At 41.4% G+C, this 288,358-nt stretch overlaps 7 protein-coding genes and 1 long non-coding RNA gene across 19 annotated transcripts in view; 5 read left to right on the top strand and 3 right to left on the bottom strand.

The window, feature by feature from the left end:
• FNDC3A (fibronectin type III domain containing 3A) overlaps positions 1–97,370 on the top strand; it is a 111,146-nt gene extending 13,776 nt beyond the window's left edge. For 3 of the 5 annotated variants that reach the window (XM_059493419.1, XM_059493417.1, XM_059493420.1), the window contains exons 2-26: positions 3,217–3,345; positions 23,162–23,237; positions 47,963–48,039; positions 52,751–52,988; positions 55,450–55,722; positions 57,804–57,862; positions 63,519–63,676; positions 64,853–64,912; positions 68,865–69,003; positions 69,458–69,511; positions 70,126–70,250; positions 73,468–73,642; positions 74,248–74,334; positions 79,427–79,565; positions 81,193–81,261; positions 82,557–82,675; positions 84,716–84,821; positions 84,913–85,088; positions 86,155–86,268; positions 87,486–87,635; positions 87,720–88,003; positions 89,909–90,118; positions 91,481–91,647; positions 92,214–92,341; positions 94,844–97,370. In XM_059493419.1, coding sequence (XP_059349402.1) covers positions 3,244–3,345; positions 23,162–23,237; positions 47,963–48,039; positions 52,751–52,988; positions 55,450–55,722; positions 57,804–57,862; positions 63,519–63,676; positions 64,853–64,912; positions 68,865–69,003; positions 69,458–69,511; positions 70,126–70,250; positions 73,468–73,642; positions 74,248–74,334; positions 79,427–79,565; positions 81,193–81,261; positions 82,557–82,675; positions 84,716–84,821; positions 84,913–85,088; positions 86,155–86,268; positions 87,486–87,635; positions 87,720–88,003; positions 89,909–90,118; positions 91,481–91,647; positions 92,214–92,341; positions 94,844–95,158 — 3,600 coding nt within the window. In that variant the 5' untranslated portion in view covers positions 3,217–3,243 and the 3' untranslated portion in view covers positions 95,159–97,370. Of the gene's footprint in view, positions 1–3,216; positions 3,346–23,161; positions 23,238–27,877; positions 28,008–43,287; positions 43,360–47,962; positions 48,040–52,750; positions 52,989–55,449; positions 55,723–57,803; positions 57,863–63,518; positions 63,677–64,852; positions 64,913–68,864; positions 69,004–69,457; positions 69,512–70,125; positions 70,251–73,467; positions 73,643–74,247; positions 74,335–79,426; positions 79,566–81,192; positions 81,262–82,556; positions 82,676–84,715; positions 84,822–84,912; positions 85,089–86,154; positions 86,269–87,485; positions 87,636–87,719; positions 88,004–89,908; positions 90,119–91,480; positions 91,648–92,213; positions 92,342–94,843 lie in introns of those variants that run through there. The other 2 variants (XM_059493422.1, XM_059493421.1) reach the window with 2 other exon arrangements.
• A 189-nt stretch (positions 97,371–97,559) lies between these two features.
• On the top strand, positions 97,560–100,717 carry MLNR (motilin receptor). Its single transcript, XM_059465973.1, has 2 exons — positions 97,560–98,328; positions 100,158–100,717. The coding sequence occupies exons 1-2, from the start codon at positions 97,560–97,562 to the stop codon at positions 100,463–100,465; spliced, it is 1,077 nt and encodes a 358-aa protein (XP_059321956.1). The 3' UTR covers positions 100,466–100,717.
• An 11,513-nt stretch (positions 100,718–112,230) lies between these two features.
• CDADC1 (cytidine and dCMP deaminase domain containing 1) lies at positions 112,231–127,611 on the top strand. The gene is made up of 9 exons (XM_059466339.1): positions 112,231–112,370; positions 115,804–115,898; positions 117,403–117,580; positions 118,427–119,005; positions 120,938–120,987; positions 122,032–122,201; positions 123,236–123,425; positions 124,046–124,106; positions 125,280–127,611. Exons 1-9 carry the CDS (start codon positions 112,298–112,300, stop codon positions 125,351–125,353), a joined length of 1,470 nt encoding a protein of 489 aa, XP_059322322.1. The 5' UTR covers positions 112,231–112,297; the 3' UTR covers positions 125,354–127,611.
• Positions 127,612–135,093: 7,482 nt separating this feature from the next.
• Positions 135,094–195,914, bottom strand: CAB39L (calcium binding protein 39 like). 6 transcript variants are annotated; one of them, XM_059465965.1, is made up of 11 exons: positions 195,854–195,914; positions 194,587–194,713; positions 178,178–178,388; positions 169,226–169,374; positions 158,840–159,004; positions 154,710–154,828; positions 149,956–150,124; positions 146,277–146,336; positions 144,683–144,748; positions 144,046–144,189; positions 135,094–136,945 (listed from the first exon to the last, which is right to left on the bottom strand). In XM_059465965.1, the coding sequence occupies exons 4-11, from the start codon at positions 169,325–169,327 to the stop codon at positions 136,766–136,768; spliced, it is 1,005 nt and encodes a 334-aa protein (XP_059321948.1). In that variant the 5' UTR covers positions 169,328–169,374; positions 178,178–178,388; positions 194,587–194,713; positions 195,854–195,914; the 3' UTR covers positions 135,094–136,765. The 6 variants fall into 6 exon arrangements, with proteins under 6 accessions (XP_059321948.1, XP_059321951.1, XP_059321954.1 ...); XM_059465968.1 differs by having other exon boundaries at positions 169,226–169,370; XM_059465971.1 differs by lacking the exon at positions 169,226–169,374 and having other exon boundaries at positions 195,854–195,913.
• A 382-nt stretch (positions 195,915–196,296) lies between these two features.
• SETDB2 (SET domain bifurcated histone lysine methyltransferase 2) lies at positions 196,297–248,037 on the top strand. The gene is made up of 25 exons (XM_059493951.1): positions 196,297–196,561; positions 197,515–197,574; positions 199,862–199,984; positions 201,406–201,471; positions 202,039–202,141; positions 203,156–203,731; positions 205,212–205,331; positions 206,321–206,490; positions 207,233–207,455; positions 208,332–208,416; positions 209,381–209,474; positions 210,146–210,474; positions 211,175–211,263; positions 213,309–213,408; positions 220,935–221,145; positions 221,232–221,283; positions 229,877–230,012; positions 231,656–231,763; positions 232,508–232,641; positions 236,147–236,193; positions 239,591–239,649; positions 240,047–240,113; positions 241,887–242,009; positions 243,242–243,313; positions 247,116–248,037. The coding sequence occupies exons 1-25, from the start codon at positions 196,546–196,548 to the stop codon at positions 247,253–247,255; spliced, it is 3,303 nt and encodes a 1,100-aa protein (XP_059349934.1). The 5' UTR covers positions 196,297–196,545; the 3' UTR covers positions 247,256–248,037.
• On the bottom strand, positions 218,233–221,024 carry LOC132070307 (uncharacterized). The gene is made up of 2 exons (XR_009417945.1): positions 220,723–221,024; positions 218,233–220,167 (listed from the first exon to the last, which is right to left on the bottom strand). It is a non-coding gene; the product is annotated as an uncharacterized LOC132070307 (long non-coding RNA).
• Positions 248,038–248,656: 619 nt separating the features above from the next.
• On the bottom strand, positions 248,657–273,596 carry RCBTB1 (RCC1 and BTB domain containing protein 1). Of its 3 annotated transcripts, none has more exons than XM_059466982.1 (12): positions 273,511–273,596; positions 267,268–267,438; positions 266,300–266,450; positions 265,695–265,861; positions 262,939–263,097; positions 261,758–261,865; positions 260,700–260,842; positions 257,759–257,949; positions 254,030–254,156; positions 253,430–253,581; positions 252,675–252,805; positions 248,657–249,753 (listed from the first exon to the last, which is right to left on the bottom strand). In XM_059466982.1, the coding sequence occupies exons 2-12, from the start codon at positions 267,409–267,411 to the stop codon at positions 249,613–249,615; spliced, it is 1,614 nt and encodes a 537-aa protein (XP_059322965.1). In that variant the 5' UTR covers positions 267,412–267,438; positions 273,511–273,596; the 3' UTR covers positions 248,657–249,612. The 3 variants fall into 3 exon arrangements, with proteins under 3 accessions (XP_059322965.1, XP_059322966.1, XP_059322964.1); XM_059466983.1 differs by lacking the exon at positions 273,511–273,596 and adding an exon at positions 272,246–272,334; XM_059466981.1 differs by lacking the exon at positions 273,511–273,596 and adding an exon at positions 267,870–267,889.
• A 9,327-nt stretch (positions 273,597–282,923) lies between these two features.
• On the top strand, positions 282,924–285,479 carry ARL11 (ADP ribosylation factor like GTPase 11). Its single transcript, XM_059466166.1, has one exon. It carries the CDS (start codon positions 283,216–283,218, stop codon positions 283,819–283,821), a length of 606 nt encoding a protein of 201 aa, XP_059322149.1. The 5' UTR covers positions 282,924–283,215; the 3' UTR covers positions 283,822–285,479.
• Positions 285,480–288,358: the final 2,879 nt, after the last annotated feature.

The raw sequence follows: 288,358 nt of genomic DNA, 5'->3' as shown, positions 1-288,358 counted from the left end.
GTTGGCCTCAAAGTATCGTTTGCTAACAGGACTAGATTGTCCCTTTTACAACACAGTATTTAATGCAAACTTCAAACTTCTACTTTTTTTTCAGACCTCTGAGACTTTCTTTAGACCCAAGTATTTTGCAAGTCTTTTTCAAAGGTCTAGGTAAATGTCTTCAAGAGGTCTTGAATGCAAGCTACTGGGATCTGCTGGTCTAAAGGCTCTGTCTGCACACACTTGAGGTCCTTGCATTGAATGTGATATGATTTATTTCCAAGATGTGTTAATTGAGCACTTCTGTTTGTCTTGACAACAACCTCTTGTCCATTTTAGCAGACTTCTCCTTCTGCCACACATTCTGTCTTTTCAAATGGGTGTCTTTCTTTGTCCTCACAGCAAAACAAGAAGGCACCTGCAGTGGGTGAACATGCCACTTCTTACTGTGTGACTGTATTATGTGCACTGGCTTGTATGGATTGCTGCCTCCCGACTGCTGATGGGGGAAAGGCTTTGATGAACATGTGGTATAGACCCACATTGGTGTGAAGTTTAAACCTTTAGTCTTTGAGACTAGTTCAGTGACATTGCAGAGAAATCTAAGATTGTATTGTCAAGGAAACATTTTTTTTCCTAGATTGATTACACAGACTGACAGGTAGCACTTCTATTATTGTTGTAGAGGGTGTCAGGAATAACATTCTGCATAGTACCTCCTGTCAGGGTTTATCAGTGAGCAGTGCGTTCTGTCTCCAGAATAAATCAAATGCTTGAATTCAGACATGGAATTTAGCTGTGTCCCAGTTAAGGCACTAAAGACTGGGTGCTGAAGGTGGAGTACTGACCTAAGCACTTGGGTAGCTGTGGGAACCTAATTTCATACAAATAAAAACATTTAACAGCTGTGCAGGGAATGGAAAGCTGCCTGGTGGAAGAGAACCCGGGGTGCTGGTCAACAGCAACTGAGCCAGAGTGTGCCCAGGTGGCCAAGAAGGCCAGTGGCATCCTGGCCTGGATCAGCAATGTGGACAGCAGGATAGGGCAGGGATTGTGCCCCTGTTGGCACTGCTGAGGGCACACCTCAGCCCTGTGTCCAGTTCTTGGTCCCTCACTACAAGGACTCTGAGGTGCTGGAGCAGAGAAGGGCAAGGAGCTGGGGAAGGGTCTGCTGAGAGAGTTGGGGGTGTTTAGTCTGGAGAAAAGGAGGCTCAGAGGAGACATTATCACCCTCTACAGCTGCCTAAAAGGAGGGTGGAGCCAGGTTGGGGTCAGTCCCTTCTCCCAGGTAACAGGTGATAGCACAAGAGGAAATGTCCTCAGGTTGCACCAGGAGAAGTTTAGGCTGGATAGTAGGAAAAAATTCTGTACGAGAGGCCTGTAGTGCTTTGTTAATGTGCAAGTCCTCTTGTACTGAGAGCACTGTATTACAGCTTTCACCCCACAGCAGAGCTACAACATCTACCCTCGAGGGGTAAGCAAGTGAAAGTAGCCCATTGGGTGGGATGAAGTTTTAGGCATGCTTTTGAGTAGTAAGCTGCACTGGTTAACCAAATATCTCTAGAGCTTGATACTGAAGTTAGGTCATTAAGCTGGCTTTATTCCATTATCACTCCTTCCATTTTTCCATTACCATCAGGTATTTTTTCATTTGAAGTTAATGCTGTAACTATTAAATGTCTCTGTTTATGAGTAGACAGTATATCTGAACTAGAAGTTTGTAGGGAGTTTCAGTAGCCAGATGATACCAAGACAAAACTTAGAAAAGCCTGGAATACTGCTGGCTGTCAGGCTGTATAACTCTAAAATTGTATTTACTTTTTTTTACCAGGCTACTGTAAGTACTGGCTGAGAGAAGCGACTCTGCTTTAGAAATACTGTACAAGCTTTTTCTCAGCCTAATCCTTATGTCTATATTTGATGTAAAGCACTGTTTCCAGATGCAAAATGGGATTGACTTGTGGGAATTCTGAATGTGCCATTCACCCCTAGTGAATTCTTTCCATCTGTCTTTCTGTTTTGTTAAGAAATATCAGTTTCTCAATTCTTGTTGATCTAATTCTTTTTTTATTTCAAGGGCTAAGTGTACTAGGTCTAGCTGGGATTGAGTTAAGACCACTATAGTAAACTAATGTAATTTAGTGATATTTTTTTAAACAAAATTAAATGCAATTTCAAAAGCAGCCTCTTAGACTTGCAGTACTTATTTCCAACATGGAAAAATGGTAATCTTCAGCTTTTTTGGTCTTAATTCTTCCATCCAGTCTTGATATAGCACTAAGATGTAAAATATCAAAAACATGTTCCTTGTGACTTGTTAATATAATTGAAAGGAATGCTTGGCTGAATCCTGCTTTCTGTAACCTTGTTATGTGATATTCCTCAGTTAAAATGTATCACTGCTTTCATGGCCCTCTTGCCTCTGTGGCTTTTTTTCTTGTTATCAGGTTTCTTGTAACTTTTCAATGTGTGCAAGTGAGGGTTTTTTGTAGTATGGTTATGAGGATTACAATTGTGTGTGTGGGCATTATCTCTTCCCTTCCTCCCCAAGTTTTAGCTGCTGATTAAAGGGCCACTGGTTATCAAAGTGACACGGCTTTATTTCTGGATCTAATAAATTTTAAAATGATGATATGTCAGATCGTGCAGAATTAATAATATTTTATTATTATTTATTTATTTGTGCCTCACTAGGACATTTCCTAGTAATAAATTGTCCCTAAAGTATTTATCCATTATAATAGTAGGAAAAGTGGGTTGATTATTAAAAAAGAAAAGAAGTAAGTGTCCCTGTTAATATATCTTGGTTTTTTACCAGTCACATAAACAAGAACACTATACATGTAGGTTCTAAAGCAAATGGGGTTTTTCTTTTTCTTTTTTTTTAACTCGGTAGGCATTTTGTCAGCAGTGCCAGTTTGCTGAAGCCTTGGTTTGATACAAAGTTTAAAGATTGTTTTGTTAGCTCCAGGGTAGTGATCTATCTTCTTCTGAGGTTCAGCCGCTAGAGGGGGTGTAAACCACCCTCTCTATGTAACTGAGGCTTGTACCAGCTGACAAAAACTCGTCTTGAGGCTTGTGTGGTTGCTGCCTGTTGTGGAAACATACTTTGTTAAGGTATCTAATTTCATAATCTTCTGTTGTTGTTGTTGCTATTTCTAAAGTGAGACAAGGTTTAAAGATAATTATTCAGAAATATTGATATAGTTTAACCATCTGAGTAACTTTCCTTTGCAGGTGATCTTGTGAATTAGTGTACCATCAATGATGGCAGAACATCCACCGTTACTGGATACCACTTCAATTATAAGTAGTGAAATCCCTCTTCTGACTTCCCCTATTGTTAGTGGAGATGGAGCACAACAGGTAAGGAAACTTCAGTATATATTTTTTCCTTCCAACACATCAGTGACATGTTGACATTGTAAAAGATAGTAATCCTTCATCTGGAGTACATTTGTGCAGCTTTAGGCATACATGTGTGTTAGAGATTGAGGTGAAGGCAGAACTGGTGCAGAGATAAGATTTGTAAGAAGCATGAAGCAGAAAAACTGTGTTGTGGAAGGACTTCTTCATGGAAGAATGGGACCAAACAGCTGCCAAGTTGTCAAGCCATGATTGTGTTTTAGTTTGGAAGTTATATATTTATATTACTGCATGATCTTATTAAGGCAAATAAACCTTTTCCTATGGTAGAACATAGTAGCTGAGGCACAACATATGCTGATAACTGGTCTCCAGACTGATACTTGCCTACAATGGGTAGCTTGAATGGTGGGACTTGCTTTTTTTATATGTTGGTGTCTGCCTGGACACCTGTTGAATGTGTATTTTGCGATGGCTGTGCAACTATCTAGTGCATCAGCTGCTTCAACCAGATTTGTGTCACTTGCTCATGATGTACTTTGTCCCATCATCCAGATCTTTAAAGATTGTAGTCCTTGTCTGCCCCAGTGTCAGCCACTGCAGTGGGTGACCAGTGGATGGCTGCCTGCTCGACTTTGCACTGCTGATTACAGCATTTCAAGACTGGCATTTGGTCCAGTTTTCAGTCTACCTTGGTGCCTATGCTCTGTCCGTGCTTCATCAGTTTCTATGTTATTCAGAAGTGTCAAAAGCCTTGCTGAAGTCATGGTGAGCATTAGCTATGCTCTCCCCTCATCCATCAACCTAGTAATTTCACTCTGGAAGGCCATCCAGGGTTGTCTGGCATTATTTACCCTTTGTGAATCCATAGTGACTACCCCAAATCACCTTTTTGTCTTTAATGCATTTGGAAATGGCTTCTAGAAAGCTTTGTCCACTCATCTTCCCAGAGGTAAAGGTGATATTGACCAGTTTCTAGCTCCCTGGGTCCTCCTCCTTGCCCTTTTTGGAAGATTGCACTGGTGTTTGCTTTTTTCTAATCCTTGGGAACTTCCCCAGTTCACCATGACCTTTCAAACATAGTTGATACTGAGTTACTTGTTCTGCCCTCCATAAAGATAAGACTCTCAGGCTGTTCTGTCAAGCTTATGATGTAATCATGCAAGATTTTGAGTCATATGTGAGTTTAAAGTTCTTTTGGATAACCGTTTTCTTTAAAATGTTGTCTCTTTCTCCTGCCAAGGAAGATTAAAACTGGAAAAAAACAAAGTATTTCTTCAAATAAATCAATCTGTGGGAGTTTGTGTTAATCTTCTAATGGAAAAAACAACATGTATGCTGTTGTTGTCCTTTTTCATTTAAAACAAAAGGCAGCTCATTACGACTACTGTCTAAAGTGGGACTGGTAGTAATCGTGTGTATTTTTAAAAAGAGAATTTTCACTGGGCATTGGTCATCAGTAAAGAAAGTAATTTTCTTTCCTAATCCCATTTCATGATAACTGGCAGTTATACACCACAATGTGTGTTTGATCAGTGGCAGGAAACTTCTGTGGAAACTCTTTTTGCATCTGGTGATTTAAAAGCCATCAGTAGGTAGAAAATACTTTATATATCTGAAATATGGGAAATCCAGAATGGCAGGGACTGTGTTGTGTGTCAAGGTTGCCCAGTTAAGACTTAAGCCACAGAAAGGTCAGGCAGCTGCTTATTTATTTAAAAGAGTCTTAAAATCATGTATGTTTGTTTTATATGGTACTTATGAAAGGGGTAGATACTGCATTTGAAAGCAAGATGTATTCACGTACAAAACACTGTAGTGTTGAGTCTTTTTTTTTTAATGTTAAACTTGGATATTAGTTCATTGTATTCCTTTGTTTTCCCTTGAACTTTGAAACTATAAGAAGGAAGAGGACTTTTGCCTTTATGATGGAGTTACTAATTTTTCTGTAAGTCCTTTTACTTAGCTACAGTACACACATTTTATAGTGGTTACTTCCCTGGTGTATGAAAAGTACTTCTCCAGTTTATTTTGTAACAGCATTGGTGTTGGATTGCATAAAATATAACTTAACCTGTGGAGCTGACAAAATTTGTATTCATGCAATCAAAATTCAAAGCTGCATTGTCCATGTAAAGAAATGGATATTGTCTTCTGTGTTCATAGTGTATAAGTTGGTCTGTAGCTGAACTAATTAGTTTTAGTCAGTCCTGACTGAAAAGGTATTGAAAACCAGTAGAAAATTGGTTATTTAAGTATTTTGCTTCTGAAAACCAGTAGGAGATTCCTTATTTAACTACTTTGCTTCTATGATGGTATTTTCTATGTTAGACTAGCTAACTGTATACTAAACTTGAAAGTTTTTATTCAGCTGTAAAACATCTGAGGATTTTTTTTAAATCAATTTACCCCTTTTTACATTTTACCAGAATTAACTCTTGTAATTATGGTGACTTAGGTTATTTTTACTGCATAACTGAGTTACCAGACAGATACAGACCATTCCGTACTTTTCTGGAACAGTTCATATCTTCAAGATAATCTATTTCAAATACTTGAAGTTCTGCTAGCAGTGTAAATGTGAAATAGCAGTACAAATATTTGAACATGTTAAGATGAAAGGTCATATGCTTCAGACAGCGGAAGTGTCTGATCAGGTTAAAGCTGTAACTTTCCACCATGTTTTAAAACAAAACAATCCACAAAGTTAGAGGAATGTGTGAGTGTTCAGTCAGAAAACATGGGAACCTTAAACTGTGTGGATGTTTGTATGTCACTCAGTGCTGTTGTGGGAGATGGCCTGGTTCCCTGTCCCACAGAACAAGGGACTACTGTTAGTTTCATAGGATAAAACCAGTGAAAAGAAAAGGCAGAGACCAAGCCTGCTGGCTCCTCCTCCCCTGTTAAGCACAGTACTGCTTGATTTTACACCTTCCTATCACTGTGTTCAGCATGAGGGGATAATGTACCTCTTATGTCTTGATGCTGAGTAAGGTTGTAGATGGAGAATGGAGAATGGAATAGGATCTATGATAGAAACCAAGTGGAAACTGGGAAGACATGGTATGAGGACAGAAATGCTTGAGAGTTTTTCACGTAAGAGTAGCTAGTACAGTGATGCTTTAGTGATTTTTGCTGAGGCTGGACAGGAAGGATGTGCTTGATTATGTGAGTCCTGATTTGGTGAAAGGAGAGGAAAATAAGAGGCAAGAGTTCAAACTACTTTAACACACTTATGTTAAATTGTTTTGGAAAGTTGCTACAGCACCCAGTGCTATTCCAAAACAAATCAGTAAATTGCTGACACAAGTGTGCTGCAGCCAAGGAGTTCTGGACCCTCACAGTACCTTCCCACTAAAGCTAGCAGTTGCAAAGTGAGACATTCCTGTATGACCTATGTGTCCTTTATTACCAGAAAATATAGATAGCACTCTCAAAGAGCTTATTAACCATTTGCTTTTCTCTGGGGAATGGGACATAGTGCTTGACCTTTAGCTGACTTTGTTTTTTGGCAAGGTATAGGGGTAAAGTAACACTTTTAGCTTGGGAGGTTGGATGCTTATCCTCCAAATTTTACTGAGAAATTTAGATGTTTTGGTGAGTTTTCCAAAAATCCCACTCTGTATGTCTATATGTGTTGTGTGTGTGTGTATTGTGTGTGGGTTAAAGTATGTATTTAACATCAAATCTACAAGTCAGTGTTCCTAAAACCAATTTCTTCTTTAAATATTTAAACGTCTGATATTGAAGTTGTTATTATTCACCTGTTGTCATAGGAGGATGCCTTCAGTCAGCAGAGAAATAGATGGCTATAAAACAAATTAGGTAATCCTCTTTTTTTGGCTTTCAAATTGTTTACATATGTGGCATTACAGCAAAATATAATGGTGAAGATGGTGTTGGGAAATATAAATCTAGACTAGATTGCTAAATGAGTTTCCTAGGTTTTTGTTCTGACACTTCTGCTTCTGAAAACCATATGGTACATTATCAAGTTCCAGCTTGCTTTGGTTTTGTCTTGCTGCTGAAAATCAAGCCTAGAACTGCAATATGTTTCATGATCTTTTTCCTCAACAAAAAAAAAAAATCCGTGTTAAAAGTTGTTTAACAACATATAATGTTATAACTGTTCTCACTTTCCATCACTTTCCATATTGTGCTCTTTTCCTTTCTTTTATCTGTGCTTTGATTTCACAGAACAGAGTATGGGCATGGCTGCTTCTGTCCTTTTGCCTTTTGTTTTGTTTTTTTTCTTTTGTACTTCCCCTTTGGCTCTCTTGAATTAGCAGATATGTATAATTTCTCATTTTGGAGGTTCATTGAAGTTTGTTTTAGTTGACAATTATTCTTCCATTGTTCAGTGACTTCATAGCACTGAAGCGCAGCAGAAGTGTGTTCAGTGGAACCATTGGAACTTTCAGGCATGCAATGCTTCAGTGCCAGCTTATGGAACCTCATTACCAAGCTGTATTTTTCCTCAGGATTGATTAGTACTTTTGTGTAGCAACCATTGCTGCAAAATACATTATCAAATGTCTATGAGACATTCCTTATACAGAAAAATCTTTTCCATGGAAGTTTTTAACTGCTTGTTGACTATGATTTTAAAAAAGAAATCACAAAGAAAAGCTAAAAATATGTGAGTTTTGATGACTCAGGATTAGTAGAGACTTTCTCAATCTGACTTAATCATGTTTTTTAGTAAGGAAGGGTGAAGTTTTTCTTAGTTAAGTGTAAATTTTTTTTGTGCCTTAGAGATCAGATTTTTTTGCAATTTATTTAAACTGTATCCTTGATTGCAGGTGCATTGAAAACTTGCTTTAAACTTCCTAGAAGAAGGCAGAATCCTCAGCAGAAAGTGAGGATTCAAAATTCTTTGATGTGTAGTAATGTATGAATACTATGCTGCTTTTGTTGAGAAGAAAGCAGCAGCAGATTTATTGCACAATTTATACTACCATTCAGATATGTTTATTATAATATTTTCTGTTTGAAAATAAATGTAGAAACAAGAATGAAGGCTGTGTAGTTCATAGCCTTTTCTGTTTCTATTTGGTATGAACATTCGTGGAATGAAGCGCCCTCATAAAGCTTTTCAGTAATTGTCCTTTCTCTCTAAAATGTCTGTTTTCATGTGCATGATATGAATCCTAGATTAATTTTGGTCTCTGATACAGTGGATTCCTCCCAAGATACTTGAGGCATTCAGCCCCTGTTGAATTAAACTGTTCAGAAACTGACATTTGGGAGAATTGGATGACACATGAAAATTGAATTTGAAGTCAGTTAGTCACCGTACGTTGCTAATACAGTCAATGGGGAGAAATAAGCATGTCCAGAAGATGATGCCATTCATGGTGTACAAAAGTGACTAAAGATCTGTACTTTTTTGTTCTCTCTCTCTTTTTATGAGGTGAGAAGGTGCAAATTGCCTGGAGCTGTAAGCATTGAAGTAGCTTCATTTTTCTGTGCAGTCTGCTGCAAATGGGTCTGGTTGCTGGGTCTGTGTGCTCATCCATCAATAAGGTTTGGAAGGATATAGTTATGCCTGAATAGTGTCCAGGACCCAGGCATGTCCCCATCTCTCCCTGCCCCTGTGACATGGGACTCTTAATGCTGAGTAAGCCATGACCTGAATGGCAGACTCCAAGACCTGCAAAGTCATCCCAAGCGCTTGCCTATGTTCCTTCAAATCCATTCGTAAAATACGTGAGAATTACACTCTTGGCAAATAAGTTATCTGGGGTACACCCTCTGCTAGCTGAAACTTGTTTTTTCCCTAGGAAGCATTTCTTAACTGAGACAGTGGTCAAATGCTGGAACAGGCTTTCTAGAGTTGTATCCAAAGTCCCAAACCTGTCAGTATTTTAAGGGGCATTTGGACAATGCCCTTAACATCAGCTTGGTCAGCCCTCAATCAGTCAGGCAATTGGACTAGATTATCATCACAGGTCCCTTCCCACTTAAGAAGTCTGTCATATTCTATTTCCTAGAGATTGAGACTTTGCCATAAGTGGCTAAAATCTGTGAGCCCTATGTATGTTACAGAATTATTCACTTTATAGAGCATGCAGAATGACATTCTCTAGAAACAGACTCAGACTGTAGTTTAAATTCTGTAGCAAAAAATGGCAGTTGGCTTTGTTTTTTCTCCCTCTTTTTGAAGTAGAGGATAAAATACATGGGAAAGGATTGGGGTTGTAGAGATTTCTTCCACCAAGTCCTTGGTCCATTACTGACTAAGTCATTCCAATCTGATCTAATTGAGATATAACTTTTAATTTCTCTTCCAGCTCAAGTTTGTATTGTCACACTGTTTTGATATACAGTGGTGCCTATATTTACACAAAACTGGGTATATAGGCTACTTTTTCATGGTAAAAAAGGTTTCTTTAGAAGTGATATTGGATTTTTTAACATTGGAATCTTTTTTAAGTTAATGCTGGTTTTAATAACTAGAAAACACTGTTCTTCCTTTGGTGCTTCCTTCTATACTGTATTTAGGGTAAAAAAAATAAACACATCCATCAGTCTTAAATGTTATGGATTTTTAACTTGCTATATCAGCAAACAGGATTCTGAGCTGTCAGAAGCAATGCTGGGAAATATAAAATTCTCTTCCAGTCCATAATACATTTGGGCTGTTGCAAATAGGCAGATTGATCAGGGAGGATGCCTTGAGAGGGCACTAGCCCCTGTGAAGTATTAGCCGAAACCTTAGTTAGCCATTGCTACCCATTTACTGTGCAGTGTGAGCTCTGTTTCTCATCCAGTTCTGCTTAACATCATGAAGCTGAATTCCTAGGGGCTCCAACCAGCAAATCATGAAATGAGAATGATCTGATTGAAGTATTACAGTTTTTATTTTTAGAGGTTGATGTGTCTAACCATGGACCGTGACCAGATGCCTCAGAAAGTTCCAGAGTTCAGTGACTGCCCTAACACTGCTTCCTTCTAATTCCCTGTAAACATGGATTAGCTTAAAACTTTGAAGCCTAAATGTTTGTCTATTGCATTATCCAGATTCCTTGAAACACTGCTGTTATCCTTATGTTTATACTTTTGCTGATTTAAAGATATAATAGTGGTATTATTTTAAGCAGCAAATTTTCTGTGTACTATCTGCTAACCACAGACTGTGGAAATGCTAATGAGGCAGATTGGGTTTGCTGTAAATGAGGCAAATAAAACTTTGCTTAGGCAAGCTGTGAGAATGTGAAAGAGAAGAGACAAAGAAGAAGCAAGTAGATCAGAATTGTAATTATTTCTTAATACTAAAGAATGAGACAGACACTGTGGAATGTTCACTGATTGGCACCGTAATATGTGGACACTAACAAGTCTTGAACATTTATCATTGATATTCAGTGCAGAACTTAACATTTATCTTTTACTGGTTCTTCTCAAAAAACTTTGTATTTTTACAAAACAAGGCTAGAAACCATTTTCATCTCCCCTTCTCAGTGGTCACCTTTTTTCACTGATCATCTTCTACGTGAAAAGAAGGAGGAGAAGAACAAGTACAGTAAGAATTTTAAAAACTTTTCATTAATAAATTGGTTTTATAGGAAAAAAAATCCCCAATTCTCGGATCTTTCCAACCTGCCTTTCTACAAAGAGCAACGAAAGTTTATTGACATCTGACAATATCTTGTAGCAATGGTTAAAGATTTAATGTTTACTGATTTTATTATCTGTCAGCTGCCTTTTAGAAAAATTATGCAGAATTACTTGATCTGTCCTCTGAAAATACAGGCCTTAGAAGCATGTCACTGGAAAGATGGCTTCTTTCACTCCCTTTTTCCCAAATATACAGCTACTGCCTGTGTAAGCTGAAATTGTTTGGATTGTATTTGCTTTTTTTCAAAATCCCAAGCACGTAAATTGCTATTGCAACATATTATGTAACAATTCTGTATGGCTTTCCTCCCTCATCCTGAAATCTGAGATTTGTTGATGCCCTTTACTGCCCATATCTTTACTCTTCTTCATGAAGAAAGTTTTGAACTCCATATCTAGAGCAGTTAGATCCTTATAGTCAGTAATAGCAGATGCTAGGGTAGAGAATTGTCTAGTCATAGGAAACCTGTAAAATGGAATTTGCTCAAAAAAATACAGTGGAAAATAGATTTACAACTTTGGTGTTTAAGAGTGTTGCTTCACGTTACTTGGACAAAGATCAAAGTCTATAGGGCACTTCTATAAATAATGATGGGAAGCCTATTTTTGTCTGTCATTGATCCTAAAACCGGAAGATCATTTAAATTAAAAAGAAATTCTAATATTTCCTAACAGATAACATGGAGATGTTGTGTGCTGAGTCTTCTATGAATTGGTGTGGTACAAAGCTTAATCTAAATTTTTCAAAATTCTGTATTGGTTAGTAGCCAATGTACATGTGGAGAGAGGAAGCTTTTATTAAGTTTAAAAGAAGATGGGAGGCAGAAAGATCTTTTGAAAGATGACTTCAAGAAAGAAGTACTTGGAAGTAACACTTCATGAAATTCATAAGCCTTTGGCAATTTAAAGCAATTTAAGGTACTGTTTTAATTTAGCTTTTATTACTGATGTCACAAGTTCCTATTTAATAATCATATACTCTCTGTAAGGCCTGTTACATCTTTTGCATTTTTTCATTTAATATGTTTTTTAAGTGATAGTGGGCTTGATTATGGAAAAGAGTAGTTCATAGCCTCATTAGCCTTGTTATGATATAAGCAGCAGATTTTGAACATACAGTCAATGGAAAAACAACTTGTGCTGTATTTGTAACTGACATCACCTTAGCTCGACCACAGATGTGATTCCATCTGGCAATTTCTGTGCTACTAATGAATAAAACCACTCAAGTCTTGCAGTATTTTTTTACCTAGTAGCATGTAGGAACTTATAAATACTGTTGGACAAGCCCTACAAATGAGAATTCTGGCATAGGTGAGGTGACAAAGGCACAAATACAGTAAGTTGGTGTGGGAGCCACAGCAGTGTTAATATCTTGAGTCTGCATCTAGTTTTCCTTGCTCACTGGACCACACTCTGTGGAGCCAACCTAGATGTAAAGATTTTCATTGTAACAAAAGATGGGTGGAAAAACATCTGCTTTGAAAACTAAAAGTATGTGGTTTTAATAATAAAATGGTACTGGATATGAATGACTGGTACTTTTTGCCTGGAAAGCTTTTACTTGGTAAATAATTTTATGCTGATCAAATGTTAGGAATAGGACTTGAAGTTAAAAGAAAGGAAAGTTACTTTATTTTAAATAGGCTAGGGCTTTGAGTCTTTTTACATAAAGATGTCTGTGTCTTTGTACACTTACTTATTACATTTGAAGGCATTAGATGTTAGTAATGTTAGAATTTTTTATACCTTAGATGACATTTAATCTGTAATCTCATGTTGTTGCATTCTGAATACCATGATGATTTCAAAGCAGTTTTCGATATCTTGTCTGCCTATGTGTTAGGACTTAAACCAATGGTTCACAAGTGGTATTTGAAGTAATTTCTCACAAGAAGAGAGAGATGTGTGTTTTTCTCTGTGTAACTGTCTCTCTTCAGGTGAGGGTGTGCCAGTGGTCCCCTGCTGTTGTTGGGATTAAAAACCACAGATGTGAGGTTTCCAGAAAACAATACTGGATGTTTTCAGTTTAGCTCTGAAGTGGAGACTAATAGAGGGAAACCATATTTGTCAGCTATCTGAAATGTCTTTAATATTAATATTTAATAAAAGGTATTTCTGTCTATAGTATTATTTAGAGCAGACCTATGTAAATTATATAGCAAACTTCAGAAACATACTTCTTTCTTTTCATGTCTCTTAGTAAATGCATGGTATAAAGTAGCACAGTGTTTGAGGGAGTGCATTAGAATCCAGTTGATTATTTCTTTGCTATTTCTTTTTATTCTTTTACAGAGTATTTTTTTCCTCTCTTCTTTCTGGCTTACTTGAGAAATGAAGTCATAAACTGTACCGCAGATTATAAAGTCAGAAGTTGGTTCATCCTGAGTTAGTATAGCCTATCTGGGAATCAGGAGGCTAAATTAAAAATGCAGTTATAAAACAGCATATATTTGGAAGCTTTGTTCTCTTAAACCCGAACCTTCTGTTGACTGACGTTAGATGATCCAGAAGCAGATGCTGCAGCAGCTATTTGTTGATTTAGTTGCTATGGTGACATGATACATTCATGTACAGCAGGAAGCTCACTGTACGTTGGCTAATTTGATAGGAAGGAAGGCTTGAGGTAGGTATTGCTGACTATATTGTTAATTGATCCTACCTTTCACATCCTGCCTCCACACGCTTGGCGGATGCACAGCTCTAGAGGAAGGTGAAGGGAGATCCTGCTGCGTGGCGTTCAGGTTTAGGTGCCCTGTTGACAGGAGGGGGGGCAGTGTTCCACACATCCCCGAAGATTACCTCAGTCCTGAGTGAATGGAACAGATTGGAGCAGCCGGAGTGGTGCCTGTTGAATCTTCCTTCATCCTTTGTCACTGTGCTAGCACCAGTTGAATGAGAGAAATAAAAGGATGCGAGCAACAGTAAGTCAAAGTGCTAAGGCTTTTGAAACGGGTTATGAGATAAAGCATGTCACTAATTAACATCTTGATTGCAACTATTAGTGGAGAAAAATGTAATTGTTCTGAATACGTGCCCTAATGACAGAGCATAAATGTGGCTCTGCCTGGAAGTTGTGTCTTTTCTAGAAATACACCTTTTATAATCTTGTTGCAGGCAGATTGTTAAAGATACAGTGTACATCTTACAAAGAGCTTGGCTGTACCACCCTCTTAACAGGTTTAGTGTTTTAAAATTTTTTGAAGTCAGAATGATGAAGAGTATAGCTACGATGTTTTCCTAAATTTGAAAAATATTCAAGAATTAATCTACCTTTGTCCTTTTGGGTAAAAATCTTCTCATGAGTACTGCTGAGCTAGTTTCAGTTGCAGTATTTTTAGACAAACCACTGCTTGCTGTCTTTTTTTTTTTCCTGTTGATTTGTTTTAGCAGTGCATTTAGAAATACGATTTTGGTGAAGTCTTTCCGTTATTTGTGATTGCTGACAATCTTTTGCTACTGACTCAGCATCTATAACCATATAATACTAAATATAGATGTTTTAAAATTAATAATAAACAAAATAAAAAAAAAAAAGGACCAAACCCAAGCCTGAAACACTCTTCTATTTCCTAGTAAAACACCTCACAAAATAGTATTGTTTCTGCTAGTATAGAAATGGTTTGTGTTTCTATTATCTTTAAATCACGGTTTTAAATGTCCAAGCAAACATTTTGGAACACTTACCTCCTTGCTTTTTAGGAAGTTTGTTTGTAGAAAAAAACCCCAAAACTCCCCATAACCCCAAAAAACACACACATTCCCCCAAGCCTCTCCAGAATGAGGGAAAAACAGAACTCTGCTTTTTAGTAATATTGTTTTGCTCCAACTTGTAATCTTCCTTGGTGTACAGGAGCAGTCTCTTGCTATGTAGTTACATTTATGTGTGCTTTAACCACAGTTTGTAATGTAATATACTCTTACTTCTTCATGTTATATATATAATATTAATAATGACTAAAATTATTGTACCATGTTCTAGCTTCCCTTCCCCTTCCACTTTTTCCTTCACATCTTACTTCCCACATTTTTTGGTATTTTAACGTGTATGCCAGGCTAGGAATCGGCTTTGTTTCTAAAGGATTGCTTTGTTTGTTTGTTTGTTATGATATATTTAGTTTGTTATGATATATTAGCATTCTAGGTATATATGTTCAGAGGCTTTTTGCTTGGTTGGAAAATTTGTCCCAGTTTTCACTCATTCTGGAAAAATATGTAAATTCACAAAGCATACCTAACTTATTTTAGAGGAAGATACAAAGTAACTCTTTCAGTTCCTTCCCCCTTCAGAGTGAGGTGGTGGGTGGCTGGGGAGAGAGAAGCATTCAAAATGCACTTTTACACTGAAATTCAGTCTGGTTCCTTTAGTTTTCTTGCCTTTGTGGCTGTAGACAGTGCTAACCTATGGAGAGAACAGTTCTCATGTGGGCTTATCCCACAACTTCACACATGACACAAATGTTTAATGTATCTTGGTTTCTTTAGTCTCAGTCAGGATTTTAAAAAGTAACCTTTTTTTTTTCCCCTTCAGGAAGCTGATAGTCCTTGGTACTGGAGGATGGGTTTGAGAGCCAAGATATTCTGGAGACAGAACAAGCTTGATTATTTATTTCCTTTATTGCAGATACAAAAACCTTTCTCCCATATCCCAGTAACTCTAAATTCTAGTTTCCGTTTTTCAGCTAACACTTAGCTGTTTTGCAATAAACCTATAATTATTAGGAAAGCTAATTTTTTTAATGATGTTTTACATTCAGTAGCTAATAGCTTCTTTTACTGATAGAGAATCTTTTAATGCTTTAAAAGCATTTATTTTGACAAGACAGATTGTTACGTGCTAGGAAGGATTTGAAAATTTGGCTGTAAATACCAAATTTGCAAATAAAGTTTTATTGTATCTGACTTGATTCGCTTGATATTTGTGCTGGCTTAGAAGAATCAGAAACTGTTTCAGTCAGTCCTGTCCTGTCAGAAATACAGGTATTATTTGAACATAGGCTCTAAAATGTGTAATATTTAAGATCATAATGATTTGGTAAGGGTAAGTTAAACTCTCTTCCATAAACCATACTCAAATCTGATCTGCAGAAAATTCTCCAAATCAGGAAATCCTCATAACTGTATAGAGCAGTGTGAAGGAGAAGGTTAACACATGTCTTAATTCTGGATTTGTTTTGTTTTGTGTCTCTGTAAAAGAGTACCTAGTATACTTCTAAACACAATCAAGTTTTTGGGGATGTTGAGTTATTTTGTTGTGGATTTTTTCTGGGTTTTGGTGGTTTTGGGTTTTTTTTTACTTTGACCTAAATTCAAATTTTTAGAACCTAAACAATAAACTTAGAGTATTATTAATATTTTGAATATGTAGATTTTTTTATCAAATAAAATTTCTTTTGCCTTATAGGTCCACTGCATGTATGTAATTGATAGAAATGACAAAATAATTTTGAGGCACTAGTTTTTGATTGGCTGTATGGCATGTGTTTATTTGGGGAGGAAACTTTGCTCTTTAGCCTTTTAAATTTATTTGAGACCTGCTTTTGCACATATAAGGGTGAGCAAAAGAGAAATGTGTCAAACTTGCTGTGAGATTTTTGAAGTTAGCTTTTAGAGCTCTTTGATTTATTTTATTATTTACTTATCAGATTTTTTTTTCTTCCACGGGGACAGAAATAGTTTGGACTTCTAATTGTATTTACTGTTTCTTCTATGGAAAGATGTTGCCTTAAAACAGTGAAGATGTTAATGCTTGGGGATTAGTCCTAATCTGTTTTTGTTTTTCTGCTCTGCAAGTCTTTCACCTCATCTAGGGTGCTTTTCAGAATTAATCCAATTTTAATATTAGTATTTCACAATAATGTCCATAGGTTTATGTTTCCATCTTTCTTACTAACCACCTGACAGAGACCAGTTACTAATTGTGCAGGGCTATTTATACTTAGTCACTTTTTTTTCCACTGAAAGTAGCAGGAAAGCTTTTTCCTTCATGTTGCAATGTAAATACATATTAGTGACGGTGCCACAAGTCTAATGCTGCCTTTCTTTTCTGTCAGGCTGAAATTATTTTGAAACCTTTCAGTCTCCTGGTACATCACTACTACTGTTAGGAGGGAGGATGGACGTTCAAGTAGAGAAGCCTGTAGAAGTGTGTATCTTACAGAATGAAGGGTTGGTTTTAATCGTTATTTCAGTGGAGGTAATGGGCTTTTGGGCCTTAATTATTGTGCAAACAAACATATCCAAAACAAGATTAGCTAACTCTGTAGTTTAAATTCCATTCTGCCCTCACTGTGCTCCAGTGAAGAAATAAGTTAACCGTGTATTCATCCAGCATGAGCAAAATCTTAGGGTGCTTATGAAAGTATTCTGTATACCTAGTGACAAAGATTAGTACGATAGAAATCAGCTGTGTTTTGTATTGTTGCTTTTTTGCTTTTGAAAGACACTGCCATGACCATATTGGCAGAGTGAAATACCTCGAAGGATCTTATTTTGGCTTCTGCAGCCTCTGCTTCTTGCTGATAAAAATTACTTCTAGACCTTTATGGAGGTAAGTGTTAACATTTGGCCTTAAGTTCTTCCTTTCTTTGGAGCAACCTGCTGAGTCAAGGTGGCTGCAGCTCTGCCTCGCACAGCTTTTTCTTCCACCTTTTGTTGCTTGCATTCTTTCAGGGCTTTCTTTATGACTCCAGCCATTTTTATCAAATTCATTTCTTTTGTGTTAGAAACAAGCTGAGGACTTGAAAAAAGACATTAAACTCCTTTCCTGCTTCAGTTTGCAGAAACATCCTGTATTTTCTCTTGCAGACAGTGAAGAGTTTTACTCAATAAAAATAAGTAACATTGATCATTCTTCTCTTTGAACATTTGTACTTCCATTGATTCTTTCGATGCAAGATCTAAATACTTTCTATCCTGCTCACACTGATGTAGTAATAAATCCTATATGAGATATTAAGATATAATAATTTAAAAATAATTATATCTGTTAATGGTAGTATGTGCAAGTCAGTGTACATATCTCTGAAGGATGTGATTATACTACTTGAGTTGCAACAAAATTATATTCAATTTGGAATTCTTTAGGGAGAGAATTATTGTATTCTAAAAATCTATTTGCCACATCTGCCAAGCTCAAATTGTGATTTAAGGTGAAGAATAGATTTTCAAAACCACTCTAGAGTGCGTCCCTTATGTAGGCCCTTCAAAAAGGCATAATATTGTAGTGCTTCTTCAGGATACTGACTGTAATTGTTTACATATTAGTACTTTAAATGTGCTCTGAATGTTCATCTAGACTGAGACTGTTGTGAAGCAAGTCAATTTTAGTAAATCTTTTCTTGCAAACTGCCTGGTAAGAGTGATCTCAGGAACAGTTTTCAGATCTTTTATGGACCTGTGTTATGCTCAGGACTACTATAGCATGTTCATTATTGCAGGTGACTGTTCCAGCATCTGGGAATGTTCCCAAATACTGCTTACTTTGCTAATGTGAATGTGGCTTTAGGTATTACTGATGTGGTCAAGACAATGTAGCAGTTCTCCCAGGAGAGATCAGGAATATTAAAGCTCCTTGGTTTGCAGACTAGGTACAAGGAGATGGGAAATGCCAAGACTTTAAAAATACTGAAGGAGCTGGATGAAATTTATTCAGAACTGATTTTCAGCAAATCCCATAGCAGAGAAGCTAGGGAATATGTAATTAGTAGGAGATGGTTTTAAAATGTCTAGAAAGTTCCTGAAATTTTCTTACTGCCTTAGGAGGTTGTGGAGGCAATTCAAATTGTAAGTAAAGTCAAAGAGTTTAGGCAAACATAAGGACAGTAGGAGAGATGGACTGCAGAAAGTGGCCTGGCTCTCACACTCTTCTTGAACAGCTTCTCAGTTGGTATATTAGAGTCAAAGTGCTTGACTAGATGGGCTGCTGACCCAGACCATCAGGTCATTTCCTATGTTCTTGCTTGGCTTCAGCTTCTGCTTGAGTTCAAACAGCAGTTTCAGGAAATACACACTGAGCTTTCTAATACATGGCATTATTAGTTTTGTTAGAAGGCTTTTTTTTTTTAGGAGGTCTGTGCCAAACTGGGCAATTAAATTAAACTACTACAAAGCTTACTATGTTGTTCATTTGGCTTGGATTTATTTTCTAAAGTAGCCTATATAGAAAAATATTAAGTACCATTGAAAAGCGTGAAATTTCACTTCTAAAACTAACAGTTTTGACAACTGATGTTTCAGGTTTTTCAAACTTCAGCCATTCAGTGGCCACTTTTTTATTTATGCAAGAACTGCTTTTAACATAAGTGTGTATCTGCACTCTTGTATTGTCAACTTGTATGCTAATCCCTGGAAAGAGATTTTGTATTGTTTTTCATCAGGAACTGTATTGAGATCATGTGGATCATCATTAAACAACTGTTTAAAGGAAACAATTTATAGGCACAGTGGAAATGACATAGAACTAGTTGACCTAATACTCATATTTCTTAATGGCAATGACTTAACATGATTTGAGACAAAAATACATTGTCAAAATTCTGATCGCATTCAGAAATTGCACTTGTAAATTTTATTAGTTTCCATTGTAGTTGGTTGTGCTTTAAAAGTGCCTGTATGATTCTAGAATTTGTATCAAGGGTTCAGTATCCTAAGTTCACATTATTTTGTTAAGATTGTGAAGTTCTCAATTAGTGTTTTGTTGATTTAGTAAGAGAAATAGCCCTTGAAAAGTGCCCATGCTAAAGGTGCCTCCCACTGAGACTGACTCATCACAAATGAGGTTTTTTATCTGAGTATCATAGTTACCTTAGAGGAGCAGGCAAAGGGTAGAATGCATGTCAGCCTTTGGGTAGCAGAACTTTGGGTGCTGTGAGTAAAGCAACAGAATTTGTCACAAAAAGATTGAGGGACAGGAAGAAAGGCTGGACCATCAGATTTCTACGAAGCTTTTCTCTTAGTTCAAGCTAATTTGAATGTTTTGCCCAGAAGAGGAAGGAGGTCAAGATCCAGAATATTCAGTTTTCAGAAGTACTGATGCCAGGGTGCATGAAATAACATGTTGGCAGATGGGGTGTGCAAGCCTGCACAAGGGCACCTCAGACAAGATGAAAGAGCTATAAATAAGCAACTCATAGATTTCTTTTTCTCTATCTTTTTTTCTTTTTTTTTTACCTAGAACATGATGCTATGTAAAATCCATGTTACATTTGCTTTAGATAAATTTTCTTGCATCCTTGATTATGTGCTGCAGACTTCAATTAGATAAGGGGGAATTCCTGTGAGTGACTGTCAGTCTTTTGTACTATCTCTTCTGACCAGAAAGTTACCAATCTCTCCATGCATAACTTTAATTTTTCTTACTTCAAATCATGTCTGCTGAGGTGCAGAGTGTCAGAAATTCCCTTCTCAAAGCTGTGATCACTCCATGGGGTTGAACTGTGATAAGGTTGGTCCAAAGACCCCTTTTGGTCATACACTGCCCCAACACAAAGACTGTTCATGCCTGCAGTTCTTGAAACTTCTGAAATTTCAACCTTGATTCAGAATCTCTTTTGGCACACCTGACAGGATACAAATCCTACCTTGTAACAGTTGTAAAATAAAAATGTGAATGCACTACATAAAAGCAAGGCTGAAAGTGGGAGTCGGTGAAATACAATCAGGCATCAAGTAAGCTAATTGTCCATTGACAAAAGACATTCTGTTTCCTGTTTCTGGGAACTGAGATCCAATTAAATTGCATGAAGTTGGTGAGTCTCCCACCCTTTGGGCTGGCAGTTGGATGTCATCAGAGATGTGAAAATCTGATGGCATCCTGAGTGTCAGAATGGTGCTGGACACCATCAATTGACCTGTTGCTGCTGCTGGGCAGTGCCTGTCTCACTGTTGGACCATGGCTGCCATGCTGAGCCTTTAGCTTCTCAGAGCAGCTGTGAAGTGAGCAACAAAGATTTTTTTTCTCCTCTCACACAGGAGAAGCTGATTTAACACAGGACCAGGAGGCACAGGGCCCACTTGCTGCAGTTGGGCCAGTGTGTGTGTTCCCATGCTCAAATCCTCTCTGCCAGCTGGACCTCAGGTTTGGATGGCCTGCAGCAAGAGGTCTGGGGGAGGAAAGCCAGCAAGTTCCTAGAGCAGCATTATTACCCAGATTACCAACCTCAGGCACTCACACAGGGTAAATAGGGACAACTGGGAATACAGTCAACCCACATTCCCTGTTATTTTAAAAGCAGGAACCAAGGGCCAGGCATCACCATAAAGCATTTCTGCTTCTCACAGTTCATGTGATGGCAACCAGGAATATTGAGCTGGGTATGGTACAGATTGACATGTCAGCTGTAGCCAGAATGGCTCCTCCCAGGAGTTTGGGCCAACTCAAAATCAGCCAAAAGAGATGGGCAAATGTAGCTCTCCAGCCCACACATAACAGATGGAGAGACACTCTCATGTACCATGAAGCTTTTAGGTACTTTTATTCCAGTCTAAACGTCAAGCTAAAATTTTCAATTGTAGCAGAGGGAAGAGTATATCAATGAAATATGTCTTGAAAAAGTTGTGCCTGCTTGGGGAGTCCAAAAAAGAAAATGTAAGAACACATCTATTCGTATTTCTCTTCTTCATCACATTCTGAAGGTGATGATAGCCATTTGTTAAAATGCTACATTCAAACACTTCAAAATAAACTCTGGCAATACAGTATTTTCTGAAGTCCTTTAGGTCTTCTTTGAAATTCATTACTAAAATCATCTTGTTTAGATTATATTATGAATGCTAACTGAATTTTACATTGAGCCACACTTCAGAAGATCTGGAAGATGTAATAGCTTGATAAAAATGTAAATATTGATACAGTTGATTATTTTTTCTCAAACAGCCAAAGCTTCTAGAAAAAACATGTGAAACAAGATAGTATTTTTAAATTGCTTGCTCAAAGCTGAGCTAATCAGTGTTGACTAACACAGCCCAAGCTTGAAAATGTGAATGTCTGTCATATCTCATCAATATGTTAGTGTTAGAACTTGCCATCTTTTCTTTAATTTGTGAAATTGCTCCACCAGAAAGGGAGGAATTAATATGATTTCTGCTATTTTCTTATCCTTTCCTTTTCCTCTGGTATTCCTAAAATGAGTAACACTCAAGTTTCTGGTTCTGGGGAGTTTTGGTTGGTTGGTTGGTTGTGTTTTTGTAAACATGAAAGATTTTATTTTCTTTTAGCAATTTAACAAAGTAAATTTTTGGCCATAATACTCAGGAGTTGTGTTTCTAAAGATTTCTTTCCTACTGATTTGTAGAGGGAGGAGGACATAGGCTCTATTTAGATGTGTGCAAGCAAGACTGAAGAACATTCTGTCCAGAAAGGAAATTATAAAGCGCACCTGCTTTTCTACTTTTTAAAGTTTTTTTTTTCTCCTTTGTTCATAATTTTAGCGAGGTTTTTCATGTTAACAAACTTCTTTTCCTCACAGAAGGGCAGGTTTCAAATAAAAGTACAGAAATCTAAAATGGTGACAGACTTCTGCTTTGGTACAAACTTTCTTTGTTTATTTTGGCTGCTGTGTGCTTTGGTATCATTTCTGCATTGCTTGGGTTTACAAAATTGGGATAACCAGCTTTCCACAAATAAAATTATACATACTGTTTCATGCTGGGCATCTGGTACACTTACTTTGTCATGACTTCTGATTTTTTTATCATTAATGAATGTACAAATATGCTTGGGTCATATGAAGAGGGACATGACACACTATTTTCCTCGTGTTGAAAACTGTTTGTCAAGTGGTTGATGTCAAGCTCTGGGAATTCTAGGTCTCCTTCTGAAAGTTTACGTAATGGTTTGATTAATGTTGAAGTTAATACAATTTGTTGAAATAATTTAAGCTGTACAAATAGCTTTTTAATTATACCAAGCAGTTGAGAAAATAAAATTTGTACAGGTACTGTTTTACTTAGTTGTTATTCTCTCCTTCATTCTTTGAAAAATGTTTGTTTAAAAATGTCTATGCTTGTTCTTGCTCTTATCTATTTCTCTGTGGGATGAAGACAGCAAGAAGTGTGAAGTGAAAAATAATGTATTTACTAACCAGAAAAAAATATTGCTTTTTTTTCCAGTAAAACTTTTTTTTTTCTTTTGCACATACAAAACTTCTGTAACATATTCCTGTGTAATGGTTGTAAACACTCTTTTATTTTTAAGGTTATTCTTGTGCAAGTTAATCCAGGGGAAGCATTTACAATAAGAAGAGAAGATGGACAGTTTCAGTGCATTACAGGTAAAGTTGATAAATTTATTTTCATATTTTCTGAGTCTGAGTCAGGGTTAATAAAAGGCAATTTGTGGTGAAAGTAAAAGAAGGACAGAATTTATTTTAAATACAAGAGCTGTTTAAAGACCTAAAAGATTATGTGCTAAGGATCATTGGGATTTAGCTTTTACTACCATAAACCAAGTACTTTTTCTTATGTTATATTAGATGAAATTAAATTTCGTGGGGAAGAAAAGGGAGGAAAATTTTCAGATTGCAAAGCAAGCTCAGAAAGGCTGTTGTAGCAACTTTTGACTAAGCTCCTTTATATCCCAGACTTCAAATTAAAAGCTTAAACTGTTAATATGGCTTGAGTTTAGGTTTTTTTATTCTTTGCTATCATGTGGATGTTGTTTCCCTGTCAGTTATCCCACCCAGTTTCTCATTATCTCTAGGAGCCAAATTGCATTATTTCTGAGTTCTAGCAAGTGCAGCTTCAAAATACAAATGTTTCATTTTACCATAGCATCCCCTTATGCAATGGTCAGTTTGGATGTTGTTTTCTATTCTGAATGACCAGAACTACCAGTTAAGTGTATCCAGAAGGTACTGTGAGAAATGAGCAATCAGCTATTGCTGCTGCACAGAACACCATTTTACTCTCATGTAAGAGAGTATCCACATATTCAGCTATGGGGTCACATTTTTCATTGTCATCATCTGGGCCAGTGAATCCTACCTTTTTTTTTTTTCCCTCTGGATGATGGCCCAGCTCCAACAGATACTGTTCTGGGAATTTGAGGCAAACATTTTCCAGCTCCTTTCCCTCTTCTCTCCAGTCTGAAAAGAGCTGAAAGGTCTGCTTTCCAGTGTCATAGGCAGGTCCTTTGGCTACAAAACAACTGATTCAAAGAAGGCCTTAGATGGTAATTAAGTTTATACTGGCAGTTCTTAAAGTTTACATGTCTGTTAGCACCATATTTCAAGATTTTGTGCTGGTTGCATGGTATTCTTGCATCCTTTGATCCACCAGTGGATCAGTGTTGCAGCTCTCCATTCTATACAGCCTACTTGAAAACTGGTATGTAATAATTATTTGACAGTACTGACAGAAATAAAATTATTTTTGTATTGCAATTCAAGTCAAAGAACAGGTAAGATATATTTTGCTTCTATTGCATAAAATACTGGGAGAAGTAGCATGTATTACATGTTTGGTTTTAATTTTTGATTTACCAAATGGTTTTATTGGTGGAGAATGAATTGGTACTTTCCTGGCACGCTTATCTTCAAAGCAGGAATTGTTTAATGAACTACAAAAATACTAACATCATATCCTTACAGATATGGTTCTAACCTTCCATGGTGCAGCTTTTATCCCTGCCTGGTGCCTCTTGCTTTTGGAGCAGGCAGCTTGCTATTGTGATTTGATTCAGTTGTGGATTTCTTCATCTTTTATATGTGAAAGTGAGCATGGGCAAGTTACTAGATTATTGTTTCTGGGACTCACTAAGTGTAAGCTGAGGTAGAGTCTTTACAACTTCCCTGAAAAATGGCACTGCAATCTGGAAAACTACATCCCAAATCAGTACCACAGCTTTTGCAAAGCTCGTTACATCGATATTCTTCGTCTTTCCCCCTTCCTGAAGATGAAATTGTGGATTATAGTTGGTAGTAAAATAGGGAGCATAAAGTTACTTTTCATATCTGTAAATTCAGTAATATTCATACAGAACCTGAGTTGTACTTGATCTTTTGAATACTGCTTTTCTGGTCAATTCTTGCCGCTTGTGAGACGTATCTGTGGTTTTGAGTGCTGTGCCAATGGATCTTTCTACCTTTTGGGTTGTTTGGTCCATCTTCCTTAAAGAAGAAATTCCCTTAGTAATTGATGCTGTTTCTTTTTCATTATATGTATTGCAGCTCATGAGGAGTGTCTGCTGTTTGGTTTTCTGTGCAGAGATTTGTATAAAACAAACTATTTTAGATGGTGTAAACTATAAAGAGTAATTTTGTATTGGTCCTTTTTTGTTCTGCCACAACTTCTCAGACATAGTTTGCCCTTGACTTGTCTACAAAATGGATTATCAGTCTGCAAAATGGGTTAAAGCTGCAGGAGTCTAGTGCATTGTTTTGAAAGTAAGAAAGAAAGCAAGCTCACATCAGTTCCTTGATTTTTTCTTCACTGTATGAACTCAGTTGTTAAGTGAAATCATAGTTATAGATGTGGAAATATATAATGAGAATACTTTGGATAAATGTACAAAAATGTTTTTATTTAGAAAGCAAGCATGAAGATGGCTCTGACTTAAAAATCTCCTAAATTCTCTGACTTAAAAGTCTCTGCAAAGAACACATATGCAGTTTTTTCAGTGATGTATGATATAAAAAATTGAAATTATGTAAATATAGTACTAAAATGAAAGAGTGGAAGTTGAGAAGTAGCAAGCTGCTTATGGATCCCAGATAACAGTGCAGGTAGTCAGATACCTTTGTTTGATTTGGTAAGTCATGCTTCCTTGCATAATTCTAAATCTCTCTTGGGCTTTATTACTGGTCAATTCACCTTGATACTATGCTATCTGCTGAAGTCAATGTGGATTGTTAATATATCTAACCATAATGTTAATTGTGATTTTTTGCATCAAATATTTGCCTGTTGGAGACATTCAGATGCATTGTCAATCTTCATGCTGCTCTTGTCATCTATTCTATTTTTAAAGAGAACTGTCCTTGCTTTGGTAAAACTGTACATAGGGTAAAATTTCTCAACCTAAAAATGATGAGAGTTAGCGTCTCTTCAGGAGAAAGGAAAGGAATAAAGTGGCTGTTTAGAGCTGTCCTTGCGTAAATGAAGTAATGAAAACTTAAAGCACTAATTAATGGAGAAGCACGCAATGTGTTTTCTGTGAACTACGCTTCTGAAGAAAATGCTGCATTTGCATGTGGGTCTATGTACTGACTTAGCACATGTCTGCTCTCACAGGTGGTCTGTAAAGCTTTGACTGGTTTGGAACCACATTAAGTGAGAAGCAGCTTCTTACTGTAGTCCTCTTCCATGGCAGTGGAATATTGAGTGAATAATATTGAGTGAAAAGACTCTTAAGAATAATTCCTGGTTTGAAATCGCCTAAGTATGGCAGGAGAGCAGTGATGGTTAAGGGACCCTTGATCTTTAGTGAATTCCATTCCTTTATTCTGGTGACCTTTTAATGAATTAAAATAACATGTATTTTATTCTTTATTTCTGTAGAATAAGAAGCGTGGTTACTTTGTATTTCTGTAGTTAGGAGTCTTGGATCATAGTTGGGTTTCTGTCGTCTGTATTTTGACTTAAATACAGCTTTGATTGAGCACTTCTGTGTGCCAATGACCATATTTTTCAGATATTATAAAATATTTCCTTTGCCTGCCTAGTGATTTGTCTGATAGTGACAACTCGTGCTCCCCCTCGATGCAGCTTCAATTTAAACCATTTGTCAGTCTCTAACTTTACAAAAATACCATGCATTCCTTACTAGGTAGATAGGAACATCTGTCTGAGTAACCATGTGTTAGACCAAAATGTTTACTTTCAAAAGAGGTCTTTTAAATATATGAAAATTTTCTCATATCCTAGAAATCTTTTAAATATACAAAAATTTTCTCATATACTAGAAATTTCTCATATACTGGACTTCTGTGGAAACTTTACTTAAGCCAAAATTTTCTTCTGTTAATATGAAGTAATCAGTTATATTACAGTGATTCAGAAAACCAGGTTTGAAATGTATGAATGGACTCTCTTTGCAGAAGTGAATTACTGCAGATCACTCATTCATGAATTCTTCCTATTGCAGAATAAATGAATGAAGATGACTCATCTCGAGGACATTTTGTAACAGTCCCAAGTTACCGCTAAAGGCTATTAAATGTTACTTGACACAATAAGAGAGACCATGTTCTATATGTCTCTGCAAAGGAAAATTGCCATTTTCATAATAGAATAAGAAGACTTATGTAAATTAGAATGAGTCATAAATACTTCATGCTTTGAAATTAAATGAAGTATTGGTGTTAAGGTTAGGCTCTGGAATGAAAGTTAAGCAAGCTTAACCTGATTTTTTCTCTTTGAAATAAGAAATAAGATTCTTCTGAAAAGTGTTTTCAAGGAATTAAAGAGGAAAGAAGATACATCAGTTCTGAGACTACAGTAGTAAAATACAAACTTTAGTTTGTTCTAAGATCAGCTTGAGCTTTGCAAAACCAAACCTGTCCATTGCCCAGAAAATTTTGAGAATAAAACTCATACAGAATCACAGAATGCTTTGGGTTGGAAGAGACCTTAAGTGGTCATCTATTTCCAACTCCTCTGCCATGGGGAGGGACACCTTCCACTAGGTGTCTTCCACTAGACCAAGTTGCTGAGAACCCAACCTGTCTGGTCTGGAACACTTCCAGGGATGGGGCATCCACAATTCTCTGAGCAACCCCTGACCGTGCCTCACCACCCTCATGAAAATTTCTTTCTTATATCCAATCTAAGCCTCCTCTCTTTCAGTTTAAAGTGCTGCCTCTTGACCTGTAACAATACACCCTGATAAAACGTCTTTCTCCATCTACTTTATAAACCCCTTTATATAATCAAAGGCTGCAGTAAGGTATCCCCAGCATTTTCTCTTCTTTAGGCTGAACAAGCCCAACTCTCAGCCTGTCTTCACTGGAGAAATGCTCCAACCTTGTGACCATTTTTTTGGCTCTCCTCTGGACCCTCTTCAAGTCCATGTCTGTCTTGTGCTGAGGAGCCCAGGACTCGAGGTAGGAGGATGCAGCCCAAGATACAGTTGGCTGTCTGGGCTGTGAGTACACATTGCCAGCTTGTGTCTAGTTTTTCATCCACCAGTATCCCCAAGTTTTCTGCAGGGCAGCTTTTAATCTATTTTCTACTCTTCTCTGCTGTCAGGCTTGGTGTGGTTTTGATTGTTTACAGATACTGTTACAGCAGCCATACTGAGCATCTTAAAAATCTGAAAGTAACTGCTATTTAAGTACATTTGAAGCAAAGCCCCCTACATTTATCTTGTTCAAATATCATCTTGTGCTTTGGTGTTGAGTTTTATTTTAATATTGGAAGTGGTTAAAGACGTGTCATAAATTCTGTATGAGTTGCCACAGACCCCTGAGAATGGGACTTTGTTAGTTGCTAATGGTCATTGGGAGATGCTTCCCTCACAAGACCACCATAGCTTATTATCAAATCCTAAACACTGTGGTAAGTGGAGGAAGTGTGTGCTGTCATTCTGTGGTGATTTTATAATGCAAAAATACCTGGCACTACAGTAGTGGTCACATTTATAGACTTAAAGGGTGACATCACCTCTAGAAATGCCATATCTTGTTTGTGAAATTACTCAGTATCCACGTTAGCACTGGGCAAAGTTTAGGAATAAAAGAACATTTATTTAAATACAGAGCTCTAGTAATGGAACAAACTAGCAAAAGCAGTAGAACACTATTAACAAGAGTTCTCTCCTAGAGCACATCTAGTCTTCTAGGTAGCTTAATAGCCTGAGTAATGGGCCCCTTACAAGTAAACTCAGGTGTGCATTACAGAGATCTAGTGCGTTGGTTTTCCTGCTTCCATTAAGAACAGCTTACTGAAGCCAGCCAGAGAAGCTGCTCTGGGTGCTCTTTTTCTTTCTGTAGCCTGAGCAGAAACTGATTTTTCATCCTTGTTTCCATTTATGTGTTTCTCATTTCTAAATACTGAAATGCTGCATGAAAACATGTGTAAGTTTATTTGCTTTCCTTTTCATCTTTAATGATGATTTGCAGCTTTTCTCCACAGTAGCCTTCTGAAAATAGATGTAAGGTTTTATGTATCAGTTAATTAAAAAAAAAAAAAAATCTAAAAAACCCCTCAAAACAACCTCACCCTAAATGGTAAATTATTTCAGTTGTCATCTCCATTCCTTCTATGTAGAAGACTAAACATATTATGTAAGCCTGAAACTGGATATGGATACTTAGATTAACTTCCTTTTCTACATATTAATTTTAGGATCTCCACTGGAAGTATTTAGAGGGCCTTTATAAAAGGCATTGAGGGAAGCTAAGATAAATCAACTGACAATATGGGATCAGAGCAAGCTACAGTGATTTGCAGCTAGTTAATTATTGGTTAAGGATGTCTGTGCAGAGGGTCGGAGCTGAGTCTATAGGAGTACTAACTCTAAAGCACCTCTTTTTGGGAATGACCTTCAATATACACAATTTTTTTAAAAATTAAAGTTTTTCTATTTCTAGATATCTGCACTCAAACTAAAAATAATATTAGTATTGGCCAACTATGTGGGAGTATGACTGCAGAGGATACATAATTCCATTTTGTATTGAAACAAGATGATGAGGGAAAGTGGTCACAAAGCGTGGTTGGAGCAGCTTGATTTGGAGCTGTCTCATTCCAAAATAATTTTAAGTAGGAGCTGTCTTTTTATAGCTTAGATTGATAAACAGGGTGCATGAATGCCCTTGCAAATATTGTTGAAGACTTAACCACTCTACCTTTTACTGGTAGCCTAAAAATTGGATTGAAATGTGGCAAATACCCTTCCATGGCAATGTTCTTCACTTGGGGCTCACTAAATGTAGCGGTGTTTGCAGGGGTCCCAGGACAAGGGAAGAGATGAGAATTTTGACTTCATGTTTTAGAAGGCTGATTTATTATTTTATTACATATATTATATTATATTAAAAGAAAATTATATATTAAAACTACACTAAAGAATAGAAGAAAGGATTTCATTCTTGCTAGAAGGCTAGCAAGGAAAGGGAATGGAAGGATAAAATCTTGTGACTGCTCACAGCCTTGACACAGGTGGCTGTCATTGGTCATCAAGTAAAAACAATTACACATGCTGGGTAAACAATTCTCCAAATCACATTCTAAAGCAGCAAAACATGGAGAAGCTGAAGCTTCTCAGGAGAAAAGATCCTAATGAAAGGATTTTTCATAAAATATGTTTGTGACACCCTTCTGGTGAGATAAAGAAATTATGTCTTTAAGCCCTCACTGCAGCACATGTGGAATGCTCATGTGTTGGCTTTGACACGTAGCACAAGTTCAGTTCATAAGTCAAGTACTCTTGGCAGGTAAAACTTGCCGGTAAGCCCTGCTGCTGTAGCTCTTCTAGTACAAGTGCTGAATTAAAGCTGGGGTCAGACACATCTCCTTGGTTCTGTAGGCCCTCTTGCAGCAGGGCAGAGGCAGTCTTCTAGAGTCACGACCACCTTTCAAATTCGTTGTGCTAACTCAATGAAAATTTCAAAGTAGTGCAAAACAAGGTCATTCTCTGGACAAGAATAAAACACAGCAATCCAGAATTCTCTCCCTTAGATTGGCCTCTCTCTGCTCTGAGAGTGACCATGAGAATTAACCTCGTAACAGAGCTCCCTCAGCCTTCTCTGGGAACTGCCTGACCTTGTCCTCCATTAATTCTGATGACTGACCAGGTCTTTGTGGTCCCAGTCTCATTGAGCCATTAAAGAAGCAGGCAGGGATGACACAAGAAGCTGTTATTGGAAAAACTTACTTTATCATGCTGCTTTTCTGCCAGAGCAGCTCACATTGCTGTTATGCCTACTTTGTTAGTGTTATAAATACTAGGCTTCTAAAACATTCTATTCCCAGAACAAATTGAATTTGGTAAAAGTTTGATTGAAAAGAAAACTAGAGTTGTTTTATCCTCTTCTGCAGTAGCAAATTAAAGAAAAAAAAGGGAATGCATTAATTCATATCTCTCAGATGTTGACTGTAGTGCGTCTTAGGAAAAACATAGTTTTCTGCCATTCATTTCTGTTTAAAATGTGTTAAAGAGAGTCAATATCTTTATATGGACAAAACATGCCTAATATTTGTTGCCTTGGTTATTTCTCTTTCTTCTAATAGATATTTTTAAACTTTTGTTCTATCTTATTTCATTCATGATATGTAAGTTCATAAAATTCTACATTCATTGTAAAGTGTTCAGTCAGGTTCTCCTTTTCCTGTTTGATTTTTCCGGTATATTCAGATCAGTTAATCTTCCCTTGTATCTTCTTTAATCTTCTCCTTTATTCCTTTTTTTGACTCCACTGCAAACTCAGCCTGACTGTAGGAAGGTTCTGGAGACATTTTGTTTGAAATCTCAGTGCTTCAGCTGCATAGTGAAGTCTTCTAATTTTAGGTGTCTAAATGTGTGTTTCTATATGTGGCCTTGGATCTGAGCTCCCATTGAAACTAGTGAAGATTTAGTCACTAGGTATAGTGCACTCAGTGCTTTTCAGCTGACATCAGTTTGCACTCAATAGCTCTCCAGGCTCCACTGTCTGTACCAAGTAGGTCTCCACTTGCTATAATGGGAGTTTGAAGTCCTAACTTGCACAGAGACATATAATTTTAGATACCTAAATGAGATGTCTCCATTTTGTAACTAAAGCTTGGCTATTATAAGCTGAAATAAATAAGGCTACATCCTGAAAGTGCCTCATTTAGGTGTGTTGATTCACAGTTGTACCCTCAGTGAATGTCTTTGTCCTCAAGCACCTGAACTCTTTGAACTCATCCATTTCCATGAGCATCTCACATCACATTTTACAAGGATGGTACTGGTTCTTGGAGGTTTGTGTTGGGAATGAATTTACAGCCCTACGTTGCAGCTGGAGAATGCCCCTAAAACTTGGTTTCCATTACTCTAGTCAGATATGTCTAGCCTCCAAGGCTGTGAAGTTTTAACTCAAGCTGCTGAGATACAGGTGCTGTTATTGCCTCAGTGTGGAATCTGTTGGATGAGCCTTGTATGAAGCATGCTAGGCTTGACAGGTTTGTGTCTGGCAATATTAGAATATTCCCAGGGCACTGCAATCAGTTAATCTGATTTCTTCTCTGACTATGCTGTTGATGGGAAAGAAATAGCCCTATATTACTTGCTTTATGAGGGGGAAACTGGTAGGATCTGTTCTTGTAAGAGTAAGTAGATGTAGTTAGTAGTTTTCTCTGAGTAGAAAGTTTGTCTAATGTAAGCAGTTTGAATTAAATTAAAAAAACTAGAGCTGTGGGCATTTTATTTGGTATTTTCACTTAATGTACAAACATTTAGCATAACTTAAACTGATAGCTTAAACTTTTTCTTAATTGGATGCAATCTGATTAACTAAAATAATAAAGATTCATGAAAATTGCTAATATTAAAGAGTGGAAGAAGTCCCTTAATTTCATTATCTGATTATGTAAAAACAAATAGTGCTTTTATTTTGTAGAAACTCAAACAGTGTTTATAAATGGACTTTGTGCTGGGTTTCATGAAAATGGAAAGGCTAGAACTTTGTGCATAAAGGACTTTTGCTGGATCCTCTTTTGTAACTATGTACAGTACAAATACAGGCTGGTGTGTCATCTGTTGGAATATGCTGTGCATTGTTAGATGAGACCTCAGGAGAGTTCCTTGTAGCTCCACCCTGTGCAATTCAAGTTGTATTGCTGAATTCTTGAAGTATAGTTGTAGCTGTTAAACTATTCAGACTTCTATCACAGAATTACTGTTGGTAAGAAATAGCTTTGAATTGACTTCGGTTTACTCTTGCCCTCTTGTAGCCATGGCTGCCTTATTTTGTGCCACTGCCACTGTCAGGCCCTTGGTAGTTGTGAAGGGTTGCAGACACACTGGGAAGGAAAAGAGTCTTCATAGTTGTGGAGCAGCTTTCATGGCCATTGTTTTTCCAGAATTCCTCAAAACAAAGCCAGTTCCTCATACATACTCAGACTCACACCCATGACAACAAGGCATTGCTCTGCCTTGGTGCCTTCTCTGATGCCAAAAGTTGTTGGGTACCCAGGAAGTTAGTCTCCCTTTCTTTCATTTTCACCTGTGCAAAGCTAATGTGTTGTTTGTTCTTGCAAGAATGTAATATCTAACTAAATGCTGCAACTTTGAATCCAGGGATTTTTAACTCTGTTCTTGGTTTTGCTTTTTTGATTTGTTTTGTAGTAAGAGATGAATCAGCAGCACATGGCTTGATAGATGTGGCTGTGCATGTGTTATTAATAGTAAATTAATAGCTGTCTTTTTTTGGCTGTCTGTGAAATGGCTGAGGTTTTGTCAGCTTGCATGACTTACATGATCATGTCACTCTTCTTCAACTTGATTTAAAATCATGGTAATGTAAGTTCCCCTTCTTCCTTTTGCAGACATGCAGCAATCTGTTTTACATCTAAAGCAGTTTATTATCCAAATGAGGGAAAGGAAGAACAGACAGAAGATAACCAAGGTCATTACATATAGGCTAGCTGTGCACAAATATAAACAGCTCCTGTGTAATGTGAGTTAAAGACTGGTTACAAGTAAGTTCAGCCACTTAAAGCCATTAAGAAACAGTGTAATCATAAGAGGTTTCAAAGTTGGAACGGCCAAATTCACTGGAAGTGAATACAGCTATCCACACTGCTGTTCTTGTTTCTTTATGCCAGAGAGAAGCTCTTTCTCACACTACAGAGGGCTTTCTAGTTGTCCTAGAAAAATCAGTTGTCTAGGGCAGGTGCTCTAGGACATCATTCAAAGAGCTTGAGATTTTTTCAAGTGACTGTATAGCATCCAGTAATTGGTAGATGGGTCTCAGGTTATTGGTACTGGAGCTTCTAGAGAAGCTTATGACACCTTCCTTCCCTTTTGATTAATCAGCTGTTCAATGAGGATATGGTTTATCTCCTTTGCTTGTTCTCCATTTGTTTTTCCAGTAGACCATTCCTCAACAGTTCCACTTACCCTTTTGCTTTGATGCTCTATATAGGGGCCATTTTTGTAAATACTATGTATAATGTGTTTCCCTTGGATTATCTTTACAGTTCAGAGGTTGGATGGATGTGCCTTTCAAGGCAGCTGAAGAAAGAGCTACAGTAAGAACTATAAATGCAAAACCAGTAGTAAATATTATTGCTCATTAATTCTTAAAAGGAGTTAAAATACAGAGAGTGGTCAGCCTTTCTTTTCTTCTCTGTTTTGCCAACAAGTTGTCTCTTGAAAGATAGCATTTAAGTGAAATGCTATTGTATTGCATCCTCAGCTGCTTTAGACTTGAGGAGTTTGTACTCTGAAAGGCATCACTCTGTGGACAGAGTTAACTCTTTTGGTTTATGCAGCCAAGAGATGTCTCAGTAAAGCTCTTAAGCAGCAGGCAGATTTGGAAAATTATATGACACATACTTAAGTATGCATTTATCTTTTCGTTATGCTTTCCATGTACTTTGTATTTTGTTTCTTGTTTTGTGATCCGGCAAAGATTTTGAATCAGATTAGATAGACAAAAAAAAAAAAAAGAACTTTGACTCTGACCTAGATTTAAAATTTAGTTAAATCTGAAATCTTATCTGACTTTTTACTCTTATTTTTCAAGTGATAGCACATACAAATAAAGCTTACAGACAGATCCTTGGGGTGCCTAAATAAAGCCCAAGGTGAGTTTGGGAATTTGAGAAACTAAACTTTGTTTTTTTCTGAAAGAGACTTTTTTTTTCTGAATTGGGGTCAAAAGCAGAGTGACTGTCTCCCATTAGTTTCACACTGCTGGTGGTGCAGTTTTGGGGAGCATCTGGTGGTTATGCACTGCATTAATGAGTGAAAATATTTAGTAAGTTACAAGGGCAGTCTAAACAACTGGAACCAGTTAAAGTTCTTCCAACATGAATGAGTTTTAAAAATCACCTGCTAAGAGAGCTGAAAAATAAGAGTGAATATCAACAAATATTGATCAGAGGTGTAGAGGACTGACTAGTGTGAGACCAACTTCCATTCATTTCCCTGATTTGCACTACAAAGGGATACAAGAGCACTGTCAAGCATGAGGGTTTTGAGATTAATTATTGATGATTTGATCACTTTTTCACTTGTGGCCTATGTGTGTTAGTGCATTTCTACACAGGTTGTAAATCTGACATCATAAGTATGCAGCATTTTCAATAAAATATTTATAAAAGATACTGTTTTATGCTTACTACACCCTTTTAATGCTTCTGAAAATGAAAATTGCTTGAACAGGAGGAAAATGTACCTTGGAAATACCCTATCTTTTCTTTTAATTGCAGCTATATACACTTCAAAGTTTCCTTGCATCACTTTCCAGCAAAGATATGACACATAGTAGATTGTTATTATGCCCACACAGCTTTCTTTGTTCATCCTCTGTCAGGTCTTTCAGATGCCATACAGAGCACTGATTTCTCTACAATAGCTTTCCAATTGTGCATTATGTTCATAGAATTTCAGTGTGTTGTCATGTTTTTTTTCATTACTGAGCCTTGTCCTCTCAACTGAAAAACAGATCCATTATTTTTGATGGGAAAGAATCTAGTCTCATGTTGGTGACAGTAGTTAAACAGAAGGGTATTGGGTTTGGAGTTCTTTTCAGAAGCACATAAATGTACATTGCTGGATCATCTTCTTGTATGGTGCTACCGTGCTGCTGGGTCTGGGCAAGTAGTACAGTAAACATTTCTGTTAAATCTCTCTGTTCCATTTCTGTTCCATCTCTCTGCAGCTTCAGGGATATGGAAAAAAGGTCTGAGGTGCCTGGGAACATTCCACATAGAAAAAGAGGCTTAATGTTGGGTAAGGTTACATCTATTTAGGATGTCGTTTTGGAGGGAAGCAGACAGGAGTAGAAAATGCAGGTGTAATGAATTGCAGGTATGTAATGGAGGCTTGAGGCCAGATACCTGCATGTTGCCTGTTCTCTTGAAAGCATAGCACAGAATGTTTTTGATCACTATTTCCAAAGAACTTCAGCAGTCTCAGTATAACCTCTTTTTTTTTTTGTTAACAGTTCTAAATTGTGCATGAAATAGGGAAAGGATTGAATGCTAAATCATTATGCACAGCCAGCCTAGGATGTAAATATATTCCTCCTTAATCACTCAGTAATCAATGCACTCGGGTGTCTTTCAGCTAACAAGACATTCTAGAAATACTTGGTATTTCAGCAAAGCTGATCATCCAGACAGCTCTATGGCACAGGAGATCTGTATTCCAGAAGTGGTAAAAGATTAACAAGAACATGCAGTAGTTGTTCAAAGGAGTGTTGTTTGAATGGTACCCTGAACTGGGTGAAATGCAGTTATATATACTATGCAAGGTTGTGCATAAGATTAATAAATTATGGATAGGGATCTCACTTGAAACTTGATAAGGAGGAAAAAGAAGCAGGCAAGCTATCTATTTGAGTCACAAGATAAATATTATCTCCAGTATAATGTATCTGTAAAGCTTAGTGTGATCATAAAATGCATCATGACAGTTGTTTTTAGTATAGCTAGGGATGTTTACAGGATTCTGCTGAGATTTCAACTGTAATTTGATAACTCATGTTTACAAAAGATGAAATGAAGCTGACTCCAGGTGTTGTGAATACAAAGTGTTAGGATATTCAGGAGAAAATATAAAAAGAAAACAGAAGAGTTTGGTCTGCTTGGCTAAAAAATGACTTTGCTAGAAAACAACAGGGATTTAAAAAAAATAATTAATGCCAGAGCTAGTCTAGAGTCCAGTTGGCTATCAAGTGGCTGTGAAATACTTTTATATAATTACAAGAAACTTGGCTACATAGGAGAGTGGTGCTCCAGAAGAGCAGTCCAGTAGGGAGACATATGGATTAAAGAACTGCTTTGCTATTGGTTTTCATGCTTCTACATAGAATCCATTCATGGTGGATCTTGATGTATGATAATGGGAGAGAGGAATGAAATTGCAATTGCAGGTGAATAGACTTGATTCATGAAGTGTTTTTCAGGCCTTGAGCCCTCATGATTCAACAACAGAAAATTTTCATCTCCTGCATCCAGACAATAGTGAAGCAATAAAAAGATTTCTGCACAAAGGGCACATTTACTTTGCAGCTATTTAGCAATTTTCTTGTCTCAGCTCCTTCATGGAGGGATATATTGATCCATACATAATGTATAGTAAGGAACTCCACTGTATGCATGTGTCGTTTTTCCTTTCTTCTGGTTTGGAATGACAACTGTTATATGTCTGAGCCAAGTTAGTTGTTTCATCCCTGGCCTCTTGTTTGGCACAGGTAAGTAGATTCCTTACACAGTTCTTTCTGGCTCCAGGTTCATTTTGGATGCCAAAGCAGTGGGTCTGTTACTTTCCAAAACGTATTTGGTTACAAAGCAAATTGAATTTGAAGAGAACACTGCAATGATATAGGCTTGTCTTTGTTTCTGCTTTGTTTCCAGCTTACTGCTTTCCCAGATACTTTCTTTCTGGTAATGCATGTTTATTAACATTGCTGAAAGCTTTTTATCAACAGAAGCCTTTGCTATAGATGCTCTTAGTATTTGAGCTCACATGCTTCCCATATGTGTCACTCGCTTGAGATTTGTAGAAGATAATGCCTCGTTTATGTGTAAAGAGTTCATTGACAGAATCAAGGAGTCTGTCACATGAAATGCCAAAAATTTTAAACTTCAAATTCCAAAACAAGTTTAAAACATACAGATTTTAAAGTCTTTGTTAGATTGCAGACCCTGAAAACCATTTTCACATCGCTTTGAGCAGTAAATTGTGAGGTTTGCAGTGCAAATTGGCTGATAGTGTTAAGGGATTTGTCAATAGTAGAAGCATTTCACTGCAGAAGGGGCTGCAGATGTTTGCAGCAAGCATGGCACCTTTCTGTGTTGCCAAGTCTGACTGACAATATCTTATCAGTCAGACTTAGCTTTTTTAAATGTGTATCCTGGTTTGGGGTTAATTAATTTGGGATCAAATTTCTGCAGAGCTTTATGGACATGAAAATTCTTTTATGTGGACCTTAAGTCATTAGCAGAACCACAAATCTTAATCTAAGTGTTTAAGTACTTAATCATGTCAATTGCAATGATAACAGTGTTCAAGAACAGTAGTTTTTCAGTCAAACTTTTATTTCCACTGTCTTCAGAGCATCCCCTATTGTATCTGCATTTATAGGCTTGTTACTAGTGAAAAGACAGAGAAAAATATGTCTGTGGGAAGAATTGTGATTGCAAGGGATGATGTTTAAGATGCTTGGATTCCACCTTAGTTGTAACTTAGATTTAGCTGCAGAAGTCTCAGATGAAGCCCAGGTCACCCACTAAATAATTATTTAATCCAAGGAAGCATGCTGAATCCATTGCTTCTCCTGTTTTGACCGTGGAATTCCCTACATGCCTCTAATGTTTCAAAACATGAGGCCACAGGGGACAGTAAGGAGACAGACATCAAAGGCAGAGACAGTATAGAAACAGTATATAAATGATGCCTTTCTGTCTCTCCAAAAAGAAAGGCTGCTTGTCTGCTTGGATTGTATTAAGTTTGTTCTGAAATGAAAACAGTATCATCAGCAGGAAATTGTTTAAAGCACTTGCCCACAACCAAAACCAAATCTGAGCTCTGCAAATACCACAGAATCTAAACCTGTAGCTCCCCGATTCCAGCAGTGTCCCTTAGCCATGAGGCTCTGGGAAATTCTGAGTTGGCCTTTTCTTTTGTTGGCTTTTGGAGGTGGGCATCTTCACTTCAGAAAAAAAGATTCTAGATAGAGCAAAAATATATGGGAAAGCACGCTGCCTTTTTCTGTTGATGTAATGGGGATTCCTCTATGATTTAAGTGAAGTCCTGGGTTCTTCCTCTTTTAAAAGCTGACTCTGAATTTTCCACTTAGAAGCTCTTGGATTAAATGAGTTAAGTGTGTTCCATTCCAGTTTCTAGTGGTCCATCTCCAGCAGAAGTGACCCAGGTTATTTCTTCATTTGGTGTTCATAGCACTCTCCTAAAAAGGAGCAAGCTGTGATGAATGTGCAGAAGCAGAGACTTGTCCTCTGGAGGCAGTCAGTGAATCAGGCTGCGGAAGCCAAGTGTTTGCTTTAGACGCTGCAAAGTGTAAGGTGTATGACATCAGATGTTTTCAGTTTGGTCTTAAATCTCTCTTTTGCCATATGATTCTGTATCATTTGCCTGGGTCTTGTTCCCATGCCACAGTTTGTGGCATGATAGAATGATTTCTCATCAAAAATGTCATCTTTTGAATTGTCAGCTTCATGGATTGTTTTCTCCACTCATGATTTGAAACAAAACTGTGTAATGAAGTGTTACTTCAAAATCTATTTCATGGTTAAGAAACCTACATCTGCACATTTGTTGTGGAACTGCAGAGTTGCCAGAAACTTTGTTGGTGAACTCAAGTGAACACCTCACATGGAGACATAAAAATAATTGTATACAGTGAGTGTGAAGAGAGGTAGGGCTGTAGGACCAAACACTTTCCACTGCTTAGTATTGTTACAAATAATCTTTTCATCTGATCAGAAGAGCAGACTCACCTAATTAAAGAACCACATCTGAGAGTAAAATTTCAGTGAGACAGCTGTTGGGTGGGAGGTTTTTTAGAAATCGGCAGTTGACATTAACTTTTTACCTTTTACTGAGAAGAAGATTTAAGCCTGGTTTTGTACCCTTGAACTCTAGAGGTGGAGCCAATGCCTTTCTAGATTTACCTATTTTTCCTTCTTCTGCTAAATCGTATAGAATCCAGGATTATGGGATTTCTGGAAAGCTGAAATACCCCACATCCTACTAACTTAGTTTTATATCTTCTAGTTGGAATGATTACTCCCAAACTGGTCTCTTTAAAGAAAGTTGTGTTTTGTATTTATTTTACATATTAGGAGGATTTCAGCTAATAATAATAATAATAATAATAATAATAATAATAATAATAATAATAATAATAACTTTTGTTCTGCTGTGGTTTTATTTTAAATGGGCAATATGAATCTACATTGTATTCATTCATTCAATCTAATTGTGTAATTAGATTGAAACCTAGATAACCCAAAGGTTTTCAAATGAAAGTACTTGTTATTAGTAGATTCCAGAGGCTCAGAGTAGGATGCCTTTAGAGATGTCTGCCTTGGTTAGAAATAAAAATTTTACTTGGGCACTGAATTTCTTCTTGACAGCCTTTTCTGATAGGACTTTTTGCTGTGTTTTCTCATGCTGTATATGACGTATTGATCCCAGTTTGCACAAATGGATGATTTTTTTATTTGTTTTATATCCATGGACTCTTCTCTCTTGTCCATCATTTTAAAAGACCTCACCTTAGAATCTGGTAAAATTGTTCCAGCATTTCTATGAATGCTGTTGATTTTCTTAATCAATACATAAGATTTGTATAAGCAATATTCAGTAAATCATATTCAAGTAATTTTATGTGTATTTGTATATATATATACATAGATCTGTTTGTGTGTGTGTGTGTGCATAATAATTTGGGAAGGAGTAAGGTTAAGAAATTTGCACATAGGAAAGGAGACTTCTTTGGGTGCCAGCTGAGACAGCAGAATGTGCCATATAATTCTGCATTCTAGTTTCAAGCCAATGTAGCCAGGTAAGTAAATAAAATACCTCATTAGTGTAAAAAGTTGAATACCAGGATGATGAAAAGGCTTTTACAAGTAATTATACTATGTAATACTATTCTTAGCACAATCAGGCAGGCAGGGGGAGGAAGCTGAAGTTAATGCTTGTTCCTTCCAAGATCTGTCTCCTCTGGATCAACACAGTCTTTTGTAGAAGACACTGTCTACACACCAAGAACTGCCAGCTTGTTCTTTTCACTCTTAACCACTAGCAGCTGTCAGTAGCAATGCTTAACTTATTAACTCCCTGGTCTGCAGTGACCATGAGAAAAATGGTATTTTTAATAGGAGAAAAAAACCCCAAACCCACTTGATTAGAAAAATACCAATTCTAGTGGTAACAACTGTTAGATGATTAAATTGTAGATTATTCTGAATGTTATGCATCAAGTGCAACATGATTAAGCAGCATGTACAAATACTAAATTTAAGCCTGAAAAAGTTGCAGATCTGTACTGCTCAGCATCAGTGCTAGGAAATTAGACTCTCCTTGAAGAAAAAGCTAAGCTATATGCAGTACAGATAGATTAGAATGAGTGCAGATTATTTTTCCTGCTAAGAATAATAACATTTTTTATCAAAATATCACATTTGATTCCCTCTGAAATGCAGCAATTTATGGTTCACCCAATATTTAAATTGGAACTCTGTGAGGGAGTGAACAATTTTTTGACCTAACTCTTCCATATAGTTAGTAAATCATTGCCCTAAGCTGGCAAAATAAAGAGAGTAATTTAACAGCCTGGGCTGCACAGTACAAAGTGTGTGTTGTATTTCCACATTAACATCTTTGAATCAATGTTACTTTTTTTTAGTGAAGTAGAATTCTTCACTGTGGCACACAGTTGCTTCAGAAAGTAGGTATAAAAAGTCTTATTATTGTAGTATCTCAAACAACTACAGTCACTCTTCTGCACATTCCCAAGTGTAACATTGTCTTATGAAGTTTGTGCTATTCAAAGCCATGGACTTGCAGTCTTTTTTTAATTACAAAATTGCATCATGGTCATTGTTTAGAAACAGGTGAAATAAAAGTACTTTTAACATTTGAACATAGAAACCATTGTCACCTTTTTCCTTTGAAAGTATATCAGGCCATTATAAAAGAAAACTGATAGCTGCATTAGTGATAAAGTGCTATAGGAACCTGTCATCTCTGCACTTTGCCTGAGAAGGGATTTTCTTGTGAATATGTATGTGTGGTTTCATGGGAAAGATCAGGATCTCATTAGGATGTAATCTTTAGAAATACTCGAGTTAGGCTTCATAGCTTTCTGCTCTTTTATCCATTATTCCAAAGTCTCTATAAAAGAAACTGATGCTCCCCCTGCCCCCCACTTTTGAAAGGAACTATGATAATGTTTTACCTTCCGCTTTTCCTTTTGTTTGCCAGCCTGCTGTCTACTGATAGGTTTCCTTTTTTTTTTTTCCTAGTCAGTTAATACATTTCAATTGATGTTGAGGCTTTGTCAGCTGCTGTTCCCCAGCCTTGATGGCAAAAGTAGACAGATGGATGGGGGAAGGGAAGGGATTGTTTTGTCAGGATGAATTTAGAGCATAAGGGATACGTTAAATTGAGAGCACTGCCAGCTGAAGTCTTCTGATCACCTGTGTCCTTGCAGTGATCCCAGTTCCTTCTTGTGCTTCTTCTCCAGCTTAGGCCAAACAGTAAGTTCTCTACTTGCTTTCTTGTTTTCTTATTACTTGCTTTTATTGTGTTGCACCTAGTATGTGTATAGATGTTGAGGTTAAGTTAAAGTATTAATTTGGAAGTATTTTCCAGGCACGGCTTACAAGACAAATGTAGACCAATTGGTGGTGGTTGTTACTGCTGCATTTTTTAATTAGTTGTAGCTGTTGGGAACCCAAAATAAAACTTTGAAGTCTTAGTCCTTATGTAAAAGAGCGGTGCAACTGTTTGTGGCATCTGGGACTATTGATTTACTGCAGCCCATCAGTGTTAGAGGGGTGTGCTGCTACGTCAGCTGGCGCTCTATTGTTTCTGCTGCTGTGGCCTTTGTGTTTGATCCTGTCAGTGCTTGCGTCAGTGATGCATATCATCGCCTGTGTGATGTCAAAGTGTGGGTGTTCGGTTATAGAGCCATAGTTAACCTAATGTGCTGCAGTAAATCCTGAATGCTATTTCCTCCTGGGGATAGCAGTGATTCATCACCGTTCACATTAGACTAATGCTAAGTATAGCAGTGTTCATGAGCCGCAGTATCCACATAGATTACTATCAAAGTCATTGCAGATCTCCAAACGCTGGGCCGCAAAGTGTTTGTTTGCAACCAGATCTGTTTGTGCACCCCCTTTCTTAAGTGTAAACTGATTAGCAGGTCAGCTCAAGGAAAATCCTCTGGAAGGACTGGGCCTAAGTAATTCTTTAGCACTTAATTATGCTCATTAATGTAAAAGCTTTCAGCTGAATGACTGGGATCACGGCAGGCAGTGGCAGTCGGCAGATTACAGTACAGAGCGGAGCGGTGACCCCGCGGGCTCGCAGAGAACGCGGCTCTCGGCGGGGCGCTGGCCCTTGAAGCGGCGACGCGGGCGGGGCGGGGCGGGGCGCAGGGCGCGGAGAGGCCGCGGGGCGGAGCGGAACGGAGCGGGCCCGACCGCGCACCTGAGGGAGCCGCCCCGCCCCGCCCGCAGCCGCGGCGCGCCGGGAGCAGCCGCCGGCCCGGCCCGAAATGAGCGGTAAGGACTCCCGCCTGCCCGGTTCGGCCGCCGCGGTGAAACACGACACCTGCGGGCCGGCGGCCTCCGCGCTTGTGCGGCAGCGGCGCATGGGGGACAGCTGCAATGGTCAGGAAAAAAATATCAATATCTGTGGGCCGGAGTCGGAGCGCTGCCAGGCCCCTGTGTCGGTGCGGCGCTCTCGGAGGGGTGTGCCTGCGGTGCCGGGGGCCGCGGGGGCCCCGGAGCCGTGAGGGGAGCAGGACGGGCAGCCCTGGGAGGCCGCAGGAGCCGGTGCTGAAGCGCAGGGCCGGGCGCGCAGTGCCCCGGAAGAGCATTCCCTGCCCGGCGCTGGGAATCCGGTGTGTGCACCTTTGCCTGGGCTTTCGTGAGCCGCTTAAAATGGAGCGATGCTTCATGGTTGAAATAAAAAGAAATGGTGTATGTGCTAGGCGAGCGGTGGCGGTATCCTCAGGTTTTCAGGTGTTGCTATGTTTAGATCAGCTTGTCACGATCCTAGCGATGATGCAGTGCTGGTAATTTTGCTGCATGTTTATGGTGGCTGCAATGAGCATAATGAGGTTTTTATAGTCTGCTCAAATGGACACGTTGGAGAAGTTCATCAGCTATTGCTAGGGGAAGGAGGTATTCCTCGGTGGGATTTTAGGACAATAATAAATCGAGACTGTGGTGAAGCATCTGTGTCTTGGGTGCAGTTCCATTAAATCAACCCTTAGTGAGTTTGATGAGACATTTTTCAGTAATAAAGCAGTTATGTGCTTATTTCCACTCCCACATTATTTCTTTTCCACTTACTATATAAGAGAACTTGTACACCTGAAAATGTATCAAAGATTTGAGACCTCCCCTTACCAACAACAAAGTCATCAACATTCATTATACAGTGATTTGGATTAAATCAGTTCTCTTTATGTGCAATGGAAATATAGATGTTTCCTTAACATGAACTCCTGATGCTGTTGTTTGCTGGTACTTTATAATAACTCTCACCTCATGGTAAAACACACTAGTTTTGTCATGCAGCACTCCAGCCAATACCTAAAAACATGAAAATTCCTCTTATAGTGTGTTACACCACAAGAGAGCTGAGATCTTCACATTAGTGAAGAAAAAATACACGTTTTTATAGCATATTATAATTTTATCTTCAGATAAGCTTTTGCAGGTTGTAATATGCTTCCTATCAAGAAATCAGTAATCTTGCTGTAAAACACAATGTTCATTCAAAACACCTGTGAAGTCTGCCGACTTTTTGTCCCGTGCTTATCATTTTCTTGGATGTCCGCCTAGAAATTTCATTTCACAGCCACTTGGAAATCTAATCAGAAGTAAATTAGAGTTCTTGAATATTCAAATATGTTTTTGCTAATTTTGGTACTTTAAAGTGCAAAAGATGGGATGCAAATTTTGAAACGACTGATTTGACTCTATTCTAACACTGCAATACTTTTTCAGGTTCATGCACTCAGTTTATGCCTTTACTTTTGTGACTGCTAGATTATGGTATACTGAAAATGGCTTTGTGAATCAACCTTTGTACTGGATGGGAGATAACCGCTCTGTTTGTTAGAGAGATTAAAGTGCTAAATAAGTAAACCTTGAAAAGGTTGTTAAAGAATATCCTCTAGATGTTTAAAGCAAAACAAAACAAAAAAGCCAAATACCGATAATCACCAGTTCTCAAAGAAACCGCTTGCCTGTGTGAGTTTCGTCATCCCCCAAGGACATGCTGTTCTGTAAGAAGTTCAAGTAAATGTGGTCTTAATTTTCCATTTACTTGGAAATTACATAGTTTTAAATTGTGAGTTTAATGGAAGTGTCAGTGTTTTGTACTCATTATAGAAAAACTGTAGGTAAGCAATGCAAGATACAAGTTGTATAAAATCCATCTTCTTATGTAAGAATTTAAACCATTATTTATTTCAATGGCAACTTAAAATAAGTGTACTTCCATTATTTTTGACCTTTTTGAATTTATTGTAGTAAGGTAATGCACTATTTTAAGTTCTCTTGCTGATTTTTACTTCGCTTTCATTTTTTTTAGCACTTCATATTCAGGAGAAACTTTTGCTGAAACATTTTTGAGTTTCAGATGAGCAAAAACACTGGAAGAATGTTCAGTTCTCAATTTAGCTCACTGTAGTCTTTATATTCTTTGCTGTTGCACAGTTCAGTGAATAATTCATTGAAGACCTTGTTTCTAAAGTCTCTTCACCCCCTCCCCCTGTTGTGGGTTGGTATTTCAATGAATAAAGCTGTGATTCTTTGTAGATAGCATATTTGAAAACTTCTGTGTCTTGTTCTAAAGAAGTTCCTATAATATATGCAATCAAGTTGGATTACATGCTTCTTTTCTAAGGAGCACTTTTCATTGCTTTTCCCTGCTCTTTGCTTTCAGACAGAGGTATCTTTATTTTTCTGTCAAGTCCATATGTATCAGTGAGGTGTTCTAAACTTATTTACTGTAATTTGCATTTAATCAGTACTTTCCATTTGCAGATCCTAACAGAGTTTTAAAAAACATTAAGGAGGAGCTATGAATGCCCTTTCAAAAGTATTACTGAAACTGCGTAAATTGGATTGGTACTTTTGCTAGCTTCAGTTTACTGAATTGGAAATTTGCAGAGTGCAGCCTACAGTGTCTGAATTCCAACATTTTTATCTTGTCACAAAACTTGTTCAAATTATACCGTGTTTCAGTATTTCTTTCATTATTAAAATTCAGTGTTTGTTCCCCTGTGTGTTTATAGCACAGTAATGTAAGGATGTCCCTCTTGAGCCTGTACCAATGTGCTCACTCTGGTAGAGGCCAGTATCAAATACTAAAGAGGACAGCACAGGGATAGGGCAGGCACACAGAAGAAACTTCATTGTTCATTAAACAAAAGTATGTTTATATTTATATTTTTACAGCTCTTAATGGATTACTTCTCCCAAACTGAACCTAATCTTTAGTTTCTACACTGTTCTTAAAGCAAGGAGTTACACAATTTAGCTGTGCATTTTATGAAAAATTCCCTTTTATGTTTTAAAATTTACCTGGTGAATTAGTTTACTATCTCTGCTTCTTGCAAATGAGAAACTGTAAATTATCTATTTTCCATTTTTAGGGTTTTTTAAAATAGGTCTTTTACTGTTTCTTTGCTGCCAGCCCTTAAACCATCTTCTGGTGGAAGAATCCTGAATTCCAGGTCTCTTGAATCTTTCCTGATAAACCGGCAGAAAGCCACTGTAAACATTTTTGTGTCCTTCTCTAGTCCTGTGTGTTCTTTTTGAAAGGTGGAGTCAAAAACATTGCTCAAGGATTGGAGGTACAACATGAATTTATACCACAGCATAATGATGTTTTCTGCTTGTTCCCTGTTCTGTTAGTAATGATTTTTTAATGTTCTCTTTCTTTCTGCGAATACCACTAAACAACCCTTGGCTGGAATTTCTTTAGAAATGCATGTAGCAGCTGCATTGTGTGTTTGTTTACATCTGATTGATGGCTTATCGCTGTAAAGAAACACTTCTGGTGTTATCCAGATGCAGTCACTTTGCACTTAATAACATTATTCCTTCTGGGTTTTTGTCATCTGATCAGTGAGTGCTGTGAGGTCCTTTACTGCTCTCTGAGAACATAGCAACAATTTATCACCTTGCTGTTCATTTTCTTTTCTGGAAGCTTTGTCTAATATGCAGAACAGGTTCTTTGGGTGCCTGTGGGACTCTTTTCTTCGTCACTCAAAGAACTTTGAAAGATGATCATGTACTTCTCTTAGTTTCCTGTTCTCCAATCAGTTGTTAATGGAAAGACCTTCTCCCTTTTTAACCAAAGGCAGCATTACTTCTTTGACAGTCTTTGAGAGACATTGTCAAAAGCTTTTTGAAAATCCCAAGTATTTGACAGCATCCCTGTGCTCTTTGAAGGTATCTGATTTTCTAGACACTACTTTATCTACAAATGCCACCTTACCACATTCCCATTGTGTCATATTTATCTAAGAGTGTGTAAACTCCTTCTTTTATGGTTTGCATGGTACAAGGATCACCATGGTGTCCTGACTTCTCCCATTAGTTGGAGCAGACTTACTAGTTGGTAAATACACTAACTTTTCCCTGGGACCTTAAGTTCATGTCTCACCACTTATTGTGGTACTGACACCACTTTAGTTGGTAAGACCATAGTAAAAAAGAGCCATTTTGTAAGTAATTTTCTTTGTAACTCTTAACTAAATATTATCTGGTTTCAGCAGCTTGTTTCAAATATTTTTGTTGGTTTCTGTTTTATAGTCTCTTCTATTGTCTTTTGTCTTGGAGTATTTCTTTTGTCATCTGTTGAGTTTTTAGTTTTTACATTAACTCCTCTGTGAGCTTATTGATAGAGATGGAAGAAATATCTGCTGGGGATTTTTTTTTTAGCTTGTTACTGGTTTTGTTCAACTGTTTTTTAGATTTCAAAGAGGGCCCTTTGCTATAATTTTATCTGTACAGTTCATTGCCTTTGTTTATCCATGTTATCTTGTATATTTTTCACTGAGACTTTGCAACTCAGTATGTTCTTTCAGCTTTCTCAAATTATTAAATGGTGCTGTACTGAATATTTCTGTAACCCACTTAGGTCCTGCTCAGGTTCCAATGATGTCCCCAAATGGTTCAGTGCCTACTATTTATGTGCCTCCTGGATATGCCCCACAGGTATGTCACTTCACTTTCTTCTTAATTTATTTATTTTCATGCAAATTTTGGAACTGGAACCATAATTGCTAATTCAATAAAATAATTTGTTAGATTTCAGTCAGTATGATCAAGCAAGGAGATAAGAGATGTCTCTCAGTATTTCTGAGATGGGAGACTTCTCATGCTGTGTCTGTGCCTGTTCAGTTATATATTAACTATGTACATGACAGTAGCAAGCACGGTTCCTTGCTGAGTTCACAATCCTAATGTACTAGATGCCTTCTGAATATAAAATGCAATCATGACCCAGATATCTGCTTGTGCAGGACCTGTACTGATTCCTGTGTTAGTGGATATTTTCTCTTGGCAGCAATATATATATATAATATATAATTTATACATGTACATAGTTCATGTCTGGGAAGTTCCCTGTAGATAAGGAGAAAAACAGGTCAGTTGAAAAAGTACAGCAAACAACATGGAAAAAATGTCAGCTGTCCATTGGGACTAGGTTATCATATAATAGTGTTTCCACCACTTATCTTAAAGTGGGACTCATTTTTCACTGCTGTTTGATTCCTAATTTAGGTGGCTGGAAATTAAATGTGAGCTAGATAACCTGGACATCCTTTAAAGTAGATTAAAAGGATGATTTCTCCTGGCTATTTCTGACATGTGAGTTGTGATGAGATGTGTGGGCTTTTAGATGGTGCCTTTTTCTTTCCCTTGCCTGTAGAACAAGTCTAGGGCTTAGTAGGTCAGATCTGGAAGTTAGAGCAGTTGAATGCCACTCCCCATGATGGAAGTCTCTCTCAAGAGATTGTGTTGCTGTGAACAGTCTACCTCTGACTTGGTGTGCATCCAGTGGTGTACACTGGGAAGGGACTACAATGCATAAAGTACAGCAAAAAAACCCATGGTGTCAGCAGATGTTGGACAAATTATTTAAACAACATTTTAAAAATTGTCCTCTAGTGAAAGAAAAGGCTATTAGGGCAGGCAGACTACTACTCTGATTTTATTTTTCATCTCTTGGAAGTTGACTGATAAGTTGATTCTGTGTATCCTTTGTAGTTGAGTTCCCTAACAAGAAGAAAAATTATATTTATATATTTATATTATTTATATTGTTATATTTCTATTATTAATATTTATTTATAAATAATCACTAAAAGTCCATATATCTTCAAGTCGTAGTAAAAAGTCCTGACTCCTATTAGAATTCATTTTTAAAGAACTGAAAGAAGTTTAGAGCTAAGCAAAAATTGGAATTTTACTGTATTTCTTATTGTTTTCATATGATGAAGTACATATTTTAAAAGTTGTGAGACATGTGCCAATCTGAAAATTAATTTTTTATTAATTTATCCTTCCTTTGAGGACAGTTTGAGTCAAAGATGCTGAAGGGCTGGGCCTTGCTGAGGCCCATTCATAAGGGGTTTTCACTTTCACTGGAGTTTGTTAGTCCAAGCAGGTGTTGTTTTAGCACAGCACTGACCTTTGAGCTGAAGGAGCCTCTCATCTATGCAGCTCAGAGTGCAGGTGGAATGAGCTCATCTGCTATTTTCATGGGTAGAAGTGCCATAGTCCAGGACAACCTGTAGTTTATAAGCCTTCTGAAGTGCTTATTACTGACAAAACATACCAGACTTTGAGGTTTATGATGGGAGTTTCTCTTACAAGCCAGAATATTTGATAGCAGTCTTGCAAAACAGGCAAGTCTAACATTATAGAGCTAAGAGTTTTCCCAGACTTAGTGCAGTCCTAGCAAACTTCTATGGTTTGTTCAGGTATAGTATATTTTTAAAGGTCAGCAGCTGCAGCTATATTTTGTGTTGAATAGGAAACCAGCTAAATGTCCTAAGCTGTCAGCCTGGAAGAACTTCAACATAACCATCTTTTGTCTCTCCATTTTCATTTAGTTTTATTATGCCTCTGCTTGCTTCAGTTCCTGTTTGGCAGTGATACAGTGTACTGTCCTCTGTTAGAAGTTGAGGATAACCACTGAATAAAAGATTTACTTTTCTTATATCACATAACTAAAAAGCAATTCATCAGCTGATTTCCTTTCCCCTTCCTCTTCTTTTGGAACTGTAGTTGTAAAACTGAAAGAAAGCCCATCTTTATTCATCCTCTCTTAAGCCATCTATATTCACTGTCTGCAGTGAGTTTTCCAGTGATGTTTGGTTCGTTCACGCAACCAAACAGGCCTGTGCCAGAACCACATTTTGCTCGCAGAGAGCTTGTTTGCTTTTTAAACTTAAAATTATAGACTTACCATGATGCTCTGGCTTTTTTTTTGGAGCATTTTTATCTATGTAGTTGTCTGCTAGAGGCCTACCATTGAGCAGATGTTAGATCTGGAAGCACAGTTACAGGCTTGTTAAACATTAGGTCCCTGCTGTTATGGATTGGGTGACTATTTCTAAGTTACTTAGGCTATTAGCAGGCCCGAGGAAACAAGTTGTAAACTAAGCAGCTCATTTGCTTTTTAATGGGAGCTGCTTCCTACATAATCTGAGTCTACTCATAAAATCATAATAAGTTGCAGTATTTTGGGGGTTTTGTAACCAAAAGGGACTTAAATAATTAAAACTACATTTCAGTGTTTAGAGAATTTCATAGGACAGGAGAAGTTCTAGTTGTATTTACTGCTATTATATTCTGCCTTTAGAATACCACACAGCTATGGTTACACAGATTTGAATTGTATTGTCTTTAATTACTCTTTCCCAAGAAGGAACAATTTCTGTGTACTGAAAATAAGCCATTTCTTATAGTCATATTATATGCATGTTTTTTAAAGCTGTGTTCACTTAGGTAACATTATTTTCCAACTGTCTATTAAGTAAAGTGGGGTCAGCTCTATTGTGTACACACTTCTGTGTCTTCTGGATGTCGTTGCATATGCATATCCTACAGTACCAGAAGCGTGCAACTCTATCCACAGCACTGTTTCTCTCAGCACAGTGGTGAAGTTTTGAAACAATTTCCTGTACCAATCTCACTTACCTTGCATTGGTTCAGCTAGCAGGATAATTTGGGGCTGTACAAATTAGATTGCTGGCAGAGAAAACAAAATCAGAAGCTCTGTTCCAGATGTACCGGATGCACATCAACCCCTAATGGGGACATGGTAAAACCAATGATCCTCCAAGCAGCTTTCTGTCATGGACTTGATGGAAGCATTCACTCTAGGGTACAGGGCTAAATCTAGCTAAGCATGATTCCATTAACCTTAAACAGGGGAGCTGAAAGCAGCTTGGCACTAAGTGTTTTGATCTATTGATCTGTTCCTGTTGCACCAGGATGTTTATTGGTGTGTGTGTACATGTCCCCATCTCATTTCAAATGTCAGTGATAACTTATGGCATAGAGTTGCCTTTTCCCTGCTATTGAATGTAGTCATGATGCTCCATTCTTCTCCCCTTTTTCTGGATAAATGTTCCTTCTAAAACCTTCCATTGCAGTTTCTGCTATGACTTTATTCTACAGCATTTTACGAGGAAATGAAGAACAGCTTATTTGTTGGCATCCCATACACTAAAGTTACTGACACCACGATACACTCAAATCAAAATATGCCAAGATCATCTCTAGGTGTCACCAACAGTCATATATTTATGTGAATTTACAAACATTTAGAGAGGGTAATGATGTGAGGTGCTTCAGGGGCAGACCCTTGTTCCTGGTCTAGCTGATGACCCACCCTCATTTACTGAACATTTTCTACTTCAGTACTTGGTACAGTTTGTGCCCTTGTGCCTGCTCTCTAGCAGAGCCCCACGTGCTGCACAGCCCAGATGTGCTACAGGTACCATGCACAGCACACCTCAGCTCCCTGTGTCTTACCGATTCTCACCATGGGATTGCACATGCTACTGCCATTGCTTGGAATTCCTGCCAGAATTGCAAAGAGCCGCATTTCACACAAAGACTGCTGTCACATCTCCCATTTGCTAATTTTTCACAATCCCTTGCCCTACAGTCTGCCCATGGCTGCCACAAAGGCCCCTGTTTTCTGAGTAGCATGGGACTTGTTCAGGATTCAAGACCTCTTTACAGGTAGAAGGATATGGGGAGGAGAAAGACAAAAAATTTTAGAACTACTTGGTTTGTGAAGGAGTTTTGAGAGGGCTGACTACCATCCTGGTAGTTTGATGCTAACAGCTTGATGCAGATGGTGGTTACTGCAGGGCTGCTATGGCTGGTGTCTCCTGGGTTAGTGTTGGTGAGCTGAGTTGGGGACAGGGCAAAAACCAGACACTTCTTAGCTTTTCTCTCACTAAAGATGCAGAGTGAGGTCTGTCAGTTCACCAGTTCATTTCTAGGGAGCAATCTAGTTGTTAAACTGTAGAACAAATCCTACAGCAGTGTAGCATACAGGCAGTGTATGAGGAATGAGGCAGAATGAGGATGGAAATGGGACCCATAGGAGAAGCTTGGCTCGTGCCGTAAATATAGCAGGTTGTTTGTTAGATACTCTTACAATCAGGTTTTTTTTTTTTTTAGTTTTCTTCCCCACCATGTTGAAAATTAATGGCATTGCTGCAGTTAATACACTTAACATGGATAGTTCTTTACTGTCCTTTTTTTTCCCCCTTGATATTTCCTGTTTTATTTTCATCAGATGTGAAGAGTTTACTATTCCTGATTTTGTTTAAGAATCTATAGAAGCATATTTATCAGACTGTCATTTCTCTTTTGCGTGGTCTCTCTCCCTGTACAGGTTATTGAGGATAATGGTGTTCGAAGGGTTGTGGTGGTTCCCCAGGCTCCAGAGTTTCACCCTGGTGGTCACACAGTGATACACAGGCCTCCACATCCCCCACTGCCCGGCTTCCTTCCTCTTCCAGCCATGATACCCCCTCCTCCCCGTCACATATACTCACCTGTGACTGGAGCCGGTGACATGGCAACGCAGTACATTCCACAGTACCACACTTCACAAGTCTATGGGGATGTGGGTAAGTAGCTCATCAAATAGTGCAAGTTTTGGCAAAGGCAATAATGTTCTGCTCGTTTCCAGCATCTGCTATGTTGTTGTGTGGGCTTTGTTAAGCAAGGCTTACAGCTTCAGTGGGAGTCATACGTAAAAAAATGTATGTGAATACCAGCCTTGATTTGGCTGAAGCTTATTGTTCCAGAAGTTCTTTTAATTTATTTGGTTGTCTGTTCAGTGATCCACTAAACTTAGAGATTACTTCTTGCATGTAAAAGCTACAGATTTTCCCAGCAAAGTGATGCAGAAAGTGTTTATAGTGTATTAAATGTTTCAGCATTTAAATCCACGCCTGAGCACTGTTCTGAGATTTCATGTCTTGCAAACATCCTGTTTGAAACATGAAATAGGAATTCTTAGTATTAAGGAAAAAAGTGGTCCATTTTTCATAAAACTATATGCATTTAATTGAATGTCCCTTTGAAGTCCAGTTGGAGTAATAAGATGCCACTAACCTAAATTTAATAAAGTGGTTAAAGCCATCTTTGGTAGTGCTGTTGACATCTGCCTTTACTGTGGTTTGGAGGCAAAGTGTATTTGTGTTCTAACTAGGGGCTGGTTTGTTAGATTAATATTTACATTTCTGGTAGACTTGCTTTTCTTTAGATAAGGCAGGTGCCAACCTTGAAAGACTGTCAGAAAGCAGTTCTAGAGAAAGCTAGAAGCTATGAGGAGGGAGGTTAAACACAATTTTCAACATTCTGTGATACTACAAAAATAGCCTAAAAACGGCCTTCATCAATTTGCTGAGCTTAAATAGTTAGGATGAGCAAAGTGGTAAGATAAGAATATACCAATGTTTGATCTTCCTGGAATTCTTAGGATTTCTGTACTTTATTTCTTTTTGCACTTCGATAATGGTACATTACTAGATGCTCTTCAGGTGCTTATTTGTAGTTTTGTTTCCTGATTTCTTGTAGATGGCAGTTTGCTTTTAGTTTGCTAAATTAAGAAATTGAGGTATGATAATTAAACACATAAAATGATGCTTCTTAATGGAATAATATTTTTTTAGATTTTTGCTGCCAGGTTATATCACTTTAAATATGAATTCAGTGATAATTTGCTAAACTGCTAGTGTAAAATAATGATAAAGTGAGATTCTTTGCTTTATTTTCAGTGTATATGAAAAATTCCTTTGGCTTTAGGAAAGTTAAGTATTAATACTGTAATTTTTTATTTATTTGCTACAGATTTCATATTTAATTCTGGATCTCTTACTTTGGCTGTAGCTTTCAAAAGTCAAAACCCACACTTAGGCTCCTATTTCAGTAATCTAAGTTTAAGGCCAAACAAACAAACAAAAAAAAAACCCACAGAAAACAACCAGATGTTCATAGAGCACAGTAGTTCCCTGACACAAGGACTGAACTCTCAAAAGGTAGTGAAAAATCACATTTCTAAATAGACACTAGCTTATCTAGAAGTCCTCTGTCAAACTTTCTGTGAATTAAGCTGACTTAAAAAAAAAAAGCCAGAAATGGAGAAATTCTCTAATTTTTTTTCTTTTTATCCTTGAAAGGAAGTTCTTATTTGACATTGTTTTCAGTACTTCTTATCTCTTAAGGAATAACAAATAATATATTCCTCAGACTGACTTATGCAACTTACCTAAAAATGAGGAAATTCTATGGTGATTTTGAAGGATGTATTTTTTTAAAGCTTTCAGCATTTATTATAGGCAGGGTTACACTGAGGAAAGACTTGGAATATAAAGTCTTGAGTCTGTAAAGTGTTTTGAAATATAAAGATGAAATTAATACAAATGTTAAAACTGGACAGAGGAGTTCACCAGTTTGCAGTTTAATGCTGTCAGTAGTCTGGCACTGACTTGTTTCCAGAGGCAATTCTGACTTACAGATGAGACTTTGGTGCTACTGCAGCAGTGCCTGGGGTTACTGTTACAAGGCCTGGCCTCAGTGTTACAAGCTGTCCTCAGTGTTGTAGTGTCTTTCCACGGCCCCACAGAACACAGGTTCTATGTTTCTACGCTTTTATGGTTGTTTTCCCTGTTGATTCCTGCTGAAGCATCATTAAAGTATTCGAGCTCTAGCTGCATTCCAAAACTTAATGGATTTTTTTATTCAACATTAGATCAAACCTCCTCCAGTGTTGTAAAGGAGCACATTTTTTCTGTATAGACTTCATCCTGTACCTCACAGCTCAAGGAAGATCATAGAAACATTTCAAGAATTAAATTTTAAGTGGAGAAAATAAGGGGAAGGGAAAGATTACACTCTCTTCCCTAACATATTGTTAAAGTCCATTTAATGTGTATCAGTTTACCTGCTGGACACTTCAGTTTTCAAATAGGAGTAGAGATATCATTTTACTCATTGGTGCACATTTAACTTACATAGCATTTTTAGGTAGATTTTAAAATTAGATTTGGTTCTTAATGGTTTGTTTTTCCTTCCTTCATTTAGATACTCTGCCTGCTCACGGAAGATCCAACTTTAGAGATGAAAGGTCTAGTAAAACGTATGAAAGATTACAAAAAAAGTTAAAAGATCGACATGGAACTCAGAAGGATAAGTTAAACAGTCCTCCATCATCTCCTCAGAAATGTCCTTCTCCTACAAGTGAACCTAATGGACTTACAAAAGGACAGGATGCAGCTGGAATAAGCACAGGTTCTACCAAATGCAAGTCTTTGGGTAAAGGAAAAAGCAATTCTCAGACAGATACAGAAGTAGAAGGTAGGTGTTATCAAAAACACTGCATATACACACATAATAATAAATGATGCAAGTCCAGTGTCTGGACTGGACAAATAATCAGATATTATTATTATAGTGGCTGAACATAACATTTGTAAATAAAACACCACACTTTGACAGTCTTGAAGTTGAGTAGCAGCCTCTAACTGCCCTGACTTAGGTAGAGTGTAGATAAGGGTGATCAACCTGCTCATCACATGGGAATGTGAGCCTAAGAAAAGAAAAACTACTGGTACAGAAGTCTCCATGTAAATTTGAGGAAATATTATGAGTCGCACTTCATGACACTGTTTAAAGAAAAATCTCAAAAAGCTTTGTTTGGAGTGCTTGCATTTTAAGGAATCACTGAATATTGATGGCCTGCTTAATACTGTAGAAAACATGGAAAGAATCAAGTGTCTGAAACAGAAAATAAACAAACTTGATAAAATATCCAACTTGATAAAGAATATTTTGTAGAAGAGATACTGCTGTTATATAAAATTGATCTATCCCTATGCACTCACTGTTGAAAGACCCTTGTAGAAAAAGGCTGTTCATGTTTTCTAAGACACCACCATAGGGAGTGTGCTTATTATTAATATCTTTATTTCACTGGAAGGCTTGTGATCTCATAGATGGACTGACTTCACTCAGTCATACAGTCATTGTCAGATCTAGTGATGTGTCACTATGCAGCTTTGGGGTCTCTGCCATAGTCCTTCAGATTGTGAACATAACGTCAAAGACTTGTCATCAGCCAGGAGCAGTGTTTCAGAATACGGAACTGTAATTGGTGATGTTAAGGGAAATAAACCATGATTATTCTCAATTCTCTAAAGTTTGCTTTGAGATAATAATTTTGTGTCAGTGTATGTTAGATTGCTGTAAACAAAATGAATTGTGAAGAAAGTACATCTCATCAGAACCAGGAAATCTCAACCTGTGAGAGCTGTTTAAAAACATGTGTAGATGATATCCTGGGCAAGCTTAGTACCAAAGGTCACATTTGAGATACAACCAAAAATCAGAAGCTGAGAACTGTTGCTCCAAACCTGAATATTTGTCACTATAGTTCCAGAATAGCAGTTTACTTTCTCTTCGGCTTCAGTTTACTTTCTGTTTGTTGGTGTTTATCTGTGAGCTAACTTTAACAAGGCACAAGTGATGAAATGTACTGTTGTTTACACGTTACAAAAATTATGGTGGTGTTTTCTTAGAAGTATTTTATATGAAAAATGGGAACGTCCACTCCTCAAAATTATTTTAGGAGACATTGGGGAAAATTATGTACTGAGACTTGGGCTTGTGCAACAGAAGGCAGTGACTTAGAGTTGTCATACAAGTCAGAAAAGCATTTTATTTGTGTCAACAGCATAAATCATCTTAGAAACAGAGAGTTCAAAATAGATTTGATCTATGTTTTTTGAAGAATTTTGTCAGGCTTTGTTTTTCTTTTGTGTTTAGTTTAAGGCCGGTTAAATGAATTTAAAATGCCTGGCTGCACCTTCAAAACTGAGTGGCCTGTTGACTTACACTGTTGGGGTAATAAAATTTAAATATTATGTAAGAAAAGCAGATAAAATGCTTTCTGTAAACTATAAATCCTTTATAAAGCTCAGCTATACCTTCAGCTGGCAGAAAACACCTTAGATTGTTTCCCTTGCAGTTGAGAAAGGCCAGCAGTGTTGCCAGTAGGCTTCCAGCTGATGAGTAATAACACATTTAAACTACTGTAACCTGACTGCATCTACATCCAAAGAGAAATCTGTGGGAAATATCCACGATCTTAAATTCTCCAGAGCAGCAGTTGGTTTAAAGTTATACATTAATAAATGATAACCAGGCTGTCTGTATTCCATAAAGCACAGAAGGGCTTCAGAAATAGTTTTATATTAACAACTTCTTCAGAAGCTTTTTTGGTTTCATGTTGTCCTAGATGAATGCAAGTTAGCAAGATGTTCTACTTTATAAATGCTTTCTCCTGTGTGCAATTGTTGAATTTGAAGAGCTATTTCACTGTAAAGTTACTGCACAATATTCATGGGTACTTTTCTTTTGCTTTGATTTTGTTTTTTAAGAAAAGGATGAAGAAACAAAAGCACTGGAAGCACTTCTTTCTAATATAGCCAAGCCAGTGGTAAGTAACAAAAGTTTTCCATAAAATCAGAATATATCTGTTGCTATTTTACACAGTTGCACCTCTATTTCATTCTCTTAAGTTCAAGAGGTCTTTAATTTTCCATACTAAAGCAAATTCACTTAACTTCCAGTCACTATACATTAAACAACCAAAGCAATTTTTAGTGTATTAACATTTATGAAACTAAAATTATCTTGATACTTACACTGCAGAATTCTTCCTGGCTAGTCTGTGAATCTCAGTTTTAACAGAATTTTTTTTAAGCATAGAGATTGTAACATTGCCAGTCGCATAATGATGCTGCTTAATGGAATATGATGCTTAACATAATATTATACTGCAGAATCTGTTCTCAATTTCCTGCAACTTTGTTTAGTCTTAACTGTTCAGGAAGCAATTTTACACACCACATATCTCTAGGTATGAGAGATACCTGGAAAGGTTTTGCAAGCATCACCAAAAATGAGGTTTTGTAAAACCTTATTTGCAAAGTAGAGAAAAAATATGACTTATGTCTCTTAAAAGAGTTTTTGGCAGCTTCAGGGAAGAGAGAAATGAAATTCATCACAGAAGGTGACTGTCAGCAGTGGACTTCTGACCTACCTACTTGAAAATTTACCAACATATTTTCAGTTTATAAAACTGATGCATATTTTTGTGTAGATACTCCTTAAAACATTGTTGCCAAATTCAGTAGTTTCTTGAATTTTAGAGCAGGCCAGTGTTTTTTTCTTTCGTTGTCTGGACCTTCCCTGGTCCCAGCCTCGCTATGAAGATTTGCACATCTTTTCCAAAAATCTTCACCACAGTCATGAGTCCACCATCTTGCCTGAGTGAAAACAGTCTGTGTTCCACATTGTAGTGTATTCAGTCCATCCAACTGAAACTCCAGGAAGAGCTTGCCATGGGTTTGTCCAGTCAGTCAGCTACTTCCTCCAGTTGTCTGCTGCCTACCTTCTTCCCTTCACTTTCCAGGCAACTTTGCCCCAGTTTAGTGCCCTAGTCTTGATTCTTCTTTCATATGTTTCTTTACAGCCTGATGAGGAGAGGCCAAGAGAGCTGGGGCTGTTTAGCCTGGAGAAGTGAAGGCTCAGAGGGGATCTTATCAATGTATATAGATATCTGCAAGGCAAGTGCACAGAGGCTGGAGCCAGGCTCTTTTCAGTGTGCCCAACGTCAGAACCAGAGGCAGTGGGCCTAAACTGAAACACAGGAGGTTCCCTCTGAACATCAGGAAACACTTTCATACTGTGAGGATGTCAGCTCTGGCACAACTTGGCCAGAGAGTTTGTGGAGACTCCCTCTTTGGAGACGCTGAAAAGCTGTCTGGACATAGCTCTGGGCAGCAGGCTTAACGTGGCCCTGCTTAAACAAGGGAGTTGGAGAAGATGACATCCAGGGCTTCCTTCCAACTTCAGCCATTCTGTGATTCTGTGGTTGCCCAAGCACTGAGCAGGGATTGTATAGAGAAACACCTGGTGTCCTGAACACCTGGTGTCCTGCTGTGTCCAAGTATCAGGATGGGTTGACATGTCTTTAGTGCTCCTGTGTCATTGGTGGCTAAGCAGCAGGGAGGTGGGAGCTGTCTGAAATTGGGATGTTAGCAATGACTGCATTGCCAAGGAGAGCTCCGAACTCTCTCTGAATGAGACTGTGAGAACAGATCAACAGGTGTGTTCTTGTGCTGTGTTGCTGATGACATAGGAAGAAGCAGAGCAGTGCCAGTACTTAACATGTTTTCTTTCACTTCCTTCTGCCCTCAGCCACCCGTGCCTTTTAGACAAGCGCCCTGGTTCCTCTCCCCACCGTGTTCTTGCTTGAACATCGTTGCACATAGCTGTGTGCCACGAGTGATCTCTGCAGGCCTCAGAAGGCATCACAGGCAGAGGTACTCTGCTACAGATTCAGAGTGCACACAAGGCCAGGCTTTCAGCACTTGGGGAGGCTTATGCTTTAGGAAGGCAAGGCACTGTCAGGGCTGTGAGAGGATGGAAGTCTAGCTGATGTTGCAGCTTGGAGGAGTGTGGTCTGATGTGATAGGAGTCTGTGTTACCTACTTGGGCCTTGCAGGATTTCAAGCCACCCTCCTGCAGTTTCATCAAGGAAATGTTTTCCTCACTTTCCCTCAAATGACCCAGGACATTGTTTTTTTCACACCTTCTCCTTATAGTTCTCATTAGAAATATTCCTGCAGTTTTTTTATTAATGTTGTGGTTGGAACACTTACTATGAGGATTGTGGTTGCTGATGGATCATCAGTACTCTGTTCCCAGGGTGAACCATGCTGGCACGGGCAGTACTGGCTGTGATGGTGGCCATACAATCAGATGATCATGCAGGGTGCTGTCCAGTACAGTGTCCATTGCACCATGTCCTACTCCAGACAGCCAGGAGCAGTGCTGAAGGCTGTGACCTGTCCTGAGCTGTCCCATGTCTCAATGCCCAGGTCCAGGGATGCACATCTAAATCAGGTGGTGTTCTCTGTCATGATCTTTCATTCACAAATACCTTTCAGTTCTATGCAGTATGGGATGCATCAATTTTGCTACCTCCAAACTCCTGTTGGATTCTGACTTCCTTTAGCTTTCCCCTGTATGGATCCCTCATCCTTTCATACATTGCAGTGTTAAGTCAAGTTGATTACATGATACTGACACCAGATGAGCCTTCTACTTAGGAGTCTTGAATTATTTATACCCAGATGTAAATTGGAGTGGTTCTGCAGATTGCACTGTGGTGTTTGAGCAAAGTCTTCACCAGCTGTCATGTCTCTTAACCAAATAAAAAAGCAGAAAAGAAGACTGAAAAGGCAAAAGCCAAATGAAGAATGATGCAGAAGGCTGAATATATGTAATAAGAGGCAATAAAAGCTGTGAATTTGAGGGTTGGTTATATAGCATGTAAATCCCTTTGGAGAACATTGTATTTTCTGGTTCTGTGTATGTTTGTGGACTTATGGCATGTGATGCACCTCACTCACAGTTAAGTATCTTGGGTTACTGTGAATGCAGTCCAGATGGCACATGCTAAAAGTGTTTTTTTTGTTTGACCCAAATGGCATGTGTATCATATCTAATGAGAAGATTCACTTTGGCAAACTGGATTGCTGATGAAGACGTGCTCACCTCTTGTTTCCACAGTGCTAGAGCCTGACCCAAGTATTATACTCTGCTTTGCAGAAGCACATAGTGTTCAGAGTTGCAACCAGAATCCATTGCAGCTGTTTGCTTAAGCATGCAAAGTAATCAGTAATGCCAAGTTTTTTGAAAAAGCCACTCCCAAGTGTCTTAGAGCACATAATAGTAGTGGATTCTTCTGATCTTAAATCTTGGCTCTTCAAAAATACTTATTTTTTCCTTATGTCTCAGAGAGGTAGAAAATATCCTATGTATGAAGGAAATCTAATCTGTCAGGTGGCAATTTGGCAGTAGCAAAGTGTTACATGGGCTGTTCTGGGCAAAGCACTAAAGTCAGTCAATCAGTAGGAGGTAAGGAGAACGGTGAGAATTAGCAGATTTTATAGATGAGGGGAAACTCAAATGCTAACAGTCTCCAAATGCATGAGAAACAACTGCAAAAGGAAGGGAAGGTGTAATTTCCAGCTTACATGGTGGTAATCCTAGCCACCATGTTCAATTCCATGGTGGCTAGAATTAGTAGGCTTAGCTGGTAGTAAGAGAGACACTGCCTGGACACTAAGGGAGAAAATTCAGCTGTTAAAGTAGCTAAACCTAGGAACAGATCATCTTAAAATAAATCTAATAGTCCTGAAGTACAGTAGGTCCTTGGAGAACCAGAGGGAGCATTTCTTTCCCTCAGGATCTCCTGCCACTTGCTGCAACTCAGGAGGGTGGGGTAAAAATTGTCCAGGAGGGAGCTTTGTCAGATGCTTCCCACAACTCCAGAGACTTCCAGAAATGCTAGAGTTTCACTGCAGCACTTATAGATAGTGTTAATCTAGTTGGTGATTGCATCAAGATAGTAGTGGAATTTTTCTTATCAGATTTTAAAGAGAAACTTCAGTGTTTAGTCATACCAACATTTGATCCCTTTTAGGATATCATGTACAGTTCTGCTAGTGCATAACGGTTTAGTGACGTTATTTCCAAGACACTGAGGCTCACATAGTGTGATTTTTCTTCCTTTCTGTTTGCTGTCAATAAGTCATGTCCTCTCTGCTTCGTTCTTGAAGCTGACCTATTCAGTTTTTTAGTTTTAGTAGATTGTAGCAATTTGAGAGCAGCAGTTGTGAAGATAGCTTTTTGATTCTGATACTCTGGTAGTAGATTTTCAAAAGCAATTATTCCCAAAATAGACATACACTATGATCATATTGTAAAACTAGTAATTTCATGTAATGAAATGTGTTTTGAGTTCTCTTATAAATTATTGGAAACAGTAGGAGGGTGCAACATATAAACCACAATAGCAGATGTGCAATACTTATGAACAGCCACAAATTTCTAGGCATTCTTCCATAACAGATCCTAAACCTGCATGTACCTGTGCACTCACCTTCAAGCATACGAGCATCCTCAGCCCCTTGCAGCACACATGGGTTTCAGACAGTGCTCACTCTTTTGGGAGTATGGGTGCCCCTAGTCATGTATCTCCTTTGGAGGACGTGGCTGCTTCAACAGCTTCGTGTGTGACTGCATTGTTCACTAGAATCTGTTGTTCCCTACAGTCTGCTAATCCACAGGCCATTGAGAGGGCTCTCCACCAGGTCACATGCAGTCGCCTGAGCTGCAGATCCATGCCTGCTGTGCCTTAAAATGCTGTTGCACCAGCTGGGGTGCACAGTATCCATCAGACCTGGATGGAGACAGCAGTGCTTGGCAGGGCAATTTCTCACACTGTTAGGCCAGATTTTGATCATGGCTCTGTTCCTCTCCAGCATCTCTTACCCATCTCTCCCATTACCAATTTTCATGCTACCTCTGCACTTCTAAAGCTGATGATTTCTCTGTTTCAGGAGCGCCTTGCGATTCTCTGTTTCCATTTAGCCCACCTGAGGGTCATTGCCCTTTAGCATGATTAGTCTGCTGGGACCACTTGTTGGATAGTTAGAGGTCACACACACTGGTTATACTGCTATTTCTGTCACACCAACTGTTCTTATCCAGGCCTTTTTGCAATGGGTGGGGTGCTCAAGCAAACATGACCACAGAAATTCTTCAGGATATTGTCTCTATGTGTATGTACAGGGACCTTGTGAGCATCCCTTCATCTTCCTGTGTTTCATAAGAAACAAGAAAATGTTAAAAAAGTCATGGTACCGGTCACTTCCAAGAGAGGTGCCAGAAGTATGGTTTAATGGAGTGCCTGCTGTCCTGGGATGTGCTTTGCCATCCCTGTGCCTGCCCGCTCTCTGGTCCTTGTTTCAGCAGCCCACTGGGTGGCGTTATGTACCGACAGGTGTCTCTGCCCTCAGCCCCCTGCCTGGCTTTAAGTTTTTCTCATTGCATTCCTTGCATTTCCAACCTGATTTCATCTGTACAAACTAGTTAGTAGCTATTGTGTCAGTATAAATACTCTGATTTGCTAACAGTATGTGATTTTGCTTTCTCTTCTTTGATCATTTGTTGCAAAGTAACATTTAGATACAATAGAATTTAAATAGCAGAGATCTCAAAACTTTGTGTTTCTACAGGTATCAGATATTCAGGCAAGAACAGCACTGCTGATGTGGTCCCCTCCATCCAGTGATACTGGGGAAGACACAGACAAGAATGACACACCAGAGGTTTATACTTATGAAGTGATGATTTCAAGTACTGGAAAAGATGGAAAGTACAAAACTGTGTACATGTAGGTGTTGGCTATTTTTATTTAGTCACTGCTGCATTGAAATATGTGGCTTAAAACCTCATTAAAAATCTGCTTGTTGTCCAGAAAGTTAAATATTCAGGAGTTTTGTGAAACTTCTGTTTTGAAATTAGCTACTTTTTCAGTAGAATTTGTTTCATTCATACTGAAGTCTCTGCCATCAACTGGAATGTAAAGATTTTGTTCTTACATGTTGGAGGCATATTTTAGGGCCTATTTTGCTGTATTTCAACCAGCTGCACTAGACACCCCTGAGTTCTCACATAGTGAGGCATATAAGTAGTAAGAAAAATAAATTGTATTTGTTACTTTTTATGTCAGCACATGCTCCTCCTCCCAGTAAGGTTATCCCTTCCTTCACTAAAATTGATCTTGATAGGAGACAGTCTTATGATATTAAAAAAAAAAAAAAGGCAAATTCACACAGAACACAGCTCATAGCAACAGCAAAGCAAACAAAACTCTTCAATTGTTTCATTCCTTACACAATGGTTTTCAGTCAGTTTTTTGCAATTTGGAGAAATATGATAGTAAAATATAGAATTAAGGGTATAGAGTTCTCTAACAGTTATAAACCTGTGTATCTAGCTAGTTTTATCTTAGTCACCCTCCATGGATTTCATGCAATTGAAAGTTGAGTATCCCTATCCAAGAAACTAGCAGCAGAGAAATTATCTTTGCTAAGATAAGCTGATGTCAACAAAAGCAGACTAACAGATCTTATTTTGGTGCCTTTTTTGTTTCCTGGGCTCTAACAAGTAGGTGTGTGCAGTCAGGTGCAGTTTTAGATCATGGTTTTTGCAAGGCTGGACTGAGCTGCTGTGTGCTCCAGTACTTCAATGTTTTTTTTTGAGTAATAGCATACAAGCATGCACATGCAGCTTGTCTTACTAAGGAAAGAAGAAAATGATTGCTACTCTTTAGAAAGCAGCAAACAAAAAAGTGCCTTGAAACCACCGGGGCAAAAGAACAGGAATAACACAAGAAACCTCTAAAATTCAGAGATAAATGCATTTACACATTGCTATATTTAGCAAAAGACAAACTCTTAGCAAATACATTTCGTAGAAGGTATGTTGAGTAAGATGATACATGTCTTTTTTATAAATGTGTGGAATTCTGAAACAGATTTTAAAACAAACTTGTATCTCTTTCCAGTGGAGAAGAAAATAAAGTTACTGTAAATGATCTCAGGCCAGCAACTGATTACCATGCAAAGTGAGTATCTCACTTTCTCTTCATTAAATTCAGTGGAAATGTTTTAGAAGTTTCATTGTGTATTTGCCTAAGTCTTCAGAGATGGTCTTAACAACTTCTCATCATCTTTTGAGTCACAATCAACATTTTTGACTTCACTGACCACTCAGTCCATTTTGGACAACATAAGACAAGATTGGTGCACATTCATCCTACGTTCATGGTCTTTTCTTTATGCTAGCGCAGTCACCTTTTTCTGTCCTTGGAGCCAGGCACAGATGCTGCTTTTCAGTTTTCCACAAGCAGTAGAGGAAAGTACCTTGCCCTGGAAGATGCTTCCTGCTTGGCCACCTGAAAGTCATATCTTGCTCTTTTGCTTGGCTCCAGGAGATCAGAGAACCTGACCCCATATGCATGACAAAATGTGCCCCCAGCTCAGTGTAATTCTACCCTTCTAGCAGAATTGACTACCTCAGTAGGTCGGAAGAAATAGCAGAGGATTGGGAAGATGTGGTTAGGTGTAATTCTTCCCTCTTTTTTTAAGTATTAGAGGATCATCTGGAGCTGAACTTGGCAAGGGATGCAAAGACTCAAGGCTTCTATAGCTTTGTCAGCCAGAAACAAAGGTCAGATAAAGTGTATCCTCCCAAACAAACACAACTGGAAAACTGGTAACTAGGAATGAGGAAGAGGCTGAGGTACTTCACCTTTTTGCCTTAGTCTTCACTGGCAACTTTTCTCACACCTCTCCAGTGGATGGGCAGGAGGACAGGGACTGAGGGAGGAAAGTCCCTTCCACAGTGAGAGAAGATCAGGTTTGAGACCATCTTAGGGACCTGCATAAGTCTGCATCAGATGAGATTCATCCCAGAGTCCTGAGGGACTTAGCTAATGTAGTTACCAAGCCACTCTCCATCATGGCAACCAGGTGAAGTCCTGTGTGCCTTGAAAAAGGAAAACGCTGCACCAATTTTTTTAAAGGTTAGGAAGGAAGACTGTGGGAACTACCAACCTGTCAGCCTCACTTCTGTGTGTGGGAAGATCATGGAACCGATCCTTCTAAAAGCCATGCTGAGGGACATGAAGGACAAGGAGGTGATTTGGGACAGCTGGCACAGCTTCACCAAGGGCAAGTCCTGCCTGAAGAACCAAGTGGCCTATGAACAAGTGACTTGTATTCAATGGACAAGGAGTCTGCAGATGTTAGCTGTCTGGACTTCTCTAAGACCTTTGAGATAGTCCTGCACAGTATCCTTCACGGTGGATGAGGAATTGTTTGGTCAGTCACATTCACAGAATAGTGGTCAATGGTCCAATGTCCAGATGGAGATTAGCGACAAGTGGTGTCCCACAGGGGCCTGTCTTGGACTGGTACTCTTGAATATCTTCATCAGTGACATGGACAGTGGGATTGAGTGAGCTTCCAGCAGAAAACACCAAGCAGTTGCAGTGTCAGCCACCAAGTGGTGCAGTTGACACACCTGGAGGATGGGATGCCATCCAGAGAGACCTGGACAAGCTTGAGCAGTGAGGCCACGGGAACCTCATGAGGTTCAACAAGGCCAAGTGCAAGGTGCTGCCCTTGGGTCTGGGCAGCCCTGGTATCAACACAGGCTGCAGGATGAAGGAATTGAGAGCAGCCCTGCCAAGAAGGATGTGGTGGTACTGGTGGATAGAGAGCTGGGCATGACCTGAAAATGTGCATTGCAGCCCAAAAAGCCAGTTGTGTCCTGGGCAGCATCAAAAAGAGCATGGCCAGCAGGGTGAGGGAGGTGGTTCTGCCCTTCTGCTCTCCACCCAGAGTCTCGTGTTTAGCTCTGGGATCCCCATCATGAGAAGGATGGTCACCTGCTAGAGTAGCTCTGGAGGAGGGCCACAAAAGTTGTTCAGCCTGGAGAAATCTCAGTACTTAAAGGGGGCCTGTAAGAAAGATGGAGACAGATTTTTTAGTAGGGCCTGTTGTGATAGCACAAGAGATGATAGTTTAGAACTAAAAGAGGGTAGATTTAGACTAGATATATGGAAGAAATTTTTCGTACTGAGGGTGGTAAAAGACTGGAACAGCTCGCCCAGAGATGGTGTATGCCCCATCCCTGGAAACCGTTCAGGGAGAGATTGGGCAGGGCTCTAAGCAGCCTGATCTCATTAAAGATGTTTCTGTTTATTGCAGGGGAGTTTGGACAAGTTGACCTTTAAAGGTCTCTTCCAGCCCAAACTACTCTGTGATTCTTGGTTGAAAAAAAAATTAGTTGAATACAGCAGTTTACTAAGAAATGACATTGTGAAGGCAGAAATGAAGGCCTCCTTAAAAGAAGTGCCTTTTCAGGAGATAATGGCAAGTGCAGAGTACCTTCTTAGGCATGACTGAACGTCCTGCCTCTCTTGACTGTGTGGAGAACCCCAGGATCCCTGTGTACTGATCAAGGCAAGCAATTTAGAGGCAGCTAGCAGGAAGCACAGGGAACAGAAGGGTCCCAGTTAACAATGTTCTGCCTCCTTCCACATCGAATTTAGGGTAGGATTTGCCTTGTACAATAGCCTTTTTGACATTTGCTCAAGTGGGAGAGCTAGGTTCCCACTTGAAGGTGTGAAGGGGTCTACATCTCCCAAAACTGTTTTCCAGTGTGTTGTCTTGGTTGTCAGAGTTAAAGCAGAAGAGGGTTGTTCTGTTTTTATCACACCCCTCATTTAATTTGAGCCCCTATATTGCCTAGAGCACAAGGTCAGGAGAAGGATGAATGGTAAGTTGGCTCTAAGCTCTTTCCTATGAAAGTGTTTACCTGTGATTTTGTTCCTGTTTTTAGTGTTTTTAGGTATATTTTATCCAACAAAGTTGAAGTCAAAAATTCATGGAGCATTAGGGTCAGTGCCTAGAATTATTTTTTTTTTAAGTGCTCTTCTATCAGGCTGCATTCATATTTTTTCTTGCTTAATTCTGGTTGTTTGTAGACAGAACATGAGAATCAGTGGCTTGGCCATCCAAGCTCTTCCTAAACAGAATTCTGCCAGTATGAACACTGCAGAAAATCAACAAAGACTGGAACGACTCAACCACCAAGATAACTGACATATTGCAGTTATGTCTTGCAATTGTATCAATTGTATGCAAGCACAAACAACTTTGTGTTCAGCTTTAGTCACTGTTTGAATGTCTTCTCTCTGTTTGTGAAATCTATAAAGTCAAATTTACTGTGATTTGCTGTTCATGCATCAAAAATTTATCAGGATTTTTGTATCTTGTTACGCTGGCAACTCAGATCTTACATTGGTAATCAGAGGAATGGGTTTCTTGGAGTTTTGGTTTGGGTTTTTTTCCAAAGGAACAGATGAATAAGAAGAAAGTAATGTGCCATTGACCCAAAGAAGAGGCAAGACAGCTGCACAGCTTGGGGGACAGGGGCAGACCAGATGATCGTCATGTATTTCCTTTCGGAGACAAGCCTGTTGAAAAACAAGCCATTTCTTTGTGAGACAGAAGTAAAATTCACTCTTGAAGTATGTGGAGAGCTAATTCATAGCCTTACTAAAGGAAAGGACAAGGTGAACACACTCAGCAGGACACTTATTTGAGTGCAGAGGATACTCTGAAAATACATCGACAGCGTCGTTGTGCTCATCTGACGAAAGCACTTGCAGAAGAATTATTCATAATATAAGTTTATGTCTCTACAACAGATAATGAGCCTGCAAAATGCTGCCGTTATTTTCCAACCAAAGTACAGCTAATAACAGACATATTTCAAATATAATTGTGAGACTAAAGCCAACCAATGGTAATGATGTATATCCGAAGTAAAGGACTCTTTTCTTTCTTATTGCTTTTATTGACCAAGATGTTTCCCCCAGTTATTTATTTATAACGGTGATATTTTAATAATGAAGCAGCAAGGCAGCAACTTAATTTCAAATGCTTGGTTTTCTTTTGAAACTATACAGATTTTGAAGCAAAATGTCATTGACCTTCTTTCTTTAGAGTCCAAGTAGAATGCAACTGTGTAAAGGGGAGCCCTTCAGAAACAGAGAGTTTTACCACAGCAAGTTGTGAACCTGATGCTCCAAATCTGCCCAGGATAACTAATCGGACCAAAAATTCTCTTACTCTTCAGTGGAAGGTAAGGATTGCTTTACAGCCTTTAAAAGAAATACTTTAAACTCATCAGAATTGTTGTGGATTTATCAATAAAATACCTATTTATTGAAACTGAAAATTTTTGTCAAACTTATTAATTTGAGTCACAGTTCCCTGATTGGAGATAGATTTACTGGGTTAAGTGTGGGCTTGAGTAAAAAGAGAAGAATTGACAGAAAAGCAGGAGTCTTTCAAGTTAAAATTACTGAGTGCAGTACCCAATGCATTTTAAGGACTAAATTAGGAAAAAAACCATAAACATGGAACAGGCATTTGTTGTATGACGACTGAACTAGGAATGTCTTAGCAAGCGAAACAATTGCTTAAGGGGAACATTACTTGTCTTTCACTGTTCTTCTTATGGTTTGATCCATACATGCATTATAAGAGGTCTTGTATCGAGTTAGAATTCTAATTTCCCTGTTTTCCTGTTACAGGCATCTTGTGATAATGGTTCCAAAATCCACAATTACCTTTTAGAATGGGATGAAGTAAGCAAGTTATTCTATTGTATTTTTAGTCTTCTATTTTTTTAAGCAGCTGTATGTGACTGTGCACATTAAGTTATGGGAAAATTAAGATTTCTGATTAGAGGCATGTGACAATAATGTAATTCCTGAAGCAATTATTAAAATACAGTTACTGCTCAGTGATTTTTTTCAGGGGATATAAAATAAAAGTATCCTAATTGCATGATTCTGCCATTCTTAATAGTGGCTTTTTGACTCATAGTCCAATACCATATTCAAGAGCTGACATGGAAGGGTCATTCTCTTGTAGCAGTCTTTCTTTTTTAATAAGTGGGTGGGTCAACTATGGCCCTGCAATGATCTTGCAGTCTCTACCTGGACAGCAATCCTGAGATGGTAGAGGTGCAGTATCTTCATAGCTTTTATTCTTTCAGCGCCAGGGAGCTGGGAAATGGAAAGGAAGGAAAAAAACTGCTAATTTAATACAAAGTTTCATATGCTGCTGCCTCACCATATGGAGATCCTTGAGTTATATTTAATTTCAGAAAAGGATTTTATTTCATGTTTGTATATACTTTAATTGATGGATGCATATGTATTAAGGTCAATAATATGATTAACTTATTACTTTTTAGGGAAAAGGAAATGGAGAGTTTTGCCAGTGTTATTACGGTCAACAGAAGCAGTACAGGATCACTAAACTATCACCAGCAATGGGGTACACCTTTCGGCTAGCAGCCAAAAATGACATGGGAATGAGGTAAATGCTATTACATACCTAAATATGGAAAGCATATGCATCCATGTGTGTGCTACTTTAGAAAAACATGTGGTGGCATTTAAAGAAAAAGGTCTTTTGTCCAAATGGTCTGAAAAAGAATATAAAATATATAATATTTCAGTTGGAAGAGACCTAGAGTGATCATCTAGTCCAACTGCTTAGTTAAATCACAGTATGTGATTGGATTATTCTTTTTGCAGATAGCCTTTGTGCTATTGGGATATTGTCCCTTCATCTGTCTGTTAGTCTCCTGTTACCCTGGGAAATGGAATATGACATTACCATATCAAAGAATTCTTTGGAAGTTCTAGCCCTTATTATCAATGCTTGGGATATGTGGTTCATGCTTTTAATTACTACTTTTCAGATGTTATAGAGCACCAAACTTTGTTTTGAATTTTTGAATTAATGACATGCAACTTCAGTGGAGAATATAAGTAAGAACTTGGGAAAAAATGTTTTGTGAAGTTATGCTTGCATTTCTGGGTGCATTAGTTCTTGAGTGGGCTTCTTGGTCATCAGGCAAAGTAGATGCATCTGGCTAACAATCACACTGCCAGAGCTCATCTCCTCTACAGCAGACTCCTGGTGTGTCCATGCTACCTAGCAGCACTTGGACCTTGAGCTCCTGTGGGGGCATAAAAATGGAGTTTCTCTCACCATCAAAATTGCTTTTTGTGTTTCTTTTATAAATTCAAATATTATGAACACTGTGCTGCAGCTCACTAAAGTGGTCTTATAGCATGAAATAGAGGATGTGTGCTGTGTGTCCTTTATCTGGCAGAAGGAGGTGCTTGAATTGGCCAGTGCCTGATTGGCCAGTGTTAAAGGACAGTGTAAAGAGTAGGGGGCCAGACTCAGGGTCATAATTCATGCAGGCAGAAGGAATTTGCTGCAGACTATTTAGTATGTGAAAAACACAGCTGGCTCAGAGGATCTGAAGCATGTGTAGGGAGGCTTTGGAGAGTACTCAGGGAATGCATTGCATAAGGTGCCTGTTCCTATGTCTTTTCTTAAGTACCTGCTTTGTGCTGCTGTCAGAGGACACTGTAGTGGACTAGAATGACTTTTGGTGTGCTCCAGTAGTCTTTATTACATTACTGCCTTCTGGATGATGTTCCTGGAATTAATTATTCTCTTGTTGCTCCTGGACTTTGTCTTGTTGAGATTCAGTTGGAACTGTTAAAAATAAAGACAGGGAGGGAGCTGGCAGTTAAGCAGGGTCCAATGCTTGGGCTCTCTTCCTGTTCCCCTTTTACATCTGAGTGTAGCTGTACCCTGTAGGAATAGCTGCACATATTACAGATTCCTCCAGCGTAAGCTTTGAAGACACTGATTGGTTAAGTACCCTTCTTAAACTAATCACACTGAATAGATTTTTAAGTTAGTATTTCATAGCCTTGTGAAGATGTGCTTTATTGTCTTTGTGGTATTATTTAATTAAGAAGTCTCTTGAAATAATATTTATTAGTGTAGAGTGCCTGTTTATCCCTTATGAAGAGTGTTGAGAACATTAGGCATCTGGAGACAGAATTTTGTCTAAATAATTTTACCAAGAAGAACAGATATTTTATCTCTAAGTTAATAATGTTTAAATTTAATTCTAACCTACATGAAATAATGGTTAAAGAAAACGGGAAAAATAATTTTTTTTTTTCAGAGATAGTACTGTACTTCTGAGGGAATTGTTTAATAGTTACTCCAATATGGCTATGGCTGGAACTCTTAGTTCATTTTGGTGTATTTTGGAGTGGTTCAAGCAAGTTTAGAGATGAAATCTTTTTAAGATGTGGGGTTTTTTACCTTATATCTACTTGAAAGGTGACTCCTTCAATAGTTTGTTTTGAAAAGAGCTACACATACTACTTGTATCTAACCTCTTCATGCTTTCTTCAGGCTCCCTATAAAATTTTAATTTTTTTAGTAAATATATTGTAGGTATCACCTGATTTCTGTTCCAGAAATTTTCTTGCTTGTGACTTCTTACAAGAAAATAAATTACTGTTCCCACAAATTTGGAAGTTTTCTCTTGTTTTTTACTTTTTCCCTTCTTGCTGCACATGTCTTTGGCAGTCCTCACAGACAATATGTTTGTTTTCTGTGCTGTCAACACTCTTGATAATATGCTGTCTGTAAGATTTTTTTCCTTTAAATGCCAAAAAATGCCTCAATGCAGACCAAAATGATAACATGTGCATCACTATAATATAGGTTGAGTAAGAGAGAAATTGAAATTGAGTTATCTTTTTATTGAGATTTTTCAGGCAAGTGGGGTTCAAAACACATAAGATAGTTTACTGGTATCTTTGTTTAAGCTATACTGAGGGTTTTATTTTCAGGGCTTCCTGATAGTCACTTAGGTAATCTTTAAGTTTTACATTAAAATTACATCTTTTAAATTAGTTTCATATGGTTAAAAAAACTAGACTGGCTTTAGGCTTGTGATTCTTCAGATCTGATGTGAAGCAGCAAAGCCAGCTGAGAGCAGGCGGGTCTTTTTAGTCTAGCTGGATGCATGTCAGGCTATCTGGGCAAGCATGCTACCTGTTCACTGACTTTTGCATCCCCCTGTTTCACAGTAGCTCTTCATATGTAATTTGTTTGTATTTTCACCACAAGGTGATTCTAATCTCAATCAGATAAGGGTAGCAGTTGTGTCAGGAGATTTACAGGTATACATTCTACTTCTTTTTCTGCAATAAGACTAATTTTTATCATCTCTAAAAGTAGCTCACCACTGAATGAGACTGTTCTATTATTTTATGGATCTCTAGAGAAACCATAGTAAGCTCAGAACACATCAGCAAAGTTTGTTTTGAAGTCTTGCCTAAATGTTTTTATGCCTTCATGTTTTCACTTTGAAAAGGAAGGACACTGTGGCATTAGTATATTATTGCATATAGAGCTTTAGTGTTTTAGAATACTGAGTTAATGTGAAAAAGCAAAACGTTTTGGTTAGCAAAACATTTTAATTATATCATACAAAGGAATCTTTCAATTATCAACATGTTAACATTGTTCAGATATTTTGTTACTGACGGACTCATGGGCAAGTTAAGTTGTTTACATGTAAGAGCTTGCAATTTCCGTTGTGCATATCTCCAAGAAACTGTCATAGCTGTGTTTAGTAAGAATTTTGGTTTTTAGCTATTAATTATTGTGTCTAGTTAGTTTACATACTGTCTGTTTTAAACAGTGATTTTAGTGAAGAAGTCCTGTATCATACCTCAGGCACTGCCCCAACCACACCAGCAAGTCCTTTGCTGATTAATGCTGGAGTTACTTGGTTATCCCTTCAATGGACAAAACCCTCAGGAACACCATCAGATGAAGGAATCTCATATATATTAGAGATGGAGGATGAGAACTCAGTAAGTTTAGAATACTTATTCTCACTATATTTGATACATTATTGTATTAGTGTAGCAATGATTATTTTTGCTAGAATATTCTACAAGGAATTGTATTTTCTGAAATTAAGCTAATGACTTGTCATTGCTGTGGCCAGGCCACCTAGCTTTCTTCTTTTAATTGTGTTTAGTGTTATTAAGCCCCATTTCAGCAAAGACTTTTAAATTGGTTATAACTTTGTGAATCTGTGTGTGCAAGTTAAGCCTTGTAAGAGCTGGAGCAAAGCAATTGCATCATGAAGTATGGTCCCTCTAGATTCATTTCAGACTAACAACATTTGCTTTAAAATCAGTACTGTTCTACCCTTTGAAAGTGTTAGGTAAAATTTCCAGTGGCACTGTATATGTCTTTCTTAGTGATGTTTAGTCCTCTCCTGATTGGAAAATGGTTAATGAATTTGCACTGCTTTAAAAAAAAATTGTGTTTGCACAATGAAGGCACTCTTATTATTTTGTCAGAGAAGCATAATAATTACAGTTTGAAACAGTAATTTATTTGTATGAAGTGTGTTAGATCCTCTGGTGTGCAAAGATAATGTTTCAAATAATCCTCTTTAATTCTGCAGGGATATGGTTTCAAGCCAAAATATGATGGTGATGATCTTACCTACACGGTGAAGAATTTGAGGCGTAGTACAAAATATAAATTTAGGGTAAGATTTTTTTCATATGTTTGGGCACCAGACAAGTTTGAGATTGACTCAGAAGTGGGGAGGGCCTTTTTTAAGGAAAACAGAATTTGATGCCAGTTTCTCACAATTTCAATCTCTTAAAACTGTTGGCTGAACACCTGATTATTTTTTCTGCTGAAGCAATAAGAACCTCTGCAAGGGTATAACACAGTTGCAGGTGTCTTGAAATTCCAAGTTAAAAGTACATGTTCTTAACAGCCAGGGGTTTTTATTTGGCTGATTTGTTTCATGTCCATGGGTGATATTACTTATTGTAGCTATGGGTTCTTTGATAGTAAACACGATGGAGGTGTTTGGGTAGGGAGCAGCCTTGATTAAAAAAAATTGTTAGGAAGTCATCCATATTACTGTGGTGCAGAGCCTGTTCTAATAAGCTTGAGGGCTGAACTTTTAGTTTGGGAAGAATTCTGGCCAAACTATGAGCTTTTGGGTGTGGTTAAAAGGTAGAAAGAAGCATACTGGCCCTAGGAAGGTGATCAAATATCCACCAAGGACTACAAGAACTTTGCCAGGACAGGCAGAGTTGAAGTAAAGAAAGCTTAGGATCAACTAGAACTGAAATTGGCCAAAGATAACAAGAATGACATAAAATGCTTCTTCAGATATGTGAGAAGTAGAAGCTCAAGGAATACATACGGAGGCCATTCCTAAGCAAGGCAAAGAGGCAAGTTACTAATAATGCCAATAAAGCAGAAGTTCTCAGTACCTTCTTTGCCTCTGCCTTGCCAGCATAACTGGATCCCAGATCACAGGATAAGGTAGTTGCGACAAGGCTGGAGTTTGCTGTCTTGGAAGGGCACAGTCTGTATCTGGATCTGAAGAAAAGTGGCTGACATTGCTGCAAGACTCCTATCTATAACATTTGAAAAGTTGTGCAGGTCAAGGGATATCCCTCGTGTCTGAAAGAGGGCAAATGTAATACCCGCCATCTACAAGAGGGGCCCAAAAGAGGACCCAGGGAGCTACAGACCCATTAATCTTACTTCAGTCCCTGGAAAATAAATGGAAAAGTCTTCCTAGGAAATACTACAAACCAGACAAAGCAGGCAGTTGGGAATAGCCTACACCAAATGTAAATGATGGCTGACTAGACTGATCATGTTCTACATCAAGGTAACACTTCCAGTTGGTCCAAGGAGATCAGTGGATGTTCTTTACCTGAACTTCAGCAAGCATTCAGCAGTTTCCTACAGCCTTCTCCCTGGCCAAATTGGCAAGACACAAACTGGATAGGTGGTATGTGAGGTGAATAGAAAACTGGCCAACAGGCCACGCTCAGAGGGTGGTGATCAATGGTTTCTAGTCAGTCTGGCAGCCTGTCTGAATTAGGAGCTCCTAGGGATAGGAGGCCCCATGCTGTTCATTTTCACAACTGATCTTGAGGAGGGGATTGAAAGTACCCTCACCAAGTTTTCTGGTGACACCACACAGAGTGGTCAGATGAACACATCAGAAGGCAAAGCTATCTTACAGAAACACCTGGACAGGCTAGAAGAGTGAGGTAGCAAAAACAGTATGAAGTTCAACAAAGACAAGTGCCAAGTTCTGCACCTGGGCTGGAATAACGAAGGAGCCCGCTATAGGCTTGGAGCAACCTTGCTGAAAGGGACCTTCAGGCAAACTGGATCCTGGTCTGACTCAATAGTGGCATTGCTAGCAGAGATAAGAGATCCTCCCTGTATTCAGCTTGTGTCAGATCACATCTGGAGAACTGTGTCCAGTTCTGATCCGCACAATTCACAAAAGACAGGCAGAGTGGGAGTTGGTCCAAAGGAGAGTCACAAAAATTATAAAAGGGCTGGAGAACCTGCCCTTTAATGAAAGTCTAAAGGAATTACGTATTTTCTCATTGGAGAAGGCTGAGAGGGGCCTCATCACAGTTTGCCAGTACCTAAAGCCTGACCTACAGAGAGGAGGGAGGTTCTCCCTTCACAGGAAGCCCCCTTGAGATGGCAAGGGGCAGGAGTTGCAAGGTGCACTGGAAGGGATTTCATCTTGGTAGAGGAAAGAAATTTTCCACAGTGAGATGTAATCGCTAGAACAACCTCCCTAGAAATGTAGTGGAATCCCCACCGCTGGATGATTTCAAAATGTGACTGGAGAGTGTATTAGATAATCTCATCTAGGCTCACTTCCCCCTGAAGGGTTTAGCCAGATGATCTTTCAGGTCCCTCCCAGCCTGGGCTATTCTATGTTCTCAGTTACTCTTGAGTAGTTGCTTGGGTTTTGGAACAAAGCTAAAGACATGTTTGACAGTATGAATTGCAGAATCATTTTGGTTGAAGAAGACCTGTAAGATCAAGTCCAACTCTTAAACCCAGCACTAAGCCACGTCCCTAAGCAACATATCTGCACATCTTTAAAATACCTCCAGGGGTGATGACTCAACCACTTCCCTGGGCAGCCTTGCCAATGATTGACTGCTCTTCCTGTGAAGCAATTTTTCCTAATATTCAATTTACACTTCTTCTGGTGGAATTTGAGGCAGAGTCAGAATAACCTCATCTGTCTGCAAGTGAAAAATATTGATAGCTGTTGTCACACATACACCTAAAATACTAAGGAAGAATACTAAGTAAAATACTTAGGGAAAAATTGGGAACTGTTGAAGAACAGCTTCTCTTTGCAATATGAGTGGCAATAGTTTAAGCGTTGGTTGATTTGTTTTGAGTTAACACTAAAGCATGTAAATACTCCTTTTCAGATGATATTTTGCACTTCTGAATATGATTTTGTTGGGATTTTTGCATAACTTAGTATTTAAATAATTTCAAATATACAGTATGTTTCTAGCACTATTATGGCTACACATGAACTAAAGAGTAGCTACTTCTCTTGAAACTAGCTTTTGCAGGACATGAACATAGTCTTCCTTTGAAAGTAATACTACACATGATTTATACTCATAACTAGTAAATGTATAGTTACTTAAACATCCTAAGTTTCTCATTAAAATAAACTCCAGTGTTTATACCCTATTTTTATTAGCAAAACAATAAACAGAAGTCTGTTCACGCATTCATGGAACATAAAGGAGAAGCAAATGTTATGTTGATGAGGTCTTTAATTTTTATTATACAGAGGAAAGACTTAATTAGTAGTAATATTCCTTAAGGCTTTTGAAAGAAACTTTATAACCATTGGAAACCTTATTATAATACGTAAATGCTAACTGCCTGTTTAAATTGATTTGTAAGGGCACAAAGACAACCAGATGATTATTAATCCTGTAAACTGTATTGGGAGACTTAATGTCTGAGAGACATGTTAGCTTGCATTTCCTCTTCTCAGTCTCCTAACATCACTGCTATCATTTAGATTCTGCTCATTTTTAAAACAGATATAAAAGCTGAAAACACCTCTTTCTTTTCCCCTTTTTTATTTTTTCCTAGGTGGTTTAGCTTTTTACTAAACTAAACTACAAAGTAAAGAGTAACAAGAATTTGTTTTCCTAGAATCACAAAAAAGTCTAGGTTGGAAGGGACTCTTAGTGATCATCTAGGTCAAATTTGTGTAGAAAGCCGGGCCGTATCTTAGGCAGTTCAACCCTGTCCCAGCCCTGTTGAGCTGGGATTTCACTACTCCAGCAAGGATGATTCAACCACTTCTTTGCGCTGTCTGTTCTAATGGTAATTAATTTCTTTTCTTATATCCAGCTAGAATTTCCTCTAACACACTTTGTGTCTGCTGGCTCTTGTCCTGTCATTACAGATCCTTTGGAAGGCAATGTCTTCATCTTTTCTGTAAATGTCTCTTAGATGTTGGAAGGCTGTGATTAGATCCTTCCCAATAAAACTTCATTTTACTCAGGCAGAATAAAACAAAGCTTTTTTCCAGTGTCAGGTTCTCTAATCCTCTGATCATCATGCTGACCCTCTTCTGAACTCTTTCCAATTTCCCAGTGTCTCTTGAACTGGGAGGAACAAAACTGGACACAGTATTCCAAGCATGATTTTAAAAGTGCTGAGTAAAATGACATAATTAAATCCTTTGATCTGCTGGGTGAATTCTTACTGATGCAGCCCATGAAACAATTTGGTTTTGCTACTGCCAGTATGCTTTGCTGATTAATTTGGCTTGCTCCTACTCAAATGCCAATGTCCTTCTTAGCAGAGCTGAAAAAAGAACTGGGTAGAGTCAGACCCCAGACTGCACTGGTGCTGGTATTATTCCATCCCAGGTGCAAGACTCTATCTTTGTCCAAAGCTCATCCAGTTCTTGTTCGTGCAATATTTCAGCCTATCAAAGTCTGTATGATGGCTCTTCCCTCCAGCATATGTTTGTCTTCTCCTAGTTTGGTGCTATATGCAAATCATGGAGCATCACTCGCTCCTGTCATCCAGATCACTTCTAAGGATAATGAATAGAATCTGACATTGGATTGGCTGCTGAGGAAATCCACTCATGAGCCGCTGCTAATTTTTGTTCAAACCATTAGCCAACACTCTTTGAGCCTAGCATTCTGTCAGGTTTTCTACAGCCATCTTGTGGTCCATCTGTTCTATCTTAAGCTTGTCTACATAGATGTTGTGGAGATCAAACTAAAATTAGGCTAGGTGATGTCCCCAGCTCTCCCCTATTTGTTAAGCAAGTTGTTTCATCATGGAAGCACTCAGGTTGTTAAACACAATTTACCCTTGACAAATAAAATTCCTTGTCCTTCACATGACTTTCATGACAACCTTTGCCATAATGATCCTTGGGACTGAAGAGTTTATAAAATCCCTTTGCTGTTGTTAATGCAACTTACCCATATAAATACTTCTTCTATCTCAGTATTTTTGTAAAAGAAGGTGCTGTACTAGCATGGGAGGAATTTTTTTAAGGATTTGGTTTTTTCTGGCAATTCGCATGCATTAATATTTTCAGTATAGTGATTGTTTAACTGTGGGACTAAGGAAAATGTAAAATGAATGTGTATAATAACTAGCTTTTGTGTAAATTTGTTATGTGTCTGTCTATATATACAACATAAATTAATTTGTCCTTACCATAAACAGTGAATAGCATACCACTATCCAATGTGTTTATAGTATTTCATATATATTTGCAGGTCATTGCTTATAATTCAGAAGGGAAAAGCAGTCCAAGTGAGACAGTGGAGTACATTACTTGTCCAGATAAACCTGGAGTACCTTCAAAACCCACAGTGAAAGGAAAAATTCATGCACAGAGTTTTAAAATAATCTGGGGTAAGAATGTTTTCCAGCTCTAATTGGAGTATTTCTTCTGTATTTTTAATATATATTATATATAAAAAATGGTTTTTATACAGAAGGTCAGGTTTTACTTTAGTAACACTTCAGTCAACTGAGCTAATATGATCCATTTATATTGAGAAATGCTGTCTCAAAATACTTAGTGTGGCAGTACAGCTAATTATATGGGAAAAATAATATACCAACTGTGATAGGGACTGTTATTGCAGAGGACTGCAACTCTTCAAAAAGTGCAGTTAATTGATGTTCTAAGAAGTTCTGTTTCCCTGGCACAAAAAGTAGTTGCATGTCATTCTGGATTCTTATTGAAAGAGAAGATTGAAGTTCAACCTGTATCTTCAAGCTATATGGTTTTGAGAGATAAATTTTTATTTGCTAAGGATGTTGAGAAACTTTTCCTTAAGCTCAGGAATTTTTAGCCTTATGCTGTAAAATAGGAGAAGGTTAAACAGTACTGTGCCATGCAGTGCTTTAGCAGAAAATCAAACAGTAAAATACTACATTTATTGTCACTTCTCCCCTGTTTCCATTTAATAATGCTTTTAATTCTTTAGCATCAGTAATAAGAAACTTACTTGAAGAGTACAGATAGTACTCAGCAGGTCCAGCCTTGTATCTTCCCAGAGTGCTTTGCTACCTCAGGACTTGATACTTGATCTTTTATGTACAATGCATAATGTATTAAGTTATTGAAAATACCTGATTTGTGTATCAAAAATGATCTAAAATATCAATTTATATAAAACTGTTAATTGTCTTTATTTGGAACAGTGATGCTCTTTCTATGTGGTAATTATAGTGACAATTTTATTTTCCATTTGGAATAATTTCCTTCCAACCAAAAAAGTGCTATCTGCCATCTAAGTCTCATTTTATTCAGCTGGCATTTTATGATACATAACCCTTGCCTAAGAGCCAACATAATTTCATCCAGCACAAGCATAATGTGATGTTTAGGCAGGAGTACCCTTCTGTGTTGAAGTATAATGCTGTCTTTATATTTGTTCAAAATGTTGTTTCACATTACATTAAATTTGCTGTTTTCTAAGTCATCTTTGAGAAAAACAGTATTAGGATAATATGTCAAAGAAAGGTCTGTAGATTTGTATCTTGTACATGAATACTGTACCGGGGGGGGATAGTGCACTCAATTTCTAGTGATATTGGAAGTTAAGAGATAAGTCTTAAGTGTAGAGCTCTTGACTATTTTATTCTGTCCCAAAATAGTTAGGTTTTTGAAATTCTGTCCTTAAATTTCAAAATATTTTTATATACAAATCCGTATGATAATGGTCCCAATTACATTAGAGTCTGTGACCCTGAATCCATGCTCAGGCACTTAAGACTGAAATGTTTGTTGTGGCATCTCCCAGGGGTGATTCCCTTGTCCCTTCTCCTGTGTAGAGTGTTCAGAAGGGCTGAGAGCTTTCACACAACAGGACTTGGAATGATTTGCTGCTGCCCTGGACTAGTATGCTCTCTGTCTAAATAAGCACCCATCTCCAGCTGTCTGTTAATTTTGCCATTGGGAAATCCTCCCCAAAAGCTATAAAGCCATTTAACTTACCTCACTTAGTTGGAATATTGCTGTTTTTTATAGATCCACCAAAAGACAATGGGGGAGCAGCAATACATACATATGTTGTGGAAATGTCTGAAGGCTCAAGTGGTAAGTATTAGGATCATACATTGGCATTCACTTGTGTGGGGATTTTTTCCTGTCTCTGTATGCATGTGGGAAGAAATAAAATGTGTATTATGACTGGGAAAGTTATTGCCAGGGATTGACATCAAAAAGAAAATAGAAGCACATTGATGCTTGTACATAAGAAGTTCTTTTTCTCTGATTTAGAAAAGAGAGATGCCACAAAATTCTGTGACGCAAGAGATGCTTTTTGTTTAACTTACTAATTAGGTCTGTTCAGTTTTGGAAATGAAATTACACACTTGAGACATTTTAGGGCAAGAAGACAGGGACATGTAGCTTTGTTGTCTGCATGGCTGATGAAAGAAAAGCTTGTACTCCATTTATCACTATTAAAAGAGAACAATGATGCATCTGGGGTAACTTTCTGCTATTTGCTTTTCTGTTCTTTCATACAGAAAGGAAACTGACAGAATTTCTAAATTGGACATAAACCTATCTTGCTAAATTATTTAAAAATCTAATTAAGTAGCCTTGTTGAGTTCAGAAACATAGTTACATCAAAAATGAAAGTTTAAACTTCTCAGTGCCGTGTCAGATTAAGACAGGATTGCCCCCAGATATGATGGAAACCCTTTCAGGCTGTTTGTCTATTGCTTTCCTCTCTCTGTCACATGTCCACATTAAGCCACTTTGGAATGATGCACCCAAGCTTTTCATGCAAATTTAGTGAGCTTTGCATTATGTTTCATTCCCAGCCTTCTAAATTCTGTGGTGTATCGAGTTGTTGGAGATTTAATTAAAAGTCCCCAGGTTCCCTGCTTAATATCTTAAAAAGAAAGACAGAATGCTCAAGAGTTTCTGATTTAAGAGTAGCAAATAATGGAATCAGAATTTCATATTATTCTGGGCCATTCAGGAACACAGGAACAAACTTCACCAATTGCAAACTATAGTTACAGCCTGCAAAATGATAATGTAATTTGAAGCTTGTTTTCCATGAAAAATTTTACTTTTGTATCTTTCCTGTTTATTTGGTAATGATGTTGAATGTGCTTGCTGACCAAGTAAGTTCTTTTCTAGTTAAGGTAAATCCCAAATAAGGAAGCTATTTCACTTCAGCAGATCTACATGTAAGAAACTTTCTGAAATTATAGAATCTTCCAGGAAATTCAAACCAGTCTCAATTTCTATTTTTTTTTTTTCATAAACATCACGCACACACTTATTTTAGTGAAATTTGGATACCTGCTGTGGCTGGTACTGAAGTGTGGCAAATTCCACTTTGGCTCACTGCACACTTATTCCTAACCTTTCAGGAAACAAGTGGGATACAATATACAGCGGAGCCGCGAGGGAACACGTGTGTGACCGACTAAATCCGGGCTCTTCCTACCGGTTACGTGTATATTGCGTTGGGGAAGGAGGACAAAGCACGGTAATATCAGCTAATATTTTTATTAAATAAAATTCTCTCTGTAAGAAAATCTAGTCCAGTAGATATTTAAGCAAATGTTGTGCAGAAGTGCCGAACAAAATAGCCATAATTAGAACATCAGAGAAGTTTCAGTATTGCTGCACAGTGGTTTGAGTTTCTGCTCATTTGTTAACGAAAAATATTTGAGTATTCTTTCCTGATATATTTTGTTTGACGTGATTGTCTTATTTACAGAAACAGACACTTTTCCTATGTGATACATTAATACAATGTTATTTATTAAGGCCTATCCCAGTATAGCAGTTTAAGAAGGGTACTTGAAAAGGCTCCCCATGGAATTGGTCACAGCACCAAGCATAACAGAGTTCACGAAGCATGTGGACAATGGTTTCTCACATAGTGTGATTCTTGGGGCTCTCTTGGGCCAGGAGCTGGACTTTAATGATCCTTGTAGATCCCTTCCAGCTCAGAAGATTCTGTGATTCTATGAATTTAATATATTTCCTACTTGTCTGAGTAGCCAAGTTAGCCCAGCAGGCAGGGGAAGAAGTCTTCACTCAAGCTTTACAGGGTTATGCATCCCTTGCTCTCTCAAGCACAGTTAAAATGCTTAGATTGCCCTGCTTTTCAGTATTCCCACACAATTTGCTGTGCCATACTATTCTCCTTTACACACACACATTACACACACACACATGTGCACTGTCAGTTCTGTGGTGTAGTTCAACTGCCAGTGCCAAAATGTCTTGCTGTATTTGCTCTGCCTTCTCGGCAACATGTGTAACAAAGCCAGCCCTGGCTCTCTGCGGACTTCCAGCAGGGCTTTCCTGTCAAGCTGCTCTCACGAACATCTTAAAGCCTTCCATTCTTGGTGTGTGTGATTTCTACCCAGCCCTGCCTTGTGACATGAAATGTATGTGCTCTTCCTCCACATAGAAGTCTCCTGCAAGGATAACCTTGACTCCAGCCACCTTGCCTTAGGAATAAATCTGGACTCCTTCAATGCTGGTTGGCTTGCAGTGCTTTCCCAGTCATCAGTCCACAAGTCTTTGGAGACTTTTGTTCTGCCTTTTGTTCTGTACTTTCCTACAGCCCAACCCCATGATTTTAGAATTAACTTTAAGTACCAAAGAGAAGATAATTTCCAGAAAGTTCTTATGCTTTCTGAAGGTGTCAGAAATCAACAGAAAATCTATGAAGATGTAATTAACTCTGCTGCAGCTTCTCATTAACATATGCAAAACTTTTAAGTAGCAGCAGTTGTTCAGTGCAACAATATATTCAAAGGAGCTGAAAAGCAGCAGATCATCCAGTCCACTCTTTCTTGAACACACATAGAAACCAGTTGTGAAATGAGATTCTGAGATTCATTTCTTCTGTAAACCTGAAGGCTTTCCAACTTCCTATTTGTTCTGTATCAAGCTGAAGCTAATAACCCTCATTGTCTCTGCTCACTTCTGTCTGCAGCCAGAACAGTCAGTGCCATCTGCTGCATGTGTTATGTTCTTAGGTAATTTTTGCCCAAACTTCAAATCAGAGGTGGAAACTTGTTGCTCATTAGGTATTGCTAAGCAATGAAAAAGTTGAAATATCTTTTTTTTTCAATTTCTTCTGGTTGACACTTCTGCCCACTTTGCTTTCTGAGAGGTTTTTCCATGGAAAGTACATAACCCTTAGAGTAAGGGTTTAGAACTCATTAAACTGTAGTCTGATGCAAAATAGATTGAATTTACATTGAATAAGTCATATTTCAAACATCTGTACTAGGTTGTACTTATGATTAGTCATTGTTTTTAATTCTACTCCTTGCATGTGTACCCAAATACAAAAGCAAATTTTGCATATTGTGTGATTATTTTAGCATGATTTTTATTATGACAAATGCATACTAGATCACTTCAATATCTTCACATATTTGAAGATGTCATTGAAAAGGGGGATGATCTTGTTTCTGACTGAGGTGTTTGCCTTTACTTATGGCATAGCTGATAGTTCTTGGTTTGGCCTGGATAACTTCATTCATCTATCTCTCTTTTTTAGGTAACTGATTCCTTACTGGTGCAGACACCAGCAGTGGTTCCTGGTCCATGCCAGCCTCCAAGGCTACAGGGCAGACCAAGAGCAAGAGAAATTCAGCTGCGTTGGGGTAATTTTATTGCAAGTGTTAGAGATTGTAAGGGATCCAAATGTATTACATGTTAAAATTAAATGAGCTTTTCTTTCTTTCTTATTTCTAGGACCGCCTCAGGTAGATGGTGGTTCACCCATTAGCTGTTATGGTCTGGAAATGTTTCAGGCAGAAAATGATGAACACAGAGAGGTTTACCAGGGTTCTGATGTTGAATGCACAGTGGGCAGCCTTCTTCCAGGGAGGATGTACAGCTTCAGACTGAGAGCAGCTAACAAGGCTGGGGTAAGGAGGCAGTCTGAAATGAAATTCATTACTGAGACTGCAATCACTATTGAGGATTTTTTATTTCAAATGAAGCATTTAACAGTAATTTTAAAATTAGGATTTCCAAATGTGGAATCATTTGGGTCACGTAGCTTATTGTTGTGTGGGAACAGACAGTTAAACATCAGTTTATAATGAAAGGGATTTTTAGATGAAGGGAAGAGAAAATAGCTAATTATGTCTTTTATCTGAAAAATAATATTAGGAAATCATTAGGAAATGCTAAGTACTTTATTAAAGCACTGTTACAACTTCATGATTCTCAGGTGAAGTAAGGTAGCAAATTATTTTTGTATGCAGCTTTTTAAATTCATTGACCTTTATTTTTACAGCTGTTGATGTTCAGAACATAATAATTAGTGTTTCCTGACTCTCCATTTTTATATTTAGTTTAACTTCTGAGTACATGTTCTATCAGATACAAGACTATTTTCCCTTTTTGGAGTATTAAATGTGTTTAAATCAATTGTTGCTGTAGAACAAGCTTTTTAGTTACGTACCCAATGTCCTGATTTGTTCAATAATGTACACTTCATTGAAAACTGTCAGGGTGCATTGACACTTTGTGGAGAGGCCTGCAGCTTAAGCCTTTAAAGCACTATCCTAACTTTTATCTTCCCTCCACCCTGCAAAGAATGGCTCATTGTTCAGCAGTTTTGGAATCCTTTATTTCTTTTACATAGGTATAAATAGGCAGTACCAATTGGTTTATGTTCCAGTGCAGCCATCGTGTAACTTCAGAATAAGGCTTTGCATAGTACTTGCCTGGTTTTCCCAAGAGACCTTTGAAGTGTCAAATTTATTCACATTGCATTTGCTGGAGTGAAGAAAAATTTATAGCTGTTCTGGACAATAGTCACATACTGAAAAAAATCCTGAATCCACAGTCCACAGAAATTTATTTTATAAAGAAATAATACAATGTTTCAGGTTGCAGTTACATGTCCCTACTGTGGTAAACTGTTTTTTTTAAAGTAGTAATTTCATTTTTACAATGTAGATGTATCAACTCCCTTTTTAACAGTTTGGACCTTACTCAGAAAAATGTGAAATAACTACAGCACCTGGACCCCCAGATCAGTGCAAGCCCCCTCAAGTGGCGTGCAGATCTGCTGCCTGTGCTCAGGTGTCATGGGAGGTAAGAGTGCCATGCTAACACCTGTCTTAACATAATGGTCTTCTGCATTTTTGAGTTCAGCTTGAAAAGTCTAATACTGTGTTTTAATCACTTTATTTGTAAGCAAACTTACCTGATTATCCAGTAGGTAAAACTTTAGTCATTCATCATGCCATTATAAGGCAGCAGTAAGTTGGGCAGGCTGCAGGTACTGGATGTTACTGTGTTCTTTTGTTTAAAAGTTTTGCCACAGCTGCTGCTCTGCATTTCTGAGTGATGCAGTCTCTCTTAAAATTTTTCTTTAACATAGTTATAGTTCCTCAGAGACAATGTATCCACATAATACAATAGTTAATTGCGCGCTTCTTGGTTTTATAATCTGATTTAATTTTATATAATTACATCAGTAATAATGTAGCAAAAGCCTCACAGACTTCCTATAAACCCATAGTATTTAGAGATCTGATTTTAAAAAATGCAAAAGATAAAAATTAAGCTTGTAAAAAGAAAGATTCTATCTGGGAATACTCTTTAAACACAGCTTTTTAGTGGCTTAGAGATGGGGTGAAGTATCTGAGTTACAGAACTGTACAGAAAAAAAATTAAACTGCTTTACCTGGAAAGGAGTGTTCATGCTTCCTACTGGAGGAATGTCAGAGGAGCCCTCCTTACATATCTACAAGGCAAAGCCTTTTTTAAAAACACCATAAAACATTCAGGTGGAGTTAATTTGAGTGATGTTAGATGTCTGTTTTACAGAGTCACGCAGTAATTGTCAATGTCCATCTCCTTTTGGGGATCCCAAGACAGGGCATGGTACTGGAGGTGCAACCTCACAAGTACTGAGTAGGGGGGAATCATTATTCCTTTTACTCTTCTTGCTGCTCATTTGCTAGTACAACCAATATGTAGTTAACCTTCATCAGACATACAGTGCTGATTCTTATTCAACTTTCTCTCCAGGACACACAGGGGGTTTTTTTTGTTATAGGTTGCTCCTCAGCCTGTACTTTTTTGTAGCAGTCCAGGACTTTGTGTTTGCAATTGTCTTAGTTGAACCTCCTGAAGTTTGTATCAGATTCTGCCTGTTATTTGTATGGTACTAAATTAACAAAGCAAAGAAATGGCAGTGTAAGACTCCTCTAGAACAAAAACAAAATATAGATGTGGTGAGTTTTGTTGATTTTTTCTCTTATGTCAGTATATTTAGCTTCTAATGATTGCTGTCCATTTTAAAGGTGCCAGTGAGTAATGGAGCTGATGTCACGGAGTATCGACTGGAGTGGGGCGGCGTGGAAGGATGCATGCAAATCTCCTATTGTGGGCCTGGGCTCAGCTGTGAAGTGAAAGGGCTTTTGCCTGCCACTATATACTATTGCAGGGTTCAGGTAAAGATGTAAAACTGTTGTTAATGAAATCTGGAAACAGGAATTGACTCTGCCATATAAACATGGTCTGCTTTGGATTTGCAGGCAGTGAATGTTGCAGGTGCAGGCCCTTTCAGTGAAGTAGTGGCATGTATTACTCCAGCCTCTGTACCTGCAGTTGTGACCTGTCTTCGTGGACTAAGTGAAGATGAAGTTGAAAGTCCACACTATTCTCCTTCCACATGCCTTGCTATAAGCTGGGAAGAACCTTGTGACCATGGATCTGAAATCCTTGGCTACAGCATAGATTTTGGAGATAAGCAGCCAATAACTGTTGGGAAGGATCTGACCTATTTTCTAGATGGCTTACAGCCAGATACTACCTACAGGTATGTGATGCACAGCTACTTGACAGCCTATTGTTTCTTCCACAAGAGCAGATGCTTTGTTTCCTTGGTTTTTTTTATTGTCTTCATTATTACTCTCAGAGACACATTAGTGCACAGCCATGGAGCAAAAAGAAGTTTTGCAATGATGATCATCATAAATAGACGTGCAATTTTTATTTTCTTCCAAAAAATAATTTATGTTAGTTTATTGCAGTATTGTTGTATCTGTCCGGTAATGTGTCAATTTAACTGAATTCACATCACATATTCAGATTCATAACTGATTTTAGACTGGTTGCTTCTTGGTTTGAAAAGGTAAAATCCATCCAAGGAAGGACTATGCCCAGTCTAATGACAGCTCATGGCAACTTGCAGTGCCTTATCTCAGAAAAAGTGGAAGTCAGCATGAACAGTATCAGTTTGAAAAATCAGCCAGCTATGCATCTCTTTTGAAGAATCATCAAGGGATGATTGCTGAAATCATTCCTTATGTTCAGTCCAAGGGTTACTGGAAAATATAAATGCAAAAATCACTAGTTTTTCCTGAAGGCACTACATCTCTGTTACAAATACATGTCCTCAGTGTAAAAGGAGAATGACAGTCCCACTGAAGTCAGACTTCTAACACACTCTGATTTCAGTATAATTAGGATATCATGTAGCTATGCAGTTTTCTGAATCCTTAATTACTGTTTTATGGTTTTATGTGAGAATACCGTGTTTCTTTGTGCCTTATAATTATTTAACAATAATGCTGGCAATCTGAAGAGCTGTTGTTCTATGTGTCAGTAGACTGAAAAAAAGAGTCATTCCCATTGCAGAGATAGGTCGATACTTCTGCCCACATAAGTTTTTTTTTAATAGAATACATTGTCAACTCCTTGTGCAAATGAAAAATTGCATGCATTAACCTTAGTTCTGGGCTGTAATAAATTAGCATAATGTTAAAAATTACTGCAGTGAAGGAGAAATATTTATTCTTTAGCCTGCATACACATTTGTGTTTCCACATTTTGAAGTTGTATGGTTGACTGTTTCAAAATTTAATTAGTGTGATTACTTTTTTCCAGTTACCTAGATACTATTTTGGACAAGCAAATATTAAGTCTGCAAAATTAAATTAGACACACTTTGCTCCCTGTGGCTACCTGTGAAGTATGTAAAGAGCCTCTGTTTTCTGCTTTTTCCATTTCAGAAATAAATTTCTTAGCTAAGTCTTTTAATTCTTACTTACAAATGTAATGTACATGGTCTTCCTTGGAGTATCAAAGAAGAAAAAACCAAAACCCTACCTTATCCCTGAATAACAAGTTCTACAGCTTCCTCAGCTTTGTGTCCTTCGGTGACTTTTGGCTTCCCCCTCTCACTTTGCAGGCAGACCCAAGGGGGCTTGTGTTTGCAAGTGCCCAGAGATGTGTTACTGGTGGATACAGCAAGAGAGGTGGCTGGGTACCATTGCTTTATTTTCACATTAATAGGATCTGTTCAAAAAAGTCCATAAAAATGTCTGATAGTCATCCTTGAACTCACCTGATAAAGCAGTCACAGATATGGTATCCCCTTTTTGGGGTGGGCTTTTTGACCTTCCCTCATCACTGCAGTGTGACTGTCAAAATTTTGGTTTGAGGCCTGCACAGTCAGAAAGATGGACCACTCTTGAAGTAATTCACAGAGCTTTTACATCTTCTCACTAATGTGAATTTACTTTGAGTATTCTTATTTCTAATCAAGCCAGCTCCTTAAAATGTACGGAAAGTGATGCACCTGCATATTCTTGACAGTCTATCAAAGCATAATATTGATAAAAGTCTTTATTGTAGATAGTACCATTCTTCTCTATTTATTGACAGTTATTTTTAGAGTCTAATTTCAAGTTAATTTATTCTCTCTTTTTCCAAATGCTAGGGTACGAATTCAAGCCCTAAATAGTCTTGGAGCGGGTCCTTTCAGCCACACCATAAAACTGAAAACAAAGCCTCTCCCCCCAGATCCACCTCGCCTGGAATGTGCTGCATACAGTTCTCAGACTCTCAAGCTGAAGTGGGGAGAGGGAACTGCAAAAGCATTAACTGACTCTATCCAGTACCACCTTCAAATGGAGGATAAAAATGGAAGGTTGGTTTTGGCATTGCTTTAATCTGCCCAGTGTTGCTGTGGTCTGATGCTTGGGAGATGGCAGCAAAGGGCAAAATTCCTTTATGCTTTGGTGAATTTACAGCAGATGTAGGTCATTTCTTCTGCCAAGGCAAGAAGGGCTCTAGGGTCTGTGCTGAGAAGTGCAAGACAAAAAACTTCATTGCTTTTTACTTACAGTTCAACATGAAGAGTTTAATGCTGCATTTTGTACCAGCAGGCTTTTCTCCCTCACTTTTAGTTAATTATTTTGTCAAAGTAACAAGTCCAATCAGTGTTGTAAATTTTATATACTTAATATCAGAAGGGATAAATGTTTTACTTCCTGTTGCCTTATATGCAGTTATTTTAGTGGAAATTAATACCATTTATTTTGAGGGATTCCTTGTCTCATGTTAAATAGAAGGTCAGCTGAGCTGGTACAGAAAGAACCCTTGCCCAAATGGTAAAATAAGCAGTACTGCTACAAAGTGTTTCATGTATGATGAGCAGCTTTAGCTTGAAAAAAAAAAAAGATAAAAGAGATCCACTATGTGAAATTGCTGTGCTGTAAGGAGGAAAATAAATTAGACTGTTTAAGTGGAAGGAAATTAATTTTCATTCCTAAAGACTAGATCATGTGCAGGTACCATCTGTTTTAATCTAAAAGACAAGAAAAAGCCAAAAGTAGATGACAACCCCTGCAGGAAGAGAGAAATTTGTGCTGTGTCCTGGGGACACCAAGACTGAAAATCGAACAAGAGTTGCCATGATCAGTTTGTGCCAGAATTGTCACATGAAGGACAGTGGCCAGTGTACAAAACTCCCAGAAACAGATTTGGTATGCTCTACAAGTGTGACTCTGCCCTCCTGTGCATGAGACCATCTCCAACAATGATGTACAAAAACAACTGGATCCATGGCACATTTTTTAGGTGTAAGGGAGAGTTGAAAAGGGGCAAAAAGCTACAATCTAGTTACCTAATTTTGAAAAGCTAAAGATGTTGGAGGAATAGATGGCCAAGCACACAAAAAATGCAGATCATTGAGAGACAAAACTGCTGTCTTTTCTTATTGTTTCAAATGCAAAACAGTTTCTTAAAATGCTTAAGAACATTTTTGGTAAGAGAGAATTTGTAGTGTTCTTTTTGCAAGAGATTTTTATTTCAAAGACATGAGAAATAAAAACTTGTCCCTGGAAAATGAGCTTACTGTTTTATAGCAGCCAGAACACTGTTTAACTGTGAAATAAGTGTTTCTGGGCTTTTCATTAAATTCTGGGAAGTTATAGGAACACATTTCAAGACAATACTGCTTCGGAAGTCCTTGTCTGTGTTCAAAATCAGCTGCTCGTTCCATTTTCAGGTTTGTATCCTTATACAGAGGACCATGTCATACATACAAAGTTCAAAGACTCAGTGAGTCAACATCATACAAATTTTGTATTCAGGCATGTAATGAAGCTGGTGAAGGTCCCCTTTCTCAAGAATATATTTTCACTACTCCCAAATCTGTTCCAGCTGCCTTGAAAGGTAAGAGTGCTTCTTTTTTCATTTGAGGGGAGGGAGGATAGCAGGTTGATTTTGTTATTATGTTTTATTTGGGATATTGAGAATATTAAGCCCTTTTCAAGTGCAGGTCAGGATAGTGGGAGAAGGCTCCTTTCATGTAGTTGCCTAAAATATTCACTCCAAAAATGGAAAACTTGGGGTTTATGCATTCTTTGACCTAAGGAGTTTGTACTTAGTTCTCCTGCTAACCAGGAGAGTGGCAAGTTAAGGTGAAAATGCTTTCTAGCATGTTTAGAATAATTTTAAGCATTGTTGGGGTTTTTCTGGTATATGATGCAGACTTAGAGTTAGTACATTTTATTTGCTTTCTCTTGGGTGTTACCTAAACTAGGAAGAGAGGCCTATATGAATTATTAGTTGCTGCTCCAGAAAACACTGGAGGAAGAATAAATTTGAATCTGAATCTTTTGTTTCTCTGAGATAAGATAGGAGGTAGAATATATAATTTTAAAGATATTAGAATATGACAACATGTGATGGGGAAAGCAGAGCTAGCTGTCATTCTTATGCTTCCTTCCTTCCTTCAGCACCAAAGATAGAGAGAATAAATGATCACACTTGTGAAATCACATGGGAGGTTCTGCAGCCCATGAAGGGTGATCCAGTTATCTACTGTCTTCAGGTCATGGTGGGAAAAGACTCAGAATTCAAACAGGTATGATGTGTTTAAGTTATTGTAGTTTTCTTGGATTATTCTTTGTGATAACTAGTTTAGTAAAACTGGTTGAGATCAGATTTAGTAAAGCTTATTGTGTTCCAGTATGGTTTTAGTCACAGTGTAAACTTTTTTATTACTAAATAATATAAGGTAATATCTCCTAAACCCCTCTCCCTCATTTCAGAAGGAGATTCTGCACTAAATTATAGCCTCTCTGGGTTACCCTGATGTTCACTAAATACAGCTTGACACATCAGGTGGTGAGGAAGCCATCCACTGATGGAACAACTGACAAAAAGAAATCTTTTACCCTAATGGTACAGAATTGACACTGGGGAGAAAAGGGGCGAAGGGTTCTCTTTACACTAAGAGTAAAGGAGCAGTTTGAAATGCCAAGGTACAAATTATCCTGCATTCATTGTTAATTTTGCTTCCCAGTTTGGGTTTTTTTTGCTTCACAGTTTAAACTGCCTGATATTTGACATGAAATTAGGCTTGAAAACTGTTTCATATTATTAAGCTAAGGAACGTTCCTTCCAGGACAGAAACAGTTAATTCTAGTATGTTACCATTTTATTATAGTTCAATATTAAATAAGTTTCACCTGGGTTTTGGTAGATTATAGGCCTTAATATTTTCATAGCTTTTAGTGCAACACTGTGTTTATTATGGCCATTTGTTAAATTTTTCAGTAAAAGATGAACCATAAACCCAGATGTCTTGCCATGTGCATAGTCTTTTTGTAACTTCCACATTGTAAATGCAACATTAGGTACCTGAGGTGTGGTCAGTGTTGCTTTTAGACACCAAGTCAAATCACACTTTGATTATCAGTGTGTGTTGCCAAATGGCCTGGGCAAGATAATAAAGTTGGCTCTTTGAATATGGCAGTAACAAAGTAGGCTGAGGTGTGTTTTTGCCTCTGCAGAGCAGTCTATCATAGTAAATTAGAATAAAATGAAAAGACTAATTTGCAGAAACTAAAATTGGAACAATCAAGAAGTAAACATTATGAAAACAGCCTTTAAGAGACTTAGACATGATGGTGGCAATTTTATTTGACACAGGCAAAAAATAAACTGCCTGGAAGTCTGCTCTGAGCTGTTCCCTGCTATTTCACTGCCAAAACTTCACTGTCCTCTCCTCCTTCTTCCTGATCTGTCATCCAAATTGCTCATGTCACTTCTCCCTCCATGCTACAGACAAAATAAGTTAATAATGTGCTCTTTGAGCTGTATACATCAGTCAAAGATCTTAAAGGGGTTAGGAAGCAACCGTATAAATAGCCCAGGAAACACACTGGAGGGGAAGGCAACTCCTGGCAAGGCACTGGGGACAAGCAGCTGAGGATGGTAACCCCTGCTAGCTGGCAGAGCTGGAGCTGGAGTAGGGTGTGTGTCAGTGGCCTGTTTGCTCACTTCCAAATGCATGAGCCACATTAGCAGAATTTTGAGGAAGCTGCACTTCCAATGGCCTGCCCTGCCTCAGAGAGAAAAGTCTCTAGGTTGTAGATTTCAGTAAAGCTCAGCTTGTCAGAGAACTCTGTGCCTCAGGCACAGCAAGAGCTCTTCAAACAGCAGAATCAGAAGGGATTTCCTGTTTCTTTACATTTCTAGTGTCCATTTTCAGGATACTGTCTAACAGTATGGTAACTGTAGGGAAAGCTCCTGATGATGTGATATTTCTGTATCGTGCTTCCAGTTAAATACAGCAAATCCAGATATTTGGAGGTGGGAGGGTGAAGGGGTTTAAAGAGAGAAATCAAATTGCACTGTGCTACTCACCTAATACCTCCCTAAGTATTGAAGAATCTATAACTGCACCCCTGTGAGGTTTTGTTGGCTTTCACAGAACCTTTACATAGCTGCAAATTTAATTAATTTGAGAAACTGGAGTTTAGATTTCACTGAAATAGGGACTCCATGCAGAAGCATTGTGAACTCATGTTAACCTGCCAACTGAGACACTTCTGAAAAGCACCCTCACAAGTTATCTCTGTCTTGGAAATATGATGAAATAAAAAATCATAAAGAGGACTCTGTGGCTTTCCTGATCCAGTGTTTATTGGGATAAATCATAATATTTTAAATACAGATATCTACAACAAAGTACATTGGATTGGATTAGACTTAATGAATTGGCTTGACATGGAGTTAACTGCCTAAAGTCCCATGATACAATATTGTATATTGCATCACATTGTGAGTGGTCACTAAAACACCTGAAGGCTGGGGCTTGTGACAGAGTTTATTTGATGTGTATTCATCACTCCACACAAGCAAGCACAGTTCTTGTGTTTCACCAAAATAACTGGAGACTTTATCTGGTATTTAAATTGTGTGTTTGAGCTTTTTGTCCATTTTTCTTTGCATGGGTGAAAACACTGGTGAGTTGTCATCCTTTTTAGTTACCTTCACCATAAACAAAACCTTACTAAGATACATGTGTGTATACAGTACTTTTTTACTTGAAGTATCCCTTTTCCCCCCTTATTTCCAGATTTACAAGGGCCCGGACTGGTCGTTCCGATACACAGGCCTGCAGCTGAACTGTGAATACCGATTCCGCGCGTGTGCCATTCGCCAGTGCCAAGAGGCCACGGCTCACCAGGACCTGGTGGGCCCCTACAGCGCCCCAGTGCTATTCATCTCTCAGAGGACTGAGCCTCCAGCGAGCACCAACAAGGACACTGTGCAAACCACAAGGACACAATGGTCACAGAGCGACCAAGTGTGTGCTGCTGTCATCCTTGCACTTTTTGCTATCTTTTCCATTCTGATTGCTGTTATCATTCAGTACTTCGTCATAAAGTGAAGAAAAGAGATCTATTTTATAATGCTGCCCATTACATTTTACTTTCTCATAATCTAAAAGTAATTCTGTTCTCTTGCTTTTACAAAACCAGGCATTTTGCACCGGCATTGGGACTGATGCAAACTTTCTCAGCCACTTTAATATGCTTACTCGTAGGTATAGGCTGACACGTTATTAAAATGCAAGCCACAGAAATATAATCTTTTCTTTATATGCCTTCATGCAGTACAAACTCGATATGGGGCAGGCACGCAGTGTTTAAGGAAAAGGGTTTGACCAGTAAACACAAGTGTAAAGGTGATTTCCTGGCCCACACTTCTAAGGGTTGCTAACATAACAGGGAAGAATGTGTAGATCGCATTTAAAACTTACACTAACAAACTTGTGCTGTACACAATATTAATCTGATGCTGTGAAAGCAATTTAGCGCTGTATTTCTACCTCCTCATTTGTCTTAATTATTTGGGAAGCAGGATTTATGCTGAAAAACAGAAGGGGCTTTTCTCAGGCAGCAAATAATAAACTGGATGGAAGAGTATGCATGAAGGGAGCTTCTTATCTGATAAATGTGGAGTTCTTCACTGCAAGTAGATGTTTTCGAAAGACTACAAGGAGATGGCATAAGTGGTTTATCTTACCCCCAGGATTTGGTGTTTACTTTAAAAAAAATGCCTCTTTTACTTCTTCTGAATATAGAAGGGAGAGTGTGAGAGACCTTCTTAGATTTGTTATTTAAATTGGAAAACACATTTCCAAAGTTGACCTTTAATTGGATGCAGTTTATACAGATGTCTGTGCCCTCTGATTTTGGCTAGTCAACAGAATTTTGAGATAAAATTCATTATTGAATTTTTGCTGTTTCCCCAACATTCACTTGCCATATCCACCAGAAATAAGCACTGCCTTGTTTTGTTTGTTTTGTTTCTATCTTTCTTTCTCTTTTTTCCCTTCCTTTTTTTCTTTTCTTCTCTCTTTCTTTGGGGCACCAAATCAGAAGACGAAGTGTAGTAATTTGCACCAGAAAACTTAAAGCTGCTTTTTTCTTGAGATCCTAATGTTTAATGTAATGTCTCTTTGGATACTGTACCAAATTGTTGATTGCATGTAGTTAATGTTGCATTAGAGCACTTTGCAATTGCATAACTCATCAATGTTTTGTGAGCTTGCATTTGTGAGTTCTTGAATGACCAGACTGAATTTTAACAAGTATCCCATTGAACATCTTGCTAGATGTCAATGATTGCCAGTGACACAAAGCTTGTAGTGAAACTATCTTTAAAAAATCCTTGTCTCATCACACTTATGTTATTTGTTATACACTTTGTAATTAGCTACTTTTAATTTATTTGAGTTACAAGATAGTGGATCATTAATGACTTCTAGTTGTGTTGAGTTTAGCATTTTTAATAGTATTAAACACTTCTGTCAGTCTTAATAATAATAAAAAAAGGAACCTCTGTCTTGTGCTTTGAAGATCTCTGAAGAATTTCTCTTATATTAGAACGGGCATGTATTGTAATTGTTTATACGTCCAATGATCTGTGCTGTAGAATAATGTTGCTGAGTTTCGTTTTTTTTAAAGAAAAAAAAGAAGAAATGGCAAAGAACTTGGCCTCCGCGTGGCAAGAACGATCTGTCTTTAAAATGTACTGTATATTTACATTTTATTTCTAATTTGTCATTTGTACGTATAGGCTGATACCTTCCCGCAGGATACCGCGATAACTGATGTTTTCTAGAACCTTCTTAAAAGTGCCATGTTTGGCAGTGCAAATGAGGTTGCGTGTCACAGCCCAGAGATTTCTTATGGTTGAATGTCTAAAACGGTAAGATTTGTTACTGCAGGCAACCTGCAGTGACTTACGTTTTTCATAGTAAAATTCAAATGAGCTCCTATTTTTGATAGTCATTTAATAGTGTATTTGCCATTTGAGCCTCAGTGCATATTACTGCATTGAAGACAGTTTTTAATGTAATCTTAATTTTACCTCATATACTGTACATTCCAAAAATAAATAAATAAATAAAAGAAAAAGAGAAACTCTAAAGTTTTTAAAACGCTATAGATACACTACCAAACATATCACTTTACGGTTGTACAACGTCGGGCTCCATGAAGACGAACCTGTATAGTCTGATAGAAAATACATAAAACGATGTAGCAAAGTACCTTTAAGAGTCTGTGGACAATAAAAGTACCTTCTTTTTCGCTGCTGGTGGTCAGTCCTGTGCGCGCACCGCCGCCGCCCCTCTCCCCTCCCTCCTCCCCTCCCCGGCTGGCTGAGTGCCGGTTCCGCGGGGCGGGCCGGGGGCGCGGTACCTGCGCGGGCGGGGCAGCCGCGGGCGGGCGGGCCCGAGGAAGGAGCGGCGCTGCCCCGGGCACGGCGCGGCCCCCGGCGCGATGCGGCGCGGCGGCGGGAACGGCAGCGAGGGCGAGCCCGAGTGGCCGTGGCCGTGGCCGCCCTGCGACGAGCGGCTGTGCCTGGCGCTGCCCATGTGGGTGCTCGTTCCCATCACGGCCGTCTGCCTGGGGCTCTTCGTGGTCGGCGTGGCGGGCAATGTCCTCACGGTGCTGGTCATCCGCAGCTACCGCGACATGAAGACCCCCACCAACCTCTACCTGGGCAGCATGGCCGTCTCGGACCTGCTCATCCTCATGGGGCTGCCCTTCGACCTCTACCGCCTGTGGCGCTCCCGGCCCTGGATCTTCGGGCAGCTGCTGTGCCGCCTCTCGCACTACCTGAGCGAGGGCTGCACCTACTGCACCATCCTCCACATCACCGCCCTCACCGTGGAGCGCTACCTCGCCATCTGCTTCCCCCTCAAGGCCAAGGTGGTCGTCACCAAGCGCCGGGTGAAAGCCACCATCGGCGTCCTTTGGGCCTTCGCCTTGCTCTCCGCCAGCCCCTTCTTCTTCCTGGTCGGCGTGGAGCAGCCCGACAACCACACTGACTTCAGCCGCGAGTGCAAGCCCACCCCGCAGGCGCTGCAGTCCGGCCTGCTGGCCACCATGTTCTGGGTCACCACCTGCTACTTCGTGCTGCCCGTCACCTGCCTCAGCGTCCTCTACGGCTGCATTGGCCGCGAGCTGTGGCGGAGCAACACCCGCCTGCGGGGCCCCAGCTCGCTGCTCCGGGAGAAGGGGCACCGCCAGACTGTCAGGATCTTGGGTGAGTCCCGCTACCATCCCCCCGGGCTGTGGCTGGGGCAAGGACCGGGGCTGGGGGGCCATGGCAGGGCTGAAGCACCCGCAGCTCCCGTTCAGGATAGGAAATAGCACAGGGGGACATCCCAGCCACGCTCCCGGGAATGCCACGGCAGGGATTTCACTCCCTCCCGACTGAGGCTTCACCCCCGTGGCGTTGGACATCCATCAGCAGGACTGCCTTCCATAGAAATACCCGTTTCCTGAGTTTTACCAGGCAGAATCAAGTACAGGCTACCGTCCTGCAATTTCAGAAAAACTGTGGTAACATCATCAGTCTCTTCCGGTTGGCAGCAACACCTCTGCATAGAAAATTTCTGCTTCTGAAAATTAAGTTCTTAGTGGTCATTTGTAGCTCTCCAAGGAGTAAATCCACTGATTGTGCAAGGAAACTGAAAAACAGTAACTTAGCCCCTTTGAGCTGTTTGGAGACAAATCCCATAATACCAAAGCACTTCCTACAGGTGTAGGATGCTGATAAATTTTAGTTCATTTTCCTAGTCATACATTCAGTAACCCAGCGTCAGACTCTGGAAAGTTAGAGTTCTTAATCTGCTTTGGGGCTTTAATGTTTGCAAGTAGTGACCAATCTGAAGGGAAAGAAAAAAGAAATCCAGCTATAGACTAAGGAACATTAAGCAAAATGCCTCAATTATTATTATTGCATACCTTTAGTGTAGTTTTTACATGTCACATGGGAGACTTCTTTTACTGAGAGTGTAATCAGCTGGATGGAAATAGCTTAGCACAAAGGGAAGAAACTAATAAGCCTGAGAGAATTTCACCAACTTATTTGAGGAAGGTACTTACAGTGAAGTAGGCACAAGGTTTTCCAGCAGAAACACCCATATCCATGATCTCAGAACCCACTGAATGAGACCAGTGCCCCCTTATCTCAAAGATCCTGCACCACTACGCGTGTGGTGTTTTTCAGAACAAAACTTTCTTTAGCTGCATCCCTTTTATTTAAGCTGCGAGAAACGAGGAGGATGCTCTGCAAATGATTGTTTTAGTTACATGCATTTAAAAACAAAAATAATTTAAGTATGGATACAATAACACACTTATGTAATTGTTCCTCATCTGCTCCTGCTGTGCTGCCATCGCAAGAGGGTTTGTATTTGTTCTCATTGTCCTAAAATGCAGCACAGGACCAGGCGAACAGCTGAAGTGACTCAGGCTAGAGATCCATCCAGGCAAATAGCTGTCTCCAGCAGTAATGGTCTGGGGATGCATGAAAAAGCTTTAGTGGAAAAAAATCAATAGCTCAACTACACTTGTAAGTCTTTATGTTAGATACCATCCTGTCACAATAGAGCAAATGCTGTGGGAGCTTGGGTGGCTGAGGTGCAGCCCGGGTCTTTTTCTGTGATGCAGGCAAGTTAAACAACAGCTCTGCAGCAATTGGAGCTGCTGTGGAGCTTCCACAAAAACTTCTCTTTCTGACTTTTGTTTTCCTTTCTCATATGTGGCATTACAGACATAACCAGGGGCGATTTCTGTAGTGCCTGATGTTATTATACAGATGTTACTCCACTGTTGTTCACATTTTTCTCAGCAAACCTCATCTCACAGTTTAGCTTAAAATTTTACCTTTTACTTCAAAGACTAACAGTCAGACTTGATGCTATTCCCATTTTCATGGTTTTTCCAACAATTTATTGCCATTATTTCTATATATCATTTGTATCAGTTAGAAGAACCTGCAAAATCAGCCACATAAAGTTTAGTTTACTGGATGGTTGAAAAGTTAACTCACTCCTTAACTGCCGCATGTGTTATTTTGTCTTATAGCTGTGGTGGTTCTGGCCTTTGTAATTTGCTGGTTGCCTTTCCACATTGGCAGGATCATATTTATAAACACCCGGGACATGAGGACGATGCTGTTCTCCCAGTACTTTAATATATTCGCCCTGCAGCTTTTCTACCTGAGCGCATCCATCAACCCTGTCCTCTACAACCTCGTTTCCAAGAAGTACAGGGCGGCAGCCTGCCAGCTGCTGCTGCCATGGCGAGCTGCACAAAGGGCTCTCACGGGAGCAAAGGACCCTGGGGGCTACACAGAGACCAGCACAAGGCCCGAGTACACCACCAGCTTCTGAGACTGCAGCCTGCACTTCTTCAGGCATTCTTGCCTAAGGAAGGGAACTTCCTTCTCACGGGAGTCACAAAAGGATGGACATTTGTTAGGACATGTGGTGTTTCTTAACTGTCTTATTGTGGGATACCTGTAGTTTTGGTAACAGAGCCAGCAGGCACCACGAAGTACGGAGAATGAAGTGCAACTCATGAAAGGTGATAAGTCAATAGGAAAAGCTGGAGTAACTTCACAGTAAAACCACAGGTTTGCTTTATTACATAGTATTCATTGCATATGTTCTGTGCCATTTCAAATCATAACACCAAGGTCTGCAAAGGAGCACTTCTTGGGAGCTGTAATGGGTAAAATTCCCAGACAGCCTTCACCATTTTAAAACGGTTTTCTCATAAACAAAATTTTACAAAACACAGTCACTCACAAGGAGGTGGACACCAAAAAAATCACCCACCAACCTTAACAGCCCTGGAAGAAGAGGCGTATGCTTTTAGCACCTGGTCTTGTAATCATGAAGGGGACTTTCCTGGGCAGTTTCACTAATTTCCCTTAGGAAAGCATATGCTGCACACAGCAGTCTCTGTGCTTAACCCTATTTGATACCACAGGATCAAATAAGGTCTTTTACTTATATATTAACAACTTGTTGTAAAACCTGAGATATCCCTGATCACTTGCCTTACAATAGATGAGTGGTGCTGGACAATTGGTAGTGGTGTGTCTCCACATGGTGTATTGCATTTGCAAATAATACACCAAACTAACCCACCTTGCCACAAACAAGACCCATCACTGAATGTGCTGGACTATGCCCAGGACTTCATGCTGCATAACACTGCACTGCAAGTCAAAAACCAACTCACTAATTCTGTTCCAAAAGGTTTTAATTGGAAATTTCAACTGTACAACTTAAGAAGGAGGCTAGTTGTGAGGAAGAGCTAGAAGAAGCTGCAACAGTGTTTTCTGTGGAGAATCATTGCCTCTGTACATTTTACTTGTTATATTATTGGCTCTAGTGGTGTAAATCTGGACCAAAATCAGTGATGTGGCACTGCACTTGCAAGAGCATCACTGATGCTTGCCATCACTGTCCATGCTTGCCCTTAGTTCTCTGTTAACTTCTCCCTTCAGGCAGTTGTAGAGAGTCATACAATCCCCTCTGAGCCTCCTTTTGTATAGGCTAAACACTCCATCTCCCTCAGCTGCTCCTGAGTTGTGTTCCAGAGCCTTTACCAGCTCCACTGCCCTTCTCTGGACATGCTCCAGCAACTCAATGTCCTTCTTGTAGTGAGGGGCCCAGAACTGGACGCAGGATTTGAGGTGTGGCTTCACCAGTGCTGAGTATGAGGGGACAATCCCTGCCCTGGTCCTGCTGGACACACTATGGCTGATCCAGGCCAGGATTTCACTGGCCTTCTTGGCCCCCTGGGCACACTCTGGCTCACGTTCAGCTGCTGCTGACCAGCACCCCCAGGTCATTTTCTGCTGGACCACTTTGCAGCCACTCTTCCCTAAGCCTGTGTCGCTGCCCGGGGCTGTTGTGGCCAAAATACAGGACCCAGCATTGGCCTTATTGAGCCTCAGCCCATCAAGCCAGCCTGTCCACATAAATTCAACAGAATTCAACAGCTAGCTCAGAGATCTCAGGGCAGCAAAGTTGAACCCAAGTCTTCTCCAAGTTTTAAAAATATGACCAGTTATCCATTAAAGAGTCTGTAACTCTGAGTCACTGAATAAAAACTAAAAAAAAAATCTAAAGACAGAAAAAAATTCTATCTCACTGCATACACATAAGGTTTTCTTTTTCTATCAGCTTCATACCGGTGGAGAGCAGTTGTCTGCAAGGCTTGGGTTAGGTTGCTTTTGCTGGGAGGTGACATTAAGATGTTCAGTTATCATAAAGAAACAGCTGGTTTTTGGAGGGGATTTGGACAAGTTATTATGAACAGTAATCTCCATACGTGTATGTAGACCAAAGCAGGGAAAAAAGCTTTATCACATAGTTATGTGGCCATGGAACTGCTTCTGCATGCCTGCAGTCTCCTGATAATGGCTTTTCCTTTATCAATTGCTGCTAAATTGCACTGGGGGTGAAACACTTGCTCATCAGAAATTTCCCCAAATGCAATTGCATAGGTACCTGAAGCACAAGACTGGTGGAGGAAGGAGGGAAATGCCCTGGTGGGCTGCTGCCCTGAGCCTGCTGTTCTATGGTGCCCTCCCTGCCACAGACAGCCCTGGCAGTGCTGTGCTGTGCTCTGCTCTGTGTGTGTGCTGGGTGTCCAAGGCAGGTCCCTCTCAGGCAGGACTCCAGCTCGCTGCTCCCAGGCTGCTCATGGAGTGCCTGCATTTCTGCAGGGAGCCCCAGGCTTGGGCTGCTCCTGCCCAGCAGCAGATGCTGCAGCAGCAGGCTTCTGCTCTGCTGGCAGACTGCATTGGAGGGGTCCGGTTTTTTGGGAAAGTCTTTGTATCCCTGTTAAAAGGTATCCCCCTTGCATGCCTGGTAGAATAACACAGGCAGCAAAATGCCACCTGTGAGCTTGCAGTGCCTTCTTGTTAATGCTCCCTCCCCACCAGAACAAAGGTTTAGGAAATAGATGAAGTTTGGGGTGTTTAGCATAAACCAGGCCTGGCACTGCTGTCTCTGGCATTCGGTACTGGATTGTGTAAGCAGGGATGCTGTAAAGAAAATAGCACTGAGTATTTCAGAAGTAATTTCCATACCATGAAGCCTATAATATACAAGAGAAAGCAGACCAGAAGGAGAGAGAAAATGAGGCAGGGATGTAAAAGAAAAGCACAGAGACCAGATGACAAAAAGGGAAACATGGTGAGTTAGTCTCTTTCTCAAAGCATGCATGTAGTTACATTGAAAATCACAGGATAGAAAATCAGGAAGGAAGGAAGTGTCGGAAGGAAGGAAGTGTCGGAAGGAAGGAAGTGTCGGAAGGAAGTGTCGGAAGGAAGTGTCGGAAGGAAGTGTCGGAAGGAAGTGTCGGAAGGAAGTGTCGGAAGGAAAGTGTCGGAAGGAAGTGTCGGAAGGAAGTGTCGGGAAGGAAGTGTCGGAAGGAAGTGTCGGAAGAAGGAAGGAAGGAAGGAAGGAAGGAAGGAAGGAAGGAAGGAAGGAAGGAAGGAAGGAAGGAAGGAAGGAAGGAAGGAAGGAAGGAAGGAAGGAAGGAAGGAAGGAAGGAAGGAAGGAAGGAAGGAAGGAAGGAAGGAAGGAAGGAAGGAAGGAAGGAAGGAAGGAAGGAAGGAAGGAAGGAAGGAAGGAAGGAAGGAGAAGGAAGGGAGGGAGGGAGGGAGGGAGGGAGGGATGTTTTAGACAGGTTTGCTGCACTCAGGTGAACAAAGACCTCTCAAGTTTAAAGCTGCTCTTGTACTTGCTGGAGTGATGCTGTCTCCATGTGCAGCTGGCCTGGCAAACAGAGAGGTGCAGGGACATTGTTTCCTTCCCACAGTCATTCCCCTTAAAATTCCATTTGTCACTGTGCTCCATCACTCCCACAGGAAACACAAAGCCTAAGGCTGTCTCAGCAAACAAAGGGATTATACAAAGTAAGAGGGAAAGCAAATAGGTATAAAAATGGCCCACAACTGCTCTGAATTAGTTAAACCAACAAACATGGTCTTGGCCTTGGATCAGTCGAGGCTGATGGGAACAAACCCCCAGCATCCCTGGGGTGCCACTTTTCTATTTTGGTTTAGGAGCAGGCTTAACATTGCCAGAATAGGCCAATTCTATGATAAAATTAGTATCCAGAAGTGTAATTTCACTGCTTTAGGGAACTATGTACAAACTGGTTTACTGTTGCTATATGCTCCTGGTTGCCTGTGATGCTGCACTTGAGCTTTGGTGGGGATGTCCTGGAACTCAGAAGAAAATTGGGGGGAAAACACTGCAAGTGAGGGAAAAGGTTTGCATTCGAGGAGTTGGGGAGAGCAGACATAAAATTTAACCACCTGTTCACTTGGTACCAGTAGATGTTAAAAGATTTTCCATCAGGCAAAGCACAGCATTTTCCACAGGCTCAAGTCCAGTTGTTGCATTGTTGTTTACTGCTGAGGCAGGCTTGGTGGTTCTCATGACAAGGCAGATGAGGGCTTGCAGCATTTGGGTCAATACCAAGGGACCAAAGATCTCTGGTGCCTGCCCAGACGTCACTGATGGAACCTCAAACTGAGCCTCAAAACACTGGGAAGCAAAAGCAGTGCTGTCTTCTGCTCAGTGTCCCTACTGTGGGAACACTACTGTGGTGACCCAAAATGTTAAGGCTGATGTCATCCAGTGCTTCTGTGGGCCACACACATCTTCAAGCATGCCACCAAAGCCTAAGTTTTCCAGAGTGTTTAAGAAAGCCAGTTTTGGATCAGAAAATGGCTGTCCAGGTTGGGAAGTACCTAACAGAGATGAGGCTGGAATCTCCTCCTGCAGCAGCTCCAAGCAGCAACACTGCTTTGTTTTTCCTGGGGCTGCGCACGTCCAAGAGTCCACGTCCTCAGCTCCCCACAGCCAGGATCAGAGCTGCCCTACGCATTATCTCAATTTCCTTCCCAGAGGCTGGGGACTTCCAGGTCCCCTGGACCAGCAGAACTCAAGGGTATATACCCAGGATAGGGGTGGCATATGTCCTCAGAGAGGACAGTGGGGCTGACAACTCTGTCCTGCCTCTCCCTTGCCTCATCTTCCCCTCAGATCACCCCATTTGCATGCTGCTCCTTTTCAAAAATGAGTCCCTGCTCCTTCTATCTCCACTTTTGGACTTCAATCTTCCTTCCCCTACCGTGGAGGACAGATAATGCTGTCTGCTTTCCCTCCTTTTCCCTTTCCTTCCCCCAGCCAGAATTCACCAGATGGATTCATTTATTTCTCTTTCAGAAGGTGTCTGTGATGAACATCTCTGCCAAGGGGCTCATCCAGGCTGCCAGGGATTGGTAGGGAGCCAGATGCTTCGACCACAGCCTTTCCCTGTCAGCCATGAGCCTGTATGAGCTCACATTGAAGTTGTTTAAAGTTTTAACAGCACCTCTGTGTGAGCTAATCTTAAAAACAGATTAACCCTTAAGAAGGGCTGGGTCAATTTTTTCCCAAGATATGAAGGCCATGTAAAGCCCTTGCAGAGGTTCCATTGCTCCCCATGGCCCCTCATGGACACTGTCCTAGGGCCCACAGGCAGGGCAGGAGAGGAAATTCAGTGTTTTCCCTCAACCCCAGCATGTCCCCTGCAGGCAACCAGGGATGTATCCACAAGGTCAACCTTCAATGTGGGCTGAAGTCAGGTGTCCTAAACCTGAGACTCCATCAAATACCACTGTCCTTAGCAAAGAGCCAAAATTCAGCACAGTGAACCAGCCTGGGATGGTTTTAGATGCATCACTAAACCAGTGGCAATCACTAAAACCAGTATGAAGTGACAGAAATGCAAGCCACATGGGAGGGTGTATTTACCTGGAATGGAGGAACCAGCACCAGTGTGTTGTTGCAACATGAGGCACGCACATCCCTGCGGAGGTTGGTGCAGTTGCTGTATCAGAGGTGACAGCTATTCTGGCCAGAGTAAGAGAGAAAAGGCAAAGAAAGAATAAAAGTAACATTTTTCCCCCTCCAGAACTTATTTTACATCATCCCCTGTGACAAGGAGCAGCATTTCACCACAGCAAAAGCAAGTCAGCTCTGTGACTCAGAGTGCTCTCAGAAACTCAGCTGTGGTGTCATCTCACAGAGCCTGTGACAGTTCACAGGACTGTTGCTGTATCAGGGGTACCCAAGCACACCAGGCCTCTGCAAGTGGGTTCAATCCCTGTTTGGGCCATTCCCTTAAGGGTTAGACTCAATGATCCTTGTGGGGGCCTTTCAGCTCAGAGTACTCTGTGTAATTCTGCGTAATGTTTCTGCACTCTGAAGCTTTGCAGAGGTTGCAAAGCAATGTCAGGAAACCTCGAAAGGAACAAAAATTACCTGGTGTCTGCTATAAATCAAGGATACCACCACTGCCCAGCTTGCAGCTAAACTGATTATAAAGGGAAGCATATGCCCAACAAATGTGTGGCTCCTGTGCAACAAATTTTCCCCATCTTAACAAGGAAATCAGTTCCCTAATTTGAGTCCAGGTCTGCTTTTCGTCTGTGCTGCGCAAATACACCCCAAAGACAAGTTGTGTTTTGAACAAGTGTGGAAGCACAAGCTGTCCACAGCCACAGAAGAAGAGGAATGTGCAGAGAGGCTGAGTTTCCCCCTCTCCTGCAGCAGCTGAGCATAGCATAGGGAACATTCTCTTATTCAAGGGTTTCAATTCTGCCAAGTCAGGCAGCATTCCCAGCCCTGGACTTCATTTGAGGTTTGTAGGCATTACCTCTTCACAGACTTCAACAAACCTTAGCAGAGCCTGCTGGACTGACCTGGACAAGTGTATCTGTGCCAGGAAATCATCTCATCCACCTGCCCACAGCATTCTGCTCCTCCAGAGCAAGCCTGTGAGATAAGGCAGCTGAGACAAGGGAAGCTGCTCCCACAGAGTGGTAGGCCAGTTTTTTGGCCTCTGGGAAGTTAGCACAAAGATGCAGAAGGGACAGACTCAGAACAAAGAAATGTTTGCACCTTCCCATGCTGCCTGTTGGGAAGGGAGATCTCTCCTGCAGAGCCTGGGGACTAGAAAGAAGCAGGGAAGGATGGACATGGCTCAAAATAGCCCTGACTGAGACAAGCCTGAGAAAGGCAAAGAAAAACACATAAAAGCACGGACCACTCCAGCAAGGAGTTGGTCCCATGGAGCAGAACTCCCCTACCACACATATGGGATCCACCCAGATCCATTTCTTCCCCGTAAACACTTCCCTCCTTATGTATTTTCCCTTCAGTTACTGATTTGATCTTCAGTCCATTTTACAGCTGTTGTTGAGAAACTACAACTCACCAGAAACTTGTACTTGCCAGAGTCCTCACTTTCATTTGGTTTCCTTCTTCTCAGACACCTCTTGCTTTGTGAAGTGCCGTGTGTGTGAGGAGTAATATGCCTCTGTGTGGAAATGTCAAATGTATTACATTTTAGTCTGGGCTCTAGAAATAATGCATTTATTTCTAAATAAAAAAACAAAATTGATTTATTGCCTTCTTGTCAACCAAACATGGGACAAGGCTGTCAAAGGAAACACATGCCAGTAAGAAAAAATTGACAGGTAATTTCTGTTACATAAAGAGAGAAATATCCAAGTTAGCCCATTTGACAGCACACATTACTGCATTACAACTGATGGTCATCAAAAAAGACAACCTTGGAAGAAACTCCCTCTGTGAGCTGGCAGACTGGAAGAGCAGAAAGGGTGCTGGTTTTGTACTGGAGAGTCTTTGGGATATTTACACAACAGAACCTTTAAAACTGAGTTTTATTGCACAAACAACAGGGAGCAAAATCCCACATCTGTGTTCAGGGAAGCTGGACCATGAATGAGTTGGGTCACAGACCCACAGGGCAGGGTGGTGTGGAGTGACCAGGACCTCACACTCATGTTGGAGCCAGTGGAGCAAACTCAAAGGGGATGCTGAGCTACAAAGGATCCTGATAGTGCTTGGTGCCATTTGGGAGCAAACCTGGTGCAGCCAAAGGATGTTCACTCACCACCCCAAAAAACACCTCTGCTGTGCCTCAGTGGCTGTTGTTTACCAGAAGGCATCAGCAGGAAAGCATTTGACTCTAAGTATCTGTAGCTAACTGCAGAAGCAATCGCTTCCAGGCTGGCTGCACAAACCTGGCCCTGTTTGGAGGCAAGAAGAAAGAGGCATCACTGGCTGCTTTCAATCACCCAGTGAGGAAAAAGCTGCTCATAAAAAAAAGTCTCAGTGGTGCCATGCATCACCAACATGGCAGGGCACTGCACTCCCCCTCACAAAGCAGGGACCGGGGCCTACAACATCTACAGCAGGAGACAGGCAGAGAATTTGCAAAAACATTTTTTTTGCCTCCATGACATAGAGTTGACAGATGCTGCCTTCACTGTTGTCAAATTGACTTTTACATGACTCCTGATCTTGCTGTTTTACAAAGCAGTGGAAGAGGCAGTGAGGGATAAAGACAGAGGCTCTTGGAGGGGCTCCTGCTCAGGGCAGGTTTCCCGGCTCAGCAGCACAGCCATCACAAATCACGCTCCTGCCACCACACACTCCAACACTTCCCTTCCCGCTGCGCGTACTTCAGCACGCTGCTTTGTAAAGCAAGCACATCTCTTCCAAGGTCATTTATGCAAGCGGTGTTAAGAGATAAAAAGAGCACCTTGTTGTGTTTGCATGGTACTAACAAATACCAGATATTTCCTACATGAACTGATGGGCCTAGCTGTTACAGATGCTTAACAGCTCACAGATAAAACTTTCTAAGAGGACAGGATTTGTTTTTTAATCCAGAAGGCAAAACAAAAGTCAAAGTAGAACTCCTAGAGATTAACAAAGATCCAAATCCCCAAGAATAAGCACTATAAGTTCTTCTTACTAGTCTTTAAACAGATTAACAGCTTCACTGTTTATCATTATACTCCAGCTAGAATTTTGAGGTAGGTGTGAAATTATCTACCTTAAAAGAGTTGATGGTAGTGCAGGAAACCTGGATCCAGGATCTGAAACCTGAATCCAGGATCTAAAACCTGCAGAGCACAGATGCAGAAAAATACTGCAAAGCAAGTAACTGCAATGCAGGAATAAGTTTTCTCAGCAAATCAACCCCAAAAGAGATGGTGATGGGGAATGAGATTTTCAGTCCACTGATACCATGAAGATGAGGGTGCAAAAACGTACTAACAGCGATACAAGAAGCACCATAAAAGCCAAGCAAAACATCTCAGTAAATTTAAACAGTGAGCACTGTTGCTATACCAAATGGCTATTAAATTATTGCAAAAGATAAATCCTGAAAGTCATCAGCCAAGATGATCACACAGCTTCCTAGCTGTGTATCAGAAGGTACCTGCACAAATGGGAACACACCAGGGGTATGAGAACACAAGGGGCATGACAACTTCCAAAGGGCATTGTGGCAGAGAGATCTTTTGCTTTCTCACATCTATCAGATCAAAACACAACATATCAGCAATGACAGCCTTCTGGGACACTTCAAATGGGACATCCAAGCAAAAGGGTGAGTAAAGAAAAAAAGGGTGAGGGGAAAGGGGTGTTAAGCCACCAATCACTTGAATGAATTAGGTTTGTAAGACACAGATGCGGGAACAAACTGCAGCTGTTGAGAGAAGCAGTAGGTTTTTTCAGCAGGTCTCTTTCAAGGACAAAAGGCCCATCCAGAAATTCTTGCCAATCTGTAAATTATAAAAATTGAAGCTCAGAGGGCAGCATACTGGTTAACTAGAAATGTTGAATTGCCCTGAATTGTATATAAAAGAACAGTAAGACTAAGACCCACTTTTCCTCATTACTACCATCATCTTCTCCACTGTAATCTTGCCAAAAGAAGCCCACTTAGTCCCTGGGCAGGAATGATTTCTGCAGTAGAGTTGGTGCCATTTTCCTTTCAACAAATATTGGAGAATGGCATGATTTCTCCTGGTTCTGGAGCGAATGAGTACCGTCTTCATGCTCCACAGAGATGCTGTTGTCTGCTGCCCTCTAGCTTTTACCTGCAGCTTTCGATGCAAGGCAAACAGAAGCAGCAAATCCTTTAGTCCCAATCCAGTCAGTGGGAGCTTTCCAATTCAAGATCATAATTTGATTAAAAGCCATTGTAAGATGGGATCTTTCTTTCTTTCTTTCTTTCTTTCTTTCTTTCTTTCTTTCTTTCTTTCTTTCTTTCTTTCTTTCTTTCTTTCTTTCTTTCTTTCTTTCTTTCTTTCTTTCTTTCTTTCTTTCTTTCTTTCTTTCTTTCTTTCTTTCTTTCTTTCTTTCTTTCTTTCTTTCTTTCTTTCTTTCTTTCTTTCTTTCTTTCTTTCTTTCTTTCTTTCTTTCTTTCTTTCTTTCTTTCTTTCTTTCTTTCTTTCTTTCTTTCTTTCTTTCTTTCTTTCTTTCTTTCTTTCTTTCTTTCTTTCTTTCTTTCTTTCTTTCTTTCTTTCTTTCTTTCTTTCTTTCTTTCTTTCTTTCTTTCTTTCTTTCTTTCTTTCTTTCTTTCTTTCTTTCTTTCTTTCTTTCTTTCTTTCTTTCTTTCTTTCTTTCTTTCTTTCTTTCTTTTCTTTCTTTTCTTTCTCCCTTCCTTCCAACACTTCCTTCCTTCCTTGTCTTTCCATCTTTCTTTCCATCTTTCTCCTTTATTCCCTTTCTTCTATTTCTTTTCTTTTTTTGATTTCCACTGACTTCAGGCTTACTGACCCTCAAACAGCCCACCTCCATGCCCAGCTCCAAACAGAAACCCTAGAGCACACAAGTCAAATACTGTGTCTGAATCAGCAAGCTACTTTGAAAAAAGAAGTTTCTATAACACAGGGAGGGGGGGAAAAACTTCTTCAAGGTGTAATAGAGCAGAGAGACTTCTGGCAAATCTTGGTTTGGTTTTAGGATACCAGGAGAAAAATGTACTGAAAGGTGTTACCCTTTTGCTTGATACAGTCTATTTTAACACAGAATTCAGCAATGGTCTGGTCAGGAATTCCTGACCTAAATCCTCAGGAATTCTTTTATTAATTTTTAGTCCTTCTAATCCTTAATCTTTTTTGTCTAGATGGTCTAAGATTTCTGAAACTCTTCAAGATGGGATTTTTTTGTCACTGACTCTGAATAATTATTGGGGGTTTTATACATGACAGCAGTTTATGGATATACCTCCAAAATGTATCTACAGAGAAGCTTTTACATGCCCTGATATATAGAAAAAAATGGTGGGGACGTTAAACACCACCTCAGAGGCTCTGACCAAAAAGCGCAGAGGTCACAAGCAGATGCCTTGGTTTATACAGACGCCCAGCAGAGCTTTTTAATGAAGGCTGGTCCCTCTAGACACCTCTGATGAAAGCTGAATAACCTGTCAGAGCACAGCCCCCAGGTCCCTCAGCACAGAAAGTACAGCACAGTAGCAGAGGCTTTTCTCTTTGCTCCACCTGCACCATTTTGCAGCTGAGCCCCCTGTTGCAGTAAATAACTTCCTGGGATCCCTTTCAAGCAAGAGCGGGACTTGATCCTGGTGGAATATTCCAACTCAGAATATTCTGAGTCTTCTTCTGTGGTTCTGTTGGAGAGTGCCCAAAAGAGAGCTACGAATACAGGCCTTGAGGGGAAGCCGTGCGAGGAGCGGCTCAGGGCACCTGGGCTGTCCAGCCTGGAGGAGACTGAGGCGAGCCCTCATGGCAGGCACAGCTTCCTCGTGAGGGCAAGAGGGGGAGCAGGCACTGATCCCTTCTCTGGGGTGACCGGTGACAGAACCCCAGGGAATGGCCTGAAGATGTGTCAGGAGAGGTTTAGGTTGGATATCAGGAAAAGGTTCTTCACCCACACGGTGGTTGGGCACTGGAACCCGAGAGAGCTCGAGAAGCGTTTGGACAGTGCTCTCGGGCGCATGGTGTCACTCTTGGGGGTGGTGCTGTGCCGAGCCAGAAGCTGACTGGTTGATCCTTGCGGGCCGCTTCCAGCGCGGCGCACTCCGCGTGCCCTTCTCCCAGTGTCCCTGTGTCCCCGTGTCCCCGTTAACTTCCCGCTACGGAGCGCGGATCCCGCTGGGAGCCACCGCCCCGCCCCTCCGAGCCCCGCCCTCCCCGCCGTTCGCGCTTCCCATTGGTTGGAGTGCCAGCCCGTCAGCGGCCGTTGCCGTGCGACCGGCCCCGCCCCGGGGGCGGCCATGGGGGCGGTACCGCCCTTGGGGAGGTGCGGACCGGCGGCGGGGGTGCTCCGGTACCGGCACCCGCACCCATACCCATACCCATGCACGGCGCGGAGGAGACGGCGGCCGGGCCGCGGGTGAAAGCGGCGAGCACGCAGACCGACAGCATGGCCGGTGAGCCGGGCTGCGGGGGTGGGAGGGAGGGCGGGACGGGCCCTGGCCCGCCGTGACGGAACCATGGCCCCGTGGCGCTGACGGCGGGCCGGGCCGGGCCGGGCCGGGCCGGGTGGGTGTATGTGAGGGAGGTGTGCGCTGACCGGCCCCTCGCGGGTCTCGCCTCACCCACCGGGTCCTTCCAGGGACCGCCTGGTCTGTCCTCTGTTCAGGGGACACTTTCAGCCTCATACCGGGGCTGTTCGGAGAGCCCGCGCCTTCCCTCTCTGCCGGTGATGCTTCACAGAGTGCTCCTGACCGCCACAGGCAGTGCAGTAACGTGCATATATACATAAATATACATATATCTACATATGTATATATATATGCATATATGTACGTGTGTGTATATATAAAGTATCTGTGTACTTATATGTACCTATACTTTCATAAGTAAATATGCGTATAAGTATAGATAGCATATCTCTAGTACATAAGAATATAGATACTTTATATATATATATTTATATGCACTTGATACTATATATTTATAGTGTGTGTGTGTACATTTATGCTACATATACAGCGTGTGTATATATACATAAAGGATATATATACTTATTTGTGTAGTATCTTTAGCATATATCTATAAATTTAAAAAAAATATATATATATATTCTCCATCCTCCCGCAGTCCTTCTTGACAACACCCTTCTCCACGAGGGCCTTTTGATAACATAGGTTTGTATTTTGCTCCCCCCTTCCATCCCATTACAGCAATTTCTTGCCCTATACCAGGTATGTTTAATGTGCATACAATGCAATGTGCAGGGAAATGCTCACCTGCGGGGTTTTCTAACTAACTGCACAGCAGGCCTATGGTATGGGTTTGGTAGAGAGCAACTTTCTCACAGGGCTGGGGGTGCCCAGGAGAAACAGATGCTGGTAGATTGCACAGACCCCACTGCTGTGTCCCAAGGGAGTGGTGTATGCATACAGATGTGATGTTTTTGTGGTTCTCAGACTGAGCACCATGGCAGGGCAGCCAGCTCTCCTGGGTGGACATATGACTTTTGTTTCATCCCAGTTTCGTGGAAAGCCTGCTTCCAAGCAAGCAAAATTTATTAAATCTGAAAATGGGTTTTAGTTTCCTTTTCCCAGGCAGCAGAGTGATGTCAGTGGAAGCTTCCTCCTTGGTGTCAAGCACTTGTTAGAAGTTTTCAGGCTTTGGGCTAGGAACTCCTGCATTGTTGGCAGGACACAATCCTGGATCCGAGCCATGTCCGGGTAGGCTGTGCCCTGCTCCTGTTGGCTTCCAGGTGCAGCAGGGTTTATGGCACCAGCCTCCACACACACACACACACACACACACACACACACAAACACACTTTCCCTGGAGCATGCCTCGCCTCACTGAAGCAAGATCCATAACTAGGAGGAATAAAATCATACCTTTGTGTGAGGTGGGCCTGATGCACCTGGAGAGATCACTCCTCTTATGTGGCTTTGCTCTCTGTAGCAGAGAGCCTGATTCCTTTATTTCCCCAGTCTTCTGCAGTTGCTTTTAATTCTGTAAGGCATCTCCTGCCTTTTTCCCAGTCCATTTTAACCAGCCTTCTCTTCATCCTGTTAACCTAAGGGAATGTTTAACTGCCTGAGGTAAGATGCAAACACTCGGATATGATAACTGTAACTAAAGATCTTTCCTTCTTCAGAATATTTTCCTGCTTCTTCATGAATATAAATTCATGTCAGGATGTTCTTCAGTTTGTTTCCCATGCATTTGAGAGTCACATTTGGGTTAGGTGCAAGAAAACAAAGAGTAATTAAAACTATTTCGTGGTGCATGCAGTTTTAAGTCTACTCTGTGTGCCACATTGTGGGCCATTGCAGAAAACACAAAGGTGTGTGTGTTTGCATTGGTATAAAATGCACTGTTGGTTTTACCTTGCCACTTGGGAACTGTACATGTGTGTGCCATGACAGGAGTAAACAGGGGCTGTAATGAGAATGAACTCAAGTGCCCATTTAACAAAACAGATTCTGCTTCTTTAGGTGTGGCCTGTAGACTTTCTTTTTACTGTTGCCTTTTAGTACAGGTGACAACAGGTCTTGGTGTGTGCCTCTTGCCATTTCTAGCACACGTATCTGACTGTGCTACCAGGTGCCCCTTGCAGTGCTGGTGCCAAGTGGGGTAGCAGAGCTGGGCAGCCTCAGGAACAGTGGACAATGTGGCATCAGATAGTGCTGCTGACAGGCCCATATTTGCTTTTCAAACCACTCTTATGTGTGAAAAAAGCTGCTAAAATACCATCTGAAAATGGTGTTTCAGTCATGGATTGCATATGTTTATCTGTTGTTCTAATTGTTTGGGTTCACAGACATGTCATTAAACTAACCTCTCCCTCAGCTAGGCAATCTTAGTATCTGATTATATCTCTTCCAAGCTGCTAGACCTACTTAACAAATGTTTTTCTCTATTCTGTTCCATTCTTGCCACTGCCATTACCTCCTTTGCAAACACTGTAACATTTGTGGGAAAAGATAGAAATACTACTATTGTCAGACAGCACATGTGAGACCTGCAGAGGAATATGTGTTCATTACAGCTCTCTGTAAGCACCCCTGAAATGGGGACTGGAGATATTTCCAAGACTTTATAAACTTCTTGCCAAGTGTGAGGCAAGATAGCTTTACATCTGGAACGGTGCAAGCTTTACTGAGCAGCACAGTCAGTGCTTCCTCCTTTTTCCTTTGTGGGGCACTCAGTAGTGCTGAGTTGTGCTGGCCCTCACAGGACAACTTCCAGATTTGGACTAGAAGCACAGCACAAGGTGGTGCTCTGAGAAGGGATTTTGGATTTGGATATTTTGTCAGAAGTGACAGCCTGAGCAAAAGGTTTAAATTTTTATAAAAAAGCTAGCCAAAATCTAAGCAGACTGTGAGAATCCAGAAGCAGGATCTCCAGAACTGATGTAACTGGAAGGTTTCACAATAGCTCATCCTCTCTTGCTGCAGGCATCAGTGTAAGATCATGATGTGTGTACCTGGATATTTTTGCCCTCTTCTGTGGTGAGCCTGAAGCTGAATTAGAACCTGTCTCAGATTTCTCTAAGCATCTGTGAATCATTTGAGCACATTAAGTTTTGTGGGGTCTGATGGTCCGATCTGTGATTTCTGCTCTACCCCTCTGAGTCCAACAAAGTCACTGAAGCTCAGTGAAAATTTCACCAGTTCCTCTTGTTGTGCAAATCTGATCTCTGCATCTAGATGTGAACGTCATGAGTTGGCAATAACTGCCCTGAAAGGGATGGTGTGGATGTAGCTGCTGCAAGAGCAGAACCAGCTTCTGTAGCAGCTGTGGTATAAAAGACTTGAAAAATAATGTTCAGCAGTATGGAGTTTCTTTATAAATATTCTCTTATAAATATTTCTCTTTTTTTCTTCAAAACAGGTCAAATGCCAAGACTTTCTAAGGTCAATCTTTTTACTTTATTAAGTCTCTGGATGGAGCTCTTTCCCTCACATGAGCAGCAGAAAAAATCCCAGGTAAAATGTCTGTGCTTATTGTTAATTGGTCTTTCTGAAGGGCTCCTTCAGTGAATTTAACCCAACTGCTCTTTAGATGACACATAGTCCAGATTAAAAAAAAAAAACCAAACAACCAAATGTAGTAAACTTTTTTCAAATATTTCTTAGAAGTAGAAAAAAATCCAGTAGTAGGAGAAAAATAGCAAGATGGCTAAATAGCATGCTCTTTCTGAAAAACTGTGAAAGGCAAGATACTTACCCCAAAAGGTGAGGCAAGTACTAAAAATCAGCCAGTGTTTTAAAGAGCATGACAAAGGAGGTGTGGTATGTACCCTGTGTGGAAAGTCAGTATGGTTGTTGGTGCAGAGAGACTCTTGTAGAGTTACAATGTTCATGCCTGTAGATGAACAGTTCCTTTATACCGTGGAGGTGTACACGAGTACTTGAAATGTTTGCTGGTCAAGAACTTCTGGTAACTACTTTAGTGACAAGGAAAAGAAGCTGCCCTTGAGAATGGGTCTTCTAAACTGTAACCAGTTACTCTTCAAAGTCAAGAGGCATTTTCAGACTGACCTGGAACAGGATGTCCTGTTGTGATCAGAGTTGTTACTGGGCTTTTAAATGATAACTGCATTGTGCAGAGCATACCCATGTGCTAAGATCCATAGCACATGTATCAGCCAGGGCAAGAAGAGATGGGAGAATAACCTGAGTGACAATTAGGCCTAATTTTCGGAGCTGGGTATGTCCCAGGCTAGATCTGAAGGAGGAATAGATGAGCAGCAGCTACAGCCTTCAAAAGCAGTTTGAAATTTAGTCATTCAGTTAGAAATGGCACTTGGCTTGTACGTAGGGCTTTAGTGAAGTCTCATTTCTGTAACCACAAAGCAGTTGAATAACTTACAGATCTAAGGCAGCAGTGTTCAGTAGCAGCTGGATTGCTTAAAGAGATCTGTGTCACCAGCTTCATCAAACTAGTTTTTATCCAGTTTTTTCACAATACATGGGAATCCAGATGTAGTAGCTCTTGTCTGTGGTGTGCAGACTTCTTCCATGGAAGATTCTTTAGAACCAGGATTATTACATTAATGAAGAGATGAAATAAAGCTAAGGAAGCTATTGGCTCCCAGGATAGTCAGGCTTAAGACAGAAATTAAATTCATGAGCATTTCCAGATGCTGGCTGATTCAGAGAAGTTTCCAGCTATAATTGACAGAATTTTCTATGCTGCTTCTGGGTTTTGTTAAGGGCAAAGAAATGACCAGAAAAAATCAGGAATTTGTGACAAGTCCTTCTTTGGAGTTTGACAGAGACACGGCACCCTGATATTAACCGGCACATGTGAAAAGAAAACAACAAGAAGAAATGCTTAGGAAAGTGCAGATTGTTTAATGATTGGCTTGTACTGAAGAGCTCTGTGCTCTACTGCTGGTTGGTTACTATTATCCAAGGAAGAGATGTAACATCTTTATGGAATCAGTGTTGAAAAAGAGTAAAATAGTAATAATGCCTTTTTCTGTAGGTGAAGAAGAGTGGTCTGGTTGTGGTGAAAAATATGAAGATTATTGGTCTTCATTGCTCCAGTCCAGACTTGCATGCTGGCCAGATTGCGCTCATTAAACACGGATCAAGACTTAAAAATTGTGATCTTTATTTTTCCAGAAAACCATGTTCAACTTGTTTAAAAATGATTGTAAATGGTAAGCAATGACTGTAGTAGAGTGGGAGTAAATGTTACACTTGTAATTATAAACTGAAAGCCTGTTTTCTCTTTGGACTGTCCCACTTGTGAATGCCAATCCCTGATTTGTGTAGTGTGCATTGATGTTTTCCATAAGGAAAAAATGAATGTACATTTCTTGGAGCTGATGGTCAAGAAACTGGGGTTTGCTGCCAAGACCCTGTTTCCCTGTAATTTGCAACCATTATTACTGATGGTGCTTGTCTCTTGGCTGGGATGCACTGCTGAGGTTCTGACTGTCCTTTTGCACTCTGCCAGAGCAGCCCTAAGCCTCATGACAAGGCCTAGATGGATGTATTTTCCCTTGCTTTCCCTTTGCTTGTCACTGACCCCAGGGAAGAGTGGGTTTTTATGCAGAAATCACAGGGAGTACTTAAGGGTTTCCTTTCCCATGAGATACGAAGACAAACCAGATCATTCACTTCCAGAAATGGGATCTGCCGGTACAGCCCTTCTGCAAATATTGATTTTTAATCTCAGCGACAATGTGCTGCTGAGTGCTAACTGTCAGTGCTAACTATTTTTGTGTGTTGCTAATTTATCTGTTGTATGTAAGATGCAAAATTAGGCAGTCACAAAGATCTGGGAACTTGGGTAACTCAAATTTTTATCTGTAGTCTGATTATCAAGTTGGATAACCCTTGATACTTGTATCTACCGCCATTTTTGTTGTCTAGACACCCCTTAGAGAGGACTTAGGGCCTTAAAGAAGCAAAACCAGGGTTAGACAATAGTGTGTTGAATATGAGCTTTATGTTCCACTGTGCTTGCATGGTTCCTTCTGCTGCATTATCTTCTCTTCCAGCTGGGGTCAACAGGATTTCTTACTGGCCTGCAGATCCTGAAATCAGCTTGCAGAGCGAGGTATCCAATCCAATGAGCACTGAGGATGCAAAGCTGGATGCCAAAGCAGTGGAAAGACTGAAGTCAAACAGCCGTGCTCGTGTATGTGTGTTGCTTCAGCCTTTGGTGTGCTACATGGTGCAGTTTATTGAAGAAACTTCCACCAAGTTTGATTTTATTCAGAAAATAGCAAAATCACAGCCTGACTGTAACACTGACTTTTATACTGCATGTAGGCAAGAGAGAATAAAAGAGTATGAAAGTTTATTTCTAATTTCAAATGAGGAAATACACAAGCAAATATTGATGACAATGGGACTGGAGAACCTCTGTGAAAACCCATACTTCAGCAACCTTAGACAGAATATGAAAGATCTTGTCTTGGTCTTGGCATCAGTGGCTGCGAGCGTGCCTGTCTTTGGATGCTTTGGGTTTTACAGGAGCGGATCCCAGCGAACAAACGAGGCAGAGGATCAGTGTTTGCCCCAGGACGTGGCCAGGCACTGCATGATACAGGCCAGGCTGCTTGCCTATCGGACAGGTGAGTCCTTACTGGGGTGAAGGAATGATCCGTAGGGGGCTCAGCAGTAGAGCAAGTTCCTCGTTTCAGTCTTATTCTTCCAAATACTTCCTTGAGCAAGCTGCTCAATGCCATTCCTACACGTGTGAAATGAGTGCAACAATAATAGTAAAGACTCCTCAGGGGCACACAGTATTGTGTGTGAAAGCTTTCCATGAGGAAATCAGTGCAGGTGTTTCACATACAGTGCTGGCAAACTCTGCCCTGCCAATGTGTCCAACGCCCAACTGATAATAGAACAGAATGACATTTAAATTCTTCAAGCTGCTCTGAGGCTCTTTTTACTGAAGTCTCACAAGATGCTTCTGTTATCAAATAAATGTCAATATTTCAAGCAGATTATGTACTCTTCAGAAAAAAGCACTGAAATAATATCCTTCAGAAGGACATTAAGTACCATTATATTAAGTCTCCTAGTCCTAATGTTGTTAGTGGAAGTGCTTATATGTCTGGTGGGGATTTTCTTTGCACAGATGCTGGAGTTTTATGTCCAGGTTTCTGGTGTAGAAAGATAGTTATTGATTCTCCCTTGATAGAGATGACTTCTGTTAGCTTCTTTATTCTCTCTGGCTACCAATGCAGGAAAGTGATAAGTTCTTCCAGAGAACAGAAAACTTGGTGGTACTCCATAGAGATGTTTTTGTACTCTAGATATGATAGTTGCTTTTTTTAAACCATTGTAAGCAAACAAATAGTCCATGTACAAAGCTTAAACCAAAACTAATCCCCCAACACACCCATCCAAACCCAACCTGTTAAGTCAGGTACCCTCAGCAAATTTTGTCTCCAAAAATTGCAGAAATGACATTTTTTAGATGTAATTCAGAAGTTTCATGGAACCAGTTATGAGTTCTTTGTACAGTTTCCATTATACAGAACAAGATGGAATGACCAAGCTTGAGTACTCTTGGGGCAGCAAAATTCAGGTTTAGCTGTAGTATTAAGCCTGGACTCAGGTCTGGGGTTTGAGCCAACTTTTATTGTACTGCAATGAAATTAAAATAAATAGCAGCTCACACACGTATTTAGGTGCTTTACACTATTATATAGGTGCATATAAAGGGAGCAAGAACATAGGATGTTTTCTGTGCTGGTTTAATCAGTCATTATCATCATCTCTTCATCAGTGTCTAATAAATACGCAGAATATAGATGAAGACAGCTTTGATAAAGTACCTTTTTGGCAGGAAAGACCCTCTTTGAGTTACTGCATATGGTAGTGATACTAAGGATGATGGAAATGATTAATGGAAACAGTGTGTTCTGCAATATTAATCAATGGAAGCCTGAAATGTTTTTCTCCTTGATATGCTCAAGATTCTCACCAGTAGCTACTGGGGAAGATTTTCAAGCACCATAAAAGCCATCCAAGTCACATAAGGAAAGCTCTGTACCAGTTTTCCTATGGTGGTGATAGACGACACCACCAAAATCCAATTGTTAAAATTTTGTCTCTGAATTTGGTATAAAATAGGCCTAATTTTTATATGACTTCAGATCAAAGAAGCGTAAACTTAAAGAATAGCAGAAATTAAGTCATTAAATTAATGACTTAATAAGAAGGTTTCTATCAGTTAGCTCTCTCACATTTGTGAACCTGCCCATACATATTCTTGGCATGCATTTTCTTATCCATGTGTTGGTTGCTTCATTTCATTTGTGAACAGATGTACACAGCAAAATCTTAGAATGACTGCCTTGCAGTAAGAACACGCCCAGCTTTTACAGTGGGATCATATGATTTACAAGCTTTTAATCTTTCTGCATTTCTTTCCTCCTGTTCACAAAGCAACAGTAAATGTTATTCCTTACTCTAGGATGTCATATGTTAATGTATAGGTAACTCAGAAGTGCTTTATTTGTTATTTACTCCTAAAATATTATGTATTTTAGAGGATCATAAAACGGGAGTTGGAGCTATTATTTGGGCAGAGGAAAAATCAGTAAGTATTGGAAAAGTTACTTTTTCTTGAATTTACCAATTCATACACTGGATTTGCCCTTGTTATTCTCCTTTAAGTTTATACACTTCTGTTTTTCATGCACACACATGCAGGTTTAGTAACTAAGTTGATTGATTCATTGTAATGCTTTAAGATGAAGGAGAAGTAGAAATTATTTTAGTAACTACAACAGTTATTAAAATAAATGGGAATCCAGATGTAATAGCTCTGGATTTTTAGTGCACCCGCTTCCCCAGTCATTGTCAGTTATTCCAGGTATCCTGGCTACAAGGTGTTGCCACAGCTGCTGATCAGGCAGCATGTGTCCTGCACAGCCCCTCTTTACAGCTCTTTTTAGGAGAGGTCTCAGTGCAATTATAGCCTGATGGTCTCCTGAGGATATTTGTTGCAGTGAAATGCTGTATGGGCTTAAGCACATTCCTTTTTAGATCAAAGCTGTATTTTTCTGTGAATATTGTTACAGTGCTTTTTCCCATCCAAACAGAAAGTTTTTGTTCTTTGTATCTCTGCTTATGCATGTTACCAATCCCAGGAGGCCTCATTCTTCATGCAGCTGCAACATACTCTTAATTTGCTTTTAACACTTCCGTCGTCAGCTGCTTATGGCTATTTTGTTTCTTTTTCTTACTTCAATCGCCAGTTGCCTCTTATCAGCCCACTGGTCACTGAGTCTGTTAAAAGACTGGCAAAACACCATCTCTGGCACATCAGGGATGAACTCCAGCTGTATTTAATCATGTGCATTGTTAAGGAAGGACTAAATCCTTCAGACTTCTTGTCCCTGCTGTCAGTATTACTTGCCAAAAGGAAAGCCTCAAAAGCCTGGTGCAGGTAACAGAGGTGTTACACTTCACCTGTGCAGTTCCTACAGGGCTCAGTGGAGGCACTGTAGCTTCAGACAGGCATGGAGCAGTTGGCAAGAGCTGAGCTGTCTGAGCATGCAAAAGTATGCATTCCACTGTACTTTGACTTAGAACTCAGTTAAAATACCATCCAAATTTGATGCCTTGTTTACTGTTGCAGAGAGGCTGTGATGGAACAGGAGCAATGTATTTTGTAGGCTGTGGTTACAATGCCTTTCCTGTTGGATCTGAATATGCTGATTTTCCACACATGGATGATAAGCAAAAAGATCGGGAAATCAGAAAGTTCAGATACATTATCCATGCGGAGCAGAACGCCCTGACATTCAGGTAATGGGTATGTTCTCACCACAGAGAAGAATGAGATGGTTTGGAAACAATTCCACAATAAATGCATGTTGTGGTTTAAGCCCAGTGGGGAAGATGCACACCAGGCAGCCTCTTGCTCACTCCCCTGCCCCAGTGGAATGGGAAGAAGAATCAAAAGTAAAACTTGTAGGTTGAGACAAGAACAGTTTAATTGAAGCAAAATTTATTAATAATAGTAGATGATAATAAAAATGAAACCCAAGGTAAAAACAAGTAATGCACAATACAATTGCTCACCAGCCACTGATCAATGCCCTACCCTATCACCAAACTCTGATCAATGTCCCTTCTAGGTGACTCCCCCAGTTGATATACTGGGAGTGACTCTATCATGGAATATCCTTTGGTCCAGTTTGGGTCACCGTTCCTGCCTCTTGTGCAGCTCCTCACTGCCAGAATATGAATCAAAGCACTTGATTCAGAGTAAGCATTACTTAGCAACAACTAAAACATCAGTCTGTTTTCAACATTATTCTCATACTAAATCCAAAGGACAGCACTGCACCAGCTGCTGAGAAGAAATTAATTGTATTCCAGCCCAAACTAGGACAATGTATGATGTCACTGTGATGAACTGTGGATTGCAATCACAGTCTTTTTTATGCCTGTGTGTAGAATTTGGATGTATATTGGCACAGTCAGCTCCTAGGGTTTCTTGAGATTTCTTATATGAACTTGGGTTTTAAAGGATATTGGCTCCTTCAGTTATCCTTCAGATACAAACCACTGGCTCTGGTTCTTGCTAGACCAAAATGAGGAAGTGTGGCAGTTGGTGAAGCTTCCAACAATAATAGGTGTGGAGACATGGGATGGGTGTTGTTCACAGATAGTGATACCAAGCCAGATTCCATTGTGTACTTGTGCACTTGATTAGGAATAAGTTGCTTCTGAGAGTAAATAACACTTCTTTGCTTGCTTTTTGAGGCATCAAATTTGTAACAATTGAAAACTACCAAGATACAAACTCTGAAATTCTGTTTTCTGACTGCTTGTAGGTGTCGAGAAATAAAGCCAGATGAGAGAAGCATGATATTTGTAACAAAATGTCCATGTGATGAATGTGTCCCTTTAATTAAAGGAGCTGGTATCAAGCAGATCTATGCAGGAGATGATGATGCTGGAAAAAAGAAAGCAGATATATCTTATATGAAGTTTGATGAACTTGAGGGTGTAAGCAAATTTACAGTAAGTGTCTAAATGCACTGTATTCTAAAAACTGGGGGCAGCATTGGTGGGAGAGTAGAGTGAGCAGTCATCTGCAGCCAGCACAGAGGAGTGCTGTGCTGTTTAGTCAGGTGAGTGGAATTGAGAGGTTGCTCTGTCACAGTTCTGGGGAGCACTGCTGTGCCATGTGCCAGAGGATGGGGCAAGACCCTCTCTTTATCTACATGGAGGATTTCCCTCTAACTCACTGTTGTTGGAGGTGGTCTCTCCACATGGTGAAGTTCTGTCTGAGCCTCCCCTGTCACAGCATGACAGCTGGTTTCAGAGGTTGCTGTGTGATTTTGTTGATCCTTCCAGCAGCTCCCAAAAGAGCTGTGGTGGGTTTCAAATGTGGCCAAGTGCACCTGCAGTCAGGGCAGTCTCCATGACAGACTGCAGCACTGTAGGTGTGAGCAGCTTTACCATCTGCATGCTGTAATAGTCATTTGTCCTCAAAGCAAGAGGGTTCAAGAGGGAGTCCTTGATTCCCCACCTCACAGGTCATGCCTTTCAGTGAAGGCCTGTAGTGTACTTTTCCTGTCGCACTTAGCTCCTTATTCTGTCTTCTGGAATAAGTAAACATTTTCTTCTTGTTTTATCAGTGGCAGTTAAGTCCATTGCACACTAATGCACTTGAATTCCATGACCCTACAGCCAGGGAAAGTAAGTATTTTTTTCATTAATTCATTTTATGACTGCAATCAATAAGTGAGATCACATTTTAAACTAACCTGATTCCCTCTGAGATTGTTTTGTCTTAGTCTTGATTTCAGTGAGTTAAATTTTGCTATGAAACATTTTCTGAGGTTTTTGAATAGATGAGCTGTTATAGTAATAACTAACTGTAATAGGTGAACTAACTTGTAACAAAATGCTTGTCATTGACACACATTGCAAAATCTAGCAATGCTACTGTGAAGGTCAGCAACATGCTGTTTGGCACGTAGATAATTTTAGACTGCTTTATCATGTTTTAACTTTTGTTCTAGAAAGACTTTTTAGATTGTGTTCTATAAAGAGTATCATTATTTTTCAAGATAAATTGGACTGGACTCCTTAGAGTCACAAAATCCTTGTTGACACACCCCTGTAGCAAGGGACCTGTCATCTTTTCAAAACAGAGTTTAGATAAGTCTTACTTTGAAGCCTTTTTGTGCTACAAAACAGACCCATCACAGGCATCTGCTGTCAGCTACCAATCATTAAAATGTTACTCATCCAGAGGGGAAAACAACATGGAAAATGGCAGCTAAATAACTTTTGTGCTTCAGGCTTGAACATGCAGTGTAAAGATGCATTGAGTACTGTGTCAGGAGTGTAAGACAGACTGAAGGTAGTTTTTATGGCACACAAATAGCCACATACTCTGAGCAAATTCCTATCATGTACTGAGATATATTAGTGGAGAAGGTGTTTTGTTAGCTACTTCCTTGTGGGCTGGGGGAAGGAGGGAGGGAAGGGCTCAGAGTAGTGTTTATGGCATTAGTGATCACTGCAAAACGTTAGGGCTTGTTTGTCCCTCTCTCTCTTAATGACCCAGCTGGAGAAAGATTATTCCTGGGGTACTTTGTTTGACAGCTTTTAACAGGGCTCATTTCTCTTACAATTTTCTTTAATGTGGTGTGCCTGCATTTTCAATACTGCACTGGTTTAAGTTCCTCTCTTTCCTTGGTGTATTCCTGTTAGCTAATGATTATTGCATGTTCCTCTGTAAGGAGAAGAAGACAATCTCCACCCCATTCCCCACCCCCAGTGTTACTCCAGTGTCCCTGTCCATGCTGAGTATTGGCTATGCTTGCTGTTGTATTAATGGTCCATGCATGTTTTTTTCTTTAGATGGGGTCCAGAAAACAAAATCGCTGGATGACCAGCAGCACCAAAGCAAGAAACTGTGTCTTGGTCATTACTGAATAATTAAGCACTTCCTGCAGTCTTGCTTCGTACTTTTTATAATACAGCCTGTTTGCACTTTCAAATAAGGAAGAGTTTTATTTATTGTTTGGAAAGTGAATTTTAGAATAAGTTTATTTATGATGTCTTAAATGTTTTACAGCGTTACCTGAAGGTCTTTTTAATTTAGAAGCTCCTGGCAAAAAAATGCTGCTTGTATTTTCTGTGAAAGTAACTGGGTGGCTGATCATTTTTAACACATTAAAAAAGAAAACTGAAAGTTCATTGGTGGTAGATCAGAGTAACAATAAAATGGTGTCTTATTTGCTTGTGGTATGGATTGAGGGAATGGATTTATAAGTTCTGGGCTAGAAAATGGCAGAAATAAGCTGTACTTCTTCAAATACAGTCATCAAGGGAATCTTCTAGGAAATGGTAGGTAAATAATCACCAGCAACTCTCTCCCTTCTTGAAAGTGGCTTTTGCTTCTGAGTCTGCTTCTCAGTATAATGGACACAAAACCATTGGGATAGCAGTCATTGCTAGCTAAATGGTTTGGAGACCAATCTTGTCTCTCATACACACTTCTACCATACAGCAGAGCTGCTTAGTTTTCTGGTACTTGCCTTGCTGCTCCGTGTGCTTCCTCACATGTAGTCCATCTGAATTAATGAAGACTAAAATTAGCTTTTCTTTTTCTCAGTTTCTGGAGGCAGGCATAAAAGCATTTTACTGTATGTATCTCACTGGCACATACCTGTGAAGATTGCTAGTGTTGAGGTTTTGTTAATCTTCAGTGACAGGCTCCTAGGACTACAGGAGCTAATAAACCATCAGTGTCCTGTTGTGTCTTAGATAGGATGATCTGTACCAGTGAAATAGCCCAAATCTTTTCAGGTGCTTTTCTCTTGGATGACTGCGCTACAAGGGTGACATTGAAACAGCCCCTGGAACTGCAGTCTAGTGTGGCTAGTTTTGAAGGGCCAAGTAATGCATAACCAGAACAAAGAGTTGTACCCAGAATCTTTTGATTCCCATCTGTTTCCTGCTTTGAATCTGACCTCGAACTGTTTGTTTTAGCAGATGTCCCAAGACTTTCTGTTCACTCCTCTGCTGAGCTCTCCAGTGCAAATGCTTTAAATCTTTTTCTGTTCTTGCTGGTAGGATATGTAAACAGCCCTTTCCCAGTTCTTTCATGCATCTTGTCTTTGCTGCCCTTCCTAAAGTCCTGGAAGGAGAATCATGTCCTAAGATGCATCTGTAGATTCTTTTTGTTTCTTTTAGGTTTTGGAGAAGCTTGGAACTGCATAGCAGGACTGTGACTGGATAGCATACACTGTCCAAATTAGAATAAAAAGTGTGCTGTAGTCCACCCACTGAAATCTTCTTGTTTCCATAATCCATTGGCAATGGTCATCTACTTGAAGTAGAAGCAAGGAAAAAACAAGGCCAGTTTTAAGGCCCCTTCAAGTTTTATACTGATCAGTTTGCTGGTATCAAAATCAGTAAAATCTGTATCTTGATAGGAACAGCTGAAATTGAAAAGTCCCTTAAACCTCATAGGTGGCCTGGGTACACAGAGAAGTAAATGAAGTCAAATATCACACACATGAAATAACTACAGTGATTGCTGCTGCTAGTCTCTGCTTCAAGAGGAGTTAAGATTCTACCTTTACTTTTATTTACTTTTTTTAAAAAGAAGATTTTTTTACAAAACTTTCTGTGAAACTTGTAATCCTTTGTAAGGCTGAAGGCTTGGAAGCCTGGCTTTATTTCTGTCTTACTACATTCTACAGAATCTTCCAGAGGCTGAGAAATTTCTCTAGGCTCTGATCGTCAGTATAACCCTACCTTAATTTTTACTGGAATTACGAAGTAGGGACTTTATCTTGACCAACAGGAGCAATGCAAATGGGGTTCCTCTCTCAGCCTATGGACTCTGTAGGTGCTGCTCAGCTTGTCTGCTTACCAGGGAGAGCTACAGAATACTGGACATCTCCTTCAGTGCTTATTTTGCAAATCAACTCTAGGATGTTTGTTTCTTATATAAAAACTGCAAGGTATTTACTCAAGAAATGTAAAAGTTATATATTTTATACATTGTATGAAATTCGCATATGCATTTAGAGACTCATTCATTTCAGAACAATCATTTCAATTGCAGGTATTAACTATCAGTAATAATTTGGCCTTCTGACTGAGAATTACAGAAATTCTCTGTTAACTGTCTGCCTTACAGCAAAACATGCTTCCTGCTAATAAATTACTCTGACAGTAAGTACTGAAGTGTATTTTTAAATGCTTTGGGTTATTAGGAACTTTACAGAGTGCTTTGGAATGTTCACACTCCTTACAGGCCTTCCTCTGCTCTGCCTGAAGAATTTGTCTCAAATGAGACTGTGCCTCCTGTGAGCCCTGGGAAAGTGCTGGGATCTCATTCCTTGGCCCATGAGGATTAATTTCCTCTTCCTTGGGAGAATGGGAACTGCATTCAGGAGCACTGCAAGCTGCCACCTCCATGGCCTGTTTCTTGGTTGGAGAGGATCAAAGTGGACGAAGCTTTGACCATCCAACAGTAAAACTGGTTCCTGTCTCACCTCCTGCCTTGCTGCCCTGCATTGCATGTGTGGGCATCCCCAGGGGCCCCGGTTCCCAGTCCCCACAGAGCAGAGCAGGATGCTGCGGTGACGGGGCCGCAGTCCGAGGCCGAGGACAGTGCCTGTCCCCAGTGCAGCTGTAGGGCAGCGAGGCTGAACCATCAAGTGGGTGATGCTGGGGCTCTGGCCCACCAGGGGTTTCACATCCACCTGGTTCCAGCCCAGGCATTTGGACTGAAGGCCCAAGAGCCAGTGGAGTGTATTACAGCTATTCCTACAGTTTTCCTGTTCAGCTGAAAGGAATCCACTCAATGCCCTCCAAGACTGGCTCATGTTGCAGAGCCACATACCGTATGTGGGGACAGATGGGAGATGCCTTTCAGAAGTGCTCTTGAACTGAAATGTCACTGTAGATCACAGTGAGCAGTCAGTGGGACGCAGCCAGGCTGGCAAAGGGACAGGCTTCCCAGAGCCATATTTAATGTGGGGACTACTCTGAAAAGCTTTGTAGTCCTCTAAATAGGTTTTTTGTTTCAGCCATTGTGCCTGCAAACCAGACTCCAAATATCTGGCTTTAATTTCTTGGATCCAGTAAGTTACATTGCTTGGAGAATAGGAATGCAAAGAAGGCTGATGGTATGTGCTGATTTCAAATAGATCTGGGTTACAGTTGTGTTGGGTTAGTGTGGCAGGATTTTGGTCATGGGTGGCTTCTGGGGTTGGTTCTGTGAGATGCTTCCAGAAGTTTTGCCCATATCTGACATCCAATGCCAGCCATCTCCAGGATGGATGAATCTCTGGCCAAGGCCAAGCCCAGCAGCCACCACGGTGGTGCCATGGGATAATAGATTTAAGAAGTGAAGAAAAGCTGCACCATTGCAGCCAGAGAGAGGAGTGGGAATATGTGAGAGGAGCAACTCTGCAGACACCGAGGTCAGTGGAGAAGGAGAGGCAGGAGGTGCTCCGGGCACAGGAGCAGAGATTCCCCTGCAGCCCCTGGTGCAGAGCATGGGGAGGCAGCTGAGCCCCTGCAGCCCAGGTAGGTCCATAAGGAAGCCTGTATTCCCCTGCATCCCAGGTAAGTCCATAGGGCAGCCTGCATTCCCCTGCAGCCCAGGGAGGTCTGTAAGGGAGCCTGTACCCCCTGCAGCCCAGGGAGGTCCATAGTCAGCCTGTATCCCCCTGCAGCCCAGAGGGGTCCATAGTCAGCCTGGATCCCCTTGCAGCCCAGGGAGGTCCATAGGGCAGCCTGGATGGCCCTGCAGCCCAGGGAGAACTCCACGCTGGAGCAGGTGCCTGCCAAAGGAGGCTGTGACCCCATGGGAAGCCCGTCCTGAGGGGGCTCCTGGCAGCATCTGTGGGAAGTCAGTGGAGAGGAGCCCCTCTGGAGCAGGTTTGCTGGCAGGACTTGTGACCCACATTGGAGCAGTTCATGAAGAACTGCAGCCCGAGGGAAGGATGCATGTTGGAGAAGTTCATGGAGGACTTTCGCCCGTGGGAGGGACCCCAGGGTGGAACAGGGGAAGAGTGTGAGGGGTCCCCTCCCTGAGGGCGAAGGAGCGGCGGAGACAAAAGTGTGGTGAGTTACCACAGTTCCCATTCCTCTTCCCCGAGTGCTGGTGGAGGGGAGGAGGTAGAAAATTCGGGAATGCAGTTGAGCCCAGGAAGAAGAGAGGAGTAAAGGGGAATTGTTCTAAGATACCTTTATTTCTCATTACCCTGCTCAGATTTGATTGGCAATAAATTAAATTAATTTCCTCAGCGCGGCCGCCCCCGGCAGCCGGCGAAGGAAGGCCGGGAGAGGGCGCTGGTGGCGGGGAAATGCCCGGGGAGGCCGCGGAGAGCGGGACCCAGGGAGTGCCGGGCTCCACAGGGATGCTGGCACTCGCGGCGGGCCTCTGCCGCTCAAGAGCCGCTCCAGCTCTCGTCTGCACACAAAATTTGTATTGCATTATTTACATATATTATATTAGTGCAGCAAATGTCTTAGGGCTGGGTGTGTAAAGATAGGGAGGCCACACTCTTTCCAGTGGATCCCAGTGACAGGAGCAATGGGTACTCACGAAGCACAGGGAGTTCCATCTGAATATGAGGAAAAAATTCTCTATTGCATGGGTGACAGAGCACTGGAACAGACTGCCCAGATAGGCTGTGGAGTCTGCTTCCCTGGAGACACTCAAAACCCACCTTGGTGCAATCCTCTGCAGCCTGTTTCTGCTCTAGCAGAGGGGCTGGACAGGGTGGTCTCCAGAGGTCCCCTCCAACCCCAACCACTCCGTGATTCTGTGATTGTGACCAGTACCCAGAGAGTCCTGCTGCTGCAGACAGAAGAAGACAAAGGTGCGCTGATGGTCATGATAAACATCAGAACACTCGAGGCAGCTCTAAGGTCATAAATGGGAAGAGGAAAAATTGTGGCTGGCACATCTGCTGTGTAGATAAAGGGCCTTCTTGCTTGACGTGCAGCAGCACAGGCTTCACCATGCTTGGGCTGGGAACAGACATGCAGAGGAAAATGCTGAGCATGGTTTTTTCCCTGGGGTATATTGCAGTGTGACATTTATCTTCTGCACCCCAAGTATCAGCTGTTTGTACAGGAAATTTTCCACTTTGATTTCCCAGGAAGCCAGGCTCTGCCTCAGGACTGGGTGGTTTCCTGTAACTACAGGATCATTGTTGGAGGGATGGGGTCTGTTCCAGCTTCACCATGTTCCTCAGTGGCACAAGGCAGGTATACTTAAAAACTAAGCCTGACTTTTTCCTCCTTCACCCTCATTGCTCAACTGTCTGTACTTTGGCTCCAGTGAGGTCACCTCACTGCTTTGCCAGTAAATTTTCCACCAGGGCAGTTAAATTTCTATCTTGGAGGAAAAACAAGAGGTTGGAGAAATGTGGGGAAACCATGAAGCACTCGGACAATAACTTCAACAAAAGCCAGGCCTCTGGGACGTGTCACACAAATGCCAGCACAGACACATTTCCTCCTCCCCAATGTTATTTCAGAACTACCTGAAAGACATATGTAAGATAGTGCGAATGCCAGTGCATTCACTTTCACTTAGTCTTTCATTCCTGTTGTGAGGCAAGACAGATTTAGCTAGAGAAAACAAAAGCCAGCAGGAATCAGAGGAGCTTAACTGCATGGCTAGAAGTTGTGTGTATTAGCAGGAGAGCTGGGTCTTTTGTTGGAATGAACATATGTCTCTCCTCCCTCTGCAATGCCTGCTGTCCCCTGGGACGTCCTGCTTTCTTGCCTGTTAGTCCCCAGTGTCACTTTCCTTTGAGCCTTTGACAGGAAGGCTGTCAGCCCACAGCAAGAACCTGCTCTGTGCTATGAGCTAATTGTGGCTCTGCCCTTGACGTTCCTTGGGGCACAAGGCGAGTTCATCTGTGGATATAAATGTTCCCCCACACCCAGTTTTAAAATGGGGAGGAGATGCCTTTCTCCACTTCCCCCATGGGATTTTGAGAGCCCTGCTCCTTGCAGGCTCCCACTTGTCCCGGCACACAGAGCCTGTTGGGCATCTGACCATCTGCCCGAGCAAAGGCCGGCTTTGTTTGCTCCCCGCTGGCTGCCGGGGCAGGGCTGTGCCGGGTGTGCCAAACAGCCAGCCCTGGCTGCGTGTTTGCACAAACAGATGCAGCGGGCTCTGCTTTGACAAGGGTATTTTTAAATCCGCTCCAAATGCTTGTCAAGCCAGCTGTTCTACAAGGGAGTTGAAGGGCACTGCCAAAGCTGAGCGCCAGTAGAGACAACGTACCCAGCAATTTGGAAATAAAGGACCTCTATTCATAAGAGTTGAGTAAGGCACTTCATGGCCCCAAAGACAAGGTGCTGTCTTCTCCATGCTCTCAGAAGGAATAACTCTATTCACTGGCATAGTGGTAGCTCTTCCCAGGAGAGCTGCTTTGGGGATTTGGGTGGGTTTTGTTTCTTTAACTGTGAGGAGCTGGGCTATGATGCCATGGCTGGGCTGGTGTCTGTCATGCAACCAAAAAACTGCTCCAACCTGTCACCTTGGTAGTCAGGTGCTGGTTGTGTCCAACTACTTGTCAAACTCAACATGCTGGAGGTGTTGTCTGCTGGCACAGTGTGGCAGTTAAAATACATGGGTTACATTTTTGGCTATGGGACAATGACATTTGGAAATTCCATTCCCAAATCTGTGCTTGGGGGAGAGAGTGGCTCTGAAGAAAAGCACACCATATCCCATGTCCCTGTGGGCATCAATACCAACGTGCAGACCTGAGCGTACACCAAGGGAGGGACGAGGTTGAGACACGTGGGACACCTGGCCATGCCTGCTGTGCCGTGCCACAGCAGGGCTCTGCAGGGCAGCACGGGGCTTTCCTGGGCCAGTGCTCAGCAGCAAAGCCCTGCCAGCAGCTGCCCGTGCCCGTAGGGCAAAGGAAACAGCCACAGGGCTCTTGTAGCAGTGGTGAGGGTGCAAGGCACGACGGTGTGTCACAGGATGTGCTGGCACCCCACCCGTCCCTGTCCCCAGTGCCCCGGCATTACTGAGCTGGGTGGGGGGAGCTGCTGGCCATGGCTGGGCCATGGCTGGTGCTACACCCCTGGCACAGGCTGTCCTGTGCTGCTACTCAATGTGACACAGCCTGAGGTGGGAAAGGTAATTTTTACCCCCTCTCAAGCAATGCCATAGGAAGGGGGTGGGTTGTTTGATTGTTTTTCCTCCTCTCACATTCCTGGAAAGAGAGGCCAGCTCAAGGCAGGCGCTGTGGAGCAGGACCATGAGTCAGGAGGGTTGGGCTCACCGCCTGCCTCTCCTTGGGGTTTCTGGGGAGCTGGGCCAAGTCACAGCCCTGTGAGACACTTGGCTTAGAGCTGAACCACATGGCCAAAACTGCTAACTTTGTTTTAGGTTTCTCCTTAGCCTGATCCCACGTTGCCTGCCCAGCACCAACTGTGCTCAGAGCTGGCTTGGGCTGCTGGTACCTTGTGGCCTTACACATCAGACCCTGAGGGACTGGAGACTTTGCTGGAGGCAAGGCTTCCCTTCAGCATAGGCCGGGATGGCAATTCCTTCTCCTCCCCAGGCCACAGCAGCTCTTGCTCACAGGATTGCCTCTCACCATGGGGCAGAAGCTCCCACTGGATGCTCTGGGACACCTTACACTCAGTCCATGAAAACCTGCATCTTTGTGCAAGAACACTTAGTCAAGGAGTGGGAGAGTTACATACAATCCCTTTTATGTCATAGGGACCAAAACCTATATCCTCTCTGCCTCAACTTTCACTGCCAGGCATAAGATGTTCTGCAGAAAGGCGCTTTCTGCCAAAATGTTGAAGTGCTACTGCTTCAGAAAGAGAAATGAAGCATTTGTTGGCCCAGAGAAAAAGCTTCTCTACTGACCAAACACCACTGCATCCCTTGGAGAGAGGCCTGGGTTCTCTCAGCCCTGCTCCAATTTCACAAGCAAGAGCAAAGCACATGCTAGAGAACAAATGGGATCTGGATCTCCTCTCCCTCTTGTGAGTGCTGTTATCATTAGATAACAGCAGAGGCCTAAGTCATTCTTTCCTTCTCATCTGATCTTGTCTCTGGAGAATGCAGATTAAGAGGCTCAAGCGGTCTTAACGCCCACATTTGTGGAAGGCCAGAGTCCTTGGCCTCTCTCGGGTTCACACCTGCTGCTGTACACACCAGGACACTCTGGGGAGCCTGTAATCAGATTTTCCTGATTTCAGCACAAGCTGCCCAAATCCCATGACAGAAGCTTATGGTTCAAAGATTCCTGGCACTCTGCTGTATCAAATAAGGTTTGACATTGCAGCATCCTACATCGTATGTCGGCAGAGATTTCTTCATGTGATCCAAACCCCCTGAATGCTGTGTGCAGAATGGAATGGAGAGGCTTCCTCCAGCTTCTTTATCTTTTCAGTTTACAGTCTTCTCTGCTGCCTTCACTCTGATGAACCACGTCCTGAAATCACACAGCTCCCTCAGATAGTAATTTCTGATAAACTCTGAGTTCCTGGTGGGAGCACTCCCTTAGGCAGGAGAACCACCTTGACTGAATTCACCAAAGGAAATTGGGAGTTCTGTCATTATTTCAAAGTCACATTAGAAAAGACTTCATTTTCATTTACTTATTGCTGTGTCCCCACCTGCTGTGAAATATTACTATGGTGCTTAATTTCATCTTCACCAATTTTTATGCTTTTTATTCTTTCAAAAATCTAAGCAAGTTGAGCTTGGGGAAGACTCTACTTTGAGATGGGTTGTGTGATCTACTGCAGGACCAGCTTGTGGTAAGACAAGCTGCAAGGGCCCTGGCATGTGTTGTTTTACCCGTAAGACCTCTTCTTCCCCTCCCCTTTGCAGACACACACAGAGATCCCCTTTTTCACAAGCTCTCCTTACCACCTGCTTTCTCATGTGGTACAAAGCCTCTTTGCCCTGGAAAAGGCTTCCTTTGCAGGGCCAGAGCACATCACTATTTCCTGTTGGCCTGACACCTCTCTGCCCATGCAGACACCAGGGTGGAGCCTCACTCCTTGTGTTACCATCAGGTTTGCATCTCTTCAAGTGCTCCTCTGCGTCCAGACCATGCAGACAAAGCACTGCCAGTGTGACCCCTCACAGACTCTCTGGGCACCTCTGTGTGGGTCACGCTCCCTGCGTCAAGGGCAGGCATTCCCCAGCAACACACCATGAGACACTTTTTCCTAGCACGGGCTGGAAGCCCAATGTTCTCATGTGACTCCAGAGGCTGAGGCAATGGACACGTGTCTCTGTGTTAATCCAGCCCTGGAGACCAGCCCCACCCCAGGAGCTCAGAACACAGCCAAGCACCCTTTGGATTCAGGCTCCAGATCTCAGAGGATCAGACTTAAATGACTGGCTCCAAGCACTGTGATTCCAGAGAAGCTCCCTTATGGACCTGCAAGTGACCACTGCCAGCAAGCACCACCTGCAGGCAGGGGCTGAGGCTCATGGCCAGGCCAAGCTGGGCTGGGGTTGCCAGACCCCTGCCAGCCAGGGCTGCAGACCTGATGCTTCAGAGAGCATTGGCTTCGAAGACAGTGCTCATCCCTCTCCATCTGCTGAAACAAGCTGACAAAGGAGAGAAGGAATTTAGCACTATATGGAATCTGGCTGTCCTGAAAGGCAAGAGAGAAAAAAACTCAGAGACAGAAATAGAGTGATCAGTAATCATGCCTTTAATAGCTTGTAAATTTTTTTTTTAATTCCAGGCAACTAAGATGTACGTTTGTTGTGTGTGTCTGATATCTGAAAAAAACCAAGACCACAATCAATTCTGTTTCTTCCCTTTTCTAAAGCACATAAATTAAAGTATCACTCACCTCAATATACAACAGTTTAATGAAAGAAAAGGGCTTGTTCTGTTTTTACAATTCAGTGTCACCTGTTACCTGAAGCATTAGATAGAGTTTTAGCTAGAGAACTTTCTTACAGCAAATAGGAAAACTCAGAACTTAGGCTGTCCAGAAAAATTCAAGAAATTTCCACTCCCTGCTTTCAAACTCCACTTCCTACTAAAGCATCAGAATAACATTTTCCTGTTAGAAAACAAAAGACCCCAAAAACTCTTCAAAAACACCAGGGAAACAGTCTGTACCATAGAGCTTATTAAACTCAAAACATTTATGGTGCAACAACCTCCTCTTCCACAACTTTAACACTGAACCTGAATTCAGGTCAGGATGAACAAGGGCAGAAAATGCCAAACTACAGGTGGCCTTTGGTGCCTGTTGCTGCTCAGTGGCCTCCCAGGCTCAGTATCCAGTAAATGCTCTCAGCTGTGGCAGCACCTGCAGGCTCAGGGACCTCAGCCCACGCAGTAAATCTGGCTGAGGCCTTTTCATGATTGCCTTACTGAACTTAGCTCAACCCCGCCTCACACAGCCAGGACTGGAATTTATATGGAAAGACTCTAGGGACCCTCCTCTCACTCTGATGCTGAGGCTCAGCCCTTGTCACAATTCAGCCAAGCAGCTCTGGCTGCCACCCAGTATTCTTGACCGTGGATGGTTTCTGTAGGTTAGGATCACTTTATCAGCAATACAGCATGGCCTTTGATGGAGGGGTGTTGCCCTTGCCTTTTCCCATTACGGGGCACGTGAGCACTCTGTCCATGGGGCTGCTCCTCATGAGACTGCAGGGAGCTGGTAGGAAAAGCCTGTGCTCTAGCACAAGATAGATCACACACAGGGAAATGGGAGTTAGGCAGAAACAGTTCAGATGGCTGATATATCCATCCATTCCCTAGCACTGAATAGAAAACCTCTGATCTAGGGGTAGGGGGAAAGGATGAAAGAACACAAAATGAAGCAAAAACGTGACCTTTACTGCTTTTTCATCTTCCATTGTTTTGACTAAAGAACCTGACCTATAAGTGCAGCTAACTCCAGAGACCAATGTACTCTTTCACAGTCTTGTGTGTGTGCAGCGCTAGAACCAAGTCACAACTACAGGTGTGAAGGAACAATGTCACAGTCCTCAGGAGACCTGCTCTGTGCACTTGCCAGTGCTTGAGTTTGCTGATAGAGTTAAGCAAAGAGGTTCATTCTTCTTGAGCACAAAAACTTCTGTCAAACCAGCTTCTATTACAGAGAGATTCTAAACTGACATAAATAATTATAATCTTGATTAAAAATAATATATTATTCTAGATTTTTTGGTTTTTTAGTTCTCATGTAAAACCCCTATACTCTTGACATCTAGGAACAAAGACAAAATAAAAACCAGGCACTTGCTGTGCCTTCTCAAGCACTATTGTGGTGTTTAAGGGACACAGAGGAACTTGTCAACTGGATTAATGCCTACAGTGGAAAACAAGAGGTGTCCTTCATGCCGTTGGCTTTTTCAAGTCTCGGATTTGCTTAATCAGGTAGTTCTTCTCATCAGTGAATTGTTCGTCGTCCGTCCTTTCTTTCTGGAAATTGCTCAGAAACTCAATTAGCTTGGGTTGGTTTTTCAACAGGATCTCCACAATAGGCTGTGTTTTGTTTGGACTGGCCACAAAAACCTAACATGCAAACAAAATCAGGCACAGAGAGACAGCAAGGGGGTGGGGACAGAGAGAGAGAGAGAGAGAGAGAGATAGAGGAACATCAGTCACAACATCCCCACAAGTTACAGGCAGATCCTCTACTGCTACACACCTTGTTCCAGGGCAGAGAGGAGTTCAAACATGTTGGTTCCACAGCAAACTGAAGCAAAACTATGCCTGTGCGTGGTATCATTTCCCTTTCACTTTGCTCTTTGGTGATAAAAGCTTTTGACTGTAAATCCAGCTGTTGAGAGGGAGCTATCAATCCTTAGCCTCTTCCCACCCACAAGACAAATACACAGAAATTAATTATCAGGAGAACGGAAAAGCTTTGTGTCAGTATTGATATCATTTCCGTATTAAACCAGGCCTAAAATTAGACTTGCCAGCTTTGTTTTGGTTTGGAAAATTATGTCAGAGGCCTCACTTCCCTCTGCCTAATCCATTCATGGGAGCATGGAAACCTACAGCAGCAGGAGCAGGAGGATTGTGGTGTGTCCAGCACCTTTGTAGTCCTTGCTGACCAGAAGAGGGTGGCATTGCAGGATGGTGAGGTGAGACACAGATACTCACCTGGCACAGCCAGCCCAGCACTGTGGCTTACTGGCCTTCTTCAATGCTCTGATTTTTCCTACTATAATCACTAAAGCTGCAGCTCTGAACATGACCCCTCATGCCACAGTGCCGTTCCTTTAACATTTTCTCTGGGTTAAGTGCAAAGCTAAGGTTGGTTGCAAAGGCCAACAGTGAAAGGCTCTTTCAGGGACCCCGGGATGGCACAGAGATGGGGCTCTCTTTCCTGGATGTGGGTCAGGAGGGGCAGGTGGGGCGTGGGGCTCACAGTGGGAGCACACATGCAGCGCCCCGGCCGCCCCGGGAGCAGCTCCCACATCTGGCTGGCTCCGAGGTTTCCATGGCTGGGCAACAAACACCACCTGAGCGCTTGTGCAACGACAGAAATAACTCCAGTTAGTCTCTGCCCCATGAGAAGAAATTAAGGATGGACAGAGCTGGAAATCATCCAGTTTCCCTCCAAGCCTGTCCAAAGCAGAATGAAAACAAACATCTGCTGACAGCACAGAATGGCATGTTGTCCTGCTGAGCACAGGCAGCACCACCGCTGGCTCCCGGTCTGGGGCTCTTCTGCAGGTCCTTTTGTCTCCCCTGAGATTGAGCCCACAGGAAAACCTGGGTCACATCCAGCTGCTCAGGGAGGAGCTGTGACACCTGATGAGAATCACACACACTCTGTCCTGGGGGGCTGTGCTAAGACAACACCTGGTAGAGGCTGGGGCAGGGCTTAGGCTGCACCCACCGCTAGGCCTCATACTCCAAAATCAGAGGATGTTATACAAGTGGTGGGGAAAGTGCCACATCAGGGGAACATGTGGAAGGAGTGGGGTTCAACACACACCAACAGTATCCCACTGAGAACTTCTGCCCAAACAGGAAACTAGAAGTACTTTTTCATTTCACAAAGGTGAGACAAAGCATCTGCTCTTAAACCCTGGCATCCTGATGCTAGAGTAATCTTAATCTGTGTCTATGTTTTTGTCTCCCCTGGATCCCTCCTCCTCAGGCTTCTCCTAGAAGTCCCTGCTTCGAAGTACTTTGCCCTTTGCTGTGCAGGAAGAGCTGTAACCTCTGCCATGCTGGGTGAACACTTCCCAAGTGCACTACAAAGTTTTCCTTGATCTGGTGTCCAGGCCATGGTCCCAGTGACAATACACTATCTACAGTTATTCACAAAGGCCTCCACCTTGCCCTTGTCTAATTTCCCTGAGCTATCATCTTAAATGATTCCCACTTGCTACCTAAAACTTCTCAAGTCCAGCACTAACAGCCTCCAAGGATCCTTTTTGAGCAGCCCCTTTCCTGCACAATGCCCAAAGTACTCACAGGGCAGCCTCCTACCAGGGGCACATCTGCCTGGGATGTTGCTGTGAACTGGGATGGCCAGTTCACAGCAACAGCTGCAGCATCTGAAAGCAGCATCTCCTCCTTTGCAAATAACTTTGATACACTGCTATTGATGCATTGGTTCCCCTCAGACTGGGACAAAAAGGGTTTGGGGATGTAAATATGGCCGTGCTTTACAGCTTTCCACTCTTGCTTTATCTACACGAATCTTGAGATCTCCTGAGCATGGACATGTGGCTCTGGATGAGGCTGCAGCACTTCATGCTCTCAGCTGGAGCAGGCCCAGGATGCAGCTCCCTGTGTGCTGACCTACAGCAGGTGATCATGGTGATGGAAGCTGGATACTTCCAGGAGTTGGACTATGATAAGCCCCCAGTCATCTGGATGAGCTGCCATGGGGAAAAGCAGGATGTAAACCTACAGGCAGGGATTTACAGATCTTCATAAGAAATTTTTATTTTGGAGTTCAGTTCACCCTGGGTGATGAGGAGAAGAAGCTGTGAGATACACTGGCAAGACCCACATGCTCAGAAATCATGTGATGACAATGCAAATGGAAGCCATCAAAGAAGGCCTGGCCTTGAAGTGCTGAACATCTTCCTTCAATGAATATTAGGCCTCCCTAATATTTCTCTGAAGGGTGACTCTCAAAATGAAGAAGTATAAATAATTCTTGTTGTAAAAGCTCTCTGCTCTGCAAACAGGACTGGAAGGTAGGTGGTAAACCTAGTAAGTAGTATTTCATATTGGACCCACCACTGGTATTACCATAGCAAATAATAAATAACTTAGTTTCATAGAAGCCATCACATCCTGTTTATCTTCCTGCTCAACTATTTATAGATTACAATCTTCCCCTTGCAAAACTGGCAAAGTGAACATTCAAACAAAGATCATCTCAGCTGCCAGTCTTGCTCAGTGTCAACAGGGACTAGTAAAGAGAGAATGCTCAAGGACCAGAAAATTCCTGAAATGTTATTCAATACTTTGGCTAAGCAAACAAAATCAATTCTGTCAGTATCAACTGACCAGTTTCACAGAGCCAGGAGCAGGACCACCACGAGACTTTATGTTAGAAAGGGTTCCCCTCATTCAGAACTCTGTATTGGCATAGAGAAGGAGATCAATTCCTAAAACCAGAAACATTATTAATGCTATCTGCAACATTTCAACTAAAATGAAGTTGGATCAAACCACAGAGAACTTGGTTTCACCTGTGGTTTTATTATGAAAAGATATATGCTCTAGAGCACTAAATTCAGATGGATGAGAGAGACAGAGACCCAAAATAAAGACAGTACCCATATAAAAATTCCAACTCTAAATATAGCTGTCTCCAAACAGAGAAAGCTCCATTTCATAAGTATTTGCAAAAGACCTGGAATGAAAATCAACTCTAAAGCTTATAAAGTTATTGAAAGTGGAATAGTTGTTACCTTCTCCATTAAAAGTCTTAATGTATTTCTTCAAACAAACATCAAAATTACTTGACCAGAGAATTTGACCTTATTTCCTTACAATTAATAACCAGGCATTACAACCTTCTGGGGCAAGAGCAGAGCAAGAGCAATTACAGGATGCCCTGGACTGAGCATTTTAGGACTTGCTCTGGGGTCATGCACGATGTCACTGTCAGGACACTGCACACACAGAACACACAAGGTTCATGCTGCTTACAGAACAATGCTTCACATAATAATCCTTGTCCTTTAGATTATCCAGCTGAGAAACAGAGAGGACACATCCCCATAAACACGGCCTCAGCTTTGTACCAAGAGCAGACTGTCAGTATGGTCAAATTATGTGAGGCTGTTTGCAAAGCAAGCTGCAGGAGGTAGCTCGTAATGTGCACGAAAGAGAATGGAAAAATGAAACTGAGGTCACAAAACACAGTGTACCCATTCTATTTTTAGATTTAAACAGTAAAATATATCTTGCTAAATGTCCCCTTAAGAGCAAGAAAGTCATATAATCCCAGCTCACTGCTACAGGGTGTTTTCCTCAAAATCAGCAAATTGTTTATGTGAAATCTAAGAGAGCTGTTCCTATCCTTTGTTTTTGAATATGTGAGGTCAGAGGAATCCCTGCACCACATTCACATAGGTCTGAAAGATACAGCCCGCCCTACAGACAGACAAACTTGAAGGAAGCTCCACTAATGGAACACATCCCAAACCCACCAGAGGAGCTGGAGAGCCCTTCCCAGTATTTGATCCCCAAAGTGTCTGCACTTGAGACCAACATCTCTCCACTGAAATCACTACAGAGAAGAGCCAGTAACTCTCAAAGCCCACAGCTCTGAGTGATCCCCTCAGATTATTTATGAAGGAGGAGGGAAGGGGTGAGGTCTGTTAGCTTTTCCTCATGATTGAACACTGTGTAATCCTTATGCACACGTTGCCTGGGACATCCAGTTTTACAAAGCAGCTGCAGACCTTTAGGATGCTGCTGCAAGGCAGAAGGTCCATTTTTTTTCAGGCAAAAGAAGAGAAGGGGCTGGAATTAGGAGGAAGATCAACCATCTCCTAAGTGGAGAATGGAAAAAGGCACTCCAAGTGGGCACTCTGTCTTCATTTTCCCACTCACAGTAAGTCGAGTGAATTAAATATTCTCAGAGCTTGGGGGGATTGGCATTTTCAACCACAAAATGTTCCTCCAAAATAAGTTTGCACTAGAAGTGGTCATCACTTTCATCTCTATCTCACAGTTTCAAATCTCCAATAATTAGAAATTGCCTCAGGCAGTAAGAGTCATAAGCCTTTTTTTGGGTCAGCTGGAGCACGGGAACGTTGCAATCTGGATGCTTACAAAACAAACACTTTTTCATTTCAACTGTGTCTAACTGGTAAAACATCTAAATCAGGTAATTTAAACCTAAATCTTTTGGCAGCTCAGACAGAGCAGCAAGTATCCACTTCTCAGCAGACTTTTCATTCCAAATCACTGTGGTTAGTCTACTGTAATTTCAGCCAGGACTGCATAGGTATTTTGCAAGCATAATTTTAAAATGCAGGCACAGTTCAAAATTTATGAGATTAGAAGCTGAGGACAAGATCCAGGTACATTAACATGGAATTCTACAGCTGACAAAAGAACTGGGCTGAGGGACACAAAACCAGAAACAGGAGTCAGGAACACTGCAGAACTGGGCACAAAAAAAAAAAAAAAAAACTTAAAGACAAAGCCAATCTTTAAATATGTAAGGATTTCAGTAGAATTTAGAATTCTAATTCTTTAATCCTCAAGAATTTAGAACTCAATTTAAGAAGTGAAATCAGGGAAAAGATCTTCTCTGACCCTCTCTACAAAGCTAATTCACAATGCAATTTCCTGTAACAAACCCTATAAAGACCCTTCCCCCTGGGGAGGAGCTGGATGCTGCTGCATCCAGGCAACCCAGATCCTCAGTGAGGGGGATCCTATAAGTGGAGCTGCTGCACCTCTACAGTTACTCTATAGTGTGCTGCTGGAGGTTGTGAATGAGCAATTTCCAGCTGATCAGGTTCTGCTCTGAGTCTGCAGCTCCTCACCATGAGCCCTGTGCATGTGAGGCAGTGTGAAGAATGCCATGGGAATGCCCTGGCCCCCTGAAGTGCTGCTGACTGGCACCACTGGAAAAGACCCACAGAGGTGTGTGAGGACAGAGTTTGGCCCTTTGAACTGAAGAGACACAACACCACTGTTGCTCATGGCTTGTTCTGCTGGCAGTCCAAGGTCCAAACATTATTTCCACATGGCAGCAACTGCAAGTGGTCAAGCAAGGATGAGCCTGCAATATCCCCACTCTAATTGGTAATGGGATGCAACACACTGGAAGGGAGAAATGGGAAGGCAGAATAGGAGGAACAGATATGTGTGACATGGTTGCACACTGGGATCCTTTTACATTATTCCAAGTCCTTTTAAATGTCTCCTAAAATAAGTGAAATCAGCCTTCCCAAGGCCTAGTCCATGCCTATCATTAATTCAAAAATTCAGGAACAGCAACTCATGTCCTTCATAAATAAAAATCTTGCATTTATTCACAGAGTGGCTAAGAAACCCAAATCCTCTGATACCTTCTCTCCACTGGCATCTCAAAGGCTGCAAGTGTCTGGAGCCAGACTGCTTGCTTATCTTGGAGCCACACACCTCCTGATAAGGAGGAGGAGTACAAGTTACTCACAGTGGTTCAGCTAACTGGAGGAAGTCAGCAAGGGAACAGCTTACCAAGCCACTTATTTCATGAAAGGAATTTTCTTTTAATCCTCCTTGAAGATTTTTTTTTTCTTTTACAAAACTAAAAGCTTTTTGAAGAAGCTGCACATTCTCTAAGTCTCCACACTGAAGATCTGAAAGCTTTTTTCCCAAATCAGAAATGGCAAAAGTACAATATTTAACAGGTCACTCTGAATTTGTGGAGGGTGTTGTAACCTCTTCTCACAGTCATTTGGTGTTATCTGGTATCTTTCTTAGCCAGCTTAGGGAAGGGATATCCTTAGAGGCCCAAAATTCCTCTTCTGATAATCATTAACAACTCTATTTATAGTTTGAAATTAACGTGTTCATTCCAAATTAGAGTTAGTTTTGCATAACAATCTGACTCACCCTCTGTTTCAGAGCAGAGAACTCTTTTGATAGGAAAATTGTAAACTTCTAACTTATTAACATTGATTACCATGAAAAAAGGGACACTGGTTGGGCCTGGTAATTTTTTAACTGCAATAATGTCACTGCAAAATGATGGAAGGATAAAACTCATTTCAAGCTCAGATTTACTAAACCTTTCTAATATCTGTAAAAGCATATTGTGCTTGCACTGATGCCCAGCACCAGCACGACCTACTCTTAATATAAGGTAGAGTTTTAAGGCTTTTTTTAATCTTTATTCAGAATCACATGGTAAAATGATCCAGGAGTGGGGAGAAGATCCCCTAGATACTACCTAGAGGTTGTGTAGCAATGGCTACTTGACTGACTACCCCCAGCTTAAACCAAAATGATGCTGCTTTAGGTCTCACCTGAAGGCTCTTTTCAATTATGACACTCAAACACTGCAAGTGACTGTAAACCTCAACCTTTGCCTTAATTTCCCAGACTTCTTCTTGCCTACCTTGAAAGATCTTTTTATGAGGAGAAGAGAAAGTCTGCCACCTCTACAACTCATACTGGCTCACCTTGAACACATGGAATGCTTCAAACTGAATGTTGGGGCTTTTATCTCGCAGCAAGTTCATCATCAGCTTCAGGTTTTCGGGTTTGCTGATGTATTTCGTCATGATGGCGAAGTTGTGTCTGTCCAGGATCAGTTCACCAAGAAGCTGTAAACAAAATTAGAAAAATAATGCTCATCTTCTAAATACTACAGAGGGAGATCCTGTGTTTGGACTGGGTGTAACAGGGGCTGGTGTGAGTATCTGGGACAAAAGCAAGTGTAGACAAAGACCTTCATTTAATTGCCATGTTCCATTCACAGCCCCCTCTGCCTCCATGTGCAGGCCATGCCACACTTGGTGTCCCAGACAGAGACTGCCACGTTACTGCCAAGCTCATTGTAACCATGTTCTGAACCAAAGCACAGATCCAAGCTCAGAGGAGAAGGGACAGCACTCGTTCCATAGAAATGGCCCAGTGCTTCCCCAGAGGCCCAGGAAAGAAAAGACACAGTGAGCTCCTGTGCTTTTCAGGAAGAGTATCACAAGCCCTTAGTCCTTCTGTTGATAGAAGAATGGCTGCTCCATTGCCATACATGCACCTCGATATTCTGCATAACATAGAGTACAAAATTAGGAGGAAAGTGCTGAGAGACTTTACCTTCAAAGACTGTCTCTTTGTTACATAATTCTCAGAATGAAGGAGTTTTTCATAGTCCTCAAAGATCTAGAGTAACAAGAAAACACAAATGCATCAGATGAATGTCCATCCTTCCTTCTCTTGGTCCTTCTCACTGCTGCAGCAGTGCCACCCTCTAACACTTCACTGCAATGCCAGGCCGAGCTCTTGTGGCCTTTCCTCTTGGCTGATTATCGCACAGGGAATTAACTAATGCCCAGGAACACTCCTCTTCCAAGTGCTGCAGAGGGGGAATACCACATATGGACTGGATGGAACTGGGGCTGGTGCGAGCCAACTGGGACACAAGTAAGCCAGTGCCTGCACAGCCTCTCTTACAGAAGGGTGACTGCTGCCAGGACATGTGGGCCCAGCACATGACGTCCACTCACTCATATCATGGTCATGCTGTGTGACTCAATGCAACACCCCAAAATGGCGACGGGGACTCCCAAATGCTCCTTTTGGGAGGTGCCACCTCATCTGCTTTCAGCACCATCACTCGTTAAAGCTCTTTACTCAGCAAGGGTCACTAGGAGCAAAGTGTGTGCTGGTTTTTGCAGGGATGGATCAAGGGGGTATTGTGGTCAGGAAGACTGAGAGACAAGGCTGCAATATGGTCAGACTACCTACCAAACAAGCAGGAAAAATCAACATGGTTGTCCAATAGTCACAAAAAAAAATCCCAAACAAAAACCCAAAAAAACTTCCTTAGGCAATTGATACTCAAAAATGTAAAATGTCAAATAAATGTAGAATGGGGACTGTTCCAGTGCAGTGCTCCAGTATTAAGAGAAAAGATTAGCAGAGACACATATTTTGCTCCAGCTAAGCTGCATTAGTGACTCAGCAATAATAAGCCTGCTCTTTATTTAACCTTCATGGTAACCAGAATGAAAGAAATTTGTCTTTTCATTTGGCAGCGAAATAAAGAATACCTCAGGTAACACAAAAACGTGACCCACAGTCTAATTCCATGATCTGTATCAATCCAATTTTAGTTGAATCCAATGGAATTTTTCTGACCCACATTTGGTCCAAAAGGGAGCCAAAAAATCAAAGTGAAAAATAGCAGCAAACCAAGGGGCTAATTGCCTTGGGAAGATAATAGGAATATTCAGACCTCAGTCCCTCACTTAGACACAGGGAATTTCCAGTAATGCTAAAACTTCTTTCAGTAACTCTTCTCAAAGAAGAGTGAATAACACCTGTATGGCCCTGTCAGTGCTGGGGTATCACAAAACTGGTTAAAACCATGCACAAGTTTTCTCCCATGATCTGTTTGCAAGTTTCAGTTCCATTCACACTTGAGGAGATCTGATGCACACGGCGAGGAATAAAACTTGCTCTTAACCTGTGAGTTCTCCTGAGACCTTGGCTGTGTTCCCAGCTGTGTGCAGAGGGGGCATCTGCATTTCACATGCCAGGCATGGATTCTGCTCCAGCACAAAGCAGTGTTTGCTTTTACAGTTCTATGTGAGGAGTTTATGCAGAACATGAAACCCTCTGTGCTTTTTTTTTTTTGCAGCCAAACGTAAACAGATTTTCTGAAAAGCCTTTCAGCATTGATACTTACTACATCATAATTTTGTTCCAGAAATTCTGCCACCAACAATTTGTGTCTCGTTAGCAGGTCCTGGGGAAGAACAGAGAAAGGTTAGCTGAGAGAGCAAGTGCCTGTGATTGTCTCTTGATTCTCAAATGTATTTCAGCAGTTTTGACCAGAAAGCATTTACAACATGATTTCTATAGGACTTTAGTACTATAGAACTCAATTAATGTAATGCTAACTGAATCAAGACAGACCTATTCTTATACCTTTTCTTTTTATTGCTGTTTCCTTCCCACCTTCTCTTGCTGTTGATAGATCATAGTGCACAGTAGTCACATTAAACAAGGATGGGCAAAAGGAAGAAAGAAAATTAGCCCTTTATGGAGGATGAGCTATGGTCTCCAAGCCAAAACTGGCCTACATGCTACCCCAGAGCTGGGGATGATGCTAAGCCTGAACTGCTATTGCTCATCTCCAAGAATACAAGAAAAATTGGAATTCAACTGTATATCCACCTAGCTATTTAATAATGAAAGCCAGGCACCAACTTCAGCTAAGCCATCCAGGCTCCCTCCACCTCCACTCCCTTGCCTGGAAGGAGTCTCAGGTAGGTGAGATGAGTCTCTTCTGTAGAGCTTTTTCTGCCCGGGGTTGGCTTTCTGACACAAAGCAGCAGCAGCAGACCTTCCAGACAGCTGGACAGACTGCTTCCCACTCCAGAAGGCTAATTAATTCAAATTTAAATTAAAAGAACCTCTCCCACAGAATGGTGATGCTGGTGCTCAGTGACAGAGATGCAAATGTTCAGCTCCAGAAGAAAGTGTGTCTTTTTCACTGGATGAATAGCTGTGAAATGAGTGGCCAGTGTGGGGTATTTAAGTGTGATTTTTATCCCACTGCTTCTTTTAAAACACAACATTGATCTCAATAAAGGCCTGATGAAGTCCATTCAAATTGGTATTTTTCAGTGAATCAAGCTGGTATTTTTCTGCTCTTTTTTATAATCTTTTTCTTGGTTTCCCTACCCAGGCAGAGACTGAAGCTGATCAGGAGCTCAAGCTCAAGCAGATGCACAGACACATCCTCACAAATAAAAGAAATCCTTTACATACTAATCCTTTAATTTATTTTTACTATCAATTATAAGAGGAAAGCAGAGCACTACAAAATCCAGTGCCTGTTTTAAATAATCCCTTCAATTAGCAGGACTGCAGTGACAGCACTTTTAAAGGCTGAAGTGAAACACATGATTCAGGAGCTTTTATGCAGGGCACTTGGAGGCAAGTACAAGTCCTTCAATAGGGGGCACAAATGAAACATAATCCAAAATGAGTTTTTCACAGGAAATGAGGAAGCATGGAGCAGCAGCATTCAGCCAGCACATTCCAACTGCTGCTTGCTCCCTCCACAGACAGCTTGTACCTTGAAATACAAGCCCTTTTCCTCTGCATTTTTAACAACTCTGCTTCCTCTCTGCAGTGCACCTGGATAACTTTAATTAAGAAGTACATCTTCAGATCATAATTCCAGTGCTTCCCTGCTATAAATATCCTCAGGCTTTAATGCACATTTAATTGAGCCCTCCTCTGGTGCATAGGCTATCCAAGACTTTCAGCTCTGAACCAGACACCGCGGTGGCAACTGCAAACCCAACATGGGGACACCAGAAATGAAAATGTGAGTTCGGTAATGCAGCAAGCAAACAATCATAGCACTTCTTTTCCCAGCATTAGAAATTAGGTAGCTCCATATTTCAGTTGCTTCCACATAATCTCTTGCTGTTCCAGCTATTCCGAGTAACAGACAAACAGGAGATGAAATGAGCAGCTGGTTTCTTTCCAGAACTGACCATGTATCAGGTGCTAAGAGATAATTTCAAAAAACCTAAAAATGCTGTTTATACATTTACCCCAAGCATTTTAAAAGGTGAACTCTGTCCTTTGTCTGAGGATGAACTGCCCTCATACTCCTCTCTTTCCAGTGCACACGAGGATGTAGAATCCTATTTTTAAATCCTGCTAAAAATACACTCAGTTCACAGGGGACAGGAGTACATGCTACAGCTGTAGATCTGTGAACAACACCAATCTCTCTTCCTTTTGGGAGGACTGTAGCAGTCTACAGTCCCTGCCACAGCTTAACTGACCCTTATCCCCATCCTGCCTCCTGGCTGGGGTGAACGCTGCTCATCACCACCAACAAACTTTGCTGTCCTGCTTCAGCAGGACCTGGGGAGAAGATGCAATTCCCTTCTGTCAAGCTGGGAACTGAGTCCGGGAGCACATTTTCTGACCAGAGACAAATATTCTTCTGAGCATAGGGTAAAATGTTTCATGCCAGAAACAGAAGAATTAAATACCTCAGTTATGTTGCATTTTTATACCTTGTCTGTGTTTCTGTGCTACTTTGAATTTCATAACCTTTACCTAAAGGACACCACAACAGTGAAACTTAAAATAATGGAAAGATGCTGCAATTGATTAAGGGGTGATTTGAATTGCTAATCCTGCTCAAGTCATTACTGAAGAATGCAATGTTATCTCCATTATGCAAATCTTTGTCCCATTCAGTAGGTTAGTAAACACCAGTAAAAAGCCAGGCTTCAGTGTATGTAGAATCACTGAGCTGAGCTCTAACATTCCTTACAATTACTCCTGAGGTCTATCTAATCATGTTTCTAATTAGCTTTGAAAGGAAAGAATAAACAATGTGTTTCTATGACAACAGGGAGCTCAGTGATAGAAGAAAAAAAAGGAGTTGGATCTATATTTAGAAGAGTCTTTGACTAAAAAGATTTTCCCTCAGCTTTCTTAAACTGTTTTTCAGAAATAAATTAATCTTCCCTGTATGTGGAGTTCACAGGCATCGAATTTATTTTGGTTTTTTTTTGCTCAGAGACTGTACTAACACTTGGTGGGAAGAATGATGGTCACATACAAGCTCCAAGAAATTTGGCATCTTCACCCAACTAATTTTTAATGCAACACAAACTCTACACAGTGCACACTGCTCTACACTCTACAGAGCCTATGCAGTGCTTCCACTTACTTGGCTTTTAGCACTACAGTCCTTACCCTGAACCATGGGTCACAAAAATAAGACTGAATACACTGCAAAATAATCAGCAGGCTTGGCATTCATCTCTACTTGTGGGATCTCAGCACCTCAGGATGGAGGTGCAGAGAGAATTCCCTGAGAATTCCAGCACACCTAAAACAGCAGAAAACCTAAACAGCAACAGCCAGAAAACCCAACATCTACTTGACTGCTGAGCTCAGAAGGGACAGCAAAAATTACAATTATTTCAAATGTTAGTTTTAAATTTTGACTTCTATTCACTCGTGTGGTCATGATGGGCAGTGGGTTTGTGGTGGGGGAAGGTAGGGAGAGAAGAAGGTTATGCATTTTACAACAGCTGTAGGTAATACATGATTCATTTGAGTTTTAAATGGTAGCATAAAAGACTGTGAGTTATCAAGGGGAAGAGTGTTTATTAAATACAGATTTACATTTCTCTAAAGATTCTTTGCAGAGTTGATCACTGTTGTGAATCCTGCTACAATCAGACCAAGAGTTAATTAATTATATCCTTTACTGAACAATAAACAAGCCACGCAGTTCAAAGGCACACAGTGCTCAGTGACGACTTCTGATGGAGTGCTGCTTTTGACACAAACTATGATGCATGTACTGAATAATTTACCTTGAATGTAGCAAAGGCATCAGAAGCAATATCAAATGTTGACATTTCCACATATTTAAAAAAGTCTCTGAACTGTTCTGAGAACAGTATGATTTTGGCCAAGGGCTCATGGCGGATGCACTCTCTCAGCATGATTCCACAACGTAAGGCAATATTTGGGGATTCATATCTGGAGAATGAAGAGAAACAGAAAACATCAAAACATAGTAGAGAGAAGATAAACAGGCACCTTTCTAGCAACAGGGAACTTTGTGGCACAGGAACACCTATTGGGAGGGACACAGCCCACCGAGGGCAGCTCCCAGCCACAGTGCTGTGCCCAGCTGCAGGACCTCATCCCAAAGCTTAGGAGCAGACACAGACAAGGCTGCCAGAATTCTTCATTGCAAACCTCTCTCTTCCCAAGCCAAACCACATTTTGGTGTAAATTTGCACTACTCCCCCTCTCTGTGGAAAGACCGTGGGGAGTGTTCAACATTTCAACAGAAATCCTTCACCCTTTTGACCTTGTGAGAAAGCACAGCCTGTACAATATAATAACCTCCCTTTTCAGATTCAGTTCTGAGCTCCTCAGTTTATTCAAGAAAACTGTAACACCTCATGACCATCCATCAACTCCCACTCCTCCTCTAGAGGACATCATTCTGCAGTATTAATGAGGAAAGTAGGAAGAGTCTCTCCAGGCAGTCTACACAGGATTAAGCTTTCTGTAGCTCTGAAATTTATTTTTTTTTCTTCAGTTTAGGAGGAGTTGGGCCAATGCCTCTTCTGCAGAGGCTCTGGCTGTGATAGGACACAAGCAGCCATTCCCCAAGCCACAATCCTGCTATGGCACATGAGGCCCTGCAATAGCCAGGAGCCAGCACACATCTCGCCCTTGGAAAGGAAGGAAGGGAGGGAGAGGGGAGGAATTTCAGATCATCTTCAATTTCTATAAAGTCTTGATTTCTTTAAAGCTGAAATTAATCTGAAACAAAACTGTTAGAAACACATTAAAAAACAAAAAGGATGAAATCCAACAGTCAAGAAAGATTTAAAATGAATTTTTTCCAGCAGTCTCCCAGAAATCATGTGAAAGTGGTGAAGTCCAAGGGGACAGAAAGCACTCTCTGTTTCAATAAACTGGTTATATTATATCAGAGCTGTGTATTATCACCCAGAGCTTATCAGCATCATTTTTCCTTTGCACAATTAATTCCTATCACTAGGCCAAAAGAAATACATTTTTTTTAAAAAAGGAAGAAAAACACAAAATGCCATCTGTGCTGTAAGTGAGTGGGCCTCAAATTTACCCCTAGCATGCAGTTTAAAAGAACAGTTGTGTTCTGCAAGCATACCAGAGCTGCATACTTCAACCTGCTGTCAACAATAGTTGGCTTAATGAAAATGGATTGCTATTCCAAACAGGCAAATGAAGCTTCCCACCCTCAAGGAAATGCAGGCGCTCAAGCCCCTATTTGTTTTGGTTTGGGGAAGCATTTGCAAACTTGAATTTCTAACTCTTCAGACAGCAAAAATTCACTGATGTTTCCCGTTGAGGCATCAACTCCATTAACAGGAATACTAATTTTTAAGGAAAATGAGGCAGAGCTGCTCCTAGGAGTGCAGCCAGGAAAATATTTAATAGTTGGCTAATGAATATTTTGGTTGGAATAAAAGCAAATTACATTGTTTCCAGCACAATAACTTTTACAAACATTAAGTATCAACAGAATCATTCTTAGTCAAATGCTCCATTATCTGGAAGTGGGTTATGGACCTTTGGCTGTTCACACAAGCGAGGGAAGTTGGGTTTGGTGCCTGGAATAAGCCTGGAAGAAGTTTACAGGCTGCCCAGTCATAGCTAGCATGTCCTTTGCACCCACACTTACATGCAAAGCAACCAGGCAGGAATGATAGAAATGTGATTCAAATCACTTCTAATGAGCAATTAGTGTTCTATGTTGATGTATTTCCACAGCAGAAAAAAAAAAAAACCTGAGTTCTTCTCTGTTTGGATGAACTTACAACCTAAAGAAACCCCCACACAGTGAATACTGGAGAGAACTAGAAAATGAAACAATGGACTTGAAGTATTTCAAAACACTTATTGTGAAGTTTGAAAGGGGCAAGACTGAGAGCAGAAAAGCATTTCTGTGCAAGGGGAATCATTCTTCCATGGTTAGTGCAGAAGATGGTACAAGATGAGGAGCACAGGCAGGAGATTTGGAAGGCATCAAGCCTGGGAGACACAAGGTCTTAAACAGAGGCATTCTGATCTGACTTTACATTACTTGTATAGCCTGAGTTTATCCTTGGATAGACTCAAGGGGAATTCTCCAACCTCAGCCAATACACCACTAAAGCTTTGACTGGGCTGTGATATGAAGAGGTCATCACAACACAGGCTGGGGCAATGTCTAGGTAGAGATAGCATGTGGCATGAGATATAGATAGATATTCATAAAGAAGCTTCTGAATTTGTCACTTGAGAGAAACAATGCAAGTGCCATAAACTAAGTCCTCAACAGTCACTGTCCTAGAGGGAAAGTATTTTAACTTACAAAGGACAAAGTTATTTCTGGGCTAATGCAATAGGCTGACACCAGAGCAAAAAATTGGCCCAATTACAACTGTTTCTCTATGCACACCAAATACTGCACTCATCTGAAATCCTACACACAAAGCCTGCACACAGAAAATAAGAGGCTATTAAAGCAAGTGCAAAGCAATCCTTAAAGCAAGTGCAGAAGCAAAGTCAAATAACCTACAGAAAAGAAAGAAAGAAAGAAAGAAAGAAAGAAAGAAAGAAAGAAAGAAAGAAAGAAAGAAAGAAAGAAAGAAAGAAAGAAAGAAAGAAAGAAAGAAAGAAAGAAAGAAAGAAAGAAAGAAAGAAAGAAAGAAAGAAAGAAAGAAAGAAAGAAAGAAAGAAAGAAAGAAAGAAAGAAAGAAAGAAAGAAAGAAAGAAAGAAAGTTAGTTGACTATGTGCTGTGTGTTTTCTGAAGCTGAGAAGCTGGAAGGAAGCAGGCAACAAGTGAAATGAAGCCTAAAGGTAGGAACTGTTATCTCAAGTTGGCAGTTCCACTGGAGTATGAGACAGGAAACACTGGGTGGGAGCTCTGATTGAAGATCCTTCCCACCCAACAGAGCTCACATTAAGCCACAAAAAAGGAACCTCTTGCTTTTGGGGACTGACACAGGGCAGAGGAAATTTTGCATCCAATGGAAGTACAACAGTCACAATAATCTTGGCCATTTCTTTTATAGTCATGGTAGAGGTGGTTTTTTTTCTCTCCAGGCAATGTCATGATGTCATGTAACAAACACAAAATGGCACAACTCAGCCAAACCCACTTTCCTTTAGCAGAGTTTGATTTCCTATATTTCCTATAGCATTATATAAATATATATCTATATAGTATAAATAATATAATTCATTCAGCATTAAATACATAAGAAAACATGTCCTCAAGTCACATTTTCATGTGGTGGTGCCTAACATGAGATGCTTGTTTCCCAGTCCTGCAGCTGACTGCACACACACCCCCACGCTGTGGGCATGCAGCAATCTGTGTGTTCAGGGCCCTGCCCTGGCTGCAGGCACAGATTTTGGGTCCCATTTTTAGACAGTCCCAGCAGCAGGACACAGGCTGGGAAGGCATCATCACGTCTGACATCATTACACTGTTCTGCAGCAGCTGCTCGGGCTGGGCAGGACTGACTCTGGGCTTCTACTGTGGATTCAGCTGCACTTTTTAACAGAAATTACAGAAATGGCAATTCTGAGCCAGTGCAGTGCTGCAGAGGGCCAGTCAAGACATCATGAACAAGGAGCTCAAGGACCACAGACACTGCTGCATGCAGCAAGATTCTCAAAAAAAAGCATCTAAGTGATGCTATTTAAATTCCTCCACCAGCTCAGGTCACTTGCTGTAAAATGTCTGTCAGAAGCATATATGCATAAAAACTTTACTATTTATCTTCTTAATATTCTAGGTTGCTACAGATGCCAAAGAAAATCTGGGACATAATCCAAAAATATTTTTATCTTTAAATAAAGCCCAGACATATGGTAGTGATACATGCTCAATGTGCAAGATCAAAATGAGTGAAAAACTGAAAAAGCAAAGACAGAGAAAAGGGAAGAAAATCATTGTATATACATAGGAAATTAAAAACAGTTTGTAAAAATGACGGAGAGAATTATCATCATTGTCCTGAGATTTAAAAGACCAAAAAAAATTTAATGCTGAAAGTTGTGGAGTTAATTACAGAAAGAATTTAAAGTTGAAGTTCACTTGTGGCCACAAGTGTTGGAGAAGTCTGTTCTGCAGGCACAACTACTCTTTTAATGCATTTTTGTTTCTCTCTGCTCTACCACTCAGTTATTTACAGACACCACTGCTGGTCACTCCTGCAATGCAAAAAGGTCTAAATGAACCTGAGCAGTTACCAGCAATGCTGCACAAGAGTCCACAGTGAGAAATGGAGTACGCATCACATGGGGTGCAGTCAAAAACAACCAGCACATAATTATTTCAACATTAAGTTTTTGGTGAAGAAATAACAGCCAAATGAAATAATCTGATCATTAAAAAGTATGGAGTTCCATAGAAAGAAAGTCAACAGGAAAAAAAAAAGAGTAAGAAAGCTGGAACAAAATCTGAAACCCCTTTCTTTTTTTTTTTAACTAAAAAGTGAGAGAGTAGATGAACTGCAATGCCCGCATGTTCCAGGCAATGCTCTTTAATGAAACTCAAATTAAAGCACCTACCCTTTAAGAAGCATGAATAGGATATGTGGATGGGCACTGATGTATTCCACAGTAGGGCTGCGTGTGCCAATTTGTCTTCTCAAGATGTTGTTGAATATCTGGGAAACATCCTTTTTGCCCTGTTACAAAAGCAAAATATATCTTTGCTTAGAAAAACACGAGCAAACAACCATTTACTATATAAATTTAAAGTGCAAATGAAACTGAAGTCAGAACAGGTCAGCCTTTTTTTTCCTCCTGAGTCTCTGCCTCATATTTGCCCTTTCTCCAATGCCACAGGAAGGCTTCCTCCTTCGGGCAGCTCTGATGGCTCCCGACTTCCCCACTCCCATTTGCACCTTTTTTTCCCTAAATGAAGATGTGCATTCCTCCTACACTGCCACCCTGGCTATTTCAAATGGGAACACTAAAGCACATTAAAAGCAAGCCCCTACCCCGAGCCAAGCCTGCTGCTGCTGTGTGTGCTGTTAGTCCCATAGCCTCCAAAGATGAGTAACAGAGCTGGTACCAAACCACTGCCACACTGCCTACACTTAAAAAGCTAAAGCTTTTTATCAGTCCAGTGCAAACAACTCCAAGTGTGATTACATTTCTGAAAATCAGGGTTAAATTTAACCCGTGCCCATTATTTACCATGGAAAATTGAATAACCACAACCAATAAAATGGCAGCCTCACGTGTGTGTCTCCGCTTTAATCAAAACTAAAGTCCTTCTCTTTTTCCTGATGTTGTGCTGTATGCATCCATCTAGAGAGTCACAGCCTGTCTCCAAATGCTTCCCTGTGCACACAGCTTTCCAGAAGGTCTTTCCAAATCATGTTCTGTTCAGTCAGAGGGCTCACCAATCCATCTTGCATTTGAAATCCACATCCTCCCCCACCACTTTCTCCCCTGGCACAGCAGCCAGATTGATGTGAAGTTAAGGGAGGTGGGAGATGCTGCACTCAGGACCAGTAACCAAGGCACTGAGTCAACAGCAGGTCACTATGCACAGGGCAAGCTAAAGCAAAAGGTCACCTATAATCTGTACGTGCTGATTGATCTCTCGTGGGAGGACAAACATTCCTTGGCAGAGAAATTATTGAATGTTTGAAGCCAAGGAGCAGATAGTTTCACACGGAGGAAAATTCCCTGGTTTCACCTCTACAAATAAATCAGTGCCGAGGAACACAAAAGATTCTGCCTTCCTACTTGTTCCAGCCCAGCTGGCTTGGAGACTTGGAGACTCTGGGAATTAAACAGGAGAATCAAATCAGTGCAGGCCAGTCCATCTGCCTTTATCTGCAACACTTTCTTTGACCCTGGGACATAATTTCAAATAGGCTAATTCTGTATAAAGTCATCCCATTCTCCCCTATCTTTACAACACCCATATCATATGCCTGTAATCCTGTGATCCCCACGGGCTTCAGCAGTTATTCCAAGATGAAAACAATTCAGACAGAGAAGAGCTGTTGAAAGGGTGAGGTAAAGATGGCCAGAAATTAAGTGATCCTCTCTGCTATGCCAAATTTTATATTGGTTACTCAATACTGTGTGCATTGCAGCACAATATCCATGAGCAGAGAGGAGATAGATACAGATATATAGATATATAGATATATAGATATATAGATATATAGATATATAGATATATAGATATATTGATATATTGATATATTGATATATTGATATGAGTATCCAATTATAGCTAATTTTCTAGAGATCAGTGACAGGGAAAGCCAGAGTTGATCTCCATGGGTTCTCCAGGAGGGAATGGAGGCAAATAGAAGGGAACCATGACAGATTTCCCTCACCACCTGACAAACATTAAAATTGTAGGAGTACTTTTGAAACACTCCTTACTTGGATCTGCAATTGAATTTTGCCTTATAATGAAATACATGTGGCCACTGAAGCACAAGATAAGGCAGCATTAAGAGAAAGTGGCTAGACAAGAACAAAAGAAACCTGCCAAGAATGCATTATTTAAATAAAAAATTGTATAATACCTATATCATAATTTAGCCCCTGTTTCAAGGCAAAGTAGGGAAAAGATTATAAAATCACCAGTCCTTGGCTTGTAGTTATTTACTGCCTATTTTAGGGGCTTTACAGTTTGTGAACCTTTAGGCTTACACACAGTACATTTTTAGTTGACTTCTGTTGTTTGCACATTTGCCTCAGTTCTTTAAAGTTCAAAAATAAATTTCATATTTTACATTTCAGAAAAGCCCAGATCTTGATTCTGGGCTCCTGCCCAAACCTGGCTTTAATGCTTCAAAACAATATCATCACTGAAATTATATCTTGTTTGTTGAGTGGCAGAAGCAATAAACCTGTGTCTTCTATGGATGTGTGATGGATGTGTGATGGAAGTCTCCCCTACACTGTCTTTGAAAACACATCTTCAAAGGGAAGTTCAGCTGTGAAAAACTGGGATCAAAGTGGGCAGCAGGGTTGGTGAGGAGGACACAGGGAGTCAGGACAAAACAGAGTAACATTATTGCCTTCAGAAATCAGATTTTCGGTAGTTTATGATTTGCTTTTTACCATTTCATACGGATCAAAAAATTAACTTGCATTTAATGTTACAGTGAGATGCAATTAATGTTACAGTGAGATGAAATTGCTTGTTCAATGAAACAAGTTAAATACCAGCTGTAGCCACCAATATAACAAAATGGAAACAGAAAAGTTGATAAACTGGAAAAGTCAGTGGGAAGACATGAAGACAAAGCAGCACATGCTCTTACTGTCCTCTTGTTCAGTGATGTTTGGTTTCCAGTGTTTTGTCCAAAGAACATGTATAACAGCGTGGCTAAATGATTGGAAAGCTTTTGCAATGAATAAAAAATATATTTTGCAATAAGAATTATGAGAATTGTTTGTAATAACAGCAATTCAACAACAAGTTAAGTATTTCATCCAGTGCTTGCATTTTAGGACTGTGTGTTTAATATGTTGATACAAAATTTTTCTCTGGCAAAAGCAGTACAGACTCTCATGTAACTAAAAAAATGCAGAAGTCTCCCTTCTGTGCTTTCAGTATCTTCTCCTTCCCTCTTCTCCATTTCTATTAAAGGGTTTTTTAAGGGCTTGGTTGTTGGGGTTTTGAGTATTTTTGTAATTAGATATTTAACAGTAACCAGAGGAGGCACAGAGAAGTCAAAGCATTAAAAAAAACCCTCCTGAACTTAAGACCTGAGCCAGAGTGAGAGAATTCCACTAAAACTTTTCAAAAACTGATACATTCCATTTTCAAAAATCATTACAAAATAAATAAATCAGTCCTTGATCCTGGATTTACTGGCGGTAGGGGGTGGAGTGGAAAAAATGAAATCACCCATTTTCCTCCTTTTCATTCATTTACAAAATGGAAAGAAAATAACTTATACACATGACTCCCACAAAAAGTGTCTCTGAGAGCATCAGATCTCTTTGAAAAGCTAAATTTTTCCCTCCAGCAGCTACCTGTGCATTGGGTGCTGCTCCTGTTCCAGGCTCAGTGGTGGAGGTTTGGCTCCTGGGCTCGGGGGATTTCCCGCTAGTGGTTGGACACTTGGGAGGAATCCCCAGGGGCCACAGAAATCATGGAACCCATACCAGCAGTTATATTCCTTTATTCTTTTAATTGAAACAGCTAAGTGGGGGACAGCCAAATTACCTTGTGACCTGCTGTCTGTTTTTAACATGTTTTTCAATTCCTTTCCTCTCAGCTAAACCATTTTAATTCTTTCAGTCTTTGTCATATGAAATTCTCCATGCTTCCAATTATTTTTATTCCATGTCCCTGAACCCTGTCTAATTTGGACACTCTTCAGAGACAGCAGGTAGCTCCATTGGCACTATCCCAAAGATCATCCCTGCAGTTTACAAGGTTGGTCTTAGACAGTATTCCCAGCACCATGTTGTATCTTGTTTGGATACACATGGAAATATTTCTTTATATTTTTTGTTTTAATTTTTAAAAATCAGATTTACTGCCAGTGTCCTCAGGACACCAACCAATCTAGAGCAGCAACTTTCTTCAGCCTGTGGAAAACAGTTTTGAATGCAATGAAATTATTTAAACTTCAGAAAAATATGGCTCTAGTCACTGACAGCACCAAGACCAAGGAGTTGAAAAAAGTTTATGAATGTTGACCTACCTCAAAATCTATCAGCTGCAGGTTGGCAATGAGTGTCACTAGAAGGCCACTGTTGTAGAGCTCTTGTGCCAGCTGGGCCACAATTTCTGTGGGTGGCTCTTTGTCTGTGGTCCCACACAGAATTTCTTTCATTGCTTGCAGAGATTTTGACACTTCCTCTGATGCCTTTTTGCCAGCAGATAATGGGTTTTGTTTTAAAAAATGAAACAGGAAAAAAGAAAAAGGTGTTCTTTTAAAAGGCATGCATTTCAAAACAAATGTTTCTAAATGTACTTACAATGATCATTATCTATTGCAAAATGATATCATAATTCTAGGTAATCATGGAGGCTGAAGCATCCATACTATACCCTGCAGGCCTTACACAAGATAAATTCAATTTATACATGACACATCACCATTTACAGACCATGAGCACAAAATAGGGCCAAGAGATCAATTACCAACCAGCACCAGTGAGATCCTTTAGCAGGTTTGGAGGCAGGCACAGCCCTGCAGAGGCAGCAGCAATTTCACTGTCGCTCCCCCTGTCCTCCCCAGTGGGCTCCATGGCACTCGTGGGGCAAGAGGCTCCAGATGAAGGTGCCAAGCCTTCAGGTGGCTGCTCCCACCAGAGGGGTGCTGCTGGGCTGCCTGCCCACCCAGTGCTTCCTGGTGGGCTGTCCCAGCTCCTCTGCTGGGAACCCAAACAAACACTCACAGCCCTGTGGCACTGCCTAACCCAGCAGGCAGCTGAACCCTGCACAGCCACTTGCTCACTCCCCTCAGCAGGATGGGGAAAGGAACTGGGGAGAGGAAATAAACTTTTAGGTTGAGCTAAAGATAGCTTGATAGGATAGAAAAGGAAGGAAGAAATAGCAGCAGTAAAACAACAATAACAACAACAAACACCCAGTGATGCACAGTGCAATGTCCAGCCAGTTCTGAGCAGCAGCCCTGGCCAGCCTCCCCCCAGCACTGTGTGCTGAGCACAATGCCATGTGACAGGGATCATCCCTTTGGCCCACTGGGGTCAGCTGTCCCAGCTGTGCCCCCTCCCAGCTCCTTGAGCCCCAAACCACTCTCTGGTGGGGTGGGCTGCAGAGCAGAAAAGGCCCTGACTCAGTGTAAGCACTGCTCTGCAACAACTAAAACATCAGAGTGTTGCCAACTTCATTCTTATCCTAAATTCCAAACACAGCACTCTACCAGCTACCAGAAAAAAAAAAAAAATTCACTTTATCTCAGCCAAGGTTGACAGCTTCACATTGCCTCATCTCATTTCTCCTCATCAGGTGTGGTTTGAGCCAGCATCTTCCACATGGGATTTGCTCACTGAGCACACAGGCACTTCAGCCTCAGGTTGAGAAATTTAAATGAAACAATTTGCTTTAGTAAAGCTCCACAGCTGCCGCCAAGTGAAGTAAAATAGATCTTTCACATCTTTTGCTCCCACCTAGAGTATACTAATCCTGTGCAATGTTTCAGGTATCTAATGTAGAGAATGAATCAGAATTGCCTTACAGAGAACCTTGACCAGCAGGATTGCAAGAGGGAAAGGAAAGAGCCATGCCTGTAAACAGGTAACAGCTCAGCATTCATGCAGTCAGCAGGTGAAAATCAGATGTGAGTGATAATACAGATTCCCAAGGAAAAGGGCCACTGGCTACAGCATGGCAGCTCTGGCTCACGCTCTCCTCACAGCTATGGTCCACTGTGAACCAATAAAGACTCTGTGGAGGAAAGGAGTAATTTTTTTTTCATGTGGATGTGTGTGCTGTAAATCCCACCTGCTCCAGCCACGGGGCTATGGAGGCAATGGCTCCTTCTGTGTCGGGTTATATTTAATACACACATCACCTGCAGCAAGGCTGATTGGATTCTTTGGCAGGGAGTGGGAAGGAAGTAAGGATCAGGTCTGAAAGCAAAGCTGAGAATGACAGCAAATGGCCAGCAGGATGCTGAAGACAGCATTTCACATATTTGAAAAACCTTGACTTGGAGTTAGCCTTTTGTTAGCATAGCAGGTGGGAAAAAAATCAAGACAAACACAGAAAACCCAAGAGTGACTTGTAAAAGCTGACTGGAAATCAATGGATGTTCAAAGCCACATCAATAACTTCAATATATCTCTCACATACATTGAAAGGAAAAACATCATGCTTTCAAATACCACCCCATCAATTTGCACAACATAACCCCACAGTGCTCTGAAGAGGCATCTCCCACCTGCTGCTGATTTCCCAACATTTTCAATCACAGATTTTATTCAAATTAGTGAATAAAAATGATACAAAAAACCTGGATGTCTTAAAAAAAACTAAAACCAAAACCAACCACACCAAAAAGCAACTTTTACATTGCAGCTACCTGGAAGATTTAAGCATTGATTTTGCACAGCATAAAGAACTGCTCTCCCCCAACCTCTTTGTACCTACATGCAGTTTTCTCCTGGTTGAGATAGGTCAGCATGGGCAGTGTGTAAATGAGCATGACTGTGTGATAACTTCTAACAGCAGAAATCTTGATGTTCCTTGCCATCACTCAGCAAAAGAGCCTATTTTTACCTCAAATGTTAGTCGTGTGTCACTTGAGATATCCCACAGAGTACAGATGGGATTAACAACAGGGGCTCTATCTTAGAAACTAAAGCTCTAAATCTTTATAAGAGCTAGGGAAATATTTTCATTTCAAAGGCAAAGCCCATACATTTTTGGCTTTCCACCCTTTCTGCTGGGCTGGGTGTGAATATCTCTGGCATTCTGTAGTTTAAAAAAAACATTAATAACTTTCCTTTCAAGTATAAGCAGTCCTTTCTGATATGTAGAAAAAGCTCTGCAGGATTTAGCTTTAGGTTTAATTCTCAAAAAGGAGGCAAAAAAGAGCAATGTGAGAAAATGAAACATAGAACACTGGTGCTGGTGGGCAGAAGTGGCCACCACAGCTGCATTTCTGTAATCACCTGCCATCCCATCCACTGTCTCCTCAGCTTTCCCACATGCCATTTACATTTCATGTGCCATTTCCTCCCCCTTCACAGCCTCTCCATGGTCTGTGTTTTGATGTGCAACTCTCCACCAAAAGTTATTCACGGTCAAATCTAAGGACTGCTCCTCAGTGGATATCCCTCACAATATATCTGGAGGAAAACCATAATCCCAAACACAGATTCTTAAATTAACAGCCTTCGTTTTGACATTTCCACTTAATCTCACAGCAATTTTAGAATAATACTTTAAGTACATAAGCACTGTTTCTGGGATGGAAACTTTCTTAATACTCAGAGAAAAAAGACATTCCAAGATCCAAAGACCCAACATCTGTCCAAAACAAACAACAAAGCACATTTATTCACTCAAATACATGGAAAATACAAGATGACAGAAACATATCTGCATGAGAAGTCAGACCAGTCCTGAGCCTCTTTAGGAAAAATTGCAAAAACCTACAAAAAGCTTCAGCAAGACATCCTCACCCCAGCTGTGTCACAAACAGAATTTCAGTGACAAAAAATAAAAAGGATTCACTAGAAACCCCTAATTCTGACTTCTTTGCTATTTTTTCTTTTCAGTGGCAAGAGCAACAATAGCAAAGTGCTGCAACCATCACTCCAGCAGAAGTTAGAGTGCAAAAGAAACAATTTCATGAAATATAAAAGCATTTCAGCCATTTGCCTCACTCTTGCAATTAGGCACAATCTTATTTCCAGCAGATTTTCCTTTACTCCCTTAGGTACAAGTCCTTTCCATCATGACTGAATTTATGCCATTATATCTAGAGAGGATCTTGTGAATAGAGAGGAAAAAAGAAGGCAAGGAGAAAACTACACACATAATCCTAAACAGAACAGCTTATACTTAGACAAACTAATGTCAAAAGTGGAATATGCTGAACTTTGGACAATCAGAATTTGCAGGTAGGGACAAAAAAGTGAGATTGAAATGCAAGCTGATTCCCAGCACACACAGACGAGTATTGCTGTGCCTGCACAGGTGTCAGGATGTCAACCTCCTAAGCCAAGTTTCTGGTCTTTCCAACAAGAACTGACTCTGCATCCACAGAATGTAGTTTATAATGGCCATCAACCCACAAGAGGTTTTTGGGTCCATTTTGAAAGACAGGATTTTTTGTAAATGTTGAAATTTAACAATCCTTGGGTTACTCTGCCAACCCTACTGGACTAGATGATCCGCAACAGCCTTGAAGGTGGAAAACAGACAGTATAGATAAACCTGCATAACTTCTCTATGTTAAATTATAAACATGTTCAACATCCCCTCCTCATAAAGCTGATTTTTTGTCAGTTTTTATGTGTCTTTCTAAACCTACCAACAGCTTCAACCAGAGCTGGAAATTTTATAAGTTGAAGATTTTTGTCTTGGTTTATTTTCCTCACACATCAAAGTTTTGTCACTGTTGACATAACGGGAACATAACAGAAAGAAAGGAGCTTACAGAAAAATGATTCCCTGAAATTCAATATGAAAAAATCTTCCCTGAAAGACTGATTGATCTTCAAGTGTGGGATAGGCTGTGGAGGGGAGAAACACAAGAATATGGCAAATAGGCACATACAGGTTCTGTCTGTGTACCTAGCACATTTCCAGGTCCAAAATCTCTCTATAAACTGTTTCTCTCTTGCACAGCAGCAGAGAGTAACACACAGAGATGCCTACCAGGGCCATGTTAAATACTCCAATGTGTGATTCAGTGATCTGCCAGTACTCCATGCTATATATTGCAACTAAAAGCATAAAGCTCCTTGATTTGGTCTTATCTGGTTTAAAAATATTCTCACTGTGTGATTCAAACCAATTTTTCTCCTAAAATGCAGTGCCAATGCAGCTCTCTCTACATGGAGGATTCCCAAGAAAAGCCATTAGCAGAATCTGAATCAAGCAACCACGTAACCTCAGGATCACCCCAACTGACTTATTCTTGATGCAATTTCATGCTGAACGAATCTGCAGGGACAAACTGTGGGTATTTTGGATCAGGAGGCCTGATGTCTGTTATTTAGCAAAACATTATGGACCTGTACTCAAGGAAGCTGGCAAAGACAATTTGGGCAAGCAAGCACAGCAGGGAAATGCCTTTTAAAAGGATGTATGATCAAATGGACAAGACAGGTTTGCCCCACCTGGACATAAATTCCTTTCCCACTGTTAAGGCTGCACTTTAGACAGAACTAAAGGTTCTGAAGGTCCTTAAAAATAAAAGCAACCAGAAGAGACAGGTTTAAACTCTTGGCACCAGAACCTGATAGTATCTGGAGTTTCTCCCACCTCTAGAGCAATAACAGGCCTTAGCAGAACAGGGAAGCTGAAACATGAAACGCTGCACAAAACCCCAGGACACACAGAGCTAGGAGGAAGGGGTGCCAAACCCTTCTTATCTCATTCCCTTGGTTTCAGTGTGCAGCATGAAATGGAAAGCAATTTTGCAACTGGCAGCTGCAGAATTGCATCCATGGGTATTCACGTTCCCGGCAGTCACGCAACTGTTCTTCCATGCAAATGCACACAGAGCCCTCTGCATGCACCTCATCTCACACACCAGTCCCCAGAGCTCTACCAACACAGCAGCCAGCAAGGTGAGCAGCAGCCAGGAATGGCTTCCTTGTTGCTATGTAAAAAAGCAGGATTTATTGATAGAAGTATTTGTTCCAGATATCTTGAAGTCTTTTAATTGTAGCCTTAATAAAATGCTGCTCTCCTGACCCTTGTGAACAGCACCAAATTTGTTACAGCATGTGGAGATGAAAGAGAGGACAGATTGCAGTGACCTGCCTGAAGGAGGAGTCTCGTTAGAGAGATTTAAGTGAGAGGGGCAGAAGTGTGACACTTGAGGTTATTTTTACATCTCGCTTCACTGTGCTTCTGAGCACTGACTAAAGGCACTTCAGCCTGCAGTTCTGCCTGACAGGAAAGCACTCAGCACAGTGCTCTGAACCTGCTCTAATGCATTTGGGGTTCATTTTCCACAATAAACCCTTGTCTTGGATCAGCTATACCAGAAACTGCAAATCTTTCAGCCCATCTAGACCACATGCAAAGATTACACCAAGTTTCAACCAACCTCAGATCCGTTTGTTGCACTAAATTAAAAGCCTGTGACACTTGGAAGGCTTTTGCTGCAGGGCAGGTTCAGAAAATGTTACCCAACCTGTAGGCACCACAGATGGCACTGAGTCAGGCTGCCACACCCCAAGGTGTTTGGTTAGCAGCGGGAGGGCCATGTGCTCAAGGATGTCCTTCAGTGACAAACTGGATGCCACCCGCACTGCTTGGTGCTGACTGGGCCCAGCAGCTGAACACAGGGCTTTGAGAAGTCAGGATGTCACACCCCTTCTTTTGTGAGCTTGGTCAGGCACCCTTTCTATCAATGTTCCTTTACAATAGCCATCAACAAAGACACGGCGACACACCAGCAATAAGTGAAGCAGTGTGACCAGAGCGTCACATGCTGTCCATTCTTCCTCAGGTTCAACAGGTGTGGCCTCTGGGTATTATGGCTTCTCTTCATCCTTACTTACATGCATCCTCCAAATGCTATAGGAGTTTGTACCAGAAAGAAGAGAGCCTCAGCTCTAAAGGCTTTCTTTCTTATGTATTTAAATACTTTCCTGCTTTTCTAGGTAGTTCCAGAGTGGACATTTCTCATTAAATTCAAGGACTGATCAATTCTACATAACTGAGATTAAATTGTAATGACATTTATACAATACTGCAATAAAACTTAATTAATTGTTCTTCACCACATCAAAGCCCAAACAGGATGTCAGCAATTGTATATGCTTGAAGAACACCTTATTTCCTTTCAGATGTTGTAAGAGAGGAGGATTATTGACAAAGAACATTTTAGTCCACTTTTCCAGCTCTGTCTTACCCTACTTAATCTCCCAATTATTGCATTAAACTTGCCAGTGCTGCAATCCCTCATTTAAAATAGATATTATTTTTTTAAATCTGTAAAAACAAGGTATTAGAAAGAGCACTTCAGAAGAAAAGGAGAGCCAGATGTGCTGGCGCTTCTCAACCTGTGGTCTATCAACCATCAAAATGTAGCTGAGAAAATGGCAAAGCTTTAAGCACACATATATCCATGCAAGAAAACAAACAAGAAAGCCTACATAAAAAAATAAGAACCAAACATCAAAACTTAACCTATTTTTTCAGCTGGGAGTGTTAAAAAAGCATCAGAAAGCACTATGGCAACACAACACATTAATAGTTTCAAAAAAACTAGACACATGGAGAAAGTGGGTCAAATTCAATTCTCATCTAAGGAGACAGATGCTAGTGAAGTCAATAGAGTTTAGCGAAAGCTTGAATGGGTACTATTCCATGAATAACAAAAAGCATCATGAAGGAAGGGTACAAACCTCTGTATATTATGTGTGCATGTGGAAATGCCTCAGAAAATATGTATAATTTCCTTTACACTTACAACTGGCTTCTCTGCATTCTGTCTATCAAGTTATATCCTCTACCCTCTTCCCATTGCCTGAGAAGTCTTAACTGCTGTGCTGCAAAGTTCCCTCTAGCTGTGCACTCCATACCTTGGCAGGAATGATCCTTTCTGCAGTATTTAAAAGCATCCCCTCTAAGACACAGATGGTTCCTGATGAAAGTTGCACAAAGTTGTATTAGAAGCATCAAGCCCCTTTCTGTCTGACCTTGTGCCCTCCTGGCTGCCCATGGCATCTTCACCTCATACTCACAATTTCTCAGCTGGAAAGGAAAGGCGGTTTTCTGCCAGCCCTGCAGTTAATTCAGGCTTTGTCCCACTTCTCTGCCAATTCTGCCTGTATTAGCAGCTTTTAGCTGTCTCAACCCACATACCACATTGGCTGTACTACAATAACAGCTTAATTGTCACAGGATAAATCTTCTTGTTTAAGCATCTGAAGCAAGTCCTAGTTGGAAACTACTTTGCATGCAAAATCAGGGATGCTCTGGAGTTGTACCCTGGAAGTACAACTGGGAACTTTGGTTTTATGGTGAGGCATAACAATACTCTTTTAGTTCTTACAGCAGACTAGGAGCTAGAAAGCTGAAAAATTGGACGGCCCTGAGTCACAAACTTCCCAGGTCACAGGGCTACAGGGTCCAAACCCAGCTCTGAGACATCCAGGGTCTCTGGCTCTTGCAGTAGCTAAACCTCTAGACACTTTCATGAAAGTTTGACAAATTTCTTCTCCCTCCAGAAATCAAATTTGAGGTAGAGTTAAAAACCTTGCTAGGTTTCCAAGAGCACAGAGTACAGCACTGTGCTTTGTTTCTCTTTGCTTTTGTTTTCAGTTGCGTTTCTCCAATTATTCTCATGAAAAGACATTACTCATTAGCATTACTGAGTATATTTTGAAAACCTGCGGGCCACTGAAAGTCTTCCCATTGTCTTTTCTTCTCCAACTCAAACTGCAAACAGAAATGGCATTACTAAGCTCACAAACCTGAATGGATAGCAGCAGGTGTGATAGGGCTGGGTGGTTTTGCAAGAGCTGTATTTTTCCTGCCAGTTTTTAAAGTTTATCACCATCTCAGTAGTAAAGACAGTTCTTATGATTTACTTCCATAAACTCAGGAGAATAAATTTAGCTATTTTCTTTAACAGGTATTTATTTCAGGACAGCTCAGTGGAACACTTCAGATGAAAGGCAGAACTGCCAAGGAGTCTGTAACCTTTCCTTCTGCAAGGAAAAGGACGCTATGTGCTTCCTTGACATTACAGTACAAAGCCCTGAGTCAACAGGCCACATAAGCTTAAACCAACCCAAAAAAAGGCTTTCCTCACCTTCTGTCTTGCTGCTGAAGGGACTGCCTTGTCCCTCTCTCTCCTCTCCCCCAATCACCCCCATTCACCCCAGGAACGGCCTCTACCCCATAGCAAAGAAGTACACAAAAACTAAGTGAAAATCAGCCTCTTCCTGTAAAATAGGCACCACTGAGTTCATGAGCTGTTTCCATTCTAACACACCAGGGAAGCATTCTGTATCTTTTGCTCTGGGAGGAAAACACACACCAGCTGTTCTGACTTTCACAACAAATTTACATTGAGCACTCAGTTTTCTAAGAAGTCTGAATTTCTCCTTGTCACTGACACCCAAATATACAAACCAGCTCAAAGCCAAAAATTCTCAAAACCACAACCCTGAGGAGTCACTCTGCAGAGCAGATCAAAAAGAAACCCAAGTATGGAGCATCTGCTTTGAAGGTCTTCTTTAATCAGGCTCCAAAGGATGAATTCAGCAGGGCAGAACAGATTCTGCAGATTTATTTAGTTACTTTTTTTATGTTTTAGTTCAGAGTCAAATTCTCTCCATTCTCAGGTTACTGAAGGTATTTCAGAATGAAACATCAAATACTAGAGACCTCCCAGAAATCCATGTGACTTACCTTAGGTAATTAACACACTCTGAGCTACTTGCTTTGAACCAAAAAGTTTCAAGAGGATTTCACTAAGGGTGCAAAGGGCTCCATGCCTACTTTTTGGGTTGGGTTCGTTTTCATACAACTTCCTGCACAAGGTGGGGGAAGCACAACATGCACACATGCAAAAATCAGCTCCATGGAAAATGTATCAGTGTCCCTTATCAGCTATTTTTGCTTCCACTGAAAATCACTTTTAACTTAAAGTTAGTCTGTTGTTAACTAAAACCATATATTTCCACTACAGCAATAGTGTAGAGGGCTAGAGTCTCAGATGCAAAAAATAAAAATAAAAAAAATTTAAAAATTTATACAAGCTCAAATTGCTAACTGGGAGGATTTTGTGTGTTGCATGGTACCTATTAAGTGGTCACTGGAAAAGCAGCAAAAGTAACTCGAGTCTGTGTCATGGAATTAGAAGAGAGCAGTAATATTAGCAAAAGCCCAGCACTATAAATAGAAAATGAGTAGCACACCTCTTTTAGGAAGCACTGGCACCCAGAACATTAGAAAGGATGAACAGAGTGAGATCTCTTTTATACACATCTGGACACATACAGCTTTCCTGGTTTCTGGAAACAGTGTGCATCGGAAGTAGAGTTTTTCTCTGTGGGTACCTACACATTAATTGGCAACCTCATTTGTTATCCTGCTAACACCATTAACAGTACAATAGCTTTCACACAGCCTTCCAAGCTGTTTTGCTAGATTCATCTCTGTATAAAGTAGTGGGAGATCACCCTTTGTTTTGGCTGAGGCTCCTGGATCTCAGCATTTTCTGTCTGAGCCCCAGATTTTTTTGTATTTTATTTATGCAAAAGCCCCCTGATTTCAGCAGAACCATTCAAACACACAGCTACATCCACAGCAAGCACTCACAGAACCAGGGCAGTGACCAAACACAATGTCATTCCCATTATTCTGCTGTTCTCCCAGCACAAAAACCTTTTTGGTCTTCTACAACGTTACCTCATACCTTGTCTGTCTTTTTTTCTTGTTTCTCCAATATGGCCATGTTTTCTTTCAGAACTTTCACAATCTCAGCAGGATTTTTGTGCGATTTACTAAACAAAGGCATGGTCTTCCTCCACCTGGCTTTCTTCCTTCAGGATAGAAGAGGACTGCCTTAAATCAAACAACAAGCAAAAGTAGCTTTTAAGGCTTATACAAAAACACAATAAAACACACATAGACACTATGAACAAGAAAAGGTTGCACCTCAGGCACTACACTTTGCTTCAGCCTCCCAGTGGAGTAGTGAAAGTTCCCATGTGTAGTTCTTGCAAGTTCATTAAGGATTCACAAGCCACCATTAGAACATGAAAAGCAACTACTCAGCACCTGCACAGGAGCTGGATGCTTCCTGCAGGGAGCTCTAACCTACAGGTCAGCACTCCAGCAAGTCCATGCCCATGCCCAATGTGTTTTGGACACTGCACATCCGGCAGGCTCCACTGGATTTCACATATGGGTTTCCGTCAGACTTCACCAGCTCCATCACAGGGCAGAAAACCAACTGTGGGTGACAGCACACCAAAAGCACCCTTTGTTTAAAGCATTGCAAAATGGAGTCCCAGCTTCTCTGCCATCTCTCCTTCTTCTTCCATTGCTTTGCTTTGTCAGCCTAGGGGATCTTGAGAGGAAATTATTTAAGCTATCCCCTAAGTTTGACAGACTTCAAGAATCTGTGGGTCAGATCTCACTTGTGTAGAACATTGCCTGAGTTAAATAAAGAGAGGATCAGCCCCAAATATAAACACAAACATATTCATTACATCAAATGACAGACTGAGCATTTTAATGAAAATGGATTGTTTGTTTAATTTGAAATGTTCTTCTTCTGTATGGTTAGAAAGGCAAATACTACATCACTGTATTTATATATGAAAGAAACCAAGTAGCTCAGTTTCTGCTTAGGCTGTGAATTCTTATGGGTTTTGCTGAGGGTCCAATACAAAGATCTATTGAAGTCAATGACTGACTACAGATGGGAATATGTTCTGGTTAGAAGCTCAGCACTGTTCTGGACTGCATTCCAGTTTGTGCAATAAAAAAGAGGTAAAAGGGGAAAAAAAAAAGAACAAAAAGCAAAAAATTATCTCAAACTTTCATCTCCTTCCACAACACAATAAAATCACAATTCCTCCACACACACATTTGTAAAATTAGTTGTGAAAACATGAATACACACACAAACTACTTCAATCCCATTATTCACCAAGATTTGCTGTTGAAAAAAAGCTTTGTATGAGAGGTTTCAAACAAGAGAACTACAGAAACACAATACGCACAGTTTTAAAAAAACCCAGTGGTCCCAAAGAACAAACTTCTCTCATGCTTCATTGTTACTATGGGCATAGTAGAGAATCCATCAGGAAATATGATCCCATTTGAGCCATACATCCATGTGTTACTAATCCCCAAATAACCTATGGAATTAATACTCAGATTGGGCATACATTCTATTGCAATTATAAATAGTAACCATATAGAACAGCCAAGTACGAAATGAATTCAAACTTTAAAAGCAAAATCTATACAGACTTTGTCCTAATATCTTATTAAAATAATTTCAAAACACTTCTGCAGAGTATCTTTACAAGAAGAGTTTCCATGACACACAGGAAATATTTTTGAATGTCTTATTTAAAACAAAAGCTCTTTTACAGTGTCCAAAATAGGTGAGTTTGTATATAGCTTCTCATTTGTTGCTAGGTCAGTTTTACAGGGATATTTTCACATTCAGTGCCTGAAACCTCTCGACTTTTGAGTTCCCATTTTCAAGCTCCTCACGGTCCTGCTCAAACTCATTTTTATTTCTCCAGCTTTGGCTACATGACCTTCACTGCTCAGCAGAGCTCCCAGCTGCAGAGTCCTGCTCCCATGCAACTCAGAGGTGCAGGTTTTGGCAGCACCAGTCACCAGAGCAGAGTCTCAGCCTGACAAGGTGCAAGGCTGAAGCCTGGGTGCACTAACAAGTCACCCTTTGGGGCACACACAAGCACTGACACAGACTGTGATGACAGAATTACACAATAAAGTTGTTTAGATGCTGCTAGCAAGCGCCAAGCACTCTGTAATCCCAAATGTGGTGCAAATAGAAGATTAATAATTCACAATACACTTTGAGAAGGACCTGATTCTGCATGTTTTTATTATTCTGAAGCATGGCATGAGGATGTGATGATGCAAGAGACACAGAGTCTGAAATCAGGAGCTTAACAGGCAAGTTGCATTTCAGAAAAGAATTCTTTTCATCCAGGGTGGGACAGGTATATTCAGATTGCTAAAGTCTTCCCTTCATCTTTTCCTCTCAGAAGTCTTCACACAAAGGAAAGGGGGAGATTACTTGATTTTTTAAATTAAGAGCTCATGAGCTTAATGTTCTGAGATTTTTAAAAACTGAAGTTCACATTTCTAACAGAAATGCTGACAATAAACTATTTTTTCCTCTCAAAAGTAACTTACATGGCTGTCTAGAGTAATGTGTCTGCATTTCAAATAATCACTAATTTTACCATAGAACCAGCACTTTTCCACTGCACAGTTCCAGCATCACCAGCAAGTCACCAGAGCACTGCTCAGTGATAAAACACCATTTTTTCCCACTACATTCCCTACCAGCAGCTTAATCACAACAGCAAAAACACCAATAATAGGGCAGAAAGGGACTCAAGAAACTGTTTAATTCATTGCTCTGTTGAACAGAGCCAAGTCTCTGCATTACTTCATTAGATACAAAGTTTTAGATACAAAGCAAAGAAGGAAGAGCCACAGATGTGCATGAAATAACATTTTTGGATTCATCCCTTTTCAGGATACAGTTTTTAACCAGGCAAAAGACGATCATCGCTTCAGAAAATGCATCCTGGCAGCTGCAGAACCTTTTGGTTGCCCATGCATGAATCTTCTAGGGGGACACAGCTATCTTCTAGCTGCTCACAACTACAGGCAGAAGCACATGGGGGTAAAGTCACTCTACTGAGATTTGGGAGTTGTATTCCTTAGTCTTATGGCTGGCCATCCAATAAGGCAAGTGGCAAAAGGAGGACTCCTCTCCTCCAGCTTTGCTCCCCATGACAGAATCAAAGAAAGCACAAGCTCTTATTAAAGAATCTTTTATCACAGCTGGGCATTCCTGTCCTGTCCTCCTCTTTGTACCAGCCCTCTGCTCTCTAAGCTTTTTCTTTGAAGGTTTTCTGTTCAGTAGAGGCACTAGTTTGGTTTAGAGGCCCTATTAGTTACATCACTTATTTTCAGTATGATTTTTGGAACTTGTTTTTTTCCATGCACCTAGTCCTCTGTCAAGGTTGCTTGAAATTTCACAGTAAGTTAAAAGTTACCATGAGAAAAGAATTGGGATGAGAAGTGGACAGTGTGACCACATAAGCCTCATTCTCTCAAGAAACCCATCTAAAAATAACTTAAAAACTAAGATGAATGACAACTAAAAAAAATGCAGCACAGGCTCACCAAAGGTAGCTCATACAATAATGCCTTATAAACATATTTTTAACAGAGAAAACAGAGTAGAATCCATGTATCTAATGTGGAAATGCACCAATTTGAGTACAGTACCAAAAAATTAGTTGAAGAAGAAAATTATTGTGTCATTTGACTGAGAAGGCAAGAGCAATCTGTGGATGGGATCATATTTAGAGAGGCACAGGAATTAAGAACCTATCAAAAAATTGTGGTTACTGAAAATAGAAAGATATTATCAACACATTACAGGACTGGAATATCATTACCTGGGAAACTGGATGGAGTCAAGAACAAAGGTAATACAAATGGGATAAAAGTTAAGAGTAGAAGGTATCAGATAATGCTGAATGGTAAATGAGACACAGTTTGTAGATGTTCCAGATCCTCAGAAACATTCAAGATCAGATTGGACAGGACTCTGAGCAACCTGATCTAGTTGAAGACATCCATGATAGAGGGAACTGGACTAGATGACCTTTAAAGGTTCCTTCCAACTGAAATCATTCCAAGAATATCTGCTTCAAGCTGAGGACTTGCCATGAGAAATGATGAAAGGAAGCAGCTGGTGACATATACAAACACACAAGTACTTTACAGATTTGAGAAAGACAGATGCAAATTTGTGATGAATCACAAAAATAATGGTCAGTTGAAATCCAAGGGTATCTATGCCCTTGTACACAGTGTTGATAGACCTTCATACAGAACACTGTACACCCAGAGTCAAGTAGAATCAACAGAGGTTAGAGTGGGTGGAGAGAATCACACTGGATGGGCAGAAAAATGGGAAGACCAGCGTGTCTTGGAGGCTAAAGGTGCTCACCTTCATAAGTTTAGAATAAAAATACAGAAAAGCTGAGAAAGTTATTTCAGCTTAAATAACAATAACACTTTATTTATGCAGAAGCAAATAGCTAAAAACTGCTGATGTATAAACTTCAGCTGGAAATGTAAAGGTTTCCACCCATTGGAGCTTTGAGGTTTTGAAATGACCTAATCTACCAGGCACACTACAGAGCATCTGTTCATAAATTTTTGACAGGGCTGTCTGGCAGCAAGGGACAGGACTGAATGAACCCCTTTCTTTCCCACTTTCTAGGAAAACTTTTCCATCTAATGGTTATTCAACATATGTTTTCATAACATCAAAAATTGATTGTGGACACTCCTGAATTCATAATGGAGAACCAGCCAACTTGTGAAACATTTAGTTTTGATGATGTTATTTCAATGGTGCTCTTGAGAGCAGCTTATGAGACCAAGGAAAGAAACAGCTGTATCCTACCAGACCAACTCTCCTGGTCTCAGAGATTGCTTCTCCCAACCATGAGGAAAATGCCTTGGCAGTGCTGTAGGAGGAAATGAAGTTTCCTAAGCCTACTGTTTCCATCAGTGTGAACATGACATTTCAGACACCAGAGTTGGAGTGTCCAGCACATTTTAGAAACTCTACTTTTACAAAAGTACTTAATGGAATACCATTCCATCTATGTTTGGGAGAAAAAAAATGGCACTGATTTTATGTTAGATAAGCCATAGAAACACCAAAAGGAAACAATAATTAACCACTTTCTAAATGTCAGCCTGTTTCTATTCAAGTCAGGAAAAAAAAAAAACCACACAGACCAAAGCAGTGAATTGAATCCAGAGCTGGATGTGGTTTACAAGACATGACTTTTAGGGTATTCAGTAGCTTGTCAAAGTAGCTTGCCTTCATATTGAGGCCATACAGTCTCTCACAGGTCTCCAACTCCACACACATTCAACAAAGATGGAAAACACAATTTCAAAAAACCTATCTACCTACTTTTACTCTGTCTCCTCTGCAAAGGGAGAAGCTGAAACACAGAGAGATGACAAGACTTACCCAAGGCCACAAACAAAAAAATCAGTGGCTGTGTCAGGAATGCAACCTAGATCATGTGACAACAAAGCCGACACTTTATCAGGCTTCAAAATATCTCTTCTGCCAGTTTATCTGCTCATAAAGAGAATGTACTAAAAAAAAATTCAGCACAGCTATAAAGTACAGAAAGAGATAGAGATCTAGGTCTGATTGTAGGCACTCTCCACAATTTCTCTGCTTTTAAGTCAAATACTTCCTCAAAATATCATCGTGCAACTGAACTTGGAAGCACAATGAAAGAAAAATGCACACAGCAACACCACTCTGTTCAGCAGCCCATCCCACTATGAAGTGACTCAGTGAAGCAGCTCAGTAGCAAAGGCTTCTTCCTGCCCACAACAGCAAGAATGGAAGAGAGCACGTGAGCCTATCCATGCACTCTTTGCAGACACTCCTCTGGACAAAACATTTGGTCTCCAAAAATAAATGAGAAAAAAATTTTCCTTCCCATGGAGTATCAGACATTGTCTTGCTTTAGCTCCCAACCTTCATCAAGTTATTGATCAGAATCAAAACACTTCAATAACTCATATTGTGTGAGAGTTTCCGGAACAGAAAAAAAGACCTTCATTTCCCAGTCACTGTAGTGTGCCCATGACCCACATAGGTCCTGCTTCCCAGTTAGAACACTTTCTTCATCATTTTGTCTAATTCAGTCTCCACATAATGGAAGAGGTGCTCATTTCTCCCTCCTGCCATTTGGGAAAGCTGTTGCAATGACAGAGCAATGTCCTCAGACCAGGAGATGGAAGCCCCCATGTGTGGTGAGCACCCAGAGAAGCCCAGTGCAGTCTCCTCACACAACCCACATTTTACTTGATATGCAGAAGGAATCTAGGCTATGGAACAAGCAACTGCTCTGCAAATTCTCCTTATGAATTGCAGATTTTGGAAGGTACACTGCAAATGAGACAAAAGATTACCAGAAGATGGGACAGTTTTGTGGTTAGGGTGAATGAATGCCATCCATCTCTGCTTGGCAACTTGATTTTTCCAAAAACTCCAGAATTTACTCATCATAAGTTTGATGTTGCCTACTTGTTGCATTACCTGAAATGAAGAGGGATATTAGCTGAAACTTCACCTGAACACACAAAACATCACAGTAATGCCTACCATCACCACACATGTCATTTTTTTAGCAGATGGTAAGCATCCTGAAGATCAGACAGGGAAAAGAAGTAGGCAGCTCTGCCCTTAATCTGATCACCTCTACAGAATAATAATATCACACCATTGTTCAATTCTGTTATGAAACTGAAGGCACTTACGGTGATGCTCCCCTCAAGTGTTATGATGTAGCTCTAAGGAAGCACTCAAAAAAATTATTAACTCTTTTTATCTGAGTGCTTGAATGCCACTTAAGTAAAAAACAATTTTAAAAAACCCTATATATACAGTCTTTCAGCAAACACAGTGGATAAAATGAAACACCAAAAAGCAGTCTGGTCACTGAGGCACTCTATTTTGATAGATGCGTTGTTCTGTGATGGTGACACCCTGCCCCACATGTATTCACATCCCTACAGCCTCTGTGGGAGCCATTCAGCTGTTGCAGGGCTACATGGAGAGCCAGATCAGTGAAGTGATCCAGGTTAACAAGAAATAGCCTGCTGGCGGAAAAAAAAAGGTTACAGGTTTCCAGTCCAGTTCTGCCCAGACAGAGTCTAGGGCTGTACCAGCACAAGAGGGAAAGAAGGGAATGGGAAGAGGGTAAGGCTGCTGGAGCGTATGCTACAGGTCAGATGTTCACCAACCATACCCAGAATGGGGCAGTGATGATCATAAAGGGGGTATAAATGTGTGGCAATGCAAACAAAATACTCATCATAGAATAGTTTGTGTTGGAAGGAACCATAAAGATCATCTGGCTCCAAGCCCCCTGCCATGGGCAGGAACACCTTCCACTAGACCAGGCTGCACAGAGCCCCATCCAGCCTGGCCTTGAACATTTCCAGGGATGGGGCATTCACAACTTCTCTGAGAAACCTGTGCCAGTCTCATCACCCTCACCATAAAAGATTCCTTTTTAATATCTAATCTAAATCTATCATGAGTAGGGTACAGAGAACAGAATTGAAGTTAAGGACATTTTGCTACCTTGTGTCCTTCTATTGGAAGTCCTGTGTTTTCACATCCACTATTATTATTATTATTAATTTATTACGAAACAGCATTTGCACACTGCAATGCCAGGTAACATTCAGATTCTCACCCATGCAGAACTGGCATCCGGTGGCACCATACTCACACCACCATCATTTATGTGTATCACAGGATCACATAGGCTCTCCCAGTCATGCTAATGAACTAGCTAGAAGTGGTAGGTTATTACTTCACATTCAATAAAACTAGAAATATACAAGAGGTTTTAGAAATATACAGAGGTTTTACAGCCACCAAATTTGCAGGATTGATGAGTCAAGAATATTTGGAATCCCAATTTGCATTTGCTACCACAGAGACCTTTAAAACCTAACGGATTAAGAATTCAGTTCCATGCCTAACTGTAGTCCATAGCAAAACTCCCACAAAGTCAGTCATGCAGAAAGAGCTCTCTTAACAAACGCCTCTGAAGTACACACAATTCTAACAGCTTTTCATTTACTTAAGTAAAAGGAAAACCAAGTTAAATATCCATTTCTAGTAGGAATAGTATCTGTAGAAATAATGGAAGCTGGTAACATAATTTAAATAACACAGGCAGCAGCCAAGAGGGAATACGACTTCCTCTAAATTCATTAGTGAGGAAGATGGATACTATTTTTGTATTTGGTCCAATATTACTAAACTTACCTCTCTACACAGCATTCACTTGATCAAGTTCGTAGCAAGTCCGTTGTGTTACTTTCAATAGCCTCAATAGTAATGGATTAAAATAATTTTCTATAGCAGTAATTTCACTTCACTCATAATATTAGTTCAAGAAAGAGCCTTTGCTTTTAAGAAAGATCCCAACTTCCCTTAAGCTCCATTAAAGTTCTGCCTGATAAAGACTTCAAGCATGGCCCGTGGCACAGAATCAGCATTTCCAGTGGACAGGACCTGTGGGCTGCAAACGAGGAGGAGCTGGGACATTCACACGGGCTGTTCCTTGTGGCAGCTCTCACGGGCGCTCATCTTCCCTCCATCTCCCTCCTTGCCCTGCCTTATGCAAGTGGCCACGCTCTCATTCCTCTGCATCTCAGGAGCCAGCCCGCAGCCCGCGGAGAGGAGCGGGAGAAATGATATATTGCAGATATTTTATTTTTGGAAACCACACTGTAAATAAAGCCATTTCCAGAGATATTCCATGGACACGGAGTGCTTGGTCGCAGAGCCAGCGCCTTATGTAACAGGAGGAGCATTGTTTAGGGTTGCCTGCGTTAAAGAGCCACTCCTGGTAACACAGTTTACAAAGCTATAAAAAGCTACCAGCCTAACTATCGAGAGCGAGCAGGCAAGCGGTTTGTTACCAAAAGGCTGGGAAAAAGGAAAGTTTCGTTAAATCCCTCAACTTTCCGCGGCTCGGAGGCCATCAGCCCGGCTGGCACTTACCGGGGTGGGAAGCTGGGGGCTCCTATCGCAGCGCCATGGCCAGGTGCTGAGGACAGCTCTGCCGCCTCCCGCCGCCCGCGCCGCCGGCAGCGCCCTCAGCGAGCTCCCATTAATTCCGCTCGGCTCCCCGCGCCGGTCGCCCGCAAGCGGCAGAGCCCGGGGATCCCTCGGTTCGGCCTCACGCTCCTCTCCCGCCGGGCGCCGTCAGCCTCTGGAAAAGCGCGAGCAGAAAGGATCTCTTGGACATGCACAGGCGCTCACAAGCAGCTGTAAATTTCCACTCCCCGCTGCCTGCGGCTGCACTCCCGGCTCCTCGCTGTTCCTGCTCCGACGAGCTCTGTGCCTGGGTGTGCGTTTTCCCCCACTGCCCTCCCCGCTTCCCACTCCCTCGCTCGTCTTGCTCACAGGCTCACACACACACACACACACACCCCAAACTCCACGTCACAGGAACCCGTGGAAAAGCAAGGGATGAAGCGATCACTCCGCCGAGAGATTTCCCCAGGGTTAAGGGAGGACATGCGACAATTTCGCATCACTTCTGTAAGTTTCCATTCCTGCCCAAAGTCTGCCGGTGCAGGGGGAGGCATCGCTGACGGCTCCTCGCACCATCACGTGGCGTAGGCTGCTGGAATTAAATTATTCACCTTGCCGTCCTGCTAGGAATGCAAATAAGGGAGCCCAACAGCGGGTTGTTGTTACAAGATAATAAAAAAAATCAACATGCTCACGCACCACATCTTTCGGCAAAGTCCTGTCCAGAAAAGCTGCAGATAAGCTGCTTCCTGCCTGACTATATATTATTACACAAAGATCCAAATACTTTTCCACAACAATACTTGAGGGGATAAAAACATCCACCCATCTGCAGTATACTCTGAGCAAAATTTAAATCCTGATGAAGAAAAACATTACCCCTAAGTATTTTTTCAAAGGCTAATGTGATGGGGAAAAAAATCATAAAGTATTCTGAAACGAGCACTACCAGCTATTATCAAGTGTACGAACACAGCAAAATGTAATTAAAGGAATTTTTAGTGCTTCATTTTTCTCTCTCGGCAACAATTGTTTGGCAAGCACCACACATTCCCAAAGGGAATGGCAAGTGCTGTCCCCTCTGCCCCCTCTGCCCCCAGCTGTTAAGAGCAGGGGAAGAAGGATGCTTTACTACAGGCACTTCAAGGTGGGATTTAAAATGTATCTTCATCTGGATCTTGGCCGAGTCCCAGCTGGGATGTGTGCCCAGCATGTCTTTCTGCCAAGCTCTCCAGCTTGGGGGGAAAACTTTACCTCCCATCACTTCTTCCTCAGGGCATAGCCTAGCCAAAGTCCTACATTATTAAAAATCATTTGCTATGCTACATTTGCTTGGGGAGCTGATCTCAGAGTTAGCAGCACTATAGTTGCATCAGATCTTGATTTAAGGCTCACCTGCAGTAGGTATTCACAGCTCTACATTACAGGCAGCCAAAAGTGCATGAGAAACCTAAATTCTGAGGAATACAGATGAAACAGACACCTTTTAAAGGGCTATAAACCTTTGCTTGCAATGCCAGCTCCCAATGAAGCACACAGGAGTATCCCAAATCCTCACTTTGAAGAGCCACTCACCTGTCCCTCCTGGGCTCAGGGAGGCAGAAGCCACCCCTGCTCCCTTAACCTCCTGCATTTGCTCCTGCCTGTGCACAGGAGGCACCAAGCCAACCTTAGATCAGCACATTTGTACTCTCAACTTATCAGTAAAGCACGTCACCACCTCTGCTCACACTTTACCTAACAGATCATCAAGATACTGCATTCCTGTGTTTTTGGACCGCCCTGAACAGCACTGGGAACAGGCATTAATTAGTGCTGCTCCCACTGCACCAGAAAGTACTGCAACAAGTGACACCAAGTGGCAATTTCTGCTCCAAACCCCTTGTGAAATATTCTTCCAGCACCAACTTAAAGGCTTCACATTAGCCACCACTGAGCAGGTTTCCTCTCCAGGCAAGCCGCACAGAGATCTCAGCAAGGGACACTGCGGATGCCAAGCTCTGAACAGGATGAGCCACCCACGAAACTCAGGAGGCACATGAACGACCCGAGGAGATGTGTCATGGCATAAAGGACCCGGAGAGAAAAGCTGGCACTGGGCACCTTTACAGCACCAGCTGGGTGGGGAAGGGAAGGGGAGCTGGGCCTTGTGGGACCTCACACCCACTCTGACATTGGACCTTTATTTTTTATCAGATACCTCAGCCTTTGGATAAACAGCGAAAGTCAAATGATAAACACTCTACCCTTGGGCTGCTGATGACAGCACTGGCTTTTCCTAAGGCAACACAACAATCCAAGTGCATCACTGCTTCCCCTGTGTGTTTTTAAGAGAAAAACTTTTTTCCTCTACCTGTCCCAAGAAAAATTTTATCTTTTCTATTGTAAATCCACCATCCCTTCAACAGGTAGAACCCCAACTTTTTGCTGTACTGTGGAGTTCAACAGTGGTAGGTGTTACCCTGAAATCAAACCATCACAAAAAAAGATTGAAATATCACAACAAATGTGTTTTAGCTGCACATAAGGAGCCCCAGTGGGGATAATTTGTGTATCACCGCACTCCATAAAATATTCACAGACCATTCTGAGTATCCCAGCTTTCTGGAAGTATAAGAAATTTATCTACAAAGTAACTGTCCTTTGTTTCAGACTAAATATGCCTGTTTTCCTGATTCAGAACATTAAATTGAATTTGCACTCAATTACAGTTCAACTTTTCCCATCTTCTACCTGAAAATCTTTTAGGGCTTTAATAGGAGCCCTCTTGAGAGCTGGAGAGCAAGAAACCCACCCACCTCCATCCCTGCATTGCAGCAGAAGAAACTGCACAAAACAAGGTAGCTAAAGGGGCAGGGGAAAAAAAGATTCTCTGCTATTCCAAAACTCTGTTTCATCTTAAGTAGAGTTAATTCTCAGATGACAGGAAAAGGCCCTGAACCATTCAATAGGAATTAAGCTATAATTACTTGGTGCTCTTATCTGTTTGTTGGGATTTTTTGTTGCCAAGAGGTTATTAAATATTTCCAAAATATGTTTTCTTCAATTCTTAATTTGTAGCCATCTAAAATCTAGAATGATGTAATTATAAAGAGACAAAAAATCTTTACAGTCCTGAAGTACATGGGGAAAAAAAATCTCTGCACTGCTAAAATACTCCAGCTTCCACATATTTAAATTTCATTATATTTGTTTCCTTTAAAGAGGGCAGAGTCCTCAGGCTAAGGCATGGTTAAAGTACTTTTGAGAAATGTTTGTCCTTGCTTTCATAACTTAAAATCATTCCATCTAATAAAGACCAAAGGAAGAAAACCCCAGTTGATTTTTCCTGCTCTAACCATTTCTTTTGTAATGTGGAAAAGAGAAATTAGGGAACTTCAACAGTGAGTGAAATTGCAATAAATTGCAGCAGCAGATGATAAACACACAGCGTATATATATAAATTCTGCTTATTTAATCATCCATTTCCAGTCTGCCTACCTCCTCTGAGATTACTTCCAGCATTCCAAAGCCCAAAGCAGCCTCTAATAACAATAACAACAACAACATCCTTCCTTCCCCCCAAGTTGCTCAGTGCCCCAGGCCATCAAAATTCAGCTCTCCACAGCAACAGGTTTAGTTGTGTAATGCTGAATATCAAGAGGAGAAGTTTTAGCATACTAAAAAGATTCCCCCACCCTCCAAAACCTGGAAACTAAAGAACATCCCCCACAGGATTTAGTGCTATTCTTACAAAGCCCAAGATATGAACATTTTGATAGTTTGGCAGTTTATTGGGGTGGAGGGGAACTAAAAACAAGTCACTTATATAATCTACATCGTAAAGCTGTTACACTTTAACTCAAAGCATTTAGCATTACGGCACAGCAATATAAAAAGTGCCCAACAACATTTCTAAAACCTCATAAAATAAGATGCTTTACAGTTACTTCATACTTCTGTGTTATTCTGTGAGTCCACAGATACTCAATTTCTTCAGATCCCTGCAAGAGCACTGTAGCCACTTCAGACTGATGCAAATAAATTCTTCTTCATGCAGTAGATCCCAAATACAGACATCCAACACACACTTTCTCTCTGTGTAATCTTGGAGGGACACAAGCTTGGAACTGAGCCTGTATACCAGTCCCCACAAAACAGCTACCAGCACCAAAAGGCAAAAATAACATTTGGCTGCTCATCCAAATACAAAATAAGACAAAAAAAAAGGGGTACAGTCTACGGAGGGGCAGGTGGTCTTCCCTACAGCCATGTAAAAAGCAGCAAAGCTTCTGGCCTCTCTCGGGACTAGAAAATTTATATTCCTTCAGTGAAGTGTGGGAAACAGAAAGCAGCAAGATGCAGTGGCTGACCTGTAGCTGCATTTTAGCTGGCGTGAGTGGAAGCATTTAAATGGATGGTTTATATAAGCTACTGCTAAAAATGCAGACATGTCTTCCACGATTATGTTCCCTTCCTCTTCCTCCTAGCTCCCTCTAGCGCTTTTAAGGACATACGGCCTTTTCCCTCCTAATTTATGTAATGCAAATACAGTTGCTAAGATGTTTGGTTCAGTTGGGGTTTTGGGGGGTTTTTAAGATCTGCCATAGCTCTTATAAACTGCTCATGAGATTTTACTGAATGTGTTATTCATATGTACAATCCCTCCAGAAACCAAACACTGACACTGGCCTTTCTACCAGAAACTTTTGTATATTAATACTTTATGTACAGGCCAGTATATTTAAAAGTTTACTCATTTTAAAGGGCATCCAGCTCCATCATTAGAGAAAGTCAATTAAAATTAATCCCTTTCCTTGAGCATTCCCTCTCTCAAGTGAATTGTGTCTAAACAGAAGGTTACTACAGCCCAACAGCTGAAAGATATAACATATTAAAATTTTATGTCTGCCCTAAAGTCACTTATAAAATGTTAATTGTGCACTTATCTACTGTGTCCCAACATAAACCACAAATAAGAACCATACCTGCACTCCCACTTTTATGAGCAGAGGAACACAGACTCATGACCACACCAGGCTTTTTACCTGCAGACTCATGCAAACAGAAACTAGGCCCCCAAAATCAGTGACTGCCTGAAGAGCCAAGCAAGTATTTTTAAAATAATTAAAGTTTTCACCTCTCCAAACTGCTTCTGTCCCAGTTCTGTACAGTCAATCACCTCAGTGGCCATGTTTGTTTGTTTGTTTCTTTAAGGTCCAATTGCAGAATTAAAAATGGGAAGAGGAAAGACCATTTCAAGAGGTGCAACAAAAAGAGCTTTGCTGAAGACCTAAAACCACTCATCACTTGTGTGCCAATCTTGCAGTTTCTATAGCAGCACACAAAAAACCATTTTTCTTCATGGAATTGAATTTTAAGTGTATAAAAGCATTTATCTGTGATCTCCCATTTCTGAAACAGTCAAACAATATTAATAGTGTTTGGTGTTCTTGAAATGATTGAATTTAGTTACTGATCTCCACATAACTTCACCAAGCACTTTTCTTAACGTTAGGCAGAACAGGTTAAGACATCTCCTTCCACCAGGCTCACTAACCAAAAACCCTATAGATGTTCCCTACAACTTCCTTGCTGGTCAAAGACAACAGAGCTTTAAACTTCCTAAGAGTGCTTGAAGCCAAAAGCTGAAAGTTATTGCATATTGAACCTCAGCAATGGTGATATGCTGTGAAAATGTTGGGCAGATCAACTTTGATGCCTATAATTACTTGAAACACAGTGTGTGACTGTTTCTGACAAGCTGGAAGACAGTTTGGGATTTAAGACTTTTCCTCTGCTGACCACTACTATAGAAGGCTAAAGCATTTTTCATCAGATGCTTTCCAGATGACTTGCAGACAAACAAAATTAAGTTAAATTTAAAACACAAGTTAAATGCTCTTGTGAGGCACTCACTGTAACACCCAATTTAATATGAGGCAAGTGAGGTGGCACCAAGGGAACACCCAAAGGTGTGCAGTCCAAAATGTTAAAGAATAAGTTTATACTGTTAAAGAATACTGTTAAAGGAGATAGGAATTGTCATTCTGGATAAGACAAAGCTCCACTAAATCCCATCTCTAAGAGGGGCTGACACCAAGAGCAAACTAGAAAAAGAAACTTATACCATAGGAAGGACTATTCTACTCTTCCTCTGCATCTGGCAATCAGCACCTTTGAGGTTTCCTGAAGCAACATCCCAAATCACCATGATGGATAGTTACACACCTTTCACTTTTAAGATCCCAAAGGAGCACTATTCCCCATCTAGGGGGACTCTTAAATCACTTCTGCATACTCAGATACAACAGATTGCTCAGGATTGCTTCTGACTGTCAAGACTGAGCTGCCAAGACAGTTCAGAGACTGCTATTTCCTGTGGGTGAGGGACCAAACAGGACAAGATCCAGCATCAGTTTATTGCCTTCCAGTTAGTTCCTTCTTCAGGGCAGCAAAGGCAGGATTTACCTGCAGAACCATTGTATTTTTCAAGTGGCAACCCCAAGACAAGAGAACAAGTATTTCCAGAAAGTCCCATACAGAGGCATGGTGTTATACCCATGAAGATGAGTTCAGGTCTAAGAAGTGTCAGCTCCTATTTATGTCACACTCTGTGATCTTGGAAAAGCCACTTAGTCTCCCCATTGGAAGATTTATGTATTCAAAACCATAAGGTGCTTTGACACTGCAGTGATGGAAGCCAAACAAACACAGCAGGCAGTACCCAGCTTACTTGCGTCCTTTTCCTGCAGACTGTGATGCAGGAACGTCCTGCATCACACAGTCTGCAGTTTGTGTGATGCAGGTCTCCAGAAACCATGCCTACAGACACAACAAACTTCTGAGTCTCTTCTCACACAGGTTAAGAATCCTACTAAAGCAGAACAGTCGAAACAAAACCAGAATAATACTAGTTTAAAGGTCTAAACTGGTGCTTTTAGATGAAGAATTACAGTTTTTTCCCAATGTCAAATAATTGAACCTAAGCATTACTATAATTCTTGAAAAACAGCTGTTATACTTAAGCAAGTGTTGCCCTAAATTGACTTGCCTAAAGTCACACAAGAAAATCTCTGGTGCCAACACTGCTCCCCTGGAGAAAGAGAACCCACATCTCTCACATTTTGCTCTTTACCAGTTTTGTCCTGCAAAGACATTAGTTTAAGACATCGGAAAAGGATAGGGAGCCTTGAGAACTCATCAAGCTCAAGCTGCACAAGGAGAGATTGTCTTCACAAGTACCCCAAAGTCATTCCTCCTGACAATTAAGTTTATTCATCACTTGACAGATTGCAAACATATTTGCCTTCATGTGATAGATACATGGCCAGTTGATGAAACATGGGGTGCTTGCACTTCTCTGTCCCACAGTAATATTTTACCATCACCTCAATGTTATCTTCCTGTTAGGTGGTGAACAGTTCCTGTCGTCACGAAGCCCCTATCTCAGATTTTAGTAACATATTTTTCTGGTCCCAGGAAGGCGCCTCCAATGCCTTCCTAAAGACCCCTGTAGTCCATTCTGGCCAAAAGTTGACTATATTGAGCAAATTAACCTGTAGGGTATTCTTTGGAGTCCTCAGTGGGGAAAACCTGTCCATGCACATTCCCACACTACTAAAAAGCCATCTGCTGTTCCCCCCATCCATGTTGCCCAACAACTGACATTACAAATTAATTATTATGTCAGACACATACAATTACAAAGTGTCCAATTAAGGGCTGAGTTCCTTTTGTTTCAATTAATAAACCAGGGTCATGCCTTGAAGTCCTTAAATGGCAGCAGGCATGCTGCAGATGGCATTTTTTAGCCAAGTCTGTCCTGTCCAACAAAGACCAACAGGAGCAGTGTGTTCATCTTCTGGACAATTTCTGTTTTGGAGGAAGAGCAGCTCTGGCACCTGGGTGTGCTTTGATTCAACTCCATTTCTGTGTAGCCTCAACAGTGGAGATCCCTGACAGGCTCTGGATACCTGGAAGAAAAGCACTCACCGCATGACATAAATGGCAAGCTCCAGATATATAGGTTGTAACAGGTCAAATATGCTCACAGAAATCTTGGCAAACATCACTCCTTGAGACATCTCCTAATGAAATCTGACAGCTTCAACCTCACACAGATCTATACTCACAGACTTTGTCACACCCTCTGAAAATAGTTTAAGAAATCAGTTTTCTCAGGCTTTCTCACATACCTGTTCCCTTCCCACAGAAGCAATTGATAATTTTCTTCTCTGCGTGTGTTTTGGTAGTGTGCATTTGCAAAATAGCTTTATCTGCCATCAAAATCTACATCTCTGAAGGGTAAAAGACTGCTACTGTCCACTTATAAAAGTCACGTTTAGCACTGAAAATAAGTAAGGTGTACGCCTCTCAAATGAAAAAAGAGTCTCAAGCTGTAGCAGCCCAGACATGAGAAGTTACCTATTATCTTTGCAAAAAAAACAATATTTTTAGCTAGATGCTATCGGAGCCTGATCACCTGCAGAACATGTTTTCTAATATATTTGCATGCAGTACCTTGAATTTATGAGAGCTGTAGGATCAATAGCAGAATTCAGGGATCAAAGTCTCAAAACTTTCTTTCAGAACTGCAGCGCTCATAAGGACACAAAATTATGTCTGGCATTGTTGCAAACTTTGGAGTCTCCACCCAAGTACCACTGAAAAGAAATGGCTTGTTGTCCGGGAGCAGGCAGAGCCCCGTGAGAAGGTCACCCAGCAAGACTCATATCAGTTCAACTTTCCATGACCACAGCAAGAGCAAGGCAGTCTCCCCCAGCTGTCATCATGGGATGAAATTACTTTCACAAGCATAAGAACTTCCATTGAAATATTCCAGCACACAAAGGCCTGTATCCAGAGAGCTGCATGGCAGCCAGGTAACCAAAGATGTGAACGTAAGCTATTTAATACCTTGGCATTTAACCCAACAACAACATTACCTATTTTTATGTTTTTCAATTAAAAAAAAACCCCAAAAACAGATGACATAGAAGTTCAAAAGTAATAAATAGTATGACACTGTGACACACTACACAGACTGGCTTTTCTTTCAAAACTAAAGATAGTTCTATATGATTCCTACACTTAGGAAATAAGACCTTATTTGGATTTAAAATAAGTTTGAAATAGATTTTTTTTGTTCTTCTCAAAACAATAAATGAATGTTGTTACTATCAGCAAAGGCATTTAAAAATTTCAAATATTTACTCTGATTCCCCAAAGCTTAACAGCTTCTTGAACAAGAGCAGCTTTTTAAAAGATTTTGTATCTTTACACTAATTTCAAGTGCTGGAGAATCTGTGAAGTCCATTAATAACATAGTGCAACAGTTAATTGGTTACCACTTTGAATGTTTCGGGGTTTTTTCCTTTTCTGAAAATTCATATTCTGTTTTACTTTCTGCTCTCTGAAGCTGTGATTCCTATGTTTGCAAACATGTGTTTTTTGAAGGTTCCTAATTTTATTCATGTATAGATATGTGATTAAATCATTTCAACAAACTCAGAATTTACTTCTTCATCACCACCTACATGAAGTGTACATATACTGTTTTCTGACATCTACAACCAGTACTGACTTCAATTAAAAAATGTCTTGAAATCAAACCTGATTACAGAAGTGAGATAATTAATACAGCAAAAGAAATCTCCCACTCTGCATTCAGTGTTTTCAACTCCCATCAGCTCTTGGCTACCACTCATCTACAGGGAGTGCCTTGTCCACTGTTTGTGGCGCATGAGTCTTGACACCTTGAGGTATTTTCAGACACTGTTCCTCATCTTTTAAGGCACATCCAGCCTCTTCCCATGGTTATTAACTTCACAAAGCTTTGAGTCCATCTTTTGAAAGAGTCAGCCAAGATGCCTTTTGATTCAATCAAATACATGAGGCTATGCCATCATTTGTCATCTTTCTACTCTGCATGGCCTAGATAAAACTGTCAGAAAGGATTGTGCATTTCCTTTCAACTGTGTGCTCATTTGGGGATTTTTTTTTTTTTGCAAACAAACATCCAGTGACTGAACATCAACAAATTATTTATCAATTAAAATATTCTTAATGACAGTAAAATTTTCAATATTGAGTTTCTTAGCCAGAATACATCAAACCCATAATCTGAAATACTAGACATTTTATAATATGTTTCCTATTAATCATGTTGAATATTTTGCTTTATGACAATCCTTAGAATTTCAGAGTTTTACATTAGACATAAAAGAAAAAAATTCAGTCTCCATAAATTTTCAAAAGTGTTCTTTCAGTCTTTATTTACCGCTGAAATATGATGGATTTGTTCACAGTTACGTGATTACTTTTAATATTCATCTTCATTCTCACTACAGAAACATGGAACAGTTCTGTATTTTCAGCATCACTGTTGACAACTTTAGCACAGCCAGCAGACAAATGTCACTGTTCTTTTTGCTCTTGGTACTTTAAAACTTCTTATTAGCCTTAAATCCTAAAGAAAATCCAGTGAGTTCTCTGTAATCATCTTTATAAAACTTACTTGTACTAATTCCTATGTATTGGCTGCTGCCTTGGAACCATTTCTAAATCAAGATATGACTCTCCCTTTGCTGAAATCCTCTTTCTGTATCTGTATCTATTCCAGACAGCCATGTGTTCCCACGTCCCCAGCTGCTCCCCAGCTTTGGGAGACAATCTTTAGGCAGGGCTAGAAGTGTACCAGTGATGTAGCAGCACATCACATCACATCCCATCACACAGAGGAGATTTGCTGAGTCCCTCAAGGTTTTGCAGCAGTCTTCTCCCATGGCCTGATGACCTGTGCTGAACTTTAGGAACCCTGGTGAGGGGACACTACAGCATGGAGGGAGTTCAGCAAGAAAGGAAAAACAATGGATAACATCTCTATGGATTTTTAACTAGCACTTAACTGCTGCCCAAGCCACCAAAATCACATAAGAATATCTCAGCAAATCCTCTGCTAGCATTTTCCCTTCCCTGACAAAAGGGTGGAACACTGAAGAATTGCAGGGGTGTGTATCTCCTCACATTAATGCTGCTTTTATGAAGGGAAAAACTTTTCCAACCAACACACAGCCTAAAGACCAGCAAGCCAGCTTGACCTCAGAGTACATTCAAACCTGTCCTCATTCAAACTGCCTTCAACCTAGAGCACTTTATCTTTTACTTCCATATTTTGCCCAAGGCTATGTGTGATGCTTGCAAACAGAGCAGTACAGATGTTGCAAGCAGATACAGACCTAAACATGGATTGTAATGTAAAAGACAAGACCTGTTAATGGTCTGCAGATAAGTAGGACGAAAGGTCAACACAATTTCTAAGTAATAAGCTTTTATTTAGAAGGTTCAGCCTTTTTTGGTTCACTTACTTACATTAATTTGTAAAAAAAAATTAACCCTCCCCCCACAGATTTTTCCCAGGGACTACATGGTATATACAATATTTGCCCTAACAGAGGACTACATCCAGCATGCAGTCCTGCACCCACTCTATAAGGTTCAATTTGGTGCTTCTCTTGTAGCCAAAAGTAACAGGCAGTGAATTACCACCATGAACTGGTAGTCCAAAATAAGTTTTGCTTATTTGCAGAAGTGAAAGAGAGCTGTCTGACTGCCAGTGAACTGCAGAAAGTGAGAGAGAGTACACAATTAAAAGGTAAACTTGAAGAGGGAAAGGTGATATAGCCGTGCCTCCCTGCTGACATATGAAAATAGGCAAAACAAAGAGCTGAATGCTCAGGACACTACAGCTGCTGGATGTGAACCCTTCCCACATAACATTAATCTCTCTGTATTCAGCAGTCTCCAGTACCTTGACTTACAAAGCCACACACAGCTTCCTTCCCACACTCAAGAGCAAACAAACTGTACTTTTGCTGCAATAAATTTGCATGTGTAAATTTGTACAAGTGCCTTTGTGCCACATTGACACATGATCTTTAAGTAAGACCACCCAAAGATCCAATGGCTGTCCCCACATTTCAAAATCCAGTTATGCAGCAATACTTTCTTCCATCTTAATTATTGCCTCTTGCAGCAGGAAAAGCAAGGTACAAACGTTACTGTGATATCAGAAAGGGTGATTTAACTAATGCTGTAAAATAATTTCAAAATGTTTCACAGTTTATCAAGTTGCTCTAAGGACACATTGCTGTCAAAATGAGAATTCTAGCCCTTTCTGCCATCACCTCCCATGCATGAGTTCTAGGAATGACATGACTGCAGAGGGAGGCAGATCAGCCTGCTGGGCATCATGAAAATTTAACAGCCAGGAAATAAACAAACCCTCTTACCTCCCCTAAAAGTGCAGCTTTTGGAGAAGTGAGAAGAGGTGTGGGGGACTTACTAATATAAATTGTGTGAAATTTTTGGAACTACCTCTATCAATATGGATAATATTAAAAGAACAAAAGAAAAAAAAATCCATCTAATCACAAATGTTTTAGTAGGTGTGTGAAAATTTAAAATATTTCTACAATATCTGTTAGGAAAAACAGTTTAAAAAAATGTCCCGTTCTTTTCTGCTAATTTCTACACCGAGGTTGCAACCATACATCTTGATCTGTTAATGAAAGGGTTGTAACACCTTGCTATGAATTTGTTAACAAAATTATTTCATTCTTAAAAACAATTCTTCACTTTAAGTAAAGGCAAAATATGTTACCAAAAAGCTTCTCAAGTAACTGGTTCATCACAAACTGAACAGAAACCAATTCCACACACTTTACTATGATAAACAGCAGTGTTTGGTGGGCTTATTTTTTTTAAATGCACATTCAATTTATGTGTCGAGAAGCATACAATCTTATTAAAGCTTTTTTAAAATTTTATGCCAGTCTGAATGTAATCTGAATTGTGATTACTTTGTAACAAATAGCATATGTATCCACTTCTGTGAGAGGAAGGCCATACACTGGAGTCACTTGAGGAACATGTCTTCAGAAAAGGGGCTTTTTTTAAAGAAAGGGTTACAATATTTGGGCCCACAGTTCACTTAGTGAAAGACTGTCAAACACATTTTTAACACAGCTTCTTTGGTTCCAGTCATTCAAGAATTTTGCAGGGGAAAAAGTTAACAACAAAGTTAAAGTCAAGCACTCATGAGAGAAACCCATTTGCCTCCACTGTCTGTGGAAAGGCAGGAGGGGATTCTGATCCAGCAGAACTCAGAACATAGAGAGGTCCAGGCTCTGCTGTGTGATAAGACCATCCCAAATAACCTAGATATGGTAAGTATTCTGCCCATACCACCACTTTGCTCATACTGTAGAAGTAGTTGGCTCAAACATTTTAAATTGAGATAAATGACACCAACAATAAAATTAGAAAGCAATCCATTGATTTCCAGATGCTCATTTTGCACCTAGACCACCTCCAGTTCCTTGAGAAAAGCACAAATACCAAGTGGCTGCACGCCAAATGAGATGGGAAGTTATTCAGTTAAATATAGCTGAGCCAAATAAGTTTTTGTGGGTTCTTTTGGGTTTGTTTTGTTTGGGTTTTTTATTTGGTTGGGGTTTTTTGAGTTTGTTTCTTTTGGTGGCTTTTTGGTGCGTTTTTTTGGTTCATTTTTTGTTGTTGTTTGGTTTGGGTTGGGTTCTTGTTTTGTTTCTGTTTGGTTGGTTTTTGTTTGTATTTTTTTTGTTTGGTTGGGTTTTTTTGTCTTTTTCTTGAATCCCAACCAGTCCCGTGAGTAATCACACAGAGGAACAGGGCAGTCCAAGAAGTCCAGGAACATCTGGACTGTTTCTTTCTTTGACAGTGCCAATTTTAAACGTTCAGGGGACTGTGGCTTCCCTGACCCTTCAAAACACTTATAAACAAACTCAAATGAAATAAATATTAATAGGACAATACTCCATTCCATTCTTGCTGCTCCTGTTCCTCACACCTTACTGCTGGTTTCACAACTCTACAAAGTTAAGCAAACCTAGCACTGATGCAACACATTGAACAGGATTCAGGAAAAAAAAAGAAGCTAAAGAAATTAGAATTTTCTTCAACTAAATTAATTTCCTCACAGGAAACTATGACTAAGGACAGTTTAGTCCAGAATATTCTTATGAAGAGCTCTATTGTTGAGCCTTCACACGACAACACATATCTACCCTGTTTTCTAAGGTTTTAGTCAAATTCCCTTTAGTACATTTGAAACCTTACATGTTTCAATTTTATTTGTAAGTGGTTGTTTCAGCATACACAATAATGACTTCAGGTTGTTGCCCTATGCCTCCTTTTGATAGCTTTTATTACTTCAAGTCCAATTCTACAGCAGGCACTGCCTCTCTAGCCTTTCCATAGCAGCTAGCAAGACCAGCACCAGCCCATCAACCTTCTATCAGCTGGCACCACAAGGGCAGCTGCCTCCACACTTGGATTGAAAAGTCAAAATTAAGTTGTAGGGTCCCTAGAGATCATCTCTTCAGAGTGGGAACACCACAAATTCATTAATTCTTGCAGATTGCTTAATGTCTCCTACGTGTTCATGTAATGAAAGTAGTTTGTGTGCCTACTTTACCCTGCAGGCAAACCCACAAAGAGCCATCAAAAGGGTCAGAATACTTTACAACCACAAGCCTTACTTCAGAAAGTACCAGTGAAAATTTATTTCAAATAAATATATTGCTGTGTTCACATGGAAAAATGAAGATAAAAAGGGTTTTAGGCATCCATTTATTTTGGATTCCTTGCATCACATACATCTACTGCCTGGTTTCCAGAAATCTCAGGCCCTTTCAAGTGCACTTGTAATCACAGGCTTTCAGATCTTGTTAACTCACTCCCATCACCCAAATTAGAGGACAGTTTTAGGTCTTGATCAGTGTGGTGGGGCTGTGGCACAGCAAAGGCAACACATGCTGCTCAGCTTGGTGTGACATAGCCTAACATCCACAGCAGTCCTTGCTCTCTGTGCTCACACAACTGCCTGGAATCTCTGCTGGCAATGAACACCGAGAGTGGAAGACAGAAATATGGCTGAAACTGAAAACACCTCTGCTACATAAACAGATGAAATTCATTGCACTACCACTTTCCAAATGCAGACCTTGGAGAAAATGCCAGCCAGTGGATGGGTAAGAGTTTCAGCATATTGGGCCAGATTCCAAAATCCTCAAGCCAGTTAGTAATTAACAGACATCTAGGTCCTCCACATGAAAGAAGTCTATTGTTAAAACGGTGACACAAATTTTTCCTTTCCTTTTCCTCGCCAGTCTCTGCCTGTGTTTTAAGATTCCCTTAGGACTATAACAGCCTATGATTTTAGAACCTCCACTTCTCAAACAGACAATTTGTCAGACTTTTAGTTGCCAAGAATGCAAACATGCTTACACCAGAGGTAGAACAAAATTCATTTACAGGCGTCTCAGAGACCTGTAATCTCCCCTTTCTTTCATTTAATACCTGGGGGGAAAAAAAAATCTGAAAAACCTTCTACCATATCTACAATACCAAAAGAATTACAAAACACAGTAACAAAACATACTGAGGACCTGTAAATACTCTGAGTCCAATTAGTGAGCTACATACCTACAGGGAATATTAGCCTGTGTCTTCACAGATAATGATGTGTTGCAGCAAAATTTCTAAGATAAACCAAAGGCTGCCTCACTAAAACCATTTTGTTGATGATCAACTTGTAAAGCAGGAATGATCTATGATTTGCAGTGAATTGCCTGTTCTCTGTTCTGTTACCTTACTGAAGATAGACTTGTGAATAACAAGAGGCTACATATAAACCACAGAAACTAATCAATGTAATAAAAAAGTAGATTATATCAGAGTTGCATTTTGAAAGGATGAAATGCAGACATTCATCTATAAGGGAGCAAGTTAAATCACCAAGGATAACAGGGAGAATGTGACAGAGCAGAAGCTGGCAGAAGTATTCAATGAATATGATGACACTTGAAGAAGAGTCAATAACACAAAGAGCCAAGCCTATCAGAAAAGGACAGAAAGCTCTATCAGAATAAAAAAAATTTTAAAAATTAAAAAAAAATAAAAACAATAAAACCCACATTTTCTGAATGCCCATGGCTTTCCAAAGTCTATGGCTTTGACTGCTTTGCTATTTGCCAGAGCTTGACTTGCATGTCTCTACCTCACCCAAGTCTATCTGGTCATACAAGGAAAAACCCAAACCCCACTGCATTCACAGTGAAAAAAACATCCCTGGGGAAGACAACTAGATTAATTCCTTTGAAACCAGGTTCACCTCCTCCCACTCCAAGGAACTACTTGCACTCTGCCTGTCTATGCAATTGCTCATTTTAAATCTCAACATATGACCAGACCTATGTAACGACAGCTCAATTCAGCAACTCAGCCAACAGCACCATTCTCCAGGACAGTCATTCCTTTTGCTGTCACCCCGTGGGAGTGCTGCCCTCACCTCTGGGTACAGGGAGTCAGTCCAGGTGCAGACTGCAGAGCCCCAGGAAGCTCCCACTGCTGCTGGAGGAGAGCTGCAGGCAGGTTGCTGGGATGTCAGATCAGCATCGCTGGTGAGCTTCTGCCACCTAACAAGTTTGGGAAGAACTGAGCTTACTGGTTCACCGGCAGAATTTGCTGCTATGTTGCAGAAAGCCTATGTTAGAGTTCCAGGCTATAAGCAAAAGGAAGGAAACTCAGGCATGTTTACAAAGTGCCTCATTAATTTTGTCCTAAGTCTTTAATTTAACGAAAGATGTAGTTACCATTCTTTTTGCTTCAAATAGCAAGCGAAATCTATTAGTACTTTCTAATATATTCATAAAATTCAAAATTTGTCCAAGGCAGGTAGTCATGTTCTTTCAGATTCTTCCAACATAGGGCTCCATCTTCTCTGCATTTGGCTTATTCCGTATATACAATTGTAAAGCCATAAGTGTTCCCTAGCATTCAGAATTCACAAGCACATTTATTAATAATTCACCAAAGCGAGATTAATCTGCAAGCATCACCTCATAATGCAGAATATTCCAGGAGCAAGAAAAGCTTGTGCTTAATTTTAAAATGAACAATTAGAAGGGAGAAGTCTCTTTTATAAAACATAATAAACGACTATTTTATTGAGAGATTTGCCAGCACATCAGGAGTGCTGAGCCACCCTCCTCCCAGCAATGCTGCTGTGAGCTGTCTCATTCGTGTCTGGGGAGCTGGGCAGCTCTCACGGGCTGAGCTTCAGCCACAGATGGAGGCACGTCTGTGTGAACATTTAAAAGGTTTTATACGAGTACAAAGCAGATGCTGGACATCAAAATCTTCTGGGGGATCTTGGATCAGATGAGAGCGGCATGTCACGTAAACACAGCATTCCCGTCCCCACAATAATCACATTTCTACCCCCCGCCACGAGATGGGAAATATTTTCGCAATTACTGAAGCATGTTTACCTCTACAGTTTTAAAGTGGTGGCAAAAAAGAAGCGACAAAAAAGCAGCCTCCCTGCTTTTTGAGAACAGATTATATTTTTGCCCCTGTGAAAAACATCTCTACATAACCACAACACCAACACTCGCAAAGGCAACGCAGCTGCAAATTTTAAAGGGAGATATAAAACTTTATTTTCGCATTTCGAACAGAAACGGGCAGCCACAATTTAGCGCTCCATACGGCAGCAGCGCAGCCAGCAAGGAAGAAGAGCAGAGGCCACAGCGATGTTACGCAACTCCACGTACCGAACGCTTTAATTTACGAAACATTAACAAGCAGAGGGCAGCCGGACACCAGCCCGAAGCCCCGCTCTCCTCCCGGCCCCAAGATGGCGCCGGCGCCCCCACAGCCCCGCAGGCAGCCCGCCCCCCGGCCCGCCCCTCCAACATGGCGGACGCACCTCCAGTCCCTCGGCCGTGCCCCCGCCCCGCCTGCGCCGCCTCTCCGCCGCCGCGCGGCCCCGCCCCCTCCCCGCCCTCTCTGCTTCTCCATTGGTTGCTGCCGCCGCCCCTCCTGCCACTGTAACCAATGGGAAGAGAGGGAAGGGCTTCTCGCGCTCGAGGCCCCGCCTCATGTGGGCCCGCCCAAATCCAGGCTCTCGCACTCCCCGGCGGGGTTGCCCCCCCTGGCGGTCGGCAGCGCGGGTGCAGCGTTGGACGAGGAGGAGAAGGGAAGCAGCAGCCGCAGCAGCAGAAGAAGCAGAAGCCGGCGTGGGCCTGGCCGAGGCCCCGAGGGGTGCGGGAGTGACCTGGGGCCCGAGCCCTGGCCGCAGGCACGCCCCATGCCGGCCTCCCAGCCCGAGCGGCACCCCGGCCCCTGCCCACCGGCCCTCGGCGCGGGCCCTGCGGCCGTGGCGGAGCGCAGCGAGACCCCGACCTGAGCCCGGCTCGGCGCCGCCACAGCGCCGGGGGCAGCTCTCCGAGCAGAGCCCCGGAGGATGGAAGAGAAAAGCAGTAAGCGTTTTAAAAGTTATATATAGAAATATATATGTATGCGTGTTTTGGGCAGCCATTAGTCTTGTAAGAAACATTTTTAGGAGTCAACTGTCTTGACCTATTTTCCCGTTCAACTCAAGGAAGTAACCAGAATGAATGGCAAGGTTTGGGGTTGATTTCTTTTTTCAGTTACAGCATAGAAAAGATGAAGGAGCGAACGTAAATAAGACATGTTTTACCCTGTCTGTGTCATTATGGGCTGCCCGCGGAGGTGGTGGAGCCACTGTCCCTGCAGGTGTTTAAGGGAAGGCTGGATGTGGCGCTCAGTGCCATGGTCCAGTTGGCATCCTGCAGCTCGGTCATGGGTTGGGCTGGATGATCTCAGAGGTCTTTTCCAACCTAATTGATTCCTTGATTCATGGAGATAAAAATTTGGAATCTTCAATGTGGTTGAAGAGTGCTGTCTTACTTAGTATTCTTGCAGTGAAGGGTGTCTTGCATTTGGCAAGAAACAGATTCAGTAATTTATTCGCCTAAAAACAACTTTCCTTTTTTTCCCTAAATAAATTGATTTAGCTATAGTACTGCTGTACTGAGCACATCAATTTAGGGAAAAAAAACCCCTATGAGTTAATGGGCAGGGGAGTTGTGTAGGCTCATTTGAATGTGCTGGAAAGTTTGGGTCATCTTGTGACAACTTCGTGCTTGAAGGACAGTAAGAAATCACCTAAGTAAAAAAATTTCCTCACACTGCTTGTTTGAGTGTTCCTCAGCTAGAGCTTGACAAGGCATGGGATGACTGTTTAAAAGGGGAGTGACTATTTCAACACAACATATTCTCACACAGTGCTCCTCCACTGATGCCAACTGCAGTATTTACTAGTATAAATTTTGAAAAGCTGAGTAGGTACAATTATTTTTAATTTCTCACCTGATCTCTTACTCACTTGTCCATTCTGCACCTCTTGCAGTGCTGTGTGACCTCTTTGAAGAGGAGAACCTTACCAGTCCCAGGGAGGAGAGCACTGAAGGTAATATAATTCAGATTTATGGAGGGAAAGAGGAAAGTAATGTATATTTGGCACTGCTTCTGATATGAAAATTACTACTGGAAGACAATAGTTTTGCCTTTTATGGTGTAAGAGGTTTGTAAGCAGCACTACAGGAAACATGCACCCAGGTTGTTTATCTGGTGGCTGGAGTAAGTAGCCCTGATGCTGGCTGCTTGTTGCTTGCTCTAGCATCATTCCCCTGCACAATGCTGGGAAAAAAGAGATATGTGGTCACAAGGATTCTGTAAAGGGAAAAGAAAATCCCTGGAGCCAGATGCCAGTGCACATCCTGATCCATCAGCTGGAGAGATGGTTCTCAATGCTGGCAAGGTAGATGTATCTGGTGTCTGCTCATTCCCTGTCCTTCTGGCTGTGGTTGGTGATAGCAGCATTAGCACTGGAGAGATTAGTGGTGTGGACATCTGTCTTTTTTGAAATGAAAGTTATTCTATGAACAAAAATGCAATCTTTGCTTCTCTGTGCAAAACAAAGCTTTTGCTGCTGGAGTTTTGGAGCACTCCAGCATGAGAACTGGGGAAGCATTTCCAAGGTGAGTGTTTTATTTCCCTATAGCCTACACTTTATTATAGCTGAGGACCCAGAAACAAGAAACTGTTCTGTCACCCATCCTCTGAATGAATCCATCCACAGTGCTATCCAGATTTAGTCAATGTATGGAAATAGCTGAAAACATGTAATGAATAAGGACAGCAGTTTTAATCTGCAGTGGAGAAACTTATTACTAGAAGTTCAAAATGCATATTTTTAATTGAATGTGTTCTTAAATTTTTATTTTAAACACAAATATTTAATATACTTTTTGTTATATTAAATTTGTGATACTGTCATGAACAGCAAAGGGTGGGAATGGCACAGAGCAGGTGGTGTCCCTTGGACAGTAGTGTAGGTTTCCAAAAATTGTTGTGACTTTTTCTGTAGTTGGACTTTAGGCTTTCCACATGTTTAAAAAATTTCTGTTAATATAAGAGATCATTAAATTTTGTTGAAAGTTAGTGCCAAATCAAGCTATTTCACAAGAGAAAAGTACTTTTATTATTGCCTGCTGATATTAAGTGTTATGCCTTTAGCTGCTGGTGACATGAGCAGGGATTGTTGTGACAAAAGTTTGTTACTTCTTTCACTGCTGTCATGGTGCTTTTGAGAGTAACCACACTGCTGTAGCATCACTGGGCTCCAGGTACCCTGGGTGACAGAAGTCATTCTCTACTAAGTCAAAAAAATGAAAGAATATTATTTATGAGCCTGAAAAGAATGCAGTATTTCTTGACTGCTGGGAAGGTGTTATCCCAGCACCAACAGAGATTTGCTTTCTGAAAGTGGAATGTAAAACCTAGTGTGGTGACAGTGGTGACTCCACCTCTAGAAACTGAGTAGGAAAACAGATTAGCTTATGCTTTTGTGCTTGGTCATTGAAGAAGAGCAAAATTAACTGAGAAAGAGCTGGTTCTTTCTTCTGCCATCATCTTTTGGCACACTGAAACATATTTCCTTTTCAAGTCCTTGACAAAGATGCACAGCTAAAATTTTTACAAGACCCTTCATGACTGGGCTTAGCACCTCAAAGGTGCATACCTTTGAAAGGGAAGAGGTTCTAAACCAGTAGCTTAAAAACATTTCTTTAAACAAAATGTTTATAAATATTTCTCATAGAGGAAGGAGGCATGATATATGAGGTGTGTTAGTTATTTCAACTGATACTCCTTGTTGAACAACATTCATCAAACTGCTTTTATCAGAAAATATTTTGAAAGTTTTTTCCCTGACAAAACATACCAAAACTAATGATGGGACAGGATAGTCAGCCTATGCAGCTAAGAGAGGTTACAGCTATAAAAAGAAATCCCAGTGTCTTTTGTCAAGTAAAATATTCGGTTCATTCAGTTGAAAATATTCTCCTGTGTCACTTGAATTTCAGAGATTCATTTTTATTGGGACTCATTTGCTGGCCTTTGAAGAAAAGCTTCCACAGTTCCTTTTCTGATCTGCTTTAAGAGTTGCTTGAAGGAGCATTGTGCACTATTGGAAGCCACTCCAGTTCATCACTTGACTTCTTGAACACTTAACTTGTTTCACTTTCTTGATTAGGTTTAGGAATAGACTTCTGGAGGTTTAATGAATCCTGCTGTACTGATTGTTTTTTCAGAAGTGACTCCAAATCAAATGACTGGGAGCCTTTGCATAGTCCACTAGGAGTTTGCATGTTTTTAGATTTCTCAGGAACTGTAAATGGTAATTTGCATTTCAGGTGATGTGAAGACATTTTGGACACTATTGGGAGGTAGAAGAGTGGATGTCATATTTGAGCAGCTGCAAAATGTGCTGTCCTTGCTGAAGGAAAAGATCAAGAATGGAACTGCAACAAACCAAGGTTTGAAATCCTTATGGTGGTTAAACTGGACTGCAGAGTAGCTGTGGCCTGCATTGTGTAGTCCATGTGATATCTGCCATAATCCATATATCCCTGAATTTTAATAACTTAGCTGTTGGTGGTTTTAAGAACTTTAAAAATGTCTTTTCTTTTTTAAAAAATAAAAGTAATTTCAGGTACAATTGGCTATTTTCCTGTTTTGCCTGTATACTTTTTTAACAATGAATAGCTCTTAAGCACGTGGAACTGAAATATTAATTTTTGAGAAGTAATGAAATATCTGCAGTGCTTTGTGTTTCATTTATCATCAGAAGTTTTAGCCTTTCAGGCTGTTGTCAGTGAATTGAGTGGTTTGGGGTAGGATAATAATCACCTCAGTATTATTTTTTGTCAGAGACTCCATTATAACATGAAACAATAGTAGAAAAATGTGACACTAATGCATTTCAGATTGTTCCTGATTTTCAAGGAAATAAGCTTCCTCTGTCTACATCAAAATACACTAAAATCATAAATCTGATAAGATTGAAGCAGTACACAGATTGCTTTTTACTGGTTTATTTAATTGAGTAAAATTGCTTCTTTTTGTTAAGTCACCTATCTAAATGTAACCTATGGCTCTTAATGGGTTTTTCTTGTGCAAGACAATGTACAGTGGTGTAAGATGCTTTAAAACTAGTATAGCCACACACTCTGCATTATATATATAGCACTTCCTCTAAACTGGAAGTGCAATTTTTTGTGTTCTTGAGCTCCCACATCTTGACTGTTACAGCAAAATATCAAAGCAGTGCAGAGATAAAAGTTGAACTTGAATCCCCAGATGATGCAATGAATCTGTGATGAAGTTCAGTTTGAATTTTTCAGTGCTTTGTCCTGTAAATGTTTCAAGCAAAAATATTAAGGTGGATTTTGCTGAGAGTTGTCTGCCAGCTTGTAAAATTTATAGCATGGGGTAAGAGGTTGAGACAGAAAGGGTGTCTTGCATTCTTCTATCTGAAGGCCATTTCCACCGATTTAGAAGTAGCATTAATTTGGTTTGCCAAGTTCCAGCACTTCCTAGCCTGAAGATGATCAGTCTGTTGACCACGGCAGAGGTTTACACTAAATTGTCTTGATATATATTGCTGCCACCAGTTTATGTGTTTGGAGATATTCCAGCAGCTTTCCAAAAGCTCATGGATATTGAGTGCCAATTCACAACAATTCACAGTGCTGTGAGCTGTAACAATTTTGTAATTCCTAGATGTGTCTGCTCAGGTCTGTGGTGCAGCACATTTCTAGTAGTATCAGTCTTGAGATGCTCTAGGTGAGCAAGTGAGGAGAAGCAAGTGTCTGTGGAGGGTTTAACACTTGTTTTGCCTATTGTCATCGCTTAAATCCAACTTAGTATCTGTTTTGGTTTGGTTTTTTTTGCATAGAGTGCTGGCAGGCTTGGGCACTGGTGAATGAAGCTAATCTAGGTGATCTCTTAACCTTGCCAAATGGTATGTGCATTTCCATTGCGTTTGTCTGGTGTGTGGATTTAATCTGTCTTGTTTTATTCACTAGAAGCTCAAGTCCCTTTTTGAAATCAATAAAATAGATCTGAGAAGGCCATTAGCATTACAATTAGGAAAGCCTAATTATTAATTTCCTCAAGTAGTGAACTGTGAACTCTCACCTGGGTTTGTATTTTTGTGGTTTGTGTGTATAATACTTGTACCACAGGAAGAGAATTTGAACTAGTAAGCCCTTATGAACCCCAGCTGTCTGTGAGCAGTATCCTGTGCATGGCTCCACTGGCTGTAATAGCTTGGCATCCTTTTATCTCTGACAATGAAGGGAGATCTGTAAATGTGTTTCATGTGCATGTTCTTTCTGGTCACTTTGAAAACCACATGGAAGGTTTTTCAGTGGGACACTTGCTAACAAGCTTTTTGTTAGCTGTAGTTCATAGCAATGCCTTGTTTGTAATGTGTTTTGTTAATTATCTCTTTAGTAACTAAAGTAAATTCAATGATAAATTGAAATCTGGCTTGATGAAGATTTTGCTCACATTCAGTTTTTTTCAGTAAGTGACAAATTGAAAGGAGATGATGCACAGGAAACCAAACCCAAAGTGCAGCCTCTTCTTCCAGATGACAATGCTGCAGACATTGTAGAAGCTTCTGACAGGTCAGTGCCTTCTTTCAGTTCCTTATTTGACATATTCTCTACTCCAGTTGAGAGAGCTCTAAAATTTGTGTTTCTAAAGTCAATGTTTTAAACCAAATTTGAATCCTTTGAGTTTTCAAAGTGAAAATGTTTTTAACTTGACCTATGTGGAAAACCTGAGGTTTTGGATAGACTTGTTTAATTTCCCACATGGGAACATTGCAGAATAGGGCATGGTTGTGAATAAAGGTTCATGAGTGTTATCAGGGTTAGGACTTGAGCATCACTTCTCAGGCTTTCCTTAGTGTGCAGATTGTCAGCTGTGTAACTTAGTCTCTCTGTGTTTAGTATTTAGCCTCAGGTACTGATTTGAAAGATGGGGGCAAATTCATTGTGTGGTATTTTCTGGGGTCCCCGTGGCAGGAAGGAAATTATGAATCTGACTCCATGTTCTTAGAAGAATAATTTATTACTTTATGTTACTATATTATATTAAAGAATACTAAACTAAAACTTTACTAAAGAATAGAGGAAGAATACTTACAGAAGGCTTAGCAAGACACTAATGAAAAACCTGTGACTCTCCAGAGTCCCGACATGGCTGGACCGTGATTGGTCATTAAGTAAAAACAATTCACATGTTGGATAAACAATCTCCAAACCACATTCCAAAGCAGCAAGACACTGGAGAAGCAATCATATAATTATTGTTTTCATTTTTCTCTGAGGCTTCTCAGCTTCCCAGGAGAAGAAATCGTGGTGAAGGGATTTTTCCAGAAAATATGACAGTGACAACATTGTTCCTTTTTTTAAAATTTCCTTGCTGTGTTTTAGTGTGTAAGTTCTGGGAAGAAGCTTTTTTTTTTTAATGCAACTGGATATGTCTTTATATGTTGTTAGGACAATTATACCATGAGAAACCTTGGGCCTTCTAGCAATGGGGCTAAAAATATTGAACTGCTAAAAAACTGAACACAACACTGGTTATCTAAGATGTTGCTCTTCCTTCTTTTTTTTTAACTCTTTTACTTCAAGTAGTGAAAAAGAGGACATGGAAAAAACCTCCCTTTACTCAGGGAGTAAAGAAGCACCAAGCAAAATTCAAGGTTTACCTTTAAAAGTTCAGTATCAGAACCACAAGTGCTCTAGTGCATGTCTTGCCAACAGAGCAGTGGGTTCCTACAAGGGTGAAAATCCACTGAAGATCCCCATCCTGTTTGACTTCCAAAGACGCCATGCGAAAGCAGACTGCCTTTCGAAGCCGCTGGATGTGAATTACAAAGCTCCTTGTGGGCGCAGTCTGAGAAGCTTTCAAGATGTGCGGAACTACTTGTTTGAAACAGAGTGCAATTTCTTGTTTGTTGATCACTTCTCCTTCAACACCTATGTGCTGTTGGGCAGGAACACCATGAATCCCGAGCCCCTGGTGTTTGAGTTCGACATTAGCGACGGAGCCGAGTCTGTGCCCATCTCCTTCTGTAACGACCTCGACCATGCAAGACTGCCTTATTTCAAGTATCGGAAGTCCTCGTGGCCGCGTGGATATTATCTCAACAATCTCTCCAGCCTGTTTGTTGATTCCTGTGACTGCACAGATGGCTGCATCGATAGGTGGGTAGAAACATCTCATCTTGGGCCAATGACACACGATGCCTCAATAGCAGAGTAGTGGGGTGTGAAGGCACAGTACCGAACAGAACCAGCACTGCTGGAATATCTTGTGCCATGCTTTGTGTTGAGTGACACCATTGTGTCTTCCTCTTCTCCAGAGCTTAGGTGCTCCCACTGGTCCACCCTCTGTTGTAGGCAAGGAAGCGATCAACAGGTGGATTATTGTGTTCCTTTTCCTTTCTTCCAAACTGGCAGTGCTTCTTCTCCAGGTGGAACTGACAAGCAGATATCTTGGCTTTGGAAAAAGAGTAGGGACGGGAGTCTTGTGCCAGCAGAGGCAGGGCAGGCAGGGAAGGATCCTGCCTGACAATTTCTGCTGCAGTTCCTACTGTTAAATGACATCCTGTAGATGGGGTGAGACAGCCTTGAGGGATCAGATCATTCGGACATTAGTGGTTTACTGAGGGCAGATGAAGAAACATCCCCGTTTCCAACATCTACATGTCATTCTTCCCCTTGTCTAAACAGAAACTACAAAACTCAGTGGTTACAGAATACATTTGTGGTCTGAGCAGTTCCAATACTCTTGCTCATTGTCATCTTTTTCTAAATCCCAGTAACTGAGCTACAGACACTGTGGAAAGCTGCCACAGTTACCATATGCAAGTTTGGTGGTATTTTTGTCTACTTTCTTGAAGGATGTTTGTGTGGTCTCTCTCTGCAGGCATTATTTGGTGTTGCATCCATTCTGTATTATTGACAGCTAGGGCAGTTGCACATGCTGCTGTGCAACATAGTTGCTCATGACCCAACAAAAGCTGAAAATCACAGCCTGGTGTAACGTCTGCCAGATTTTGTAATTTAGTTTCAGCTGAGTGGTGAGAAACAGCAAGCACGCAGTGTGCCACTTTTTTGCATAAAGTCTCACAAGAATTGAGTTGCTTTTGATGTGCAGTTTTGGAGTTTAGGATTTGCACAATCACTGTGACTCTTTGAAGTTGTCATGACATACAATGGTGAAGACAAGCACTGTTGCTTGAATTTTCCACAGTGTAAAATTCTTCACTTCTTGGGGGCTAAGGAGGGAGGAAGATAACCAAGTAGTGGCAAACAGGCTGGGATGCTGTGCCAGAAGAGATGATTTTTATTCATTTGATCCATTTGACAGTGCCCTGCCTATAATAAGTTTCTGTTGTGCTTCAGCTGTTTAAATGTGCCATTTAAGGAGCTTGGCAGAAGAATGGAGTTGGGGTGAAGAGAACATGGTTATTTTAAAGCACAGGTAACCAGCCAAGAGACTAAGGGAAAAGGTGCCTGAAACAGTCTTGTGGAGTAAATGGAGCAGGGAGGGGCAATACAGGTGTATATACAGAAATGTATGTGTGTGTGTGTATAGTCAATTGCATTTCAAATTACCTAGATTTATGATTGATTTATTCTGCTTCAAATCCATTCTGAGATGTTTTACTCTTATTTTTAGGTCCAAATGTGCATGCCTACAGCTAACAGCAAGAGGCTGTAGTAAAATTTCTCTGTCTCCAAGTAGTAAAAGATCCCATGGGTACCGTTACAAGAGACTGGAGGGACCTGTTCCTAGTGGGTAAGAAACACCACAGGAGTAAAATAAGAACACACAAATAAAACAGCAGTGAATAGTTCAGTCTAAGTGCCGCAGGATTAAAATATCTGGAGGTTTTGGATTACTGAAACCTTCCATTTTTGTCACAATTTTAGTGACAGATCAGGATGCTAAAAAATAATTAATGTGACTTGAATAAGAGGGAAAAAAAACTTTTGTATTGCAGATCCTACAGTTTTCACAGCTTAGGTCAAGGTCCAGGAGAAGTGTGAAGAGTGACCAGAATCCTAAAGATGTAGCAGCCAGCTGCTTTTGCCAGACTTTGTTATGGGTGGCTCTTCCAAGAATGTCCAAAAGCCATCCAATGATTCAAATGTTTGCCCTTTCTCTTATTCAGCTCCTGTGGATTAATAGGTGGCCTGGAGAAGAAGCTAGTTACTTCAGGTCTCTAGGAGAGGTATTATGCAAGGTAGCTTTCTGCAATAGCCAAAGGCTTAAATCTATAGGCTTGAGGAGCCCCTTTCAGTCCTCTATGTGATGTTAGTTTTTGGCTGACATGCAGAATTAAAGTTGTCAGAGAATCCAAAAACAGATGCAAAAAACCCCACAATTATGAGTCCTTTTGGAAATGGACAGCTACAGTGAAGTCCAGGCATATGTGTTCTTGCTAAAATCAGTTCCAGTATAGAATTAGGTGCTTCTTAGGGATTTCAGTTTCTGTGTGATTTACTCCTATAAAACAAAAATATGGCATTTGTTTTTCTTATGCCAAAATGTATGTAATCTTAAGTATACTTATGCCAAAATCTGGCAGACAGGCTCTTAAAATTGATGAACCAGCAGTCAATAAAATCACAAGCTTCAGAGCATTGCTGCACAACCAGTTTTAGCCAGAGTCTGTATATTTCAGTCCACTGCCTTGTTGATGCTTAGAAAGGGAATTAATAACAGGAACTTTGTTATGCTAATGCATCCATTTATGTTGTGCTTTGTTTTTCTTCCCTTGCCAGGATTTATGAGTGTAGTGTGCTGTGCAGGTGTGACAAGCTGATGTGTCAGAACAGAGTTGTGCAGCATGGCATTCAAGTCAGGCTGCAAGTGTTCAACACGGAGAAGAAGGGCTGGGGTGTCCGCTGCCTGGATGACATCGACAAGGGGACATTTGTTTGTACTTACTCAGGTAGCAGGAGGGGACCTGTGAAGACATGTAGCATAATTTTTCCTCTCCCACGGTGTGTGCCCTGGATTTTTTTTTGAGATCAGGGAAATACAGGGTTGGAAGAGAAGTGTGTCAATGTAATCTTAACTTGCAATATGATCAATATGAATAAGAACTTGGAAAAGCTCTGCTATGAGACGGTGACAGACAAACAAATGGAGCAAAAGCTGTCTCAGATTGCTGGGTTTTTCCCTCATAAATCTGTGCATCCTACACCACGGTTAATTTTCCTTCAGTAAAATTCTTAAAATTGTAGAATTGTTTGGGTTGGAAGGGACCTTAAAAGACACCTAGTTGCATTCCTGCCATGGGCAAGGGACACTTTTCACTAGACCAGGTGGCTCAGTACCCCACCCAGAGTGACCTTGAGCACTTCCAGAGATGGGGCTCTCACAGCTGCTCTGGGCAACTTGTGCCAGGACCTCCCACCTTCACAGTGAAGAAGTTCTTACTAATATTTAATCTAGATGTGCTCTCCAGTAGTTTAAAGCCATTGTCCTTTGTCTTATTACTACATGCCCTTCTCTAATTCAGTTTGTACTCCAGCCTCTATTGACATTATAGAATTACAGACAGCATTCATATTTTGCTTTCCCAAGTAATGCTCTTCTATTTGTTAATGTAAGTTTGACCTGTGCTAGTGAGTGTGACTCAGCAAACAAGCATTTTAAAAAAAGCAAGAAAACTTTTCTTTTTCTTTCAGGCAGATTAATGAGCAGAGCTGAAGTTTTGGGAGATAGTGAGCAAGAGCTGAAGGAGAAAAGTGCAGTGAATGATAGAGGCCATGACTTTTCTTCCAAAAAAAGAAAACTTGACCTTGGTCGTTCAGACTCAGTGATTGAACTAGTGCAGACTGACAAAAATGACATTCTTGAGAATCAGGATTCTTTGTCTCAGACTGTGGATAATGAAAATAAATCAACTCTGTAAGTTTATGAAAGTAAGCTTAAGCATAACAAAACTAATATTCTGCTAATCAAGGAATTCTGTTGTATCACTTAGAGTATGTCGTCATATGAGGGTGGTGTTTTTTTCTTTCTGAACTTCTTTTTAAATTCCCAATTATTTGTGGGACAGAGTTTTCTCTCTGTATTAATTTTACTTATGTGTACCGCTTGGCATTTTCTAGAAATTCAGTTCATCTCTTGGGTATACTTGATCTGTTCAGGGCATTAATGGGAATGCTAATTTGAAAGAATTAATAAAGTATACTTGAAATAAATTGTTTAAAGATACTTGATGACACTGAAGGGTTTGATAATACATCAGCCACCAGCTATTCTGCCCTTTGCTCCCAGTCTCTAAACCTTTTATTTGTAACATAACCTTTCCTGCCAGAAACCTTAACCTCTCCTGTTAAGAGTCTGACAGCACCTCACTTTTGCAGTGAATATGTTTTCCTAGTTGAAAGCTGTACTGTCAAAATTGTTGAAAGTAGTAACAGGAAAAGACAAAACTCTGTAGGTGTTCTATTTTGAGATAATCTGATATAATAATAGTAAAGCAGCAGACAATTTGGTTCTCAGCATGACAGCTGGAAAAAAATTTAAAAGCAGCTGCTGATCTCTCAAAAAAGTTTGAGCAACTGCTTTCTTACAAATGCAGTAAAGAACCTAACCTAGGTTCTCAATTCTTAAAAACAAAATACTCACAGAACATGGGGTGAGGCCAGACCACAGGCTCTGCTGTAGTTCCTTCTAGAGAAGAGACTGGAACTAGAGATTGTTAGAGAAATGTGTCTTGTGAGAGTTACTTATGGGTCTGTTTGTCTTTTATAATTTCCTTCTGACCTTTCTGTGCAGGGTTCATCAGAAGAACTCAAGTAATGCAGCAGTGAGAAGGCCTGGAACTAGAACACTTATTTTTCGCAATCACCAGCCAGAAATGGTAATAAGTGGCTTTAACAGATTCATTTTTCACTGTGTGGAATATGTATGTTAACTTTGACATTTTCATCTTGTATGTTTGTATAGTTCTAATGACCTTTCTTCATGAGATTGGGTCACACTGTGAGCTAGGCTGTCATGCTGGAAGCTGCATCCCATCCTCTCTCCATTACCAATCCTTCAGCATGTTCCCCCAGACCAGCACTATCTACTGTCATGGCCTTCCCTTCTCCCCCCTTCGCTTACATTCCTCAAGAGCCTGAAGTAATCATTCTCCCCCTGCACCCCTTGTGTACAGGGTTAGGGGGTCAGAGTGATAATATTTGTGTGATGTCTCCCCAAAGAATGGCACAGCAGGGAGAGAAGGGAATTCCAGGATGTCTATGCAGTTTTCTCATACAGTAACAGAGTTGGGAGAACTGACCTGAATGTGACTCCTGACCTTTTATGAGTGTGAAGTGTTGCCTGCAAACATGTGCAGAGGAGGAAAGCTGGTGTAAGCTCATGCTGTAGGTTTTACTGGATTTATTGCCCTTAAGAAATGCACATGAAATTTTCATGCAAACATTTTGCACTGCTGTCTTTTTTAGGGGTCCCATAACTAATTGCCTTTTTTTGATGGGAGAGGAGAAATTCTGCCACATCTTGTCATTTCATTGAAACTGTGTAAAAAGCATGTTTGGTATTTGGCTAAGCAACTTAAAATTCTGGTGAAATATTGGGACTTTAGCACTTACTTACATGTCTTAATTACTGGGAGACTCTTTCCTGGTTATTATGAAGGAGAATTTGAAATTAAGATAAATGTTGCATTGCAGCCAATGTATTAACTTGCCAAATTCAGCCACAGCTATGCATTACAATAGCTTTGAAACTTCAGCCTTGAAATTCTAAAAGCCGCTTGCTATGCACTTTTGGCCCAGAGTTGCATGCAGCACATCACAGCCTTTTCATTTGATACACAGGTGCACAGTACCAGCTCAGATGAAGATGATAGTTCTCAGATTCATCAACCAAGCAAAACAAAACTAACCAGTGGAACAAAGAAAGGAAAAGAAAGTAGGTTTGCAGAGCTCTATGTACTGCATGCTTTGTACAGTTGTGTCCCATCTGGGGATAGACTTTAATGTAGACAGTGTGGGCAGGCCACTTCTTAGAGTAGAGCAATGCTGTCCATAGATGTTGAGACAAGTTGGACTGTCCAGACAGCAGCTTCTCAAATAGTGTGCAGTTGTGGGAAAGTCAGCCTTGCAGATCTTGCTGTGTCACAGCCAGTACCTGTTCCAGCCAACAAAAATTGAACAGGATATAACACTGGGGTGGGGAGACGTCAAGCTGGAGAGGCAGTGTGAAACTGATGCTATTTGCACATCCATTTTGCTTCTGTCTTAGTTACAGTTTGTGATTCTCTTGGGAATTAAAGTGGAGAATGATAAAAAATGCTATGTGGGAAAAGTCAGTCTGGAATGGGATTTGAGAAGAGTGAGACACTAGGTCACTCAGAGGCACCTTGAGCAAGTGCTTTAGGCATCACAGCAGGAAACAGTCATTTGTTGGGAGGATTGATGAGAGACATGAAAAAATTGTGTTCTAGACTTGTAGATAGCAAGTAAGCTGCCTAGATTCTGGAGGATGTGGGAAAAGTGGGTGGGTGAGAGTTTGGGGCCAAACAAGGGAAAGGCTTTGGCATTAAACTGCTGTTGAGAAATAACATACATGTCCATTGACAGAATGCACCCAGCAGCAGAAGGAAGATCATCTGATGGACATTGGACAGACTGACTCTGCTGGTGTAGAGACTGCAGGATGTGAAAGGAAGAGTCTGTCACTGCAGGGTGTTGAGTGTGGCAAGCCCAGTGTGCTGGATGACACCTGTGTTGTGAGGCCATCCAGCAATGCACCCCTAAAAGCTGACTGCAGAGAAAATAGCAGGCAGCCAAAACAAGATGCACTTTGTGAGGAGTCTGAGGATGATGGGATGTTTCCCAAGAACAGTAATGAAGAAAATATTTATGTACTGGATGCCACAAAAGAAGGAAATGTGGGTCGTTTTCTAAATGTAAGTACTAAATTGCATGGGTTCTTTTCATTGCCTCTGCAAATACATCATTTACTTATTTAAGCTTTGACTAGAAAGTTTTTGCACATAAACAGTATGGGTGGTGGGTGCACGACAAGAGAGGCACATGTGGTGCTCCCTGCCATCACAGGTGACAGGACAATAGGTTGGGTCACACTGGCTGTTCAATTGCCAAGTACCTTCAGCTAAGACAAATACGTCATAGACTTATCTTGCAGGTATGCTGCAAATAATTTATTTCTTCATTGGCATGAACATGCCTTCCTTACACAAATAATTTATTTCTCTTCACTGGCATGAATATGTCTTACAGCAAAACTCTTGCATATGTTTAAACTGTTCTTCTTTGCAGAGGTAATATGGTGTTAATATTAGTAGTGCATCTTGCAGAAGCCTTCCTTCTGTTCTCATGAGCATACACATGTTCTTACCTGTACCTGAGTGACCTTTCACATCCTGTACTTGGCCAACACACAATCATGCAATCCATTGCTTGCTCCCTAGCACTGCTGCCCTGGCAATGGCATTGAGTGATAAACTTTCCATGTGGGCTCAAGAAGGGAAGGAAGAAACTGCCTTTACTGGTGAAAGATATCTGATACAAAGTGATATCTGACGTCATTTTTCAGCCAACGATGTGGTGTTGGGCTGTTACTAATTCAGATTATCTGTTTTACAGCACAGCTGCTGCCCAAATCTCTTTGCACAAAGTGTGTTTGTAGAAACTCACAACAGAAGTTTTCCATGGGTTGCATTCTTCACAAACAGGTGAATTTCTGGAAGTTTAATGTTGTTCATTTAAGGCACTAGGAGGAAAAAAAAAAAACACTGCTCACTTATTGGAGTATAATTATACTGAGGGGTGGGGCAGATGCTTAGATCATAAAAGCATTAAACTGCCTTAGAGGTGACTTCTTATTGTGCACTAAAGGCAGAAGAAATAGTCATTGGTTATCATTAATGAGTTTTGCTTCAGTTTTGCACTGAAATGTAAAGTAGAGAAGGTTAATTTTGATGTGTCCACTTCAGTGATAATCTTCTTCAGTGCAAGAATAGGTTTTACTCAGCATGGTCATTCAGAAGGCCAAGATCCACTCATCCTACTGTTGTGTCTCAAGGAATGGCCACCAGATTTGCCTCACATAGGGCAGGATTGAACCCCACAGGATTTTAAGGTTGAGACACTTCGTGGGCCAAAAAGGCTTCAGTCCTTTTCCTCAGAGCTGTCAAGACAAGCAGGACTTTGTGTAGCCCAGCATGTCCTGGGGATATGACAATAGGATACACAGAGGTGAAAATGTGTTCTGAAAGTAAGAGATGCAGATATTTCCTTGGTGTCTAACAGAAAGAGAGGTACAGAGAGCTAGTGCCAGCAAGACACAGTATGGCAGCAGGAGAGGAAAGATGAATTGTATAAATGAAGTTGGCTGACATGCATGTCAGCAGTAGAACTAGGTGAGAACAGAACAGAGAGGGGAGAATTTGTGCCAACAAACCAAATCCACAGAACATTGATCTTCTGTGAAGCCTTGCAGCTCTGCTCCATATGACAGATGCTGTGGATTGCACTGGGAGGAACTGTGAGGACAATGTTTTGAAATACATCCAAAACAGGATTTTGTTTTAGCTAGAGTCTTTCTTGCTCAGGCACTTGGTAAAGAAGTGTAGTGAGGACTGAGGCCACTGGAGAGAGATAACAGTGACAGCAAAGACACTTAGGGAAGAAGATTGTTGAAGGAGAGTTCCCCTCGCTGGCTCTTCCATTTTCTGGACATCACCCTTTTACAACTTTTCTAAATTAAGGACTTCATCTGGATCATTGAGCTTAATTGTGTGCCTTCCATGGACTTGCCCAGTCACCTGGGCAAGTTTTATTTGTTTTACATGCCTGGCCTTTTTATTTGTTTTACATGTCTGGCCTCTAGACCATCTCAAGTCAGCAAGTCCCAGGCTGCAGTTATCCCAGTGCTGTATGAAAAGTCCTTATTGTTTGTTCTCAGTCAGCTGCCTAGGAATTCACTGGATGTCCCCTATACCATATCCAGTGAGAAACATCAGAGAATTACTCTCTTCATCACAATATTCATATTTTCTTACATTTTCCATCAGTTGTTCCTCAGCATCATAATCTCAGGTATTTAGTTTGGCATTCATTTTGGACAATGAATTTCCTGCCCTAGACATTTCTTCTATTTTACTACCAGAGCAGCTAATTCATGAGGAGCACGTGTTTAATTCTGAGTTTGAGCTTGGTGCACATAGTGCAATTTCATTAAAAGGTAGCCTGCCAGACCAAAGATGACAGTCTTCAGCAATATAGCTAAAGATCTCTTCAAACTTCAGTGATGCACTGTACATAGCAAAAATAACAAAACTGAAAACTATGTTATTCATTTAGATGTATTATTTATGTGAATTTCCTTTTTTTGTTTGTTTTGTTTTGTTTTAAGGGGTTTTGGGTTTTTCTTTTGGTGGTTTTTGTTTTGTTGTTGTTTTGGTTTTGGTTTTTTGTTTGGTTGGCTTTGGCTTTGTAGTGGCTTTTTTTGTTTGATTTTTGTCTCCCAGAATTTCCCTCTAGGTTAGAGCACATTCTTTAGAAATAGACTCCAACCCTATTTGTAATTTCCATAGCCAAAGGAGCATGAGTGTGCCAGCGACTCCTTGTCTGCCTTGTTTCCTTCCCATCCCAAGCTGTCTGTGTGATGCTCCCTGCCCCCTACAATTTTGGGGTTTGCATGTGTGTTGTTGGTGACAAATTGTTAGCGCAGTACTGTTTCACTTAGTTCAAGCAAATTAACTGTTTTATTCCTTAGACATGTGAAAGCGGGAACCGAACTCACCTGGGATTATGGTTATGAAGCTGGAAGCATGCCAGAGACAGAAATTTCCTGTCACTGTGGAGTTCAGAAGTGCAGGAAAAAAACCTTATAGGCAAAAGCTTTCCTACTGTCAACACATCTCATACCTGGGAATTTATATGCTGGAAGGGATGACTACTCAGCAAACAGCCCTCAAGTGGTGCTAATTGCATTCAACTAAAATGCCTTTCACCTGATGATTTTTTAAATTTACATTCAAATGTCACTTTTGTAGTTTACAGAAATAGAACTGTTTGTCCTAAGAGCAGGCATCAGAGCAGGCATCGAGTCTTTCCTGGATAATTGGTCTTCCTCCTCCCTGCTCCCTCCACAAGCAAAGTTCACAGTGCACTGGAAGAATTCCTGCTCCATGCCATCTGCAGCAGAGACATGACTGATGAGAGCAGCAGTTCCTTGGTGTTTTCTGTGCCTCTCCACAGTGCTTAGTTAGCAAAACTCAGGTTTCTGAGATTTATTATGAATGCAAGACTGCCTGTCTGGGCACTAGGAATTGTTCAAATACACCTAAGTCTGTTGCATCCGGTGGGACAGATTGTCCTGAACAGAGACAGAATTAAACAGAACAGTTCTGCAGAGCTGTGTTTGTGCTACAAAATGAGCTGGACAAGTCCTGCTGCAGCAGGAGAGAAATGACTGGGTTTTGTTGGATTGTTCCCCTCTCCACATTTGTGACGCACAGAGAAATCCTTGAGAAATCCAGTGTACCTCATCTCAGTGCCATATTGTGTATGGGACAGGTGGGCCACAGAATTGCTTACCACATGGTTTGTTGGTAAGACAGAAACAAGCTGCGTTGGGAGTGCAGATGCAGGAGGTGGCTCTGAAATGGAGCAAGGGATGGCTGTGCAGGTGTGTGGCTTTTGAATGTGGTGGAGCCTTGGGCAAGCAAGGAGGTGGCACAGGTGAGCAGTTTAGATGCTTGAAGAACCACTGCCAAAGGTTTCAAAAAAAGTGGTTTTATTAAAAATGTTGTAAAAGTAAGACTTAAGGAGTTTGATGGCAAACTTTACTCTGTTACTGCAGAGGATATGATAATGATTTAAAGTTAATAATACAAAATCCAGGGGCACTATAGTACAAGACTGTGTGTCACTTACCAGAAGCCTGCAGCTGATCAGGTATGTGTCAGCCTCGAGGAGTAACACTGAGAGCATCCTAGCTCACAGGGAAATCACTGCCATACAGCCAGCTGATTAGCACGAGACCTAAAAAAAAGGTTCACTCAGACTGTCGTTTATGGAATAAAGTGGTTGGCTTGAAGTAAAATTACCTTTGTTGGAGAAGGTAAACATGAGACTCTTGTACCTGCACCTTTCTTTGTTCCTTGATAAATGAGTCTTGGAAAAACCACCACTATTCATGTGTTAATTGCATGGTTGGTATCCCAGATTCCAGTCCATATGCCTCAGTGCTCACCATGTCACTCTGCTCCTGTGGGGGTTTTCAGGGAAATGGTTGGAGCAAATGAAGGTCGTGGCCTGGTTATGTCCAAGCCTATACTGCAAAATGAAAGATAAGCAGGAGCCAGTTCTCAGCCCTGAGGCCAGGAGGCAGTGGATATCTAATGCACTCATGGCTTAGGGTTCTGCTTTAATTGGGTTGTATCTGTGCTGTGTAACTGTGGACAAACATGGTATCTGTGGCCCTAAGTGGGTTTTTTTGTTTGTTTGTTTTGTATGCTTCAAGCTTAAAAAATCATGGGGTTGTATTGCAACACATGATGCTCTTGGATTTTTCAAGTTTGATCATGTATAAGGAGTTTCAGCCTGTTAAAAGTGGACCTTTCACAGAGATAACAGACCTGTGAACCATTCTGCTTACTGTGAAACCTCAGATATTCTCTCTCTCAGCTCTGTTTGAGAGTTTGACACATCCAGCAAGCAAACCTCTCCTCAGCTTTGGTCCCTGTCATTGTACTCTGGGTTTGTGTGGGCTTTCACCACCCATCTTCAGGGATAAATGCAGAAGAGCAGAGCTACCCCACTGATGGTGCAGTACCTCTTCAGAGGGTCAGAGCCACCCACTGCTACCCTGATCAGCCCCTCTGTCACTGCAGCCCCTGTGTGAGCTGTAGGCAGCACTCAGCCCAGTTGCTTTTTGCTTCATTGAAGATCTGAAGGTCTGTACTCAGAGGGAATATGCCTTGGGGGATCATCTTTTCAGCATTAACCAGGGACATGCCAATGTGTATGACAAAACCCACAGGTAACCCAGGAGTGGTATTAGCCTTGTAAACAAATGAAAATGCAGAAAACATCTGTGTCTATGTAAAACATGTTTTTTAAATGATTCAGGAATATTTTTAAAGCTTCAGGAATGGGGGTGGAAGAAGGTACATTTTACTGCTGTTGATGATATATTCCAGATCAGTGGTAGGAATTAATGATACTGGGCTGGTGAGGAAGAGCCCTGTTTCTTAATGCAGGAAAACAGACCTGATGATTTAAAAGAGGCAGCACTTACTTGCTCCATGTGGTCTGCAGCTGTGGGAGAGCCTGCTGTGAGTGTAGATGTCACAGAAGGCCTGTGTATGAGACAGGGCTTTTTGGCTAGCTGGGTTTATCAGGTCTGTCTCCTGCCTGGTGCTTCTTCATTGTCCTCCTCCAGACCAGGGATCATAACTATCCATGAGCAAAATCACCTTACAAGGTGTCATTTCTGCCTGCTTCTATAGTATTGCTAGAACATGTTCTGTTGAGGGTGTCCTGCAAGTATTTCTGCAGGTAGTGACCACAGGAATGCTCACCTGAGCTCTCTCTGCTCTGCTGACTGTTCCTCTGCTTGTCACAGCTTACAGATGAGGATATTTCTGAGCACAGCCCCTCATGTCACCCATGCTTTAGCAGAGCAGTGTGTAGAAGCACCGAGCACAAGCACTGATGGAAAAACAGATGAAGATATTCCAAGTGAAGTACCTGTGGAATGACACATTTGGGACTTCTCATCAGCCTGTCGGGGGCATCATAAATGAAGAGTGCCTGATGGGAATAAGTTGCATTGAGGTGTGAATCACAGCTCTTACGGTGAGCAAGATGGTCCCTATGGAGGGACAGTAGGCATATGAGGATGTATAAGGGCTCCATGGTAATAAGTATTAGTACCCAAGATAAGCATAAAAGTGCAAAGACAGCTGAAGCTTACAGCGTAAGTATAAAAGAAACTGGACTGGAGCTTATTAAATTTTTTTTTTTTTTGGCCAAAAAAGCACTGAGCATTAATTTCCAGCTCTTTCACAGAACTATATGGCTTGATAGCACAACAGTTTGAAGGAAGAGCTCACAAGGGTTTTGGACATTTTTTGGAATTCTCCACGGAGAATTTTTCCTGTGCTGAAGAACAGACTTCTGTTAGGAAGATTTTACTAGTTTAAGATTTATGCACCTGTGGGTGCTTGAATCACGTTAACTCATTTGAGTATAATCTAGGTAATAGATCTGGGAATTGGAATTGTGTAGCAGTATTTGGCTAATAGATATAATCTAATTGCAAGCCTGGACGCAGGAGTTGATCTTAGCTCTGATATGCTGCGTGTGGGCAGGTGCAAAGGAGTTTGGGAAACCAACTGGAGTGATGCCAGCAGTGCTGAAAAGCCAAAGCTGGTCTAGCTGGTTAAGGGAACAGATCTTAAAAGCTCCATGTTGTGTTTGGTGCAGCCTCATGATGCTCGGGTTTCTGTGGTTGAGATGACCCCCAAGGTATTAGAAAGTCTTTTTTTTCCCAGCCCCGCGACCAAAGAAGTTGACATTTGTCCATTCTCCTTTTCAAGGTTGTTTATTTTTTCTCATCTATTACATCTTTCTCTGACCTGTGGAGATGTGTCCAGCAGGTCGGGTTGTGGCACAGCAACTGCCCTTGAGGTGCTGTTAACTTTTTATACTAAAAACTACGTGTACATTATACTAAGAACTACGTGTACTTTATTTACAATAATTTTCCAGTACCTATCACCTATGTTAGACAGTCTGTCTCTATTCTAAACCAATCAAAAAGTGTCACCATCACAGCAGAAGATGGAGGACAAGAAGAAGAAGAAGAAGGACAGGACATGCCCAGATTCCTCCATCTTGCCTCTTGAACCCCCATTCTAAATCCCCAAAATTCTACTTTTTCACCCTGTGACAAATTAACATTCTACTCAAACTCTTGTGGCTAGTAAATCTTCACACTAAGTTGATAATTTTTTCCATGGGCTAAAATGGAAGGCACAGGTGTTTTTGACTCTGTGCCAAGGCCTCTGAGCCCCTTGCCAGGGTCTCGAATCAGCCAGGGCAGCCAGAGGAATGTCCTGGGTTCTGACACCTGATGAGCCAGAATATGCCTGTTAATGTGCCTGATGAGCTCACTGGAGAAGGTTCAACAAGACCAAGTGCCAGGTCCTGCACTTGGGTCACAGCAACCCCGGGCAGCCCTACAGGCTGGGAGAAGAGTGTCTAGAAGGATGCCCAGCAGAAAAGGATCTGGGGGTGTTGGGAGACAGCAGCTAAACATGAGTGTGCCCAGGTGGCCAAGAAGGCCAGTGGCATCCCGGGCTGTGTGAGAAACAAGGCCCACTGGGGACAGATCAACAAAGCCAAAGTAACAACAGCCAAAAGCACACCCAGTTCTTTAGCAAGCATCCTTTATCCTGTTGCAGTTTTATTTCTCTGCCAAATGACTTTGTGCATTTCTCAGGGCCTGTTTACAACTCCACCTCAGGTTGTCACAGCACTGCATAAATCCACAGCTACAGTCTTCAAGGGTCTGTCAGGGAGGCAGTCCAGGGTGGCCTTCTGATGCCACTCTAGACTTAGAGAACTTATGGAGAATACTGTAAAGGTAACCATGTGTCACAGTGACGGAAGACTCCAGACACTTAATATGAGAATGAGCAAGCTTCGTTTATTCGTGAGAGCATCAGACATTTATGCACAACAAGTAATAAGCTCATACATATTCTGTAAGCTAAGCAATCCATTGGTTATACTATAGATATCAGCTCCTCTCTTACTTCTTCATTCTTTATATCTTACATCTACTTTTTCTCACGTCTTTTTCTCAGCTCTTGTTATTGTAATACAGCTGTGCTCAAGGCTAGTGTCCTTGCAGTGCAGGGACCCAGATTAGCTGGGTCAGGCACCCTCCCAATTCTTGGTCACCTATCAAAAATTCCTCCACAACCATGTAGTTGTTGGCTTTCACTAATTATGTATTGGCTTTTACAGATTACTCAAGTGGATGCTGTGTTGTGCATTACAGTGTTAACTTTTGCAGAAGTAGCTGTAGTTGTGAAATAATAACTAATACTTTTATTTTTGTAACTAACTGACAATAATGAGAATAACTCAGATATATTTGTGAAATAGCTGATGTTGATTTAAAGTACTTGTGGAAATAGCTAAAACTGTCTGCATGGCCAGATAACATTAAAGGAATGGATGGGATGAGGATCCCTGCTGTTGACTCTTCAACTATCAATAACTCTCACCTGCTGAAAGCACAGAACAGGGGCTGTTGTGAGGAAGTGACACACAACCTTCAAAACCACATCCACAATTACTGCATGTACTCTAAATAGGTGGGTCAGGGGTCAAACCAAGCTAAAGAATTCCCAGAACATGTAAACGAGTTCAAAGAAATGTTTGAATATGCATAATCTTTATGAATATGTATTTGGCCAGTGCAATAGAGAAAGCACATAAGAAGAGTTACCATGGTTAGCTGATGTGCCTCTGGCCATAGCTGAGCACCCAGTGCTGTTATTGATTTGTCCCTTTTACCCCTTATTAAGCTTTATAAAATTTTGAAAAGTGGGGTTAATTTCTCACACCTGTATCAGCAAGTGTGGCCAGCAGGACCAGGGCAGTGATTGCACCCCTGTACTTGACCCTGGTGAGGCCACACTTCAAATCCTGTGTTCAGTTTTGAGCCCCTAAAATCAGTGTTATGAATGAGGTCGTATATGTCTAATTTAATAAACCACAAAATTAGAATTTAGCAGCAATTCCATAAAAAATGAATATAATTGGGTAAGCATGTACAAAGTAAATTTGGCAGTGATTATTTAAGTCTAATTAAGGTTCTGCTAAGGCACAAGCAAAACAGACAGTGGTACAGACCCGACCGGGGTTTCTCACCCTGCCTCCCCTACCAAAAAAAACAAAGGAATTCAAACACAACTTATATACTGTATGCTAATACATCATCAGTATTTTCTTGTAAATCTCCTCCTATTTTTGAATCTATGTCGCTGTACTGCACAGCGCATGCTCCACTTGTTTCTAAGAGGTCTTGGCTCTTTGGTGGTCGCTTCTGATGAAGGCTTCTCATCATCATCACTGTCCTTTGAACAACCCCACAGGCTGCAAATGCACCCCAAGTCTTGTGTTATAGAAGCCAGCATTACATTCTAAAAATAAGCCTTACTATTTCATAGATACCTGGAATCATCCCAATTTTTTCCATTTCAAGGCTGATCCCTTAATTATCCTGAGGCTGGGATCCATTTTGGGATAATGCTTATCTCAATACTCTGTATCCTATTTTCTCATGAACATCTGAAAACATTTTTGTGACACTAATTGCATATCCTTTTCCTCTATTTTTAACAAATATTTTCTAAAATATTGATATAGTTACAATTTTTAGCATGAATCATATTCATTTATCACATCAGCAAGGACGTGGAGGGGCTGGAGCGTGTCCAGACAAGGGCAGCAGAGCTGGGGAAAGCTCAGGAGCACACATCCTGTGTGGAGCTGCTGAGGAAGCTGAGGGAGTTTAGTCTGGAGAAAAGGATGCTCCTGGGTGACCCTTCCTGTGAAAAACATCAATCACTTGTTTTTAAAATTTTAAAAGTTTAATAGTAATAAAATGGTTATAAAAATAGTAATGAAATTAGAGTAATAAAAATTTGGACAATTAGGATTAGGACAATACAAGACAATAAGAACAAAAAGTTATGGATGTCTGGGTACTTTTTTCTGGGCAAAATAAGCCCCAAAAAAGAACACACGTTAACAGAGGATTAACCCTTAAAAACAATAGCCCGTTGCATGTTCATACATGTCATACACGATGCATAAATTCCATTCAAACACAGGATTCTGTCAGCTTCTTCCTCTTAATCCTGAGGCGTCCTCAGGGCTGATTGAGGCAGGAAGAAGTTAGTTTCTTCTGATAAGAGGGCAATAAATTCTTTTTCTCTGAAAGATTTAGATGTCCTGTGGCTGCTATCTCGGTGCGAGTACCTCATTCCTCTCTTTAACAAAATATCCCACATACATAGTTTCTATTTTAACTACAAAAGCTACACTTTAACTACAAAACTAAAATTACCATACTATTGAAATGTTAATACAGCACTACTTACCACTACAACATAATACATACAGTAAATATCTGCGTAGAGCCAGGTAATGTGCACTTTTCACGCTACCTCACTATAGAACTGCCTGAAACGAAGGCGTAGCGAGCGTGGGGTCGGCATCTTCCCCCCGGTAACAAGTGACGGGAAGCTGCACCCGGGGAGGCTCAGGTTGGACAGTAGTGCTGTGATTCTGTGAAAAGTGAGCACGGGGCTAGGGAGGGATGCAGGATATCGCCTTTCCCACGGTGAAAGCCCTCGGGAATGGCGGCCCGACGGCGGTGCCGGGCACGGGTATCGAACCCGGATGCCGGGCCGTGACCCCCGCCGCGCCCGCGGGGCCACGCCTCCCCTATCACGTGACCGGCGCCTTACCGGCGCGCCTTCCCTCCTGCCACGCGAGCGTCGCAGCCAATCAGCGCCGCGCAGGTGTGCGGGGCGGAACATCGGCGGGCCCCACCGCGCATGCTCCGTGCCCGGGCCGGGCGCGCTCACTTCCGCGCGGGAGAGTTGAGGGCGGGGTAGGGGGCGGCGGTGGCGGCGGTGGCGGCGACGACTCGCCGCGCGGTAAGTGCCACTGCTGGCGGGGGGAGCGCGGAGCTTCCCCAGCGGCGGTCCCGCAGCGCCGCTCTCCCCGCAGTGCCGGCGAGTGGAGCCTGCCGGGGTTCGGGCTGGGCGGCGGCGCCGTGAGGGCGGCCCCGGGAGCTCCGTGAGAGAGGCACCGGGAGCGCCGTGAGGGAGGCACCGGGGGGGCCGGGAGGTACCGGGAAGAAGCTCTTTGCTGGTGAGAGTGGTGAGGCCCCGGCACGGGTTCCCCAGAAAAGCTGTGGGTATCTGGTCGCTGGCGGTGTTCAGGGCCGTGCTGGATGGGGCTCTGAGCAGCCCAGTCCAGCGAAAGGTGCCGTGCCCATGGCAGGGGGCTGGAGCAAGATGCTCTCAGTGAGAGGTGATCAGAAAGTTTTATTTGTTCCTTCTTCTTCCTTGCGAAACCTGCATGTATAGATTCTGTACTGACGTGGGGAGAATGGGGAGGTGAGTGTCGGTCGTGTTTAGCTGTGAAATCTCCAGCCGTGCTTCTTTCCCCACAAAGCACAAATGAGGGACAGTGAGTGTGGGGTAACGGGTGTGTGATTCCTTTCTTTCTTCCTGCTTCCGTAGATCCAATCCTGCCCTGCGCTGGAAGGAAGAGGAGAGCAGAGCAGGAGCTGGGGCAGTGGGTTTCAATAGTGCACTGGAATTCAGGGGACTTGGGTTCTTTTCCTTACTCCCCTATGGATGTACTAAGAGATTCTGTGCCTTAGCCTCCTCCTCTGTAAAAGATGGGTATTTACATACAAGAATGCTTTCAGAACTGGGTCTGGAGAGCAAATACTTAGACAAACTGGTAATGTTTCAGCAGGATTGCTGAATTTGTAAGTGGTACTGTTGCCCGATAGATAAAGGACACAAAACTCGGATAAGTTTTGTGCGGTGCTTTATTAAGGGCCCGGGAGCCTGTGGACTAGCATCTCAAGTCAGAGCTCCAACTTCACGTACAGGTGCTTCTCTCTTATACATGCGATTCATAACAAGGTCTCCAAGAAACAGTTCCCCTTGCCTAGCCACAGACCCCTTGTGATACATTCCTTAGTTCACAAACAAAATCATAAATCTTCTGCTTATCTTATTCTAAGACCATTGTATGCTGCCTCCAGACAGGTTAGCATTCTTACTTTCTTACACTAGTTTAAATATTTATTAAGTTCCTAAGACTACTTGCTAAGTTACACACGAAACCCAACACATACTGTCAACGGCTACAGAACTGTTTTTAACAAACCAATTTGCACACAACTCATAACTAAACTGTAATTAAACATTTCGCTAAATTTCATTTCTTTTTCCAACAGTACAAGCCCTGGACTCTTGCCAGCACTGTTCTTCTCCCTTTTACTTTCTGTTTCCTTTCCCGTTTCCTTTCCTTGAGTCACTGTTGTGAAAAAGTAAAGAAGCGAAACCAGCAGCCCTTATTCTAGGCAATGGCACAGGAGGAGTGTCCAGGTGTGACTGTTCTCTCAGCTGCTGCTCTGCTTTCTGTTTTGCAACGTCATTTGTCCTGTCATGAGCAGAGGGCAGCACGAGCCCCCCAGATCTTGCAGCTGAATTGGACCCCCTGTGTTCCCTGTGGTGGTGACAGTGGAAGTAAAGGGTTGCAGAAGGATTTAGGGACAGCAAGGGATTGACTGTAAAACAGCAGCTGAAAATCCAGCATTGATAAGTGAAAGATGATGGATGTGGCAGAGAAACAACCATCATGATGATGCCCTCCCTGCTTAATCAGATGCCACTTAAGGAGGAGATCTGGGGAACTGTGATACTGGTCTGGGGTTGACAGGGTGGTGTTGGGTCATTGTTTGGACTTGATGATCTCAGAGGTCTTTCCCTACCTAACTTAACCCAACTAACAGACAGGTATGTGACTCTCACTGAAAGGTTTCCCTTCTGGGGTGGCTCGGAGGACAAACCCATGGATCTGTCCCTATGATTTGTGCCTTGAATTCTCTCTTTCCACTTAGGTACAAATCAGGGTACTTTTGTACCTTCCATTGTTTGTGGTCACGTTGCACAGAATACCCTGGAGGTGCAGGTGGTGCAGGACATTTCCTGGTAAGCAAGGGAAAGCACAAGGCCACATGCCTCACATTCCTCTCCAGGCCTATGGCAGCACAAACCACCAGCCCTCCACCCAGGTTTGTCTGCTCTGATCACCCTGGGCCTCCCCTTGCTTGTTGAGCTTCCTGGATTTTTCAGTGCTTTGTGCTTCCAACAGTGGTTCTCTGGAAGTGTCAGCTCTGTGCTCAGAAGCAGGCTAAAATGTGATTGAAATAGTGAGAATTGTTAAGGAAAATACAGAGTGATGTTGTGGCTCTGTAGTGTAAATGGTAGCCCATCCTTTTGGAGGTGGTGTGCTCCTCTTTGAGTGTAGCCAGCCGAGTATAGAAGTGACAGAGGTGGAAAAAACTGCAGACCAGCTTCTGTAGAGAGAAGAGCTAAATAGTTTGAGATTCCTTGGCTTTTAAGAGACAGCAGGAGAAATAGTAACAGCAATGCTGTCATGAGTGCTACTGAGAGAGTGGAGCAAGGAGCATGGATTTCTTGCCTTTTCAGACAGATGCAGGTGTTTCAACTGGAATCCCTGAGTGGCAGGCTTAAGCCCTGCAAAAGCAAGGCGTTGTTGAGATGAAATGTAACTGAGCTGTGAAACTGGAAACCTGTCCTCAGCCTCTCCCTTCTTGCGTAGGAGCAGCCAGCCAGCTCCACTGCCCCGTTTAGCTCCAGGTCCTCTTCCTGGTAGTGCTGTAGCAGAAAGCTCAGGAAGAGCACAAGCTCCTGTGGGGGTTGGTTTGGTTTGTATGGCCAGGTTTGGGTAGCAGGAGGGCTACAGGGGTGCCTTCTGTGAGAAGCTGCTGGAAACTTCCCCCGTGTGCAGCAGAGCCAATGCCAGCCAGCTCCAGGACTGACCCTCTGCTCCCAAGGCTGAGCCCAGCAGGAATGTGGTAACATATTTAAGAAGGAAAGAAAAAAAGTTACTGGGCAGATAAAATTGTGGGCAGAGAGGAGTGGAGTGGGAATATGTGAAAGGAGCAACTCTGCAGACACCGAGGTCCATGGAGAAGGAGAGGCAGGAGGTGCTCCAGGTGCCAGAGCTGGGATTCCCCTGCAGCCCCTGGTGCAGAGCATGGTGATGCAGGATGTGCCCTGCAGCCCAGGGAGGTCCATGGGGATATGTTGAAAGCGAAGGGAGACGACCCATCCTTGTTGATCAGCATCAAACTCCAATTTATTGATCTCACTTACACACCTTTATAGTGGTGTTAATTAAGCTCATGCATATTGCAAAATCCAAGCTCATCATAGGTCACAGATTACACATTAACCCCTCTTGTTTTCAATACCTGAGGTTTGTTATTGAATCCAAGATTTATTTTCTCACCCTGTTATGAAAGTTCTCAAGGCCTCCATGTTTGTCAACTTTTGCTTTCCCAAACCAGCCAAGGACAAGATATTTACTTGTTATTAAAAACAACCTGAGAACTTCTGCTGTTTACGTAAATGTGCCTGAGAACTTTTGTTGTTTACAGAAACAGGCTGTGAAAATTTGCTCCTCACAGCTACCTTTTGCTTTTCCATCAGCTGTATATGATTATGGCATGTCTGAACAAAACTCTATAAGCCATTTCTGAGCAAAATTCTCCAACAAATTCCCCGTTTTTTCTTTTATGCAAAAGGAGGTTAGTCTGCTAGGGTTTTTCTATTATTCTACTGACCATATCTTGAACATAATCAAAAACACAAGGTAAAACAAGTAAAAGCATTTAAAAGCACACTTAGTATCTCTATAAGGTTCCCCAGCCATGGTCCGAGCAATGGCTTTTACCCCAAAGGGTTAAAACCACCCCCAGCTGAGCCACAATGTCCGGCCTTATCAGGCATTGCAGGGTAGGTGGTAATTGGACTAAGAAAAGAAGACTGTTAGCTGTTTTCATTCACACGAACCATGAGAGGAGGCGAACGGCAAGCCTGAAAATGATCCTTTCTGTCCTTGAGATTTTCACATACACTCTTTTCTTGGGTTTCTCAGAAAAGTTCAAAATCAGTTTTACAGTCTGTAATCCTTTAGTCATTTGGCTCAAATGGCATTAGCTGGGCAATTCTCAGTCCTTTATTGATTTGGAGTGGTGGGAAAGTAGTATGCACTTAAAGCACTTAAAATATTTAACTTAGCAGACTTATTTTCAAATCAACAGAACTTAACTTAGCAGAACTTAACTGACTTTAAATTCTACATAACTTAAACCTAATATAATTTAATCTTAACAGAAAACTTAACAAAACTTAACCTCAACAGTGTTTAATATTTAATGGCACTTAATAGATAATTTAATTTAAACTACTTAACAACAAATAAAACTTACTATAAAAATAGAATATAGCATTTACTATAACTTACTTACAGGCCTCATTCTAAAATACTAAGCTAAAACAACTTTTTTCACGTGTTTGCTATAGCATTTTTATACCAAAAAGCACACTCATAACATCTCACTCATACAATCAATCCAACATCTTTAACATTTTTAAATTTTTCAAAATACAATTTTGGAGTCAGATGTTCTACCGACTGAGCTATCCAGGCTTCTGATGTTAAAGTCTATGTTAATACAGGTGATTCTGACAGCATAACGGATGCTGAGCCAAAATCAGCTATGCGAGGAACGTCTGGATTGTAATGGTCCTTGGTGTCTCTTGTTTATTATCACTGTTAGGTCTAAAACCGAAGCTTTTGCCGCGCTCTGGTCCCGCGGCGCGTGTGTCGGAGCGGGCGAACCCCCCCCGCGCTGGGCTCTTCGTTTCGCAAAACTCGCTGGCAGGCTGACTCACTGCGTGCACCGCACCCGTGGCTCCTCCCGCAGCGGCGCGCCTCGGCTCCCGTGGCAGCGGCTCCGCTCTCCCCGCCGCTGCCTCCGCTCCCGCTGCTACAGCGCAGCATTTCAGGCGGTCGCTCGCCGCGGCTGCTCCCCATGGTGGAGCGCCCGTGCCGAGTTCGGAGTAGCACAGCGCCGCAGGCGTCCCGAGCCACAGCGGCTGCTTTGCACTCAGAGACATGCTGAAGCAGTGCACCGTACGTCACCCGCCATGGCTTGCTTAGCTTCTTGGCAGTTTTATCACTCTCTAAAGTAGCCTCCCATAATAAATCACCGAATTTACGCCACTCCATTAACTCGTAAACCGTATGGGGGTTAAGGAAAACCCCTCTAGCCTAGCCGTAAGTCCAAAGTCCTGTAAAATCCTTTTGCAAATCCATCCCCTTAGCCTGCGTTTTTGTAAATATGCTGCTTGCCTTTTCATACCTAATTCCTCAGCGCTGATTGCAGCCTCTTCAAGGTCTGTGCAGCACGTCTCAGTCGGGCTCGCCTTTACGATCACCCAAGGCACGACGCGACTCAGCTTCTTTTTTATCCCTTTTATCGCGTTTCTGCCGTCCCGCTGCTTAGGACCTGACCCGTTTTCTTCGCTCCTTCGTGGTGCATTGCCGTATCACGTCGGGGTCACCATTATGTTGAAACCCATCTTTGTTGATCAGCATTGAACTCCAATTTATTGATCTCACACACCTTTATAGTGGTGTTAATTAAGCTCATGCATATTGCAAAATCCAAGCTCATCGTAAGTCACAGATTACACATTAACCCCTCCTTTTGTTTTCAATACCTGAGGTTTGTTATTGAATCCAAGATTTATTTTCTCACTCTGTTATGAAAGTTCTCAAGGCCTCCATGTTTGTCAACTTTTGCTTTCCCAAACCAGCCAAGGACAAGATATTTACTTGTTATTAAAAACAACCTGAGAATTTCTGCTGTTTACATAAACGTGCCTGAGAACTTTTGTTGTTTACAGAAACAGGCTGTGAGAATTTGCTCCTCACAGCTGCCTTTTACTTTTTCATCAGCTGTATATGATTATGGCATGTCTGCACAAAACTCTGTAAGCCATTTCTGAGCAAAATTCTCCAACAGGGATGCAGTATGTGCCCTGCAGCCCAGGGATGTCCATGGTGATGCAGGATGTGCCCTGCAGCCCAGGGAGGTCCATGGGGATGCAGGATGTGCCCTGCAGCCCAGGGAAGTCCATGGGGATTCAGAGATCCATGCACAGCCTGGGAGCAGGTGGGCGCCTGAGAGAGGCTGTGAGCCCATGGGAGGCCCATGATGCAGCAGGGCCCTGGTAGAACTTGTGACCCGTGGGGGAACCAGCACTGGAGCAGCTGTGCCTGAAGGACTGCACCCCATGGGAGAGTGACCTGTGTTGGAGCAGTTCATGGACAGCTGTTGTTCGTGGGATGGACTCACGGAGGTGTTTGTGGAGGGCTGTCTCCATTGAGAGGGACCCCACACTGCAGCAGGGGAAGGACTCTCCTTGAGTGTGGCAGGAACAATGAGTGATGGACTGACCCTAACCCCCACTCTCCATCTCCCTGCGCCTCCTGGGGGAAAGAGGTAAAGTTTGGAAAGAAAGGAGGGGTCAGGGCAAGGTGGTTTTAAAATCTATTTTACTTCTTATTATCCTGCTCTGATTTTGTTAGTAATAAATTCAGTTAACTATCCCCAAGCTGAGTCTGCTTTGCCTGTGATGGCGTTTGGTGAGGGATCTCTCCCTGTCCTTAGCCCATGAACCCTTTGTTATATTTTCTCTCCCCATCCAGTTGTGGAGGGGAGTGGTAGAGTGGCTTGGGGGAGTGCCTGGCATCCAGCCAGGGCCAGCCCACCACAGAGGGACAGGATACAGGGCTAACCAGGGCTGTAGGTGCAGGCTGCCTGCTTCTGCACAGAGGAATGGCCAAGAGCTGGGTTTCCACTGCTTCAGGATTCCTAGAAAGGTGCTGGAGTAAGCCCAAGGCTGACCATGATCAAGTGTCTTCTGTCCCCCATCAGTACCAGGATTTCTCTGGAGCCTGTAAGAACACCAGGGACTGTAGAGTCCACGTTTAGCCCCTTCCTTAAAAAATTCCTAGAGCTGGATCCCCTGACTGGGCCTGAGCAGGCACTGTGTCTGCACTGATTCCAGGTATTGGTTTGCTGCAGAGAGCTTTTCTTCTATTCCAGGCCATTCAGACTCTAGCTCATTCTTCTTTGGAATTTCTTTCTGTTCTGTTCTAGTTCTAATATGTCCTTGTGTTTCTGTTTCTTTCTATTGTATTTATTGACTGCTCAGGTTCTGAAACTGATATGGTCAGTGTACAGATGGGTATTGGAAATCAGTTTCTACCCTGCCTTGCTTACAAGACATAGAAGGACAGAGAGAAAAAAACTCCAACTGTGTGCAAAGGCAAAGTGACTTGTGATAACAAGTAAATTGTCGGGAGTGTAAGCCAAAGGGGAAAAACCATAAAAAATTCTCTTCTACTTTGGTGGTGCTTCCACTTGGGGCTACCCAGTCTGTTTTATGCAAGGGGAGTGGAGCTAACAAAAACAATTTGTCTGTTGAAACTTGGAAAAAGGTTGCAGGATTTGTTGGGCTATGCCATTTCCTGCCTGTTTTGTGCTTGGGCCTTACTACTTCTCACTAGAATAATTTAACTTCAGATCTTCCTGTTTCTTGAAAGTAAACACAGATTTTTTCTTCCCCCTTGTCGTACAGGAGTTTGTGCTGTCAGAGGTGACGTCTCCAGCAGAGGATAGTTTGGAGTATCACACCTTGTAGGAGTGGGAAGTTGTTGAAGATTTCTCTGGGGGACTTGTACAAAAAACACAAAGTAAGATTTCTGCTACAAATGTTGTGGGGTGATGCTCTAACCTGCTGGTGGGGGATGTGTGTAAAGGCTTGTCCAGAAACAGACTGCTTTGGGGAAGTATGTAGGTGGCCTCAGAATGTTGCAGCTGCTGGAGAAAGACCATGTGAAGAACAATTAAGACTTAAGTGGATATGGCCAAGAAAAGATAACAAGTGTCCCTAGGAAAATTCCTGGGGCTCAGGGAAAATTCTGTCACTCCTGTCAGCATTTCACCTTGTTGAGAGAGAATGTTTGAATCTCTCACTTAAGATTTTTTTGTGCTCCAATTTACTTGTAGACCTCCCCACACTACTTTGCTACATCCTTCTTACAGCAATAAATTAGTATTTCTTCCTTGTTTTCTGTGAGCTCCTGGAAGGCACTGGTGAAGCTTGGGGGCAGCTGTTTCTCTGTCCTTTGTTGAGTCGCAGACCCACACGTGGCAGCAGTAGGTTAAGAAAACACTATGAGTAATTGCCCTCCTCCAAATAAAAGGAATTTCACACCTGAGAGCATGACTTGCCAGGCTGCTCTTGGATCTGTTTTTGGAGCAGATATTTCAAGCAAGCTTGAAAACTCTGGTATTACCCCTTATGGCTTGCTAGTGACTTTCCAAGAGGAGATAAACCTTTCTTTCTCCCGCTCTAATTGCTGGAGCTCCTGGGATCTGGTTTCCATCCCACTGCTGTGCCAGGTGCAGGCTTTTCCTGTTCTACTGGTACTTGCTACTGGAGGAGCAAAGCACCCAGGGTCAGGGGATGTAGGTGGAGGCAGGTGTTGGCAGGCTCTGCTTTCCTCTGTCCTGCTTGGCCTATGGAAGTTCTTCAATTGCTTTGTGTTTTGTCCCAGATTTCCTGCTCTAGGTGCTTTGTGGATAATGGCGAAGATGGTGAGAACGACATGTGCATTTTGTTCAGAAGGGGAGGCTGGCTCTGTGATGTACATCGCCACAGAGAGAAATATTGCAGCTCATCAGGATTGTCTGGTGAGTGCCTTTAGCTGGGCACTGCTGAAGGGATGAGGGGGAAGTTTCCACTGCTTATCTGTTTTTGGTTTTGCAATGATGTCTGGATTGAAAGGCTGGTTACTCAAACCAGCAAGTTTATATTATGAAAAGCTTAAAAAGCAGCAGGGCTTGGCCAGGATCTTGGAGTGGGAGAGGATGTGTCTGCACAGCTGGAGCTGTTGATCTGTGGTGTTTTCATATGTCTGCTGAGCAGTGGTCCCAGACACACATGAAAACACCACAAGGACCACATATGGTCTAGCAACAGGAATAGGTCTTCTTGAGGCACTGTTGAGACTCATCCTCTTGGATGAGGATTCTCAGACCACACAAAGTTGTATACTTAAAACTTTGCAGAAAAATGTCCATATCACTTAAAGATTAAAAAACTTTCCAATGTGTCAATAATTTAAAATAAGGAATAAAAATATCAGAAGCTGATGATATAAAAATATTTGTGAAGCTCTTAAATGTGTTGCAATCCTCCTACTCTTCCTGCCTTCCCTTTATTCTGGAATGTTGGTGGAGCTGGTTCTTGCAGTGCAGAATCAATTACAGCTGCTGTATTCTCCCTGCAGCAGAGGGAGAATATAGCTGAGGGCAGTTTAGTGCCAGAGATTGCTGCTAAAGCAACTTTCTGACTGTCACTGTCCCAGCCTTCTTATTCTCACAATTGTTATGTTACATCTTTACTTTTCTGATATCTTTTTTGATTGGTTATTTTCTATCAGAATGTCTCACAACAGCGTTATTTTGCAGCACTTGAATGTTTTGTTTGAAACAGGTTTTATTATGGCTTTAATGTTTCTCCAGTGTTAAAACTTCTCTTTCTCTCCCTGTCTCTGTTTTTTCTTTTTTCTGCTTGCTTTCTCCTCCCAGCAACTTTACTCATTTCTCTGCCTTAGGCTTGTTTGTGCTGTTTGGATTTTTTTGCAGTCAGCTATCACCCTCTGAGCAGATAGACTGTGCCTGCTAGTTGATGAAAGGGTAGCTCCCTTTTGTTTAGAATTAGCTACATGTAATGCTTAGAAAATATTTGCCAAGAACTTCCCCTTCCTCACTCACTGTCATGGCTCAGCAGTTCTATAGGAATTAAAGTGGCCTGAGTGTACATGTATGCATTTTTAGTGAGTTTCTCGCAGGATATGTGCAATGTTTCTGTTTTTTTCCTGCAGTCAGCTGTTGTCAGCTTTGGGCTGTATGGAAATCTTATTACAGAGAAATGTTGCATCCAGCTGTAGGTCTGAACAGCTGAGCAAATAATAAGATGTCCAAGGTGTGGAGGTCTCTTGCCTGAAGATCTTCTCATCCTCACTCTGGGCACCCTGGAATTTCACATTTTCTTTGATCCTGTTTTTAATAAGTTAACTTTCTCACCTTACTATCTTTTCTTAGTCTGCCTTCAGGTTATGTGAAATCTCCTATGTGGAAGGAGGAACTTTTTTTGACTGCAGAAATGTTTAAGCTTAGCTCCTTGTTCAGTGTAGGTGAAACCTCCTGTTAACACACAGAAAAATCAGCCTCCTTAGGTAGGGCAAGAAGAAAAGATGTATTCCTTGTTTCTCTTCAGCATTGGTGACTGGGTCATTCTTATTTCTTATAACTGTCTCTTTTGTCTTTAGTTATTTTCCTCAGGATTTGTGGAATCTGAAGATCATAACCCAGAAAATCTGGAAATAAGGTTTGATGTGTCATCAGTGTTGAAGGAGCTGAGGAGAGGAAAGCGGCTGGTAAGAAGATGTTTCTGAGCCTGCAGTTAGTCCTGTCTCATAGTGTTGAGGGTTGTCTGGCCTGTTCTGTGCTTTAAAAAAAACCCATTCAAGTAGCTGGTCCTTCTGATCTAATAAGATTAGGGAAATTACAGGTTTATCATTGGAGTCATTGATTTACCATTTGGTTTGGTGGAATTTAGTTCATTCTGTATTAAAATACAGGTGGGTTTTTTCCTGGCCTTTTGTGTCCTTAGCTGAAATTTCCTGAGACTTTGGTATAGAACTAAGCCAGTGCCTGAAACAAAAGAATGCAATCCACAGTTGTAAAGGGGAACACATTGTGAGTTTAGCAGAAATATGATTGATTAAAGGAGGGTTTTTTTAATTGCCTTTGTCTTCAGCTGCCCTCCTCCTCAATGTCCTGGGTGGGACTCTTCATTACGAAGTTAGCTAGGAAACATAAATACAAACATTAACACAAATTAATGTTGAAATAACTTGGAAAAGTTGCTAGTGCCCTCACATGGCTCTTTGCCTCATTTTACAAACTGATCAGTATGAATTAGAGGTAAGATAGCAAAAAGGTGGCTGCAGTAATGACCGAGGTAGGCGTTTGCAGGAGTGAATTTGCCTGATGAATTACTCAGAGGTGACTTGCAATGGAATACTGGATTTTCCCCCAGAGAACATCATTTGCCCTCTCTGGCAGGATTTGGAGTAGCTGCCTGTGGCATTTACGAGGTGAACCCCCTCCTGTTGCAGGCGTGCAGCTTCTGCCGCAAGAAGGGGGCCACGGTGGGCTGCGAGGAGCGCACGTGCCGCAGGAGCTACCACTTCTTCTGCGCCCTCTGCGACGATGCCGCCGTAGAGACTGACGAGGTCAACGGCGTCTACAGGTACTCAGCCAGTGCCCTGCCACTGCCAGCCTCGGGGGTCAGCAAGGGCCACTTCATTGGCTGGGGCTTAAAGGGGTTTTAGGCAAGGAAGTGAGTTCCCTTCTCCTAAAGTGATCCTCTGTTTGCACACTGTGGGAGAAGTGTTATCATTTCACAGGAAAACTTTACTGCAATGGGAGGGAATCTGTTTGGTGCTTGAGCCTGTAACATCACTGAAAGATAACAAGGAAAAAACTGAGAAAGTCAGTCTTTTGTGACTCTCTAGCCAGTCTTCAAGAACCAAAACTTTTATTAACGTCACTCAAATTCTAAATTTTTTGTTGGTTCAGAAGCTCCAGTAAACGTGGTCTGAGCACAGAGCAGGTTATAGCACTTCTAGGTCTGCTCACATTAGTCAAATTTGGGTGGTTTTCCCTCCCCATGCTAGCAAAGAACTTTGATTCCCACCAAAGGCCTTGTATGTCAAGTATGTTGCTAGCAATAACATGATTGAATGCATTCTAAGTAAATTTTCTGTCCTGATCATCATAGTCCTGGTGTCCACTGCCTTTGGGCTGCCTGCATTGCCATTGACAGATGAAATAAATTGTTTGGAGGATGCAGATGAAGGGGTTGAAAAATTGGGGCTTCAAGGACTTTTTGAAATGCTGAAGTTATAGTAAAGTCTGAGGTGCATAAAAGCCCTGATGCTCATTTCTGTGCACGGCCAGAGAGGTCACAGGTCATGTTAGATTCATTTGGGGATCATCTAATCACTACTTGTTTCAGAAAGGGGTGGACTAGTGCAGTCCTTGGTAGCAGTGGAAGATGGGTCCTTTTGTGGCAAGAGACTTGCGCTCCTGACTGGTTCACAGTGCTTTCTGTCTAAAATGAATGCATCCGTGCAAGGCTGTAAGCCCAACTCTGCAGGGAGGATGGGAGCTGTAAAATCTTTGTGAATCTGCAAAGCTTATGAAAGAGTGTAACCGGGAAGATGGAAACTTTCTATGATCACAGTTTCATCTTATAGCTTTAGAAAGGATAGCTCAGGCTCAAGAAGACTGAACTCAAGATGTTGAAAAACAAGTGGGACTGACAGCAGTTCTAGATACAAACTGGTAAAGAAGTGCTTGCATATACAGTTTGGTTTGGTGGCATTTTGGAGCTGGTGACCTCGGAGGTTTGGAAGAGGGACCCTTAAAAATGCCTTGTTTTAAGTCACTGTGGGACACTGATAGCCTAGGAAACTAGGCTATAGCAACCTTTATTGAGGAGCTGGGAAAGGACTGGATTAGAGAAGGATGCTAGGACAGCTTTCAAGGATTTGAACCTAAAGACTTTTGCACTGTAGCAGTGGTGTAAATAAAGCACAAAAGCTGTAGCTAGCTGAAATTATTGGAGAGTACACTTGAAAAACAGTGGATGTGGATTGACAGCCCCTGCACATTTTCATGGTGAAATATAACATACCAAAAAGAGAGAATTCCTTCGAGAGAGGCAGAGCTGGTGGCTTTAAATTCTGAGTTGCCATCGTTGTGATGATGGGTAGTGATCATCAAAACAAATGGAGCAGAATAAAAAGAAAAAGCAATGGTGCTGTGGAAAGTGGCCAGGAAGAGCAGAGGTGGAGAAATCAGTACAATTTGCACTGGTGTCTTGCAGAAATGATAGTAGGGGAGTGCTCCCAAATAAAGTGGCCTGAGTAGTAAAATACACTGTTTGTACTTTGTAAGATGTTCTTGTGCTTAGGATGGGTTGTTTTTAACTGTGAAAGACTAGAACTAAAGGGAGGGGAAGAATAAAAAACATTATCCAAAGGGCAGTATTAGAAATTCAGGGATGTAAATAAGGTGTGTTCAGTATATAGCTTTCTGATTGCATTGTTAGGCATACCTAAATCTGATTTGTTGTGCTTCGAGATGCGTTACATGCAAAAGAAGTTCCTCGTCAAGCCAACAGTCTGCATTTCTAATGGCAGTGCTTCTGTTTTTGTTAAAAGAATGACAATAATTAGAAAATGTCCTAGTAAATGCAGTTCCCTTTAAAAATTGCCAGGCTCCTGACAAGGCATTTTTGCTTAAGAAGTGACTTGGGATCCTTCTGTAAGAAAGGCATATTATAAAAGTTGGTTCATGTTCTGATGCCGAATTTTGCCCCAAAAGGCAATAATAAGCTGCCCAGAGACTGGATTTAAGGCCTATAGGCAGGAGGTATTTATTGGCAACGCGTTGGAGAAATCACTGAATGGATTTCTAAGTTGTGTACAGCAAAAGCAGATTTTTATACAATTTTAAACAAGGATTACATCATTTATTACATGCATATTCATAGGCAGGCAGGAGTATAGGCGGAGTCTTCCGGGAATTCTTGGTCTTCCTTAGTTAAATTTTAAGCTTTTCCTAATTTGGACATCTTCCTGTTATCCTTGGCATGTTTTTCCATGGCTTGGCTGAAGTTACTGTTGTACTTGGCTTGATTCTAACGGCTTGGCAGGTCACTTTAACTTATTGGCTTCCACTTCTGTTTCTTCAAATATTCTAATTCCAAAATTTCTTCTGTGAGTGTATTTTAGATTATTTATTAACTTATCTAGATATCTGATCAAAGTTCTTCCTAATAGTGTATTTTAGGTTATTTATTAACTTCTGCGATTCCCTTGATATACCTTTAAGTGTCTTTTAATTCTTTTATTTCTCAGAAACTATTGTTCATTATAATAAATGGCTTCATTCTTTGCACATTATTGTATCCAAAATATAAGGAATATTTTCAGATAAATTTGTTTCATTTTGCCTCTTCCAAGGAATTCACAATGCTCTCCTAGAACCACTGAAAATATTCCCATTTCACATATTGCTGAAGTGTTTAAGTAACATATGGACTGAGCAGCTTTAAGCTACTGGATCTCACACAGGGTTGCCCCACATACTCAGGGTTTGGGGGCCATTCCATGAGCATAGGGCAGCGGGAGGGAGGGGCACAGAGATCTCCAGGCAGGTGAGTGCACGGTGGTGCCACGTGGCACTGCCAGCCCTGCAGGGCTGAGGGGTGGAAGGTGACACTGGGCAGATGTGTCTGAGGAGGCTCCTGGCCCGTGTGGGGCAGAGCTGCTGTGATGGAGCAGTGTCAGGGCTGTGGTGTTTCACCTTGGGAGCGTTAATCTCATTTCAGTGTCTCTGACACAGTGATTGCCACACACATGAAATGTGTCTGACTCAGGGCCTGAGCAGTGGGCAGGCCCGGACAGGGGGGGCTGGTGGAGCTCATCATTCAGAACTTCAGTGCTGAGAATCCACTGTGGCTCTAGGAGTACGGACACAAGGTTGTGCATGCACGGGACTTTAAAGCAGGTGGTTTTTGAGGTGGGTAATGCTGAACAAAAATCCTGGGTTTTTTGAACTGTCTTTCAGTTTATGTTCAGTGGAAAGAGGAGAAAATATATGTTAAAATAGGTCAACATAACTCTGTTTGCATGTTTATTAATACTACTTCTCTTTTTTTTTTTTTAATTGAACTTAAATTTTAGAGTGTTCTGCCCAAAACATGACCCAGGGAATCGGACCAATCGCTATGGTGAGTTTCTTTAATGACTTCTTTAATTTCATTTGTTTTAAAAATTTGCATGCTACAATCAGTAATTCATAAGAACAAGATAAATATTACTACCTTCATATCGAGTGGTGGATTTCTAATCTTGCAAGAGTGGTTTGGTTAAGATCCACATGTATGCACAAAAATCAAGGGTTTTTTGAAGTGGAAAAAGTTAAAACTTAATCCTCCCAGAATCTTCTTGAAAACTGGCTTAAACCACAATGGACCCAATCCTTAATGGAATAATTCTTACTCTTCTTTGGGCAAGTAGGCCCAAGCAGCTTGTAAAATCCATGTGAGACAGGAGAGCCACACACAAGTTTGCACTAGATTAGCAAGGAAAAGGCTGTTTCAGGAGAAGTCACCTTGGGATTTTATCTGTGGTTATGCAGACATTCACATTTACATCTTCTGTATTCACTGCAGTAGCTTTTAAAATGAAGGATCCCAAAGAGCTTTTTAAGTGTAACAAAAGGGTTGTACAATCTTGTTTAAGGATTGCTTCCTGTGCTTCAGAAATGCAGCTTCATTTGGCAGTCCTGGCCCTTCCTGATTCAGAGGTATTTGGAAATGCCAGCCAAAGCTGGACCTTGTTAGCCTAATGCAGAGAACTCTGCTCACAGTGAAGTGGCTCCTGGACTGGCCTTCACTTTGAATTTGACCTCAGTTGAACTGAGCCTTGCTCCACCCTGATGACACTGAAGAGATGGGTTAGGTGATTATAATTTAAGCTTTTATTCATGAGGGCTGGGGCTTTGTGGAAAGACTCCACAACTTGTAAAAGCTGTAAGGTAGATGCGTATTTATTCAGTGCTGGGCATATGCAGGATCTCTCTGCAGGGTCTGAGGAGCCTCTCTTATCTCCAACAGGCCTTGCATTCCTTCCACTTTGTTTGGGGTAATGAGCTCTTCTTATCAGGATCCCTGCATTCCTTTTTCCATCTTCACAGGCCTTTGCCAGCACAGCAAGTTACAAGCTAAGCAACATACATCATCTAAAACAGCTATCCTAACTCCAAAATTAATTTCTACCCTAAATTAATTTCTAATGCCCCTGGCTCACTTCTTAACCAGACATACAGTCTGTTTAGTATCTGATATTGCTGTGGTTCACTAACCAAATGCATCTTCTTAGTTTACTTAGTAGCTTTGCTTTTTACTTATCCGTAGTTCTGAATCCTGACCTTTCTTCCCTTTTCAAAATTATTTTGATTTCTGTGGTCTAATGGTTGTCAGTGTCTGCTGGGGCTGCCCAGGGTCCCAGGTGATCTCCTGCACAGGTACTGGACAGGCCCAGGATTGTTTTGTTTCCAGTACCAGATAATATTCAGGCATTAGGTCCAGCCCTCTAGACCTCTCCTTGTTCATCAGGAGTACTTAAGTCTTACAAGGTTGAATCACAGAATGATTTGGGTTGGAAGGAACTTGGAAGATTATCTAGTTCCAGCCTGCTTGCTTTGGGCAGGCACACATTCCACTAGACCAGGTTCTCAAAGCCCCATCCAGCCTGGCTTTGAACATTTCCAGAGACAGGGCATCCATAACTTCTCTGGACAAACTGTTCTAGAGAGTCACCACCCTCACAGTATGGCATTTCTTTATATCTAAACTAAGCCTGCTGTCTTTCAGTCTGAAGCCATCTCCCTTTGTTCTGTCCTACATGCTCTGGTACAAAGTCATTTTCTGGCTTTCTTGTAGCCCCCTTTAGATGCTGGATGGGTTTTGTGTCTTCAAATGTTACATATGCAATGTTCCCTGAGAAGAGAGTTTTCTCCTAGAGGAATTCTTCCAGAGGCACTTAATTTAGAGACCTTCTGTTTCTGAGGGGTAAATTAATTCTGCTGGCAGTGTCTACCCTGCCTCCTGACAGAGCTTCTCTCACCTCCTGAGGGTAGCTGTACCCTGGGAAGTCGGGAGCAAGTGGGAGAGTTGAGTAGAAGACACTTGGTTCCCCAAGCCCAGTGTCTCCTCCTTTATAGTTTGGAGAATAGGGAGTGGAGGAAGATCCCCTTATTCTTGTTCATACAATATTCTTGTGCTGGAATGTCAGAGCTGTGCTCTGTGATTGGAAAGGGATAAGGTGCCTTATGGGCCAAGAACTCTCCTTGCAGCTCTGTGCAGCAAAGATGTGAGAGCAGCTTGGCCTTGGGAACAGGCTCCAACCTCTGTTTAACTGGAGGAGTTGGATGTGGACAGAGTAAAGGCTGACAAATGCAGGAGAGCAGCCAGCACTGTGCAGGGCAGGAGGAGTTGGGCTGCTCTTCAGACTGTGTTCCTCTTGTATAAGGCATCCTTACAGCAGATATCAGGGAGAGCTCAGAAAATCCCATAAGTGTCAAAAATACCACACTGGACAGCAAGGAACACTTGTACCTACAGCAGTATCTCCCACACTGCTCCAAATTTGGCCTCACAGGTTTGGTTTGGATGAAGTGAGAGACCAATTTCCTTTCAGCCCATGAGAAATGCAAATGTACAGCACCAGTGCCCAAAGCCCAAACTTGTTTTCACAGCCTCTGTATACAGCAATGGCTCCTCATTCCTCTTGATAGGATGATTTCTAACAGGGAGGCCCTTACTAAGTACTACCCAGAGGTTCTGGAATTAAACAGGGAAGGGAAAGTATAACCCCACTGTACACTAAACATTCAGCTTTTGGTGGGTGGTTGCACTCTTTTCTGCCTTTCTCTGCTCCTGCCATGTCTTCTTGCCAGAGCTATCCCTCTCTGCTTGTGATACTGTAGCTGTTTCCAAAAGCTGCCAGTTGTGAGGTTGGCAAGAGTCTGGTGCATGCTGATGGAAAGGATGCAGTGAAAGCAGAGAATTTTTCAGAGATCTTGTACCACACAACTGCAAACACTTTGTAGCATAAATAATAGTAAACTGACAAGTCAGATGGCTTCTGGAGGTTTTCTGGGAGGGTCCTTAGGTTGGTGAAAACACTAATGCCATTTGTATGTCTCTGATACACCTAAGTAATTCTTTATGTAGTCTTAGTTTTGAGGGTGTATTAACATACGTAAGAATTGTTCGGAAAACCAAACCATTTTTTACCGCCTAGAAGTGATGCTGCTGCCAGGAGGAATAAGTTCACCCTGCCACAATTAAAAATTTCTGAGTTGAAAAGGTTAAGTGATATCCTAATGCTATAATAATTTGCACTTTTCCTAATGGTTGGTTGATGCTTGCAATTTTCCTTAATGGAAACAGTGTGAATTCTGCTGAAATGTCAGTTTTTTGGGGAACCTGAAGCATATTTCTGCCTTGCCACTCAAAGGGCCTTACTTCCTTAGCTTTTTGGGAAGAGAAGGAATTTAAATTATGTGTGATGGTCTGTCTGAAGTTGTTACTTGTTACTTTGTTGTTTATTGATTCCTAGATGCAGCTAATAAGAAAAGAAGACGTACGTTGACATCTCCCACCATCACAGAAGAAATGGTAATTCTGAATTTCAGTACTACTAAAACAGGGGACCCACACCTGCTACTGCAAAAGACTTACATATCAAAGTATTCTGACAGTGTTCAGAAAGAGCTTTGGGAGTTCCCAGTAGGCATTTGTTAACTTCTCTGCTATTTGCAAATGCAGTGGTTAAGGAAGGTGGTGTCCCAGGTGTTTGGCTTTTCTTAAAGCATTTTTGCTTTGAAGCAGTTTTTGCTTCTATTTTCAGAATAGAATGTCTGCAGAGGAATATTGTTAGCCATTCAGAGAGGCTGACTGTGTTCACAGACATGTGGACTGCTTTTTATCTTTCTGCTAAGACACAAGTGTGATAATGACAACAGCAGTAAATGTCAGCATGGTGTAAAAATGCAATGTTTTGATTTTCTTACAGAGTACAGAAGAGACAGCAGAAGAAAACAGTTTACGAATACTAAAAAGAAAAAACAACAGGCATAAAGGTGAGACTCATTGGATACCAGAAGGGTTAATTCAGTTTTTACTGTGCCTGTGAAACTTTCAGCAGAGAAACAAGGCATGCAAACGCTGCTCCTCCAGCAAGGACAGTGGGAAGACAAGAAGATATGTGACTCAAGAATGCAGTGATAGATGGAACAAAGGACTTATTCTCTGGGAGCCTGGGGTGGGATTTATGATAATGATTAAATTGTAAGTGTATGTAGGGAGTGTATATGAGCAACACACTTAATGTGGAGCCAGGGTGTCCATGTAAGGTTAGGTGAATTCCCTGCAGAGCCTTGGGCCTGAAGAAAGGATGCTCTCTTTAACTGCAGTGTTAAGGAACCTTATTCTGATACTTTGGACATTTGATAACAACTTCGTGGAGCAACTAGGAGGTACTGTGATCTATTATGTTCAAGTGCAGAGCTTGGAGATGGCTGGTAGCAAATTCTATGATGCAAATGTATTTTTATGATTCTCCTGAGACAAGTGGCGCTCTGTGCTCTGGTGTGGCAGCAGAAGTCTGATTTGCAGAATGCTTTAACAACTGTGCAGCAAACAAATGCCTGTGGTGAGACTTGCTGTGTGATGTGAACTGGTGATTCAGATGGGAATGCCCCACTCTGGCTGGCTGCTGTGTTCAGCTCTGTCTCCTGCAGACAGGGGTGCCTCTGCCTGACGTTGCTCCTCCATATCAGAACTGTTAAATCTGAAATGGGAACCCTGGAAGGCATTAACAGAGGAGGTGCTCTGAGTAGGGGGCAGCACATCTTGCCTTTGGAAGCCTGGGTGTACACAGGGTGCTTAACACAATATAGGCTGTCACTGCATATATATGGTGTTACAACAGTGAGATGGATCACAGGAGCTGTCCTGCAGTTTTCATGTTACCCTGAAGCTCCTGCTGCAGTTGGGATTCTGCTGGCACTTGGAAGTTTGGAATGTGCTAGTGGTGATTATTCACCTCACTGTGGATATGCTTCATGTATGGGCATGGTATTGCAAGTGGCTGCCTAGTGGTCTTTTCTGAATTTCATTACCACTGTAATGAACAGGAAACCTATAAAGAATCCTGGAATACTCCTAGAGCATCTCGTGTAAGTGAGAAAGCATTTCTTTCCTCACAAATGTCTCCAGTAGAATGTAACATTGTTTTTAACAGAGACTGGCAGACTTTAGTGAGCCATCCAGTGCCTCTGCTTTTGAACAGCCCATTGCATTGATCTTACTAAAACTTGCTGCTGCTCAGAGGTAAAGAAAAAATGGTTATTTCTCTATCAATCCAAATCTGACAAAGTCAGTATATAAAATGGGCTGTAATAAAAAACTTTAGTTGCCTGGATCACTTGGAATAAAAGTAGCCTCAATTTTTACCAAATCTGATTCATTTATTGCACTGTTTTCTGTCTTTAGCCTGCTCAGTCCATGGTGTGGTCCTAAGGATTGGTGAAGCTGCAAGCAAGACAAATCACTAGGGGGTATCATGAGCTTTAGGAATGGAACATTTAGAGCTGTGGAGCTGTTTGCTTGTGATGAATGAAGCCAAATCTGGAGCTTAGGAAATTTTACACCCAACACAGTGCTTACATTTGCCTGGCTACTTTTTTGTTCCCACTGAAAAGGCCTGTGTGGGTGGCTGGAGGAGCCAGAGATCTGCAAAACTATTTGTTACTGGTGGAAGGGTTTTGGCTTAAATTTCAGTTTCGGAAGAGAGGGAGCAAAGCCCACTTTACAGATCACTTCTGTATGAGAATGCTCTTGTGTTTTAACAGTTCGGATAGACTTTGTTAGGAAGTGCAAACAAGCTGGGCTTCTGGATGATATATTTGAAGAAATGCTGGACACACTTCATCTGGCTCAGGAAAAGCTGATGGATGACAACACTTCAGAAACAGGTATGTTTCAGGGGGACCCATGGCAGGGACTCTGCTGTCAGAGTAGAGGTGCAGATCTGAACCCTGGGCACTTGGCCCTGGGCCACCTTCCTGAGAATAGCATGGTGCTAAATAACTCAGTCCTTATTTCTGCAGCTGTGCAGGAGGTTGAAAATTACCTCCCCTTTTGAATGACCACTTACAATGAAAGTTCCAAGGAACTTCTTTCTCAGAATTACATAAGAGCTGCCAACTCAGCATGTCCAGTGAGACCTTCTGACTTGAATTTTTGAAGCCACCTTTTACATGCTGGCATAAGCATAGGAAGGTTCAGTCCAGCCTCTCCTCCCAGGAACTGGGGAACAGAGAGGTCCTGAAGAGAGCCAGGTTTTATTTAGGTCATAAGTCTGTGTTGCTCTTGCAGCTTCACAGAGGTACCAGCTGTCTGTTAATATCAGCACTCCCTTCTGAGTGAAAATCCCTAAGGATGTACATTTTAAGGCTTTGGATGATTTGTTACAAGTGTACTGTCAGCCGTTAGTGTCTGTTTCAGGTTTTTATGGGTTTATCACCTTGCATGAGGTACTTTGTTTTTAAAGAATTCCAATCTAATGTTGCTTTGTCCACATCACAGTTAAAGAAAGTTTTGAACTTTCCTCTCCAACTGCCCTCCCGGTTTTGCAAAGTTAGGAGTAATACCTTTGCATAAAGAAGGCCATTTTATGCAAAGTAACTGAAGCACATGCATGGAAAGTGAAATGTCCCACCTGGAAAGTCTTCCTTCATGAGCAGCTGGTGTGTCAGTTGAACTCTGTGAGTGTTTTGTATTTTGCTTCAGCAGAAGCCTCAGGTATGAAATTGAGGTGTAATTATTGGATATTTCTTAACAGCAAATGGGGACAGCTCAGCCCCACAGCTGATGTGTCAGGAGGAGTTGGTACAGTCAGCTCTGCCATCACACAGTCCTGGCACACTGAAGTCAAATATGGCTTAAGTATATTGCTCTTCTTTAAATGCACTGTTCATGTGGTGCAGACACAAAAAAGGAATAATCTTCTGTGTGAAACTTAAAAGAAAGAATTGACAACTTGATCCTTTTTTCTCAATCTAGATTATATGAGAAGGAAGACATCTTAAAACCTTGAGCAGTCAGTATAATGGAAAATAAGTGATTACTGTTTTGTGGTACCTCTAATGTAGGGCTCTGTAAACCTTTCCTCGGTAGTATTACATCAAATTATCTCTTTCCCCAGAGTATGAAGAGACAGTGATGGCACTGTTTGACTGTGGACTGTTTGAAAACATACTGACAAATATTTATTCAGGTAGGTGCAGAAAAGCTGTCAGAGGAGCAGCTGATCTGGGATTTGGCATTGAAGTTATTCTAATGAGAATTTTGATAAAACAATAATTTAAAATGAAAATTCCAAGGAACTTTTTTTCTCAGTGTTATATAAACAGTTGAATAAAAGCCATGGCTAGCTGAATCTTTAGAAATACATTATATCACATGGGGCTGGCTGACCTGAAGGAGGGAGCCACTCACAGTTCCACAGCTTTAGAAGGCCAAAGGGTCTCCACCCCAGGGGAACTTGGCTCTCCTGCAGTTTATTTCCTTCTCCACAGCCTCCCTTCAGCAGTTTGCCAGTGTTACAGCTCTGCTGCTGGCTGACAAGTGCTGGTCAGAGTAGTGCTTTCCACTGAAACACAGCAGCCAAAGGCCAGCAGAACTCACCTGGACTGGGGGGCAATTGTGCTTTGAAAAACAAGATGAGAATGCTCAGAGTGAAATGCAAACAAAGGCAGGAACAGTTACTTGGGAGCACTGGTGTGGAAGAAAACTCTTGGGCTTGGATTCTCAGCTGTTTGAAGCAACAAGGCTTCAGCAACAAGGCTGAAGCTGGTTTTCAGACGGGCAGGTCTCATGCTTCCCATTTCCCTCTCCAACAGCTGTTCTAACTTTTGCTATAATTTATTCTGGTGAAAAGGGTTTTAATTAGCTACTGTTGAGGTTTGGTTATGTGAAGATGATGTTTGCTGTTTCCCCTTCACTTGACTGAAAAAGCCACTACTCCCTTCAGTCTCCATTCTTGCACTTAAATTCCTTTTTCAGCAGTTGGAGTGTCCAGTGTTGCAGTTGTCTGACACAGGTTCCACCACTGCCTCATCTGAGGGCATTAAAACATCTCTGCTCAAAATTCCTCATGTGACACAACCTTGGATCACACTTGTTTCTTTCATTGCTGCATCAATTATTTCATCCTCTTCTCAGCTTACAGGAAAATCTCTTGATATTGGCACCTCCCTGCACACAACCATGTGATTCTCATGGGTACTAATTGTCCCTTCTCCAAATCCCCACAATTCAAGCAGCTCAATTCTTTCTGTACCACACAATCTTCTTTTCTGAGACCTTTTTATTTCAAGGTCAATAATAATGAGGTTGGTTCCACAACTGATCCAAGAGGAGCTCTTAAAATGAAGCAGTGAGAAAGAAATGAAAACCATGCTAATTACAAGTGAAACTTTAGAGGGGAAAGCAAATCACCAGCTGCTATTTTTTCTTCTTTTTTTGTTTATTGTTACTGTTGTCATAATCTCTTATAAGCTCTAGCTAGCTTTGTGGTGACATACTAAGTCAAAAAGCAGGACTGGTATAAATTCTGTGTTTCAAGCTGATGATTTTGGGTCATCTGCCATGCTTTAAATTCAATCTTTTTGTCACTTCTTAATTCATCATGCAAATCCCGTTCTAAAGCCTTACATGCCAGCACAGCAAGGCTACTCTGAACTGTAACTGGTGAAATGGCTTTTTAAAATCCCTTTTTATGTACAGGGATCCACACTCCTTTTGCAATGTGCAGCTTTACTGCAAACTCAACTGCATGTAAAACCTTTCGCACAGGATATGCTGTTGCCTCAGCAGCAGTTTCAGATTTCTAGGTTGGAGGGTCTTTTCCTCTCCTCCATGGGAAAGTGCCTTCTTTTAGTTTTGTTTTCAGTTCTGTTGTGCATCCTGCTTGGGCAGGATGTCTTCATCAGATTCCCTCTCCTCTGTGCTGGTCAGCAGTCTGGTCAGAAGCTTTTGAGCTCCTTGACAGCATTTGTTTTCAGGGGTTTGGAGCAGCAAATTCTGCAATTCAGATAAAGGTTGTGGAGACAAAGGCCATGATACTTAATTTTAAAACTGTTGTGCATTTCCTTCACTGAGAGCCCCGTAGCACTTGGGGCAGTCATTCCAGGTCCACGTCCCTCAGGCCATTCCTGATTTTACAGAAATACATTTTCTTTCCCTTCAGCTCATTTCCTCTATGAAGTGGAAGGTTCTCAATCTGTTACCTGTCTTCCTTTCCTGTGGAAGCATTTCTGTAGGCCAGTCATTCCCATCACTGACAGCTTCTCTGGGCTACTTCTATTTCTGCCACATCCTTTTGACAGGAGGGAAACTGAGCTGTGGGTGTTCCATCTGTAACTCCCAAATGATGAATCAACAGGATCACAGTGTTCTGAGTTGGTAGGGACCTGCAAGGATCACGGAGTCCAACTCTTAAGTGGCCTGTATGGGGATAATGGGGGTTGAACCCATAACCATTGGCACTAGCACCATGCTCTAACCAGCTGAGCTGCTTTGTTCATTTCTGATAATTAATTCATATCCAGATACTCTCTTAAGAGGGCTTTTTCCCCCTGGTTCCACTTGTACATGTCAAACTTCTTCAGGTGTGTGTCACCTGAGTGCAGAGGGAAGGGCCATCTCCTTCTCTCCAGTCAGAGCCAGCCTGGGGCACCAGGTCCCTCTTCAGTGAATATTACCAGAATTTCCCATGGGCAGCAGGCACCAACAGTGCTCTGGCTGCCCATCTTCAACAGCCACACCCAACTTTGGGTAATGGATTTAAAAACATGTCCCTGTCCATCACCTTCCACATCCACCCACAGGCAGCAGGTGCTGTGTTTTCTCACTCAGAGGAAGAAGCAGCAGGGAGGCAGAAGGCCAAAGTGCTTTCCTTTTTTTTTTTTTTTTTTTTTTTTTTCAAAATCACTTAAGGCTTTTTTATTTTGAATGGGATAGGGTAAACAGCTGGAGATGTTTCTGCACTCTCCTCACTGGAACTTTGGAGACATTCTTCAACATCTTCTCCCCCAAAAGAAGAAAAACACATTTAGTTTGTATGAAATGTCTTCTTCTTACTAGTATCTGAACTCTCAACATTCTCACACACTGAGAAAGTCGTTTGTTGTTCACAGACGAGCCTTGCTGCTCAGAGGTCACCAACACCTCTGTGTGTCCTGCTAACTGAACAAAGCAGGTGCTTCATTAAAAACTTGGAATTAACCCTGTAAGGCTGTGGTAATGCTTCTGAATACTGGCCAGGTTCCTTACTGAGCTCTCACTGACTTCAATAATCTTTAACATTAGGGAAATGGAAGCAGCAGAGGGAAGCAGAAATGCAGTCAAGCAGGGCTTTGCAAATAAGGTAAACAACTTTGATAATCCTATCAGGATACTGTCAATAATGATTTTGCCAGAAGCAGGAGAAAAAATGCTATTGAATTGTGGTTTTGAATGCAGTTGTCCAAACCATCCGGTTTAAGGTTTAATTTTGTTGTTGGCTAAAATCCATTAGGCTTGTAATTTGCTTTAGGAGTGTAATTCAGAGATGGTATCTTTAAAAATTTAAAATACATTATTGTTGGGGGAGTTCTCACACAAACAGGCTCTGAAAACAGAACCTTTAAACTCACATGCCAGTTAACACAGGGGATTAGTAGCTAAACTAGTAATTTTTACATATGCTGAGATGTTTGAAATTTAATCTCAAAACTAGCTGTGTTATAGATGGATGGCAGAGGACATGGCTCCTGCTCTGAGCTTTCTCTGACACACCAGCCAGGCTCTCAGCAGACACAGAGTTCAGCTCTTTGTGAGGACACCAGCTGTGCAGGGTGGTGGGTTACAGGTACTGCTGCAGAAAGGCAAAGGCTTTATTGCAGGTTAAACCAAGCAGTGGTAGCTCTGCAGAGTTAATGAATATGTAATCTATTTTATATCTGTAATACTTATGTATAATAATAAAATCTTTTTATTCCTTCATAAATTAAGTTTTTATCCCTTTTTCATAATAGGAACAGAAGAAAAAATCCAGAAACTTCTGGAAAACAGAAAAAGACTGGATCACAAGATTGAGCTGCTGCAGGACTTAAAAGAAGTCATCCTTTCTACTCCAGAGAACATGGCCAGTACATCCAGTACAGCATCTGAATAACCCCTCTCTGTGATGGTGCAATTGTTAGGAATTTTAATGATAAAAACCATACACCAGTCTGGTCAGTGCCCAATTCCCCAGCCCCAAGATGAGGGCTGAATGGGTGCAAGAATGTGGTGTTATACTCATTTTTATACCTCACTGTTGCAATAATTTAAAGTCCTTCAAGTTTTCAAATTTTTCCCTGCTTTCACTAGAAATTTCCACTTATATTGCACAATGGAACATAAATGAGTTGTTACTAACTAAATTTAGCTTTTGCAAAAACTTAACAGAACCCTCCAGGGAAGACTTTTTTTTCCTCAAAGCCAGGGAAGTATTGAACTGCCACAGAACACTTGCTAAATTCACTTAAACTGTGGGAGCCCTCTCCTGGCTGGGCAGTAGTGCCTCGCTGTCTGTGTCTATTCAGTGATGTTTGAAGGATCATAGTGCTGCTTTGGCTTTCCCAAAAAAGATAAAGGAGCAGGACTTGCACTCAAAGAAGCCTTCTGGATTACAAACAGGAGTTTAATTTAAAAAGCCAAATTATTCTTTATTGACTGGTCAAGGCGCACTGTTTCTGCTATACTGGCAGTGGTAAAGCAGTGTTTGCAGGCAGACCAGAAAGGGTTGGGCATTGCACTCAGAACAAGTACAATGTCAAATGGAGCAAAACAGTGACTGAATCTTCCCTTCTCCATTAAGAAAGGGTTCAACTTTTGTTTTGTCTTTAAAATATTGTTTGAATACAGAAAAGCCGCAATAGGCTAAGTTAATAAAATAAAACATTTTTTAAAGGAGCTATGTGTGGAGTTGTGCTCCCCATCCCTAAGCGGCTGCACAGGACACAGCCAAGAAGGGGGAATGCTGTCAGGCCATGCTCTTGCTGAGGGACAAGCAGAGCACTGGCAAACACCACTTGGTGTGACACATGTGACATCCTGTCACAACAGCTGTACTCTCTCCATGACCACTTGGAATTCCTCACTTGAGCTTGCTCTGTAGGAAGGTGGGGATTGATAAGCACAGAATAGCAGCATTCAAAATGAGCTCTTGAACAATAAGGTGTGCTTGATTCAACAAATTAACAGTAATTTTAATTGCTTACAGAGTTCAAGTCTGTTGCCCTTCTAGGCCTAGAAACATCACCAGAACTTGAGGGCCACTCAGCCTGAAAAAAGCCCACCTAAACCAAAAATGCATTAACAAGCTCTGTTATTAAACTTAGTAAGGATTATAAGGATGGTCCATACATACCTTCTGAAGGGTTACAGCCACTTAAGGATGACTTAGTGTAAAAAGTCAGATCCACAGAGTGAACCACTGAGGTCTAAAATTAGTGCCTACAAAGAAATCTGTGACCTTCTGAAATCAAGAGCACAGGTATTTTGTCAGGCACAGTGAAATCAGCAAGATTCATTGTATAGGGTAAGTTGGATTTTGGCTTTATTTGTTGTTTATTTGGCTTTTCCTTTGTTGTTTTGATGAAGTTTTTTAAATGAAGCAACTTAAGATGCTGTATGTAACACAAAAAGCTTGCAATGTTCTTCAAAATCTAAAATTTGCTAGTGAAGAGGTACAAAAAAGTAATTTTATTACATGTAATTTAAATTTAGACAATAATTAAAAGCAAAATCCCACCCAGCTTTCCCTTCCCCCTCTGAGGGAACCAACATAATCTGAATCACTGAAGAGTGGACTTATTTCCATTAAGCATTATAAATACTGCTTGAACAGATTCCACAAAGTACACATTACAACTTATAATATACCCAAATATAGAGATTTACTTCAAATTAGTTTTCCTAGTAACTCCTTTCTTCGAAGTCACTTGCAGAGGCTTTGAAGATACATCATTTTTGCACACTTGAAGCACTGGATACACTTGGTTAATTACAGCAAGTGGCCAATTCATTCACAATCATGCAAATGCAGCAAGAGATAACCGTGCCATTTGCTCCTCTATAATCCCAGAGAGTTAATGATTGAAGTGACATCATTCAGTGGCTCAGGCCAGACTATTTTCCAACCCCAGACAGTAAATTGGAGATATGAGCAGGCGGGGCTAGAACCGAGATTTCCTAGGCGGGAAAGGCAAGTGCGGAACAGCGGCCGGAATCCTCTGCACACTGCAGCATTCCCTCTCTGCCTGAATCCTGAGCTGGATCCACCATCCAGGTTTGTTAAATGCAAGTGAGTATTTTGCTTGACATTTTTACAACAGTTCGCTCTTGAGCACTGAGAACATTTGTTTTCGCTGTGGCCTTTCAGGTTCTGTGGTGGAAGAGACCAGGAAACACTTGCCTGGACCCACACAGTTACATTGTAGCTGGAAAAAGAACCCCACAAACACCGCGACTTACGGCCTCATTCTTTCAGTTCTTAAAGGCTCCACATTTACTGGCTTTTGCAATAAATTCCTTTAGCAGGGGACCATCCATTTGCCAAAATGCTGTAGTTTGTGTCACTTCTGTCAAATGATTGACACAAAACTTAAAGCAGAATTCCTCTAAGTCCTAAAGAGGTGGGAAAAAAAACAAAAAGAAAAAATGTTATCTTTGCTTTCAATCACAGAAAATATCACTGAGGCACAAATGCCTATTTATGTTTTATTTTTGCAGTAAATTGGACAAAGACACCCAGTGGCTCTGTGTTTCCCCCCCAACAGTCACTACGTAAATGCAACAGAAAATAATGATTCTACCCACATATGTCACTATGTAAATGCAGCTACAAGAGGAAGTAACCAAAATTTGTTTCTCACTAAATAGCAGCAGTCACAAAAACCAGCTGTTCTGAGCAATATATATTTTAAATTCTCACACTTTGTTTCATCTGCATTCTCTGACAACTTTGAAACTCCAATGTAAATAGGAGATCTTGGGGAAATGATGTATAACCAAGACTGTGGATAAAGAAAATGCAGCTCTTTTCTTTCACAGTATGAACAAATCTGTTATTTTCAAGGTTGCTCGACTTCCTTCCTGCTTCTTGAAGGGCTTAGCTAGATCCTTCAAGTTCCAGGCTCAGTGTATCCTGACTGGACAGTTTGTACAGCACAGATTAGGCAGGAGGTCCTTCTGTGCATTAGAAACAACCTCTGCTACAAGTACTTCACAGGGCTCCTGAATGTGATTCAAATGCAATAGTGGAGCACAGTGCAGCACAGCAATCCTTGCAGAAAGTGGGCTCTGGATATTTGAGTTTACTTGGAAGTGACTCCCATGTAATAATCAGAAAAGCCTCACAGACATCATTGCACCCTGGTGATGTCAGACAGAGAGGATGCCTTAAAGAGCACCAAAAAAAGGCACAGTCCTTGTCAGTGCAAGGTTCCCCACAGAACACTTCCCACTCAGATTATTTCCAGCTCCTCCTTTGAGGAGGAAATCTACTCTGTGGGGCAGATCTAAGCTGCTCTAAGGGAGGATGCTGCAGCCCTGATAAAAAAGGGCAACTGCCCACACTGTTCTAGTTTCTTTATCAGATGTTTGTAGGACTCTATATGTGAGAACACACTCTTCCTTGGCTGCTCAGCAAGCTGGCCACTGCAGGAAGGCAAAACAAACTCTCTAAGCACCATGATGTAGGAAAGACTGAATAATATTAATGTTTTCTCTTAAGGTCAATACTGAAACTAGAGCAACTGTGTGTGCCAGTGCCAGTTCTTGACATAACAGTAATATAAAAATATATCCTGGCCTAAAACCAGGCATTCTGAAGCTGCAGATCTTGACTTGTGTGGCATCTGTGCAACAAAAAAAGACAAGCTTATTAGAACTGAACACTGACAGTTGTGGTATTTTTAAATAACAAAATTAACTAGCATTTTAAAGAAAATTACATCATACACATTACAATATTTTGCACTGCTTTATTAAAAACTTCATATTCCAAGTCAATGCAACAGAAGCATACAATAAACAGAATTATTGTAGTATTAACTCTGGAAAAATCTAAAGTTCTGTATAAAAAGAAAGGCTGAGTTTCATTTGCAGATGGATGAGTTCCCAGCAAACTACTTAATATAGACTTAGGTGAATAAAGGCACAAGGTACAGCTAAGGATTATTTTAAAAGCTACAACAAGAAGCTAGCCCTGACCTAATTTTAGCCCCTTCAGTCAGTCACCAAAAGAAACTGCAGGAGTTTCATGTCATGGAGGTATTTTAAATTAGTGAAGCAGCTTCTTTGAAGTGTTGTCTTCCAGCACACCCCCCCCAAAAGAACTACATCAGCCAAGCAATTGCAAGCCCCCTGCCAGCACTGCAGCATGTAAACCCAACTTCTGTTAAAGCCCAACCCCTCAGCATCACCCATTCTCTCCTAGAAGCAGCACTGAAGCCTATGGTTCTAACTTCACTTAGCTTGGGAGCTACAGCTGTGGCAGAGTTACTGGATTCCTTACAGCCCTTACAAGCAGAATCAATCACACACCTAAGACCCATCCTGCAAACCATCTCTGGAGGCTAAAATATGGGAGTCTTCCTATTTTTTATGAACTTCTATCAAAGACATCACTATTCACAGTAGATCAGAAGCCAGGACAGACACTAACACAGCCTTTGGTTAAGGTCTGTCAAGCAAGCATCACACCTCAAGGCTCTGAAATAAGTTAGGGCAAGCTGCATGCCAGCTGCTGGAAATTAAGTACAAGAAAAAGCAATAAGTTGATTTACTGAGTACCAAAAAACTGCTTTGTAAGCGTAAGCAGCAAGTCCAAAACCAACCAATCGTAAAGTTGCCAACGCAATGCACAGACACTACTGAACACAAGCAGCCAAAGCAAGCCCAGGAATACTTCCTGATTAGTTCCTAAAGCAGCATGTTAGGGATCTAGGAGTGAAGTCAGACATTGCACAGTGAGGAGGTTTCACTCCCCTCTTCACACACTGTTGCTCTGCCTTCAACATTTATAAGGCCCCTGAAGCAGTTCCTATCCTGACACTCATCAGCATACTCTGAAAACTGGAAGTGTATTTGTCCCTAACAAAACAAAAAAACTAAAAAAACTTACCCCACCAACCAAAAAAAAAAACCCAAACGCACTCAATCCCCAACCTACCACCATGTCATCACACACAACACACAGCCTTACAAATCAGTAACTTAAGGCTTAGAAGCCTGCTTTTCATTATGTTACTTTTTGTTTAAACCCTCCCCTTGTTTCAGAGTTAGTGTTTCCATCCTCAGAAATATCTGCGGACTAGTTCGCCTTCCCAGTACTGGTTTATAGGGAAAAATGAAAATAAAAAATGAGATACAAAAACTGTATTTGCCATGAGAGGTAAGTCCAACATTCTCAAATTCTGAAAATGGCAAATAGAATTAAATGAAAGTAAGAGAGAGCTTATATGAAAATGTAACCAGCTGCTTTTCTCCAGAGTTTAAGTCAGGAAGCAGCCACCTATTCAAGAGAATGAACTTTAGAAGTTTACCTCTGCATCATATCTGACAGCAGCAGAGAGCAATGAAAATGCATTTTCCACAGTAATTCCTCTCTTGATAATGTGCTGACACAGTTTTTTCAGTCTGTTTTCACAGTATGAAGTAGCCAAGTCCAAGAGCCCTGCAATTAAAACATCATGGTATCAGTCAGTTGTAAAATTACCTCTGCTCTTGCAACATCTGTTTCTGCTCCTGCAAAGCTCTATCTCTATAATGTGCTTTTTCCAAGTCGGTTACTATTCAGAAAATTCAGATTAAAGGCAAAGAAGGGCTTTTTATTACCTCATTCTGCACTCCTGTTAATCTCTGTAAACATGAAGGCTGTCCTACTAACTTGCATATCTAGTGGCAGGCACCATAGCATGAGTAAAAAGCTACTATTATCAACAAATGGACTTGAATTCAGCTTGCTGTAATTGCTCTGCTGTCCAAGTTTCCTCCCCATTAGATCTACTGAGATTCTCTGATCATATGCCAAACAGCAACTGACTCAAATTAGTAAAACATGCAAGTATTTTCACCCAGAGAAATAGTTCCTCTCCCAACCTTGACCAAACTGCTCATAGTTTGCTTCTAAATACACATTTTTGCTGTAGTTAAGTTTGCTACGACAGCCTTTTAAAGACAGCTGAATTAATCTCCAGTACAACACATTGTAGGCTAGACTAGAAGCCTGTATTTAGTCACTTATTCTGCAAGCCCTCCCCAGTTTTTCTGGCTTTGCCTTCCGGCCCTTGAGCAGTACCTATTGCATCTTCAGGCGGGAGGTCAACGCTGTCCGTGTACAAGTACTCGAGGAAGGCACGATACACAGGGTAGGAAAACTGGTCAATTTCTATCACCTCCTTCATATCCTCGTTCCAGTATGACTGGAACATGGTTCTGAAGTGTTCACACCTAGGAGACAGAGGCATCATCTGGAACACTATTACACACACACACAAATGTTACATTACAGTCCCCCCTGAAACACATATTTGGGGCACTCTACAATACTCACAAATATTTCACCATGCCCCATCAGGGCCAGCAGTCCACATTTTGATTCCTAACACTGCAGCCTTCACTATGCATTTAAATAAAACTCTTATTTTGCCCATGCTACAGAAACATCTGTGTATACACTGCAACCAGACCAACTTAACAGAATTTATTATCCCAGGAAAAGCAGGCTCAGTGAAAAATTAATGTGGACCTCCTTTTATCATCACTTCATTTAAAGCTATTATGGATACCATCTACTACAGGTTTTGGGGTCCCTCCTTCCCTCCTACTGTTTTTTGCCCCTTTGATGATATCCTAAGTTTGTTCTGTACAAATAAGAGCTGTGAAACACAACCACTACCTGATTTTCAGAACAGCTTTGTGGACATGGATGTACTTTCCATCCACACGGAACTTCAGGTCTGAGGTTTCTGGGCTGTCAAACTCTTTCTTCAGAGACTCTGCTACTGTTAAAAAGTCTTCATGCTCTACAGAAACAATTTCAAAACAAACAAAATGAGACGTTAAGATTATCTTAAATGGAACATTCTCATCACTAACTAAAGCTAGCAACATAAGCAAGAGTTATCAAGGAAAACAGATCTGTGTCAGGGATCCACTGGCTTAAGCAGAAAAATGGGAAGGATTAATTAATCCAATAGCATTTCCTGTTGGGAAGGGCTGCTCCACAACAGCTCCAAGCAGCAATGGTCAGCAGTTCCCATTCCATCCCATTGCACAGAGGCAGCACAGCAGTAGGGAAGCACCTGGAGAACTCTGTCTCCATGTGGGCACTACCCACAAGATTCCCAGCCTCCAGGCAGCTCAGTGCTGGTGCTGGCTCAGCTCAGCTCTGCCCCCTGACCTGCAGAGTGCTGCTAATGGGAGTCTGCAACACCCCTGAAATCCCTGGGGAAGGGGCCTGCAGCACTCCAGCCACACTGACACGGCGTGGGCTGGGCCTAAAAGAAAACAGGTCAGCACATGGTCATCTTTCTGTGCTGGCAGATTGGATACAGCCTGCAGGCTGATGAGGTCCTTGCCAGGGCTCATTAACATGAGCTATCACTGACACCAATTACTCAGTTTATGAGTCAGTTATAACAACACAAAATCCAGCAGCAGTGCTGCTGAAGGTACAACCAAGGACACAGAACCTCAGCAACTCTGGAAGTGGATTAAAGCAGAAATACCACAGCTTTCTCTGCTGAGGCCTGTGGCACCGGTCTCATGGAGGTCCCACTCTGTGTGTCTCTAGAAGTCATACAGAAGTTGCAGCACAAGCTATCTGAGGCTTTTGGTAAAGAAAGGCCTCTGAAATTTCAGAAAACCTAATCTAACCCACTATTTTGATGCATCTTAGATGTGCGTTTCAAAGCAAGTGGCTTCTAAGAAGTGAAGCATGGAAAAGGAAAACAAATGGATTTCTACTAAATGGAATGCAATCCACAGGACTGTATAGAGCTCATCCATATACAATCTGCACACCACTCTTCACTGTTAGGGACACTAAATTATTTTGCATTTAAGAAGAAATACTGCTGGAACAAACTACTCAGAACTGGCAAGCCATGCCTGTGCCACACAAGAGCTTGCACTCCTCTCACTTACATGAATCACCCACAGAAACTGCATCTCCTCTGGCCCAACTAAGCCGTGCTCCAATCCCTCTCCATTTGCTCATGTGATCTTTTTTGCTAGGTCATGAGCTTAGCTTAAGCTATGCAGCTCAACTTTCACTCCAAATACTTTCAGTCCTGCAAATTTGTATTTCACCACAGTCAATCCTGAGTGGCTGATTCATTTTTTTGGCAGGGACACTGTAACTGTAAGTAGAACAATAACCTTTACACAGAGTTAGCTCTCCCTAAGAAAACAAAACAACACCAAAAAGCCCAAACAAGCAAACAAAAAAAAACACCCATAAGAAAAAAGAAGTGTTTACTCCTATGTGATTAAAACAGATGGGAAAGGAAAACACATATGGAAAATGGAGATTTAAAAACGCTGACAGAACTAATTATTTTGATTTAAATATTCAGTAAGATTGCCAGACTAAGTGGGGAAGAATCCCCAAAGGCTAAGAGGAATTAAAGTGCAGGTAACAGAGGTCAAACACCTGGCTATACTCAGTCTGGGAATACCTCCTAAAAACAAGGGACTTGAAAGCAGGGAGAGATGTCATTTAAACAGCTCTCACTATTAGCAAAAGGCAACAGACTGGACAACCAGGAGACCCCCACAAGTGTGGAGGCAAGGGAGAGCAAGACCAGCACATATTGCAGAGGATTAGAGAACGGAGAAAGTGACAAATGGGATAAAAGCAGGCTTAGATTTACTCAGGAGCCGACAGCTGGGAGTTAATCTTCTCTCTCTTTAGCATCTCTACTCACTTCTCCCCTACAGGTGAGATGCTGTTACCTGGACCTCTACAAATAACATGCTAAATGAGACGTTACCACAGAGAACCTGGGTTAGGACAAGCCAAAGGCAACAGTAAAGTCTGAGAGACTTAACTGGAGAGAGGTTACTTGGGATGTGATCCATGGCTCCCCAAAAACAATTCCATACAGGGACTAACAAAATTAGGGTCTGTTGTCAATAGATTAGATGTCCTAAGAGATCTTGAGAACTGAGGCAGCAGATGTAAGATGAAACATTCTTATTTTTTTGAACATGAAAACACCTTCATGTTTTCCAGGAAGTCCAAGCTAAGCCCTTTATAGCCTATTTGGGGTCAAATAAGAATTAGCAGCATGTGGATCAAGGAAAATAAAGAAAAAAGGTTTGAGCTTATTTGTTGGACACAAAGACAGCACCCCACAGAGTAATCCAAGGCAGTATAAGAAGAGAGTTCCAACCGAAAAAGCAATTATATGAGAGTCTTGTTTCACAGGGACTATTATTTACAAGTCTGCCCATCTTTAAGGATAGTCAAACTATATATACTTGAGACAAATCATCTCATGAAATGAAAACTTGGAATTCTGTTACTTTCAAAACAAGAAAACACAGGGGAGAGATTTGCTCCTAGAAGGGCAAATACTAATGAGGGGAAAGCTACAGGCGACACTTAAAATCCAAAGTTGTTAGATACCAAGAAAAAAAAAGCCTCAGGAGTAATCTTCCAAGCAGGAATAGTTTTAAGAGGAAAAAATCCCCGAAGTTTTGTTAAATGACTCAGGATTCCTTCCTGGACCTGGAGTTCAAACAACACAAACATAAGAAACACACTGTGAAAAATGCATGTATTTTTTGATTGGCTTTTTGCAAATATTAAAACGAATATTATATGTGTTGTGTTAGAAAGTTATGCTGTATTAATTCTCTTAAGTAGTGTGCTAAATATAGTTTTAGATTATAAAAAATGTTAAAACAGAAACTATGCTATGTAAGATACTTTTTTTAAAGAGAGGACTTGCAGCGAGATAGCAGCCACAGGACACCTAAATCTTTCAGAGAAAGGGAATTTATTGCTCTCTTATCAGAAGACATGAACTTCTTCCCACCTCGCTCAGCCCTGAAGATGCCGTTAGGATTCAGAGGAAGAAGTTGACACTGACCAGACAGAATCCTGTGTTTGAATGGAATTTCTGCATCGTGTATGAGATGTATGAATATGCAACAGGCTATTGCTTTTAAGGGTTAATCCTCTGTTAATGTGTACTTTTTCAGGCTTATTTTGCCCAGACAAAGATACCTGGACGTCCATAACTCTTTGTTTCTGTTGTCTCGTATCGTCCTAATTCAATTTGTCCAAATTATTATTATTCTCATTATATTACTATTTTTATAACCGTTTTATTACTGTTAAACTTTTAAAATTTTAAAAACAAGTGATCGGCGTTTTTCACACACAATATTCATTGTGCAATGGTAAAACAGGGCTTGCTTTGGATGTACACTGGCAAACAACCTTGTTACCCTTACCCTGGATCCCCAGCTGCTGAAACAGCAGAAGGAAGCCGAAGGAAGAAACAACTCGCCACTGAGTTGCCAAGCTTCCCTCCTCGAAACAGGAGGCTGCCGGGGAAGCAGCGTGCTGCACCAATCACGAAGGGACACAGGGACAGCGGGAGCGGGAGCTCACCTACGGAGAGCAGGCGCCACATGACGGCGGGCGTGGCGAAGCAGGCGAACACGTCGTCGGTGCAGGCGAAGTGGGTGAGGTGCGGGAAGGTGACGGACTGGCCGCGGCACTGCCCCCACATGTACACCTGGCCGCTCTGCGTCTTGGCCGCCGACGTGTGCGCTGAGTGGCAGGCGGCGATCTCCACCACCCTGCGGGCACAAGGAACACCGTGAGGCGCTCGCAGCACTTCCCAAAGGCCTCACCAAAACAGCAGGCAATCAAACTATGCAGCAACATCCCCGCACTTGGGTTTTTGTCCTGCAGAAATGTGATACTGCTTGAACGGGTATTAAAAAAATCCCACAATTCAATTTGCAGATTGTAGATTTTATTGTAATCAGATGTTGCTTTAGTTATGTCCTTATCAACTGACTTTCCTCCTATTTTTTCATAACTATGGGAAAGGGAATAAAGAAAAAACAAGTTTTGTTTTTCCCTCTTAAAACAAACACACATCAGAACTTATTCTCAAGAAGAAATTTCTTCTACCTCCTTTTAACTTGATTTTTGTAGGTTGACAGAGCTCTGACCTACTGCCTGTACTTCAGACTTCTTATTTTGCTGTTCAGCTTACTTTCCTCAGCACTGAAATTCAACATGAAACACAGTGCTTCATTTGAGGGGAGTGAATTCTTTAAGAGCTATGGTTGTTTTTAAATAAAGTCTACATAATCTTTTCACCCATCTCAAACAGCTTTTTAAAATACTAAAGCTGCTGATGCTCACTTATCTATCCTGTTCTCCCGTTGCTCAGGCAATCCCTAGATTCTTATCTGAAACACTGCAAGAACTGAGAAGGAACACAGTTCCAATTAAAACACCACAAAGACATTGCCAGAGCTTCTGTAAATGTGATAAGTAAAACAGGGAGGGTTCCCAAGTTCAAAATAAAAGCTATGCTTTCCTGTTTTTTCTCTGTGGTAAACACATCAGAGGATTTCATGCTTTTGTGCCAGAAGCCCATCAACCAGGACAAACAAATATCCTTCCAAGCAATCTAAGAATACACACACAAAAATGTGTATTGCTTTACAGAACAATGCCCATAAAGAGTTCAATTTTTAGGCAAAAAAAAAGTTTTAGCACAACGTTCATATTTAAAGTGCAAAAATTATTTCAAGACAAAACTCAAAGAATCTACATCACTTTCAGCATATCAATTTCTGGCAGAAAGAAAACTGATTGGTGGTTTTACACTACTGTCAACTTATGAACCCCTATGCAACATCTCTGCAAGACACACCACAGAGTATTTATTTTAGAGACAACTCACTTTTTATCACAGCTATCAAGCTGAACTACTTCCCTCTCCAAACCTTCTTTTCTCAGCAGAACAGATTGTTCTTTTTACAGACTATACAGCACTTCAGCAGTACCAAAGCACACCTATGGTACACATAGTTACAGCACATGTACAGGGTAACGTGTTAACCATGCATTTAACACCAAAATTCAGGAGGATGACCTTCACAGCTGTTCCTCTGAGCTAACACAAAATTAAGTCTAAACATTCCTTACATCTGTATGTGCAATATTTTTCAAGACAGCACTGAATGAAACCTCCTAAGTAACTGCTGCCAGCATTAAATATAAATGACAAAAGAATTACATAAACTAAAAGATCAGGAGCAGCAGTAATGTGCTTCATGGGAAATGACAGCTCACCCACTTTTAGCACTGTTTCCAAGGGAGCCAAGTCAAGCAAGATGAGTAAGTTCAAGTGACTTATCTCTCCCTTAGATCCCAAGCAGAAGTTCTAAAGTATTTCCCTCTGCTTCATCCATTGAACAAATGCCAGCTTTATTATAACCCCATGCTTGGGTTCACATACAGTTCTAAATGCAATAGCTCCCCTTGGTTTACTCATTAAATAAATCACTAACAAAACAAAGTTGATCCATCTGCAAATGTACACATTTCTCTTTCACTGCTTTTTAAAGAATATTTCATTTTCCTTCACTAGTGTCAGTTCCTTCACAGACAAACCAGCCCCACAGCAGTGGTTTTTATTGTGATAGCTCCTTTCTTCTTTCTCTGACCTCCATTTTTAAGCTCTTAAACATTCTCAATACTGTGAAGCTTTAAATTTAAAGTGTGAGAAACAATAAAAAATAGGAATGACTTCCCAAATGGGGGAGAAAAACAAAGCAGAAGTGTTTCCTAGTTAAGAGGAGACTGCAAATTAAGAGATCTGTAGACCAAGACAAGGTACATTAATGTGCCCAGAGAACACACAAGGGCCCAGAGATTGGGACTGAGGCCCACATTTGTAGGTGAGCAGCAAAAGAGCTAGCCCCAAATATGAGGCTGATGGGAGGGTAATGAAAGAGGACTGACAAGGGTTAATTTCATTCTTTTATGAGTCCAGGAAACTAAAAAAACTACAAACTACTAAACTGGTACAAGTAATAAATATGGGTGCTAACTGTCCTTAGCTCAGGCAACCTTGCAAATTGAGTTCTATTTTCATGGTGGACTATTTTAAACCTTTCAAAATTGTTTTTCTTCACATGTCACTTTGTGCAAAGGTGGTGTTTCCTTTCTCCCCACTTTCTTTTTCTTTTTTAATGTAGGCCTCAATTCATGGCTTGGTTTATTGAAAATTTCATAGCTCCAGTTTTAAGCAATGGAACAATATACAGAATAGCATAACACTTATTCCTTCATTATCTTTCTGTATCAGGTAAATGCAAAGTACATTTTGTTCAACAACCATTACAGACAGCAAAAAGCACTCAGTGATCATTGTAAACAATAAGTTACCATCCTTTCCCATATTTTGAACATCAGCAACAGAAAAACAACCCACCAAGCCCTACACATGCATGCTTCCACTGCTGGAGACCACATAACACATGCTCAGACTTTATCAACCCAGAAAGAGCTTGAGCAAGATTACCTTTCTTTTTCCATCATGATCTGCACAGGGCTGAGCTGGTTACTTTTATTGCCAGTCCCCAGCTGCCCGTAAGTGTTAGCTCCCCAGGCATAGAGCAAGCCCTCATCTGTTAGTGCTAGAGTGTGCGCATAGCCACAGGCAATCTGTAAGTAAATGTAACAGCGTTACTGCTGAACCAAACACAATGAGACACAAGATATCACACACAGTACCTTGGAAGGATCTCAGGCACTCTGCACCCAGCACCACAATGGGGTACTTCTCAGTACTGGCAGCTAACACAAGGTATGTTGGCTGTGGGTACTGCCAAAGTCCCAGCTTCATTAATTGCATTGGCTGCTCCCAAGTAACTTACTGCACACTAGACAAGTCTCCCTAGGTGCTACCTGCTTTATTTGCACGTGAGAAACACAGAACTTCTGCATCACATCTTGCAATGCTCTGAAAGTATTTCAGAGCTGGATTATTCTGAATACAGTATGAATACTCTGTAATGAGGAGAGCTGCAGTTCAACAGCTAACAACCCTTCAACCCAACTTACCACATTCAATTCTACAGAACCTTCCCAAAAACCCAGGAAATCCCAAATTTTAGTTTAATTTCTAGCTAGAAAAAAAAACAACAAACCCCAACCCAAATCCAAACAAACCAAACTAAATCCAATCACCAAACAATCAAACCCACCCCCACGTCTCATCTTTCCTCTCCCCTTGCTTCTAAAGGACTAATTAGAATACTTAGAACAAATTTGAACCTCTGATTTGCCTGGTCTTTGACTAGAACATTTCATTTAACTTTGTAACAAGTATGCAATTTGTATCAACTGCAAAATTCAGTAGTAGTTACAGTAGCTAACTTTAAACCTTTCCAAGCATTTACCGAAGCAAGTATTTCACAGCTTACTTGCACCTCGTATAAGCAAAATATAATTAAGTGTAGCTAAAAAACATTCAGCATTGGAAGTAGTGAGATCTAGCAGCAGGTGTAATACTCCAAGGAGAGGTTTCCAGCAGAAGCCAGCAGCAGGAATGCACTTTCCCTTCCATGCTGGGCATACCTGGAGCACACAGACGCTGTGCAGCGCTGCCACCCTGCACGGGGTCAGCTGGTTCCCGTTGTTCCCCAGCCCGAGCTGCCCATTGCCATTGTAGCCCCAGCCATAAACCTGAGTGCACAAGGAAAACAAAATTAAGCCACTCTTCACCAGGAGTACACAGAACTTAAGACTTAGTATCAAGCACAAGCCAAGAAAAGTATTTATTAAAAAATTGTGTGCTATTTGAAGAGCAAGACAGAGAAGACTGAAAGATACTAAGTAAACGGCAGTGACCTACTGCACTCAACTTCTTCACCCTGCATTTACCTTTTAAAGAAGCTAAAAAACACGTCTTTGAAGTACTAGGAATTTGGCAATAAACTTACACTACACCAAAATCTCTTCCATAGCATCAACACTTTGACTTTTACGCCATCCTTTCCCTTACTACTTTTCCTTTTTTAAGTTATTCTGATGAACTGATCAGTTTAAATGGAAGTCCCCAGTTTATCTCTAATTCTTCCTTTAGTTTTGTTACAGTGGACACACCATGACATACATAAGGACAATGAAAACCCATCTCAGCCTCAGGGACTTTGCAGTCCTTCCATTCACAAGGAGATACTACCCTCTGGTTGGTGAAATGAAGTAAAATAGAGGTCACAGTTCATACCTAAGAGCAAGACAGCACCATAAACTTATGTCAAATGGAACAGTTGCACACTGGGAGGGCAATGTTTAAAAGAATGCTTTGGGTTTGTTGCTGGTAATTAAGCAATGTGTTTAAAAAACAGGATCAGCCAATGTATCCTTGCACAAAAATTAACTGTTTGATTGAGCATGCTTTAAAAGAAATAAACTGAGACTAATTTAATGAATTTGAAGAATTTAACACCATTTATGTTAAGTAATATCTTGCAACATGAAGACAGACATAGTTAATACAACTGTTCAAATTCTTGCAGCTGCAGACTCAGTAAGAATTGTGCTCCCACACAGTCTTTGCCATAAGAAGGGATATTGAAAGACTGCATCTCCAGTCACTTGCAGTGTTTTCCTGCAGCTGGCTCACAGAAGTTGCCAGGATACCTCTGTCAATAACAGCCCTAACCTGAGCACTCCCTGTCAGCATTTCTCCATATGCAGACACCAGCTTGGTGGGCTCAGGTGACAGAATGAGGGAAGGCAGCAGCAGCACTTACCTCACCATTGTTTACTACAGCCATGGAGGAGGTCTGGCCACAAGCAATGCCAACCACAATTTTGCCCTGCAAGCAGTTGGAAACTCTGCGAGGAGTTGGCTGGTTGGCTGTAGATCCAGATCCAACTTGACCACAGTTATTGTAGCCCCAAGCATACAGCTGTCCATAAAAACAAACAAACAAAGCCACAAAGTTTAAAGCTTAATAATAGTAATGATAGCAATAGATAATCTTCCCACAGGCAGCACTAGATTGGGTAAGCTATCCTATTTAACAAGCTAAAATGCTTAAAGTTCGTTTTCATGAATGAAAATTATAAACAGCTTTAGGACTCATTTAGCAAATAGTAATATAGCACTTTTCCAGCTTATTGCAAAAGAATAATACCATCTGACTAAAACAGAAAACAAAAGGAACATCTTTCCATATTAAATACAAGTCAGACTGTAAGACAAAGAGCATAGTGATTGTCTTTATAATTTCATTATGTTGAAAAAGGAATGCAAGCCAGATCATAATTTGTTTCCCAGACACACTTTAACTCCCTAGTTTAGAGCTATGTAGTTTTCTTCAAAGAACCCTAAGCCAGGTTTACTGCTGGACACTCATCATACCTCTTCTGCATCTTTCAAGAGCTGTGAGAGCAGGGTTTTGTCAGTTCATGTTTCACAGCAGCATTAACAAAAAAAAAATCCACAATTTCTGTCAGTTTAAAGTTTCTTGTGGCAAACTAGTACTAATACAAGCAAAAATATGAGTTCCTGTTATCTGAAAGTCAGGAAGACGGGGAAGTAGTTTGGTATTAAAAAAAATATAACACTGTGGTTTTGGTGTCTCCCATTTTATTACATGTATACATGCCCACAACTTGGAGTAAAAATGTTTCTGAGGGTTCATTCTCTGGTGCCTCATCCAGTTCAAAAGTCTGGCCTCTTGGAAACACCTTCCACAGACATGCTTGGCAGTACAGCACACTAACAGGTACCCTTGTGAGGAGCCTTCACATCCTTTGGTGCCAGAAGCTGTCTGTTTACTGCAACACCAAACCAGGAGTCATTGAAAGTCATTAAAAACTAACACCTCCACCAGCACCAAAAAAAAACTCCAACCAAAGACAAGAACAAAAGACCCCACACCAACACAACTTATTTACAGTTAATAACATGCATAAAAGAAAGAATCAGTCCTTTGCTTTTTATTACTTCTAACTGCTGCATCTTTGATTCCTACTGAATATTTGAAGATGCCTAATGAAATACTTTAATTTTAATAACAGCAAATATTTAGATAGAGAATCTCAGAAGGTAGATCAAAATGCCAAAGGACATGCCAGAGAAGCATGAATGTTTGCATTCCTTTAACTCTATCATTAAAATACTTCTTTTTTAAATTTGCACTGCATTAAAATTGCACTGAACCATACCAACCAATTATGCCAAGTATTTCCACAAATACTTCCAACTTCAATGTCCCCCTGAGGCTTCAGGTTTATTAGGACACGAGGAGGCTGGCAGCCAAATCTTTCTGTAAAGCTGCTTAACACATTTTGCTGCTTTCAGTGCACTCAGCTCTGGTAAAAGCTCAGAGCACAAACCAAGTTACTGCAAGGCACACCAGGGATGGATTTAAAGTACATTAACGAGCCACACTGGCAAGCCAGCTGCAAACACCAGCCTCATGGTCAACACAAAGAAATTTCCCTGCTTCCACTGACATTTCAAGCGTGTCACATTTATGACAAGAAACAGCCTGGCCTGCACAGGCAGCTGCCACAGAGCAGCTGGCACCTCCAGTGTAAGCAATGTGCGAATGTCCTCTCCTCCCTGCATGCTCACCAAGTCTTACCTTTAACACAGTCAAACATGACAGCACAAAATCCTTCCTAAGAGTAGGCTCTTCTTTCAGATAAAACACTGAGCACTTAACCCAATCTCTCTTTCCTACCCTTAAAATACTTGGTATTCCTGTTGCACTATTATTCCATACTGGGCCACAACACAGACATGCTCAGATTACCTGGATGAGAAGAGCTGTAGTTTCCCTTTTCACTGTCAAAAGGGTTTAAAATTAGAGCTTTTCTTTTGTTAGTGCACAGCTGAAACCAGATTTTCCACTGTGCATGCATTGGTCAAATCTGCATAACTGGAAACTAATTGGATGTGTTTCCCACAACACATAGCCTGAAGCCTGAAACAAACAGCATGAAGCAAACTTGGATATAAACCAAGTGCCCTTTCATTAGCTACACAACAAAGTATTCAGAGGTGTGCAGAGCAACATTCTTCTGCAGTACCAGTGTGGAAATGCAAGACATTTCTACAAGAAAGACTAAATTCTAACCCAGTAAATACAAATTCAACACACCCCCTAACTAAGAGAACTGCAAGCAAATAAATAACATTTTGCACCTCACAAACCATTATTTCACCTCTAAGTGGCACATCTTTCTAGTCTCACCCCTGTGAGAGACACAAAAGTTTACTAAGTTGTATTTCTCTTGTTCTGGGAACAAGGTTCTGGGGTTCCTTTTTTTCTTTTTTTTTCTGGTGGGTGGGGGGGTTAGTAATTTGGTTTTTGGGGTGGCTTTTTTTTTGTTTTCAAGTCTGCTCTGAAGAAAAGCACACCCTATTTTGAGATAGCAAGAGAAAAGCTTATATTTGTAATTACACTGTAGAAACAGAAGTTCAAACTGCAAAGTCACATCCACTATTCACTTCAAGAAGGAGATTAAGAGATTTGAACAGGTTTCAACTTACATCTCCATCCAATGAGAGCGCCATGGAATGATGAGAGCCACAAGCTACTTCCACCACTTTCTTTATTAAGAGATTTGTGCAAACTTGAACAGGAGTAATGCCCTGATTGGTTGTGCCATTTCCAAGTTGGCTGTAACCATTATGTCCCCAAGCATACACTTCACCGTCTGCAAAAATATTTGTGATGAAAACCACTAAAAACTCCAGGGAGGTTAAGACAGAATTTTAAGAAATTATCAAATACCAACAGGAAATTGAAATTAACAAACTATTAGAAGAATCATCTGTATGCTAGAAAATTATATACTTTGTTTTAAATTTATCTATCACAGCATATTCTCTAGATTGTGGAAATACATGAAAGTGCACAGGTAAGACAAAGTACATCATAAGTGACAGTGTAAAATGCTACAACCTCAACATAGTAGAAATGGAAACTTTAGCAATTACAAAATTCATTTACTTCCACTTAAGACCAACAAGAACCTCTTAGTGTACATTGGCCAGTTAAGTTAATGCAATTACACTATAATCCATTCCTGTTAAATGCAAGTTTAGCTTAAAATCTGTAATTTATGTTTCTATACTAAATGTTAATTTTCTACCTTCAGTACAAAGAACAACATGGGGTCCACTTCCATAACTGAGACTGGAGATCTTCTTTCCACATAAGGCTTCCAATTTCTTTGGTACTATGGTGCTCTGATTATCTCCAGTTCCCAAACAATTACTGCAATTCAGTCCAAAAACAAATACCTGAAAAACAAAAGAATATTCACTTCAAATGTTTTATACTCAGGTATGCACAGATGTGTAATGCTCAGGTCTTCATTAACTAGGGACAGTGTTTCACCTTGGATCTCCAGGGGCCAGAGACATCCCACAGGGAAAGTAACAACCTCAAGAGGCTGCACAAGGGCACTCCGGATGTTAACTGAATTATTCAGATTCATACAGTCCTGGAATTTAGGCTTTTTATTTTCAGGAACTGCACCCTAAGAAGTCTGAAATTGTGAAAAGTGGAAGCCACCACCTTCTTTTAAAAGCAGTTTGTAAACAGCAAATAAAGCATAAGCATGTAAAGAGCTATATTGCGGGAGGCTCATCCTACAGGCACTATTGATAGGACTTTGGGGAAAAAATCCTTTTCTACACAGTCTTACCAGAAACCTTCCCATCAATACATCCCAGAACACCTGTCTCATTTTCTTTCAGCAGCACTATGCTATGCTAACTCATTATGAGTTTCTGAATCATTAAAATCTAGAGATAACATTTCAAGGTATTTTTTACTTGGCAAGCCATAACCTCGTTTTCTATCTTCATACCTGTCTGCACTTAACTTCAAGCTACCACACCTTCTTTTAAATTCTGCCTGTCTTCCAAAGAGCATATAATCTATTGTGGCTTTGCCATGTGAAAGCTTTCTAAACTGTCCATTTATATTGTGCCCACACAAAAATTCAAAAAAAAAAAAACAAATATTATATCACCACATTTTAGATTTCACACAATGCTTTTGAGAAGCTATTAATCTACAACACTCTGACACCAGGTACTTGTGGCAGCTCACCTCGTCATTGTGCGTGATGTAAATGGCTTCGTTGGCCGACGTGCCGAACACACACGCTTTGCGAATGGAAGCGATTTCTTGGGGGGAAAGCAAGGTGAATATTGGCCACTTGCCTACGTCCACCATGATGCTGCTGTGTGTCATGGCGCCTCTACAAGCAAGAGGACATTGCTGGAATAAAAAAAAACACAAACAAAAAGCTTATTAAAAAGAGTATTTTGCGCTTTCATTAACAGACAATAAGGGAAATTCCTTTACGTGGAGAAAAGACAGGTAGCTCTGAAAGTAAATATCCTATTCTGTATGAAATATGGAATTGTATTTCCATGTGTTTAGGTGAGCAAAAAACTAGTCACTGGAAAAACAAATTGTTTTCTTAACAGGGTATTTAACTAAACATCTGCTCTCTAACAAGCAAACTTATTAAAAATTTGTGATCTAGCAAATATCCACTGGTGGCAGAGTGGAATTACAAGGGAATTTTCAAAGGGGATTTCAGCAGCAATTCCAACTTATAAAATTTTCACTTGTGAATTTTTTTGGTAATCTTACAAGTTACAAATGCCATGTAAGCAAGCAGTTGATATATATGTGAAACATACAAATAAAAACAAGGCTGGAGCTGTTATGAACATGACCCAAATCTGCCATCTCTTGTGTAATCAAAAGCCGTTATGGTCAAAAAATATTTGTGAGAGCAGGAAAGCATGAGCTTGTGCAATTACGCAGTGAAACACATCAGAGAACAGCAATTAAGTAAAATTGCCATAATCTGTTACTTAGAAACCAGGTGGATCACATTAATAGCTGGAAACATGACAGGGTATAGAGATGTTTGCCAATGAAAACAAACATATAGAACCCATTCTTCCCCAGTGCCCCCTCCTCCCAGTTTCCCCAGGATGAGTGCAGCAGCTCAGGAGCAAAGCTGACAGCACAAACACCCAGAGCTCATCAAAGCACTCAACCCTGCACATCACATTGCTCACACCCTGAAGGGACTCTGCTGCTTACAATCCATGATCCATGCCCAGGGCCATCAGCAAGTTCTGTGAAATGTGGAGAGCATTAGGTGAAGAACTCCACAGAATGTCAGTGACAAGACAAATCACCATAAAACAAAAAACCAAGAAGGCAGGGAATCGTTCCATGGGTAAGAATTGCAGTCTCTACCCAGATGCCATCCTCTCATCAACACCTAGTTCTTTTTCATTTTTTGCTTCAGTGCAACCCAATCACCCTATTCTTTGCTGTGCTTTCAAGTCAGGCTGCCTCTTGATGGTGCCTGGGTACCAGGTATGGGTAACAGTGAGAACACAGACAGCCTCTCCACTCTTCTGATGCTTGGTTCTCAAACTGTGCTGACAACCAACACTGGGCTTCAGAAAGCCATTTTACAACAGCAGTCAACTGTTATGCAGTGCAGCTGTTTCTTAGAAGAAGGGAATTTTAAAAAGGTAGCAATAACAACAATTAAAAAATTAATTTTGAGAAACACAGATGTCACTGTGGAATTAGGTCCATTAAAAAAATACCCTAACACAAAACCCAAGCAGGGTTGCTTCCTTATTAGATTTCATAACTTTGATCCAATAAACCCTGCTCTGCTCTACAGGCACCTCTCTTACTACGAGCCCAACTTAACTCTCCATTTCACATTTGAAGCAGGTCTTGAAAACACCTGAAAGCTCCAGATGGCAAATGCATAATAGATTTATTTGTTTTTTGGGTTTTTTTGGGTTTTTTAGAAGTCTACCTGATGGCAAGGCATAGCACATTCTACACAGCTAAACAGGTTTGGATGCATTTAAGCTTTCTTAATTTCTAGTCCAGTTACAAGCCCAGGCTAGTTAGCTGCCAAGATTTGTCACCTCACCTTGGCAAGTCTCTTAACTTGTATGACACTATCAATCAATTAAAACAAGGCAGCAATTACTTGTTCTTTTGAGCAGAGCAAGGAAGTGTCCCTTCTGACTTCACCTATTTAACTTGCCTCATTCAATACACAACTGCCAAAGCACAAACGTGTCAACCTGGATTTTTAGAAAACTATTTTCTTCACTGAAGTAATTTTCAACATAACCTGTGAAGACAGGAAGACAAGGTGTTATTTTGCCAGAGAATACCCTAGCCAAGTGACAAGTTTGACAGCACCCAGAGAACCTATTCTACCCTACAAGTAGTAAGTGCAATATGTGTTGCCTTTTCTCTCCCTTCCTGATCTGTGCACTAGGTCTCCAACCCATTTGGCCTCTTTCTCTTTGGCTCTGTATGACTCAGTTAATCACTGCTCTCTGACAAAACCTTTCCAAGCACTTCCAAAACTAATGCAAGTTATGCTGCACTTCCCACACCTCACAGCTCAACCTGACATCTTATCAAACCAATACTGAGAGATAAAAGCTTTCAAGCACATGAGAGTTCCCAAATTGGAGATACAAGCAATTAACTCCATCCACAGGTGAAGATCCTTACAATTGTTAGCAGGTGTTAACATTGCTTTTCCCAAAACCACGCTGTATATTTTCAGCCATTTCAGCTGTTACTACAATTCTACAGTTATTTCAGAGGTTTTCCTCAAAAGGACAATTCATCTGCCACTGGCAAGTTTGTTTCTTTAATAAATCTCAATCCTGAACTCTATCCAGGACTTAGGAACCAATGAAGGCTCACAAAAATCCTTAAACCAAACAACAAAAAACATTCTCTTGCCTTTTATGCAATATGTGCTGTTTCTCCTCAAGGACACACTTTTCCCTGCTCTTGAAATATTAACTACTGTCCTTAGAGTCTGCTGTTTGCTGGAGTACCTATCATCACTGGCTTTCACCATTTCTATGGCAGCAACAGCAGCTGTTTTCCTATATCCTTTTGTCTGAGAGAGAGAAATTACACACACACCTGAAAGTTCTGGGCTTTGTACACTGACTACTGTTTCTTAACTGTAATTGCACATAGAAAGCTCATTTAACTATTTATTCTCCATTTTCCACAGAAAACAAATACTCCACCTAGGCAGAAGCACCACCTTTTTCTCTCTAAAAACAGATTCCTTAACAACCCCAGCCAATTTCCTAGTTGTCCAATAAAATAATAAAAGTTCTGGCAGTCACAGGAAGGAAAAAAACAAAACTACAAGTGAGGAAAAAAAGTATTTGAGAAATCGACTTTTAAATGTAGGACTGTAAATGGAGGTATCAGTAAAGTTACTCAGTATTATGAAAACTGAAACCAAATTGATTCTAGGATCCTGTAGGACATACTGCACACTTCCCAAAGCAGCAGATGCTCTGTGATACCGTGACTGACCCCTCACACCAACCACGCTCACGCTTCATCCCTGCGCAGCATTTGCCTGAATCTGGTGGGGACAGTGGGAAGTTTCTTCTGGGCAAATCCTTGCCATGGAAGGCTGACGATCCAGGAGACTCCAGACATGGCACCACAAGCAGGAGCACAAAGAAACCCAGCGTCCTTCCCTCACCCTTCCTGCAGAGTGTCAGTCCCACACCTAAGGTTATTTACTTTTCTGCTACAGCACACACCGTGCAAGGGCTGCCCCGAAGCTGAGGGGTTTGTAAGTATGTAAATGTAGCAGATGGAGCCCCAAGCAGCCAAGGTACTTTAATCTGCATGCTAATAGCTCTCTCAATATATTAGCTTCAGGCTATTGCTCTGATTCCGTGTGCAACACGGCAGCAGCAGCAGCTCCGAGGAGTATCCGTCATATATCAACACCCAGATCTTAAGTTTACTGCAATTAAAAACCTTATGAGTATAAAACCCCTGAGCTTAAACTGGCTGCCCAAACTGCTTTTAGAAACACTGCGTGCCACCTCTCAGCTGTTAATTTCTGCTGCATGATGCAGAGATAGACAATTATACAACACAAAGCTTTACTTTGCTGCAAAATGAACCAGCAGAGGGAGTTTATATCAACAACACCTCTTCTCACGGCTCTGACATCTCCAAAATGATCCAGCAACCTCAGTATCCAAACAGAAACAGATCACTCCTTGAATTTCACTCAGGCTAAAAATAAGCAAAAAAGGGCGACTTGTAAAAGAAAGGAAACTGAACTGGCCACATATTGTGATGAAAAAGAAATTGACCTTAGGTTAGGCACCAACATTAAGGCAAAAACATCTACATCTGCTCACAATTTCAAAAAGCCACACACTTTTGGACCTCAAAAATTCTGTGTTAATTTGCTGCCTACACATTCATCTCCTCAGTAATTTGCTTACTAAATAAAAAGCCTGCAAGCCGATTCACAGTGGCACATGAAAGACAAACATGAATCCTGCCTTAAAAAAAAAAGGCAGCGTTTACAAAATGCTTTGTTAAAATGATTTTAGATACTGTTCTACAGAGTTTATAGTTCAGCTAAATAAATCCACGCTGGATACAACAATAGCCTAACACAACATCCTACCGGGAAAACAGTACCAATTGTCCTCGGGACAAAAAAAGCTACAGTTAACTCCTCAAAGATTATCCCCTTATTTGCAAAGGCTGCTGGAACACAATCGCACATTTCTTTTTTTCACTCCCTCCTTAGGCTCCAATGTTGCAGCTTATTCCAGAAAAGCAGACCTACTCCTGCACAGAAACACTGCAGGCTCAGGCCTTCATTTCTCCTAATTGTCTTTGGGAATTATGAACAGCAGTGAGAACACAAAAACTGGCTTTAGAACAATGCAGGGTGACTGGCACACTAAATCCCTTTTTAATTTGAAGTACACCTTAACCAAGGAAGAATCAAATCCTTCATGCCATGCCGATCTTCCCCCAGTGTACGTTTGCTTTTTTTGATTTCATATCTTGGCACTGAGAAGGAACAGAGAAACCATACATTATCATTATATTAACAATACTATTGATGTTAAGTAGATGTATGAACCAAAGGATGCTACTGAGGCATTCTCCCTGCCAATGAAGAGACCTGCACACCCTGAAAAAGTGTGCCTTAACTTACTTTCCTTGGACCTTACAGGAAGCAAAATTTCTATGGCAAAACTCCTGTGTTCCAAACCTCTGCACAATTATTTATTCAGATGCCCTTAACGAGTCACACGGGGAGGAAAGAACTACTGATCCAAGGGCTGACAACCAAACCTCCTGTTTGTTTTGAGTCACCAGCTGAGAGAGATAAGCAAACAAAAAGCACCGTCATAGAGTGAATGCTGCTGAACATGACTGGTTTAGCCACAGGAAACCACCCTTATGAGGATGACAGCCATCCACCCACCATAACAAACCTCCAATTACAAAACTGTAATTACAACCACACTTTGCCTTAGTTTCTTTTTTTTTTTTTTTTCCCTACGCTAAACCACTAGTGCAACTTATCAAATCCATTCACTGAGGACGTCTTCTAAAGCAACGCCTGTCTTCCAATCTGACATATGGAGAGATAAGCATTCAAGGGGAAACATTCATATTAGGGCACTAAAGAATGAATGCACCTTTCCAAACAGCTTCTAAAGTTTCTCCTAAAATACTCTGTGCTCCAAGTACATTTCCATTTATGATGCCTTGTACTCTTTTCTCTTGATCCCACCCCTTGTCGGAACGATTTAAGCCCATTTTACCTTCCGTCAGTAGAGGACAGCACAAACGGGTCACTTGAACTTTCTAAATCAGAAGCCTGCTATTTCCTTATGAAACAGGTAAATATTCCTTTAGCGTTAATTTACAAGAGTTTCCTAAGCTGAAACTCTGCAAGTTCCTTTAAAAACAAAACAAAACAAAGCAAATCCTCCCTCAGTTTAGAAGAAGCGCGTTAAAAACCCGAAGAAACGCTGTAACTATTCATAGAAAGCCGAGCGAGGAAAAACAAAAAGCGTTGAGTTTTTCCTGCCCCTGGGTTGTTTGTTTTTTTCCCAACCAGCCGGGTACCTCAGTCAGGCTCCAGGAAGCCGGCGACAAAAGGGAAGGATAAACCGCAACACCACGAACCAGGAAAATAAAAGAGAAAAAAATCAGTAAGACCACACAGTGTTAAGGACGTGCAGGAGGAGCCTTCCAGAGGGCTGTGGGGGAAACTGGCTGGCGGCGAAGCAGACGCGGGTGAGGGTCCCCACCCCACCCCAGCCCAGCCCAGTTGCGGCGACGAGGACCCTCTCCCTCCCTCCCCTCGCTCTCCCGCTCCGCACGGGCACCGCCACCCTCGCAGCCCGGGTGCCCGCCCGCTGCCCGCGGGCGCTAGCGGGACGGCGCGGGGCGGGCGCCGCTCCTCACCCGGTGCCCGCGGCGGCTCCCGGCGGGCTCCCGGCGGGCTCCCCGCGCCCGCTCCGCCCGGCGCGGCCCCCGCGCGCCCCGCCTGCCGCCGCCGCCGCTCGCGCTGCCCCTCACGGCCGTCGGGGCCGCGCGCGCCGCCGGCACCGGCGCACGTGACCCGGGCGGGAGGAGTGCGGGGGGGGCCGAGTTGCGCTGCATCACGTGACTCGCCGGAGGGACGCGGGAGCGCGGAATGGGGGGGGGGGGGGGGGGGCCCTCCTTCTTGACCGTTCGCGCGCTCTCCATCACGTGGGCGGCTCCTCGCTCCCCATTGGGCGCCGTGGGTGCGCGGGGCGCGTGACGCGACCCCTGCTCCGCTATTCCCCCCCATTCCCCCCCCAGCCCGGCCCGGCCCCGTGTGGGGCGGAGCGGAGCGCGGATGGCGGGGACAGGGCGGCTGGGAATGACCTCGGCATCATCCCGAGTCCAACCTCCGGCCCAGCGCCGCCGTGTCAACCAGGCCACGGCACTGAGTGCCACGCGCAGCCTTTCCTTACGCACCTCCAGGGACGGTGACTCCACCAGCTCCCAGGGCAGCCCATTCCAATGCCCTGTCACTTTCTGTGAAGAAATTCCCTGGCACAGCTTGAGGCTTTGTCCTGCCACTAAATCACCTGGGAGAAGAGGCCGACCCCCACCTGGCTCCACCCTCCTGTCCGGGAGCCGCAGGGATCGATTGTGTTCCCCCGAGCCGCCTTTTCTCCAGGCTGAGCGATCCCCTCAAGCCCGAGCTCCCTCAGACGCTATTCGTAATGCCTTGCTCCAAACCCTTCTCCGGAGCCCCTGCAGCCCCTCAGAGTGCTGCCCTTCCTGAGCTGATGGCCCTGTCTGCCCCGCATCCTCCGCGGCTCGGCCCGGCTCCCTGCCCCGCCTGGGGCTGCATCGCTGCTGGCTCCGCTGCAGCCTGCGGCCAGTAGGGCCTAGCCCTGGTGGGTCCCAGAGACAGGGCTAAGGCCCTGCTGACACCGTCACTCAGCGACTTCTCTTCATTCAAAGTTATTTAGGCAGCCTATAAACCCCTGCTAGACCTTAGCATTGGCACAGTCTTGGCCTTTCGCTGTTCCAACACCTGCGCATCAAGTAGGCAGGATCCAGGAAAGGAAAGATTGGAAAACAGCATTCCCAAGAGAAGTCTTTTGTTGGCACAAAGTTATTACCAGGAAATGGCTTCCTTCTTTCTCAATTTTTTTTTTTTATTATTTTTAGTTTTGGTGTTTTTTGTTTTTTTTTTCCTGACAGTGGGTCAGAAGGCAGGTGGGGGTTGCAGGGAGTGGAGAGCTAATGAATCTGAAACATAAAGCAGTAAAGTCAAGCCCACTGGAGGTATCAATCTCTTTTTGAGGGGGTTCAATTTAAGAAAAAGCTAAATTCAAAGAAGAAATTGTAAGAAAAGGAAAAGGGAGGGAAGGAGAGGAAAGAAGAAAGGAACAGAAAAGGAGAAAGGAAAGGAAATGAAAGAGAAAAGAAAAAAAGGGAGAAGAAAAGAAAAAAATAAAAGAAAAATCAATTTTAGTAACCCAGGGATCACGTGTGGATGGGTTGCTCTGAGAGGAAATCAATGATGCTGGAGAAATTCTGCTCTGGAATACGAGGCAAGGAAAGCACAGTGGTAGGTCCAGGGTAGAAAGAGAATTTTCCTGCCAAGTTGCTGCTTGCTGTGTTGCCAGCATCAGGAAAATACTGCTGAATACGTTGTGGGAATTTTGGAGCAACAGAAAGAAAAGGCGTAAATAAGATACATGGAAAAGTGTCATCAGTGCCTCCATGGGAGGCTCAAAAGAGTCAGAAAGGGAACATACACAACATTTGTTTTCATCTTGTGTTTGTGGCTTTGCAAAGGAGTTGTCTGTCAAGAGCAGCTGCCTTTCCTGACATTTCTGGGAAATGGTGCAAAGGTGGAGCTGCATAAACAAAGCTGTGATTTTAGTTCTGCAGGACAGCCCTGCTTAGTTACCATTTGCAGAAACCCAGTTGTTTTAACAAGCACCAGAACACAAGCTCCAAGTCAGGGGGGTTTTTTATTCACATGGGTTTATTTATTTTTCTTCTTGTTAGTTGTCACTAGTCAGTTTTCACACCAATCTTATCATTCAATAAGTCCTTAAACAGCAGCTACAGGCAGTTTATATTGTGTCTGAGCTTTACAAGCAGCTGAAACAGCTACAGAAGTGCTCTGTGTGGAGCAGAAATAATTTTATTATCTTGAAAATAACTAGTTCCTGTTCTTTTTCTCTCAGTGTGGCTTTTTGCAAAAGCCAGCAATAACAAAAATCAACCTTCCTCTAACATTTCTTTTTCTATGAGGAAAAGGGTTATGAAACCTGATATCCGTCTTGGAAAAGTTATGACCGACTGGAAGTGTTATGAAAGCATTAAATAGGCCAACCAGGCAAAGCAATGCTACCCAGGGACAAGTTTTGTAGAACAAAAGGAATTGTTTCCCAAGACACCACGCGGGTAATGTGTGTTGCTGGCCTTGGTGGTGACCAGGTGCTGATCCCTCTCTCTGACACCAACAGCCTCAGCTTGCATCTCTTGGTAGCAGTAGCAGGTGACTGTGAAGGGCTTTCCTCAAGTGACCAAAGTGGGGACAGTAGAAATTCTAAATGAAGAATAGCTTGGCATGGAATTACACCCCAAAAGCTGATTCTGTAATTCCATTCCTAATGATGTGTTGTCAAACCTGGAGATCACAAAGGTGTGCACAGTCATAGATAAACCCGAATTTACAGGAATTTATGATCTTGTTAATTGTGGATTTAGATGCTTGTTCTGTATCTGAAGTTCTGTATCTGAAGCTTCACAAACAGTGAAGAGTTGTGGTGGCAACTGTCAGTGACCTGTTAAAAGATATTAAAGGAAGAAAATTCTTCAAAGTGTTTCTTGTTTTTCTCCTCATTAAGCATAATTTTTTGTCATCAGTAGGTTTTCACTTAGGTTTTCACTCAGACTGTGGAGTCCTAGGATATAATGCCAGCTAAATCTGATGTGCAAACAATCAGGAGCTAAATGTGACCTGCATGGAGCTGACATCTTACTCCAATTCTGTTCTGCAGTGCTCACCATCAGCTTCCTGAGGCACACAAAACAAACCTACAGCTGCTGTTCAGCAAAACCCGTTTCAAAGTGATCCACCTCCTAAAAAGGGAGGGCCTGCCCATAAATCAAAGCAGGAACTCTGACATCTGCTGTTTGGCAGCCGCTGATTCCACTGGAGGGAGGCTCTCCATTGAGAAATGTGTGGGAAAACATTGACACTCTGTGGCCAGACAGATAAAATGCAACTTGTGAAATTTCACGGGTTTTTGTCACCTTTTTCCATTTTACCAAATAGAAATGTAAAGAACAGTTTATAGCTTTTTTTTCTTGTTGACATTTTCCAGTATCTTTTCAGTAAGTTTTGTTTATTGGTATAAAATGTCCTAAACAGGCAAGCTAAGATGAATATTAAAAACAAACAATTAAACAAGACTTTGCATCCAAACCCCCTGAATCTAGGAGCACTGAGAGTGACACTGCTGTGGCTCTGGAGCCTGTCAAGTTGCACAAAGTACATTTTCAGGTCCATGCCTGCACTGTCATTTTAATCCCATTTTCTTCCTCTGGAACTGGAACAAGGGAAGACCACCTTAAAGGGAACTGGATTTCTATATTGCAAGGAAGGATTTCCTCCAGACTAATCTGGAGAGATGAATTTCATCAGCATACCTTCAAAGTATAAATTTTTACTTCTCACAGACGTAACAGGTAAGATATTACCTATATTATATTTAGTGCAGGTAGGGAGTAAGGTTAAGCATCATTAGATAGTCTCTTTAGGGCTTCCTCTCAAGAGAAACCAAAGGAATACAAAAAAAAAAGCCCCCCAAAAGCCAGTCCTTGCTTTTACATTCAACAGATGGAGAAGCAAATACTAGGATACAGGAGCCTTTTTTGGCACATGTAACACTGATGTTTTTCTAAGCATACACAGTTTTTGCTCTTTTTTTTCCCCCTCTTCAACTAGAAACACTAATAATAACAAAGAATTAAGCTTAAGGCCTCTCACAACAGTCAGAGCTGTACTTTAATTAATTTCTAAGGTGAAAATGGCTTGTGTGCAGTATGTGGCACATAGCATAGGCAAGGGTGCCAAAGAAGCTTAGTTTTGAGTTGTCCTGAGGAGGCAAAGCTAAGATGTTAGGGGTCAAGGAGGAAGAGATCTGTGAATTTAAGACATACAAAGAAGGACCTGGAATGAGAGTTTCAGTGACATAAAAGAATTAAGGGCACTGCCAATTTATGTGGGAAAAACTAAAACAATTCGGGTAGCACTTGAATAAGTATGTCTAGAGAGAGGACTTGCATCGTGATAAAATTCTAAACAGCTTTGACGATTATAATTTCAGAGACTAGAGCAATAATATTTATGGAAAATATTCTACAGTCATATACAAAGGATACAGTAATTCAAACAGAAATCATGGCAAGGCAAATAATTTTCTGTGTCATCCTGCTGTTGCAGCACCTGCCAGCTAAGGGATGTTACATGAGGGGAAAAAGTCTTTGCTCTGTGTCATATTTCTCCATATTCACCTTGAGGCCAGGGCGCAATGCAGGGAGTTAAGGCAGGGTCTGATGGTCAGGACCTGTCCTCTGTCCCCAGCCAGGGAGCAGGCAGGCTTGGGGCACACGCAGGGGCACCACCAGCCCTGGCCATCATGCAGCCGTGTTGTGCAGGGTCTCACACCCGTGGGCATGTTTGTGTCCCAGTGGCTGCCAGCACAGGGATGAGTCCCAGCAGGCCAGACAGGTGGGGATGACAAGGGACAAGGACCTCTGGGAACTGTGACATGGCATCAGCGAGGGTGTAGCGGGTGAGGTTTTGTGCTTTCCAGCTAGAGTCATTTCCTGCTGGAAGGAATTAACTTTGGAAAGCACAAAGCTGATAGCCTATCTGCTACCAGTTATGCTACCAAAAACACTTTTCCTTCACCAAATGTTTGTCCCAGGAAATGAGGGGGAAACAAGGACCACAGGGTGAGCTGGACAACAATGTCCTATTTCCAACCCCAGCAGGAGTGCCCTGGAGATTCCAACACCTCTCACAGTCCTTGATGGGCACCCGATGGACAAGTGCTTAACATCTGCTGTGTCTTTTGTTGTGTGAGTCTTGTCATTCTGAACTTCAGGGTGTTGATTCAACTTCAAGCTGATCACGTCTTGTCAAGAGACATCACTGCAGGCAGGCTTTTCTAGGGCATGTCATAGCCTGTGGCTCTCTTGTGTAACTTTCAGACTATGCTAAGCCATGTTTCAAGCCTCTGGGAATTTGTCTCAGGAGGAAGCAGCTTGCCTTCAGCTGCCAGCTCTCACAGCTACCCACTGACCCTGATGGAACAGGCAGCTTCCTGGGCATGTGCCAAGTGAACTGGCACGAGTCTGTTAGCAGGAGGGAGTTTCCTGCAGGCACACCAGAAATTGGGGGCAGAGCAAGAGGACTGGAACAGGATGCAGGGAAGAAAAAGGACAAAATTCTCTAAGTCTGAACTATCACATTTGGCTTTGCTCTGGTTTTAGCCTGGGGCCCTGGCTAGGTCAAATCCAGTGATCCCAGCAGCTCCACAAGGAACTGTCACAAGCCAAACACAGAGAAGTCCCCTTCAAGGTGACTGCCAGCAGTGGGCAGGGGGCTCTGCAGGACAAGACATCCACCTGTGTCCAGGGCTTTCTTCAGCCCCCAGAGGGCTTTCTGACCAGCTGCTGCTCTGAACATGCCCTCCTTGCTGTCCTGCCATGTATGATCTAGTGAGGAGATCCTGCAGGAAACACAGGCAGGGTTTTGGTGGCCTTTCTCAGGGACACAAGCACAATTGGATGGGGAAGCACACTCTGCCTGTGCTGGACTGAGATGTGCTTGTTGTTCCAAGCAGATGCCATCTGGATGCACACTCACAACAAGGACCAGAACTACAGCTGCTGTTCCTGGCTCTGTGAAGGGTTGTCTCCCTGGAGCTGCCTTCCAAAGACATGGCACAGGTTGGAAAAAATGTGAGTTAATATACAAAATCCTGGTAATTGGAATATTTAGGGCATCAGAAGGAGGGGGGATTCTTTTCTATATTGCTCATACTGATTATTACTTTTTTTGGGATGAATATCTAGGAAGCAGAGAAATGCACACCTAAAAAACAGCAAACAAATAAATGGACTGAAATTCTGTGAAACTATAAATGGAATTAGCATTGCTTCTGAGAATTCAGGGACATGACACACAAGACAAGAACATTTATTCTGTCCATAGAAGACACAGCTTGAATAGGGGCTTGAATAGGCGCTGTCCTTGTCTCTGAACACAGTGTCTGAATTATTTAGTACCTGGCCTTTCTGTTCCAGCAATAGATGCACTCAGAACTCATCTTGTCTGCTTTTACTTTCTTTTCTTTCATTCTTTCTTAAACAGACTTGTAATTGCTCCTATGTATTATTTATTGGAAATGCTCTGCTTTTGTAACATAGCTGTGGGCAGAACAGGCTCTGTAGGCACAGTTTGCACTCTGTATTTGGAATAATTGTCAGTAAGAAAGAAAATAGGTTCAATACATAAGGTATAAGCATGTAAAGCAAAAGAAAAAGAACATAGAGTTCCCTCTATTTGCCCATGAATTACTGTATTCTGTGCCTTAGATAACCTGAAGAGTTTTCAGAATTTTACTGAATCATCAGTAAAACTGTGCTTAGTTCTGGCTTTATTTCTTCTTTTTCCTTTTCCCTTTTTCCTCTTTCCCTTTCTTTTTTTTTTTTTTTTTTTTTTTTTGGGAAGCAGCTTTCTTCTGTAGCATGTGAGTCAGCAATGAAATCAAAGACTCCATCACATCATATCTCAAATGCTCAATTATTCACTGAATGGTAGAGTCTCCATCCCTGCTTCCTGTATCTGCATTTTAATTTACTTGAAAGAAGTTACAGTACTATGAATGTCTGGTCAGATGTGTGCCACCATTGCCTGCCAAGTCTCAGAGAGAATGAGCAGCAGCAAAGGCAGGAGAAACATGAAAAGATCAAGACACCATTCACTTGACCCACTGTTATGTCTAAAAATACCAAGTATACTGATCTTAAAGGGCAATGAAATATGGGAAGGTTATTCCAAAGTGGTGAACAAGCAGAACAAGGATTGTCGGGAGTTTAGTTCAAGCATGGCTTAAAGAAAAAGGCCATGAAGCCATGCAATTGAGAGAAAAGTAAAAGGTAGTTGCAAAGCAGTTCCAAAAGCAGTTCCCAGCCTGATTTCTATAAACAATTAGACTCTCTCAGGCATCACTTTATAAACAATAAGGTTCTCAGGCAGTCTTCCCATAACAAGCAAAACACCCTCTCTGGGAAAAGATGGCACCCTGAGAACAGATATGGAAGTTTTGGGAACCTTTCATATCACAGTGGGAACACTGGTTTAGTTTTGTGTAAACAATTATCGGTATTGTAAAACAAAAGGAGTGGTTAGAGTTTTCTCTGTTAGCCTATCGCAAACCTGGATTTTGGAATATGCATGAAGTTAATTAACACTGTTATTTAAAGTGACTGATCAATCAATAAATTGGAGTTCGATGCATTAAAGGATGGTCGTCTCCCCCTCACTTTAACAAAGGATTTATTTTAAAAAGTAAAGAACATGGACCAAAGGATAACCCTCAGGCAGCAACACACACTTCAGGGTGTGCAAGCAGTGCCCTGAAGGGCCAGAATCCACTGTGCATTACAGATCTCTTTTCTTATCCACATCCAGGGAGCTTTCTGCCAGGTTTGCACTTACAGACTGGTTTTAGAAAAGATCACATGTGAACTGCATGATTTTATTGTTGAATCTTGAGAAAAAAGGGTTATGAAAGTCCTGATCAATGTGTTCCAATATTCAAAGGGTGGTTACAAAGGAGATAGAGAATCCCTTTTTACAAGGGGTCTATGGAAAAAAGTGAGCAGTAATGGGTACAATTTCCTCCTGGGGAGATTCTGATTGCACACAAGAGGATAACTTTTCACAATGAGAAAAATCCACCATTGGAATCATCTCCCCAGAGAAGTGGTGTGTTCCCCAGCACTTGGGGACACTTAAGATTTGGCTGAGCTTCTTTTAAAACATGCTTTTGCCTCGAAAGGTTGGTTGGACCAGATAATCCTTGAGTTCATTCCAATCTGGTATTCCACATTGTTAAAACCCATCTTACACATCCACAAGCTGCATAAATCCTGTGGAGGCTCTGGTGCCAACCAGCTCTGTGGGTTAACAATGGGAGAGGCATTTATCACAGAATTATCTTGCAAAATGTGGTCTGTTTTGTACCCCTTGCAATCCCATGCAGCCTAAGCGGGCTGGACTCCTCGTGTTCTTTTTTTCTCGTGCATCTTCCTTTCTGTAAAAGATGGAAAACTGAAGTATCTTGCCCCCAGAGGAAGAAATATGCCTCTCAGTGACCAGCTGGCCAGACAGTCCCTTCCACATGCTGTGCTGAACTCCATCCCCAGCAATGCTTGTGACGTGGAGCTGTCATGTGGAGGTTATTGCTGAGGAAACTGCATCTCCCACAGATGTGTTAAAAATTCCCCTGTGGGCCCAGGGAAGCAGGGGTGAGTCCCATTTCTTTCTCAGATAAAGGTGGCTAGAGAGCAGCTCTGCCTTACTGTTGTGAGGTGAGCTCTGCACACCTCTGAGCAGCCTCTTAGGAGCCGAACCCAACCAATAAAGAAGGGAAATAAATGCTGGCTTTGCTGGGACTCTGCTGGCTGCCTTCAGCTGCTCTTGCACAAGCGAGGCTGGGAGTTGTTGCAGCAGCACATTTTTGCCTCTGGCTTGTAAAGTGCAAGGGGTGCTGTCTTGGTAAACAGTTTTCTGTTCTTTTAGGGGATTTTTGTAGCCCCTCAGCCACATAACTTTGCTTCACTTGAAAAAGTTGAAATGTCGTAAATACTTTGATGTAGAGAATATTATGGGTTTTTTGCCCCAGGAATGGCGTTTTGACTCGTATTTCCATAAGACTTCAAAAAAACATGCTTGTGTGCATTTTTTAAAATTGCTGTTGTTACCATTTGCACTAAAGGTAGTAAAAGCTGATGATACAGTGATTTGTTTTGTACTTTTTAACACAAGGCTGGCAGAAAAATCGTCTTGTTGCTCAAGAGGCTTTGAATCCCCACCCTTGAGCTGTGATTCAGCAAATTCCTGGAGCAACCCTGGTCTGAAGCCCGGGTTCCTCCTTGTCCTGTCCTGCCGGGGGTGGATTTCTGCTAGACAAGCCAATCAACAGAAGCTCATTTATGTATGTATGTGGTGAGGAGGAAACACTGCAGAGTCTCCCCACCTCTTCCTGCAAAATGTTAGCTCTCGTTCGCACCAATCCCTTCGGGTCCTGAATGGAAAGGAGTGAGCAGCAGCGGAGCGGGGCTGTGGGAGCTGCTGATGTGAGCAGCGCTCCCTGGCTCTGCTGCACACCTCGCAAACACTCGCTGCCACCTCATCTGAGCTACCGAGAGAAGCAAAAGCCGCTGCCCGCGCCTTTCTTCAGCAAACCTCGGGTGCTCCTTCGGAGAGGCAGGGCTGAGCCCTCTGCTAATGACTGACATCACCGAGGAAATACGCTTGTTTGTTTTTTTCTTTTTGGCTGCATTTCCCCCCGCACCGGCAGTATCTTGATGGGGAAGCTGATCTCCAAAGGCTGGAGGAAAAGAGATGCTCGAGTTATCATGCTGGGGCTCGACTTCGCTGGCAAATCCACCCTTCTGTACAAACTGAAGAGCGGCCAGGCTGTGGAGACCTGCCCCACGGTGGGATTCAACGTGGAGTCTCTGAGAACTCCCTGTGGCATTTCCTTCACCCTCTGGGATGTGGGGGGACAAGACAGCCTGCGGGCCAGCTGGCCCAACTACCTGGAGGACATCAACACCCTCATCTTCGTGCTGGACAGCACGGACACGGCCCGGCTGGCCGAAGCCATGGCAGCGCTGGAGGAGGCCCTGAGGCACCCCGGCATGGCTGGCACCCCCGTGCTGCTCCTGGCCAACAAGCAGGACGTGCCGGGAGCGCTGGCTCCTGCCCAGCTCGGGGAGATGCTGCGGCTGGGGGGGCTGGCCAGGCACCGCTGGATGCTCCGGGGCTGCAGCGCCCACACCGGCCAGGGCCTGCAGGAAGTGCTGGCCATCCTGGGAATGCTGCTGCGGGGCTCGGGGCACAGCTCCCTGTCCCAGGAGCAGCTCATCACGGAGCTGGCGGAGAGGAGGCAAGCTCCAGAGCAAACCTGACCCTCACACGGACCCCTCCCTCTCCCGGCTGCCAGCAGGTTTGTCGCGGGGGATCCCAGCCTCCAGGCACCCCTACAAAGAGCACAGCTGCAGCTGGGACACTCGGTGGTGTCGGGGTCTCTCGCTGCTCAGAGTGACCCCGAGAAATGTTAGAAAGTTTCTTTTCCCAGCCCAGCGCTTGAAGAAGGAGTCAGAGCTATTCATTTCTTGGTCTCAAGGTTGTTTTTTGTATCTTATCTATAAAATTCTTTCCCCTGTCCTGCCCACGTCCATCCAGCAGGACAGTCCAGGCACTCTGGCTGCCCCCAGGGTGGTGTTATGTCTTTATACAAAAAATTACATATACAATATTTACAATTACTGTCCAATACCTATTACCTATGTTAGACAGTAATCTTCCACTCTAAGTCAATCTAAAAGTGCCAACATCACAGCAGAAGATGGAGGCCAAGAAGAAGAAGAAGAAGAAAGGCTGGACACACCCAGATCCCTCCGTCTTGCCCCCCTGAATCCCCATTCTAAAAACCCCAAAATCTACTTTTTCGCCTTGTGATAAATTCACTATCATTCTACTTAATTTGTCATGGCTTGCAGATCTTCATCTAAGGTCAGTAACTTGCTCCACGGGTCATAATCAAAGCCACAGGCATTTTGAGCTCTGTGCCAGGCTCTGAGCCCCCTGGCAGGGGTCTTGGCTGCTCAGGACAGCCAGAGGGATGTCCTGGGTCCTGACATGGGAAACACCCAGCTCCTCACCACCAAAACCCACCAGGAGGATCTCTGAGCAAAACTCCCATCAAGGAGCAGTTTTGGCCACATCTCTTGGACTCCCATCTCTGGCTGCAGCTTGTCCCACTGTCACCATGCTCCACTCATCCACTGCACTTGTGCGTCCAGAGGTTCAGCAAGGATGGTTTTAAATATCTAATAATTTTAACAGAGAGGTGTGCAAGGAACAGAAGTTTTCTTCATTCTGCAGCTCTCAGCCCAGATACATCTATCCAGATGGGATGATCCTCACAAGGAGGGAGCTTGGATGTGCCCCATGCTCCTCCTCTCTCAGCCTGGATCACATGTTCATTGGCTGGGAAGGCAGGAAAGCACTGAAAGGAATGGCTGGATGGGAGCACTGTAAGCTCAGGACATCAAATGGGCAAGCAACTAATTGGTTTTAGTGTGGCATCTCCAGGTATAATAATCTTCAAGCCATGGAAACAAGTTGGGATTTGATGGTGTAATGCAGTTTGAGGATGTGTGTGTATTAATTTATGCATTTCTTGTAATGGTTCTTTCTTTCTCCATTCATCATTTTTTTCAAAGAATTATTTCATGGAAATTGTCCCTCATTTTCCTTGGATTATGTTTAAATATAAAAAAATCAGACCTGACTTTTAGATGCTTGGAAATATGTCACCATGGCCAGTCAACCTCTAAATATCCTCATGGTGGCCTGAACAGCCAAGACAAACCCTGTTTCTCAGGCTTTTGAGACTGCATGAGACCACTCCACATGCACTGGCTGGTGACCATGGGCACCTCTGGGCACAGACACTCAGCTCTGTTCAGGGCAAAGGAAAACACCTGTGCAGCTCACAGCAGGACCAGGTGCCATGTGGCAGTGATGGTCTTTGGCCAGTCCTGCTCAACCTAACATTGGAAAGATGTATAAAATGTGTATCCAAGATTCTGTGATCCAGAGTTAAAATTAAAATATTTCATAGTAGTCTCTGCTTCATTATGAGATGAATGGGGGAAGGGGAGGGATAGGATACAACATTTTTATTTCTATTTTCCATTTCTGTTTCTATTCAGAAATCAGCTGCTTTCAAGGAACAGAATACTCAGCCTAGAAACACCAAGGAGAAATACACAGCAAAATCCCCCTCTGTTCATACATTTTACAGTTGTTAAGGAATAAATTGTCCAGATGCTGCTGGTGCTGTTATTAGCTGTACTTCATAGAAGGCAGCAGCTGGGATAGAGAGCTCAAACAGTCACAAAGAAACAGAATCAGACATTTATAGGAAAGTCTCAATAAAAGAGTCCTTCCAACTGTTTTAGCTGCATTGATGTAGAACTAAAACAGGGCTGCAGTGACGATGTGGCCTAAGCAGTCACAGTTATGAGAGTATTTAAACAGCACTGAACCATATAATTAATTCCATGACCTGTGTGCATGGTGAGGAGGACAAAATCAGTCTTCACATCTTTGCAGGTGGCATAAGCTGGTTGATCTACCTCCAGCTTGTTGCAGGTGGTAATTTTTTGTCTCTAGCACCCAAGGCTCCAACACATCTGTTGGCCATTTTGGACACGAGTTCTAGAGGCTAGTGTCCCAAATGGCCATAAAAGGCTCTGTACTGCATTGCCATGCCAAAAAAACCTTTTACTAGTTGAGTTTGCTGGTGTTTTGGTCTTGTGTCTCACATGGCACAAAACAGAGAATTGTGCAGCAAGGTAAATTCAACAGAGACTGAAAGGGTGTTGTGGTGATGTCTTGCTCCTAATTGCCCCTTGATGCCTGCATTCAGCTCTACAGGATTGTCTGCTGGTAGTAAAAAGAGGCACTGAAGCCTTCCCATTTTTCTCTGACTGTTTTCTAAGCTCTTTAAAAAGATAAAAAGTGGGGTTTTCTGGCAGCAAATAGAGGTAACCACCAGCCTTTGGCAGACATCACCGATTAAAAATGCAAACAGCAAGGTGGGAGGTGAGGAAGGAAGGGCAATGGGAATCCTGAGGGTCTGAAACTGATGAAGCAACATTCCAGTTACTGAAATTGTTCTCACTTCCCCTGAAGCAGTAATTTGGCAAAACACCCCATCTCATGGGGCACCATGTGATTTACCAGCCTTGTTTTCTGGAATAAGGCTTTTCTGGACGCTGGGTCACATTACTCAGCCCATTTTATGCCATTGTTCAGAGACTGTCAGAGCAATGATGGGTCATAATATTTGAAATAGAAACACAGAGTTTACTTCCAATGATTTCTCTTTTCTCCTGTGTTGGACAGCTGCTAAAACAAGTCAGTCTAATGAGCACTGCACTGCTCTAATCAAAGGCTTGCTGGACACTCACCCAGGAGCACTTAAATGTTTTGGTGTCAAAACTCCTGCCTGGTTCAAAGGCAGTCTGCAGGAAGCAGCCAGCTCGAGGGAGGGAAGTTTGTTACCTCTTTCCTGGCAATTCTGCAGGAGAGCCCCTGCCACATGGAGTGATATTAATCCCTAAAACATCTCTCCTCATGGATTTCAGCCAGAAGAGCACCCTCAAACTTAGTTTCCATCTCCACGGGCATGTGATAGATGTCACAGTCTCGGCACCGATTTCTAAAAATAACATAGCTTCTCTCTGAATTGCAGGTAAAAGAAAAATCCTTAGAACTTTTTTCTAGGTTCCTCACAAATTTGAAGCATCCTTCAGGAGTTATTTGTCCCAGAGCCTACTCTGGTTGCTCAAGACCCTTTTTTAGAAACTTTGCTGGATGCACTCTGGTGTGTATTAACCTTTACAGGGACATAACCAGAATCCATAGTTGTGCATTAACCTTCCCAGCCACCCCTCCACTGAGGTGAGCCTTACAATCATCTACTCTGCCTGGAGCTGTCACAGCAGCCTCCCTGCCCAGCCCTATCGGCAATTCCAGCCCCTGGGCCTCCCATCCCTTCTCTGTTTTGCAGGGATCACTGCAGTGGGAGTTACCACCATGCCTTGCTGTTTTTTCAAGGACACCAAGACACCTCCCTGCTCTTTCACACTGTTGATGAAAGGACATAGCTTATTCCTCACTGATTTACTAACTTTTCTGTAGGACTGGTTTTTAAAGCAGCTTCCTGAGTATGAACACAACACAGATTTATTTTTTAATTCTTATCAAGAAGTTTTCCATCCTAGTCCAGAGAGCAGGAAAGCAGCAAACTGGGGAGAAAAAAAAAGCACAACCCCAACAACCAACATTAAAAGCAGGAAGGACGATTCATCTTTCCCTCTTCACCAGCTCAGGAAGGGTGACTCACCTTTTCCCTGCTCTCTTCACAACTTCCATTTTCCAGCCAGTCCATGACACAAAACAGTTTCTACTTGCACAGGAGCTGATTTCTGCTGCTGGCATTGTTGCTTTCTTTTCAGATGGAGCGATGTGCCATTTGTCCTGCAGTTCCTGGTGGAGCTTCCCTGATGGGTTTCAGTATTGCTGAAGGGCCTGAGACCAGAGGGGAACCATGAGATCCCAGGGCTGCAGGGTGAGGGCATGGACAGTTGCCAAAAGTATTTCAAGAGGGAACAGGCAGGCACAGGGTGCATGAGAGGGATCTGTGGCCGGATGTAAAACTGGAAGGAGAGTGTTTGGGCAGCAGCCAGAGACCTGGAAAATGCTCAGGGGAAGAAAGGTCAATAAGAAGTTCTTTAAAGGCTAATAAGAGCTTTCTTTTCAAATATAATATGGAAAAAAAGTTCTGATTCCCCTTTTTTTGTTAAGAGACAGGCTGTATAATGCAGTGAAATGTCTTCATTTTTGCTTAATACACCTAACAGCTGCAAA

This window comes from Ammospiza nelsoni, chromosome 2, assembly GCF_027579445.1.
Source record: "Ammospiza nelsoni isolate bAmmNel1 chromosome 2, bAmmNel1.pri, whole genome shotgun sequence".
Taxonomy (NCBI): domain Eukaryota; kingdom Metazoa; phylum Chordata; class Aves; order Passeriformes; family Passerellidae; genus Ammospiza; species Ammospiza nelsoni.
Note: the sequence above shows the minus strand (reverse complement) of the source record. Positions and strands in the feature narration are given on the sequence as shown.

What these genes read in the sequence shown, in the direction of transcription:
- MLNR (XM_059465973.1), top strand. Translation starts at nt 97,560, where the DNA reads ATGCGGCGCGGCGGCGGGAACGGCAGCGAGGGCGAGCCCGAGTGGCCG. An exon ending in CCAGACTGTCAGGATCTTGG is followed by an intron (nt 98,329 to 100,157) that starts GTGAGTCCCGCT and finishes TTTGTCTTATAG; the next exon opens with CTGTGGTGGTTCTGGCCTTT.
- CDADC1 (XM_059466339.1), top strand. Translation starts at nt 112,298, where the DNA reads ATGCACGGCGCGGAGGAGACGGCGGCCGGGCCGCGGGTGAAAGCGGCG. An exon ending in GCAGACCGACAGCATGGCCG is followed by an intron (nt 112,371 to 115,803) that starts GTGAGCCGGGCT and finishes TCTTCAAAACAG; the next exon opens with GTCAAATGCCAAGACTTTCT. An exon ending in AGGGTGTAAGCAAATTTACA is followed by an intron (nt 123,426 to 124,045) that starts GTAAGTGTCTAA and finishes TTGTTTTATCAG; the next exon opens with TGGCAGTTAAGTCCATTGCA.
- CAB39L (XM_059465965.1), bottom strand. Translation starts at nt 169,327, where the DNA reads ATGCCTTTGTTTAGTAAATCGCACAAAAATCCTGCTGAGATTGTGAAA. An exon ending in AAGAAAAAAAGACAGACAAG is followed by an intron (nt 159,005 to 169,225) that starts GTATGAGGTAAC and finishes GCTGGCAAAAAG; the next exon opens with GCATCAGAGGAAGTGTCAAA. An exon ending in ATGCCTTTGCTACATTCAAG is followed by an intron (nt 146,337 to 149,955) that starts GTAAATTATTCA and finishes GTTCTTCCCCAG; the next exon opens with GACCTGCTAACGAGACACAA.
- SETDB2 (XM_059493951.1), top strand. An exon ending in CGGCGACGACTCGCCGCGCG is followed by an intron (nt 221,284 to 229,876) that starts GTAAGTGCCACT and finishes GTTTTGTCCCAG; the next exon opens with ATTTCCTGCTCTAGGTGCTT. An exon ending in CAGCTCATCAGGATTGTCTG is followed by an intron (nt 230,013 to 231,655) that starts GTGAGTGCCTTT and finishes TTTTGTCTTTAG; the next exon opens with TTATTTTCCTCAGGATTTGT.
- RCBTB1 (XM_059466982.1), bottom strand. Translation starts at nt 267,411, where the DNA reads ATGACACACAGCAGCATCATGGTGGACGTAGGCAAGTGGCCAATATTC. An exon ending in CGCTCTCATTGGATGGAGAT is followed by an intron (nt 263,098 to 265,694) that starts GTAAGTTGAAAC and finishes TTTTATGGACAG; the next exon opens with CTGTATGCTTGGGGCTACAA. An exon ending in CTGTAGTAAACAATGGTGAG is followed by an intron (nt 261,866 to 262,938) that starts GTAAGTGCTGCT and finishes TTGTGCACTCAG; the next exon opens with GTTTATGGCTGGGGCTACAA.
- ARL11 (XM_059466166.1), top strand. Translation starts at nt 283,216, where the DNA reads ATGGGGAAGCTGATCTCCAAAGGCTGGAGGAAAAGAGATGCTCGAGTT.